The 283,648-nt window shown below is 41.7% G+C and overlaps 1 protein-coding gene across 1 annotated transcript; it reads right to left on the bottom strand.

The window, feature by feature from the left end:
* Positions 1 to 72,533: 72,533 nt before the first annotated feature.
* On the bottom strand, positions 72,534 to 179,909 carry ATP10A (ATPase phospholipid transporting 10A (putative)). The gene is made up of 21 exons (XM_072349264.1): positions 179,236 to 179,909; positions 138,316 to 138,520; positions 117,614 to 117,699; positions 112,315 to 112,421; positions 112,077 to 112,208; positions 109,817 to 109,950; positions 109,128 to 109,380; positions 99,791 to 100,008; positions 98,851 to 99,045; positions 97,021 to 97,582; positions 91,960 to 92,063; positions 91,636 to 91,762; positions 89,386 to 89,570; positions 87,713 to 88,034; positions 86,051 to 86,127; positions 81,880 to 82,005; positions 77,383 to 77,583; positions 75,316 to 75,396; positions 75,129 to 75,233; positions 74,616 to 74,803; positions 72,534 to 73,824 (listed from the first exon to the last, which is right to left on the bottom strand). The coding sequence occupies exons 1-21, from the start codon at positions 179,676 to 179,678 to the stop codon at positions 73,119 to 73,121; spliced, it is 4,557 nt and encodes a 1,518-aa protein (XP_072205365.1). The 5' UTR covers positions 179,679 to 179,909; the 3' UTR covers positions 72,534 to 73,118.
* Positions 179,910 to 283,648: the final 103,739 nt, after the last annotated feature.

Here is a 283,648-nt window from a genome sequence, read left to right as displayed (position 1 = left end):
GAGATGCTGTGGTGCCCCATCCCTGGAATGACTTGACTTGCCATAGATTAACTATGACCATCGATGTCCCCAGGCCGCTTCTGTTCCGAAGGGGATAACTGTTCTTTAGTGTGTTCTTAGGTATTGCGGTATAGACACACTTTTGTACCTTGAGTGTTTTCAGCCAAAGTATATTAGGGAAGCTACTGGATATGCCCAGTTAAGTAAACTCTACATTTGGAGAAATGTGAGTGGAAATTTCAGAGGAGAAGCTGCTTCTTCGTGCCTCCTCGCTAATCCATGCTGCAGTATGCATTGCGAAGTGCTGCTGCTGAGGGAAATGAGTGGTTCCGTGGTGGCTTGCAGTGATTCCCTACACAGAATGGGCTGTGGTGAGGTGCTTCAATTACCTGATACAAGCAGTGCTGGATAAAAACGTGAAACCCAACGATTATAGCTAATAGGCTGATTGCTACCTAGAAGCCCTACAGAAAACCTCATCTCAGCATCCAGACATTTGTAAACAAGTGTCTTTTCTTCACGGCTGGAGGAGAGTATTGTGTGAAATAGGCAGTGATTTCCAGCACGAGGTAAAGGAAAAATTGTAATTAAGAATTGAATTCTGATTAACTATTCACGTGTAGTGCTGGAAGAGATACCATCGGGTCTGCTGCGTATTTAATTCCAGATGTCTCACTTCAGAGAAAATAATTTCCTTTGGAGATATCTTAGTGAGCAGATGAAGAACCCTGCATGTATGCCATCCTCACTTCATGTGGAAACTCCAATACAAAGAACCCAATAACACTCCTTTTTTATGTGTGTGGTGTGTTGATTTCAGAGAATTATCTGTGGGGAAAATGAGATCTTGAAGCCTTGTAAGTGTAGCCCCTTAGATGAGAGGCATCTTTTTGTGAACAGCCTACCTTAGTTAATCCTCTTTTGACAGAAAGAGTACACTGAAGTGTTACGAGCCTTTGGGAGCCGAGCCAAATGCTTCAGCCTGCTGATAGCTGGAGACTTTATGTCTCCCTTTGCAGTTAAAAGATAAGGGACAGGAAAAAAATAATCAGTAATATAATGAAATACTGAGTTAGAGCCCAGTTTTGGTAAGGGAGTGAAAAATCCCTGTGGTGACTGAGTGATTGTGATGGAAATAAGAGTTGTTACTGGGATAAGAAAGAGTGGTCTGTTACCCCAGCTGCTCCCTGTCTTTTTCCCTTGAGGAAATTTGGAGACTGGGATAATAGCACTCAGTTCCAATCTCTTCATTTGTGGTGCGGTCAGGGAGACTTAAGCTTTTAGGGCTATCTGTAGGGGAGTGTAAGTTGGTTGGATGGATGCAGCGTTACCTTTGCTGGAGGAGGAGAGGAAGCCCTGGCTGGTAAGCAATATGCTCTAGCCTTCCAGGGGGAAAAGAAGGCTGCTTCCAGAATGGACATTGTTCCTAATCTTTCCTTCTTGCCTTTGTGTATTAAGGTCAGGAGTTATCAGGCTTAGAGCAGTTAGTACTGTGCTACCCAAAATCTTAGAATCCATGCAGAATCTTGGCTGCTCCACCTTTCATTCATGTAGTAAACATGACCCTCCTTGTGCTGAGACCTGTGGTAAGGATTTAGGTAGAGTGGGCAACAAATGAATCGAGGGGAAATAAGGAAACAGGCGCTTCACTTTCCGGAGTCCTTTGGAGACCTGTTTTCACCACATCACACATATTTTTATGTAATATGTTTCATTGTCTGTGTTAATTTTTAATGTCTGAAACCAGTCTTAGATTTTATTATTGGCTTGTTACGTAGGAATAGCAAGGAGGATATTTAAACTCCACCAGGATACTTCTCTTTCCATTCATGAGACACAGAAACATTAGCCTGAAAAACCACGGGAGATAAATGCAAGCAATACAGAGAAAAGTTTGTTTGATTCCTCGCCAACACTCCCTTTTGTCAGGTGTGCTTCCAGTTACCCTGAATTCCCATTGGAGGCTGAGTAGGTGGTTAATGCTTGGTGAACAAAATAGCAAGCGTGGCTTTTAGTGCTTCGTTCTAGGATGTGAGCTGCTGACCTCTGCTTCTTCATTTCAACCTGAAGGAGGTTTGCCTTTCAGAAATGTGGGCATTTTTGAAAGGCAGTGCATGCTTCTGAGTCCTGAAACATCTACTTGTTCTGCCTCTTCCTCACACAGACAGGTCTCTGGGTTAAGCTGTGGTGTGGAAGTTCCTGCTACCTTGACCTCTGTTCCACCTCTAGCTCTAAGGCTGCTTTCAGCTGCTGCTGATGGTGTGTTGGTTCCTCTGTGAGCTGAGGGAGGTTTCCTCTGCATTTCACTGCTTTCCTCAGCACAGCGGTCCTTGGAAGGAATTGAGTGGAAGGAAAAGCAGCACATGCTCACCTCTTTGTCCTTGAGTCTTTGAGTTGGCTGTCTTTCTGCTAGCCTTGGGTACACCTTGCTCATTTTCCTTACAGGGAGAGATTATGGATGCAGCTCTTCTTCTCATGAGGTGCAGAGCTTGAACTTCACTGCAGGTCTCCAAAATATTCTCTTCGGTCACCTCTGCAGATGAGCTTGAAATGCTCCTTTGTGCCATTCTACCTTCTTTCTTTTCCTTTTCTTTTTGTTCCCTGTGCTGTGAAGATGACAGCACCGCAGGTATTCCCGACCCATTTTTTCCTGCCTTTTTGCTCACTGCTGCGCTCACACGCTTCTCTACATCCACAGCCCAGCCTTGGTTCCTGAGAGGGTGGATGGTTTCAGGAAGAAGTCGTAAGTCATTGCTGTAGTTGTGAAAGATGCTCAGATGCAATACTTCTGTATTTACTCAGAGATTTCATGGGAACATCTTGGTGTTTCCTGCAGCACGCAGATGAAACTGTCTTACATCACACAGCTATGCAGGTTTGGGTTAACTCTTGTTTCAGTTGTAAGCGAGAAGCCTGATTGACACAGCTGTTTTCCTGACCACATGCCTACATTATTTTTTCCTAGATATATATAGAAGCCTCACATGCTGAGCGGAGCAAAATGACTTTGTGCAATTAATGTGACACGCTTAATAATGCTTGGAAGGGTGCAGGCATCTGCCTTTATCCAACCTGTCACAGCTTAAAAAACAAAACAATTCTGCCAAGCACTCCCAGCACAAACACATGTTATTTCCTAAAACTGGAGCCCACGAGGTGCCCAGTAGGTAATATTGCTTTTGAGATGAGGCACTGTATTTTTCCAAGAGGAAACTTATGTCACACCAACGACTCTCTTTACCCTTGGGTTATACTACTGGGTGACAAATTACATTTATGATCTTTTTTTCCTTTGGCATTTTAATGTCATAATTACTTTCCTATTAAAGCATCTTGAACCTTGAATACAAAATATGGTTTGGTTAATAGCACTGCAGTGGCACTTAGGTGAAATCAAGTCCAACAAGCTATCCATATTTTTTTCTTTTCCAGTCAATAATAAATGATTTTTAAAAGGTCATTATGACATAATTGAAAAGTTGAAGACTTGGGTAATTAGCCTAGAGTATGCAGCTTTCCACACCTGGTGGTTTTGGTACAGCTGCATTAGTAATACTGTCGTCTGGGGAGGCTTTAATGTGGAAAGGAGTGTGTTCCCAAAAGGTGTCTGCTTGAAAACAAAACCTAGTTTAGCATGAGAAGAAGTATTGTCCATAGCTCCAGTTTGCCCTGTCTGGGGTGTCAGGAGACATGGATGTGAAGCCTGGCTCCCCACCTTTCCTTAGCAGCAATACATGTCTTAACTGCAGCTCTTCTTCAGCAGCTGCAGACAGTGAAAGCACAGAAGCAGGGGGGAGCAAGGAAGAAGGAGAGTTTAAGCAGCCTCTAGTACTTTGTTCTGCTGTGAATTGCCTGTTTATGCCATGAGGGGAAAATTTAATTCCTGTGTTTTGGATTTTGATCCCTGCATCACTTCCAGGCAGTGTCAGACACTGACTGCTTTCAGAACCTAGCTGGGGAGAAGAGGATAAAATGATCATTTTAAATGGGGATAAGTTGGCTTTTAAACCTGGAGGCCAAAAGAACTACAGCTATCATGTCTCAGACAACACCTATTCTAAGTACCAGTCTCACCATGGAAGTACAGAACTGGGGGATACTGGAGCATCAAGTGCTCGGTGTCCTGCTAGAGCATGTCCTGTGTCTGACCCACATGCTTGCATTGCTGCTTTGTGGAAGCTACAATATCATCCCCATCTCTGCCCCACATGATGCTGGCATGTGGCCATGCCACACCTCCTGACCCTGGGGTTGAAATGCACCCCAGTGTACACTGAGCACAAGAGATCATCCAGGCCACTGTGCACCCAGAAAATGCAGGTGTTTTGTCCACTGAAAGCACTGAACATCTAGTCCATACATTTCAATCCACTGCTGTCCTAACGTAGACTTAAGGCAAGGGGTCATTGCATTTGTAATTCTGCTTTCATAGTTTTGCTTACGTAATTTTACACTTGGTATTATGAGAAAGTAATACTTAATGTTTGACGTGCTGGAGGAATGCAGGTATTTTCACAAAGAAGTTAAAAATCCTTCATGCCAGAGGAAAATCCCGTTGAAATAGTTGGGAATTTAGCTCAAGTAAGTGCTGAAAGGCCTGGAAATATACTTTGGAATTGTCCCAACGTGCCTCAGTGTTCCTTGTTCCCATTGCTTTTCTCTTCCAGATGTGATGACTGGATGCAGAGCACATTTGAACTAAAAATAAGCGGATTTTAAAGCAAGGTGTTCATTTTCCTATGTCAGAAAGCCTGCTCACACACAAAACAGCATATTGCTTTTCATGCTGATTTTCTAGGCTGGTCTTTAATGTGTGTGAACTGTGAAGTCTTGATTTTACTTTACTTCTATGGAAAAGGCCAAAGCTGTGATCAAATGATTTGGTTTGCAAAGAGGGGATGAGCTTTGGTAAACTAGTTTCCTTACTAACCTGCAGCAATAATTTATTGCAGGTACTTAAAAAACAGCCACCGTACAGTTTAGAGACATTGAAGAAGAACTATCATGGTCGTCATGCATGTAAGAATCAGATTCAAACAACTGCAATCAACATTAATTGTGATTTCTCTTCAGTTTTTCCCTTCTAAGCCTCTAAGTTACCTGACAGCCTTGCAATTATGGAAAAAAGTGTTAAAAAAGAAAATAAAAATCACAGGGCATGCATGGTACTGTGCTGTAGGATTATTCAGTAGCCCTTCAGGGTTGCCGTGACATTGCTTTTGCTAAAGGAAGCAGCACGTAAGAGCTCTTTGACCAGTAACATCTGATTTGAGAAGTAACTGGTTTCCTCACCATTCTGAGGAGAATACTGAAAATAAATGCCATGGTATGCTTCCAAATTAATCAAAGTTGATGCAAGTACAGATACAAAGGCATTGTAAATCTGGATGAATGCTCACAAGGTGTATCTTCTTCGTGTATGACTTCTGTATGATGCAGATTCTGTAGCAGTGGCCATCACTGCATAACCTGCTGCTTTTCAGTCTCTTGTTCTTGCTGTATGAGCCAGACTTGACGCTTGTTTGTTATTATAGAATGGCTTAGCTTGGAAGCAACCTTAAAGATCATCTAGTTCCAACCTCCCTGCCCTAGCCAGGGTTGCTGACCACTAGATCTGGCTGTCCAGGGCCCCATCCAGCCTGGCTTTCAGGGATGGGGCATCCACAACATCTCTGGGCAACCTGTTCCAGTGCTTTGCCACCCTCTGAGTAAATAATTTCTTCCTCATATCTAACCCATATATCCTCTCCTCTACTTATAATGCCATTCTCTTTTGTCCTGTCACTATCTGCCTGTGTGGAAACTCAGTATCCCTCCTGTTTATAAGTTCCCTTCAAGTATCAGAAGACTGCAGTGAAATCTCCCCAGAGCCTTCTGTTCTCTTGCTTCTAAACGTAGCAAGTAGTGCCTCTGTTTGTTTATTTCTTCTCCATCAAAACACTCCTATTGGGCCTGAAAGCAAGATTTGCACAAGAAAATCTTTGTCTTGGTAGTGAATGCCATGGCTTGGTTTCTCTGCCAGGACTCTAGGCTCCTCAGTTATAAGCATGTGGGATCCTCAGCTAAGACTTGTGTAACATGGTAAGTACTTGTGATCATTTTTAAACTGAAATCAAAGCTGTAGCCTAACTTCTAACACTGTAATGCTTGTAATGCTGGAAATACGACCTTTATGCAGAGTATCAGAAGTGCACCATACACTTAATTAATTAATTAAGACATAACTATTTGAAACACTATATATTGGGCCTAGAAAGTAATCACTCTAGTAATGCCAAATCTGTAAAATCATGAACTGAATGCAGTTGAGATCCAAATTGATCTGAACACTCAGGGCTGAATATGATCTCCGGAGATTAATGCCTTGGTTCTTTTGTACCGTATGCAAATATTTGGGTAAGGAGTAATTAGGGAATAATGGCACTGTCTTTCATATTGAACTTTCCTCAGCAAAAGAAATGCTGTGCTAGTACAGGTGCAGTAGGCATACAGTGTTTGCATGCTACATGAGTTTATGGGGAGGTAGTATGGAGGAGGCCAACTCACACTGCGACACCTCCCAACCATTCCTTTGTGTTTGCATCTTTGTTTCTACTCTCTCAAGAGTAAAAAGCCAGCATCTGAAGAGGTTGTTTTGGGGTCAAACCTACCTGTACTGGGTTACGATACAGCTATGAAAAAGGCAATTGTTATTATCCTGATGAGGAACTGGTAATAAAACAACAGTGGCTTAATTTGAATTGCACAAGAAAAAATGTTGGGGTTGATATTACTCCACTCACTGTCAACATCATCATTTCTATAGAGGCACTGTAAAATGGAATGGGTATTCATAAGGAATCGCTTTCTGATGAGACCCTTATGTGATACAGACTCTACTTTAGTGAGCATCACTGTGTGGTGTGCTGCTTTTTTATATTTCTTTGTAATTTTGTTTTGTTCTTTACCATCTGAGGAAGACTCGATGCTTGGAAAGGTGTGTGATATTGTTAGCTTTGTGGCCATGAAAACATTTTCAGCCAAAGCAGAACAGATAAAAGAGAAAGCATCAGGAAGGAACATCTTTACTCCACAGGTGTTGGCAGAAGTTGATTATTGAAATAGAGTTTCTCCCTGGAAATCTGTGGCAGGTTTTGATAGCTGGAAAGAGTGATGATTAATGTAGGATTGTCTGTGGAAAAAATACATTTTATCCGTAACTAAAGCAATTGTAAATGAAGCGTACGCATTGCCATGCAGTTCTAATTTCTACCCACTTGAGTAAGTAATCTGAGAGACTTTGAACCTCCTGTTGCTCACTGAGAAGGTCACTGGGAAGCTTTTGCAGACGCAGACCTTTGTACAGTTCTTTGCAAGGACTGTAATGTGAGGAATCCCTACTGTAGACCTAAACTCTCTTTCTGCTTCCTTGCGACTTGAGTTCTGATATCTGATTTTTCATATGTGAATTCAAGAATGCAGTAAAAGAGATCTGATAACTTCAATAGAGTTTCCTTACAGTCGTCTTCTTGTAATGTTGTGTTTTGTACCCGCTCAATATGGAAGATGTCAAGCGCAGTCAGAATTTCAGTTTCCATTTATATTGCCAGAATGTGGTTAAAATGAATGTGCTGATTAGTTTTATTACGTTATTTATTGCACCTAAATACCATCTCTGTATACATTTACATTTAGCAGTTACAAACTGAACAACAAAGTTAACTAGCACAGTGCAGCCACATTAAGCCCTTGACTCTCTGAGAGCTAGGTTAAGCACATGGTAACCACACTTGGGGAGCTGTAGCAAAGCTCTCAGTTCAAGATGCTTCTAACTCAGCCAAATGGACAGGCAGGAGCATCCCCGGCTGCTGCTGCTAGCCATTAGATCCTGAAACAATGTGGGATTCAAGCAGGAGAGATGATGTTTCAGGGGAAAATTCTTCAGGGAATGTAAACCAGCCCCTCCTGCTTTCTGAACTGTGGATGGCTGGGTCATCCTTGCTGCAGAGCTGTACATGCAGCAGAGACTGCTACTTTGGGGCATTCAGCTTTGACCTGGTACATCTCCTGTTGGTGTCAAGCAGAACAGAAGTGAATCTGAGCTAACCCCTTATGACAGCTGCTTAATGATGCAAGTAGCATCTCATATGTGAGTCTTGCAGGACACTGGGGCCATCGGGGTTGATGTGTGAGCCATGGTGAAGGGATTGCAAGCAAGGAGATGCTTTCTCAGCTCCCCTGGTTTCTGTTCTCGAAGGTTTAAAATAAGTTTTGACTGAATAAAGCAAGTGGCTTTCCTCAGCTCCACCATTTAAGTCTGCAGGGCCCAAATTGAATGGCCTTTAATGTTAATCTTTAAATCTTTCAATGTAGTGATTAAACATGACAGGGATTATGCCTCTGCCCAATGGCTGCTCACCTAGGTGTGCTGCTGGTAAGATAGGAAGCACAAAGCTAAATGCTCTTAAGCATTCAAGCACGCTGCTATTTCAAATTATAACGAGCCTTGTCATGTCCTCTGTTGATGGGGCATTTCATTTTTGCTGGAGGTAGAGTGAAACAAACAGCTGTTCAAATGAACATCTTCCAAAGCAAGCAAGCAAGAAAGAAAGAAAGAAAGAAAGAAAAAAGATGGTGGACAAAGGCTAGAACAGAAATTTAAGGTTTTCATCCTACGTATTTTTTAAATAAGAAAAAAAAGTGTTGTGTTTTAGTAGTGTTTAGTGTTGTGTTCATGTATTTATGAGGTGTAATTCTAATGGAAAAAGAAGTCTTACAAAGGGATGATTTCCTCAGGTATCCAGGCGAGAGACTAAATTACGCATACAGAGCACATCAAATTGAGTTTGACACAAAAGCCTTTAACTAATAAATACCTTCCCCTGCTTGCCAAGTTGCATAAAAAACTTCCAGGAGATATAGAAAAGAAGGTGTGTATGTGAGCTGAGGAGTCTACTTTTATCAGCAGCCAGCATTTGAATTCATGCAGGATTTCTGCCTCAGTGCACTGTCTGGGACAGAGAGGGCCCGTGTATGGCTTTTTCTTTTCAGTGTTTTGTGCAGGTCTTAAGGCTAACATATAATTTTTGCAGGATTTAAACCCTTCTCTGAAGTCAGCATCTTTGTTTCGTCCTAGAGCTTTTCCTGTGAAACTAATTACTATGGCAACTGAGTGCTTCACGTTGTCTTTTCATAACATCTCAAAGATAGGAATGAGTAGCATCACTGTGTTTCAGAGTTTAACAACAGAAGGTTTCAGGTAAAAAACGAAGTAATTTTACTCATGCTTTGAGGGGAAATCCAACTTCAACAATATTGGATTGTCCATTGATGAGTCTGAGAATTCTGACTGTGTCAGAAGTGGGATTTTTATTTTTCCTCTGGGAAAATCAAATGATGTTTCCCTTTCACCTGTTGATGTTCCCATCCAGCTGTGTTAAGGAGAATGCATTAATTTGTTTTTTGTTTGTTTGTTTGTTTGTTTTTCCTACTGGCTCCAAATGTTTGATTTGAAATCTTTTCTCTTAGAAAGAAGTAAATAGTGTGTACCTGTGGTACACTGTAGTGAGAGTGAGATTTTCTAGCCTTCACCTCTACCAATGGAACAGAAGTCTTGGGGGGTTGCATCTCATAACACGTATTATCTGAATAAGAGCTGTATGGTGCTATGTGTGTTGGCAAATGGCACCCAGATTGAGAATTTCTCAACAGCAGGAAAATGCTTGGAATAACCACTCTGCCCGCACTGTTCTTCTGCTGCCATGCTGCGTACCTGTTCCTGCTTTGCTCTTTTATACTCTCACTACTTAGCCGGTCCCAATTTTCCCTTTTTGCTCTCCCTCCTCTCTTCTTCTTGTGGTCTCTTCAGCCTCCACACCTTTACATCCTCCATCCTCCATTTTGTTCCTACTAATCATAGAATCACACCCAACGTTTGAGTTGGAAGGGACCTCACAGCTGACTCAACCCCTCCAGGGATGGAGCACCACAGCTTGTCTGGGCATCTGTGTCAGCGCTTCACTACCCTTTGAGTAAAGAATTTCCTTCTGATATCTAATCTATATCTTCCCTCTTTTAGTTTGGAACAGTTCTTTCTTGACCTATCACTTTCGGACCGTGTAAAAAGTCAGTTTCCTTCTTGAATATAAGCTCCTTTTAAGAACTGGAAGGCCACTATGAGATCTCCCTGGAGTTTTCTCCACACTGAACAAGTGCAGCTGCCTCAGTTTTTCTTCACAGGAGGGATGCTCCAGCCTTGTGGCTACTTCTGGACCCCTCAGAGAGACCAACATGCACCTGCTGGCCTCCACCAGGCAAAGCAGCATCAACAGAATTATTTGAAGCAGTGTGTGTGAGCAGAGGTGGTCACAGCAGGTGGTTTTGAGGTTGCCCAGGGAGGCCTGAAGAAATGGCGAACTGGTGCAGAATCTGAATGCAGTGCACCAAGCCATAAAGGGTGTGATGTGAAGAGGAAAGGCACCATTTATATGGCAAGGAAACCCACCAGAAAGGGAATGTAAGCCTCCGTACACTCAGTTTCCTAGGCAAAGTCATCAGGAATAGGGGTATCTGTGTGGTCTTTTGGTTCAGGGTTTCTTTTTCAGAGCTGAATTCTTTATTGTCATAGTGTGTACATAACACTGTGATATCAAAAACCTGGTTTAGGATAGGATCTGTGAACTAGCTGTGCAAAGCTCCTTTACACAATACTACTTTAAAGCACTTCTTTTTCTTCCCCTGGTTTTAATGCGTCTTAACGAGAGGTGAACTAATTTGTTTGTGCGTGATTTACCAATATTCTGCTTTTTAAAAAAAATATTATTATTATTATTATTTGAGAAGAAGAAAGTCCTTATGAAGAATATATAAGGACATATATCTGTGGGCACGTGTGCAAATTCTAATTCAGAAGTGGAAGTGATGGTCGCTAACAATGTCAAAATACAAACTTATTTTTCACTCCTGTCAGGCTTTTTCTTGAGCCTAAAATGCTGTCACAGAATCTGTTGGTTGTTGACTTTCAGACATGCAGTGAAGTTACGGTCTTATGGAAATTGCTGTGAATTTTAATGGATATGAGTTACAAAGGCAGCAAATAGAATGGAGAAGATTTAGCTTTTCTGTTGCCTATTTGAAATATGGTATTTTATTATTATTCTCGTCATTGTTGCTGCTGGTCTAAAATGCTGAATTTCAATGTTTTTGAAGATTATCCTGGAAAAAAGAATTCTGCATTTGCATGGAGAACTCACACTCTGCTCTAATTGATACAATTTTCCCTCGCATATTTTCCTGCTGGTTATCAAAAGTACTTTTTAGTTTATCTAAATCACAGGCGTGCATCATAGGTCACCTGATCTGCTTTTCTGTTTCAAAAAAGAAAGCAATTAGGCTTGGTGAAACAAATTCCCTTTCTTCAGATAAGAGTGTTGCACTGAAGTCTTAGTCCTGAAGTTACACTGTTCCCTCATTAGAAAGTGGCATTTATTTACACATTTGCAGCACAGGCCATGTGAGGAGAGGCTGAAGGAGCTGGGAATGTTCAGCCTAGAGAAGAGGAGGCTCAGGGGAGACCTCATCACTCTCTACCACGTGGTGAGGTTGGGGTCAGCCTCTTCTCCCAGGTAACAGCAATAGGGCTAGAAAAAATGGCCTCAAGTTGTGCCAGGTGAGATTCAAGTTGGATATTCAGAAAAAGATTATTCTCACACAGAGTGGTGCTGCAGTGGCACAGGCTGCCCAGGGAGGTGGTGCAGTCACTGTCTCTGGAGGTGCTCAGGAATTCAGTGGATGTGGCACTGAGGGACGTGGCCAGTTGCCATGGTGGTAATGGGCTGATGGCTGGACTGGATGATCTGAGTGGTCTTTTCCAGTCTTAATAACTCTATGATTCTAAGATTTTATCTTGTTAAGGGGAGTGAGGATGCAGAGCTAAGTGATGTGCAGGCTCTTGTGCCATTCCAGCCTATGCCACTGCAGGGGCCATAGATATTGGACTCATTTTTATCATGAATCCCACCAGAATCAGCAGAGGCTGGAGCTACAAGTGATTACATAGACGAGCTTCTCCTCTCTCTTCCCATGACTTTTATCTTCCATTCAAGAGGTTGCATAAGCTGTAAGCTGCACGGAGACTTTTGAAGTTACAGCTTCTTTCTCTCAAATCTCTGTTCCTGTCTCTGATCAGTTTGAGAAGTTGCAAGTGTGCTCAGAACTGGAGTGAGTGATCTGTGTGGGAGTGTTTCAGTTGGTTAACACTTCTTGTGTGGTGCAGAAATCCATACCTATCTGTACCTTGTGCTTGGCTGTTTTCACCTGCTGGTCTACTCTGGTCCCTGTTTTCCCTGGCAGAGGGACATCTTTTATGCAGAAATGGTTTCCCATTTTCCACCTTGGAGAGAGCATGTAGCACTTAAAGCAGTGGCCTGTCCTTTATAGAAGAAAGACTGAAAGAGCTTGTATCAGATAATGAGTTACAGGTCAATAAGGGTAAGGAAAACTGCTTGCAAATGTACATCTCATATACAGCGTAATTCCAAGTTACCAAGCAAAAAGAGACACAAAGCACATAGGTAGAAAGATCAAGTTAATCTCTTCACCTGGAGCTATGGAAAGCAGTACTGTAAAGAAATGAGTTGTACAAAAGCTTGTTTTATGCTTAGCTTTTCATGCTGGGTGACCATGTGATGAACTGTGCTTGCTGGAGGTGATGCTGCATGAAGGATGGAGTGTGAGAAGCAAAGTTAAAACAGCACAAAAATAAGAACTGGAGGTCAGAACTGACCCTGGGAAGGGAAAAACGACTGGAAAGGAACTGTCATTCTTGAACATAAAGAAGTATCGGTTCTTTAAATTCAAGTCATAGCAGAACTGGAAAGAGAAAGAGTTTCTCTAAAAGATACTGAAATGTGGAAGAAGATGGAACATTTCTGAAAAACTGAAAACTTGCGTATGATTAATACAGTCTCTTTTAGGCCACAGACCTTTGTTCCTAAGTTAGACATTTGTCCCACCTTGAATCCCTAAGCAACTGGCAGATAGAGGGGGATTCCTGTTTGGCGTCATTCCTTATATCTCAAAGGGTAGCAAGGCATCCCTTCGAGATGCTTGTTCATGCAATCCCCAAGAATAAGACTAAGCCTGAAAATTTTAACGCAGAGATTGATGAAAGAAATTGAATTTGTAGCGTCTGCTGGAACTGATCATATTTTCCCATTTCATATCTTAAACAAACAACAAAAAACTAAAACAAGCAAACAGAAGAACAACAACCAGAAAAGATTCAACTTTAATTAATCCAATCAGAAAAGAAGACTACATCTTTTCTTCTAATGTGTTTCAATTACAGCAGACAACACTGGGAAACCATGAGTGAAAGCAGTGAAATGGGTGTGGATTACAGGTGTGAAGGGTGAGGGTGGCTGGGGAAGCATGGAGCTCACTTTCTTTGGTGCCATTTGTTATATTGAACACTGTTATCTGTGCTCTTCTCTGAACTGAGCAGGTCCAGTTTTATTATTCATCCAGAAGCTTTTCATGCCCCTAATTATTTTCAGTGACATTTCTGAACTCATTTCATGTGTGTTACCCTTTTCAGGGTGCCCATAACTGTATCCAATGCACTAAGCTGGTATAATAGAAAGTATTTTGAGTATCATTACTCCGTTCCATTCTTCATTCCTTACTGTTCCTGTTTTTATCACTGCAAGACATCTTCACCAAGATGCCTACAGTGACACCCCGGTGTTTTTGGACTCTTCACAGTTATGTTTAGAAGCCAGGAGATGTAATTCATGTTCTTCCTCTCAGAATGCACATTTTGGGTTTAAACATGCCTCTGGCAGCATCTTGTTTTGTTAGTATCTTATCCGAGCTCCCCTCCTAGTTTACCCAAACGTTTTGCCTTCTGCCATTTCTGCTTCCCTATTTCTTCATTTGTTTCCAAACTTTCTCAGCCAAAATCTTTTGTCACTTGACTCTTTGTATTTGCTTTTGTTATTCCAGCTCTGGGAGTGGAAAGGAATAAACCGAACTTTTAACATTACTGTTCTCCATCTTTTAAATACTTTAAATCCAGGTCAGATCAAGGCATTACTGTATCTGAAAATCCATGGCTTGACTAGTCTGTACTTACGGCATACATACTTCATCAACTAGGATCGTCACGGTTCACTTAGAAGTAGACAGCAATCAGCTCATCATACAGGCTTCAGAAGGCTACAGTGCAGCAAGTACTATATATATATAAATATAATATATATATATATTATATGATGATTTTTTTAAAACATTTGAAAAACAAAAACAGAAAGCCCAGTTTCTTCTCTATAAGCTTCCAGTTTCTGACTTCAGGACTCTGTTTCCAGGGCAACAGTCGATAGCACAACAAACGCTGAAGAACGTACATGAGAGAATTCCCTGTTCTATTTTAGGTGAGAGCTATGTCCCTCGGTTATTGCTAAGGATATAAGGAGTGTTTTGTGCTGCGGTGTATTTATAGCACACGAACTTCGAGCCTCGCAGCCTGTTCGTTACCTCGCGTTTGCCAAGAGATGGAGCTGTAGAGTCAGACACCTACAGAGCCTGACCGCGGTAAATCAGGGGCGATGTAACACCACCCGTTGCTGCAAGAGCCTGCAGCCTCTTCACTGATGCATGCTACTCCTCCCCCAGTGATCTGGGCACCTCGCCAACTCTTTCCAATTCATTCCAATTTCTTTCATTAAGCTATGGTCCAGAAAAGCCGAGGAACCAGTTATATTCATCTTGGTGGATCCTGACCTCTAGTCAGATCATGCTGTAGAAAATGCTCGGCAGCCCCGCAGCTGAGCAGTGACAGGATTAAAACAGCTGTCCTCTGGCACTTCCATGGCATAGTCCATCCCTGCACGCAGCCCTGTCAAAATGCCAGCTGTGCTGCACAGCTCTTGCTCAACAGACAATACTCAGGGCCCACCTTCACAGGTCAGCCAATGCTCAGACCTCTTATCAGCTACTCTGTGTCCCCCTGGACAGTTTCAACACCTCCCCAGTGACAGGCAGAGAGCACAGCAAAGAGATTCTCTAGCTCCTGCAGTCTTGAGTTTGTCAACCCATGGAGTGTTCTGCCCTGTATGTGTTTATAGACTTAGCTCTAGAAGCCAGAAACCTGCATCAGTACGGAGGAAAGCCAAGTATTTTTGGAGCAGACCCAGGTGAATGCAGTGGTCCATACAGCTACAACCAAGCTCACATCCACATCAGCTCCATCCTCCCCACCTCAGTATCGCAGTAGGTGGAAGGAGTCCACATTTTCCTTCACCTGCCCCTAACAACCCTGTGTTGCTGGGAGCTGCTTGGGGGGTTACACAGAGGCGAAAGCACCTGCACAATGAACCTAAACCGTTTTCCACTCATCCCCAAGGAATTTTCAGAATGGACGTATCTGCAAAACAATGAACCTCTGGGTCTTCCCATAGTAGGTCTAACACATGAGTTCTCAAGCAAAAAAAGAGCCAGGAAAGGGCACAAACACCCAAATACCCTCTCGTGCCTGTAAGCTGGGCATTTTTCTGATGTACATATATTAAAATCCATGTTCTGCTTCATTTGTTTCACTAAAAATCCTATTGATTATTAATATTATTATTTTATTGCAGAACAGAATGTACTTCAGACCCATTCCTAGGTGAGGGAGGGAGAGAGGGAGAGGAGTAAATGGAGGTGACTCTGGCCATGCCTTTGGCTTGCAGTGCTAACCTATGGTCCATGAAAAACAGTTCTCAGCCTTTTTTCCACCACAGATTTCACTCTTTCTGTTAGGTGGTGTATCAGTAAAAGAGAGACTCAAAACTGAATAGTTTGGAAGAAATGTCACTTGTCTGTTCTCTAAACAGGAATGAGAAATTCCTTTTTTTCTCCTCATCTTCTTTTCATGGGAAAGAGCTGATCTGGATTATATGCCTAATTCTTGCAGAAATATCTTGGCTGGGAATACTGGCCAGAGTCAAGATTTCAAATACTTTTGGGGATAAGGATCAGGAAATGTGTCTTGAGTTGGTATTTCCTTTTGGATGTCCAAGGCAACTCATTGCCTCCTAATTTCTGAAATTCCCATTCTTCTTCCAAACCTTGGGCTGTGGCTGGCCCTGGCTGATGGATAGCCTGAAAATTTGGCATGGCAAACCAAAGCTCTCTTTGGACTTTTAGACTTCACAGATTGACAAAATATTTTTAATATGACTTCCCAATAAGAAGCAATCGTGGTACCTGTTTGTCCATCAGTCTGACATTTGGTGATTGGATAGAAAAGGAAAGCCCTTTAGACTTCAAAGCCTTCTGACATGTAGACCGGCAGGTCCTTACGCTCCAACAGAGAAGTGACTCAGTTTTCACAGCCACGTCCCTGAGACCACTGAGTCACTGTGGAGCCTCCACTCTGCTGGATTTGCCAGATGGGTCACCAGGCTGTTTCTGTTAAAATATGTGTGTTCCTCAACTCTGAAGCCCACATCACTGGTTAGGAACTCTTGCTCTAGGTAAGCCCTTGTAACTCACTGAACTTCATGTCAGCCTCTCTACTCTGGTAAATGAAAAACTTCAGTAACATAATGACATGTTCTGTAATAGCTTAAAGATATTTGTTCTGCTTTATACAGTTAGGCACTGAATTATTAATATCCCTGCTGTAGTAATGTGGTTATTGATAGAATTGTGTCAATGACTGACTGTGGAGCTCACTGGATTCAGAAAAAAGCTCCTAGAGATTTCATTAAGCACTGGAGGGATGCTACTGCACTTATGTTCATATATTTCAGCTGACGAACATACAGGTTGGATGGTATTTTTGCTTCGTGAAATACTTGGGAAAGTCTGGTTCTATCTTCTGTGCTTATTTGTTGGAATTTACAGGAAGTGTGTCCATGCACTGGAAAGTAGGCAAACCACATACATATGAGCTGAGTTGTATTTTAATTAAGCAGTTGGGAGCAATATTTTTGTACTGCACACGTAGCTCATATTCCAAATGATGTAATTACACACACATACTTTGTTTATTAAAGATAAATTGGCCAAAGTGCTGTGGTATAATTAAGTAACCGCTTCTTGTTGGAGGAGCTCTATTTTCTTCACTGTAAAAACATTTCCCTTGAGTAAAAAATTTATCTCAGAGTTCAGTTGACCCCTGAGGCAGTGGTAGTAATTGGAAATGCTTGGCTCTCTCTTAACCATGAGCTAGACGATGGAAACTTGACTGCCTTTAACAGGTAGCTTTGGTGTTATTTCTGGAGTTAATTCTTGATACCAGACAAAACCTTCAAGCACTATTTATATAACAGCTTTTCTCACTAACTGCCTGAAGTGCTACGTTAAAGTAATATTAAGTACTTAAAAAGTATGTCAGGTAAAGCAGACGTCCCATGCACATTCTAGTTTTGCTCTTCTGTTAAGTCATGGGGTAGCATGACTCAATGAATTTAAAGTCATCGGATGCTGGGAATATTTAAACTCCTCTCCTTCCTATACCTACCCATTTGTGGGCCAGTGATTCATTGTTAATTATAACAGGATTATAATGGGAGGAGTAAATGCTGCATTACTTGAAAAATAATTTCTATTGCTGGCTGATGTCATACATGAGATAGAATCATAGAATCACTCAAGTTGGAAAATACCTTAACATCATTGAGTTCAACCATGACCTAACCATACTACCCTACAGGAAAACATCTCTAAGACGTTAGAAAGTCCCTCTAACTGAATGATAAAAAGACCAAGATCTCTGTGGACATGGAGACTAGTTCCTACCCCAGCTTTTCAGGGATTTCTTTAGGACAACATGAGGAACAGTGTTTTGCCTTCTGAGAAGCTTGGGATGAATATAATAGCTCCTGGAAAATGCTGTTTTGGCTGTTTTATTCCCATGTATTGGGTTGGACAGCATGAAAGAATGGCAGCGACCACCTTCCTCTCAGATTTTTACTCTGTTGTTTGTTTTAAGATTCATCACACTATGTGGGCTACAGTTTGGGTGAGTTTTGGTGTACTGCTGTGGGCTGGGTTGGGTTACACGGGTCCAACTGTCTGTAATAGTGGCTAATGGGAAAGAAAGACACAGCCTCTGGACTTGTCATTCATGATGCTTCTTGCAAGCAGTACATTCACTTGAAACAAATAATTAAAAAAAAAAATTGCCAGTGCCTTTTTTCTGTGCTTATGGCTCAAGCTGTTCCCTCCAAGTCTCCTGCTCTGTGTTGATATGGCAACAGCCTGCCAGACTTTACATCAAGAGCAACACTGCAGCACTTCATTCTGGCAATTTATGATCGTTGTTTTAAGATATCTAAAGAACTTTCTTCACTGCTTCCCTTACCTCTCTGGACCTTTGAGGTCAATCTGTTTTTTCACTGATTAAACTACCAGGTTACTCCAATTCCTACTTCATTCCACTCTGGAGTGCTGCCTTCAATGCAGTATGCACCTATGGGGAGCTATACAGGCAGTAGCTGGCTGTCTGAAGTGGTTCACTCTAGAGAAGACTGAGGGCAGTTGCAATGGAGAATGACAGTTTGGTTGCTCATTGGGAAGTATCCAGGCAGTGAACAAGGCCACAGCAAGGAGGTGTTTTAAGCTTCCTTCCCAGGACTAATGGACATGGAGTATTTAAGTGTTGCTTCACAGGATGTCCAAAGTGGCATGGCTGAACTCCTAATTTCCAGCTGCAGACACTGACAGAATTTATGAAAGCTCACAGTGGGTCCTTCCTGCTTGAATGAAAAAAATTTTTAATTCCAATTTCCTTAATTGAAGGTGCGAAAAATATGTGAAAACCTTTTTTTTTTTTTTTTTTTTTTCCTAAAAAGACACATTTTCTTCACATTTTAAATTTAAATTAAAAAAAAAACAAAACACTACTATGTAATCTTTTTATTATTATTATTATTTTGAGTGCTGAGAAAACAAAGTTTGGGAATGCAACAGAGCCATCTTTATTCAATGAACCAAAGTTTCAGAGGAACAATTTTTTTTTTAAGGATGAATGGTTTTATAGTCCTGGTGGAATTTTCTCATTTTAATTAAAAACAAACAATTTGCAGAACATGTTGCATGCCACCACTTGAGTATAAACTATTCTAGGAGCTTGCAAAATAAATCAGAAATGGTTATCTTTAGACTTAGCTAGGTTATTCACTGCTACAAATAGGCAAGAGAAGGAGTAAGCCTTTCTACAACAGTTTTCTGAGTCTTCAGTGCAATATCCTTGTTCATCTTCTCTTAACTGATGGCAAAGGCAGTTCTCATTTCATACATACTGGCACTGTCCAGTTGGTGCCACAATGAATGACTAGATTTGAAAGTGGAAAAGGGAATTCAGGCTTAAAAAGGCTACACTGACTCCTGAGATGTTCTTGTCACTATGATATAATTACTGTTTAAAAGAACAAAACATTGGTAGAACAGTTGCTGTTTCCTCGCTGTTGTGATCCCACTCATATTCTCTCTTCTATACCTGGTATAAGACATCATCCTAGCACAGAAGGGGATAGCAATTTGTACATTTATTAGTCATGCTCCTCGGCCACCCTTAATGGAGCTAAACCCATGAACTATTTCATGGTTCAATTCATTCAGCATTTGAAGAAGGGGAGCTCAAAAAACATGGCTCCAGAATCAATTACAAGTGATAACATCACTGAATTTTCTAGTAGTTTATTCTTTTCAGGATTGTCTAAATAAGGATAAAAATATATCTTAAAAAAATATGTTGAATACATTAGTTAAGAAGTTTGATTATTTAGACCACGTGGAGGGAACCGAACCTTCTGTCATTAGTTTCTTGACACAGTTTTATGTTAAAAAGGAAAGATGAAGCTCACTTAACTACTAGTAACAGACAGGCTCTTTCCACATGTGTTCCTAGATATGGTTAGTTTATGTTTTGTTACTTTGTGTAAAGGTCTAATTTGAATTACACTTGACACGTCTTTCTCATTCTTGTATCACAGAATCACAGAATCACAGAATGACCCGGGTTGGAAGGGACCTCAAGGATCATGTAGTTCCAACCCCCCTGCCTAGCAGGGCCACCAAACATACGCCTTTACTAGATCAGGTTGCCCAGAGCCCCGTCCAACCTGGTCTTGAACACCTCCAAGGACGGGGCATCCACAACCTCCCTGGGCAGCCTGTTCCAGGACCTAACCACTCTCCTAGTAAAGAACTTCCCCCTAACATCCAACCTACATCTTCCCTCTTTTAACTTAAAACCATTTCCCCTAGTCCTGCTATTATCAGCCCTTTCGAAGAGTTTGCTCCCCTCCTGGGAGTAAGTTCCCTTCAGGTATTGAAAGGCTGCAATGAGGTCACCCCTCAACCTTCTCTTCTCCAGGCTGAACAAACCCAACTCCCTCAGCCTGTCCTCATAGGGGAGGTGCTCCAGCCCCCTGATCATCTTCGTGGCCCTCCTCTGGACCCTTTCCAAAATCTCCGTATCTTTTTTGTACTGAGGGCTCCACACCTGGACACAGTACTCCAGATGGGGCCTCACAAGAGCAGAGTAGAGAGGGACAATCACCTCCCTATCCCTGCTGACCACCCCTCTCCTGATGGAGCCCAGGATCCCATTTGCCTTCCGGGCTGCCAGAGCGCACTGCTGTGTTAAAGATAAGTGTTAATCATAGGTGGATATAATTCACCAGAATAGGAGATATCTGCAGCATTTGAGAGCCATGAGACCCCACCCACACATTATAAATGACTGTGCTTGGACACCTGAGTGGCAGTGGAGGAAGAGAGGATTGTTTCATTATGTATGGATAGCCACGACTCACACTTATACATATGCTTTTGCCTTTAGCTTGGGAGTCTTTTTGCCACGTAGTTCCGTGTCACTCTGCATCACAGATATGAAAGCTGCTGAAAAGCATATAGGCTGTTGCAACAGGAGCGTTTCCCCACCTATGAGCCATCTGCTCATTAGCACTGAAGATTTTTCCACCAGTTGAATTGCTTGGAGGCAGCAGAGACACGATGCAGAAACATGATGCTTATGCTTTTTTGTTGAAACCATTCAATCCTTGTGGTTTGCAACCCTTCCCTTCCCTTCCCTTCCCTTCCCTTCCCTTCCCTTCCCTTCCCTTCCCTTCCCTTCCCTTCCCTTCCCTTCCCTTCCCTTCCCTTCCCTTCCCTTCCCTTCCCTTCCCTTCCCTTCCCTTCCCTTCCCTTCCCTTCCCTTCCCTTCCCTTCCCTTCCCTTCCCTTCCCTTCCCTTCCCTTCCCTTCCCTTCCCTTCCCCACTGTAAAAAGGGTGTCACACCTGAGATGCTGATACAAATACAGCTCCTGTGTCTCCTATTTCTTCTGAAATTAGGTCAAAAAGAAAATAGAAATCCTTGCCACTCCTTTAGTACCTTCTGTGCACACTGGTCCCACAGTTAAGGAAGCAAAGAGAAGCTTAGATGTCAATAACAGAGGAACTTGTTCTTGAGCAGCCAGTTCACTATGAGGAAGAGTAGAAAGCCCACCTAGCCAGACTTCCCTTCATGAAAGGAGGCTACAGAACAGAGGAGAGGAAGAAAATGAACTGGTTAGTACAAGGGCTGTGCTTGACTGTCTATGTTGCCATTACCTACCTTATTTCCCCTTACCCAGACTGTTCAGACAGGGTTAACACAGTTGATAACAGTCGTTGCAGTGGGAGTAGGTCGCTGTGAGCCTCATTAGCTAGACTGTCTAACCTCACCTTGTGAGAACAATGAAATTCTTGCATTTTAGAAAGCAGTGCTGCTCAGAGCAGCACACAGAGGCAGAGCTGAGATGCTTAGGAATGCAAAGGCTGTCTGCTATGACAGAGGAGTGAAGAAATGTTTGCTCCCTATTGCATGCCATGTTTCAAATGTGCAGCATTTTACCCTTCTGTTTCAGGTTCCTCCAAGTGTTGCTTTGGGTTTTCTTCTTGTCCGGGATCAGGCAAGGCTGTTTATTGTTTTACTGAAGAAATTACGTCACTGGCCACCTACAACAAGGAGTGAAGCCTGCCATTTCTCACTCGCAATCATCCGCTTGCAGTGTTCAGTATTCACAAAGCTGCTAAAATCAAAGGAATGCCAGAACATCTCCGATTTCATCATAAGAAACAGAATCTATCTGAGAAAAGCCCAAAAACATGAGGAAGGTGAACACGACAATGGTATGAAAAACAAAAAGCACGCCCTGGGTGTTTTTTGAACCTCGTTTTTCTGGTGTTAACTTTGAGTTTGGCAGTAGTGCAATTGCCAGTACGGTACATTGGAATGCACACCCAAACAAAATATAATATGCTTACAACCTGACCTCTGTTTCAGCACACCTTTCTTCCACAGGCTCTCCCTTCCTGTGTCCCCCGTGGCAACAGAATATAACAGAATACTGGTGGGAAGGTTCAGTTTCTACTGTCATATCAACAGCAACTACGTGTGATGTAATAAAATAGGAAGCATTACTTTTGGAGCAGCTCTCATACATGTCCCTCCCTTGGCAAAGCCCAAGTGTGCTGGGTAAGGCTGTGCTCCCCTGGGGCTGGTCCTATGCTGGGGATGCTGGGGAGCATCTGTCCTCCTACTCAGCTCCCAGGCTGTGCAGGCACCATTTCCAGCTATGGCATTGGGAGTGTTGTGGGAGCTCTGGTGACTGCAGATGTGGCACAGGTTGCTTCCTCTTCTGCTCTCACGATTTACAACACAGCGAGCAGCTTCAGCTTCACACTCCAGGTTTTGCAAGGCATTCTTACATTTTGCAGAGAGTATATACATTACTTGCTGAGCTCTGCACTTGTTAAGGCCTGCTCTTTCAGCACCGCGTTTATTTTGGATGGCATTTGCTGGGGAAGCAGGAGCAGGCCCTTACAGGGACAAAAACGTGAATCCTGGTGTGGCTGCACCTCAAGTGCTGTGTTCAGCTTTAGGCCCCTCACTATAAGACATGGAGTCCCTGGAGTGTGTCCAAAGAAGAACAAAGAAGTTGTTATGTGTCTGGAACACAAGTCTTATGAAGAGCGGCTGAGGGAACTGGGATTGTTCAGTCTGGAGAAGAGGAGGCTCAGGGGAGACCTCATCACTCTCTACAGTGACCTGAAAGGAGGCTGTGGTGAGGTGGAGATCAGCCTCTTCTCCCAGGTCCCAAGACATGAATTCTTTTAAAAAACATAAAAACCAGCATGAGCCAATACTCTTAAATTACAATGGCCTTTGTGTTAACACTAATATGGGAAAGCTGGCTCAGAAGGGTTAAATGATATATACAGGGCAATGGTATGTACGGGGATGCTGAGCACCCCAAGCACTCAGCCCTGGTTCTAGGGATGTACCCAGTAGATGTCACTGTTCTCCCACTGAACAAACGCTCCCAGGCAGGAAAGGGCCTTTCGAAAAAGACACCGCAGGCAGGCACTTAAAATGAAATAACGCTGCCTCAGAAAGAACATTTGCACTTTTAGAATTAGGAGTAAAACCTGTTTATTTTCATAAGGGTGGCAGGGGATGTCAGTTTGCTGTAAGGCTGGGGCAGCCCTTCGGCCCCCTGCCCTGGTGTGTATTGTGGGGCTGGGGACAGACCATGGGTAGAGGTGAGCTTTATCTGGCCCCACAGTCATTACTGCACCGCAGCATGTAGCACGATTTAACTATGGCTAATAATTCAATGATTTAATCATGGCGTCATTTTGTAGGATTAAATCACAGCTAGCCATGCCCACATTTTTTTTCATTCGGTATATAGGTTTTATATGATGCTTATATACACACAAAATTCATGTTAAGTACTGGAAAACTTGAACATTTTCCCCCCTCTGTACAGAAATTAGCTGTGAGCTACTTGAGACATACACATTTCTGTCAGAAACAAGCTGCATTCCTATTCTCTTTCAGTGCTGTCCTGCGATGCTCTTCAGCCCGAAGGAAGGCTATGGGAGGGCTTTATTTTCCATGCAGTATGGCAGGCAGAGCTGCGCCTGGCACACAGCTGAAGCACCACTGCAGAGCGACGCAGGCACCACAATAAAGAATACAGGCATCAAGTGGTGGAGCCGGATTGCTGCACTGCACACAGGCAGTGGCTGCAGTGGAGGAGCTCAAAGGACAGTGATGTGAATGGGGCGTGCTTGGAGATGGCCACAGCTGTATAGAATCAGATTTCAGTCTTGGTAAAAAAACTTGCTTGCTGTTATTCTAGACATATCAGCTGCCTCTACTGAAAAAACACTGCCTTGTCCTAGCCTTGCTCATCTGCTCACCCCACAGACATACTCAATGCTTTCACAACAGTCTGGGCTCTAGCTGAGAAGCGGCTCAGATTGTCTGCCCCCCTCTCACAGTGTTTCCCGACTGCATTATTCACAGACGTTTGTCCAGGTGCCAGCATTGTCTTTGGGATGAGGAGCTCCTCTGCCTCCCAGCAAGCATTTCTAGGAATGCTCCTGGGGGACTGACAAACCAAGCTCTGGCCCTTTGGTTGCCCATCCCTGCACTGTGTCTGTGTGTGTTTTCAAATTCCCTTGGGCAACCAGGAGTGGGGGTGATGTGCCTGATGTGGTCTTTCTGTTACATTAATTTTACCGAGCATTTTTTACTCTTCTAAGGAGTTCCTGATGGGAAAGTCTGAGCCATCACTTATGTCCAAAAACAAGTGTGCGTGTTCAGACTGCAGACAGATGACATTCTTGCCAGAATGGTCCAAACCTGAGTTCTTTGAGGACCTTCACCAGTGCTATCCTTTTAGCCTGAGCTCACCTTCCTGAGCTATTTCACATTTCTCAGCTCAGTTGAGAACCATTATAAATTGCCCCTCATCAAATACAGAACATTGTTCCTTGGATGTGAGTGTGACTAAAATACACTGTGGTGAATAGATCAGCCCCCGGAGAGATGGCTGCTTGTTAGAGGCATTTATCAGTGTTGGGGGTGTGAATTACACCCAGTGCAGACCTGCAGTAAGAGGAGAAGGAGCTCAAAAACTGCACATCCCACAGATGTTCTGAGTGATCCTTCAGCAGCACTGGCAAAAGTGGAACTGTACCATGATTTCCTAGCAGCTTGTGCAGCCAAGTGTCATCCGAAATACAACAGCACAAATTCAATCATTAGCAATGTCAGTGGCAATCAGTGTCATCAGACTCGAGGCATAGTATGGGTTTCAGTTCTGAAGGTTATCTATCTATAGTTAGGTGTGTCCATGTGTCCAGATGTCCAAACAGTGTCCAGTCCCCCTTCCACTCAGTGGAAATCAAGGGCTGCATTCAGGCCCTAGCATAGAAATCTGAGATATATTCACTGCCATATATGACACTGAACTAGTGGGACACCCATGTCCTTCTGGTGTGGCAGCTGAAAGCACCTCAAGTGGCACTAGGTGGTGATGGTACTAACTCCACCCCTAACACATATAGGCTTCTTCACCTGGGGCACTGCCTTGGCTTGTGAGACAGATCATCTCAGCCAGAGCTCACGCTGCAGCAGGAGCAGAGGGAAGAGGTAACTGGATCAGCCCTCTTGTGAAACATATTGGTACTCACAGACAAGCTTTCAGGGAAAATCTCAGCTTTTGTCTGAAAGTCGAACATTTCCATGGAAATGCCCATAAAAGCTTTTCATTTCTTTACATCTAGGTGCCTTTGAGCACAACTGAAAAGAACTAGTGAGGGGAGAAGCAGCCTTTGAGTGACTTGGGATAGTGAATGACGGGGTTAGCAAAGCAGTGATCTGTGAGAACATGCATAGTGTTTCTGGAAACGTGTAGGCGTGAAGGAGAGTGAGAAGATAAAGGCAAAACTACCAAGTAAAACTAAAAATGGCCAAACTCTTATTTTCTGTTCCTCTATGTCATCATTATTAGGATTTCTCTTCTTCACCACCAGTCCTGATGAAATATCTATGAAATACAGCTGAAAAATCTACTGCCTTTGACCAGTGGAAACTGCCTTATGCGTTCAGATGTTATTAACAAAAGATGAACATACATGCAAATAGTGTGATGGTGTTATGTAGGGGAAGATGTAACTGGGAGCCAGTCACCAAAGAGCTTAGTAGACTCTTTGGTAGACCTTATCACTATGAAACCCTGGAAGACCAGGGTGTGAGACAAAGAGCAAGTGGTGTCTATTTGTATCTGAGGGTATACAGGAGTTTCTTTTGATATGCATTGTTAATCCTGTTATTTTTAAGAAACCTTTCTTCCTTTATCACTGTTGTTTGGGAGAAGCTGGAGCCAATTAACTGATCAGAAGAACTGTTAGGAGGACAGGGTTTTCCTGTTTGAAGTGAATGGTATATAAAGATGTATGTTGAACACAATAAAGAGAACTATTCTGATGATACAAGAAACTAAGAGAGCTCTCTAACTTGACTGAGCGCTGACAGTGTTGGGCTTATTTTGTTCAGAACAGAGGCTCACAGCAAGAATATAACTTTCACATTAATAGATGGCCCTCATTGAGCCTTCCACTGGAGTATGCTCTGCTCTGTGGATACTGAGAAGTCAAACCAGGTCACAGTCTTCTGAGTTTAGAAGCCTGTCTTATAAATGGAGTAGAGAGGCAGAGAAAGGTCATGCACTGTCCACACACTGTGAATTGATATCCCTTTCTACCCTGCTGTGACCACTGCAACAGGTTATAAGAAGTATTTTAGTTGTAGGATTCTCGGTTTTACAATTGTGAACACGTAAGTAGACCAAAGCTGTCAGAAACTGAAGCTTTCTTGAAATACTAGAAGTGTCGCTACTTAATATTTGCTTTTTAAAATTAGCATAGCAGCGACATAAAAATCTTGCTCAGCGTTTGGCACCTGCAGATAGTAACAGCTGCATGATCTCAGTATCACAGTAATTATGCAAACAACATCCTAATGAAGAAAAACTCAATTCAACTTTCCTCCATCCTTACCCCCAGCTGAAGTCTTGATGCTAGTAAAATAGTTTCTCTGTGTTTATTTTAAGAAGGAGAAATGTTTGCAACACCGTTTAAACCAAATGAAGAAAACAGAACTGTAGATACAGCTCTGCTAACTTCATGGTCTTCTGTTTCTTTCTTGGAGCTATTAGAAAGCTCTTCGGTAAAAGTCTGGACTGACTTACTAGAAATGTGGGATTTATTAGTTTTGTCACCCAGGGAAATCCATACTCACACACTTCTTCATCTTTTCATTTGAAGAATTTGATCTCAAACCACAAAAGCTCATTAAATCAAAGTCTGCCAGTAGAAAAGGTGAGAATTTGACCCTTCCAAACCTACAATAATATGAAATTTGCTTGGAAGACAAACTTTACTTTTCACTGATGGCACTGTAGAATAATACCGATAGGAATCACAGAATCACAAAATCACCAAGGTTGGAAAAGACCTAAAAGATCATCCAGTCCAACCATCCACCCATCACCAATAGTTCTCACTAAACCATGTCCCTCAGTACAATGTCCAAACGTTCCTTGAACACATCCAGGGTGGGTGACTCCACCACCTCCCTGGGCAGCCCATTCCACTGCCTGAACACTCTTTCAGAGAAGCAGTATTTCCTGAACCTCCCCTGGCGCTTCAAGATGGTCGTGTTCAGGCAACTTTGGACTGTGCTCTTACACCCCAGCTTGCAACAGGTGTACCATGCATTGTATGTGCTGTATTGATAGGAAGGGAAATTCTATGTTAGATGAGTCTCACTTTGAACATCCAGAAATAATATGGGCACTACTCACAAGCAGTAGCAAATTGCAGCTTTTTCCATGCTGAGGTTGGTTCTTGCCAGCCGACACATCCCCAGCTTGTTTCTGTATGCTTGGTTTTCTTCTTTTCTCATAACTACGATTACTCCTTTGTGTAAGATTTCTGCTTTGCTTAGGACAAACTCTAAGCTCTCTGAGTGGGTCTGTCTGCTCCCATCCCTTCAGTTCTCTTCGTTCTTTGTCCTCCAGCTTCTTCCACAGCTGAGCTGAGTGGATACATACAACGGGACGCGTTATGTAATTCTTCTCAGCTGGAGGTGTTCATAATTCAAGTTTTTGTGACAGGGTGTTGCCTTGGAAATGCGGAGTTGTAACATAGACTTTCTGTGTTTGTTGTTCTCCATTTAGAAAACTAACCATTAAAAAAGTCACTTGTAGGTCCTTGTTGTCAAACACCCTCTAAATCCGTGTGATGATATTTTCATTTACTTTTTATTTACTAGCTAAAAGAAGTGCCACCTTCTGTAATTCATGCCTTGCAGTGTTCACCAGCAGTGGTTAAAAATATCACAAGGAAGATTTATCAGCACTTTCATCAATTTCCTATTGGAAGCAAGGACTTTTTTGAGAAACATTGGGAATTGCAGTAAAATCTGTCACACCAGGCAACAGCCCCGCACTAATAAATTCTGTACCCAGGCATATTTACCACTTCTTTAGTTTATAACTAATTATCATTCTTGTTAATGGGGCAGTGCTTATAATAATAAAAAAATTATTAATAATAAAAAATAGGCATAAGTGGCTTTTCGGAATATGACTAAATGGGACTGAATGCTTCCATGTATCAGTATCCAGAACTTTGTCAGCTACTCCCAGGCAGTGAACGAACATTTATTCAGCTTGGAGAGGGCCACAAAAGATAAATAATTAAGAAGACTTTTAGTGATTAGCTTCCAGTGCATGTTGTCTAGCAATATAGTATGCCTTCAGTGCAGTGCCTTCAGTTTGAGTCGCTATTGTTTCCAGTCCATCCACGTGTAATTTCTTTGCTGGTTGCAGAACTCATTATTAGCTAAGTGCAAAGGCAAGTAGCTAGATTTGAGATTCTCATGCTTTCACTTGCTAGTCAAGATGAAATTAAAGACATGAAAAAGAATGGTTAGAGGACTGGCTCTGACTTGACACACCTTGAAATTAGGTACCTGAGTGAAAAAACACTCCATAGGCACCAGTGCTGCTCTGCTAGGCTGTTTGTGTTGTGAATGGAGAGCAACAGGCAAACCCAAGAGGGATTCAGCTAACATAAAGTCTAAATGGCTTTCAGTATTTCCTTTCTAGGGGGTACAGTGGGATGTGGATATGCTGTGCTTTACTCATGACTGTGCTAAGTGAAGTGAAATCAAGAATTGCTATCTGTGGTTTCCTCTTCAACCTTTTTTTGTTCAGTTCCTGGTACTCCACCTGGCCTCAGGTATTTAGAAAACAGCTCCAATCTTTCCTGAGTTTATACCAAGACCAAAGTCTTCAGCACTTACTGCATCAGAGAAGGATATTTTATCCCCTTACTAGGGAAAGGTGCTGGATTTTTCTCTCATCTGAAGCTTCTCAGTGCAAAATTTCATCTGAGCACACAGAGGAAGCAGCACTCCTGAGGTCTGGCAAGCTGGCTGCAGACAAAGCACAGCCCCTGCTGGCCTTTGTGGCTCATCCAACTCTGCATGTATTCATAATTCCAGAGCACCAACATGAATTGGTGATGACCTCTAGAGTTCAAGCTTTTTACTATTGTTTCTTCAATTGGACACCTCTTCCAAACAGAAAGTATGATCAGGTTGTAATTTTTGCTGCATGAAAAAATGACAAGCCAAACAATCTGCCTGTATTATGAGTGTACTGTGTGAGCCAAGATGAACCGTCATCTTGCACACTATCAAAAGATCTTTTTTGATTTCCATGTGTCCATGACAGAACATGTGTATACCTCAGATACAGAGCTTGCTCTTCTTTATTGCTTAAATTGAAAAAGAATTAATTGGTCGTGGAAGAGTAGCCATCTATGAAGTTGGATTTATTGTAGGAATATGGTTGTCTACAATAGGCTCATTTTTATAGAGGCAGAAGTGGTTTTTCCTCCTCTCCCTTTCCCTTCCCTCCCCTCCCTCCCATCCCCTCCCCTCCTCTCCCTTTCCCTCCCATCCCCTCTCCTCCCTCCCTCCTTTTCTCCCCTCCTCCCTTCCTCCCTCTCTCCCTTCCATTCTTTTTTCCTTTCTTTCTCTTTCTTTCTATTTCTTTATTTCTTTCACTTTTTCTCTCTTTCACTCTTTCTCTCTTTCTTTCTCTCTTTCACTATCTCTTTCTTTCTTTATTCTTTCCATACAGCCAATTAGATTCTTCCCACTGTTACATACTGGGTCTATCTGGGAAGAAGTTAACTATTTTCATAGCTGCCTGTATGGTTCTGGACTTTAAATTTGTGTCTAAAACAGTTTTGGTAATGCACTGGTGTTTGGGCTCGTGATCAGCAATGCTTGCACAGCATCCAAGTTTTCTCACCAACCAAACATTTCTAGGGCCAGTAGCTTGGATTATGGGTGAGAGACTGGGAGGGGACTCAGCCAGGACAGCTGGCCTAAGCTGATCAAAAGGGTATCCCGTATCATAGGACATCCTATTTCCTATTTAATAATAAAAGCTGAGAGGAAGAGGGATAATGGAAGGACATTGTGGATTTGTCTTCCCAAGCAACTGGTACACATAGAAATAACATACTAAGTTCCTGCTCCTTAGGGAGTGGCTGGACATCTCCATGCCGATGGCAGGTAGTGAATAAATTCCTCCTTTTGTTTGCTTCCAGGCACAGCTTTTGCTTTTCCCATTAATCTTTCTTTACCTCAGCCCAGGAGCTTTTCTATCCTATTTTCTCTCCATGTCCTGTTGAAGAGGGGAGTTAAGAGAGAGGTTGGGTGGGTGCCAGGCAGCCAGCCTAGCTCAGCCACCACATATTATCTGCCAACATCTTCCAAAAAGAACAGGTTTTGTGTGACTTTATGATTCCAGATTTTAACTACTGTGTTGCCAGTGATGAAATGAAAGATTAAGTCTTACTGTAAACCATGCTGGGCCTCAGCAGGCGCAGTGATGGCAGTGAGAGTAGGACAGACCTTAGAAGAGTAGGGAAGAGAAAGCAAAAATAAAGGCAAATGCTGCTTATGATTAAAAACAACAGGGAATCAATTCAGAGGAACATTTTCTCCTTTAAGCTGATGTTAGTCACTCTCTATCTCCAACTGTGCCAGAACCCCATGATGAAGCTGCACAGCTTGAGGGCTGTTGGCATGCCTAGCTGCCCATGCCAACATCTTGCCAGCTGGTAGGTGTCACTGCATCATCACTGTCCTCATACCAGGATATACGATTGGAACTAGAGAGCAGAGGAGAGCCTTGGTGTGGCAGAGGTCTGGAGGAACAGAGTCTCCAGCAAGGAGTTTTAATGACATGGTCCATGAACAGCCTGCGAATCATAGAATCATAGAATCACAAGGTTGGAAAGAACCTACAAGATCAAGGTTTTAAACTTGTTCAATCTACTCTCATAGGTATTTGCTGTTTGATTTCTTCCTTTCCTGGTTGTCAGAGAACTTCAGTGACACAACTGAAGATTTCTCTGTCAGTTTTCATGTTCAGCATCAGAAAGTTGCTTCTTCCCTTGTCACTCTCCAAGACAAGGCCAGAGGTAGGTAGAGTTGGCTGGAGGAGCTAGGGGTGAGTCTTTGTCCATCAGACTGTCCTGTTGGGCATTTCAGATGTTAGGAAAAGGAGCACTCAGTGTTACTCCCAGGGGGGATTAGGAGGCGAGGGGGAGGGGGAAAGGAGGGGGATGCTCTTTCAAAGGAAGGAAACAAACATGTAAATCTATCCTTCCTTGGACTTCTACTGCAACTGCCATAAGTGAACAGTGCTTGTATACCTTTTAGATTTAGCTAAGTTTGACTTGCATTCTGCCCAATTACGAAAGCTGTTTCAAGTATAAAAAGTATCTTGACATAAAAAGGGGAAGGGAAACCAGAACAAGCTTTAGGACTTACGAAGCTAAAGTACAATTTTAATTTTAGCATAATTCACTCAGGAAGAAAAATTTGTATAAAATTATAAAGCTATAGGTCTGATTGGCTACTCCCATGCTCTCACCTTCATTAACTTGACCTCAGATAGTTCATTCTGGCTGCAGTTTCAGAAATACTGCCCTTAGGGGAGTATTATTTTCTTCATGAAAGTATCAGTTTTCAGTGAGTTTTATACATCTCTTCTGCCATACTACTGGTAGGGATTCGCATGGTCAGCGCTTTCTTTCATCTCCTATTGTGTGTGTTTTCTTCCTCGTTATATGATGAATATCTGTGCTTTTTAACTTCTTACAATTGTACGTAATTATATCACCCTGGTCAGTGCTTCTGTACTTCAACGCTTCATTACTTTAACAAGATTCTGTGTTTTCTTTGATTTCAAGGATTCAACCCATTTCAAGTCACAAGGTTCTTTGATTTCTGGGCTTTGAAAATGAGTGAAAATAAATACGTCAGTCCTGTGATTTCTACAGAATGTTTCCTGCATGTCAGATGATACATGAAGTTATCATGTATGTATCAACTGTAATTTACATTAACACAGTATAGTCATAATGGCGCACTGTCAGACTTACTTACTGGTACATATGGCTTCTACGTCCTTGAAAGACTGAATGAAGCTCAGGTGTGCATTTAGTTATCTAATATAATGAAAAAGAACTCCTACATTAACTCTAATTTCTTATTTTGACTGAGAATTCCATAATTTCCTTTCTTGGTATCTGATAAATCTGACTGCTGAGCTGCAGAGGTTATAATCCCGTAATACTGTATGGACTCAGCAAAAGCTCAGTAGAAATGGCTGGGAGAACTGGATGTTACTGAAACAAAATGGAATTTTACTGTGTCTGTTAAAAATAAAGTAAGTGCATTGCCTGGTACAAGGACTCCTGGATAAGCTGAAGCAGCAAAGCAGACATCTTCATTTGGTCGTCGGAGATGTGGAAGTGTTTGCAGGGGAAGTTCTGGCAAGAGCAGATGCTGGTCACACATTAATGGCCATTGAGCTCCACAGTGCTTTTCCGGTTTCACAGTCCTTCACTGAGCTCCCCACAGGCAGAGAATCTCTACAAGTGGCCTTAAACCTTCACGTGTCACCCTATCTCTCACCCTATGTTTACCTACAGTGTTTCTCAGCACCCTGCTCTCTTCATACACGACTTCTATGTGGCTTTCATTCCTTCTCCTCAGACTTCTCTGGTTTCAGCTCCAAGACCTCCACCAGCTCAGTGTTGGTCCTCTTGGGTAGAGTAAGCTGCAGCTGGTTACATTATACTACATACTGCTTGGCACTGGATCGTCCTTAGGCCACACAGGTTATTCCTGTGGCTGTGCTTGCGTGTGGTTTTTATTTTATTTTATTTTTAATTTAAATTTAAATTTTTATTTATTTTTATTTTTTCCATGTAAAGTGCCTGGGGAAGCAGAGGGTTGTGCTGCAGCCTCACAGAGTGAAGGTTTTCCTACACTCACACAGGAGTGGTGCTGCAGGCTCTGAGGAGCGGAGCGAGAGCCCGAGGACACAGGCACAACGAGAAGGCCGCAGGGAGCCAAACCTGGCTCTACCTCCTCCTTTCTGCCTCTGTTCAGCAATCTCTGGGGTGCTGTATGACAGACATAGGGCATGTACTTGGTATTGCCTTGTACACTTTCCCAACTTCGCTCTGTCCGAGGTTGAGGACTGTTTCTCAGCAAGTAGTTGCAGACAGACCATCATGTTTAATAGCCTTTGGTGGAGTTTCGAGAAATGATCTAATCCCCTTTTGAAATCATTGCTTTCTCTGCACTGCACATTTCCCAACGTCAAGCAGTTCTGCGACACAATTATGTACGGCGTGAAGAAGTTTTTCCTATCCTTTGTTTTCAGCCTGCTGCCAGATCATTTCACTGCTCCCAGATAAATAAGGAGCAGTGAGCAGACTTTCTCCCTTCACTTTTGCTGCAGTGCTGCTGATTGTGGAGCCCTGTGTTATGTCATACCTTTACCAAAGTCAGCTCCTGCTCTGCGTAGTCATTTCCTCATGCGGAATTCATAGCATGCTGTTGTCCCTCAGTGCTGTTTTCAATTGCATTATAGTCCTTCTGAGATGGCATAGCCAGAATGGTTTTCAATATTCAATGAATATATGCTCCAGGGATTTATGCAATGGCATAATGGTATTATTTTTTTTCTCTATTCTTTTGCTTGTTATTCCCCCAATGCATTTTTAACCATTGTTGAGTACTGAGTTATTTCCAGATAATTACCCACACGGTTTCAAGTTTTGTTTCCTTTACTGGCTGTACATTCTTTAGATATAGTTTGAGGTTATGCTTTTTCCCACGTCCATCACTTTGCACTTAGTGACACTGAAACTTGCCTGCCATTATCTCCACAGCTGTCTCAACCATCACTGGATGCAGCCAAGGTAGAACAAATGGTTGCATGGGGTTGCATATGCAATGTCTTGTCACATATTGCAACAGATGGGGCTTGGCCATGCCTCTGCCACAGCTATTGCCTTCTCATTGCTGCAGGTGGGGAGAGTGGAGTATGATGAACTCTTTTCCTTCACCAGTGCTGTAGTAGTGGTGTTGTGCACTGCAAGAGAAAGGGAAGTTACAGTCACTCACTGCCCCAGGGGGTGCTGAAGCTCTGCTGGCCCTGCAGCTGAGCCATCTCCTGTTCCCCTCCAGCACAGGGACAAGATTCCTGCAGCCACTGTGGGGATATGTTCCTTCATCACTCAGTTCCCCTGCTGCAGGCATGTTCCTCTAGTCCCCTACTGCCTGCACTGGGCAGGGCCAGGCAAACACAGACAGTGATGTGGGAATGGGCACTGAGAGCTGCTGCAAGCAGCCACAGGCCGTGCCAAAGAGCTGAAGCTTTCTTTACCCTCCAAACCTCACAGAAACATTCAGTAGGATCCAGGCTTATGCGAGACTGAGATGGGCTCTGCTGGCACCCCAGTATAAGCAGTGAGGGCCATGCAGTCACAGTCCATCACCTGATAATGTAAAAATCTGTTGTTCAGTGACATCTGCCATCATTTGAGTTGAAAAAGACCTCTAAGGTCATCAAGTCCAACCATTAACCTAGCACTGCCAGCTCTACCATTAAACATGTCCAACCCACGGCCCACAGGCTGTGTGCAACCCTAGATGTTTAACATGAGGTGATTTTTAGCAATATTTTTCATGAGTCGATTGCGTGTAACTCAAGCAGATTGCACATGAGACAATGGAACACTGCACGGGGGAGGGCATGCTGCAGAGATAACTCTGCCTCTCATGCCCACAGGACACACAGTTGGATCGAAACCTGTGTCCTTTGCATTGCACCTTCTCAATCGTTACTAATCCAGAAGAGTGTCTGCCCACAGGTATCGTGGCAATTTAGACTCAGCCTTCAGTGAAGACCTTGTTCAAAGCCTTTTGAAAATGCAACACACCCTGTTGCTTGCTCTCATACTAAGGTCTCATTTCTTTGAACTGGGTATCTCGACTTACTTGCATTCTAGAAGAATTCCTTATACCTACGTAGGGTTTGAGAGATGTTCATATATAAGTGGTTGTTTTGTGGTTGTTTTTTTAAGAGATAGGCTACTGGTTAGGCTGCGGTTGGACTTGATGATCTTCAAGGTCTTTTCCAACCTGAGTAATTCTATGATTCTATGATTCTATGATTCTAAGTGCCAGAGAAGATAATTTGCAAAGGGCAACTACAGGTATATGTTTATTTACTAAACCAGTTTAAATGAACCCAAATGAATCAGTTTGGCCTTGAATTTAGCAAATTACTTCAACACAGCTTATTTGACCAAAAGGAGAATATTCCCCTTCTCTACCACTGTTTGATAGTGTGTGCTTTTACCAGAATTAGCTTCTTGGTACGAGGGAAAGGATATTTCCAAGCCCTCCCATGTCATACCACTGAACCATTCAGTTAATGACAAAGGCTGCACACACATTTGAACCCGAAACTCAACTTCTTTCTGTCAACAGGGAGAAATAAGCACATCCAGTCTCACCTCATAGAAGGACAGGCTGCAAGCTTTGCCAAAACTTGTAATAAAAGGCAGTTATATGAAGATTTCAGTTTCATCTTTGTCATGCATGCACAAAGTACTTCAGAGCCCAAGTTAGACACTGTGTTTTCATGTTTGTGTGTCAGAATGATGTTTACTTCAGAAATACCACACCTCCAAATGCCCTTTAGTCTGCCAAGAACCAGACAGAGAGGCAACAGAAGATGGTTGTTACTATGAAGACTTCTCATTTATTCATTGTTCCAGCAGTTTTCCCGTTATATAAAAGCAACATTCACTAAGAAGGAAATTCTACAGTACATAAATACATAAGTATCTACAGATACAGAAATACTGGGTGGATGTGCATTGAAGTAAAGCATAAATCAAAACATCAGGATGTGCTCTCATGTGAAGCAGCAGAGTTCATCCATTTTTAATAACTGGAGCCCCGACTTCATGTGAAATGTGGACACTGAGGATTGGGCTGATTTTCAGTCATACCTACAGTTTTGTCTTTTATTCATTTCTTACTGAACTGAGTTATTGGGAAAACCTTTAGCTAGATGACTGTTCTGCTCAGCTATAAGGGCAGCCTCCTTCCTGGACGTGTCTAATGGCCACAGATGGGCAGTGGGATCTGAGCTGTCATGGGTCAGAACTGAGTGAGCTTTGAGCACCCTAACTGGGGAGAATGGTCTGAGTGCTTCTGAGGGAGGGGTGGATAGGAGGCCTGAGGAAAGGCTGCAAGAGGAGGCAGAAGAAGTGTCAGAAAAAGAACTTGGTTATCTGGGAGATGCTACTGTTCAACCTAGGACAAATAAAGGTAGAATCTGTCTGGTGCGGAGGATCTTGATGGTTAGATACGCCCTTGTTAACGCAATTTTTTTTTTCTTTCTTATCACTGTTCTTTTTCTTATCACTGCATATCAACACTTTAAAGTAAGCATGATTTTGTTCTTAAATCTTGGCTAGTATTGAACCTGACTCCGAGTGACAAGGCAGGCTGCGGGATATGCCTCCACAGGTCTGGCATGGGTCAACACAGGGACTGGGAACCCTGGCTACATGTACAGTCCCTGTGGTATTGCTGCAAGAGGAGGGTAATCCCATTGAGTAACATGGCTCAGGCTTGAAATTTGGAATCACACCGGTCAGGAAAAGAAGAAATGTTTTTAACAAAGGAAAATCAGAAAGCTCTTTGCTGAGGAGGAAGATGCTTGAGACCAGAGGGTCTGCAGGGTGTCAGCGATGTTCTGGCAGACCTCTGTGGACTTGAAGAAGTGTCTTATGACTGTTATCTGTCCAAAAGCCCTTTGGAAGGGCTTTTGCTGCTGCTTGTTCTCCAGAATATTTAGAAACACAATCACCTGTGTCAGACCGCAGAGGCTTCATGAACCAGAGAATGAAGCCTTCCTCGTGTGCAGTAGGCATATCAGAAATAGCAGTAGCTATCAGCAGAGCCTCTCACTCTCCCAGCAATTTGAGAAAAGATGACATGGAGAAACCTGCCCTTTGTGTTAATCCATTATTACGCATCTTCTGGGCAATAAGGATTGCCTCTATGAAGCCATCAACTGCCAGTTGAGTCCTGTAAATATTAGTCTGAGGTATATTCAGCTCCTTTTGGGGTTTTGATTATGGGATTTTTGATCTTACTGTCAGCAGTAAAAGGCAGTGCTCCTGCTGATACAGTCAACCTCCACCTGTAATTCCTCCAACAGTCCTTACTGCTCTTTGCTTTTAGGGATGACGTGTCTCACTGGGATATGTTTGTTTCCGAGCATTTGAAGAGATTGGTTTCATGTAGATTAGCATTATTATTAGAACGGTTCTTATTTTACTAATCTCTATTATGCAACTGTTCATTCTTGATTATTAATAATCATTTCCTTTTGATAGAAACAGTTCCACAGCAACCAATTATAGTGCTTTGTGCAAACACAGGATTATGAATTCCAGTGGGGAATAAACAACAAGAGCAGTGGAATTTAAAAAACAAAGGGCTTGTTTTCATGTAAATGCCTCAGTGCTAAAAACTGGGGAAAATTATATGCTGGAGAAGCAGAAGTTGCTTCCAATTAGACTGTTTTTCAACAGTTACCATAAAGTGCCTAAATTAAGGACTTAGCACTTGCTAGAATAGTACATTTTGTCTGGTATTCTCCCTCCTGCAGCAGCCAATGTCTGAAACATGTAATCACAACTCCTAACCAGATCTCATTCCCTGAGAAAGACTCGCTGGAAGTGAGGTTTGGTCCAGTATGCCTAATTAGGCAGCATGTCACTAATTTCAATAGAGAGTTTCTACTGAGCAGATATAACTGAAAGAGCACACCCTGACTTTGCAATTTGTTTTTTTGCCTATCTTCAGCAACACGGTGGGATCAAGTGGTGGTTCCATTCTGTAAATGCTTACACTTATGATTAATGCCATATACCTTACTGGGGTTTTTGTGTCTAACTGAAGCAAAGGACAAGGAATTTGTATCTATTACTCCAACATCTTCTTCTTCCTGAAAAGATACAGCCTTGTAAACTACAACGATTGGTTCCAATGAGATTGACTTTCTGTCTGTGAAAACAGCTCCAATGAGAAAGAACAACCTCACCAGTGGACGCTTTCAACAAGCTTAATTCTGTTGATGTCGTATGATTATTTGGTAAAGACCTTTTACACCCTCAGAAATGCTTGATGCTCTGAGGGATTCTGATCATCTGAGAAAAGCAGACATGGGGTCACCTCATGGTAGAAGTGCGAGAGTATAACCCGTATGCCTGCTTGAAAGGCATAGACAGTGAAATCATAGAATCATAGAATTGTGAAGGTTGGAAAATACCTCTAAGATCAAGTCCAACCGCCAACCCACTCATTATAGCGAGGGTCAGCTGTGCTCAAGACAGCAAGATGCTTCTCTCCTCTCCCCACTTAAAAAAAAAATAGAAAGAATAAAACAATTTAGGGAGTCCAGGTAAAATGGGGATGCCACAGAGCATCACAGAATCACAGGTTGAAAGGGACTTTTGGAGGCCATTTGCCCCAAGCCCAGATCAAATTGAGACATCCAGAGTGGGGTGCCCAGATTATATAAACACTCTGTTCCTTGGTCTGCATCCTGATACTGAAAGCACAGGTGTTGGACAAAAAGTAGCAGTGCAGTGACAGGGCTGTGACACCGTGAACTTCTAAAAATCAAGCTGTTGTCCAGTCGTAATTGAAGCAAAAATCTCATGGGTCCCATTTATCTCAAGTGCAGCATGACTGAGGTCAGCATGCTTGACCTTATATTTTGATGCTCTGCAAGCAGCAGTGTTACAGGTGCCTCTTAGATGTCTGCCTTTTATTAGCCTTGTCAACTTTGCTCAGCTGTCCAAAGAGATTCAAGGAGCTTAAAAAAAGGAACAACCACTGTGATTAAAAGGCCTTAACCTGCCAGCCTGGTTCCTTCTGGTGCAGCCTTGAAGTTTCACAGCCAGCACTGTCTCATCAAAGGACCCCAGCACAGCAATAATGCAAACACTTGGGAGCTTCTACTCCAAAATCTCCCCAAAGCATTCCTTCACAAGTACCATATATTATTCTATTTCGTAGATTGATTTTCTCTGCTAGGATGGCTCTCCAGGAGAGGAATCCCACTCTAGCTGAATTCAAGGGCAAGTTTGGCACTTGTTGCAAAGGGGCTGATATAGAATCATAGAATGGCTTAGGTTGGAAGGGACCTTGAAGATCATCCAGCTCCAACCCTTTGCATGGGCAGAGCTGCCCCCACCAGCTCAGGCTGCCCAGGGCCCCATCCAACCTGGCCTTGAGCACCTCCAGGGATGGGGCATCTCCTGGAGATACAGACTCACAGAGGATGGTTTGGGGACGTGGTGGTTTGGCAGGGCTTGCCTTGGGTAATGCGGTACTTTCACCTCAGGGGAGTCATTTTAGTGATGTCAGTGGTCCCTTCCATTTCTTCTTGAGCAGCTGTGTCAGTGAGATCAAGTTTTTGTTGATCTGGGCCTCTTGGGGGAGAAAATGCTGATTTAGGAGCAGGGCTGGTCCCCAGGTGCAGATGCTCTAGTGTGATTTGCAAGCCCAGCACACATTTGCAGATTGTGCCACAGCAGTATGGCAGAATTATAAAGCCAAGGTTATTATTATTGTTTTAAGTTGATTTGGATTCCTTCAGTAAAAGATGCGCTGTGACTGTCTGCGGTGTCTGAGCTGGCTGGTGTTTGCTTTCCACCTCTGTTGTTCAGGGGCCCTAGCAGTCCCATGTCAGGCTCTCCATGAAACTCTTACTTTTTCTCAAAGCAGATGTGGAAATTAGTTTTTCCTATATTCATTTGAACACTCCCCAACTGCCCTAAAGCTCTGCTGCCTCCTGCTATTTTCAGAAGTGTCTGGCAGCTCGGTTGCGCTGATGGCTTGAAGAGTGTGCTCAAAGGGCTAAAAATCTCTGTGTTTTCTTCTTCACACAATGCTCTTGTGAGAGAAAGGGAATACTGTATGTGCCAGGCATGAATTACGCTCTCAGGAAAACTGTAAGTGCAGGGGAAGAGGATTCTGTTCATACAGTTTGCCCATCCCGTGTTCACTATATGGTCTAGTGGACACTGTTGTCTAGTGATGAGTAAATTAGTCACTGCCAGCCATAATCACACTAAATCTGTGTCTGTACTCAAGGGTATGGAGGAATCTTCTGTTTAAAAAAGGAAAGGGATGTTATCATGTGTTACTTTGATTTGGGGATTTTTGTGCTCCAGAGTACAGTTAACTGCAGCCTTCGGTGTCTTTGAATGGAGCGGCCTCGCTGCATTTCTGTTGCTTTCTTATGAACTTCCTTGACAGGTCAAAGTCATCTCCTTCAATGAAGTAGTCACGGTTTTGGCAGCTTTTGGTCTGTAATGAATCAATTTTTTTAAAAGAAAAAAAAAAAGGTGAAAAAACTGATACGCTATTTAGAGGGTTTGTTAGTTCGAAACCTTTCTGTAACATCGTGGAACAGGCTGCAAACAGATACCCCTACACGTATCTTCCCTGTGCCTGCTATTATGAAAGAAGTGAGCCCTTAGGAATGTCCCTTCCTTTACCACTCAGTGGTGCCACAAGGCTGCATGTGCCAGCTGTGCCTTCACTGCAGTCCAGGAAGGGAGCTGTGAGAGGCTTAGGCTTTCATGCTGGAAGAAATGATGTCTGTGTGCCAGCCTCCCATCTAGTAATGTAATTGTGCCTGCAAAGTTAATGGGAAAAGGGAGCGATTTGTTTCAAGTTGCTAAGAACAATGGCAGGATAAAAACTGTGGCAAAACTCGAGAAGGACACAAAAATTGGTACTCATGATTCAGAAACTCCGGATGCTGAGGATTCCAGCCCTTCATTACCATCAACTTTTCTCCAGCTTCTCCTCCAGGGAGACTTATGTGGCCAAATGCCTCCCCTGCGCCTTCTTCAAGGCACAGTCCTCCTGAGCTGGGAGACCTCCTTACCAACGTTTTGGAGATGTAATGTAATGAAAACACACGTTCTGCTTCCCTCTCCTCTGGTTTTCCTGGGGTGTACTTGCTTCAGAGACAGGCAAGGGAGGATACCTCAGGCTGCTGTCCCAGGGCCACCTCTCCTTTCTCAGAAATGACACATACCACAGCTACAGGGAAAAGTGTCATCATCTTTTGTGCGACTTCTCTCCTTCTCACAGCCCCTGCCTGCTGCAGAGAGAAATTCCCTCGGCTGCTTTGTAGACTGTGCTATATATAGCCCAAATGCTTATTGCCTGTGTCTATAAGGAAACCTATTGTGTAGCGAAAATGAACAGTGGAACACAATTAATCCTGGAGCCCCAGTCCCCTCACAAAAAAAAAAAAATCAATAAAGAGTTTTCCTTGCTTTGCTTTGAGGCAAGGAAGGAGAGTGTTCATTACAATCCTCTTCCCTGAAGCAGAAACGCTCCTCCTTTGCACCTAGCAAAGAAAACACAGCGCTTTGCACCTGCCTGATGCAGTTGCTATGGCACTGAACATGGCACTCAGATGGGCACAGTGAGGCTCCAGTGGTACAGGCCAAGCACACGCTGCCTCTGCTGGGGCTGCTGGCTGCCCTAGGTCTTCTCCTTGACACTTCCCCATCCAAAAGATGGGCAATTGAATGTTTCCAGTGATTCTGGCATTAAATTGGATTGAGTAGGTGGTTCTAACTGGGCAGCAGGTTATGCACGGGCTGCTTGCCCCTCTGGGAAAGTGGGTTGGAGGAAGCCCAGAGGCTGTGAGATGCTGAGAGGCTCCCACCAGCCCAGCCTGCCACAATGCCCCAAGCTGCCACGGGGCTGCAGCAACCTGTTCTCAGTCAGTCAGGCCCAGGGGCTGTGGTCAGCCAGCTGTAGACTTTTTAAAGGGCTTTCTGTCATTCTGAATTCCTTTGCTGGTGCCAGAATCTTCCTGAGGCCTATCTGTAGGTGGTCTAAAGCCACCCTGAAGTGCCAGTGGGCCTATGGGAGGAATTTCAGTTGTGCAAACTGCTGTTCCTGTTAAAAGTTAATATCACGTGGCATGAAACCACCAAATCTCAGAGAAATGCTGTTGTTGAGACATTTCCTTAGGAATAGCTGACCATCTGAAATTAAATACAAGCAAGCTCTGAAGCAGCACGCTGCAGTATTCAGTCTCCAGGACCCCTAAGACTAGATGATGGAAAATGCTTTCTCCTTTAAACTCCTCTCCCCTGACTCTGATAGCCTCTAATTCTCAGGATCAGTCAAGATCCTGGCTTCCAGAGGGGCTGTGGTGAGACTGGCATTTGTGAACCCAGACAGGCACTACTGATCCCCCGACAGCATTATGGACAGTAGGTGGGAACAGGCAGCTGTTATTTGTTGCCAATGCAGGCTGAAAGGGGCAGGCAGGCCATCACTATATGTGCAAGTGCACTGAAAGAGGGCTGAGGATTTTTTAAAAGCATTTGCCCTCCTGCCCCCTGATATAAGTATGGTTTGCACTTCACCTTCCATCCATACACTGCTTTCCCTTCAAAATGAACATATTGTACTTTGCAGAGGCGGACAGTTTGCTGAATTTCATTTTGCTCCTTCAATCTGCTTAATGAATAACAATGAGTTTGAAGGTTTCACTGGATTCCAGCACTGAGCTGAAATCTGTGTTAACAAGTTTTCACACCACGGTTGTTTATGTCCTGCCTGGATCACCTGCCTCTTGTCTGTCCTTGCATGGCTCACTTCCACACCAACAAATTAAACTCACCCCTCCTTTTTTTTCTCCTAAAAAGCAGGAGCAAACCATTCAAAGATATTCTTCAAAGAGACTTATAATGCCAAAAGTTATTGCGTGGACAGATTTCACTCTTCTGGTAGTTGTTATGACTCATTTCTGAATTGGATAATTGCTGTATGGTGGCGAATTCATCACTTCAAAACAAAAAGAGATGTGGGTGTGTTTGTGTGCAGGGCATTAATGTGTATCACCCATTAGAAAGAGTATATCTTCAGCCTACTAATAACTTCAAATCTTATCCAGATTTCAGTGGAGACCCTCTGTTCTATGAGGGGTTAGTAGTACTTAAAACTCAGTCAGATGTCAATGGTCTTTTCAGGCATTGCCACCATCCACCTTGGGAAGCTGAACCCTGTTAGAATTGGCCATGTAGGATGAATGTGCATTGCAAGATGCATGAGTGTAGTGAAGGCACAGTATTTGCAGTGGAAAAGCCCACACTCCAGCAACACCGATTGTTATCTCTAGGCTGAATCTTCACTGAATACATAGCAGCAGTTCAGAGTAGCTCACTTCTAGGAGTCCTCTTCAACCTAAATTTCGCAACTAATTCATCCTTTTCCTTGGGAATTTTCCCCAGTTAGTTTCCATCTTTCCTGAAACGCAGTGTCTGTAATCAGACATCCAACTACAGCTGAGCTTTGAACAAAAGTTGTTTTGGCTGCTTCATATGTCTCAGTATTGTCTTCACATCACAGTTCTGCATCCCATTCAGCTTACAATGGGTGCATCATAACCAGTGTATCCTTTCCTGCAAAACTCTTATCAAGTTTTCCTACTCTCAATAGTTCCCTAGTTGATTATTTTTATATACTTGAACTAACTTGCATTTATTTCACTGAGTTTTATGCTTTTTCCCCCCCTTTTTTCTTTTTCCTAGCTTACATCTCCTGTGTGTTGAGATCATTTTGAATTCTGTCCCTGTCTTTTGATGTACTTTCACATCAAAGTCCTCACAAAGCTTGGTATTTACAGATTAAATAACCAGGAGGTTATTAAACACTTCCTGATCTCTCTCTTTGTTGCACCTACTACTTACAAGGGTCATGTTCTGAACCAAGACAGCCAACACACTTGGGACATACATTCCTCATCTCTTGTTGAGCTGCTACCTTTCTTCAGAGAGCCACAATGACAGACTCTTCATGCTGTGTCTTCGCTATCTTGTGTCCCGTGGCTTATTATGCGATTGTCTTCCCTAAGTTTATAATTTACCTTCACTGAAGAACACCTGCACAGTCACTTCATGTTAATTGGCGTGGGGCTCATGGCCAGAGCGACTGCCCATGCTAGGTATTTTCCCTGCTATTTGATGCTTGTAAGTATACCCCTGCTCTCCCTGTTCAGAGGATTCAGAACTGAGTAAATAGCCCCTAACACTGTAAAACACATTTGTTAACTGCGCAGAATTTGCTCCACATCAACAGCACTCTCTGGGCGCACAGCTCTGAAGATAAGTTCTTTTGCCATTATCGTATGTCAAGTCTACCACAAGCCAGACCCACAAATGTCATCAGTCTGTTAGTCTGGGGGTGGGTTGAAGATTACATGATTTTTCTCCTAGTTGCAAGAGATGTGAGAAATATTTCTTTATGAGGCACTCTTAGGCTTTTAGTCACCTCTCTCTGCTGGCTTTAACTCTTGCCATGTGAATAGCTGGACAAAAAGAGGTAAGAAGTCCTGAGAGCAGACTTGGCACCTTCACTTTGCCAGGACCTGAAGGTTGAGCTGCCTCTGCACAAAGCAGATTTGTACGCTTTGAAGAATACAAATAAATCTGCCATAGATTTGCACTGTGCCACTGAGTACAGACAGCTTTCTGTTCATACAGTCAACCTTCTGTCAGATATGGTGATGGGTCAGGAGTAGCAGTGTGCCCACAGGATGATCCCACTACCCCTGAGCTGAATCTTTCCATGCTGGTTAGGGATTTATGCTCCAAGCACCCAGTGTCAAGAAACTTCTTAGATGTTGTACCCTATGTAAGTTCATGAAGGTACCTTTGCACAGGTGCAGCACAAAAATGAGTAGGTGCTGCTGGACATGGGATAGGCTGTTGGTGAGGACAGTATGGCTACTACTGTTCATTCCTGCAGTTTCTCCATAAAGCAGTTAAGCTACTTGTGGCTGAGGCAAAGCCAGCCATACAAATAATGTTTTGTAACTAAACAATTAAATTAAGTTTAAAATATTGTTTACAATCCTTTGGGCCCACTGGCGGGGTCCTTATTCTCTTGTTATTTCTTCCCTCTTCCTGAGCTGGCCTGGAGAAAAAGCTAGGGAGGCAGTTCTTCCCAACACACCCTATCTGCAGAGGTCTGAGAGGGCAACTCACATCATAGAAGATCCTGGTGTAGATCAGAGCCAGCTTTTGCTCTGTACTGATGGACCTACTGATTGCTCCCATGTCCTGTTTTTCCTCTGATCCTCTGCCAGCCTGTAGTGCTTCCAGCTATGGTCCACCAAGCTTATTCCACTACAGAATAACAATTGGATCATTCTTGTTCTCATAGACTGTATTGTACTATTAGAAATAGGCCAATTTTCAAATATCTATGCAATAGAAAGACATATAACTCCTACTTGTGCATTAGCTCAATTCACCAGTTTGTATATCCAAGTACAAACCTCGATGTTCAAGTACTAGGCCTCACAAAGCCTTTATGTGAAAACTGTGAAACATAAACCTACATGACTAATGTCAGGTGCACTTTTTACTTGGAAATAACATGTTTTCTTTCAGACAGAAGAGCCCTTTGATAGGGTAGATTTAAGATTCATTGCTTAAAAGAGACGATGATACAGACAAGTATGAATTCTGCTCTTTGTGTCTGAGCTAGTTGCATGACTCTCAGCATAAAGCTGTCAGAGAATCTCTGCATTACTGGACTGGTGTGTACCTGAGTCCATAACTGTACCCTTACTGAGAACTTTTTTGATGGAAATTCAGCTCATCTAACGAACTTATAATTGTAGGTGTCTGCATCTGAATTAATCACTCTGGGCACCCTTTATAATCAATGGAGCGAAATAGGCAATTTTAGGCTGTGACTCATCTGACATATCTTAGACATCTACTTAAGGATGAAGTGAATCATGCTTTGGAGCTGTTTTTTTTTTTTTTTTTTTTTTTTCCTTCTTCTATATAATTTTTTTCCTCTCAAGGCAGTGAGGAATATTAAATAGGGCCGAGAGAGCTACAATGTAAGCATCTGTGTTTGGACAGGTCAATCTTATACTTTCCTTCTACACTGGAGGTCCTTCTCCTTTTGCCCTAGAATACACACGGAGCATAACAGCTCCCCTCAGCCTCTAAATCTTATCCTTTGCTTCAGGTCTTTCATACCCTTAATTTGCAGTCTTGTCAGTGCTTTGCTGTGACTTACAACATATTCATTGGTGAAGGTCTTTAAGAGTGATCCTACAGCATTCTCTTCCTACATCTACACCTTGTGACTGTCTGCAACCTGCCAGAAACTCCTGTCTCTGCCTAGGACTGTCTTCTATCCCTGATTTGCTTCTGCCTCCATGTTTTCATGCTATTCAGTTGACAGCTAGTCAGGTGGCAGCTGGGCACACTCCTAAGCTGAGTAGGAAGAGTAGAGCACACTGTAGTTTCAGGAACAGAAGCCATGGTTCAAAAGTGCATTCTGAGTGAGACCTATCCCAAATGAGCCCTGATTCTGCAGGAGGAGGAGCAGTCTGGTGGAGAGTTCATTTACTGACATATACATGACTGCATAAGAAGGATCTGCATCTGCCATTATTGTTGCCAGCACAGGCTGAGAATCCCATTTTCTTGAACCTTCTTGGAATGCCAGGTATATTGGTAATGTTGATACATAGATACAGTACTGCCATAGTACCATTGCCAAATTCCCCAGGCTTGCATCATTCAGCCAGTGACCAGAAGTTCAGTGGGTTCCAGTTAGCAGTAATCACTGATTATTGCATTTGATAGTGTTGGAGTTGTAGCTGCCTGGCACAAGGTGGTGATACAGATCCATAGGAGTTTGTTTCCTCCTGCAGAAGTTCTAGAACCAGACTATGACCTCATCCCACTGTGTGAATGTGCTTACTTCTAAAGAGTTGCTTTGCAGGTGGAGTAAAAAGGCAATCACAGCATCTACCATGCTGTGCAAATGCATGGTACCCTCTACTCTTGGAGATCCTCTGAAGATTCCTGTGGGTCCTAAGTGTTTCTTTCCCCATGAGGGCTTCAGCTGCTATGAGATACCTAATCAAGCAGTGCAGAGCTGTTGAGAAAGGCAACAATTTCCAACTTTCAGAGCTGCAGAGAGCAGAAGGCAGTATCCATTGCTTCTGTGCCAACTGCTGTGCAGAGAGATCATCCATCATGCTTAGAGATGCTCTGCATTTATACTCACTTTGAAGGGGTGCCTGTGATAGCTCCCCAAGCTGCACACTGGTACCACACACTGGGAAGTGGAAAGGTCTGGCCTGAGCCATAAATTGACTTGGTCTGGATGGAGAAGGGATGATCACACAGGCTGAGCCAGAGAGAAGCTGTGCTATCAGACACCCTCATTTGCCAAAATGGAAACAAATTACAAGACGCAGGAAAGCATGAGGTGGGATGTCCATTGCGGGAGGTGTATGAGGGACATAGAGTCACAATGTTCATTAACCTGAATGTGACTTTTCATTTTGATATCTCACAGGAGCTGACAGCCTTTTCTAATCCCCCAATCACTTCACATATTTCTTAGTGCTTGTTTTGTATTTTAAAAAGAGATGGAAGTAGCTACGGTGTCAAACACTCCTGGAGAAAAGGGAAGAATAAAAGCATGGGGACAGATTGCAGCCTATTGCTAGCTTCAGAAGGAACAGCAGTTCTATCACTGAAAAGGAATCTGTAGTGCAGTATTAAAAGATAAATTTCTTTGAGAAGGAAATTACTTTAAGGGGGATGAATACTCTATTGCATATGTGAGGTTGGTGTTCATCCAGGAGAAGAAAAAAAAGGACCTTTTATAAGGTCAGAAGAAACATTTTCAGCATTAGAAAATGTTGCCCATTTACATTCCACTGTTTTCTCTTATTTTAAATATTTTCTAGCGCAGAAAATGGTTTCGGGCTAAGAGAAATCATTCACTAGAATTGCTTTTCTCTTTGGTTTGCTCACTATGTATCAGCAAAAGTGCAGTTCTGCTCTCTGCTAAATCTGAGCTGTATTTAACTACTAAAACAGCCCAGCTGAAACAGTCAGTCTTTGTGGAGAAGAGAGAACTCTGTGAGGATACGGCAGATTCGTGAGCTCAGTCCTGTAAGATGCTTAGCAGTCTGGTGCTGATCCAGCATAGCCCCTAGTCTGAAAACTGTGGACCTATCTGTGGGCTCCAGGTATTGAAAGACACAGGCCTAAATGAGAAAGTGAAATGGCCTGACTATGGCTTGTGGGAATGACAGTAGTTTATAAAATGCTAAGACAGCTGGTGAGGTTGAAAAGTGTCCTCAAGAGGTACCCAATTTATGGGCAGTTGGTGCATGAGCCAGACAGTTTTTTATATGGATAATGACTGGTAAGGTAGCTCTATTCCAACCAGCTGGTATCCTGTTCTTCATCTTTAGATAGAGGATGGAAGCAATTAAAGTTAATCCTACTATATATGCTACATGGAAGATTTGGGAGCCAACAAGATTGCCTGGTACTTGCTGTAAATTCTCACCCCCCCCTTTTTTCTTTTCCTGAGGAGAGTCAGGATATTCCTTATCTCTCTTTAAGCATTAACACCCCGAAGGTTTCATAATCTGGCAGATTCTGGAATTTTTCTTTCTGACTTCAGTGTATTAGACATTATGTCTTGATTTCTCTGCCAGATTTGAAAATGACAACAACAGCAACGATAATTGAAATTCAATAGTTTACTCCTTCAGGGATGTTTCTCACTGTATTTTCCTGGAACTTTAAAAATCACTGTTTTTAAATGGAATTAATTCCTATCTGAGTGAAACCAGAATGAAATGCACAAAGAATTATAGAACTTCCCCCATACACACAGGATTCCATGTGAGTTTTTCTGTCAATTAAATTGGTCACTGATATAAGGTAAGGTACTGTTGAATTCATATTGCTTGTGAGCATAAAAAAAAATGATGATTTTGCATCACACCTTCATGGGCAGAAAACATATTGTCCAAGACTGGTTAACCCTGGATGCTTTGGAAGGAGGACTAGGATACGTGGAACACTTCACCTCATCTACAGCCACTCACAGTTGAGGGACTTTTCACAGGGATCCTTCCTTTCCTGGATCCTCTGCCACCAAGCCCTCTACAGAGAACTACCCCGAGGATGGAAATCCTCAGAGGACCTAATGTTAGAATTTCTGCGTGGACTTTTTTATTTAATTTGTCTTCAAAAGGCTGTGCTCTTTCCAAAATGAAAGTCAGAAGTCATTGCCTTCAGTGGGTCAAACAGACCCACATATCCTCATTTCTGTGGGGTGGGCATGCGGGACAAAATTGGACAGGGTTAAATCTGGGTTTTGTTTCTTGCTACACATCTGTCAGCCAGTGAGTCACAGGCCGCTCAAAGCCAAGGAGCTGTGGTGGCTGGAGCTGCTTTTGGGATCCCCTTTTCCCACGCTTGGGATCAACCAAAGCCACCAATGGTTGTCTCAAGCGCTCACAGAGGACTCCCGCACCCTTCCCACTGGGAATCAGGTGATGGCTGCTGGCCAACCCTGTGCACGGGGCCACATGCACAGGAGGGCACGCTGGCTGCCAAGTTGTTTTCATCCTGAAATGACTGTCAGGCTCTTTAAGCAATGGCAGGGTCCACTCAGAAATATCCCACAAGCTGCTGGATGCCAGCTGGACCGCTGTGAGCAGAGCTTATATTGCCCCCATGAGTACACATAAAAAAGAAAAGAGGCCATCCTTCCTTCTGTGGAAAACAGAAGAACGATAATTCTCTTGTTTCCTAATAAGGAGATTTTAGAGCAAGTTTGAGTTTAGCCAATTTTTGTCGCACATTGCAATTTAATTGTTTTCTTCTCTTAATTAAGTTCATCTGACAGGATTTAGCCAGAGAACTGTATCTAAAAGCTTCTTTTTTTGCTGACTGTAAACACTTGTTTCTGAGAACATTTGTCCCTATTATTTTTTCCCCCACTCTGTTTGGAATTGCTGATGAGGGCTGTCGCAGGTTCAGGACAGGACTTTTGGTTCATTTAAGGAAGGCTTTGAAACATATAACCGGCAAAGTTTAAGTTTGGATAAGGGTATTAGAACTTCCCGCAATCAGTCCTCGTCCCTGTCTCCCCCCAGAAGACACTGAAACACAGCAACAAGACCAGAGGTGGATAAAAATGTGCTGAGCTTCAGAATAGCTACCTTAGTGAACCTGAACCCAAATTCCATAAGCTGAGATGATTTATCGTTTTGCAGCAGAATCATCCAAGACTTGGCTTTGTGTGGTTGCAAGGGAAAATTCCACAGCTTTGACACGTCCCTGATTTTGTTGTGCTTACACAGTTAATTTTTAAAAGGCAAAACAGATGCTACTGTGAGAAAATCTACGTGAAGAGATTAAAGGAAGAGTATGGCTGCTGACTGAACCAGAAGAAAAGGGACAGTATATGCAAACGATTTTTTGGACATCCTATTAGCTAAAGTATGTAACAGCTGACATTGCTTTCCTTGTAAGAGATACAGAAATAATAATATCTTACAGCAGTAAATCTTTCTTTTCTTTCTTTCTTTATTTTTTCAGTACAGTTTTGAGGAACCATTTCAGTCACGTTATTTTCAAGGTTTTGCTCTTTCTTAGATTTTGGAAAAGAGTCTCCTCTCCTTTTTTTTCTGAAACACAAATCCGTGGGTTTCCAAACGTCATGTAATGTTTCAGTATCTACGGCTATGAGTTACAACACCTGCGCTTCTGCCCTTGTATTTTAGTATTTGTATTGATCACCTTTCCTTTCCCTGGGCCGTGAAGAATTGCCTTCACCTGCCTCGCTTCAGCAGAACAGTTGTCATTATTTGCAAAAAGTCTGTATCTTTCTTTTGTTTATCTCTACAAATTATACACAGAGGAAGCCCAACAGAATGGACAACAACACACTTGTTACAATGCAGTTTTCTCGTGTCTGTGTCCAGCAAGAGCAGCCTAATTCTGCAATGCCAGGGCCAAATTTCCATTAAACGCTTCCAATAAATTCACGAATGGTTCCAGGCAAGCAGGGTAGCATAAAGATCTCTAATTCTGAACATCTGGGAGACAACTCCCAGCAATCGTAAATAAATCACAGGAAAAAGTTCAATCTCTCACTGTGGTCAGATCTTAAAACACCTCACTGTGGTTCTGTAGCCCTCTGAGGTTCACTTTGTCCTGTACAGTATGAAGAAGCTGCACAGCCTGGAGTGTATCTTCCAGCCACGCTGTGCTGGAGGAATCTCTTTGCATCCCTGAAGACCTGTGTAGCCCTATAAACCCCATAGGAATTGTAGACAGAATGACTATCTGAGTATTTGTACAGTGCTTGATGAAATGAATGGTTCTCTTTGATCTTGAAAGTAGTAGACAAGAGGGTTGGGAGGGAACGAAGAGAAGTTGTTGCCAGGAGGTGATGGCTGAGGAGGAGATCAATTCCCATCTAAATGGTCCCAGCTCACCCGTATAAAATGAAACTGATTTTTTCATGGGTACGTAAATTGCTCAGCAAGCAAGCAGCCTCTTAGTGATAAAAGGCCGAGTGCAATCCTGCAGTAAGCAGCCAAGTTGGCAGCAGGAAAAAAAAAAGAAGAAAAAAGGAGACGTTTCCATTTACAGGAAAAGGATTTCCTCCATAAGAATAAAAAGATGCAGAAAACAACTCTGTCCTTGTACCTTAAACAACCACAGTCCCAGTAAGTCTCCAAACAGAACTCTGGAAAATGTAAAAAGCAAGTGTCAGTCATGCTCTCCTAAGGAGATTATAACTGATCTTCTATGTAAGGAGAAACTGATTCTGTCTCATCTCAGTCAGAGTGTGTTACAACATTTGCCATTTTTCTAGTCTTCAGTGAGCAGAATAATAGTTTGCTTTTTGCTTCACCTTGGAGCAAAACACTGCAACCTAGAATTATTGCCGCCAAACAGATGGGGATATTTCTCATGAAGATGAAAAAGCGAAGGCCTAACAAATGAAAAACATTTGGAAGGAGAAGGTTAAAGCAGGATCTGCTACACTGTTTGGCACTGCTATTTTTGCAGTGTGTATAGTTTTATGAACTCTTCACTTTTTGTGTTTCAAATACTGCAAAGCCTCTGAAGGAAAGTGTGGTTGTTGTTCATTGTTCATCACAGAACATCTGCCTGACGTGGGCACAGTCAGGTCAGAAACTGGAAGAATTGTTTTGTGTGAGTGCAGTTGTTTGTTTGTTTCTAGAGTGGAAGAAGATTCTATTCCCTCACAGAGTTCCTATTCAGCTGAAGATTTTCTTTCAAAATGAATGTATGGACAGCGTTGGCCCTTGAGACTAAATATGAATAATTGGTGAACCAGCAGAGAGTGTATCATAAAGTTACCAGCCTGTAAAGCTGATTATCCCAAAAGAAATTTATAGATTTTAAATCCAGAAAGGACACTGTGAATGTGTGATATGACCTCTTGTGTAACACAATCCATAGATTTTCACTCAGCAGTTCTCACAAAGCCCACATTAACTAAACCCAAGATTGTTGGACTCACTTCAACGACTCAAGACTTGAAGATGTACCCTCTATTGTTTTCCCAGTGCCTGAGCACTTCTGCCATCACATTCAAGCTATTCTCACCAATGATCACTTCGCACCCACAAACACTCTATCTCGATCCTGCAAGCTAACCGGGATGAGCCTTTTCATGCGTCACGATGAGCTGTATTTTACAGAACTTGAATCATTCCTGTAGTCGTGGGTGTTTTTCATCTCCTACCATTTATTTATTTGTTTATGTGTTTATTTATTTTATGCTTATCTGGTGTATCAGCATCTTTTTTTTTGCTTCCAGAGAAAGTATTCTTTTCTCTTCTGGTTCAAGATGTCGTGTGAGCACTTTGTGGAAACCAGCAGAAACTCTGGGCAGCCTAGAGCTTTTCCTTCAGCATGCAATCAGGAGACTTTCCTTTAGTGTCCGATCCAAGAGGCATTCTTCACATTGTTGGCTTAGCTCTTCTCTTCTCACTTCCTATATCTCCTTGCAAGCCTTTGAAACTAGCTGTTGGTATGCGAGGAAATGACAGCCTCTGTTTTTGAATCAGTCACTGGCAGGATGAATATTCTGCATTGTCTCTAGGTGTACTTCATCCTTCTGAAGGGACAGGCTTCCTCCAGCTTTTCTTTTTAGATGTTGGTGATACATTTTTCTTCTTTGACTGTACGTATCATCTTATACAGTTAATAAGTGACAGCGAAATGTCATTTAACTGCACAGCAGCTTACAGAATGTCATGTTTTTAGACTAGATTGTCATATTTTTATTGAGGATGAGCAGGCTATTGCTCTGCTAGAAATCTCGGTGATTTCATTTGGACTCCCTGTGAAGTGGCCCCACTGACAGCTCAGCCTCCTCCTTGCTCCTTCTAAGGCAGCCATTGGCATGAATGGGGACCCTTCGGTCTCGAGCGTCTCAGCCCTGGTGAAACAGCAGTGTCACCAAAGCTAGCAGGATGAAGTTTGAGTTTTTGTTGGAATGTTAGGCAGGCCATTGTTTCACATTTCCTACTTGGCTTCCTTTTAAAAACGCATTTGATCTAACTCCATTGCTGGTAGTCCATAAATAAAGCAATTCCTAGGGGCATGAATGCTGTTCAGACAAAATAATACCAATATTTGTCTGCTTTCCCTCCCTGGGATCCAGCAGCTTTGCCAGGTCATTTTTCCTCGAAGAGGAAATAACCCATTTCTGGAATTCAGATTTTCCTGACTTCTTGGAAACAGGGAGTATCAAGTGTTCGGAGTAATGTTCCCCTTTGAAGCTTTCTTAAAATAGCCTTTTAAATATCTGCCACTTTTGAAAGGTTTAAGTTTCCTGGGGGTGTAATTCTGCTGACATTGATGGCATCTGCCAGCAGAAGCTCTGCTTCTGCAGCTTCTTCTGTGAGCTGCATTGCTCTTTGCTTGATAAGAGAAGCTCATGAAGTGGGTCCAAACCCGATCATGAGTGTCTTCTGTTACGCTTTTCTCAGGCAGTGCCCGGCATTTAGGCAAGTCTGATGCTGATCTGACAGGGGCTGAACCACTGCAATTACCAAAGTCATCGCTCACACAGCAGAGAGAGGGCAGTGCTCACAAGCATTCAATAAGGGCAAAGACAAGTATGTGGTCATTTACCTGTGCAGCCAGTTCTCCCAGGAAAACAACTATAAATCAGGAAGAAAGTCTCTCTCACGTTTCCAGGAGAGAGGTAAAAAGCTCATAATTCTTATGGAACAAATCACATGCAAGTGAGTCATTCATAATTGCTTTATAAAAATAGTGAATAAACGCTGTCTTATTCTGTACTTGATTAAGCACGTGTATAGCTTTAGTCAAGAGAACCTGTCTTGTGAGCATAAAGTTGCAGGAATAAGGCTTAGCGAGAGAACACCTTGTAGAAAACATAAATCCCAGAGCCAAAAATGTCTCTGGGAGATGCAGCTCTCTTTTAAAGCACATCTGCTGCAGAAAGATTTGCTTCTGAGTAGAGGAGAGCTTGTGCTGGTGATTTCCATCTATCTTTGTGAAAATAAAACTGGTTCCCAAGTAAGGACGGTAAAGTCAGGAATTTCACTTATCGAAAACTGAGATTTCTCATGCAATTATGCAATTTTTATCTACCTGGGTACTGGATGTGAAAGATATATCATTTCTACCTTCTCTTTGAGTAGTTTGAATTTTGCTCATAAAACAGTCTTCTCCCCTTGAAGGTATCAGTTAAACTCTGAATATGAAATAGAACTGAGCCAAACATTTGGATGCAACACACTAGAAGTGTAAAACTCATTCCATGACAAAGTTTCACAGTCTCCTTTTTTTAAGGTAAATACTAACAGTTTGCTTCCAGTGCAGTTAACTATCTCTAAAGCCAAATTCAATTCAAAGAACCATTTTCTTTTTCACACGTACATATGAAAGTCTACATAAATGTGTGATTTTGGACTGAAAGATATTTTCTTTGGTGAGTATTGCCTGAAAGCTCTGTGCAGTGTTCAGTCCTCCCACCTACGGCTCTCTTCACTGGTAGGTGAGCAAATTCAGTGGCTCCTCTGATCTGTATTTCAAGAGCCTGCATGGGAAAGAAAGAATAAGAAAGAACTTGCAAAGCAAGGGGTGTCAGTGTGGAGGGTTAATGAGATAATCAGCACAGTTTTGATGGAGTCTGTCTCTCAGCCCTGCACTGGAAATGCCATATCTTATCCACTTGTCTGGTTCCCCTTATAGGTCCCCTATGTGGAGAGGTCTGCCTGATGCAGTTATGAATCCCAGCCCCGTGGGCTTTTTAGTCCTTCCTGACCCAATAGGCCTGTCGGGACTCAGAACTGAACATGAAAAACTATGTGCAACATGCAGGTGTCTCTGCAATAGTGGCAGCTTCCCTTATTGGTGATAGGTATGTCATCAAGGCAGTCCAGAGACTGTCCATTGCACTCTGAAAGAGATGTCTACATGGCTAAAGATATATATATGCATACATACACTGTATTGGCTCTTTGCACCTATATGAAAACACCTACATTTAAGTGAGTTATATACTGGCTGTGGTGGTGCTGGTAGAGAGGCAGGTTGTTTCCATTATTTGCTTGCTCCCGGCCCAGGGATGCTGGGGCTGTCCTCTCACACCAAACCTGGTGTGTCTCTGTGTCTCCCCATAGAAAGAAAGCATTCAAGAGGTACATTGGGCTACCTCACTAACTATGGGGGATATCCAAATGAGAGAACTTCCTGGGCCAGACTGGGTAAACCAAAGCAGTTTTACAGGTTGCGTAAGGCCATTTAGAACCATGACATCTGTATCAGGCAGAAATGCAAGTTACATGCTATCAGCAGTGTTAGAGAGTGGCTTTACTGGTTTTCTGTGCAATCCTCTGCCGCTAGTGTGAGCTATGCTTTGTTTTAATAAAGCACAGGTAATCCCTCTGTACTCAGAGTCTTGAAGGAAACCTTGGTTCAGGCAGCTCTCCTTGGGGTGCCTTGTTTTTTGGAAATAGTTTGAAGAGCATTTGCTACAAAGGAAATTTATGTACGTGGTGGTCATTTGAAGGGCACCAATTGTTCTCCCTGGAGACACTGCATCAGACTCAATAGGATGGCACCTTTCTTCCAGTTTTTTTCTGCTAACAGGATCAAGCTGGGATCTAGGCCTCCTGATGCTGGGCACTGTGGCAGCTTTGATGAATGTTCTTGTCACCTTCTGCATTGATCCTTTCAGTTCTTTTCATGTCCTTCTCTTGCATGGCCTACTTCAGGAGATGGCTGCTCAGCAAGAATGTTGCTGTCTCTTTCACATGAGCAACTTAACGTATCCAGGCATGGACTGCTCAATAGAGTGAATACATTTTGTTCCAGATTTGCAGCAGGATGGATTTGTGTGTATCATCTCTTCACCACTTGCTTTGTCCCAGAGCTCAGCTGGCCTGTTTTACCAGGATGCCAGATATCCACCCTGCATGACTATTAGATGGTTTGTACACCATGGTTGTCACAGGTGGCTGGTGTTCTTGGAGAGAACATGCAACTTAGAGGATTTATCACAACAGTGCTGAAGGATGAAGAGGAGGTGAATTACCACATGTCCACTCCATCCAGCACTTAAAGTTTTTAAGGTCTAACTCTGTCTGTGGTTAGCATGCAGGTTTTTCTAAAAGAAAAATGCAGCCATCAGTTATCATCTGATGGGAAATAAGGAGACATGTTTGCGTGTTGTTAAACGTCTCTCTAGTAAATGTCCCAGCAGCAACTCCTAACTCTGTTTGTTGCCATAGGAAGAACATGAATGTGGAGGGGCAGCTATCAGTCCCAGGCCAAACACAGTCAGATCCAGTGCTGCACTATTCTGCCCATGTATGGGAAGAACATTTCCATGCATGACCTCTGTCCCTCCTGGGACCTGTGGCACAGGCTGGTGGCAGGAGTTTGCCAGCCCAGAGCTCCTCTGAACATACACTACTGGTGCATAATAAATGTGTCACAAGATTATCCCAAACTGTACTGGGTAATGAATTTAGGTACATTAAGAGAACAAACCTGCCTGCCAATGGCAGGTACAGCATGTGCATGCATTGCATACCTGCGAGTTTTACTAGAATACTCACATATAAAATTGTCTTCCTTGTTGATTTAGGAACAACAACAACAAAAAAACCAAACAAATAGAAAGAAGTGCTCACAGTAGTTCAAACATACCAACTTGATTACAAATGCATCATAGTTTTAGTGTAAAATAGAGGTACAATATTTCACCACTGGATGGCAGAATCTTCCTCTGGTTTAGCAATATAATAACAGAACTGTTTGCTAGAATTAAAGCAAAACTGAAACTGTCATAATCAGTCTAGCGTCTGATCGAAGTGGAAGGATCTACTGGAAATGCATTTGCAGAGAAATAAAAAATATATTGTATTTTTTTAGGAACTCTTTTCTGACTATGACCTCTGAGCTTTTAATATCTGTCTTGAACACATGAATTATAGGGCCTTTGTTTTTCTCCAGATTTGTCAGTGTCCCCCTCATTTGCCTGCTCTGTCGATGTGATACTCATGCCTACACGGAGTATTTTTTCTCTCGAATCTCATTTTGTGTCACAATTAAATGTTTGAACTGCAGAAATCACGATGCAGTTGGGAAAGATGCTGTAGTTGGCAGTACTGTAATCTCTTGAAAACGCAAACAAAATACCACCTATTGATACGAAAGCTCAAGTAAAGTCGTGCTTGGACCAGAAATGACAATATTTCTGTTAAGAAGATGTGGTGTTTTGAAACAGTTGTTGGAACTTTTCCGAGGTTACTTTTAACTAGAAAAGACTAATTCAGATTTGACATTTCTCCTTTTGTATGTGCTATATTCTGAGCAAAAGGAGAAGAAAGAAAATGAGCTAAGCCTTCATCTTTATCAAGAAGGAAGACAAATTTTGCTCTTAACCTTAACAGGTTTGATACTAGTTTCTATCAAGCAGAGACTATTAGCTTCTATTAGGGAAGACTGTTAATTGCTTCTAACTATTGTTAAGAAGCCCAAACCCTGTTTATTTTCTGAGACCTGCTTCTCTGGGTTGCATAAAGTTTTCACAAAGTTTTGAGTAGAATTATAAATGAAACAAATCTCCTAATGCTTGGCAGTCATCATTGTGAATATTCAAAAGAAAAACTTCCTCCAAATGATTGGCTTTTATATAGGAAACAAGAAGTTTACAGATAGAACATAAAGGACAAAGACTATGGTAGGACATAAGAAGTTGTTTCAGTGCATGAAACATCCATTTACGTATTTGACTTTTGCAGCATACTGCAGCAACAAGTTCAAATGCTTCACAATAGACTTTGTAAAGAGTATGCTTTTAGAAGTCCCTATTAATTTTATTGTTCCCCTCTCTTTTCAGGTCATTTCTGAATAGCCTAAGCTACACCTATTTATTAAAGTTGTTTTAGCTTGAAAGAGCCAAGATAGCATTTACACTGATAAGAACTGAAATATGCTTTGAATGTCAACAACAACCATACAGACTGTAGCAGAAGAAGTGAAAGCAAACAGGGCAGTAAAAGTGAAAAAGAAACCCACCAACAAAACCGACAAATAACATGCAGATATTTTCAGAGGCCTGGGGAAAGGGCACAGAATCATAGAATCTTAGAATGGTTTGGGTTGGAAGGGATCTTTAAGATCATCTAGTTCCAACTCTAGACATCTCCCACTAGACCAGGTAGTTCAAAGCCCCATACAGTCTGTCCTTGAATGCCTCCAGGGAGTGGACATCCACAACCTCTCTGGGCAACCTGTTCCAGTGTCTCACCACACTCACAGTAAAAAATTTCTTCTTAATATTTATCTTCTCCTATATTGTCAGGCATTGTGCTGGACTATGTTTCCAACAAGCAAAAGCAGCTCATATGGGCAAACTCTAGCAAGGATTGGGAACTACCCGCTCCCTCTGCTCTGACAAATACTACCTAGGTCAAGATTATGCTCACTTCAACTTCCTTTTAAACAGTTGTAGAGAGCAACTGGGCCTCCTTTCCTGAACAATCCCAGTTCCCTCAGATGTTCCTCATAAGACTCGTGTCCCAGAACTTTCACAGCTTCACTGCCCTTCCTCTGTATACTGCCCATCAAGGTGTGCCAGAGGGTGAGTGGATTTGAGAAAATCTGGACTATAATTAAACAGGAATTTGCAGTAAGCGGACCTCTCACAGGGAGCTGAGGGGCAGCGCTGAGCTCTGCTCTGTGTGACAGTGACAGGTCCTGAGGGAACGGCCCTGGATTTTGGGTGGTGCCATGGGTAGGGGTTGGACTCAGTGATCCTTGTGAAGTCTTGTCCAACTCAGGATGCTCTAACAGGGGCTCAGTGCTCCCTCTAACAAAATGTGAGGCTTTGAGTGCTACTTTTGGAGGGCTGTTCTATTGCTGGGACCACACAGCCCCAGCACTTTGAGGATTTGCTTTGGAAGCAGCCAGTAAGCTAATTTGGCGTGCCAAAGCTAATGCTGTGGAATCCTTGGGAATATCAGCATTTCAAAGTACTGTCACAAATGTCAGCAACTTCAGGGATGGAATGAGTTACAGCAAACTTACGGCTTAACCTGTCATGAAGAGTAGTTGCTGAAAAATTAGTAATCCTGCCTGTGTTTTGCAGTGTTTGTCTTTGTTTGGCCTTGATATAAAGCTGAGGTCACACTGAGAACTCACTGCTGAGTGTTTAACAGGAAAAATCGTGTACAGCCTTGTGCCTATAAAATAATCCTTAGCTTTTGCTTGTTCTTTGAACATTCATTTATTTCCTTTATTTGTTGTCTTTCCTTCTGCAAGGTTATCCCTGCTATATTAGTGTCTCCGTGACATGTTGCTGTCTTTCAGCGTTAGTGTCATGGATAAGGAGCTTTATCTCTCTGCGTCTCTATCTTTGTCTGTAAACACATTTAACCACAGAAGAACAGACAAAAAGACTTTGGTCCTTTCATTGTTTGTGTCACCCAATCCATTAATGACAAGCTAATTGAAAAAAAATTCACATAAGGCCTAACCCTGCTCTGTAGAGGGTCGGGATCATGCAATATTTTCCTTAACCAAGATTTTGAGCACTAATTCCTGTCCTCTGGCAAAAGGACTCGTAGGACTTGTGGCAAGAGATTCACACTTCATGTCTCTGATATGGAGGAAGAGTCCCAGTGCTCTTCTCCAGTTGCAGAAGATGAACATCTCTACTGTTCATAAAATATTGGGTACATGTGGATAATCCGTCTGCTGATAGAGTCCATCTGTTTACTACACTATTTGGAACTGCCACAGTCTGCCTAAATGGTGTATATTGGAGAATAAATGTCACCTACCAAGAGGCCCCTGCCCAGGGGAAAATTTCATTCAACAGCTCAAGTCCTTTCTGTAGGCCTAAGCTGTACTTTAGTCCTTGCACACAGATACAAACCATCATCCCAGGATACAATTCTATCTGCTTTGCAAAGGTAGAAGTCTGCTTCTGCTTTATAAAGTGGGGTATGATTTGCAGAGGAATTTGGGATGGAAAGTGCTACCTTTGTGACTCAATTTCTTGTGTGGAATGCAAAGTAGAATAGAGATTATATAGACGCAGCAGGCAATCAATGGGCATATGCTTGGAGGTGTTGCCCAGGCAGACAGGATGTAGCAAACACATTTGGTGATAAATCTCTGGTCTTCACCTCATTGCTCTGTGCATATGAAAAGGTGCTAGGGGGGAATGCAGCCACCTGTGGGGAAAGATGGCTGGATGCTTCTGCCAGAGGGTTTGTGGTGTAGAGATCTTTCAACAGCTTCTTGATTCCTCCTCATCTTCTCTCTGTGTTTCTGGGACTCCTCACAGGACCCAGCAGCAAAGCAACCAGGTAGCTGCAATGATGAACGCTCAGAAACTGAGGCTCTGGCATCATGTTTACCACCAGCATGAGGTCTGCTGGTGGGATTTGTCCAGAATAAATGAGATTTCGGTATGCGTATAAGAACTGAAGCGGGTTTGTGCTAATAGGAGCACCTATAGTTCTTTTGGAAGAAAATTACAGGAAGGTCCCTGCAAATCCAGCTTTTTATTTTTTTTTCATAAGAAAATAGAAAAGCTTCATGGTGTGGAAATGAAACTCCCCAAGATTCCCCAGAAACAGAGACTCATATTCCTCCAGAGCTTCTTATTCCCTTGATGGTCTTTGTAGGGTAATGAAGTGATCTGTGGAGGACACCTTCAGCTATTTGTCTTCCTGGGACAGAGTGGTAATGCAGAGAATTAAGGCTCCCAGAAGACAATGGCCATTCCCATGGCCTCAATACATTTCATTTCTGTAAGTGGAGAAAGGCTCCAAAAGAATTATTCATCCTCCCCCCTGTCCCTCAGAAATTTCTCCATTGCTGCTCTGTAAATTAAATCTTGCAAGGTTCTTTCTCCTGAACAGGCTCTTAGGGCAAGTGCAAAACTCATTAAATGAAAACAAATGTTCAAGTTTGATCTGTTATTTCTCTCCCCAGTTGCTCTCTTAAGGAAAGAAATAATCATAAAACTGAAACAGAAAAAGGTAGGAGTGTCCTGTTTTGCTAAATAAGGAGGAAAGCTGAAGTGAACCCAGGTGCAAGTGGTGAGACTTGGCTGAGAAGAGAGAAGCAGTCTTGAAAGCAGGTGCTGGGATGCTGAGCCCCAGGGACAGCTGGTGGGGAGGACGTGTAGGCATTGCCTAGAAAAAGTTCAGATGGCGGCTTGAATAGCAAAAAATGCAGGTGATGCCAAACAGAGGTACTGCAAAGAGTTTTGCAAATACAATGCTGCTCAACAAAATGCAGTGGGAAACAAAGCTTCCTAAAAAACTTGAGGGAGGCTTTACCAGCATCTATGGGTGCCTGAAACAGCACTGCTTCTGTTTGCTAGGAACACCAGCACCCACGTGGCAGCCATTCTCTGCCCTCGTCTGAACTGACGTCTTCATAACTCTGTCAGTGAATTGAATTCGCTGTAGTTCAGAGTAATCAGTCTCTCTTGGGAAGTTACCATTTGACTTTCGCACTTGCCCTTACTAAGCAATGCCATAAATCTTTGAATTGTCTGGCTGCCTCTAATCTGGCTGCAAGTCTGTTGCATGCTTGGTGGCTGGAGTGGAGGAGGAGTGAGAAAAGCATTGCTGTGATGTGCTGAAGTCATTCAGAGTGCTAAAAAGAAAAAGGGTGGGTTTTGTTCATCTTCCTAATTAAATGAGTTCAGTTCACATCGTTAAAATCTGTGCCATCATGCTGCAGAGCTGGGAAGGAATGCCTGTTTTCTTAAATGTATGCTGATTGGGAAAGTGAAAATATATGTCTTGTTGACTCATAGAATCATTTGAGTTGGAAGGGACCTTTGAAGGTCATCTGGTTCAAATCCCCTGCAATGAACAGGGACGTCTACAGCTACATCATATTACTCAGAGCCCTGTCCAGCCTGAAAGTGTATCTTGAAATGACTGAAGCTGTGTTGGTTTATCACACCACGTCAAGCGACTGGGACCTTCACTTTGCTCTGAATCTGTTCAGAGAAATGAGAATGGTAGTTGTGCGAAGCAATGCATGAAAAAATAATAGAGGGGGTTGTACTCAATATCTGTGAGACCATCAGTCACATCCATCAGCAATCATATCTATTAACATGATTATTATTGGTAACGCACCCTTCTGTTCTGAGCTTCCTTAATTTGAGCATTCATAGCAATCAGGTACCCGCTGAAAGGCTTCCGATTTTTATTTTTCCTGAATATTATTAGACAAAAGGATCAGAAATCTTTGAAAAACGCCTTCCTCCGGGAGATTAATTCTGGCATCCTTTAACATTTTTTAGATTTATTTTGTACTCTGTGAATGTCTGCAACGAGAGCAGAAATAGGAGAAAAACATGTCCTTGAGCGCTTATTCAGTGCTCAAACTCAGCTGCAGCACCAGATTTGAATGAGACAGCAAAGTAGGACAATAACCTTTTACTCCTGAATGCTCTTGAGGTCAAAAGGGAGAAAACACACCATTCAGCTACAGAGATTTCCAGTTTCTGAGGCAATCATTTATTTTTGCTGTTATCAGCTACTCGTACTACTGTACGTTATAAAAAATGACTCTCCCACCCTTCAGTATCCTTGTATTGTGCTTGTTTCTGCAGTTCTGCAAGGAACTTAGGGAACAACCAGAGGAAGCTTGATACTAAGCTTCCGAGAATATTATACAGAGCCTACGTGTGTGAGTGTGCGTGTTTGTGAAAGAATATATATAGATATATTTCTCTGGAGGCTATACAGTCAGGCACCCCTGAATACATTTATATGTGTCTTAAGTAGAAGAGTGTGCCATTACACAAAAGGAAACCTTGTGCTTATGCAGATAGACATACATTATACAAATAATTTTGGCTCCACACACTCAAAAATGGAAATCAACTTGTATAAAAGAGACAAAAGGGCAGCATTTAATCCTGGATCTGGATGTATATCAATTATGAAGGACTCTGCTTCACCCATGCAATTCATGGCCCTTACCTGAGGCATTTGTACACGGACTCAAGCCTTGGGTAACACAGGGGGAGTCTGCCATGGTTTGTCTCTTCTGCCATACACGTCTGCTTTCTGGCTACCTGCACAAAAAATGCACAAGAATTTTCTGCAGCAGTGCAGTGGGTCATCCTGGAGCTGGGCCCACCAGCTTGTTCTTGACTTGTAGTATAGCGAATAAACACCACTCCCTGCTTGTAAGGCCAGGCCAAAGAGATGACATTCCCCTGAGGAAACTCTGTCAGCCCTTCTTCATCTCTGCTATATTCTCATGATAAGGTTGAGTGCATTACACACCAATAACCCATGCTGGTACTTTGGAAGTCTATGTGAGAGCCAGCCAGCGGGGTTGGCACACTGGTACATATGGATGGACAACCAAGTCTGCTGACAGCAGCCGTGTCGTCCGCAGCAGCATCAGCAGAGTGTCATATCTTGGTGGTGAATGCAACAAAACAGGACAATGTGGCAGCTGTATCACAGCTACACTTGCTGCTGACTCAGAAAAAACAAGCATTACTGACTCACTTTTCCCCAGCCTGTCTCAGGTGTGTGATGCACATGTGCTCAGATGCTTTGGGGACAGGAATGCTCATGTGGGCAGCTCCCAGGTGCATCCAATTTGCTTGTAGCTGTTGGATTTCATTTTATTAACATTTCAAATGAGGGGAAAAAATGTAGAAGGGTTTTGAATCTTTCTAAAATACTGAGTGAGTGTCTGAAGCTTAACAGTGCAAAAAGCTTCTGAATTGCTTGCATGAACAGGATAGGTAGCAGAAGAAATTCCTGTTATAAATGAGAGCTTTCTTCTGCTTATTGCCGGAGGCAATCAGCTCTCCTGCTTTGCGGGACTTGTAACCTCAAAGCCCCAGAGCATCTCTTAGTCACCTTTTTCTCCCTGCAAGATCTTGTTGCTGAAAGCCAGCATCTCGATTTTTACCTTCCTCCTGCAGAAGCTGCAGAAGCCCTGTGGTTTCACCCTGCAGCCCCCACACATCTCTGGGCTCAGCCCCTTCCTTCCCCTCCTTTCATGCATGTGTTGCTCCTGTTTTGCCAGCTCCATCTGACAAAGAGGGGCTGTAACAATGATGCTCCATGCCGAGTTAAATGTTGCTAATGTTTTTAAGTGATTGCCATAGTACAAAATGCCTCCTGGGTGAAAACGCAGTAGTTAAATGTGGAAAATGTGGGTCTATCCACACAATCAAAATGCAATTTAAAGGAGCCCGTCTCCAGAAGGGCTTCAGTTGGGCAAACAAAATGCATACTTGTGTTATCGAAATGCACCTAGATCAATATGGCTCTTTGAAACCACGCGGACATCACGGCTGCGGGAGGTGAGCTGTAATGACAATTGCTCTGTTGGAGATTCCATATGGGGCTTTGTGTGCTCCCAGAGGAAAATGATGGTGCAGCATGGAAATCAGCACCTCTGCATCTGCTGAGTGGGGAAATGCTGTGCAGAGCCATTCGTTTGAATTTTAGTGGAAAGAATGTCTCTAAAAGCTTACGCTCTCTGTGGTATTATGAAACATACACCTTGGAACACATGCTATATCATTTGCTCTCATGCTTGTGTAATGCAAAAGGGACAAAAAATAGGAGGGAAGGCAACACAGAGATTTTTTCATAGAATCATAGAATGGCCTGGGTTGAAAAGGACCACAATGATCATGTAGTTTCAAGCCCCCTGCTATGTGTAGGGTCACCAACCACCAGACCAGGCTGCCCAGAGCCACATCCAGCCTGGCCTTGAATGCCTCCAGGGATGGGGCATCCACAACCTCTTTGGGCAACCTGTTCCAGTGCGTCACCACCCTCTGTGTGAAAAACTTCCTCCTAATCTCTAACCTAAACCTGCCCTGTCTCAGTTTAGACAGTTCTCTCTTTGGCTTTCTGAGCCCAGTGGACGTGGCACGGCCAGGTGTCACAGGTGGCAAAGGAGGAGGCCCTTGGGGTGAGCAGGAAGGGGATGTGGAGTGAGGAGCTGATCTCTGCCTGGTTTGGAAAACATCTTCAGACAGAGATGAATTAAATGAGAACATGCACAGTGTAGGTAGGGCAAGTGTTGCACAATGCTGTGTCAGGACAGCACTGTCCAGCAGGCAGGACAGACAGACGCTGCTCCTGTACTGTGCTCTTGCAGCATCCCTCAGCATCCTGCCTCTGGCACTGCATGGGCTGCAATGCATCAACCAGCAAAAAAGAAAGAAATTAAGAAAAAAGGAAAAAAGGAAAAAGTACTATTTCCCTCAGATTTCCCTGACTGCATGACGTAGCTACGATCGAAATAACCAAGGCTGGGTTTCCAGGGTTTCCTGTACACGCAGGAGCTAATTAAAGGATTTTTCTTGGCACAAAGGATCCTCCTTCAGCTGTGGCTGGAGGAAATAGGGCAAACCCAGGCACTGGGAGCTGCATCAGCCATAGGTCAGCAGCAACAAACAATGACAAGCTGCTAAGTCCCCTTCCAGACATGCCACTGCAATGCACTCAGCATCAAGAGGCACTGGCTTCTGACCTGCTGTGGGGCATCCAAATAGGGTTGAGAGGCTGCGTGGTGCCCATCAGGGTAGTGGCAAGAGCCCATGTTTTGTGATATATTTCCCCTGAGATGCAGAATGCTGCCCAGGGGTGGGCATTTCCCTCCTCAAGGCTCACGGCTGCAGCTTCTGCTCTGACAAAATGAAACAAAAATGAAAGGAAAAAAGGAAGTGAGCAACTAAGCTTAATAGCAAGATTGAGAGTCGGCTGTGTTGCGGTCATGGATTCTTGCTCTACATCCCATGTGCGTTATGGCTGCTAACTCAAGAAATACCTCTACTAGAAAACAACAAAGTGTGCAGAAATCGGGGAGCGCCTTCCTAAATCAATACAGCTGACAGAAAGCGAGTTATTTGAGCAAGAACATACTTGATTTTGCCTTAATTTCCTGTTTGATATGTTTTGAGAAAACAAACACTTTAAAAACTTGGTGATCTTCTGCTGAGAATGTGAATAACTAACAAGGCAGCCGGCTCGTTAGTTCTCTCCAATTCCCCCACGCTGCAGCTGTGTCTGTGGGTGAGCTGTGGAGCAGCAGCCAGGCAGAGGCATGCAGAGTTAAAACGCAGTGAGGGGCTTCATTGCACCAGGGCAGTGAAGGGACACAAGGAGGGGCTTTTGAGCTTCAAGCTGCCAACCAAAAAAAGAAATACCTGCACTGTGGCCACTTGCATTTCTCCTTTTAATTTTCCTGCTCCTAATGAACTAGGAACAACAGTGAATGCAAATTGCTTCTCTCTCCAGATATTGCCTCTCCTAAATTGCCTTTAAGAAGCATTCGAGAGCCTATTACTTAAACCTGAAGGTATCTGCATGCTTCCTTCCTTTCTTGAAAAACTAGAGTGTTCTCCTCCAGCCCCCGGTGCTGGGGACAGCAAGTTCTGGTGGTGCACCTGCATCTCCAGGTGCTTACAGCCTCACGGGGACTCATGTCCCAGAGCTTGTCCTTGTCCACTGCACTCTTGCTTGCAAAAAGGTGATACTGTGGGCTTTGTTATAGAATGGCCCTCTGGGAAACAGCATTGTACCATTGTTAGACTCGGAAGGGACTGTTAAAGGTCACATAGTTCAACTCCCCTGCGGTGAACAGGGACACCTACAACTAGCTAGATCAGGTGCTCAGAGCCCTGTCCAGCCTGACCTTGGGTGTCTCCAAGGACAGGGCATTCACCACCTCTCTGGATGACCTGTGCCAGTGCCTCACCACCCTTATTATAAAAAACTAATTATATCCAATCTAAATCTCCCCTCTTTCAATTTGAAGCCGTTTTCCCTTGCTCTGCTGTAGGGTATGTCCCCTTTCTTTCTTTCTGACTCTCTTTCGATACTGAAAGGCCACTCTCAGGTCCCTCCAGAACCTTCTCTTCTCCAGGCTGAACAGCCCCATCTCTCTCAGCCTGTCCTCATAGGGGAAAGGGGTTAACCCTGGACACATCATGTAGTATGATGCTGTGCAAGTCCTACGCAGACAAGTGAGGCTGGAAGATGAAGCTCTCTGCTGCTTGGTTCATCCAAAGTTTGCATGCATCACCAGTACATAATGATATAAGTGAATTAGTTCACTTCTAAGCCTCAACATTCAGTGCAAATCTAAGACGAACTACAAATATAATTGTGTTTGCAGAATGTCAGGGCTGGTACAGACTGCAAACACCCAGCCCACTCAGCATAACGTTGTTTTGTGCAGTACAGCAGTACACGCAGCTGGCTGAAAGGCTTTGTCAGAAATCTGGGCTGTAAGTAAATATAACTGTTGCAGATGTGCAGCTTTAGAAGATTCGTTTTTCACTTGAAGTCAAACCTTCATATTTTCCTCAGTGATTTGATGAAAGGAAGTGCTGTGCGTTTTCAGGCTTGTACGGTGAAATGCCGAACATCCCCATTTTCTCTCTCCAGTTTCTGACTTTGCAGGTAAGGGCTGGGATGAGAGCAGCCTCAGCTGCTGCTGAATCTCCTCCAGTGCGCAGCTGTGAGGAGTGTGGATGAAGCATCCACCAACACACTGTTTAGGATTGGTTGAGAGGTCTCTCCACTGCCTCCCTTGGCAAAAGGCTCCAAAAGGGACATGGTTTTCTCTTGTTTCTAGTCACAGAATCACTGATCTCCAAATGGCTGACTTTGGCACATAAAATGGCCTGTGAATTAGCAGGAGCCCGTAAAACCCACTGCTTTTGGAAAATGAGTTGAGCAACCACAAGCGGAGTTAAGCACTTGGTAGCTTATGTTTGCCTTGCGCCAGCTTTTCACTGATGCTTTTTCCAGTCTCTCCCAGTTCACTTAGGAACTATTTCTGAGCCTGTCCCATACGCATCACAGTAACATCAGGATGACCAAGCTGAGTGCTGATGTTCCCCTCATTGTTCTGTCTGCTTTGGGGCTGCTGAATCCATCCATAATTCTCCTTACTGCTGCGTTACATCTGCACAATCCCATCTCTAGAGGCTTCTGCAGTGCTTTTGGCACACACCTCAGAGCTTGGTCTGTTGTTGTGGCATGGGTGTCCTGAGCTTCCACATGCCTTCAGTTACAGAGGTACGTCTGAGTTTACTGTGAGAGTGAACAGTGCCTGAGGCACTGAGTGGCTTGGATCAAGAACTCAAACATGTGAGGTTATCCCTATTTCTAGTTCAGGTTTTGATATAAGTGTTGGGATTAGGTCAGGAATTGCAACTGCCAGATGATTCAACATGGTACAGTTCTGATGTAGTTTATTTTAAACTTAACGTATCTGCACCACTGCAGCTGGTATTAGTGCAAAGCCTTTTCATGCAGCACCTTTAGTAGATAAAGCCCCACAAATCCCCCATATCTGCTGTGTGTGGATCGGGTGATCGGCCAGCAACACTTGGGCTGTGAAAGCCTGGGGTGGAGCCCAGTGTGAGCGTGACACCGGGATTAGGGGTATGGCCACAGCCATATCCAAATGGATGAATCACGAAGAAGTTAGTTCCCGTAAATAAGAGCAAGGAATACGGAACATTGCAACACTTCATTCATAGCTCTGTTCTTATGGGTCATTAATTTCAGCCTGGACTTCTTCATCAAGCAAAGGCTGGCAGATGTAGCACTGCACTTGCAGGGCTCAGTGTGATCATTATTTGATGCCGTGCTGCTCACGGACTGGAAATGGGTATTTTAAGGGCCTCGTGGAACCGTGCATAAAAACAGTGGAAGCCTTTGAGAGCATCTGCCTCAGGAGTTTCAAGTTTTCTTTTGTAAGACATGACCACGGCTCAACTGCGCCAACAGGACGAACTCGAGAAGTTTATTTGCACTTGATTAAAATCAATGTACACAGCTTCCAGAAGCTATTGGTGTTTGCTTAGCTAAAGCGTTTCAAATATTAATAGCAGCTCCAAGTTGTTGACAAGCCCTAAAGCCCAGTAATGTGCTTTGATGTGTTTGTCTTCTGGCAGCTGAAGAGAGAACTCGATCTGAAAGGAGAAGAACGAGTTCGCTTAATGTTTTCTTTCCAAACGTGAAATCTCTGTGTTCTATTTTTTTTTTCCCCCTTTTAATTTTTTATCCTCCTCCCCATGGCTGAAATTCCATTTCTATTATTTCAGAGTTTATCTCCCCAAAGAAAACGCAGATCTCTTACTGACTTTGTACCAACCGAGTGCTGTGCCCCCGCGGATCTCGCTGTGTATTTCTGGCACGCGGAAGCCCTGATGTTACGAATCTCCCTGTCTGAGCTCACTGCGCCATTGAGGTCAGCGGGATTATTTGGTTTATTTAAGATTAAACTCAGAGATGTTTGCACCATCGTTGCCGTAACAAGATTTTTTTGTTTTATCCTTTAGCACAAAGCTTTTACACTTGATGCATTTCAAAACATGCCCCTAATATATCTTCTAAGTATGGGATTTTCTTGCAACAGAGCGCAGTACTTATTGAGGTCTGACTCCCAGCTGGGGTAAATCAGATCGCAGAAACCAAAAGCTGCAGTGGCGGACCTTGATCTACAGGGAATGATGAGCTTCCCTGCAGACATGACACAGGTATGCCATACACACACTCAGGGCAGCAACACAACCACGTGGCACTGCATGAGCACCTCTCAGCTTCAGAGCAACACTTTCAGGGGAGGCTCAGGGTGGACATTAGGAACAATTTCTCCTCACACAGAGCAGTGCTGCAGTGGCACAGGCTGCCCAGGGAGGTGGTGCAGTCACCGTCCCTGGAGGTGTTGAAGAGCCGTGTGGATGTGGCACTGAGGGACGTGGGCAGTGGGCAGGGTGGGGGTGGACTGCTGGTTGGACTGGGTGATCTCAGAGGTCTTTTCCAACCTTAATGCTTCTATCTGTCACAAGGCAATGCTAGCAAAGAATTACATTCCTTTCTATGAGAGTATCTTCCAATAGGGTGCCCAGTTTGCTGCCTGCACCAGGCCATGATGTGGAGGTAAATCAATACAGTGATTTGTACCTGCCTGCTCTGTCCTGCAATTTGCTGTCTGTAAGGCTTGCCTCAGGTTCACAAGGTACTGCCATGTTTGGGCCAGGAACAGTCCTCAAAATACTGCTGAAACTTCCAACTGGCTGAGGGTGGCTGCAGAGAGCATGGCCTGCTCAAATAATAACCCCAATGCTCAGCCTCCATCCCTGTCACCTGCAAGCTGTGCTGGATCATGCTCTGTTTTATTTAGCCTGTAAGCTCCACAAGGCAGAGTGACAGACACACTTGTGACACACACGGCACTCTGAGCCCAGGATGGGTTCCAGGATGGCTACCAACCTGGCAGCCCACACCCTGCTGTTCTGTGAGGCCCCATTTTACAGGCAAGGGAACGTTTCTAACCAGATGGCAAAACTGACGTATTTATTTCCCCTCTGGCATTAAAAGATAATGCAGCTCCATGTAGGTGAATAATTTAGAATGGCAATTGCTGCACAGTGCTGTGTTAAATACCACTAACTAACCTTGCAAAACACTACCTGCACTGTCATCCCAGCAGATGGACTACCAAGATGCAGAAGGCTGGCAGAGCAAGCAGAGGTGTCTGCATGGGGAATCCTCTCACCCAGCTGAGGGAGTGCAAAAGGTTTCCCCACCTGGGCTGAGCTGTGCTGTTCCCCTTCCTAGATGACAAAGATAAAGAAGAGCTTTGAGCTCCCTGCCCTGCTGGAGGGGCATGGAGCAGCAAGCTCGTATGCTGGCACCACAGTGCCTATGCCTGCCCACCTTTACTGAGCTCACAGCCAGAACTTATTCTGGGTCAGCCACCTGCTTATAGCTCTTCACAGAAGGCACTGCCAACCCTGTGAGTCCCTCAGCATCTATCTGCTCTATCCCTAATTAATTCTAATTCCAAAAGGTAGTTTAGCTACATGTTGACGTGTCACATTTGATCAGGGTAACATGTTTACAGGCTGATAGCTCTTAGATTGCTTTTGTGTCTTCCTTTCAAGAGGCACTTCCCACTCTCTTGTTATCAGTCCTGTCTTTGGGGAAGAGGCCACTCACTGTGTAAGTCTTAAAAGATCCCAAGCAGATTACAACATGACACATGATAGACACTGTGACTTAACTGGCTGAGTAGCTCCTGTGGGACCTGGAACTGTTCTGCCAAGAAACACAACATGAAGGGAACAAGCTCTGACCTGGAACAACCGATGGTAAACAAGGCAAAGACAGCCTGAAAACCTGTGCTGAAGGAAGCGCGGCAGGGAGCTTATACATGAACGTGTGACAGGGTATGAGACAGCTCAGCAGCCCAGCAAGGCTAAATGTTCTGGGGTCCAATGGGTCGGCACAGTGCAGCCACATGCCAATACACCAACAGTGCTTCTGACACGTGAAATCTGCTCAGGCACAACCTCAAAAGCAGTGCAGCTCCCTACTTTTGATACTGGAGCTATCTGTCTTAGACAAAGCTCAAGCACCTTGCCATGTCTGATCACCAAGGGCTTGACTGAACCTGGCTGGACCAACAGCAAAGATGTGATCAAAACCTTCCTCCCAGGCTGCCTGTTAGCAAGCAGGATTGACTCCTGCAGCCAAAGCAGCCCCTCTGGTGCAGGGCCCCAACAAGCTCTGTGGCAGGCACCACCTCTTTGCCACCCAATAGTTCCAAATGCAAATGGAACTACCAGAAGTTGAACAGCCAGATACAAGGTCACAACCAGCCAAATGCCAGGTACTGCAAGTGAGGGGCTGAGTTAGTATTAAACGCCAGACTGAGATGTCAGTTTACAATATGGATGGTCATTTATTTATTGTTTTATCATGACACATAAAAATGCTATGGCTGCAATATCAAAATATGGTGTCACTTATAAAATACCAGTATTATTAATGCGGTGGTAAGATACTGTTAACATTTACAGAGACGTGTGTTGTAATTCCACAGTCTTGCCAAACGTTTTGCTCCTACGACAAAACCCTGCGGCAAGCAGACAACGGATAGGATGCAGGGTCCTATCTGTTATCATGGTTTTGCATCTTTGATTACTGAATGGTCTATAATGGTATCAATGATTGGTGCTGGATCTCATCCTTTTGGATATATCAGACAGGTCCTTTGCTTTTACAGTATGTGTCAGAATAAAAGAGAAGCATCTGAAAAATAAAGAGACGGCATTTCCTTACAAAATGAGATGAAAAAATAAAAAAAACATATAAATGGAACATTCAAGTGTTTCTCTTTATACTTAAAGCTCTTATTTCAATATACTGTATTTAAAACATTCTTAAATAATCACTCTGTACCTTTGATTTTCTGTTTCTTTTTTTCTTTTTCTTTTTTTTTTTTGGAAACAAATAGAGCAATCTCACTATAAATGTGTGCAAATAGAAAATATATAAATATACTTGAGGCCCACGTCATAAAAAGGTGGACTCGGAATTGTCACTTTTCCAATGGTCAGCTGGGGTCCCTTTCGTTTTGTCCTGCAAGTTATTTGAGCTCTGTTCTTTTAAGTCTTTGAAGTCCTCCTGCAAGGAAGAGCCAAGCACACACATACCGTCTTGTGTTTCATTTTGTAAACTACTTGATGACACCTGAAAAACAGTACCAAAGCGACTGAACAGTGGAGTTGATGTGATCCACTTCAACAAACTGAAGTCTGTTTGGTCGACTGCCGAGCTCCATGGGAAAGTTGCTCCCATGGGAGACAACTCCATCTCTGAAGAGCTGTGAGTAACTTCATGAAACCCCACTGACTTTTCCTGGCTATGCGCTGATGAGGGGAGACTGCTTTCCTCATAAAATAGAGCACGCTGGGGAGAGGCAGACACAATCCGATCTGTTGCACGTTCTGCCTTTGTGCGCTCTTGGAAGAGTGACTCATCTGTTGGAGATGTTGGCAAAGGCGTGTTTTGGTTGTAAGGCTTAAAACTGTCACTGGCATTTGAGACAAGGTTTGGCGAGAAGCTGTTTGCAAAAGATTGTTTCTGATGTATTGGTCCTTTTTTGACATTCAACTTGGTCAGAAGCTGGGTGCGAATCTCTGGAGACAGTTTACTCAACTGGCGTCCAAGCTGAAGCTGCGTTGGGAATAGAGTTCCCTGAAGGGTTCTGTACAGAAATCTGCAAGAAGAGAACGTGCATATGAAAGGAACTGAAAGAGAGGGGGTACTCAAGTTATTTTCATGAGAATATACAAAAAAATGTAAAACACAGGAAAATAAGAGATTTATGTGCCCTTCTTACGTTTGACACAAGAGAGATTACTAGTGAAAAGTTCTGACTGCTGTGTTAATGTGTGGATTAAGAACAAGCGGTGTAATAAAAATGTGTTTTTAGCCAGTGATCTACTTTGTGATGGCATATGGTCTTTTATCTTTCCTGGTGTGGACTCAAAGGCCAAGGGTAGATCAGTTGGTAGAAAAGGCTTCTTACATCCATAAGCAGGCAAGTAAGTCCACAACATGGGTGCAGTCTGGTCTAGTACCAGATCTGGAGGTTGGTGGCCCTGCCTATAGCAGGGGGTTGGAGCTTGATGATCCTTGGGGTCCTTTCCAACCTCAACCATTCTATGACATACTATCAGAATTTTGGTATTGTGCATGAGGACAGGTTAAATCTGGAAGCATCGTGAAAAACCTCACAGGATAGAAAACCTCTGCATGGCCAGGAGCTTCAATCTACATCAGTCTACAGGAGCCTACTGTTTACAGTTATTCCCTTCCTGTGGTGCAGAGGCAGGAGCTGCCATCTCTTACTGTGGTCAGGAGCACAGAAAAGGTTCAACAACCTGACTTGATATCATAACCCATTAAAAAATGTTGTCATGGCTGATAAGACAAAGAGAGGATGTACTTCTTGCCCTCGTAATCGTATGCATGAAGTGCTTTCACATATGAGAAAAGATACAATACCTGGGCAACAATGCAGCTACTGGCGATATAATGCAAGTGAAGTAAAACATCGGGTCTCCCATCAGTCTTTCCATAGTCCAGTAGGGATTGGAAGGAGGATGGCATACCGGACAGGAAGCATTGTATACCAGAGCCACAAAGAAAAATAAAAGGATACTGAAGATGCAAGATGACCAATGGAGGAAAGTCTAGAACAACAAAAGAAACAACAAAAGAGCAATGATTCTTTCCTTTGTGAGAAAATGATTCTGAGTGAACTGTTGTTAATTTCTGAAGCCAAATACATGGACAGCAAGGAATGTAGAGCCTTGCATTTTCAGAGATTTGTATTAGATACAAAGCACTACAATGCTGTGCACAAGTCACAGTTCAAAACCTTTTTCACGTTTGCTTAAAACACCTGATAAAAACAGAATGTGCTGAGTGAGCAAAATGAACATCCTGTGTTTTTGTAAAATTACACTAGGGGAGAAATGCCAGTGACCATTTCTGTAGAGACTGTGGGTACCTTACCCAAGTTTTGGTTTCAATAGCTAAATGTAGTATGATGGTGAAAAGCGCTGTTGTGGTGATGGGAGTTCCCCAGGAGAAAATATCCACCTCCGAATCGTAATAAGTCTGTAAAGAAGGAGACAGAATTTAGCCCAAGCTGTTACCAGTTCTTGTCAAAATGCCTAAATGTCTTAAACCAAACACTTACAAAATAAGGGATGAAGAAGCAAACGAGGCTTTGATACATAGCATCAATCATGTTCATCCAAAACATGTGTGGTTGATATTCCTGTGGAACAAAGAAGAAAAGAAGGAAATCAGAAATGCTATTTGCTGGGCTAGGTATTATTGGGTGAACATTCCAATGGACCCTTTGGCTTGTGCCACTGTCTCCAACACTCTGGTGATCAGTGAGGTACCACTGGGGATGAATTATGAAGTCTATCTGCAAGTCACTCCATTCTAGGAGGAGAATCTTCTCCTTCATTTTTGTTCGCTACCAGAGGGCGTAATCTGAATCTGACACTTCCAGTACACACTCAGACCAGCAGACATTTACGAAGGTGCCCAAATTTATGCACTGCAGTTACACCAGTTATTTCAGGAGGTCTATGAGGTGAAGGCATGTGAATAAATGGGTTTTAAATCGTGTGCAGCATGTGCACCCAAACATGGAATATATATTTGCAAGAGAGAAAAAGGAAAATGCACAGATGCATTGTCACAACAATGACCTTCAATGAAAATTCATGTAGGAATGTATGCTGTGTTACAAAAACACATGTGAAACATATATATATGTATAATTTATCCGTGTATGGATACAACATTGCTTGCTAAAAACAATATTTAATCTACCATTTTGAGTGCAGTGGTATGAATGATCATAAATAAGACTGAGGTATTAGGAAAAATAAATTTATAAATGGAAAAATATGTATTTATTTATTTGAGGATGCAAACTCTGTCTCTAGTCACCAGGCTCATCTCGGATCTTCCTCCCTTGGAAGAATATCACAACAGTCTAAAAGTAAAAACTGAAAGATGCTTAGAAAGAATGATGGTGTCCTTCTGCCCACTGTAGTAACATGTGAAAAAGGCCTGGAATAGGTTGCTCAGGGCAACTGTAGAATTTCCATTCTTGGAAATACTCAAAATTGGACTAGATAAAGCTCTGAGCAACCTCACATAGCACTGAAGCTAGGCTAGTGTGGAGCAGGGGGCTGGACATGATGATTTCCAGTGATCTTCTTTACTAGGAGAGCGGTGAGGTCCTGGAACAGGCTGTGGATGCCCCATCCCTGGAGGTGCTCAAGGCCAGGTTGGATGGGGCCCTGGGCAACCTGATCTAGTAAACGTGGAAATCTGGTGGCCCTGCCAGGCAGGGGGGTTGGAGCTTCATGATCCTTGAGGTCCCTTCCAACCCGGGTCATTCTGTGATTCTGTGATCTTTCCAACATCAACTATTTGAAAATTCCATGGGAGGTACCATGAAGCTGAAGGCAGGCAGACACAACTACCCAACAAGCTTATGCTGTGATTCAATTTCAATTACATGTAAAAAAATGGAAACAGGTGCTGGGTGATAAAGTGAATAGAGAGGCGAAATGGTCACTGCTTCCCTCAGAGAGCAGCATCTGTACTTTTAAGAAAGGCTTTTTCCTTGAAAGCAACCACTGGATGTGGATAGTTTTGCCAAGCAGAAAGATTTTCCCACACTGTAGCTGTAATTGTTGGAAATGGGTTGGTTTCAATCTCTCCTGCAATTCCTACTGTCTTCTTTGTGCAATTTAAGTAGACAGGGACAAGGTGCTTTCAAGAAAGCCTTCTGAATCTGTTGTCTGCTGATGATGATTTCCCTCAGAGATCAACCTCTGTGCTTACTCCTAAAGCCATCCTTGTCTTTTGTCTGCCCCTAAACAGCTGTGGCTCGAATTTGTGACTAAGTATGCTGAGCTACTACACAAGATTTACTCCAGCAGCTATTTGTGAGTCCAGATCATGAGGGAGATGTTCAGCTCAGGCTGTTTTGAAGTGCCCATCTTCCCATCTGATATGTATTTCAAAACATAGCTGGTCTTCTTTGTTGTTAATGTTTTAGATCTACTTTAGACATCTAGATATTTTGACTCAGATGAGCATTAGCAAGCAACAGTAACAATGACTTTCCAGTTCTTTTTATTAGTCATGTGCCTGCTGGGAGCCAGGTTGCTTTCCAGTTGAAATTAAAGTCATCTAGGAAAAAAAAATAATTACAAAAAGCAGAAGCATTTACCTCCATATTCTGTCCGCTTTTATAAAGCTGAGGTACAGACAGCAACACTTCAGCTGGCACATCCTTATCCAGCACACCAGTAATCAGTTGTGGAAGAGAGGAGAAAAGCAAATTAAAGAAGATGAGATACCACTGGTCAACCATCGATGAGCCAGAGAACCCACAGTAGAACTGGTACCAGAAAAGAAGGGCCACAAACATCTGAAAGAGAACCAGCAACACTGTAAATATGAGAGGAGAGACAGCATCATCATCCCATTCTGAAATCATTCTCTTTCCAATTCTGCAAGTACCTACCCTTTTACCCTAAACATGTGAGTTTCCTAGTGAAACCTAGACCTGAACTCACTGTTCCTCATGCCCGTGACACTAAACTAAGCTGCAGTTTGACAAATCTGGAAGTCTTCGTGCTGCTGGACCCTCAGCTCTTATAAGTCCGGGCTGGCTTCACACAAAATTAACTTTCAGTTCAAGTGAAATTCTGAAATGCAATTTAGTTAACCATAAAAAGCTCTCCCAACTGCAGCTGACCTCCAGGTATTTGAGTACTGATCCCACAGCACCTACTTTGCTGTCATAAGAATAAGCATTTCCATAGTAACACCTTCTTCTGGTTTAGAAGGCTCAGTTAGCCTTCAAAGGGTAAATGCAGAGACTTCCAGAAGCAAGACAGATAAAACAAAAAGGGTCTAACAAAGTGGTTTTAACTGTTCTGATCTTTGTGCTTTGAAATTCAGCAAATGAGCAGCACGGTGAAGACTCCTCTGTCTTCCTTACTCTTCGTTTGAAAGAAGAAGCTGATTACATAGACACCAATGGGACTGTTCTTTCAGTTTGGTTCTACCTACTTCTACAATCTCTGCAACATGAAAAATCCTAAGCATTTTAGGGCTCAGGAGAGGTGCTGATCTCACTTGCAAGGGGAGGTTTGAAGTCTAGAAACAGGGAAGGAAATAAATTCCAAGGCTTGGTCCTCCTAAAATTCCAATTTTAATTACTCTTTGTAAAGTGATTAACACTACAGAGAAGGCAACCTTGGCAACTGTTCCTCAGGGGTTCTCCTCATTTTAACCATGAAGGATGGAAATGACATGACCTCTCCCTTCATTTCCTCTTTATATTTTTTTCCCCAAACTTTCAATTAGCTGGAGTACGTTGGCCCTTCTTCATCTTCAGGTAGTTAGAGGGAAATTATTTATTCTATCTGAAATTCAAATGTGGAAGAAAAATAGCCACAGTTTGCTTAGGCACTGAAAACCACTGTAAGGAGATTAATATGTACGTCTTGCAGAGGGAAACTGACACAAAACAGGAGGCTAAATCCTGCTATACATATAGATGTGTATACAGAGAGATACAGTATGTACAGTATGTGTATACAGAGATACAGTATGTACATGTTCAGGCAATATGTGCATACTACACTGTAGTAGTTTGTATATCAATAACAACACGTCTCACAGTCTGTGAGCCCATGCCATAAACAAATCTTTATAAAGTTAAGCAGCAGTATATTCTTAAGGATCACCCCTAGAAGTGCTTCATATATTTCAGGAAAAATGCCCTCCTTTGCCTAAAACAGAACTGGGTTAACAGAGGTTGTGATCAGCTGGATGGAACATGGCAATTTCATTCATAACTGAACAGACTTTGAAATTTATTTCTTTTCCACATCCAAAAGACAACGAAACTTCCTGAGTCTTTTCACAAAATGGAACTGCAATAAGTACATGGATTTACAGACTTTTCTCTTACTCGCTTGAAATGAACATAATCCAGCTCATCCTGCACCTAAGAAATTTTCCTCTCCAGAGCCTTGCTAAAATGAACCCATCCTGGAAACAGGTTGGCTTCAACAAAAATGGGGAGTCTGATGAAGATACACTCAGATGAGAGTTTTCATACCACCTCCAGTACAGATCTCAGCAGTGCTGTTAGAGAAAGCTGTACAAATAAGTGGCACTTCAGTAACCAGTGAATTCATTTCTCCCCCCTCAAATTTTATTTCAGATTCAACAACTGTTTGATTTAAAACACAGCATTTCCTCATCTGTGTACATTACCTGCCTGAAAAACAGTCAAAACAAATTAAATTTAATGAGTTTTTGATGTAAAAATCGAGCTAGATTTTCGATGAGAAAGGTTTCTTTCTTTATTTCTTTTCTTCCCACATGAGTCTCTTAGGAATTTGGACCCAAGTGGAAGACCTCAGTGAATACAGTGCATATCAAAAAGTGTCTGATGCTCTCTAGTAGAGGTAAAGCATTAAGGAGAGCAAGCAGTGCATGCTTGCGCAGTAGAAGTTTGTTTATATAGAGTCCCTTTGTATCATGCTTGGTTATTTCCAGTCATGCTATGTTTTATTTTATATTTTATTTGTATTTTTATTCTCTCTTCCAAGCCAAACATATTTTTGGATAAGTCATCTGAGTTTCCAAATGGCTTTTGCAGCAACTTGGAATTTAAACTTTGAGTTAGGTTCTACGGGAAGATGGAAAGTTTCACAATACACGCAAATGGGAAAAATAACACTTGAGTGAGTAGAAACCTTGCAGAACATTTGCAGTGTAGATATCTTGCTCTCCACTGAGAATCATCCAGAATTTTCTCCTAGCAGAAAGATCAGGTGCTCCTATCTTTCATTTTTGAATAATCTTCCCTTAAGGGCAGGCACAGTGTCAGTCATATTCATGTCTGTACACTGGATATCCCACTACAGTTTAGAGACAGCAGAAACAAGAATTGCTCAGAAAACTCTGATGGCTGCCAAGGCAGAGCCAACACAAAGGGATATTCTTCAGTTATATGTTAACCCTGAGGCAGCGGCTTTTGAAAATGTCTTACTAAAAATGGCATAAGAAATAATACTTGTAATAGCGGGGAGATGTACTAAAGGAAAATGGAAGATTTTACAAGGGCTGAACAAAAATGTAGATACATAAACAACATCTCTGGCTGCTGATTGCTGGAATGTCTTACATGTATTACTTCTTTTTTTTTTTATTATTTTTTAAATTTTTCTAATTTTAATATGAGTTTGCTCTCAAATACACTTCCTGGAAGTGGGAGGTTTGATGCTGTCAAGAAAAGGGTATCTTGGAAACGTTCAGCACTGGGGCTGGCGTACAGATGTTCAGCATCATTCAGGATCAAGCTGTAGTACTCACACTTTAGAAAACCAGCACATATGTCACTGTTGTGTTTCAACAGGTGGATCTCCACTGACTGCAACGTGATTTAAACCCACTTGCTATTCCAGGCTCAGGCAGCAATTCAGACTTTCCAAGCCCCTTCTGGGTTTTTGTTTTTTTTTTGCATGTAGTTTCTGACCAGACCACAGGCAGCATTTTATCATGCTCATGTTGTTAGCACAAAGCTGGTTTATTAATGCTTCAGTTCTCCTATATATTCCAAGACTATTTAAAATTTTGAGCATACAATGGTCTTTTCCTGAGAAGATAACTATCTTCAGCTTGAGATCAGACAGAGATTATCCAGACCAAGAGGAATTTACATAAAAACTTACCACTGATTGAAAAATTGAGACTGGATGGAATTTGGAAAGCAGCTTTTACGAAACAGAGAGCTGCACTTCTTCTTAGTAACATTTGGATAGTGAGGTCGAAATCCATTCTCCCACTCACAGTTCACACATTATCCTCTGGAATAAGCAGAGGTCTGAGAGCTCTGGCTCTCTTCTTTTTCCCACTTCTTCATATCCCTGGCTCCCAGGGTGATTTGTAGGTGTTGAAAGTGAGGAGATCTATGTGCCAGTCAACCACTCCCACACAGCTGATGGAATTCTTGCTTGTCTTGTTAGGCAGTTTTCAATCAGTCACCTCTGTACTCCAAGATCAATGCAAAGGCGCAAAGGCACTTTGTTAGAGCCAGGTAGTCGAGCTGCTATGGCTCAGTGCCCAGGACTGGACTAACTCTTGTTTCATACACCAGGGAGGAAACACAGACCCTTAGTTTGTTCTTCACCATGGTGTGCTTCCTTTTTAATGAATTCTTTCAGTTAGCTGGGAATAAGACAGATCAATGAAAAATCTTCCAGATCTTGGCATCTGAGACACACGGAGGTCTTGAATTATCCCAAGTCACCAGGGAAATTGTACAATGATTCATAAGCAATTACAAGATGGAGTCAGGAAGAGACAACACACCCAACTGCTACTTCGGACCAATGCTGGATGACCTTGGCATTAAAGACTCCCGTGTCTAGCCAGCTAAATTCTGTGAAACTGCTCTATAAATGAAACTTTTCTTAAGTAGTGCTTGTTATTTCTGTTACCTAATTTGCACATTCAGCAGCACACTGTAGCTGTTATGGAGAGAGTCCTGTATTTTTGCAAATGGCAGCCAGCTGTCTTTCAACTCTGCAAGTTTTTTTGCAGCTTATTTATAAGCTGTTTGAAGGCTGACCTAATGCTCACTTAGCACAGAATAAACCCTGGAAACATATGTTACTACAAAGCTGCCAAGTTAAACACTTACTGCATTTTTGTAGAAGAAATACAGCACCATGTTGGCAAGTCGGGAATAACACCAGTGACCATGAACAAGCAAGAGCTTCTCCAAATGGCGGAACCTTGGGATTGCAAAGTCGCTTGCCATCACCGCCTGTAATGAGAGTAAAGTTGAAAACATTATTGTAAGGTGTCACTTTCAACCCCAACAGTGAATCTAGTCATCTTCTCAACTTATAAAGTCACTGGAAGTTGTAGTGATGAGGAATCAAACTCAGTATAGTGCACGGGAAATGCAGCCTTGGAATTCACGTCAGAAAACCCAGTGGCTTTGCAGAACATGTTAAAAGACCTGGCCCTTGCCCAGTGGAGATGATGGTCTACACTCCAGGTTGTGGCAAGGAGATGGAAAGCAAGAGGTGGGAGAATGGCTGGCAAGTAGTTCCATGAGCCTGAGGGCTCAGGGTAAGACATGTGTGAGCATCTTGGTGGCTGTATTGTCTTTCTGCAAAACCAAAGGGTTACTTGCAGGGCAAAATGAACTGCCAGTGAATGAAACAGAAAAGCACAATCAAGAGCTTGCATCACGCCTACTGGACTTTAAAAGACAAAACAATAAAAAGACTGGTTTCAAAGAACATTTGCAATCCTGGCTTATAAAGTTTACTCAGCAGCCCTGAGACATCCGTATTTTGAGGAATTTTTTAAATTGTGTGCTAAAACTATGAATAATCACGTTAGATGAGACTCCCCTGGGGTTGTGCAGACTGCCAAATCAAATTGACAACATGAGTCAAGTGGATGCACTTTCTCTCTACTTCTGAATGACTAAAATTCAAGGCACTGTGCATCCAGATGACACCGTCCTATAAGTGATGGTTATCACAGACAATTCATGATCTTCCATATCCTGGGATCACATTAAAGTTTAATGTAATACTACCTTACATTTCATGTTATTTTTAATCCTGATATCAGCTATCTTTTCAAAGTTCAGCAAAAGCATGAGGAAAGGTGAAAATATCCATCGGACAAAGTCTTCCCCATACTCTGTAGGGTATTTTGGCCATGTTTTCAAATGAGACATCTTTCCTTTTAATTTTTCCCTCTTTCTTTTCTTGGTAAACTATCAGAAGGAATCATTTTCCCCAAATAAGTGTGCTTTCAGAAGCTATTCAAATAAACTCTGAAACAGTATGGAATGCAATGTAATTTAAGCCACAGATTTATATAAGCACTGGGACATTTTTTAAACGCTGACCCATCCACCCTGGCATTTCTCAGGTACTGACATACAGTTGTCACACCCTCACTGCACACATCAGACTGGTTTGTCCTGCAGATATGTCGCTTTTCATGATTTGAGAACACAGCTGTGCCACATCTGCTTCCCTATCCTTTGCCCAATCTCAGCCTGCCCCTGTATTCAAGCAAAATGGTTAGCTTCTTTGCAGCTATGTTTCTAGGATATTACTTCACAAAACACTGTGAGAAATGCTTTATTTTTTTGAATTCCATTCTGATTAGAATGAGGAACATGGGAAGACAGTGTTATCCAATTGCATCTGCATGTTTATTTCACTTCAAAATATAGTCCCGATTTTCACTTTTTAAGTTTTTCTTCCATCTTTTTCGAAGGAAAAAATGATTCATGCTCCACACACTTCCATAGAATTTGGAAAGGAATCAGAGTGTACTGCTGTTTCAGACATCCAAATCCTCCGAGCCTTTTGAGTATCTGCATGCACAAGATTCTGACAGCTGTTTATAGTAAAAAGGCCTGCATGGTTCTTTGGACCTTGGCGCAAAGGAAGGGACCTACTAATATTTTCCGCTCTACTGACCTTTCATTTAGAACAACACAGTTTAATGGGTTAATGAGCAAATAACTTTCAGACTTAAATACATCACACACATGCACAAAAAAAGAGAAACGGGGGCATTTGAGGACTTCTTATTGTCAGTGCTCAGCTGAAAGTAGCATGATGGCGAGAGTTTAAACATGCACGCTACGTTTGTCTGCATTAGGAAAAAAATGGATCTGAATTAATACAAAGATTCTAAGAGATGATAAGCTGATAAGACTCAAAGAGACTGGGCAAACCATTTTTGAATTGGTGGGCTTGGAGGAAACTCCACATTCTCCTATGGGTTTCCTGGACTGCCTGCCAAGTGATGGTGCAAAAGCTATGCATAGCTCTTGGGGCTTTGTTATGTAGCAGTGAATATACTTGGTATTAGCTTAGTTCAAGGCTTCCTTTTCTCTTGCCCTCTCCATCCACCACAGTCAGATTCAGACCACACAGAATCACAGAATCACAGAATCACCCGAGTTGGAAGGGACCTCAAGGATCCCAAAGCTCCAACCCCCCTGCCTGGCAGGGTCACCAAACTTCCACATTTACTAGATCAGGTTGACCAGGACCCTACCCAACCTGGCCTTGAACACCTCCAGGGATGGGGCATCCACGGCCTCCCTGGGCAGCCTGTTCCAGGACCTCACCACTCTCCAGTAAAGAACTTTCCCCTAACATCCAACCTAAATCTTCCCTCTTTCAACTTAAAACCATTTCCCCTTGTCCTACTATTATCGGTCCTTTCAAAGAGTTTACTCCCCTCCTAGATATAGGTTCCCTTCAGGTACTGAAAGGCTGCAATGAGGTCACCCCACGGCCTTCTTTTCTCCAGGCTGAACAAGCCCAGCTCCCTCAGCCTGTCTTCATAGGGGAGATGCTCCAGACCCCTGATCATCTTTCATGGCCCTCCATGGGACCCTTTTGAAGCACCTACAGCTAAGATGCCATATGCGCAATAAGTATCAGAATATTTTTGTGGTAGCTTCTTCCAGTCTAAGTTACAGCTGCTGCCAACTCTGGAGAAGCATTTTTTAAGAAATTTGAAGCCTGGAATCTTTCTCTTTGAATAGCACTGATGGACATCACTTGCACTGGAGATGACTTTGACTAAACTTCATGGATGACTAAAACAAGAAGAAAATAAGAGCTCTACTACGTCAGGCTGAAGTCCATCATATTCCCTGGTATTCAGCCTTTAACAATGGCCAAGAGACAATGCCTTTGGAAGAGTGTATGAACAGGAGAAACATCTGACTTTTCTCTAGACTACTGTCCTAGCTTCTAGAGAGTTTTTATGCCAGAAAACACACAACTTCGCCATCTAAGTTCAAAGCTCAGTTACATTTTTATTTCTTAAGTTTGTGTTTTTAACCCTGTTAAATTATAGTACTCATGAAATCCTTCTTTGCTCCACCGTGGGGCACAGAACCTGCTGGTAACTAAGTTAAGGAGTAGGTTTATCTGCTCAGGCCCTCAGGATGAAAACAATTCCCACCCTGCCTGAAGAGCTCTTAGGTTGCGGAAATGAGGTATCTTTCTCATTCTGTGTGCCTTACTGCCATTTCTAGTACAAACATAGCAAGTGAGCTACATTAACATTAGAAGTCAGAGGCAATAGATAATACAGTAGGTAAATAAACTTCCTCTCTTTTGGGTGTGGGAGAAGTGCCTCTTATACAGTAGCAAATGCAGTAATAACAGGCTGAACACACCCAAAAGACTGCAAGGCAAGTACCTCTACTGTCCCGTTCCCCGTGGCAGGAAATGGGGAAAAAAAACCCCAACATTTGGTGCTGTAGGGAGCAGTGATTCTGCAAAGGGCCGCAATTTTCTATTTCTTCACTGATCTGCTGTCTGGACAAGGCTAAGTAAAAAGATGTGTGAGCATACTGGCTAAAAGATACCACTACACTATGCAAACAAACTGCTTCAGCTGGATGGAACTGTGCAGCTATTCCACAGGGCGAGTATAACCAAGCAGTGCAAGAGACCATCACAGCAGAATAAGGTGACTCTTATTTCATGTCTAACTAATACATTGCTGATCTTTATTTCCTCCTTGAAACCAATATTTATTAAATGATTTCTTAAAATACATTGCTTTGAGGGATCTGATAAGTTGAACTTTCTGAGAAGTGAACGTGTAAGCTCAGCACAGATCTAAGAACAAATACAAGCTCAAACTGAAGTTGAAAGCATCCCTATGAAGCACAACTGGCACTCAGCACAACTTGTAGCTTCTTTATTTGTGCTGGCTATCCAAAGGCAGCTTTGTCAAGCTAGCATATAGGAAGTGCCTATTTCACTCTTTGTACATGCTTTTCAGTGAATGAGCAACATTACCTGCATGCCTTCTTGACCGGAGATCCCCACGCCAACATCTGCAACTTGGATCATACTGACATCATTAGCACCATCACCTGAAGATGAGAAGATACAGTTTTGTTTCTCACAAGAAGACCAGGAAACAGCAAAGCAAATGAAAACTAGTTATTGCTATGTGTTGGCTGAGTATAGGAAAGGAGATGTGGGATTAAAAAAAAAAGCCAGCTTTGGAACCTAAGGTTCAAAGCTTGGCAAAGCTGCTGAGACATTCTTTTCAGTAAAACCTAAACTATCAGCCCTAAACTGAACAAATATGAAAATGCTCCAAGAATGAGCTTCTTAGAGCTCTTGCTTCCTTGTAACTGCCTGTCTGCAGTAGGGTATGATTAAGAATGAAACATGCAGTGAAGACGCCCATCTAGCAAAAAAAATAACAATACTAAAAAGTGGATGAATTCTTGACATGGGTTGCCTAGTCTGACATCACTAATATAGCACCGCAGGCAGATTTATCTGCATGGGTTACAGAATCACCATCTCTTGCCCTTTTTCTAATCATCACACCACAAGATGACAGAAGTGATGCCTCTGTTTCTATTCAAACTCAGCTCAGCTCACGCTGGTTAAAAGGGAAGATGGAACAACTCATTTTTTAAACCAGAGCAAGAGCTTGAATTCAACACACAGGCTCAAGTTGCTTAGAAAGACTGAAAACACAAGCTACTCATTCTTCACTATTGTTTTTAATATTTCTGGATAATTCAAGTTAACCTGTTAGGTATTTTTGACACATATGGAAATGACAATGCCCATGGTCAGTCAAAGACATAAAATAAGCATGAGAAAGGACTACATGTGTTAAAAGTAAGGGCATGGGGACTCCACAGCACACATTTGGTGCTGTGGATGTCACAGGTGTCTGGCAGTTATGTACTTTGGATTTCTCACAGGTAGGCTTAGCCCACTTGTTTATGTGATGATTAACTAAGATAGGTGGATGAAATATAAGGTGTTTTGTGATTACATATGTTACAATTGTATCTTCTAGTGCAACCTGAGCCTAAACTTGAGATAGGGAAAGAAAAGCTGGTTGATTTTTCTTACGTAAAAATCATGAAAATGGGAAAGAAGCTGCCAGATTTAAACTAGGATGCATGACAGAATCTGCCCTTTGCCAATGGAACAATTGGCCGCGAAGTAGTGTAACAACTGGCACGATGCCAGTCATAAATTCATTCCCTATATAGATGGCCAATTCATGCCCTATGCTGTACTGCTTACTTGTGATGAAAAATGCAGACCCTTGAGCTTAATCATGGCTAAGTGAAACAACAACGAGCATGCTTTTGTTCTGTGTAATACACTTGATTGCAAAATGGTGCTCTGCACAATATCAGCTAACTCAATTCTTCACAGCAGTGTTTGGACATGCCAAAACCTCAAAGCGTACTGAACGATCACCAGCAGCTAACTTCTGTAGGATGAAATCCTAGATGCTATTCCAAGAGTTCTGTACTAGTTTTGAATAAATTAAAGTTGTGTTGAAGTTGTTTGAAATCTTTTCAGACACATCTAGAAGGTATGTGAATTGTATGGCAGCTGGAAGGATTCCACTACAAGTCAAAAAGCCAAGATTCTCGGTGAGTATCAAAGTGGGCTAGTTTAAAATGAGATATTTACCTATTGCCAAGGTCATTGCTTTGAGTTTGTCTCTGACTAGTTTCACTACCATGCTCTTTTGGAGTGGAGTAGAGCGGCAACACAGAACTGAACGGCACCGCTTGGCTAGTGCAAGAAATTTATCTTCTAATGTAGGTTCCAAGGCATAAGCTAGAGTCCTTCCATCAATCACCAGGCCCAAGCTGGAAAGCACAGGGGAAGAGGGTGGATAGAGAGGGGTGAACCCAACAGTCATGTTTCCAGTAGCTTCGTCTATTGTGTTGCTTGAAAATTTAGACTCTAGGCATTGCAGACACTGCTCCAGCAAGACAGCACATGTCTCCTGAAAAAAATTCAAAATAAATACGTTTGAGAGAAAAGAACATGTATTCAAAAATGTGTATGAATTTCTCTGTATATTTAGGCATAACGAATATGGAGAATGTGTTATATTTGATGCACCATAGAAGTTTTAATTTCTAATATTCTCTATTCACTCTAAACACTTCTTTTTTTTTTGTGGAAGACATGACAACAGTGAAGACATGAAAGACTTAAAATCTAATTCCTCTTTAACATGCAGTATTGTATACTAAACTAATTTCTTTTAGCTCCTTCTCAGAATAACAGTGTTAGAGAATGATATAATGATCAGTATCAGTACCAAGTTAAGCATGGTGATCAGCACCATGTATACGCCTACAACACTTATCAAGTAGTTATGCACTATTAAAGGGCAATTACAGGTTATTGAAGCTGAATTCCCTGTCCTAGGCATACTCAACTAAAAGACGTTACTGAGGATACATGAACTGTTAAAATGAAATGCTATTGCTTGTACAGCAAAGAATGACAAAAACCAAAAGATCACTGAAAGGCAGTTTACCAGTTCAGTTGATACACTCAAGGAGGGAAAATGCTGTTATCTTTTCTTCCTTTTCAAAAAGAACTGGAGCTGGATGCTGCTGACCTACCTCTCCTCTTCTGATCTGAAGTCCAATTTTATCACCTCAATAAAGGACTACAGCACTACCGGTCTGGTTCCTTGCATGTTAAACCATATCAGTAAACACTCTGTGACTGCTTGCGACAAGTTGAGCACAGGAAAGATCAGCAATTCAGAAGAATTAGAAAAGGTCTGTTAGGAAGCAAGTCATTATTGTAGATGTGGTTTTCTGGCTTTTGAATGCTAGCACTGAAATTTAAGTATTGCTTCTATTTCCAGAGAAAAAGCCATCTGAGAAAACATGAATGAGTTATCTAGATACTACATTTCAGTGTTAAGCACGCATTTTCAATTCAATTGTTTTCTTCCTAAGCAAACGTTCAATAACAGGTTGCTTTAGTGCCAATGTGCAAAATGAGGGATGTTTTCAGAAAGCATACCAAAGGCAGGCATTTATGTTGTTATGGCATGTCGGTGGATCCCAACACACACAGTTAAATGTCTTCAGTAAGTTTATGAAACACGACATTACAACTCAGAAATATAATTCACTGAAAAGTATTCAAAGATTTGTCCTACCTGAAAATTGCGGTTGAAGCAGGAAAAGGAAAAAAAAAAAAAAAAAAAAAAAAAAGAAAAAGAAAAGAGGGAAAGGAAAAAGAAGCCATCAAACTCTTAATTGTACAACTTGAAAACAAAGTAAAGCCACTTCAAAAGTAGACTTCAATATAGTATTGGATCTGCTTACTGGTGATTCAGCATTCAAAGTGATGATTTCCTCATCGTGATCTAGTAGCTTGCAGGCATATGCAATATTAACAGCAGTTTCTTGCTTGTCTCCAGTAAGAACCCAAATCTGCAACCCAGCTTTGCGCAAGCTTGCAATGGTTTCTGGAACACCTTCCTGTAAACGGTCTTCAATACCAGTGGCACCTAAGCACATGGAAAAAGTAAATTATTCCACATTCAATAAACACTTAGGGTTCACTTCAAACTGTAAGCTTGGATTTTTCCAAAAATTACATCTGCTTTCACAGGGGAACAGCTAAATGAAACTAACAATGTGTACAATATTCAGGCACCTTTTTGGAGGTATCTAGAGAAAGGAGTAGAAAACAGCTAGCGTAAACACCTGCATCAACAGTCAGCAACAAATCCAGAGTTCCAAACTTCAAAAGCAACCCGATGCCTCTCTCAGTGGTTCACAAACCTGATGTACCTTTCCTTATTGTTTCACTGTTCTGTATCTTCACCCTTTCTTCTGAATGTTGCCAGATAAGATATTATTGATTTAGCTCTAAAGAGTCTTGACTACCTTTTCTCAACTGGAAGAGGATTGGTCATTACAGATTTCTCCCTTTCAGAGGGGAATGACAGAAGAACTGCAGTTTGGTAACCACACATTAGGCTTTGGACACGAACTACTTACTGTCTTGTGGCAGCCCTTTGCTCTTATAGACAGACACTGGTTGCCTGATGAGATTTAGTAGAGAATAAATCATAAATCTATAATCCATAATGTAGAAGGAAAATGAGGCTTTTTCATACCCCCAGTGAATCTCCCTACTTGTTTATAACAAACTGAGTATTTTTACTATGCTTTCACAAATCGATAGGGGACAAGATTTTCAGACAGTAGTAAAAGCAGATCAGGACCATGTTTAGTGCCACCACTGAGTTTTAGAGAGGCTTCAGTGTGAGGACGTGTAAGCCCTGACAACCCAAAGATAACAAATACATAAATTACCTGAAGCAACAGGAAAAGCAAAGCAAACTTCTGCCATCTCTTTATTGCCACTATAATAATATAGCCATAGAAGCCCAACTGCAGACTGAGCACTAGTTGTAGGTGAAGTGCAATGTCATGAAAACTTCTGAATTATAAAGGCTTTTATAATTCAAATAGTGCACAAAGGAAAAGATAATTCCTTTTCCAGATTCACTTTTTTGGTTTTTTAATTCCTAGAACCTAACAACTCACTTATTTATCGTACAATTCAATTTCCCTTTTTGTTTTTCAGAGTGCAGCCAGAGCCAACAGGGACAACCATGGTGGGATCTTCCTGATTAATGTGGTCAGGATCAGTCACCTCAAGCTCCCCTTTAAGTCAGAGGAGAAAAACAGCCACTTTGAAGGCATGATTCATCTAATCCTAAAGGAGATATCTCAGACAAATCAAATGAGCTGCACTTTCTGTATTTTTCTCTCTCCACTGGTTATATAAGAAGCCTTAGAGATCTACAGTAGACACAACAGAAGTTGGGTGAGGTGGATCTCATCTCCCAGAGACAGGCAAGTTGGCAAACAGTGAAGGCTGTTACCTCCATCACTGCAATGGCTGTCCCAGTTCCCCTGCCAGGGAAAGAAGTTGGATGCTTGGAGTAATAGTGGATACATATGTATTTTAGAAGCACAAGTGCTTTCAACTAAGCAGAAAAACAGCACGACTTTGCCCTTGGAATATATTTTACATACACTGATTTTAACTACATCATTATTAAGTACTGCAGTCCCCTTCCACAGTGCACATAGGCTCTAGGTGTTGAACCTGACATATACGGGTTGATACCTCTCACAAAAGCAGTTTATGAGCTCTGCTTTATGAGCAACTCTGGTACCCCTGGAATTGTGGAACTCCCTGGCATAGTAAAGAGGCTCCAAGCTACTGAAATTCTGTAGCTAGAGTTGGCCAAGTCCTTTTCCTACTTAGAGCAGCAATTCTCATTTATGACATTGTGTCAGAAGCATCTCTTGTTTTACGCCAGCCATTTCATTAATGATAAAATGATTGCAGGAGCAAGGATAAAAAGGGTATGCCCACGGTGTTAATTATAATCCCACTGCTTTGTGGTGCCACACATGACAATTATGACAAAGTCCAAAAGAAGCTAATTTCTGTACTGTCAGAAAACATTTAAAGAAAAGAATGGATTTCATAGCCAAGCCTTCAGAATTTTCAGCACTTTTTAATTTTATGCCCAGCTCTCATTTCATTACCTAGCAGATGCAAATTCTTCTCTATCTGCAGTGCTGACTGAAACAAAAGTTCTTCACGATTCTCAATAGAAGATTCTGCTTCCAGATGACTTTTTAACCAACAAGCATACTCCTCTTTGCTCAGAACCTATTCAAGAAAGCATGTGAGGGCACAGTCAAAGTGATGCAGAGGCATTCATACTTTATTGAATAAAGTGAAAAAAACCAACCCAACCAAAAAAAAACAACCAAACAAACAAATCAAGAACAGTAAGTTAAGAAAGTCTTCAGTTATCTTTGCCAAGACTCTTCTTAAAAGAAAATTAAGAGCTTGCACTGACTTACTCGTTTTGCAATACACAGGGTTCGCAGCCCATCTACAGCATACAGATTAAGGTAATTCTGGGTTTTGGTTTGGATTTTCTTTTGATGCTTGCCCCGAGGGTCACCTAGATATCAATAAAACAAGAAATTAGCTCCTGAAAAATAAAAGCAGCTGAACAGCCTCAGAAAAGAAAAATGCGTCTGTAGTACTTACATACCATCACTTTAAAACTGATACTATTAAAGAGCTGTTGATATCTCCTGGGAAACTTTCAAGTAAAACATTCCATTTAGGGAAAAAAAAAAAACCCTATCTCGGAATTCCATCTTTTCTTTCTTCCCTCTTCAAATGTCATCCCGAATGCATGTTAGACAGACCTTCTTTTTTTTTTTTTTACTCAAATATTTGTTTGGCCTGAAGGCTTTGAGAAATCACGATAATCTTAACAACAAACAATAATGTCAGAAAGGGAAGTACGATTAAATAGTCTATTGGCAAATCCTTCTGTACATCTCATCATGTGCAGAAAAACTACGCTTAGTTTTTCTCATGGGTTAAAATCTCAGGACAACCAGAAACAGTGCTCTGTTTTTTATATCTAAGTGTATGAAGGCACTACTGTTACTACTGCACAGACACTACTTTGTGGCCTGAGTGGCAACAAGTTCTGGATGTGACTCTGATTCACTCAGAACACATTTACGCTTACGCAAACCTCACAATTAGCTTCTACCTTGAATGCACAACTTCCACTTGGTTTACTCTTCCCTTAAACCAGGCATGTCCAACTTCTGGCCCAGCACAGGGCCTGCGCCCTGCCCTGCGCCATCATGGTGGTGGCTCTGCCCTGTAGAGAGGCCAAGGGCATGAATCCATTGCTCAGCAACAACCAAGCTGCCTGTCTGTGTGCATTTAGGCAGTGAAGTGCTGACTCAAGTGATGGCACATAATTCTACGCATTTTGATACACAGGCTAAACACAGTGCTCTAAGAATACACGTAAGAAGTACATACACAGCTGTGCCTTCTGTTTTGATAAAGGTTTCAAGATTGCAAAAAAAAAAACAAACCCAACCTCCAAAAAACAAACAAATCGCCAATTCATGTTTTTGACACCATTTTTGGTTGATATGAATACATGATCTGTGAATTTTCAAATGGAATGCATAAAGTTGCAATCAGATATTCAACTCAAAAGTCTGATTGTGTCTCTTTACCAGACTAATCCCTCTCTTACCAGAGAGAAATATCCCTCAATTCACAATCACACCTTATTCACATCATCGCTTTTTGGCAGTATGCACATTTATGAACAATTATCAAGGGCAGAGTACAGGAGGAGTAAAATTTCATCAGAAATCTCTGATCATACACCTTGAGACCTCATTACAAGCTGCAGCCACTGCCACCCAACCAGCCTGATTAGTCACAAGGTCACATTATCACAGAATCACAGAATGGCTTGGGTTGGAAGGGATCTCAAGGATCATGAAGCTCCAACCCCCCTGCCACAGGCAGGGCTGCCTACCTCCACATTTAATACTACACCAGGATGCCCAGGGTCCCATCCAACTTGGCCCTGAACACCTCCAGTGATGGAGCATCCACAGCCTCTCTGGCCAACCTGTGCCAGCACCTCACCACTCTCATAGTAAAGAACTTCCCTCTGACTCCATATCCAACTAGACTTGTAGTTTTATTCCTCCATTTTAAAATTGTTTTAAGAAAAACATTAAAAACCGGAATGTTTTCTTACTCATATATTAATGATATTGTATATTTTATGAGGGCTGATGCAGAGGTAGTGTCTCCTATTTTATTATATTGGCTTATTTTATGTTGTTGGCCCACGACACGAGAGGTGGATGTTGGTGGTATGGCAGTAGAGGTTGAACCTTTCTGCCAACAACCCATTACATGTTGTTGCTGTGCAACAGATGGCAGCAGAAGGGCGGTCTGATAGGATAGTGTCTAACACGGAAGTGTGGATAAAGCAAAGGTGTGTCAACAAATTCCTCCATGTGGAAAGAACGGCACCCACTGACATTCATCAACACTTACTGAATGTTTATGGAGACCAAGCAGTGGATGTGAGCACAATGAGACATTGGTGGAGTGTGTCAGCAGTGGTGACAGTGACAGTGGGTCAGCTCCTCTGGTGCATGTCTTTATGAGCACAGAATGCATGCTCTTGTTCATTGCCAGTGAAATTTCCAGGCAACTAATTGTTGATGACTGTGTTAAAAACTAATGATCTGTAGAAAAGAACTTGTCCTGTCAAACAGTGTTATTATGCTCTTTGTATCAGTTGTAGTTTCCAGGAAAATAAACAGGAGGCATTACATTTGGAGCAACCTTTGCGTATGCATCTCAAAACAACTCCTACTCACTCAATGCAACCAAGGCAAGTCAGCAAGTCAACAAATTGGACATCCACACCTTAAAATCATGTGTAAGAACTTAGAATTGAGATGAGATTCCACTCCTCTTTCTTTAGCTGGAATTGTCTCAGTGTACTCAATTTTGTGATTTAGAAAAGATGAATGAATATGAAACTAACACATTTTGTTCCATGTCATTACCTGAGATGAGGTCTTCAAAAGTTAAAAACACACAATATCTGTATACTTTTTAACATCTAGGGTCAAAACTGACTGTCATGGTAGCAAATGACATTTCTATCGCTTTAAGGTTCAGTGGCATTAACCACTTCATATATGTCAGAATACTGCAGGCACTAATACAATGATCATAATGCCAAACACTTATACCACCTTCAATGAGCAATGACAGTAATTCCCTACAAGTAGAAATGTGCACACTGGTTTCCATGTGAATTTTCACTTCTAGTACAAAGAACTGCATCTCCTTCCTCTTCCAGCACACCAAAGAGAGCTAAAACTCCCTCTGGCTCTCCATATCCCTTATCAGTCTCAGCCAGAGATTCACTTTGAGATCAAAAGTTAAAAGAGAGGAAGGACTCTCTTGCAAACAAAATCCATGCTTAGCAGCATGACCACATGCACTGTGGAAGAGAAAGCCAGAAAATAAGTCTTCTAAAGAAGAATGATAGAGAGCTAGTGGCGTTTTGCTTGCTTCATTTCCTTCCATAATCACCAGCTGTAGAAAGCCAGCTCAGTCATTGTTTTCTCGGTGACTTATGTTCACAGTTCCTGTGCGAGCTAGTTATTGACTCAAACAGTAACTTTCTTGTTTATGAACACAGTGACTGCTGAGATAAAGTAAAAACAATACACCCTTGGGAATCATTTCAAGGCTTTTGAAAATATCTGGGTGCTGTCAGAAAACGTCAGTTTTCAGAGTCTAGATATACAGGCAGAAGGAATAGAGGGAATTCAGAAACTTTCAAGTTTTGAAGCTCACGATGTTTTCTGTTTGTTTGTTTGTTTGCTTTAAATATAACTGAAGCTACAACGTAGTAGTTTTGCATCTATTTTTGGGTTTTTCATTGTGGCACTTTTAAAAGACTTTTCCGCATAGTGATACAGAATCTTTCTGTTTCATAGGACCCAGTCCTGCATGGAGACTACGGGCACAGCATTGCCTTGGTCTTGCAGTCTGAGAACACAAGCATCACAAAGCCTCAAAACATACACTTGACTCGTGTGCAATTTACCTGTCCTTGAGGCACTAAGACTCATAAATATAATATATATATATATAATATATATATACATAACTTTCACAGTATAAACCCTTGGGAAATCCCTCTATGTGGAGAATACCACCCTATGAGGTGACAAGGAGGCAGCTCCCTCAGGAAATGACAACACAGCACCTTCTGTGGTGTTGCTGTTGGTTGGATCTACCCAAGTAGGTCCTAGACCCACCTGAAATTCACCCCTGAATTCCCCCATTCATTGTACTTTTATTTCACGGTTGTGACATAATATTTGTATGTTACTACTAATTCTGAATACTCCAAATTCCCTAGTACTCTGGAAGGAAACAATTTTCCAGACATTCTCAGTACCGTCTTTGATATCAGATCTTAACCAGAAAATTATTTATGAATACTTTGTTGTTAGTTGAGGACAAGTCGTTCCTAATTTTTTGGCTCTGCTTTGATTTATGCCACTACAAACTTAAGACCAATGCCAACATTTTTCTGTATTTCATTAAACTAAAACTGCACAGTATAAGCCTTTCACAATTGTTTACTCCTGCTAATGTCAGAGTAACCGCACAGTCAATGAACTAGTGACACACACAGGAAGCACCTCCAGCACTTTCGGGTTCTGTCCATTCATACTGGGGTAACCCTTAAACACTTAATTAAATTCAGTGTTGAACGTACAGTAAATTAGATTCAAACTGACTCATGCAAACCGACGCTCCCATGTTTACACTAACTCCTGAAAGCTTACAGGGATCTTCTTGAATCCAACTCATAATTAGCAGCAATTAATGTTCTTCCTGATTCATGAGATACCTGGGTGCTGCAGACTCTAGGGAAGCAGTCCATGATCACAGCTGTTCCCTAACACAACTTAAGACTTCTCATCTGAATGGATTCTTTCCTTATTTTGCTACTACCTTTCTGTTCCAGTGGCTAATTGATTTACACTGCCCTTTAGCACCACAGTCAAATGCAACATAAACGTGCTGATATTTGCAAATACGTTACTACAAAAGGAAGTAAAGTTGAAGTAATAGGTGAAACAGATAAAGGAGCTGGAGTAGGAACTGCTTGAGTTTCATATAAAGTACTGAAATAGCTATGCACTGCTGGGCATGTTCTCCTCAAGAAATGTAAATTCTGTTGGGAGAGTCTCAGGAAATACCTTCAAAATAAAGTTTGTTAGTAAAAGTTCCTGTACCGAAATTGATGTAATTAATTCTTGTAAGGCAAAGAACCAGTCATTAGTTACAGAAAATTTGCTATAATTACAAAGTACAATAAAAGAAGTGAGATGGCTTCCTTTCTACTATCTCATGTACTCACAACAAAAGCAGGCAGGACTGCTTGCTAGGAAAGGCAGCAAGACACGATCTTTCAGCAATTAAGCAGTACCGCCTCCCCATGCCCCCACTCTTACAAAGCTAAGTAAGTGGTGTACCTGAAGAACAAGGCAGAAGGAGATCCATAATAACTGAATCTGCTCCTTTAGTGTAAACATTTATTTCATCCGTGAGAGGATGTCTGACCACTACTGACATCCTCTTCCTGATGGAATCAAAGCCCAATGTATGTAATACTTCAAAGTTTAATGTTCCCAGGTGAGGTAGCTCCACTGATACCTGGTCAGACAGCCTTCCAACCAGAGAACAGTTATATGCCCTTGCTGCATAGACGAGAGCAGCTTCGTCTGGACTCTCTGCTTCATAACGGAGTTCTCCTTCCTCAGGCCCGCTCCCTACAGCCATCCTGCCTTGCTGGGAGCTGTAGCCATTGTTATTCATCTGTGCAGAGTATGCCAGCTTCTCTTCCAGTTTTAATAAAGTGCTCTCAGTAGATGTCGATGAAAGGATACTTAAACCAAATCTATGCATTGACTTGTTTGTAGCTAGGCTGGATGAACTACTACTGTTAGATCCAGAGGTCAAGCGGCTTGGAGTGAGTCTTCTGATGAAGTCTTCTATGGTTTTTACAGGAGATTTCAGTTCAAAACGGTCTCTGACCTTGAGAAGAGTGAAACAAGACAATGAACTAAACAAAACCTGAAGGAAAGCTGTATAAGAATTTAGACACTGAATTTAGACATTCAGCCTAAGTAGCTCTATCTTAAGAAGAGAATTTCTTTGAGAGCAAAAAGTAATGGCACTTGCAATTTGAGAAGGGAAAGTAAATGGAATTAACAACAAAAAACAAACAAACAAACAAAAACACAAAAAAACGCCAACAAAGCCTAGAACTTCAGAATTTCTGCATGAAAGTATGTATGCTCGTATTAACAGCGTTTTTACTTCTTTCACCTTTTCAGATATGCCTAATGGATAGATTATTGATGTTGGACCATCACCACAGCACATTCTGAAAGGCTGTTGCCAGTAGGAGACATTGGCATTAGTGCATATTCAGTGAAGGTAGTAGAGAAACATGTTAATGCAAGAGTTTTGTACTGAGAAGTGAGATACCAGAAAAGTTTTTTAGAATAGGCCAGCATCAATGATGCTTTCAACAGCAACACGCCGATATAAATTACTTCCACTGTCTTCTCTTTTGGATTCAGTTTGCTTCAGTTTTATCATTTATCTCAGCTTATTTAGAATGTGTTTTTGCAGACTATTTCACTTTTTATTCCTACTTGGAAAAGAAACAAATCTCAGAATTTTCTCCAGAATGGAAATTCAATCTGTAGTCTAACTATAATTCTGTGTTCTACTACAGTTTTGTCTTGGGGTTCTATTGCTGAAGTTCTCATTCATTTAGTTTGGGTTGATTTAAGCAGTAATAATCATTATTTCTCACAATGAGCTTGACACATCTTTTACACGATGTGAAAAACATCAGACCCTATTCTTACTTTAATTCACATTTACAAAATATACACACAGCTTACACTGTTTTTGATAAATCTTGCATATTACAAATTAGTTTCCACATAGACTTGCATACTTACATACATACTTACATGCAGATGTATGTACACACACACATATATACACATTTATTAATTAAGTTATGTGACAGGAACTCGGGAGATTTTCAGGAGTATCTTAAAATTGCAGACAAAATTATGTCTTACCCTGAAGGTAAATGACATGTTCCATTTAACTAATGCTTGTCTGAAACTGTTCCTTCACAATGCAGTTCTAAGAGTTGTCTCACATTTAGTTTCCAGTCATTTCTCACTAGAACAGGCAATTTTCAGTTCTCCATCTTATGAGATAAATTAGTATCAATTCAAACAAGCCTTAAACTCTATTTTGCTGTTCCTTTAACCTACCTTCTGTCGGGGCTGATTTGGAGCAGTAACCACAACAGTATTACAGATAGTCAAAGCAATGAAGAAGTCAAAAATATCACACAGTTCTGGACTCAGATGGGATAATGGCTGTTCGTGGCCCCTCATGATCTCCAGATGCTTTGCACATTCATTCACCTTTTCTAACAAGCTAGGATCTGGTGTGATGTCCTTCTCCTAACAATAAAAAGCAGAAACTAATATCAGTGATTCTGCAAATTTCCAAAGCAGCATCAAGCAATCAAAGTGCCCAAAGCAATGTCAACACCAAGAGTTTTACAAAGGCCTCATACCACAGAGCTGACATAGAGAGGACTGTAACTCATGCATCATAGAAAATATACACTTACCAATGAGGCTACTAATAGAAATGGAAATGTGAGTTTCCATTGAACTGTGCTGTCAGCTTTTCCACTATTGTTATACTAGTAACGTTCATCTACTTTGGGAGCAGTGGATAGGGGAAGAGTTACATTCCTCCCAGCCCCCAGTCCAGTGAAAACATTCTGCATGGTTTGTTAGAGAACAACTATCTGAGAGCAATTCACTTGTCTTTTATGCTAAAGAAGAGCACTCTCAACTCTATTTCATCAGCACCTTCTACTTATTTGATCTATTTCTTGTCAGAGCAAATTCTGGTATTCCTTAAGACAAGACTTGGTTTCTCTGCTCTCTTAATACCACTTAGCTCACCTAAAACTTCCAGCAATACCATAAAATAAATGAATCAAAGCAAAGTTGTAAGGGCATTTTAAAATGTAAAGTTTTCTCCTTTTTCCAAAACACGTGTGCAGAAGAAAAAAATGCCAAGATGAAATCTGAGTGGTATGCTATGTAGAACAGATTTCTTTATCTCTTCCTTCTCAGGCTATCACTCTGTTAAAAGATATAGGACAGCGTGCACTTCATTCTCATGACTTACCATTGGGCTACTGAATGCAGTATGCTTCGACAGTATGCTTGCTCTTTTTGCTTCAGCTCTGCTTCCTGTGCGGCGGTGGGTTTTGGTGCTCTGGCTTCTGTGAATTACTTTGATGCTTTGATGGCTGCAGATACTGTCACGCTGGGATAAAGTTCCTACTTTTGGAGCTGCTTCCTCTTCCTCAGAATCGGGTTCTTGGTACATCGCTAAGCGTTTGGCTATCAATAAAAATATAAAGGGAGAAAGGTTGCATGTGTTAAATGTTGTTGAGAGAGAGGGAAAAGGGATGTGCTGACTTCACTGAAGTGTTCTGGTTTTACTTTTATACCTTCAGAGCAAGACTGAACGATTCCATTATCAGGGAATAACATAAGACATCTACTCTTAACTACATGGTATCTTCTAATGGAGGGTGCAGACAACATAATTAGGAATATAATGTATGCATTGCCTCCCTCATAATGAGACTGAGGCAGCTAGACTCTGTGGTAGCACACTGCACTCCTGAAGGCTATTCCATAGCTCAGCTTAATGAAATCAACCAAACACCAGCCTGGGGTCTGTCTACTCTCCTGGGACCAGTATGATACAGAGAACAATGTTGCCTGTGATAAAATGCTTATTGTGCTTTTAGCTGCTGCAGTGCACCACTCCTCATTTACATGGAATCAGAGAATGGCTTAGGTTGGAGAGAACCTCAAAGAGAACACAGTTCCAGCGACCCTGCTGCAGTCAAAGTTGCCAGCCCCTAAGACAGGAACTAGATCAGGCTGCCCAAGGCCACATCCACGTTGTCCTTGAGCACCTCCAAGGATGGGGCATCCATAGCTTCTCTGTGCAACCTGTGTCAGTGCTTCATCACTTAGCTCTTGTATCCAATACAAATCTCCCCTCTTTAGTTTAAAACCATTTTCTTTTGTCCTATCACCATCAGACTGCTTGAACAGAATGAACCTCTTTTTTCAGTTCATATATTACAATGGAGAACTTGTCAAATAAAGACTCCAAGTACAACAATTAAAGTTAGAAACCAATCTGGGCAGTTTGATATATAGAAGTTTATAGAATTTAACAGAAGGAAAAGGTGCAGAAACAGACCCGAATCCAGCCCACCTAACAACAGATTCCATTCAGTTCTAACTGACACATAATGTATTTTTCTATTCCTAAAGATCATTGGCACTTAATAGCCTGTGTCATTCATTAAACAGGCACACGTCACTTTAACAGGTATCTATTTATCCTTCATTAGGTATTCATGAAAAAGCTTTTCCTTATATTCTCAAAATAATCCGCACTGTGCAGATGTAAAATGCAAGTCACGTGCTTTTGGTTCTGCTCTCTTTCAGTTTCATGTTATAACAAATTAGATCTTCCTAATGTCAAATGATAAATCATTAGCATGTAAGTCAACTATTCAGGCATTCTGCAGGAAAAACTGCCCATGAAGATTTTTCTTTCAAAACATATTCCCAAGAAAAATCTTGTATCACACACAGTGAGTTTAGCACATGATTGTTTTAATGGGGCTTGCTTTATGATCAAAGAAAAAACCATCCTCGCCATCTGCTGTAACTTTAAAACATGTTTTAACTGTCAGAAAGCAGCAGGAGAAGCTGAAATCAGACTGCACACACTTTATGGTGATAGGTCTACCTGAACAGAATTGTATACTGGAAGCTTTTCCACATCTATTTGGAACATCTACTTTGTCTGAAATCCTGGAGCTGGAAGAGGTTCCCAGCAAACTACACAGTTGTTTAGACAGCCATACAGCTGCAAAGAGAAGAGCACAGCAACACTGGCTTCTCCTTTCAGTGCCTCCTGCGTACTGTGATGCAGATAACAGAATCTATAAGATAAATAGCTCAAAAAATTAGGGTGGTAGCTGATCTCCTTGGCCTTCCTGTTGCATGGTAATAGACTGCAACCTGCAAGTCCTAGGTTCAAAAAGCACTGCTCAAGATGACATACCAGCGTGGTCTTTTGCAATTAGCAATACCTGCGATTTAAATCAATCATAAATAGATTTCAGTGCCTTCTCAGCAAACCCAGTCTCAAGGAGAGCTGGTGTTGTGTGGCTACACAGCTCTTCTCAGGGAAAGCACAGTTAAAGCTTGGATTTGCCACAGGGATAACCATCCTCACTCCAGTTGTGGGCATTTGAATGGCAGACAGACATTCCCTCCTTGCCAAAAGAGGGAATACTCCTTGGCAGGGAAAGAAGTCGATACAATTATTCTTTCCATCTTTGCAAACAGTGGTACCCAGTTGGTCAAATTCTTTTCCAAACAGAGTTGTTAGAAAAAAGGCCACACATTTTCTTTAATAATTATATCTAATTTAAGCTTCTGCTCCAGAAACTTGTGTTGAAATACATGACTCTGAAGACTCTGAACCAACTATGGCTGCATTTTACAAACAAAATCAATAGGGTTAAGCAGAGAATGCATTTCATGCATAATATACACTTCTGTTTGCATATCGTATCTCTGTATTCTTTACTGCTCTTACATTACATCTAAAAATATTTTGTTTAGTCAACACAGCAGAAAAACTGGTTGCTAGTGAAGTGTGTGCCTTTTTTATTAGCATTATACCAGTAGTGAATTGGTACACACTCTAATCTGCCTGTATCTTTAAGCTATGTTTTGCTCTCTATGCAGATTTTCATTGTAGCGCATTCATTTAACTGTTGCTGCAGTGAGAAAAAAAGAGAAAAAGAGAAAGAAGATACAAGACCAGAATCTCATTTAAACAAGTCAAACGTAGCTCGCTTGATATAAAGGGTATTATTTCCATTTTATACCAAGGTAAGCTCGTGTAAAAAAAGGTCACAGCACCTTTCAACGTTTTCTCAAGTGCAGTCTTAACATAATATGTAACAAAAACTAAAAAGTTTGAAGAAATAATGAAACACAGTGTGATTGTTATGTTATGGCTAAGGTTCATAACGCTTTAACTGTGCAAAGCGTGCTTCTTTGGGAACATTCTGTTCTCTCCACCCACTCAGCCCTCTCAAATTCAGAACCTTTTCCTATGAACATTATAACCTGAAAGACGTTGTTGTGAGATACTTTTCAGCTTCAGCACTGAAAATTCATGGCCTTGATCTTTTGTCTGATAGAGAGTATTTTTATTAAAGGCAGAGACACAAACACTTTGCAGAACACAACAGTGAAATGCATGGAAGTCTAATTTAACTGTCCTCTAGCTCACTTGATATTTACAGAATAAAGAAGGAGAATTAATACTTATTCCATGGACTCTTCCATCTTTCAGAAGATAGCAGTAAAACTCTTATAACTTCTGGTAAGTATTTTAAGATACTCTTTTATTATTTTTTTTCTTCTGTTTTAGAAACTCTTTTATTTCTTTTTAAAATTATTTTATTTATTATCTTCTTGAGTTGTCTCATAAGTTATCTTATATGCTATGTTCTTCTATGAGGCATCCATCTTAGAGGGCCGCGTACACAGATGTTTAACTGTGTAGAGAAGTGTGATCAGGAAACTATAAAATAATTTGTTCTGGGCAGAATAAAACTGCAGCCCCCTTAAACCAGACAAATTCAGCTGTCAGTGTGTGGGTCCTGATTTTCCTACAGAATAGCACCCTGTTTCCCCAATCATTTGGATAAGAATGTTAGTCAGTTATCAAGAAGTAAGACTAGATGTCTTCACAGTATGTTATTTCCTAATGATGTTATGAGCGCAGGCTTATTTCACTTTGAAGTTCTCGCTAGTGTCTAAAAAAACCCTCAGTCAATAAGCTAGCATGCAAATAATTTGTATGACTGTGCTAACATAACTTACTTTGCAGAAGCTTCCTCATAAAAACAAGTCCTGAGACTAGAAAACATGAAGATTTTCCATCCTTGGCAGCCGCGTGGGTATGAAAATGATCATTTGAAGTCTTTCATCACAGACTCCTTACTCCACTTAGAAATGGAGATTCTTTCTATCCATCTAGAGATTTTCCAGAGCAATTTTGAGTGCAGGCATACCTATACTCAGGCATACACGCTCAGAGGAAATTATTACCTGTCTCTAATCCCTCCGTCATTAATTATTCTTTAGGAGTTCAAAATACAACGCTCCCACTGTATCCAGTCCCACATCTTCTGCTTCTATCCACATTCTTCAATAACTTTTTTTTTTTCTTTTTTTTTTTTTTCAGAAAGCAACAACAAATGTAAAGAGAAACTGCAAACAAGCTATACAGAGTGCCTGTTCTGTTGATTGCTTCCATCTTTCTGGAGAAGACCTAAAAGGACCCTCCTGATTTCTGAAGGCTGTCAGATGGAAAAGAAGGGTAGATGAGCTGTCCCTCTCTGGAAGAACCAGCCACAATTATTAGGGAAAAGGTTTCACCCAGTTATATGCTTTTATTTATTTATTTTAATAGTAGATTCAATTTCCTGATCTGGCTATGTCTTCTGGCTATGTACAAAATGAAAAACAAAGTTTCACCATGATGAAGTCCCTCACACTAAGAATAAGATCTTTCCACATAATGCACTTTCCAGTGAAAAGTAGTTGCTAGCCAATCTTTAGCACGAATAAATGGAGTGTAGAAGTATTTCTCAAATTCACTGAGTAAGAAATTTGGCTAGCTGAGGAAAAATCACTGGGGTTTTCACCATTTGCCTTCACTCCCATAAAATTATCCCTTTATTCTGTTCTCTAGATTTTTATTTTTTTTTCAGCCATTGGAAGGAAAGACTGTAAAGAATGAAAATATTTAGTTGTTTTATATTTGTGTGGTTGCATTCATGGAGGTTCAACTTGTGTGCTGTCAAAAGTTCCATACAATGGGTGGCTAAAACTAGAAAAACAGAGATCGCACCCCATACACAACAGGCAATTCATTTAGCATTTGGAAAATATCTAGGACGAATGTCAGGCCAAGAGCATCTGGTTGTAGCTAAATCATATAATGACTTTCACAAGCACAGTCAGCTTTTGGGCACCTACTCTCTCTGGAATCAACAGACAGACTTGGGGCATGTCCAATTTCTAGAATTGTTAGAAGCTGACTACTTGCCCGAAAGGAAAAGCTGTGGTATGGCAACGTAGTTTCACATATAGGACAGTAAGTCCTTGTTTTTTTGTGCCTATGCTCTTTTGGGCTATGAGGAAGTATTGATTAGGAGAAGTTTTTGTTGTTGTTGTTGTGTGATGTGGCACTCCTTTGCAGCATCATCAACTGTGAAAGCAACACACAGTAAGGTGTTGTCTTTAATATAGATATAACTCTATCAATTTCTGGGATTTAACCAGAGCATAATGCCAATGGGTATTCTATAAATGCTGAGGACAATTAAGAATGAGTGTCTCATTCATTCACTTGGAATAATCCATAATATATCCTGCTCTGAATTAACTCACTCTAATTCAAGAAGAATCACTGAAAGAACTAAATTGATTTAAGGGAATATGTAATCTAGACATGTGATGGGAATTCTCTTCATCTGCATTTGGAATTCTAAACCACAGAGAAACAGCCATATAACAGACAATAAATGTACGTGTCTAAAACAAACCTGATGAACTATTAACTGTGAAGTTACTTGGTATTTTCCACATAAATATCTCAAACAGGTAACAAAAACCCCACCTCTGTCAACACTGTCTCCACAAGGCCCACTGATCAGTTTAATCCTGATCTTTGTATAATCTATACCAGACTACTACAGGTGCACTCAACAGTGATGAATATTTGATAGAGCTTGCATCATGGAACAGTTGCTAAGCACATTCACACCTTCCCTCACAGCTTTCACAACTGGTTTTGGATCCTCTTTGGTGCTAAGCTCTCACATAGAAGTACCCATGAGTAATAGTTTGTACTACCTCCAGTTGGCCAGAAGATTCTGTCCCATGCTGATGGAATTTATTGCTCTCTATTATTCATATTTTTGTCACCTCTTGTCTAGACTAAAACAATGCAATATTCCTAGGCATAGTGCCACTAGCCCTGTAAGAAACTTAGAGCCAATACAGAATTCTGCAGGAAAGTGTCTTCTCCAGCAAATTACAAAACTGTTGCTTGCTCCCTGCACTGTCTAGAAAATGTATTGTCTTTTTCAGGATTTTGTCTTTTTCTTTTAGAAACATTTAATTATTTCAGCCCTGCGTGAGGTCCACATAAGTTTCCGTGATGAAAACCGTAGTTAATAAGCACGTTTTGTTACAAAACAGAACACTTTTCCATAATCATCAAGCTCACCTTTTACATGGTAAATTAATATGATACTGTGGAAAAAAATGCGAGAGAGAATAAGAACACTGCCACCATTCAAAGGAAGAAAAAAAGGCATGCCTCCCCAAATGTCAGTTTTAGCGCAGCATGGTGTACAACTTTTAAGGAGCCCCCACACCCACACAAATTGCACACTGTGCATATAGGAGAGGAAAGAAGGGGAATGAAGAAGCTACACATCATGAGTGCCACGTGTCGCTTGAGATATTAGAAGCAAGAACTCCGATATGATGATGACAATTGCGGGATAACGATGCCTGCGGGACAGAAAAAAATGGTGTAACTGTTCATAACTGAACACATTTTAGGGAGAAAAGCTTACAGTGCAGCATGCATAAAATTTGTGAAGGCTATGCACAATCTGCTGATTGAGTAATTAACAGATATACAGCAGTCCTGGATTACGCAGAAAAAAAAAAATACTTCAGCAGAAAATTAAAGTTCTGAAGTGTGGAAATTTCAGACCTCAGTTTGCCACTGTAGGTATGAGTTTCCCTCTTACTGTGTATGCACAGCTGAACTTCAGAATATAGGGACTCTAAGTGATTTTAGAGTAAAATTTGCCAGAACTTCTTAGCATGGGAAAAAATGCATTGCATCTTAGCTTTGTTCTTGGATATGGCTGAACGGAACTGTTCTGACTGAAATTACTCCCCCCGACTTCATGCCTGAGGCAGACATCTGGCATGGGAAACTTTAACCAAATAGTTAAAAGGTTTGTAAAACTATCCGTAGCTGAAAAAAGGATCTTATCATGGGAAGGGTCAAGCAACTGTAATAACAGGCACTGCTACCCAGCCACAGCAAAATAACAAACTTAAGCCAAAGAGCTCAGAAAAAGTGTATTTCCATAATCTCTTTTATAGTAGAAAATGACTTGTTATCTTCAGCTTTTGTACTCTGACCTATGTAGGAAAATTTTAAATTCAATCCTTCATCTGAAAGACTACAGGGTTTGATTCCAGGTAACAAATCACTATGCCTGAATAACATTCAGATAAGCAATGAAAGATCCAGATTATCACTGAAGTGGATGAGAAAAGGTAGATGCATTTTATTAGGCTTTCTTGCATATATGGCAGTCCCATATCACCCGCCAAATCAAAGTGTTTAGAATTTCCTAACTCATGAAGTCTTCAGTGAAGTCTCAGGAGGGAAGCTGGAAGACATCCAGCAGTTATACGACCAAAAACCTCAGGGGGGAATTCAGATACTCAAGTATAAACACTGAAAAGCAGCTGACAAATAATTTGCAATTAAGCACAGAGCAATTAAATGTTATTGATGCATCTCACTGAGCTGTGATAAGCATCTTACTTTGTCTAAACAAAAAAGATATAAAAAACAGAGAAGTTCAGATGCAGTTAGAAAATCAGACTGGCAAAAAACTTAAATGAAGCTTGAATGAAGAATAATTTTTGTTTCCTGATTATAGCGAACAAAAGCAGTAAAAATGATCACTATTTATGCAAAAAAATGACGGAGAAAAGTTCTATTTTCTGTAGAGCAGAAGAAATAAAGTTTAAAATACCTTGTACAAATAAAATATAATTTAAAAAATACCTTTATGCCTCTCATTTTATACCAACTGAATTTAGAAGTAGCCTAAACACAGAAGTAAGTGAAATGAATGACAGAAAAAAACAAACAAACAATCAGTTTAGTTTATTTAGGTGCTTAATCTATACTTTTGTTTGTAGTGAGCTGCTTTTGTTAACACTTCTACTGTAACTTCAAATAATAAAATGAAAGCAAACATAAAATTTGATTTCTGTTAAATGCATTACATTTGAGGGAAACAAGATCTGAAAGTTGAGTCTCAAATTGAGCCTTGATCTCAGCCTCCACTGATGCTACTCAACCCATAAAAATACACTATCAGCACTGTTTTAGTTGGCAGTACCATCATCATTCCTACACTCTGAAATTAGTACAAACAAGCAAACAATCAATGGCAAAGGATAAAAAGACTGAATATGGAGTACTGAGAGTAGGAGTCCAGACACATACTCCTAATACTAACTCTCCTTTCTTTCTTACCTACCATACAGAGGCAGGAAGTCTCTGTTTTAATTCTTATTTCTGTAACACTGGGATAATAAGGCTACCCAAACACTTTGATTGAAGAAGAGGGCATGATGTGAGTACTACTTACTTTAAACTAAGAGAAAAAAAAGAACAATTGCCACATAATCCAAAGCTTCAAAATGTTATTTATCATCTGGAAACCTTACAAACTTTTTAGATTTTTCCAGTCTATTTTAATTATTTCTCTTATTCCAGATCTGATAGATGGAATATTTGATCTGTTACGTAAAAAACAATAACAATAAAACATTAGAGAAAAAAAAGCTTGACACTAACTCCAACCAACTCAAAAAGCAGGAAATCACTTCATTATTTTGATAGGGTGATGAGATGACACAGAGATGACAATCCCCATTTTCCCTTGTAACCAAAAATGAGTTTTCAGTGTATCGAAATGTTGACACTTGGGCACAGTCTGTCAACTGCAATGGAGACACCTTAATGCAGACACCTGTCATACACACAGGAACACTGGAAAGAATCTGATAAAAGTAACATAAAATATGCCAGTAGATCAGATTATGTTTCTTGCGAATCTGAAAGCAGTACATTTGTTTATGTTCTGTTCTCAGCACAGAAAGACAATCTTATTCCAGCTATTCAATCTGAGACTGATCTGGCTGTATGCTTAAAGCTGGTACTTCACATTTAAACACACAATCAGTTGTATATTGGTGATACTATCCAATGTGCCTAAGTTAGCCACGTGCTGAAGTGCTTTACTAGACCAGAAGTTAAAGCTTGAAGCCCTATCTGTCTTGACAACATACTGTTGATGTTAGAGAACACTTTGAAAAGGCTGTCTTTCCTAGCTAAACAAAGTCATTAAATCATAGCATGAAAACAGCTAATATGGACTCTACTGAATGGATACACGCAATTTCTTTTGTTTTTCTTTCTGCTTTAAGATTATAGCAACTTTTTAATCTACTTCAGATTTCACCAAAATACAACAGTTAGACATAAAACAAGATCATGAGCTCACCATTATCATCGTGGGAATACTCTATTCCAGAAACTGTGCACCTTCGGAAAACCATCTTATTTTCAGTAAGCGTCCCAGTCTTGTCTGAAAAGATAAACTGCACCTGACCTAAATCTTCTGTGATATTTAAAGCTCGGCACTGCAGCTGAGAGTCTGTTTCTTCATCATATAAATCTTTATCTTGATGAATAAAGTACACTTGGCAGATTTTAACTATTTCAATGGAAACATACAAAGAAATTGGAATCATAACCTAGAACACACAAAAATAAAATGAATTAGGAGAAAACAGACTCAATTAGTAGAATCTAATTAATTTGGCAGTAGTCTAGAGTGCAAAATGGCTATGTACTTTAAATGTCTACTGCTAAGCTACCAGCACATTTGAAAATAGCCTATTTGCTGTGTCAGATGAGGAAAACGTCATGAATTGCAGAGCTGAAATCTATTATTATGTCTGGAAGAGTGATTATCAAAACTTGGACAGAAGTTGAACTTTTCTGACTAATAAGGTGTGCTTGAAACTAGCCAGGAAAACATAACAAAGCAAACAAAAAGACAGTGCAGTCAGAATCCTGTAAATGCATTTTGCACTTGAATAAGATGAATTTATTCTGCATAAATAATATGTGGCTTACATATTCCCTTATCAGCAACAATATGGGTGGCATTATATACAACTTGGATACCTGAAAAACTATGATTGCTGTCAGAAATAAGTACACTGAAGCTAGAACAGGAGACAAGTATTTGCCATCAGGTCCTGGAACATCAAAAACTGGTTTCTTCTTCTCACCGTATTGCCATACCCATAGGCCATGACCTGCAAAAGAGTTGAAAGAGAGAAAAGTCTACAGTAACTCCAAGAGATAATGGTATATAATATAAACTTGCCCTCAGAGAAGAGTTACATAGGAGATTGATACTTGCTTTCAACTATTCAGTATGACTTGAAAGTGATTCACGAAACTTACTTTTTTTTTTTCCGACTAGGATTTCGGGCTTAGGAAAGGTATTTATCTGGTCTTAAAGGACAGCATCTACAAGTCCCTTTTTGGATAAAGTTTATCCAAATAAAGCAATCTAGCTAGTGTAAATCAGTAGTTCTGGCTAAGAGTAGCAACAGAGCCAACAGCAGGGAAGCTGAGGAACTGAGAAAGAAAAAAAATCAAGCATTGCTGAAAACCTTTTGTTATTGACCATGCTAATAGTTAAGTAAATATAAGGATATTATTATTTTGGGAAAAACACATTCTTGTTAAAAACAGAAGGTTGCCTTTTTAAGAAGAGTGCTAGGATTTGCAGCCAGTTTCTTCTGAAAGATGGAGAAGAGAGCTAAAACAGTTTGTCTGATGTTTTTAAGGTTAAAATCAAACATGAATTCCACCACCATAAGAAGTATTCATATTATTTTAACCATGTGTCAGAAAACAAAAGAAGAGAACAAAAGCCTACATTGAAAGTAATCTTTTGAAAGCCGCTATCTGTCTAGATTTTAAACTTGCCTTTATATTTTGATACAGTAAAACAGTGTTGAACTTTTGAAAAATAAAAACAGTACTTAAGTAAGCAAATTATTTTGTCCCCCATACTACCAATATTCTCCTACTGATGCCTGTACTTCTATTCTTGACTGTAACTCCCAAACCTAGAATGACCTACACCATGACTTGTTTTATAAATATCTTCACTCAGATTTCCTCCACTTATACCGTCTTCATAGAAGATATAAGATTGACTTGACTCTTAGAGAACATAGTTTTGCATGTGTGCAGCACCAGTCACCTCTGGTTTTGAATTGCTCCACCAAATTTCCTTCTATCTGTGCATAGTGGTTATCACTTCCTGTCCTTTGCTTTGGCCCTCTGCTGGTGCTTTCTGTTCTTGGAGCAGAAGTGAGAGCAGACATCAGATGTGTCACCTACTGTGTGCCACCTATTCCTATTTACACTCCCACAGCCCAGTGGAGTAATGAAGCCACACAGTCTGCTGCCACTGATTGGGGCATCACCTGTCCTGTGGTGGTGGATGGGACACCTGCAGACAGGGACTCCCTGCAATTAAGCTCCAACTAAGGTACCGCAGCACTTCAACAGTGCCTCGAGGACAGGGCTCCCCCACACTGAGATGCTACACCAAAGTGTCATGAACTCAGTGGAAACAAATACGAGGACTGATTCACAGCTGGAAAAACTCATCTATTTGACAATACCTGGAAAAAGGCACGCTGAGATTTATTAAAATGGCACAAGACTGTTATTAAACTACACTGTGGTTGTTAGGAAACATTCTAATGTTTCCGATGCATGACTCACACACAAACACAAGAGAACACACAAGCGTTAGGGATATGGAATTCATATGCAATACATTAACAATCATTTTGGATGCCAGATAATAAGAAATTCAATTCTTTCTCACAAACAAAGAGGAAAAAAGCCTGAAGAATATTAAGCTCAGTATTTCCTTAAATACTCCAGGAAGTCCAAAGGATCTTCTAATTGGATTTATGAAGATTTAGACATTTGCGTATTTCTTCAAATTCAAAGCTGCAGCCTTGAGTTAATAAATAGTACCGGGGAACAGCACAGTGCTAATTATGTTTACTCTCTGGTCATAAATTAATCTGTTGATTGACTAAGGCATGTTATACTCTACCACCTGTAATTTTGAGGTCACTGCCATTAAAGTGGCTTCTTTTGGACTTGTCATTTTTGGAAGTGATAGAATCTATGAATCTGGATCTCTGGTTTTAATGGCTTATACTTGATTGAAACTAAGAACCCATTTAGAGAATCCTGTGTCTTAAAACATCATCATTTCAAGGAAGAAAACATAATAAAAAAGCAGCTATATGGATTTTACGTTTCAGCAGATACATATGTTTTTGCTGAAGCTGAACACAGGAATCTCAAGAGAGTATAGTTTCTATTTTTAAAGAGCACTTACCAATGGCAGAAAACAGACACATGATGAGAAGTATGAGGATACACCAAAGGACATCAGCATTCATCTGTCTTTCAAGCTTACTGCGTTTGTAACGAGGTCCATTATTATTTAACAAAGCTTTGGTCTCATGCCCTGCAAAAGCAATTGCATCGAATGATGTAATAGGGATTACTGCCTGTATTTTAAGGAAACTATAAAAAGACAAGTGTGCTTAGTCAGATAGAAAAGCAACTTTTACCTGCATAGATTACAATTCCTACAACCTCTTCTGTATTTCTAATAGTACATCCACGTAACAAAAGATTTTCTTTGAACAGTCCATCCTTTTTTCCACTTTTATGTACACTGCAGAAAATTTAAAAGCAGAACAAAGCACAGCATGTCAAAACATTTAGCTTGTTAAATCATACTCTGTAATACAACAAGCCAAGGAAACATCTTCAAATTTTAAGAAGTTTTCTCAACCTGACAGTGAAATATTCCCTCAGATCTTTCTTCCTCCTGGGACAATCCTCTGGCAGACTTTGAAAACTGAGAATCCCCACCCAGGAATCCCAGACATGCAGCAGTGCAGCTGGAGCACTACCAATTGCTCTGGCTAGGCTGTGGGATATGCAAATGTACTGGACAAACGTTCACTAGAGATACAAGGGCCAAATCTACAGCAAGTATACAGCCAGTCCTATGCTTTGAAAATGCATTAACTTTTCATGCATGTCCAAATTCTGCATGTGCAATGACATTAAATCCAATCCATCTACAGAGCAGCTGTGTAGTGCATTACGCTTACACAGCATTTGTTCATTTTTATCAAAGAAATATGGGGAAACTGGGAAAGGGCAGTGCTTCAGACACAGTGACACTAAGAAAGATATACCAGAGATAGTGTATATCAGCCAGTTTAGTGAAGAAGAAAGGAAAAAAATTTCTGTGAGTTCATCAATAAGGGAGATTGCTTTCAGAAGTGTCTCGCTGTGTAAGAAAGAAGAAATGGCATGCACTCTGATGACTGCATGCACCAAAGCGCATGAGAAAAATGGAACAATGCTACATTTTCACTACTCCTTCTTACTGTCCGCTCTGTACGGACTGACTCAAATTTCAATTGATTGAGAACTGCAGAAAACAGCCCTATGTGAATTAACTGCCACAAGGAAAATGCTGAACAATAATAACAACCACTAAAGCATACGGTTAGAATGTTTTATTAGGTAAGAAAGACAAACCTAACAACCATTTTAGACCCTTTCTGCATGAGTAAAATGTAATTAAACAGTAGCATACTAATGCCTCAGAGCAGATGAAAGCAATCTGAAATGTGCTCTGCCATCGCAGAGCATCCAAAACATCACACTTCCAAATTCTAAAAAATCTAACAATGATGGGAAACCAATAAAAGCTCAGAGTTTAAGAGAAATCATGGAAAACACCGGTATGTTATGCATAAATTAACAGTGCTGCTGTAATGCCAAACTTTATGGCTACCTGGATTTGAACATTTAAAATAGCACCCCCTGTAATCTGCAAACTAGCTTAAAACAGTGACTTTTACAAAGAAGTGGATTTCATAAGGAGAGAACGTCTTCTGCTTAGCCCAACCTCCCCACGGGCTTCATGTATGAGAAGAGGTTTTGTTCAGCAAATATCTGTACCTTACTGTTTCACCTTCTGCCAGCAGAGCTTTAAAAATTGGGGGTTGTTGTATGTCAGTAGGTATACATACTGATTACCAGCTAGAGAACTACCCACATTTTGCTGGACTTACACTGTGGGGAATAATGCTGTAATGAATTCATAGTGCACATATTACACTGTTACTGGGATTCTGCCACTTGCTCTTCAAGATGGAGCCGTGCTTTAGCCTTCCTTCCTCATAAATGGATGTTAGTTTGAGTTCCCAATTCAGTTTCCAAACCATACTTACGAATTCTTTTAATAAATGGACTCGTTAAAGACAAATCTACTTAGGAAGTAATGGCTTTGGCTTATGATTTTATAGCCTTCATCAGCTCTTTACACTTCTTGACTGTAACAGTGGACTGCAATAGGCATATTGTAGACAACATGATTACTCTTGTGCTTGTTCTATACGATTAAATAGCTCTTGCTGAGATTGTACCACATCTGATCCTGCACCATAGCAATGATGTTAGCACCTGAAGTTAGCCCTGAGGTGCCAAGACCTGTCAACCACCTTCACTCACTGAACCTTCTCATCACAGCCCATCCTCACATGCCCCTTACACTGCTTTTTGCTTTTTCATATCCAAAGTTGACCAAATCACCTGTTCCTCACCAAATCTTTAAGAAACACGGATGAAATCAATGTGCTGTTGCAGAAACAACTCTCCTGGCTTAACATGGGAACTCAAATACAATCTGAGGACAGCTCATGCCAACCTTATGTTACTTTTCCCCTTGGTACTCAGCCAGAACTAAATAGCAAGATGACCTATCAATCCTGTATTCAAAAGGCAGTATCTTCTTTCCTTCCCTGGTGTCTCAGATTTCTTACAAAGCAAATGGTGGAGCTGTCACTGCTTCCCAGCACTTGGGAATCCCAAAGAAAACACTCTGCAGTCTTCAAGGTGGCCTCAGTGTCATCATTGAAAAGAACCTTCCTGACTCTCAGTGCTGACTGAAATGTATTCTTGTGGACTTTGTACCACTAGAGCTTGTCAGAGAGACACTGACATGTAAGTTCATGTATTTTTTTTTTTTCCTTAAAAACGCTGTATAGTGATTTCAAATTATTTTGGCTTTGCAAATTCAGGCCAAGCTTTGAAACAGAAATGCAGCATGCATTCCTATTATTGCTATTACTTTTCCTTCCCACATTCACTTTGGAATTTTCCAAACGAATCTTTTGATAGCGAATGGTTAGATATCGATTTCTGTACTTTTCTTACAAAAAAAAGCCTTTTACCTTTCAGAGAAAAGCTGAGAAGCTGGAATGCAAACTATGACTTCCCCTTTTCCCTTGCACACATGCACATAAGAAAGGTAGGAACAAGATTTTAAGGCCAATTTTGTTATTTTTGGAAGCCGGTACAGAATTTTGGAATGTTTGCCGTGCATACTGTACATACTCTGGCTAGACCCAAGCAGGCAGAGGGCATGTTAGGTTTTACTCTTTTTTTTTTACCCAGAAGATTTCTTACAGAGTAAATATGCTTGGGATACACAAGGGTGCAGGAACAGCAGAACAGTACTGGAGCAAGTACTTAAGGACAGGCAGCCTCCCTGTCCATCTGCGTATCCAGAGTGCTTTCAGTGCAGATCGTGTCAATGTAACTAAAGCAGTTATACATAGTAATGTGTATGATACTATTTTGCAGACACAGCATAGGACCAGGCCTGTCCCTGAATTCTGCAGTATTTTTGTTGGTATTATCGTATCTTTTCTTACTATGAGCTGCCTGTGCTACACTGCTTATCTATAGTGATCACAGTTCAGAACTTTTACAATATGCACACATAAATATTTCTATTCCCCTAAAAAATTGTTAACATGGACATTAGAACTATATTTTATATTTAAAACAGGAAAATATAGACCTCTTTAAAAATAGACATGTACTGTGTTTATGACATCACTATTTAAATAGCACAATAGCATTTCTTTTCAGTTGAGACACTTTCAACTAGGAGCTATCCAAATCTGTCTTCCAAGCAGTCACCACTGGTAAGATTTTGAGTTAAGATCTCATTTTAACATGGCAATTACACGCTTCAATTTAGATGTGCTAATTACTATTCATCTTGCTAGCATGAAATATAGCCATGATCTCATGATACTAATGAAGAAAATCAAGAGCAGAAGGGAAAAAACAAAACAAACCCTATCTCCATTGACAAACTTGGAGACTGAGAGTTTATTTGCTGACAGTTGGTCTCTCTTCCCTTCAAATGTCCCATGGTCCTTTAGTAGTACATGTTTTGGAGCATAGTTGATGAGACCTGGAAATCATCTGATGCTTTCTGTCAGATTCACAAGTGATGTCTTGACTTTTTGCTGTGCATTTGTTTAACAGCATTCCAGAATATTTTGTAGTGTTACTTGCTACATGACTTGGCTCTGTAACTTACACAATACTGAACTTTTTCACATAGAGTACATAAATAAATACATAATTGAAGACAAATTTATGTGCACTTTCAGAAGCGCTTAACCTCTGTTCAGACCTAGTGAAAGATATCTCAGTCCACGGACTAGATGATCTTTAAAGGTGTCTTTCAACCCCAACCATTCTATGATCCTGTGCTGAATATTTGGGAACACATGAAGTGTGCAAGAAAAGCTGCCAAATTTTCCATTTCCATATCTGGAAATGTCATTTTTGTACTACAGCAGGCTCTCTATTAATGCAGACAGTTCCACACCCTCACACAGTAACGTCTAATACTGAACATTTATCTATACATGAACTGTAGGGCTTTGTGCTGCTAAATAAAGGAACACATTTTCCCACACTACAATCTGATGCAGTTTTGAAAAAGCTAGCCCGATTCACACCAGTTGACAGTACATCCTACACAATCTGTGACATCTGAGAGTAGCAACCAAGCTGGTAAATAGCATCATTACAATAAACTCCCTAAGCCCCAGCAATTTCCAATCCTTACACCATTTATGCAATTCAATACTGCTCATCACTCCTAATCCATACAGATGATAAATTACAGTATTCTAAAGAAGAATTGGTGCTTGTTTAGCTCTGTTAATTAAAATTTAGACAAAAAAAAAAAAAAACAACCACCCAAAAGAACAACAACAAAAAAAACACCAAACATTCCCAGGATCTCAAGTTGCATGAAGTTAAAGACTCTAGAAAAACACAAGAGTACATCTCTTAATTCACCACTAGTGCTGGCATGCCCACACACTACAGGCCTGGCTACATTACAAGCAAAGCACTGTGTACATACTAAAACATTTCTCATTTGTTTCTATGTAGAACAAATTGGTCAAGGATGAGCACCCAGATAATGCAGCTCTGTTTGTTTAGAATTAAGTTAAGTGTTTGTACATGACTCTGCATGGTAATATACAAGCATGCCCATTGTATGAGCCAATTGTTTTATCTGGCCTGAATGAGAAAAGAAATATTGCCGTAGCTGGAGAAATATCAGTTTCATGTTCTGATTTTCCTCAATGACACTTATATTAAAAGAAACATCAAACGGACACATCTTCATAAAAAGAGAGTAAAACAGATTGTGCTTGTTTGCTGGCACTCCTGGACTGCTTTTCTATTTCCTACAACTTCGAAACTGACTTTTTTTGATCCATGGAAGGAGGGGAAGGGAGAATAGTGTCTGCATCTACACTGCTTCATACACTCATTCTGGAGTGTAAACTGATTCTGGAGTGTAACCTGATCCCAGATAACAACTACATCTCCCTCGGAAGAGAAGTTATTCAGCAGTGACAATGACACAGCTTATATAACACAGACCAAACCAAAACAGCATGTATTTTGTACTGTATCAGAGGAAGGGAATGTATACCAAAGGATATTACATGAAATACTCACATGGAACCTCGAAACCTACTTAAGTCGTTGTTAGGATTCTCACATTCAATGACGCTGGTGAACTTCAAGGGGTCAAATTCTGAGTCCTGAAATAACAGAAGTATTAATTACTTATTGCAAAGACTAGCAAATTATATCCAGAATCACTTTCTTAAATAGCTTCCTCATTATCTGTAAGTCCATTTTTTTTTTTTCCCAAAGGCAGTCAGATTAATGATACTGACCATTGGCACTGAAAATAAAAGAGAACTGAGGGACACCAAACTTCTGCAGGTGCTTTGCAAAGCCTCTCTTACTTTTTTTCATGAAAGAGTATGAGCTTCTAAAGGCTCATACTCAGATAAAAGAATCCAAAACCACAAGTTAAATGAATTTTGCATGGAGTGGAAAAACAAAATTTCTCTGGGAAGGCTCAAAATACTCAAAAGAATCACTATATACCGCGTACAGTGAAGTCACTGCATAACTCAATGCATTGTCAACTATGAAATCAGCTCTTGAAATATTACCTGGAATTCTTCATTGCTTTACGGCAAATAATAAATAAATTAATCTAGCACAGTAAATTAGACACATATAGCAAAATAACTGTTTCCTGATTAACACTTATAACCTTGGCTCTCTAGCTCAGTCTGAAGCTGGCATTCTTGTTGACTGCAGATTTATTTACCTGTAGGCAACACCTTGTTGTACTGGAGTTAAAACATCCTATCACAGAATAATCATTTGATTTAATAAAAATCAAGACTCTTTCTTCTTTGACAGATTAAATAAACCACGCAATTAAATGAGAGATGCCTGGTTCTGCTGCTGGGACATCTGCCTTCAGAAATGCAGACTACCATTAGGAAACTGCTTTATCCACTCTCTGAATGAAATAATCAATTATGAATAATCATTTTATTCAACTTTCAACAGTGATAACACTGCAAATATTATGTTTTACAATGGTTTTGCTGAGCAGCTGTAGACTCCAACCACTACCTTTTAGACTATTTCTCAGGCTTCCTGAGAAATAGCAAACAGAAGACATAAGTTTCAGCTGTCTTTTCAGTTTCTCTGAAAAGCACAGGTGTCTCAAATATGTTTTTGGGGGTTTTTTGTTTGTTTGTTTTTTTAATATTGGTTTAATTTATTAAAATGAACTACTTTTTAAGTAAGAAATAAGAGACCAGAGGATATGCTACGATCACAATCAGTGGTCCTCCTTAAAGGGAGGTGAAGAATTTCATCAAATACCCTTGGAAGAAAGACCAATTTACAGTACATAGGAGACAATTCAGACGACCCAAATCCGACACTGTTGGAAACACTTACTGTAATTTTAAGATGTTAAGCAAACTGGAAAGCTGGGCTGTCACTCTGAGATAGTTACAGCACTCAAGAGTGAAGAGTCTCTTTTACTTGCAAGACTGAACTTGTAAACAAGGGGAAAAAAGCAATAAAAACAGAGGCCAGCTTTGAGTAAAGAATAAAACTGCCATGCTGAGAATCAGACTTCCTAAATGATATCATAAATGATATCAAAGTTGGCAGTCTGGTATCTGAGACTTAGGAAGAAATCCAGATGATCTCCACACCAACTACTGTTGGTATTTAAGTACAATGGATATTTCTCCTTGTCAGCCTTAAACTTCTCTAGGTGACTGAATTCGTTTCTGGAAATGTTCAGTAGTATCTAGACTTACAGAGGCACCTAAGTTTTGGTTAGGCTTTACAACAGAGCAGAACCTGTAAAGCTGCATGTTCATCCCCTTTGAGCCTCAGGTAATCCCTGCAGACAGGTAAGGTTAGTAGTAGTGCCAAGGAAAGGACTGCTGGCTGGAACAACAGATATTGTGAAGCTTCCGGGTCTCAGCATCTCAGATCTGTTACCACATCTTTTAACCTGTGCACTACTTCCCCTTGTGTTTTCCACACCACCACCAAAGTACAGGAAAAATAATCTACAAACACTGCTCCAAGTCTTTCAGTAATTGTAATCTAAGTATTGTGGAGAAGGAGACCTATCATGGTAAACTGCATTTGCAAATTGGAGGGGAAGAATAGACTGGAAAGGGAAGCATTACTGCCTTTTTGTTAAAACACACTCATTAATAGAAGCGTTTGCTCATTTAGCACAGATTTTCATTCAGCAGTCCTAAAACAAGAAAAGGAAGAAATTATAGATCCTCTGATGAATGTCACTGGGAGAATCCTGAAGACACTTTGTAACAAAGATCAGTGTAACTAAATGCAAGCTCTCTCTGGCTGCTAAACTCATCACAGAGATTGCATACCTTTCTGTGCCATACAGATGTATTAACGTTCACTTTTACAGCTGAACTTCCGTTCTGCTATGAATTCATGTCAGCAAAGCCAACACCTTAACAAATAAGAAAAAAAATCTGCTTAAAAACTAGAGATAAGGGCTTCACAAATTAAAAAAAGAAAAAAAAAAAAAAAAAAAAAAAAAAGAAATGAAAAAAAAAGGAAGAAAAAAAAAAGAAGGAAGGATCTTGAAAATCTCTTTCAAGATTACAGAGGACTAAACCTACCCGACCTCTACACCACTACGATGCAACAACACGCTCTTTCTCCTGTTTGTTGAGTTCTTTGTTTTTATGACTCAGTTTTGGAACAAAAAGTCCCAAATTGTTAAATCTATCCGTCTGTGTACTTCTGTTCTGTTATAATTAACTTGAAATACATGATTATAATCTTTAACCAGATAATATCTGGGAGGGGAGAAAATCCAATTAGAATAGTAGTTTACGTAAGGGAACAAAGCTGCGAAATTCTGGTTTATTGCAAAGGCTCCTTGGCTTATTAATAAATCAAATAGCTGCAACTCTTCCCTGTGAAATGGAAGTGTAGATTTACACTGTATGTTATAGCCAACAGCAGTGTTCTGATGTGAAAATGCTTTTGGAAAATGAAAGAACAAATACGTTACACTGCCTGTGTGTGATCGTTTTCAGTGGTTATAAAAAAGCACAAAGCTAACATAAGATTTCACAGTGATAAAAGTTCTTTTTTTTTATATGCCAATATCCACACTTCAGTAACAAACAAAACATAAACTGTGATAATAATCTACTATATTAAAGCTATGGGAAGCTGCAGCTAGAAGGAAGTAAAAAAAAAACAATGCTTTTCTATTGCATGAATCATGATTTCTGTTGTTTTCTAGGTAAAAGGACATGAAAACAAAAAGAAACTCTCCACCAGTACCTTTAATTTTTCTCTCGTGGTGCATTACTGTTAGGACACAGCTTACATGATCAAAATGTGGTCTAAAATAGCACTACCTGAAACCTTTGTGCAGTGGTTTTCTCCTGTGCTAGATTTTCAAGAAGTGTTATACTTCCCATGTACAGAACTGGTAGGTATTAAACCTGACATAGCCTGAAGAGAATGCAAAGTTCCATGATTAGCCAGATAGGTATCTGAACTGAGGCTTTCCAACACCCAGTTTCCCTAAAAACTTGATTTATTTGTCTCCAAGTAGACATAACAACATCAGGCCGCTCACAAAAAGCAGCCGGAGGTGATTTTTTTCTTTCTTAGCATACATATTATACAATACGCACACCCATGATACAGTACCTTTGCATGTCTTCCAGGCCTGTGCCTTGTGGGCCGTTGATCTAAACAACTGACTTTCTGGTTGAAATAAATCTGAGAGATTTGCTGACTGCACATAACTTTGAGAGTATCACACAAAACTATTAAATAGCAAAGGCTAGGCCTGAATTATCATAGAATCTTTAAGGTTGGAAAAGACCGATAGGAGCACCTAGTCCAACCATCAGCCCACCCCCACCATGTCCACTGCCCACATCCCTCAGTGCCACATCCACATGGTTCTTGAACACCTCCAGAGATGGTGACTGCACCACCTCCCTGGGCAGCCCATGCCACTGCGGCACTGTACTTTCTGAGAAGAAATTTTTCCTAATATCCAACCTGAACCTTCCCTAGCAAACCTTAAGGCCATTATGTTCATGTCAGTAAAAGTTTTCTCTTAAGCAACTTGTACTCCTTCATATTCTTGCATTCTGCTAGAATATAAATTTAAATTAATATCATTATTTCTATGGGTAAGTCCCTGTAAACCGCAAGGCAAAATATCTTGCTTATACTTTAAGCAGGTACCTACCCTACAGGTAGGGCTTAATGCAGGGCACAAACTGATGGTTGTTAGGACATTACAGAAAAGTATGCTTAAAAGGATACATGAAGATCATTAGGAAAACAAAAAGTCTGAAAGTAGGACTAGAAATGTTTATACTAATTTATGTGAGTGTCAACTGAGAAAAGAAGACAGCATGAGCACCACATATATCAAAGTCTAAGTAAAGCCAAACACATTAAATTACTCTAAAGGAAAAAAAGAAACAGCAACCAGTACTCAACATTTTTTACACCTGCATTAATGCTCAAAGGTTGCATGCAATCATATTCCCTCCAGTCCAATCAACTTCAGATTCTCTTTGAAACTGTGAAAGATCTTCAGTATGAGAGACAGATGACAATTAGGAGCCAAGAAATGCAGATTTGTCTTGCATGAAGCCAAAAAGCGAGCTGAATCCTTGTTTCCTTTCCATTTGAGGAAATAGGACCAGTGTAAACTTCTCTGCCCATGCTATCCATGCTATCTCAGCACTTGCAGATTCATGAAAAACAAAAAGGTTATTTCATTCTTTTCTAAATGTTAGATATTACTTCTGCTTTTTTGACACAACATGCACCATTCCAAGTATCATTCACCTGGGCTCCAGTTTTGTTCTCTGTTGTCTTCCAGGCTGATACCGTTCCTTACGTTGGGTTCTAATTTCGCATTGCCATCACTGCCTGACAGCAATATCACTCTGCAACAGGGGTCCAAGATGTACCAGCTGCACACTGACAGGAGTATGCATGTTTTTTGAAACACTAACACAAGAAATGTGTTTGCTTGCCTTTGCTCCAGAGAATGTAAGGAATAGCTAGATGGCTGGTAAATACTGTCTGAAAAACTGGATGATCATAGGCCTGTGCATGGGGGATTACGAGATGAAACTGGTGGCAGGCCTCGTACAATAATGTGTGGAACCCAGGAAACTGTTACTGTGACTGTCCTGGTACAACACAATTCTGTTCATACAGGTAAATCATAATTAGGTTGTGAAAGATGTGAAACAGGTTTCAGTCATTTCTTCCCATATAGTTTGAAGGCTCCAGAAATACAGAAATAAAGAAGAGCATTATTTTGTCAGTCACAGATGCATAAAACTGTCACACATATCCCCACAGCAAGGCTGTTTATATCCTGTATTCCAAAGCTTTCAGTGACTACAGATTATCCACTTCACCCAACCAATAAGAATTCTTTCTCAGCAATTTCATTTTGCAAATGGGAGAACAAAGTGATGGAGAAGACACTTGAGAAGAACAAAGACTTCTTCTTCTTGCTTAATTCTTCTGCCATATCATGGCATACCAAAATGAGAAAAAAAAATAAAAAAATAGAAAAAAATAGAAGAGATTTAACTCAATTAAGAAACTGGTTTTCATCCAATGCTTGACTTCACTTGCCGAAGTAGCCTCAGTTCACTGCCTTTCTTTCAAAAAGTGCTGATACTTTAGTAACTTGTAAGCATTTCTGAAAGGTTGAAAGTTGTCAAAAGGACACACTATTATATTTATATTAGGTACTCAGGGATATATTTATGTACTTGGGGATTCCACATAATGTACTTAATTTCTTCAGGAATCTTCTTGCTAGGTAAACACCAAGTACCCATAAATTTTACTCGTTCAGATTTCTTAAAACTTAGGAAAATTCATTCCTACTCTAAATTCAGTAATGGAAAAGCTTGTGTTCTTTATGTAAGTAGACTTAGTCAGATTGCAAAAATCTGTTAAATACTGATTCCCTAAGCTGAATTTCAAATTAAACTTCATTTAAACTGCAGATGTAAAGGGTTTTGTGACTAGGCTTTAACAATGCTCTACTGAAACCCATTAAGCCTGATAAGGAGTTCCATTTAAAACAATAAGGTAGGTCTGCAATAATTGAGATGTGTCTCTGGGGGAAGCACAAAGGAGAGGAAAACATATGGGAAAGCTAAAGGAAAGGTGTTTTTGTGTTTTTTTTTTTTAGTTTTCCTTAAAACAAACCACCGTCCCTTATCTCTCTGGTGACTGTTGAAATACCACCCCGTGAAAAGCTTATATCCTCACAAGGCAAAATGTTGAGGGGAAGAAAATGTTGCAATGCCTATTTTACAGAGTGAGAAACCAATAGGTAGACTGATCCAGTAATTACAGGCATCTGTCTCAGAAAAAGGCAATGGAATTTAGCTCTCTCCATCATGACTTTGGAGCTGTGAGATCATTCTGAATCTGTGCGCTGAAATGCCAGCCTTTCCAGCACTGCTGGCAACCTCGCAAAACTGTCAGAGCTCAAGAAGCAAAACATGCAGCTCTGCCAAATGAGTTAGTTCGACAATTATGGTGTTGAAACAACATATTCCCCTTCGTTAAATGTGCGCTGTACGGGAGATTTAATGGCCTGTTAGTGATAGTAATAATGCATAGTTATTAAAAGGCTTTCCTTTATTCATCTGCCCTACTTTACTGCTGCAAAAACCAGTTTGATGTTCGGTCCTTCCTTCCACTAGGACAGCATGTGCACACCAGGATGCCCTTGGATGACAGTGACAGCTACTTTATTATTATTATTACTATCATATTCTGTTTATTTGCTATGGTATGGAACTTATCCAGACTTCTCCCCGCAGTACAATTGCTGGATAAGGGCTCTGGGGTATATTATGTCTGGAGGAAACAAGAAGGGAGAAATGGAGTGATGGACAACTCAGAGGAAATATTTAACATACATTAACCTGTCACAGTCAAAAGAAAACAGGTTTCCAGTTTAAAAGCTTTTAAGTGCAATAACAACACATCTCCCCAGTGGACATCAGTCCATCCTATCACTACTTTATTTAGCAGAACCTTGCATTTTCAATACAAAACGAATCTGACCTTTTATTAATATGGAATCAGAATTACATACTGATTTTAGATACCCAAATCATGCAGACTGTTTATATATTAGAATACTGGAATGTTTTATGTCGAAACTGCACTAGTCAGTGGCAGAATTTATCTGTGTCACTAATTCACAAGAAAAGGAAGAAGTAGTTTGATTGAGAAGTAGTTTCCTATTTAGGAACTAAACAGATCCAGCTGTACATCAGAATTTAATAGCTCTGTTTTCTACACTGACAACTACTACTATAACTTTTTTTTTTCAGCACTATTTGGAACAGAGGTGTTCAGCATGTAAAAACACTGGAACAGGTGAGCAAGGCAAATCTATGTTAGGGGGCTGATCTTCCTCTTGCTGATTTAATTGTCTTCCCCTTTGTAGAAAATAGTATATGGGAAAATCACAATAGTCAGTCTACAGTCAAAGAAATGTGCTATTACTATGGTATTGGAAGACCTATCTTTGCCTATGACAGGCTGCAGAAGATACTGCTTTTAGATAGTCACAGGAGAACATCATTCAAACAAGTATAACAATGCTGAACATACAGACATGCAAATTCTGATGCCCTTCAAGGTGATGGCAAGCCTTAGCTGTGCACTGAAAATTACAGGGATGTGAAGGAATCAGTTTACTGAACACAGCAGTTCTGGGGAGCAGTAGGGAGACCACTTCTATACACATGCAGCCCAGAAGGCCAACTGTATCCTGGGCTACATCAGAAGAGGGGTAGCCACCAGGGAGACAAGGTGACTGTTCCCCTCTACATTGCCCTCATGAGGCCTCATCTGGAGTACTGCATTCAATTCCGGGGCCCTGAAAATAAGAAGGATGTGTAACTGTTGGACTGTCTCCAGAGAAGAACTATGAGGACGATCAAAGGGCAGGAGCACCTCTCCTATGGAAGCAGACAGAGCCTGCAGAAAAGAAGGTTTTGGAGAGACTTCATTATGGCCTTTCAGTACTTGAAGGGAGCTAATAAGGACGTGGGAAATCAACTTTCTGCAGTAGACGGGAACAGGACAAGGGGAAATGGTTTTAAACTAAAAGAGTGGGAACAGATTAGATGTTAGGAAGAAATTCTTTAAGTGGGTGGTGAGGCACTGGAACAGGTTACCCAGAGAACCTGTGGATGACCCATCCCTGGAGGCATTCAAAGCCAGGGAAAAAAGCAGTCCTAATGAAAACAGACCTTTCATCTTGAATATTACAGGACAACATTCAAATTGGTGCTGTTACAGTCAGCCTTTCCACGAGCATGCAGTTATATACCCAAGAAACACATCTCCAAGATGGTTTCTGGAATGTTGTCTGCACTTTGAATTTTGTCTTTCATCCCTTGCCTTCATGCTCTCTCTGGATGCAAACAGTACTGAGAATGCATCTTCTCCACTTCACCCTGGCAGTTTTACTATGTCCCCAACGGCCCTGCTGAGGGGCTGGATGGGACAATGGGACGATTAACAGCCTCTCCAGGAGCAGCAAGGCTGTGGCCAGCATGTATATGCATGATGGAAGCTGGGAGAACTGCAGAGCACTTCAGGCAAAAGCTTTGCTTTCCGCTCTGTGCTCATCTATTATCCATTCTACTGGTCAAATTCCTTTTCGATCAACACGTTCAAGACTGCAGAACGAAGGGGAAATCCACAAGTGCACCTCTTCATAAACTCAAGGAATTCAACGGGTGATTTATTTAGATGCTGACTGATTGTACAGTTCTTATGAAAAGAAATTAACAATGGCCTTGGCAGCTGCAAAATGGGACAGCAGAGCTGGGAAATGGTCTGAGAGGGATGAACATGAACCACACGGGTAAAGATTAAGGTTCAGTTTCCTATTCAGGGCTCCAGCCAGTCTCACGCTTCAGCACACACAGTGGTTAGGAAGTTCCTGCTGGTCTTCTCTTCACTGACTCCATATGTGTCATTAAGTAAGCATGGCGTTAAAGTGAAAATGAATATAAGCTGCTGGATAAGAGTACAACAGAACAGCAGAGCCCTCACTCTCATACAGACATATTACACTGTCTGTCTTCACTCGTTCCCTATGGAAATACTCGTGATTATAAACATTCAATAAAGATGTGGAAGTGCAACCAGTGAGAAAAAATGTCAGAAGTAAGACCAACAGGGAGAAAGAACATCAATGAATGCATGATTTTTTGCGTAATTCTTCTTCCATGACATACAATCATAGAATTGTCTGAGTTTGAAGAGACCCTTAAAGGCTACTTAGTCCAACCCCCCTGCAATGAAATGGGATACCTACAACTACATTATGTTGCTCAGAGCCCTATCCAGCCTTCCTGTTATGCTGCAGCAGCCTCTAAGTTGGATCCCTGTGACCGTGGCCATACAGGCCATGCTGCTACACAGGTGTACAAGCATACTTAGCCATCTGGGACGTGGTTTTGAATCTGCTATTTAATCAAACCAGGCCAAAAATAAGAAGCAATGAAGCTTGGAAAAGTTAACTGGGGGCTGGCAAATGTTCATGACAACTTATATGGGCTTTCTAACCACATCGCATGTGAAACATAAATTCCTTTTAGAAGGTAAAAGAATAACTTTTCTCTTATTTGATATAGAACAATCTATTACTATGTCAATAAGAAAGCTGACTTAACAGCTTAGCGCTGCTGTCTATTGGTCCACATGCACTACTGATGCTTTTCAGTCAAAAACAAATGGAAGTTCAAGCACTATAACTTTGTGTGGAGAACAGACTCAAGTCACACTTTGACTCAAGTCATGTACCTACAAAACAATCATACACATATACTAAGTGTCTGACCATCACAGAGTCATAACAGAGCTTGAAAGTATGAACTTGAGTACAATGAATGAATTGAAATGCTTGTGAATTTCTTGAAATAACAGTTTAGAGACATATGGCCAGCCACTTCCCATGTAAATAATATTTTATGCAAATGTCTACAGCTCTGTGTGGCCTTATCAGTACTGAAACGTGTATAAGACTTGGATGGTAACAGGTGGAGAAAAGAGAAGTGGAATTGAGGTTCACATCCTAGATGTTGAGATAAATACAAGAGTTCCTCATTATGTTCCTCTGCCTTTTCTGGTAGAAAAGGAGACCCTTTCTTTACTTTGGTGCTAACAAAGGAAACTGAGACCATACAGTCACTTCTGTAGCTATATACCCCATACCTCTACACCATGAACCCTCCTGTTCTGTAAAATAAAGCCCTACTGTCTTTTCCTACTCACTGATACTGCCAACTGGGATTGTGCTTTCAGAGACAAATGTCATATGATGTGCTTCCAGTTCAAAGCTCCTGACCCTAAAATCAAGAGTTCTCAGCACTACATTGTAAAATCTAATTTCTGAGAACAGGTATTCCAGATATTTCCCATGCTCAACTGAGATGCCAATGTATGGCAAAGGAATAAACAGTTCCCAAAATAAACTTGTTTATTAAAACTGGACTAGGCTAGGAGATCAGAAAAGTCATGAGAAAGCAATAAAAATAAAGATGAGTTTAATGGGAAAACCTCTTCTTAAATTGCTTTAAGTGCAAATGTTTACTTCTCTCTAGTAGGAAACAGTACAGCATTTAATTTTCTCTGTATACCTGAAACGTTCTACTGATTTCTAACACTTTTTTGTTCAGAGAAACAGCACAATGGAGAGATGCTGGAATATCTATATGGAGAATGAAATCTTCCACCTCTTTTAGAGGTCAGCTGCAGCACAAGCACTGGCATAACATGTTTCCTTACATGGTTTTACCACTGTTCCACCAGTGCTGGATTGATTGCCCAAGGAATGGGAGAACCCTTGCAGCCATTCAAACTTAGTTTAATCACTTTAGCCCCTTTCACTCATATTTAAACACATAACCAGTCAACATCAACAGTAAAAGTCAAATACCCAGCACCATTCAGACCTCTTTACCCAACTCAGCCCCCAGTGATAAGATTAAGGGATCAACAATTTGGTCTTATTCAAATTCTTTGTCCCTTTAGTTAATCTCTCTTGACAGTCAAACCTGTGGCCTAGACACCTGCACAGTGGAAACCAGAAAAAGACAGTGACCTTGCTTGAAACTGGCTGAGCAGGAAGTAAGCCACCACTCTTCAGTTTCTTTTCATTTGCATCCTTCCCCTCACCTCTCAGCCTGAGACTCTCTTGCCATGGTCAAGTAAGTAACCAAGTGAAAAAAATGGTTCTCTTAAGTCCCCGAGGATTCTTAGTGTGCACAAAGGTTTGTCAAAGCACAGGCTCAGATCCTGCCCAGCAATGACATTCTGCATGCAGCTGCTCTCCATGTGTTTTTTTTCTTAGAGAGAAGGTAGTTGCTTCCTCTTCAACTAGAGATATCTCCTGTTTCCACAAAAGTCATCTCTGAATGTAGTGCTACCCAAAAAAAAGATATAACAGTAGTGATGTAGAGTTTCTCATTGCAATTCAACCTTCATCAAAGTAATTTACTAAACATCCTGGGTGTAACGTTCAACAAGGGTCTTCAAGGGTTTTGACATAGAATTGACTCATAGAATCATAGAATCACTCAGGTTGAAAAAGACCTTAAAGATCATCAAGTCCAACCACAACCTAACCATACTACCCTTACTAACAACCCTCTGCTAAATCATGTCCCTGAGCACCATATCCAAATGGTTTTTAAACACATCCAGGGATGGTGACTCAACCACCTCCCTGGGGAGCCTATTCCAGTGCCTAACAACCCTTTCTGTAAAGAAGTTTTTCCTGATATCCAACTTAAACTTAAACTGGCGCAACTTGAGGCCATTTCCCCTCGTCCTGTCACCTGTCACCCGTGAGAAGTGATCAACCCCACTCTCGCTGTAAGCGCCTTTCAGGTACTGGAAGAGACCCATAAGGTCTCCCCACAGCCTCCTTTTCCTCCAACTCAACAGTCCCAGTTCCCTCAGCATCTCTTCATAGGGCATATTCTCCAAGCCCTTCACAAGCCTTGCTGCCCTTCTTTGGACCTGCTCCACCACCTCAATGTCCTTTCTGTACTGAGGTGCCCAAAACTGAACACAGTACTTGAGGCAAGGCCTCACCATTGCCCAGTACAGGGGCAGGATTACTTCCTTAGTCCTGCCCACCACACCATTCCTAATACAAGCCGGAATGCCATTGGCCTTCTTGGCCACCTGGACACACTGTGTCATATTCAGACAACTGTCATCAGCACACCAAGGTCCCTTTCCATCAGGCAGCTTTCCAGCCACTCTTCCCCAAGCCTGTAGGGTTGCCTGGAGTTGTTGTGACCAAAACACAGGACCAGACAGTTGAACCTATTGAAACTCATACAGTTTGCCTTGGCCCATCAATCCAGCCTATCCATGTCCCTCTGTAGTGCCCTTCTCCCCTCAGGCACATCAACACTCCCTCCCAACTTGATGTCGATGACATGAAAGTGTTTTGCACTACACAGAAGACTCATTTCACTAAAATCTTCAGCTAAAATGGAAAAAAAGAAAAGCTCATAATTTGACATACTCATAGTGCATAGGGAAAAATGTTATTTTCTTTTACTTGTTTAGTTATTTTTTTTAAACTCTTTTTTCCCTAAAGGAGATCTAATTTTGTCAGTGTGTGAGGGATGGAGCACTAATTTGCTGTTTTAACATGTGCATATCAGGAATTTTTAAGTCATTTTTCCTAGCCTTGAAAACCTTTCCAAAATAATGGGAAAAAATAAAAATAAAAAAGCTATACACAGCATAATCCCCTAAAAATGTCATAAATACATTCATTGTTCCTGTAGCCTTATTCTACCCTATAAAAGCACTTACAGTCTAAATAAGACTGAGTATGCTGATTAGTTGACAGCTGTTTGATTACAAGAGTACTACTTCCACTTATTTAAGTGGCACCACCCAGTGAATAAGGAATTGGCTGGATGGTCGTATTCAAAGAGCTGTGGTCAGTGTCTCCATATGCAGGTGAAGACTAGTGACACATGGCGTCCCTCAAGGGCCTGTATTGGGACCAGTCCTATTTAATATCCTTGTTAGCGACTTACATTGGAATTGAGTGCACCCTCAGTAAGTAAACAAATGACACAAAGCTGTGTGGCACCGTCAACATGTCAAAGGGAAGGAATGCCATCCAGCAGGACTTAAGACAGGTTCAAGAGGTGGGCATGTGTGAACTTCATGAAGTTCAAAAAGGTCAAGGGCAAGAATCCCACATCTGAACCAGGATGATCCCAAGTACAAATACAGGCTGGGGGGAATGGATTGATAGAAAGTCCTGAGGAGAAGGACTCGGGCTGTTGGTTGACATAAGTTCAGTTTCTCAACACTCAGTGTGTGCCTGCAACCCAGAAAGCCATTCATGTTTTGGGCTGTGTCAAAAGGAGTGCAACTAGCAGGCCAAGAGAGGGTTCTCAGCTGAGGGGGATTCTAGCCCTCTAATCTATTCTCATGAGACCTCACCTGCAGTACTATGTACAAGTCTGGGGCCCTCAGCACAAGGACAGGGAACTGTTGGAGAGGGTCCATAGGAAGCCACAAAGATGATCAGAGGGTTGAAGCACCTCTCCTCTGAAAGCTGAAGGAGTTGCTTCCATTTGGAGAAGAGAAGACTCTGGAGAAACCTCATTGTGGCCTGTCAGTATCAAAGGGAGCCTACAAGAAAAATGGCAGGGCCTCTTATCAGAGAGCATAGTGATAGGAGAAGCCATTATGGTTTTAAACTAAAAGAGTAGTTTGAGATTAGATGTTAAGAATAAATTCTTCACTACAAGTGGTGAGGCTGCCCAGAGAAGCTATGGATGCTCCATGCCTGGAAGTGTTCAAGTGGAAGGTGTCCCTGCTCATGGCAGGGGGGTTGGAACTGGATGATCTTTAAAATCCCCTCCAACCCAAACCATGCTGAGATTCCATGATGACAGCATGAGCTTATTAGTGGGCTAAGTAGTGACAAGGGAATTTTTTGAGATAATGAGCTCATATCAGTAAGTCCAATGTAAGTCTGCCTGGGAATTGTGCTGATTTTACTTCAGCTGTTCTTGGGCTGGCTTAATCAACACATTTGGGTACAAAAGAAACCTTATCTCTGTTTAGGCTAAATTAAAATTTGAAAACTCTCTTCTCTTCTCTTCTCTTCTCTTCTCTTCTCTTCTCTTCTCTTCTCTCCTCTTCTCTCCTCTCCTCTCCTCTCCTCTCCTCTCCTCTCCTCTCCTCTCCTCTCCTCTCCTCTCCTCTCCTCTCCTCTCCTCTCCTCTCCTCTCCTCTCCTCTCCTCTCCTCTCCTCTCCTCTCCTCTCCTCTCCTCTCCTCTCCTCTCCTCTCCTCTCCTCTCCTCTCCTCTCCTCTCCTCTCCTCTCCTCTCCTCTCCTCTCCTCTCCTCTCCTCTCCTCTCCTCTCCTCTCCTCTCCTTTTTATGGTAAAAAAGCTGAAAGAAAGGGAATTGAATGCTAAAAGAATGTCCACATTGAGACACTGAGCTGCCCTGGGAGCTGTTAAACATGAGTTGCTCTTCTTAAAGTACCTCACAAATAGCGTAGCCTACAGTTGTCAACACAGCCAGGCTTAGAGTGCAGCCCTTCTAAAAAGCAGTCTTACCTTTTCTTCTGGAATAGTTTCTGTTCAGGGCTCACAGGGAAAGAAAGAGAAATATGAATGTCCTAATGCTTGGAAAAGGGAAACATGGGACTGCTTTTCTAAGCAGTATCCAAGATGCTTCCAAAGTTATGCAACAACATGTGGGGCTGGATGAAAGTTAAAGCTGTCAATTCAGCCTAACTTCCAGGCTGGGATGAAAGAGCAAATGTGCTTGCAGTAAGCGCAGGCTCTGAGTTTATACATATTCCAGAAGGGTTCACATACTGTCTTGTAAGGAAATCAGTCTGATGAGTTATTTTGGTGCTAGTCTGCATGCAAATGAATCCTCCAAACAGGCAGACCATATTCAAATCTGCTTTTTAGACAAAATAAATAAGCAGCCACAAAGTCATTTGCAAGGCTTATCTAAATCTGTTAAATCATGCTAGTACAAGTTTGTTTTGAATAAAGGTTTAGTCTTATGAGAGAAAGAGAGAAAATAAATCCATCATCTCTCCCCACCAGCTCTCAGGGGGATACACGCACCTTCTCAAAGGGGATGGCAGCTGCTAGACTTAGCCTAGTTTTCAGCTGAACTGAAGCTCTCTACAGAAACATCTAGGACATGGCCAGTGGTTAATAAACCATAAGCAATGCCACTCACTCTACAGTGAGTCTTTGTGGACTTTGTTGAAAGGCATACTGAGTGAAAACAGTGGAGTATCTTGTTTGTTTCATACTGCAAGGCAGCAAGAAAATGTAAATGTTTTTCATGAGTCCAGATTCATACTATCAAAATATCCTAAATCAAGTTTATGAGACCTGAAAGGGAGTTTTGAGCTTTTGCAGTCAAAGCTGTATCTGCTTATCCACTTTGTGAAGAGCGGCTGACAAAACGTTTCACATGCATGTAAAACATTCCATGCGCAATTAGGCAGGGTGTGGTGGCAAAGCAACCCAGAAAGTCATACAGAAAACATTGATTCTTCTTTTATAATGCGTCTCCTATTAGATCCAGCACAACAGAAATTGTTGCTGTGACTAGACAGCAGCGAGAACTGGATGGAAACTAGAAGGAAACTGTAATACCAAGAAACACTCTTTTTTTTTTTTTCTTTTTCAACCTGCTTACCGTGCAGTTTCTTTATTTGCAAGACTGACTGTCTTGAGAGTCCAAGAACAAGGTACACATTCTAACTAGAATCATCAGGCATACAAGTCACCAAGGAGGAATATATTGATGACTTTTCACAGCTTGCCTGTCAATAGGACATAGAATTGTGTATGGAATGCAGCCTCTTGTTAGACAGATCCCATTTGTCAATGAACACACAAAGCTAGCAAACAGTAGGTTCTTGGTGTACTAAAAATTATTCAGATGCATCAATGCAGCACTAAAATAAGCAATGTTTCTGGTCATTTGCACTGTAAAGGAGAACAGTTTCTTGGAATTTAGAAGCGGAGAGGTCTAATCCCAGCCCACAAATGCTGATTTTGGATCTTCTGAGCATGTGTTTAGAGCATAAGAATGTCTGCAAAACACTGGAGGCACAGATGAGAACTGCTTCTATAACTGCTTATTGCCACTTCTAGCATCAGGCCAAAAAAGGGTCAGAACAGTACTTTTCTTCCAAAGAAAGGTTTGGAAGAGGGAACCTGTAAGACCTGTTACATCCTCTGCAACTATGCAGTTAATCCTGAAATGAGACACAAAACAAGACTTCAGACCATGCTGGCAGAATAGAGACTGTCTGAAGGGACAGTTCTGCCCAACATAACAGCTCTGGGCTTGCTGTCCTCTCGAAAGGGCTTTTGAGAGCATGCTGTGGCTGCAGGAGCAGTGCCCAGAACATGCCATGCTTAGCAATTTCAAATTGATAGTGAAGATCTTGACTATAAATTGCACGAATGGGTGTAGGGCAGGGACAGAAGTAGGAAAGCATTAAAGTGGCTTAAAACAACTGTTCCACCTCTGCCCCTGCTCCTTTCCCATGCCCAGTAGGGCAGCGGGTATAGAAATAGCTATCCTTCGTTGACCTACTTCCCTGGCATATCCTCAGAAATAATTCATATAGGAAACACAGAAATGCCAAGCTTTGTAACACAACTTATTTTAAATGTTTGAGACACTGCTACAGAGACATTATTCAAAGACTTCTGATATTTTAAGAAGAAGCTTCCAGAGCATCTTTATTTCTTGTCCCATGATAAACCACATGACCAGGCACAATCATTCTGTAAAGAGGACAAGGGATGAGTTTAGCAGTGTGGGAAAGAGGCTCAGGACTACATAATCTATTTGTTTGTTTTCCTGCTTGAACAACAAGGCTGTAGAATGAGACGGAACCAAACAATTATGAACATAGCTGAAAGTTATTCCGCTGAGTAAAACGATAATATAAAAACACAGAAGCACTCTTGTCCGACACACGAGTAGCTCGAGTTGTAGGTTCTATAAAAGATTTGTGAACAGACGCTGCTGAGGTTTGATGAAAAGATGGTCAGCATTTGATGCAAGAGAATGTTGACCTTCCAAATTATTTTATGAGATATAACAGTAAACTCCCTCCAGTTGTGGTGAGTTGGATATATTCAGATAGGAAATTAATTTCACTTACAAATATAAGCATCACCCTGGTATTCCATGCTACACGGCTGTTTGCCTCCTTTCCAATGACCATTTCCCAAGCAGCTCCTTCCCTCCATCCTACTGAGTGTCTCTCAGCAGGGCAACACCTTCAAGAGCCAATTAAGAGCCTAACTAGCATGAGCGGAGGAAGCTAATGCTGCTGCATGAATTAACAGTGTGCTCAGACGGGTTTTAGCCATGACTTTTATGAGGATGGTAAGCATTCTGCTGGATGATTCATGTGACACTGTTACAGTGAAGCTCTGTGATGCTGCAGCCACTGAGGACTTGGAACTTGCAGGTGTGCACTTTGCCTACAACTTAGCTGACACACTACCAGGGTTTGGATATTTCCTGCTTTCTCAGCTATTTTAGGAGAGGGGTGTTAGTCACGTGTGGTTTTCTCACAAGCTCTCTTTCAGTACTTGACTTCTTGGGGCCCAGGACTGCTTTCATTGAAATGAATAAGCTTTCTGTCACTGACGCCAGTTTAACCCCTCACAAATTATTATGGACCCCACTGCTACCATATCTAGACATCTAGTGATCTAAAAATTATTTCAAGAAATTATTTACCCACACATCTGGTAACACAGTTCTGGGATGGAAAAGTCCCATAATCACACTACAGGGAACTAAGATACTGAAGAAGAATAGGACAGAAATGTAAAGAATGCCAAGTGTTTACAAAGCTGACTGTAAGTAACTACACAATAACTGATTTCTTCAAAATGCCTGCTCCGATGCTGTTTAGTTGAGCAGGGTAAGCTGCCACAAATACTGTGACTGAGCTGCTTGGCTCATAACCTAGCTGTGACTGGTAGGCATTCTTTCCTCAGCTTTCTTCCCCAGTGTGGTCCAATTCAGTCTCAGATACATTTTAGACTGAGGAGAAAATGACACAGCCATTCACTTATAAACAAACCTTTAGAAGGTTACAGGTCTTGTAAAACTGTATAGAATCCAGAGTAAAAGTCTTCAGCTGCCCAGTTTGGAGATCAGCAACTTAAACTGCAGTGAGTGTGAAAAACATGACATTGCTGGGATAGTCTTTCCCAGTTTTCTTGCTAAAGCTATATTACCGAATCAGAAAATCACAGGATGGCTAAGGTGAAAAGAGACCTCTGGAGGCCACATAGTTTAACCTCTGCTCACGCAGGCCACATCCAGGTAGCTTTTGAAGATCTCACCCCACAGCTTCTGGGCAGTCACACAACACAGGAGTGCTGCCTCGTGTTCAGAGTGAACTGTGTGCCAGTTTTTGCCATTTGTGTCTTGTTCTGGCACTGGTCACCACTAAAAGCAGCCTGTCTCTGTCTTCTATGTACCTTCCCTTTAGGTATTTAGACATTGATGAGATCCCCCCTGAGCATCCTCTTCTCTGGGATGAACAGTCACAGTGCTCTAAGCTTTCCCTTGTATGAGAGATGCTCCATTCCCTTCATCACCTGTACTAGGTTCAGTAAGTCCATGTCTGTTGCACAGAGCCCAGAGCTGTCCCACTCCCCCAGCCTGCTGCTGCTGCCTCTTCCTCATGCAGCCCAGGAAGCTGTGGACCACTTCTGCTGTGAAAGAGCCCTACTGGCTCATGTCTAGCTTGAGCACTGGGTCCCCCTGGGCCTTCTTTGCATAGCTGCTTTCCAGCTGGGCAGCCCCCAGCACAGACTGGTGCATGGGGTTGTTCCTTCCTAGGTTATAGATTTTGCCCTTCTCACTGTTGGATTTCATAAGGTTCCTGTCAGCCCGCTCCTCCAGCCCTTCCAGGTTCCTGTGGATGGCAGCACAACCTTCCAGTGAACCAGCCACCTCTAGTTTTGTGTTACTTGTAAATTTACTGAGAGTGCATTCAACATCATTGTTCAAATCATTAATGAAGACGGATTAATGCATGTATTTGTTTGATGGGTAGTGACAGAAGGGTGACTCCGTAGCCAAAGGCTCAGGCAGATGTTTAGGAGGTCACTACTCCCAGAATTAGGGGAGTCTGTAAAGTTGAAAAGTACCCTCAGGTATCACAGTCCTAGTGGCAAGCGATGGCCATTGCCAGGGAAGATGCAGATCCTAGTGCAGCAAAAGGGATTCCTCTGGACAGCAGGCTGGTGACTCACTGTACTTGGATACATCAATTCTTTTCACCGTGCTTAGCGGCACCTCCTGCCGTGTGTCAGGTCTTGAATCACGAAAATTCAACCATCTGCTGTGAAGGAATGGGGCAGCTGGTACCATCATTGGTTTTCCTTTGTGAGAGAGCTGAGACATGTTGTTCACTTCTAGCTGTACCGAATAATATGAAAGCATCCCTGTATGCAATCTATAGTTTTAGTCCTACGTAATTTGCCTGAGGTCATATTGGATGTCTGCTGGCAGAGAACTGGGACATATAATCAAAGTTCTTCCCTGGGGCTCTACCCACTGGGAGAAATTTCCTCTCAGTGGGAACAGGATAAGACTTTTGAGAAGCTATTTAATTAGCCTCTTTGGAACAATCAGAATTTTTGAGACGTTTGGCCTGTAGCTGATTAAGCTTCTTGTCATGGTGGTAGCTCACATGGGACATCTATGTTCTACATGGAATTCACTTAATATTAAACAAATGTTTATCTCCCTTTTTTACAAGCTATTCACAGAAGGCCTCTATCTAAAACAACTATTTGGAAGGCATATGGATATTTATCCTATTGGTTGGATTTCTTTAACACAGATACAGGTTTCTGTAGTTATCTTTGATGACTGGTAATGGCAGAAGCTGTCACAGTTTGCATTCTTCGACTGAGAACAACTATTAGGAAAAATAGGTAGCTGAATTCTGTAGAATAAGTAGTTGTTGTTGTGTTGGATTTTTTTTTTTCCACACCCAAAATACAGGAAATTAAGGTTAACTGTCAGGAGAGGAGGGCACACAAATAAATATGATTTCAGTAAGATTGTTAAGTAAAACTTCAGGCAATTTCCTCTCATTCTGCTGATAGTAACTGATCTCCTGGATTTTGTTTTGCTTTAAAACAATGCTGCTGGGGAGTGATAAGTACAGTGAGAGAGCAGTAAAACAGATTTTCAGCACACAAACCTCTAGAATGCATGCGTTCTGCCCCTTTAAATTTTTCAAGCTTTAATGCTCCAACTGCTGGAGGAATATTCTGCAACACAGAGTTTTAGGCAAAATTCCTATTTGAATTCCTGACTGCAGGCAGGAAAAGTAGCTGTTTATATTTAAGTATCTTCTCACTGGGCAGTTAAAATATGTTTTCAAAAAGCAAGCTACAATAAAAGCAGCAAATCCCCTCAACATTTTCCAACCGCACACAATTGCCCCAAATAATTCCTATTCAAATTCAAGGAAAAACTTATACTATTATGAAGTCAACTGTTGGCACATTCTGGTGTTTTAATGACAACCATAACACTAACTCATTAGCACTACTACAACAAGCAGATTTAGTTTTTGTGGACTGGTGAACAGTTCCCTTATTTGAAGCAAACTTAAATGAAAGTTAAGAAGGATGACTTACCAGCTCTAAAAACCTCCTCACCACCTGCCTTTGTTTTAAGTTAGTTTCACCATCCAGGTTAGCAGTTTCTATATGGCACAACCCATCAGGATCACTTGAAGAGAGCAGCAAGATGTCAGCAGGTATGATTTCATTACACCGAAGCTGAACAAAGTCTCCAATTTTCACTTCTTTCCAGTATCTGCTTATATATTTCTTCTCATTCCTGGGGAAAATAAAAATAAATAAATAAATAAATAAATAAATAAATAAATTTGCAGAACATACATAAAATAGATGTAGACTGGAGGACCTCAGAAATGAACCAATTTCATTTGTAACAGGAATTAAGTGACTTTGGAAGGTCCACAGCTATGCTCAAGTTATGCTAGGATAGTGTCATGCAGGCTGCAGGAGGCAACTTCTCACCAATTCAGCCCCAGGTCAGTTTTCTCACATCCTTTAAGAAAACCAGTTGTTTTTTAAGGCCCAGACAAAAGAGACGCAAATCTGTTACTGACAGAAACTTCCAATATTTGTCAGTAAACCTAGAATTCCAAGCACGTGTAATGTGCAAAAAAACAGAGTCTCAACTGCTCTATAGGAAAGGATGCTGTTATTCCAAAAGGACACATCTTTTTAAATAGTTGTAAAGCATCCCCGCAATAGCCATAGTGCCATTTGCTACACAGCCCATTTCTGTTTAGTTTCCATGCAACTTATTTTTGGAGTGCAATTTCTTTGTCACTTACCCACCTTAAATACTGTGCAGATCTTGTTCATTTACAAACACCCAAAAAGCCTGTCTGGTTTCATAGGTCATGCTAATTAACAACTTTTTCATTTTTAAGCTTTTTCTTAAGAGCAAGAGGAAAGGCACAGGTGATTGCTTAATTAATTCCAGTTAAAATTCAGGGTTTTAGATGCCTTGTATCCCCTTGGCATTTGGGTAAATAGTTTTCTTCTGCTGAGCTATTGAAAGAAAATCAGTTCACAACAGCCACAATATTAGCTGGATAAAATAGGTCCTGAAAATAGGAAGCTGTTATGCTGGCACTTTCCCAAGCCATCACTCACTGCATACACACAGACACTACTGTCAGCACTGGACCCCTTTCACTGACACTGGAGCCAGGTTTCTTTGACAGCACTTTAACAGGCAGAAGAATAGGATTCAGATAGCAGGACTGCTGTTTTATATTCTTTTAAGTACATTATTTAGAAATACATTACTTTCAGTAGTAACATGAATAGACCTGTAACTAAGAACAAGCGTGGAAGTCCTGCTAAAGTTGTTACTCGGGAGCTACGGATAATGACGCCATGCCTAATTATCACAGAATCACAGAATTGTAGGGGTTGGAAGGGACCTCCAGAGATCATCGAGTCCAAGCCCCCTGCCAAAGTAGGTTCCCTACACCAGGTAGGCGTCCAGGTGTGTCTTGAATATCTCCAGAGAAGGAGACTCCACAACCCCCCTGGGCAGCCTGTTCCAGTGCTCCGTCACCCTCACCGTAAAGAAATTCTTGTGCACATTTGTGCGGAACTTCCTATGCTCCAGCTTCTGGCCGTTTCCCCTTGTTCTGTCTCCACACACTGCTGAAAAGATTCTGGCCTTGATCAGGTCCCCTCTCAGTCTTCTCAAGGTTAAACAAACTCAGTTCACTTAGCCTTTCTTCATAGGGGAGATGCTTCAGGCCCTTCACCATCTTTGTGGCCCTCCGCTGGACCTCTTTCCAAGAGATCCCTGTCTTTTTGTGCCGAGGAGCCCAGAACTGGACATGGTACTCCAGACAAGGCCTAACCAGGGCAGAGTAGAGGAGGATCACCTCCCTCAACCTTCTGGCCACGCTCTTTTTAATGCACCCCAGTATGCCATTGGCGTTTTTGGTCACGAGGGCACACTGCTGGCTCATGGCCAACCTGTCGTCCACCAGAACACCCAGGTCCCTCTCCGCAGAGCTGCTCTACAGCAAGTCATCCCCCAACCTGTACATGCAATTATTCCTCCCTAGGTACAGGACTCTACACTTGTTTTTGTTAAACCTCATCTGGTTTCTTACTGCCCAGTTCTCCAGTCTGTCCAGGTCTCGCTGAATGGCAGCACAGTCTTCAGGTGTGTCAGCCAATCCTCCCAACTTTGTATCATCAGCAAACTTGCTGAGGGTAACTCATCTTCATCATGCCTTCACTGGTCTTACTGGAATTAGAAACTTTGTTTGCTTTTATTCATCTGTTTGCCCAGAATGATAGTATGTCAGGTAGAGCAGCAAGGATGAGTCAGTTCAGGTTTTTATCTCCCAGAACTTCCTCAGTGCCCTTTCCTAACATCCAGTTTATAAAAAGAGGAACAAAAATGAAGGCTGTGCTTTCTATTTCAATAAAGTCTGTAAAGCAGTAAGATGAGTTAAGTGTAAAACATGAGAATCTAACGAGGGCAGGTAATCTCTGTACTAGCTGGAGATATTACCATTCTCTCTACACTCAGGCTGAAACTAACCTTTTATTTTTCCTCTTAAGGAGTAGGAGCTGCTCTGAAACCCAGAGTGTCATAAGGCGGTTTAATTCACTATACAGTGGATCTGAAGTGTTCACTGGCTGTGTACCCTCTAACTCCAAATCACTACACATGTGGTCGTTGATCCTTGATTATTTTTACACACAGAGTGATGTTCAGATGCATCTAGAGAGTAGCAGTGCAGACATCTGATTTGGCTGCAATGCTATAAGGACAACTTGTATTTGACTTAACTTGCTTGAAAAGCATGTCTGTTTCAGCATTTCCTCATCTCTCACATGCTTGGAAACTGCAACATTTCCATACTCTGTGGTAGGACGCAGAAGCGTGGTTCCAGTAGGATAAATGAATGTGAGACCTCCTGCCTGGACAGGCACAGGAATCGTGTTGCCTCCAGTACCACAGTTGATGCAGCTCTGCTAACAAGGGCCAGCAGTGGATGAACCACCTGCGTGCAAGGAAAATGACTCCTTAATCCTCCTCAGACAGTTCTGCTCTTACCCAGTTCTTAGTCATAATTGTCTCATTGCAGAATGTGAACTGTAACTACAAATATTCTCTACAAAGTACACCACAATACTGTCTTCAGAGATGGAAGTTTAGATAGAAGGGGTCCTTTCTGTGACTCTAATAATTCATCTTGCATCAGCCCGCAGTGACTGAAAACCTGAATTAAACACACTCTCCATGAATAGACATATGTGCATTGTTACATCCTTAGTGTTTCCTTTGAGTGGCTTATTACACTCCTCAAATTCAGAGCAAATGACATTTAAGCAGGTGCTTCAGCAGAGCTCTTCATGGTTGTGGTCAGGCTTGGAAGAAGTCAGCAGTTTACAATGCAAGGCTGAAAAGGAATATCAGATCATGAAGACCCATTCCTGCACCTGAAGGCATTTATGTAATGGTGACCAAGTCCAAAAGAGAGACAAGAACAAGTACTCTATGCACTAGAACAGAAAAGCATCAGCAAAATGCAGTAATATGGATATTTGTTACTTATACAGCAGCCAGCACAACTTTTCCTGGCAAGGTCCTGTCTATCCATCTATCTGTTACTTCTGAAAGGCCTATCTGTCTCTCTAGTCTTTAATAACCTATATCCGGAATTTTTGCTGTCTTTCCTGTTATGGTTGCCCAGCTGTTAAGTCTACGTTTCAAACACAGATGTCTGAATCTACTAATCTGGGATCCTGCCACTTCTGACTTGGTCCTGATTTTGTGGCTACTGTATAGTCAGCACCAGTCCTCCACAGCTCTACTGCAGGGTTCCATGCTGCTCACACAGAACACCTTGACAAAAGCTTTTGGCAAGTGTAAATAGACATCATCCAATCTCCTAGAATATGCTGTGAAAGTGCTCAGGAAACTCTGGCAGATCACAGGACTAGAAGGCAGTCCTAGGCTGGATGTGTAGGCCAGAAACTAGCAGCAAACTGCTCTAGTTCTATCTGCCCTCATGTATAACAAGCCAGAAGATATATTTTAGTATATATAACAAACCCAGGAGTGATGCAGCAAGAAACCAAAGCGGCAAGCCATGGTGAAAGACAGGAAGAGTTCAGAAATACTAACTCTTGTCTTTCAAGCCAGGAGAGAAATTTTACCACAACAATACATTGTCACGAACTATTGCCATTCTGCAAAAGATACTGCTTTTACTCTCTAGTTAAATCACCGTGATGAACTATCAATTTCAGACAGCTCAGCCCAATTCCACATAGGTAGGTAAGATGTTACCTGGGGCTCACATAGAAATGTCTAGCTTCCTGACCCCAGCCTAATCTTTAGCAACACATTCGCATACAAAGAAGGATCAACTGTACAGCTGCGGTTGTAAACCTATAGTCATGTGAACCCCCCTTATCCTCTCTTGTCAGTGTTTTCACTTTTCTGAGCACGTCTTTACCGGTAGACTTTGACTGAAAGCTAGAGATGGATGGCTAACAAGTCAGCTGGCTCAGCTGTGCAGACATCAATACTTTTAGTCAGCAGCAAACCTAGTCCTGGCAGCAGTCAAACTCCTTTGGAGGCTTATGCTCTTTTGCAGCAACCAAGGGCAAATATTCCAGCATAGCCTCTTTCAAACATGAAGCGGAAAATTTACAACTTCAATGGTGTGAACATAGAGAAAATGATTATAACTGCTATTTAAAAATTTGCATTAGTCTGCTTACTGCATATATTTGGCCAACATTCTGCTTTGAAGCAGAACTGCCTGCAGGTTTGGGCCAAATTTGAAAGTGGTTTGGTTAACAGCAAAACAAAACAGACAAAAAAGCAACAAAATATTACTTCAATTTCAAATTTATAGACAAAAAAATTAATCTTTAAGATCCAACAACTCAAACAATACTTCTTGTTTTCCTGTAAACCATACTGTTCCCTCTTCTGTTTTTTTACCACGTGCTGATAAAGATCATGCCAGTAATTTTACTCTTCTGGGCATATACACATTAATTTATGTCAACAAAAAGCTAACGATCGTAAAATATCCCTGGCTGAATATTCCAAACTGATTGTTTCCCTTTTTTGAATAGGTTTTAACTGTTGTAGTGCGGCAACGCCACACTTAAAGGGAGACAACCAAACTCCACACACACAAAATTATCAGGAATCTTACCTGTTCTTCTTCTCTCTTTTCTTTTAAAAAAAGGCTGGTGAAGCTATCACAAGCAAGTCTTGTCATGAAATGTTTAGATCATGCAGTTGTAATCTGTTATTCTGGTGCAAGGCCTATATACTAGAAATTTTATACCTTAAATTGACAATAAGGAACTACAAGGGAATCTCTTCTTGCTTCCTATATTTCTCCAGTGACAAAAATTACAGTTAGTGAGTGTGAATTGCTGATGCAAATTTGCTTTAAGTGAATGATTAGGGAACTTGTAACACTGGTCTTTAATCCCAACCTAGGCTCCTCTATTAATTTCAGCAAGGCTTGTCAAAGACAAGCAAAAGGCAGGGGATGTCTTCTTGTTTTGCTTGGGGTGCCATGCTCCATCTGGCTTACCCAACATACTATTCCCCACTCAGGGTGAGACTGCAGCCTAGAATCTTCTAAAACTCTGAATGCATCCAAATGAAATGTTTCCCAGTCCAAGCCCATCCGCTAACATGCTTTTCAAGTAACTATTGTCCCTACTTCAAAAGAAATCAGCCTCCTTTGCCTCCCTGCCAGCTAAGGTTGACCATTGAGCCAGAAGGCTTTAAAAGAAACATAGCAATAAATCTATTCAGTAGAAGAGGAAAAGCCCTCCACAAGAGACAGGTCAAAGTGTACAAGGCATTCTTCAGAGCTGTTGATGTTACCCAAGCCCTCCCCTTCCATCTCTGGAGGCTGAAAGACAGAGGGAATGAAATAAAGAAAGCATCACGTACATCTCTGACCCCAGTGAGTTAAAACATGTTCAAGTCAGTTGGCTACAATGCCAGGACAAGGCTTCTGGTTAGGAACAAGCTAATTAAAAAACTTGAGGAGAACTGGCAGGACCCAAGCACAGCAGCAATTCCAGTATTAAAATCCAAGCTAGGAAACCTCATACTGTAATGCAAGCACAGTAGTTCTAGAGCAGGCAAAACTGTCTTTAGGGAGACTCTAGTATTCAGCTATTTGTAAACAGTTCTTCCACGAGCTCACAGAATTTTCCCCCGTTCCTTGTGCTGGATCCCTGATTTTCAACCCTGTACCCCTCTGCCTGATTCTACTGTAGATGTGGAGAGTCCATAGTACTCCATTAACACTACAGTGGTAAACTGAGATTTTGTATAATTCTGCAAAGGTTACAGAAGCAGAATTGGTGGACAACACTAAAACGCATTTAAGAAAACTGTTGCTATAACCAAAGACCAAAGTATATATTAAACAAGGCCTGAACATGCTAAATGCCTATGGAAACATGTTGAGAATCATTTGAGTACAATTACAATGTTGTGACAGAATGAAGGAAAAACATGTAATGTAAGTTAATGCTAAGGCAGGTTACATAATGCCCAGAGTATGTCTTCATTCCACCACAAACGATAACATCTGTTTCTCTGAAAATAAATCATGAAGAGGCTCCAAATCTGATATTAATCAGACAAAACAGATTAACAGAGTGTTCTAGAGAAACACTGAGAAGAACAAAATCTCTCCATGACTGATGTTACAAAATAGATCTCTTAATATTCACATCACCTGAAGAGCACTGAGAAGTTTTCCTGTTTTCACGGAGTTCAAATATCTTTTTTTTGCATAATCAAGCTGCTTGAAGCACATGTACATGTATAGCAATGTAATGAGGCACGAAGATGCCTTTAAATAAATTCACACTTTCTGAAAACTGCTAAGTTTTCTGTTATAAGTCAAATTATGGAAACCTCAGTGTTTCAGGTTTAGAATGTGGAAGTAATCACTGAACTGCTCTTGGCAGACTTATCTCCATTATACCTCATGTTGAAAGAAACCCCACTATTGTTAACTATAACGAAACATTTGCTGCCCGGAAAAAATGATTTTTCAGCCAAGAACCTTGTTGTTGCGATAACAACACAAAGTATAAAGGCAGACAATGTAATGAAACTTCACACAAACTGAAGAAATAAGAAAATGCCTTCCAGAATTGATCTGAAAAATCTTAGGGCTGTTTTGGAGAAATATCTAGTACTTTTTTTCCCCCCAAAGTGGCATGATTTCCAACACTTCAGTGTTTCCTGCCAAAATGCTAGTAACTTAGTGTCATTCATCCAATTAGCAGTCTTCTCTGGGAGAGAAGACCATCAACTTCTCATACTTAGCAGGATGGGTAGGCAGTGGTTAATACAGAGACTTTCTACGCTGATATCCTATAAGGAGGTGGAAGAAATGGCAGGACAGCCTAGACATGATACACATTAACACACATGAGCCAGTACCCTCTGTACCAAAGCCATAAAACTTTGGATAGTTTGGTACACAAGTACTTCTTCTTGGAGCAAAGCAGCACAACAAGTGCTGGTCTGTTTTTTTCTTAGGATGACTTCTTCCTGGCTACTACTAAACACGACCATTGCACTTGTCAGCATCACTTACTGGTATCTATAGCAAAATAAATGGTGCAAAAGGCACTGCCACCTCAGCAGTGGACCCATAGCCAGGTAAGGTTCTCATCTTGAATTTTAGGACCATCACAGATGTTAAGATTGAATACTTACATTACAGCTCCAAGTAACTGTGAAAAGATTCAACATAGCCTGTTGCTGTGCAAACATGGAAAGAGAAACAATACTTTGCCCAAGGGGGAGCCATTCAAATTACAGCTACCTCAGGATGCCCACTTCTGTCTGCATCTGCTTCCGAAACAATTAAAGCAGAAGCCCTTCCCAAGGAGATCTTAGGCTCTGAGTTTATACAATTCTGTCCTCTTAACTGATAGGTAATAGCATAGAGATGCTTAAGAAAACTAGCTGAGCACCTAAAATTCACGAGCAAGCTAGGTGCATAAATTTCGTGGACTAAAACCTTCATCTTGGTCTTTTCCCAGTGTTATCAGTTTGCAATTCTGCGTGAGAGCTTGATATACTGGCTTAACAACGTATCTTCAAAGGTAAATACAGTAAATACAATATGGCTCTGCAGGTGATGAGGGAAATCCAGTTCTTAAACAGACTCAGAAACTTCCATGGAATTTTTGTCCTTCCCACTCCTCTAGTTCCATACACCTGTCTGACCTGATCTCAAGACTACATGACGCAACTCACAGAAATGCATTCATATGCTCACTGCATACATGCACAAAGTCATTAGTTGAGAACTCATCAAGAAACGTGCTTCCTAAATGCAACAGTTTTAGCTAAACTGTTCGTGTAAAGTATTTTAAATCAGGAAAGGCACTTCCTGCTAATTACATACACAGACCTGATAGAGCTGTTGACTGACACTCAGTTATGGAGACTAATTTTCTCCTCATAACTGTGCCATACAAACACATCTCCTTTAAAGCTCACATTAACTAATCACCGCACAAAAGTGCACTCTAGAAGTCAACAGAGTTCAACTACTGTTTTAAGTTAACAAAAAAAAATTGTTAAAAATAATATTCATAATTTGCCACATTTATATTTAACAAGAAGAATCAACATCTCAAACTGAAATATGAGTCTTTGACCTTCATCTTCTGTTCCCCCTAAAAATTATTCAGTTTTACTTTTTCCTCCCATTTCTGTTCTGGGTAACATCTGTCCATGGCATTCATCTGGATGTTCTCACCTGTTCTCATTTAGGCAATCAACTTTTCAGGTTGAGGACAGGAAACATTTATCTATCTGAATACCATTTGAGATCTCAGCACATCCCAGGGTGTTTCTTCATCTGCAATTCTATAAATTAGATTTAGTCCATACATAAGACGTTGTTACTTGCAGTGTCACATACAAGTTAAATCTGTAAAGAACTGGTGATAATTACATGTAGAAAAAAAAAACATTGTCTGGTATATTACTAGAAGAACCTTACAGAAGAAAATAAAGTTGGATGCTGTATTTTTGCAGGATGTCTTAACATTTCTTTCTGCTCTGAAATTGAGATGTGAAACTATATAACATTTGGGTTTGCAAGGATATTTGAACCATGTTTCACTGTACTCATTTCTAAGTTCGTAAGAACTTTCTTTAACTCTAGAGTTACCGAAGAATTACCTTCCTCTCTGTCAGAGATGCATTCAAGGGAGTTTGCAGAAACCTTGAAACCTTTAGCTCTGGCATAGCTCTGTTTACCTAGACTGGGACAAAGGAGAGTTAAAGTGCTTTTCTAGATAAAGCCATGGTCCAGCTCCATGTCTAATAAGTCAGACGCCTAAACTGTCCCAGATGTGTACACCAAAAGTGGACAGTTTTACCTTGCAGTCATGGCTGCTTACTGGATAGCAAGCAAAGCAAACTGGACATATCTCCGTGCTTCTGTGATAGAGATGAAAGAAAGGTATAGCAGTGCAGATATTGACTTTATCTTAAACATCTAGTTGTGAATAAAAGAGGTCCAAAAATACTCAAATATTTGCCAAAACGTGTAGCATTGTAGCATCCTGTAAACTCTTCTTGATGAGTGCCACATTCCACTTTTAGAGGCCTGTCACTGGTATGACAGTTGCCTGCCCCATGGCTATAATGCATATTTCCAGTGGGGTGAGATAACATTTCACTTTCGAGCCACTGCTCACGCCCCATCACACTGTGTCCTCCTAGTCAGCTACTGCACAGCAGAAAGGAGATGAGTAATTCTAAAATAAATGTGTTCTCAGCAGTTTCTTCCTGATCTGGAGAAGGAAAAGGGTCAGCTAAGGCCCTGAAATATGAACATAAAGATCTTTTTATTCAAAGCCCTTTTTAGTACTTACTATTATTAACTCTTCTTTGTTGATATTTCTCCATGCAGTTTCTTAAACATGAGAGCAATGAGACTTCCCAGAAGAGATGTCACTATTCCAGTAACTATGCCAGATGCTGAAGAGCTGGAGGTTGCTGCCTTGCTCACACTAGTACTTATATTGGTAGCCAAAGTGAAAGAACTGTCTGACATTTTTAACTTACACCTACAACGTTGCTGTGTCATAAGCAATAGCAGTGTACATTCCTGGGGAGCCTCTGCTTTGAAGCATAAACATCTATTTCAAGCTCTACCATGTCCTCAAGAGTGAAAGAGCATTAAAAGGCATAACAAATCAGAAGAATGCTTATTCTTTCATGTAGCTGGCAGCAGAACAGGCCTTCACTAGTCCTTCAGGCTGATCTGAAAAGCACAGCTGAAGTTTTAAACTTAGTGTCTAATCCTACATTACAGTTCGTCTATACTGAACTGCTCTCACAGGTTACCTGGTTTACTACCCAACTGAATTACCACCAGCCCCAATAACACAAGAATACAAACACAAGGAAAAGCTAACAGCCTCAAGCTATATACCTCAGGTGTTTGTATTACAACATTGTTGTCCTAACGAAGTAGAAGTATGAAAATCTCCGAAATTCTTGTCTAAAACAGCCAGAAGGTGTTTCCCAAGAATGCTTTCTAAATGAAGATTAGTATCATCTAATAGCTACATCTGAACTGTGACCTGAGGGGACTTCTCAGAGTTCACAACTGAGTAAATACCCTGAGTTGAATCCTGCATCAAGTTGAAACCAGGGAGTGCATAAGACTCTATTTGTGGTGCTCTAAGTCTTGATGCAATTTGAATTCAGACATGTCAGTCCTCTTACAAGGTTGTTTTACTGCTACAGAAATTCACAGAAGATAAAAGCGTTCCTCACTCCTATCAGAGAAGAACTAGAAGACGCAAGTCATATGTAGCGATGTGAATCTTTGAAGGTTTGAGTCAAAACAAGTCTGTCTATGGATGCAAATTTTATATTCAAAACTCTTGGTGAAAATAAGCAATAGAGATCCATACTGAAGAAGTGAGAACCACAAAATGCAAAATTATACTGACAGAGGAAATGTAAGATGCTCTTAGTAACATTTGAATAGTTCACATGAAACTTGATTGCTGTTGGGACTTACACATAAAGCATTCATGATGAAAATTCATTCAGTGTTTTCAGTGTCAACCTGACTACTCTTGAGAGCCCGTGTTTTTGCACAACCTGCTGCTTCCCTGTAGTAAGGAAGTCAAGCCACCATCTCATTAATATTCCAAGCTTACTGGTGCCAGTCACTGAATCCACTTGAAGTTCTAAGCTAGAATAATACACTTGCCCAGAGATAAGAGCATTCTCTTTCTGTCCCACTGACTTACAATCAAAATGACTATGAATTACAGTCAGTACAATGGAATTCTGAGGAACAGTTAGCTAATGCATCTCAACCTGTTAGCACAGATATTCAAAGGCCCTCTAATGACAGAGCTCTGCAGGAAAGCAAGTCATCTTTGCCATTTATTTATAACTACTGAACTGTCTTCAGTACAAAGAGCAATTTATAAATAATGACACTCCATCAATAAAGATTTTGATAGCTTGGTTTCATTAGTTTACTAGACATCACGTTTACACAACAAAGTATGTCTTTCCATAATCATTATCCGCAGTTTTAAGAAATCACTGAAGCAGTTATAGACCAACTACTGTCAAGAGCATGTTGGTTGCCAAGTTTGCATATATTTGCACATATTTTAACAAATATGCGGACATAAAAATATAAACTTTCCTTCACTATAGCACTATTATAAAGAAATAGGGTCATTCAAGAACACTTGTTCACAGAAATTCCTTTTTAATTCATTCCAAAGGCTTGTGTTTTGCTTCTTTAAAACATAAGCAGGCCAACTAGTAGGAATAAATAGTGTGCTTTGGTTCTTCTCACTTGAAAGAGGTATCTCTTCAAGTACAATCTTCTTTGGTAATTACTAACAATCTGTTCGCAAATATTATTCTTATATGATTTCCATTTACCACTCACTCATAAACGTATGAATGGGAAAAATATTATTGGGGAAAACTTTCACTAATTTTGTGAGAGAGATAATTTTTGGATAAACTCAGTCAGCAGTTTGAAAATGGGGAAAACAAAGGCTGGCTGGTAATAAAAGGCTGTTGTCTCCATGACTATACCTTTGCTGGACTCCTAAGTGTTACTGCTATGGCTGCAGAACATCAGTGCTGAACAGCTCTGCGTCCTGGCTTTGCCATACTAGTTTTGAGATCCCACCAGTTTGCAGGCCACAACAGGGTTGGAAATGTAGGCTGGGAAATAAATTCAAGTGTTTAATATACAATGAAGGCTAGATTATCATTTCACATGCACAGAGGTACCAAATGATATTAAGATGCAGGAGCTCAGTATTTATTTTTTGACTCAGGGTAGCTCTTCTGGATAGAAGGGCTCAATTACTGAAAGATTGGAAGATGACAACTCCTTGTCCTGAACATTTACAGTTTCTCTGTTTTTCTTTCAAATGCCCTAGAAGACCATCTGTCACACTGGAGAAATTAATTGAAAGTCCAAGGCTGTCAACAAACACAACAAAATACAGAGGGATAAAATGCTCAGCTAGTTGTCCTCAGCACAAGTGATACATGTACCTGTGACGACAGAGAAAAATAGGCCTCAAAACTGGAAAGCTGACTTAAGAATAGAACCCCAGTTTCCCCTTGACTAAACATACCTATAAAGAAGTAACTACAGTTGGAGAGATGCTTCTGATTGGTTTAAGGCTCCATCTTTTTGTGAGCTCTGTGAAGCTGATGGATGCCCAGCTGCTTCAGAAAGCGCCTTTGCAAATCCTAGCAATAATATAACTGCATTATACGAAGACATTTTTCAGTATTTCATAAGACCTGAATCTCAGTATTAATTCAAGTGGCTTTATGGCAATATATCTAGTAGAAATGGCAATATATGAGGTGAGTTTAGAGTCATATCAGAGAAAGTACTGTTGGATCTTATCTTTACCTATCTTTGCAGTAAGCTGAATCTATGGAAGCAGCTGAGGGGCAATGCATGAAGTCGATTCCATACTGACTGATATAAATATCAGCAGTAATCACATATATCCTCCCACAAATAACCACAAAAGTCAGAAACTTGAAAGAAGCAGGAATAAACTTTCATACGGCAAAGTGCAATGCTTTTCTTTTAAAAAACATCTACTTAGGGATGCTCTCCTCAAAACTAAGGTGGTACTTACTAACAGGTTTTTAGAAAATCGAATAAATTAAGTATGAAGGTAAACTGACATATGAGGGAAATGAAGCAGCTGGGAAGTACATCACGTTTTAAGGAAAACAAAGTGGCTATTTCAATTAAATTTGCTAACTCCTGACAGCCAAACACATCAGTGAACAAGAGTAATATATCTAAGTGAAATAAACTTTATTGGAATTCAGTTATCAAATGGAAAGATGTGTCCTGCTCTCAGAACAAAATATTTCCCACCATTTTGTGTGTGCACTTGCAGCCCAGAAGGCCAACTGTGGTCTGGGTTGCATTAAAAAAGGGGTGGCCAGCAGGGAGAGGGAGAGGGATTGTCCCTGTCTACTCAGCTCTTGTGAGACCCCATCTGCAGTACTGCATCCAGGCCTGGGGCTTCCATTACAGGAAGGACATGGAGCTCTTGCAGTAGGTCCAGAGGAGGGCCACTAAGATGATCAGGGGGCTGGAGCACCTCTGCTGTGAGGAAAGGTTGACAGAACTGGGCTTGTTTAGCTTGGAGAAGAGAAGGCTCTGGAGAGACCTCATTGTGACCTCCCAGCACTTGAAGGAAGCATAAAAACAGGAGGGGGAATGGCTGTTTACAAGGGGGGATAATTATAGAACAAGGGGGAATAGTTTTAAACTGAGACAGAGGAGGTTTAGGTTAGATATTAGGAGGAAGTTTTTCACACAGAGGGTGTTGACACACTAGAACAGGTTGCCCAAGGAGGCCATGGATGCCCCATCCCTGGAGGCATTCAAGGCCAGGCTGGATGTGGCTCTGGGCAGCCTGGTCTGGTGGTTGGTGACCCTGCACATAGCAGGGAGGTTGAAACTGGATGATCCTTATGGCTCTTTTCAACCCAGGCCATTCTATCATTCTATGATTTCACTTCTCAGTAAAATACCTAAATATTACATTTGAAACACATTGCATGTGTTCTTGAAGGACAACCCTACTTTACTTGGCACAGCATTAAGGGAGGATTAGCTGTTGATTTCTGCACCTTTAATGACGTATAAAACAAAAGAAAACAATTATATTTTTGCAGGTATTATATATTCTATTATACCTTCCTATCAATCACACTTTGCTTCCACAGCAGCTCGTTTGGGAAACATTACATTTGTGTTTCTGCACAGAAACTGTATATCTGTATTTTTCTTGCACTGGTTTAGAATTAACTTTAATTTCTTAAAACTTATAATAAATCACTAATGATGAGACTGAGGGAAAAGATAGGATGATTCCTGCCAAAAAGGTTTAACACCCATATGCTGGGATTTTCTTATTAGCAGAGTTTATCAACAGGCTCTTCTTAGTACTTAGAAGAGTGGATTTTATCTAACCAGTTCACCCAGACCCTGTAGTCATTTTGTCTCCTTCAACCCTTAGGTGAAACATGGCAGAGGATGGGCAGGAAGGAATCCAGCATGCCCTCAACTATTTCAGTGGAAGTACTTTTTATTTGAACATGTATATACTGATAGGTGCCTTTGAATGAGAAATTTCAAAGATTTATAGCTAGTATGAAATAAAACTTGTTTTTTTTCCCCTTAAAACTTGCCATGAACTGATTATTCTGCACTCTAACAATTTTCAACACTGAGCTAAGTGGAGCTCTTTGCTACCAGCTCCTGCTGAAGCTCTCCAGTATCAAGCTGGACTCAGATGCTGGCTTTGTAATTTCCCCAGCAAAACACTGCATGATATTTCAAACCACGGAACACTAGATCAGACTTCAGTCCCATCAAATAAGATGAGTTTTATTTATTTGAGCTAGCACACACAGCACAGCTTCAGAATGAAATGTGGGTTTTAGTATGGGTGTGGTAACCAGGCAGTCCCAGACACTGACAGTTCCAGAGGCTTAGCCAAATTCCATCAGTTCACCAGCTACAACTCATACAGAAGCTAAGTGTGAAGGTCATGAAAAGCTGCTGGTTCGAATCAGCCAGTCAGCCAAAGCCAAGGCAAGTTGGGTTTGGCACAGGGTCAGTGGCACCATCCTTTGAAATCCAGAGAAAACAAATGGGGGACAAGTATGAAGCATTAAGAGAACAATCAAAATTTCCAGACTATAAGGCAATGAAATGAAGTCTTTTAAAATGACATAATCTCACTTTTAAGAAACATGCAGAAATTGCTGGTTGGTTTTCATATTCTCCCCAAGTCTCCCTATCTCAAGATAATTGGGAAATTTTAATAATGTTGCCAACATCTTGCTTTCAAACAGGAACTCATCTTGAGGGCTCAGGATGGGCAGGATGTCAGTATTTCACCAGAAGACAGAGTATCATCTATTAAGTACCACTAATAATTCTAGGTCTAAATGTGGGAGGCGTAATGTAGATCAGGAATTAGAGGAAGGTGTTTCCTTGACACTAATGGCCTTGAGCAAACCTAAGAGATCAGTCAAATCTGCAGTCCAGTCATAATGCCTAATGCTTTTATACTTCTCTAAAATAGCTTGGTGGAAAAATGAGAAAAGACATAGCTCTCTGGGGACTACTGCTATTTTAACTGTCTATGTGCCTTATTCAACTCCACGCCCAAAGTAAATCACTTCTTAACATCACTGTGTATGTCTTTGCATGGAGGAGTAACTGTGAATAAAACTACTGATCTTACCATGTTATTATTGAATAGTATTTAGCTAAATTCAAATTAAAAAATATTCGGTTGTGGTTTATGAGAAACTCTGGAGTTTATAAAAAGATGTGGACTCTTATGGTGGTTTCTTAACTGAAACAACAAAATGACAAAGAGTGAGCCTGGATTTTGCTCCCAAGTGTAACAGGGCACTATATGGTTATAACTCAGAACTCTCAACTTGTTTTCTTCTACAAGTTTAAAGAAGAATTGGATAATATTGGTATCAAAAGTTGCATTTGTATTTTTAGGGTGAGGGATATCTTAAGTACCAGAACGAATAACAACTGCAAAGAATCATATGCCTCAATGAGTTATGTGTCAAAATTCCCTCTGATCACAACTGCAGATTTTTTGGCTGGCCCGACAATAAACAGTTACAGAAAAACACCTGCAAGGATGTAATTCTACATGCGCTTACCTTTCCAAAATCTCATAGGCATGAGGAAAAGACAGTATGACTGTAAGTACAGTCATCAATACAGTACTTCATGAAAGCTCTCTGGAAAAGTTACTTGCAGTGGTATCAGGTACAAAAAGCAGTGTTATATGGCTTATAAATTACTTGAAGGGCTGTTGACATGGGTTAATAATAAAATGACAGGATAAGGAGTACAGAGAGGTAGTCACAGAGGAGCGCTTGATTAACTCCAGTTTCAGCCACCATCACAGTTGTGCAGCTGGACGCACCATGACAAAACAGACATGCCAAACACCTACAGAACAGTACTACTGAGGTAAGTTATTTCCTCTTTGCTTTATCACACAGGCATAGTTATGTTAAATAAAACGGATGGCTTTACTAGCAGTAGCCTATATTCAGAGAGCTATTTATACAGCTCCTTATTTCAGGGAAAAATTCCAGCTTTGGTGCTTGTGGGAAAGATATGAGATACTCAAGTTAAGTGTAAGCAGCACTGAGGAAACCTGAAAACCCACTGGAAATTACATGTAGCAAAAAGAAATGAAGAGAGATACTAAATACAACACGTGGGTTTGTAGAGTACGGGTGGTAGAAGGTTGAGATATCCTCTGGTCAATTCCTAGGTCTAGATGACATAGAGATTAGGACCTGCAAACACACTGAAGCACATGCCTTGCTCAGGCTAGTAGGGTCTGGATAACAATACTTTCACAAAATGCAACAATTGAAGGTCAGCACAACTTGTAGCTAAACACAGATGATCCCATCATCTAGTAGGAACATCTACTCCTCTTAACCACTCTGCACTTTGAATTATTGCCAGGGACCTCAGCAGGAGAATGAAAGGGGTGAGAATTTGGGCAGAGTTCAGAGAACAGAACAAAAAAAAAAAGGGGGCTTTATGAGGAAATAAAAATAACTAGGTTGCACAGTGCATTTTGTAAGAGATGTGATAAATTTACCAATACTGTGAGCTGCTATATGAAAGAAGGGAAGAATATTTAGTACAGAACAAAGAGACATGGGCAGAAATAGCAGAATAGCCTATCAAGTGTTTTTCACACCTGCACAGCAACTACACAAGCACAAGACCATGGGACTACTGGAAATTCAAGCAGCAGAACATCCATTCATGCTAAGAGAAACTTGCACTTGCAATTTATTCACACTCAAGGAAGGGAATGGCTTGAGAACCTGGTGGTTCATCCCAAACAGTAGCCCAGCAGAGGCTTTACTTCATGATTTTCCTTGATATTGGCAGCAACTTCCCCTTTTCTGAGCACTGCTGGGCCAAAGGCAATGGTTACCATCTCTAACTCACCACAGACCGCACACCAATGCTTTCCTGTAATAGGTGACTGATTGCTGGCACAATGGCTGGTGGGGTAGGTCAGGTCAGTTAAAACCAAAAGTAATCAAAAAACCCCAGATCTCACTCTTAGAAGTGCTGAAGCTTATCTGTACCACTTTGACTGAACTGAGCTAAGAAGTGAGCTAGCAGTTACACTGAGCAGTTGAGGGGGTTGAAGATGGTCTTGGAGGTACCCACATCTGCAGTGCTCGGCTGCAGTGAGAACAGGATGTGTAACCACATTGCGTGCTGTCCCCTGCTCTATCTCAGAGAGGATGCTTGTACAGGAGTGAAGTAGCTCTTTCCCCAAACCTCTTCAAGTCCTTTCAGCTAAGTAAGCATCACAGTTGACAATAACTGTGGTGGTCTGTCCACTGCACACTAAGTTAGGGCCATGAACTATCAGACATTTGAAATGCTATCAGCTAATACAAAATGTTCCTTACTGTTACTACTCTGGACAGGATCCAATGGAAAAAAAGTTATCCTCAAATAAGATAAAATAAGACAAAATAAGAAACTCTAGGTACTCTAGACAAGAAACTAGACTAGACTAGACTACAGAAACTCTATGTTTCTAATCTCCTGCTTCATCCAGTGTCTTATTTAAATCAGGGATGAAATGGGGAAAACAGAAGCAACCTCTGACCCCTCCACTTTCCAAGACTTGTTCTTCTGGGAGCGTACTTGGCAAGCAGTCTTAAAACAAGGTGCTGCATTGAACTGCTGAGTGAAGATCTCTGTTATCCTGTGAAACTGCTGGTACAAACCCAAACCTGACAGGGGTGCTGTCTCTGAGAGCTCTGACCTTTCAGTGATCCAGTGTTGTCCCTAATGTGCTGCAATACCTTCACAATGACTTGTTAGGAGGAAAAATGAGTTTAATGAATAGTTCCATTTTGGGAGACTGCCCCTGCCAGTATATTCTGGGTTATGTGGTTCATTTCTTAAACTATAATATTCCTGAGGAAAAAGAAGGACAATTCTTGGCTGCAGGGTGGATACAGAAAGGTGGTTTTCCTAAATAATAAATTAGGTCAGTCTTTAAATAAGTCATCTCCATCTCCCTGGATAAATATTTACTCTTTGCAAACTAATATTAGGTTTATATGTCTCCCATAAGGAATTCTGGACTTAGCTGTGAAAGAAATCTGCTAGATAGCTTCAAGGGATAAGAAAAAATAGAAAGACTGAAAGAACAGGAAAAAAGAAAACAACAACCCTCAGGCTTCCAAATTTCAGTAGAACCACCTATCGTTAACAGCCAGGTACAGCACATATTTATTCAAAGATATTTCCCCAACAAAAACAACCACTGGAACAAACTATAAACAAGGACAATTATATACTAATGGAACTTATCACTGGAAACAAGGACTTTGCATTTTCAAAAACAACTGTTAATTTACAAGAAATGTATTGGGAACTTAGAGAGGATCTCCCCTTAAACAGCCAATCTCTGAACAAGGCAGTCAAAGTCAAGGGCAGTGAGAGCATTTTGATGTTTCTCTCTTTTAAAATAATTCTTGTCTCAAACTGTTACTTCCTGATGAAGTTTTGCTTTACAAATGATCTCAAGGTAAATTAAAGAAAAATTAATTTCCTTCTACTTCTGCTTGGTTTTCTTGGCCTCTGACAAAGCCCAGAGAACGGCTCAGTTACATCCTTGGGAGGAAACATAAGGGGAAAGAATGGCAATTTAACCACGAGTGAAGACCCTTGTCAAGAGCAAGCAGGTATTAAACTGGCCATGAAAAACTAAGGCTAGAAAGAATGCGGTGTCTAAGGATGTAAGAAAGCTAAACTAGAGGCATCCTTCTCATAGCAACAGACTAGACCAATAATGTAGGTATTTTTGGGCAGGGTCAGATGTTCTCAGGAATGAGGCTATTGGGCAGGCAGTAGGGACAGGGCACTAGAAGTCAGCTTCATGTCAGCCATGAAATAATATAAATAGTTGTTGAACATGAGGACTCTGACACTGTTAAACTTTGTATGGCCCTGTGCTTCATCAGGCAGGCAAGTTGCCATCCCCAGTGAGTTCAGCAAGGAACTGACACCTTAGTCATTTGGGTGCCCAAGCACATGTCCTCATTTTGAGTATGCAAAGTACTGGCAATCTGAAAGCATGGTCATGTGGTCAGTTAAGTGTGGACATAGGAGCTCATGAGCATTGCTATAATTCCCAGCTCCTCCATCTAACAAAGAAAAGTTAACAACCTGAAGAATGGGAAGCTGTTATTTCACCTCTTAGTTTCAGGGCAAACAAGAATATCCTAACCTCCATGTATTTCCTACTGTTGGCAGATGGAAGAGCACATCGACTTAGTATCCATAAGCCTTACATGAAGCAAAAAACAAAAGCAGCAGAAACGTTAAGTCAGATTAAGTTTTAAGCAGAGTTTATGACAAGAATTTTGAATGCAGTCCCTTAGTCTGGACCAAGTACAAAGCTACACTTGTTTATCCTTTCTGCTATAAAGTGCATGTTTAGCTGAAGCAGAACAATCAGCTTGAGGAAATATTCCTAAAAAATAATAATAAATAAATCTCTTTTTCTTATTATTCAAGAAAGGAGAAAAATAAACATGAAATTTCAAGGTATGCCAGAGAGGTTTTTTTTCAAGAACAGCTATATTTGTTATTAAATCAGTAAGTATGCTTTGCTGGCTACATCAAAGGTCTTTAATTTATCTGTGATCAATCCAGTGTACGCTTGTAAGAAAACACCGATTTCTGTTTTTTTCTTCTCACCAGTTAAAAAGAGTAGGCAGGAAAAAACACCCTAGACATCAAACTAATCAAATTACACGTTTTTAGTCTCTAGAAGCTCCTTAAAGGTGATTTTATTTTTAAGAACAAAGCGGTCTGTTTTAAAAAATTGCCATTTTTTCCTTTCAGGAAAGTCCCCGTGCTTTATCCCACATCACTGAAGCCACTGAACTTTTTTGCAGTTACTTCCGTGTGCTGCAGAACAGATCTCTGATATGATCAGATTTCTGCCAAGCAAAAGGCTTTGAAATAACCCCTAAGCTCCTCTGCTAGAATGCCGGGGAATGGGTTTGATTCTCATAATGTGCTTAATGTCTCACACAGTGTTTGACACCACTGATCTCTGCTTGTATCAACAGCTGATTTCCAGGAAAATTAAAGGCGAAATATACTCCTTATTGACTACTGAAAAAAACAGAATACTGTGTTAAAGCAATAAAGGAATACGTATTGTAGGATTTAAAAATATACAAGAAATGATTAATTTCACTTTCTCTAACAGCCCACATTACTTCTGATTCTTCCACTCATACCACACAAATAGAGGGAACTGATTTTGCATCCATGTAAGGGAACTAGTGCTATCAATTTGAAGTGGGAGAAAACTCTTTTGATCCTTCTGAAGTTCTTCATAATTTGGCTTGTCAAGAGTGGACTGACATCTTTATAAAGGTCTTTGCTTGGTAAGCTAAATACATAATGTAAAACTATGTAGGAGAAAATCCTAACAGCTCTTAAGCTTGTGGTATACCCCAGAGAACAAGGATAATAGTGGGTTTCTCTACCAGGTGTCAATTCAATTAATTAAGAAAGAGAATTTTGGGAAGTGACTTGATTCAAATTTGCTAACAGCTTCTCAAAGCGAGTTTTTATGGAAGGCATGATGAGATGAGGAAAGAACAAAATCTGCTGCCTGAGAACTCAATCTAAACATAGTTCAAATGGGAAATTATGTGCAAATTCTCCATTGTAGCAGCAAGATGATGTCAAATAGTTATTTTCCACTAACTGTGATCTACTTTCCATGCTACAATACCTTTACATTTTTCAGTCTTTGATCAAACCACGTTTTTGTACCTAGAGCACCTATCAATGTAAGTAGCACCATGCCTAGGCACAGATGTCCTGAAATTGCCTGCGAATGTCCTTCCTGTTTCTGGTGACAGAACAGAAAGAGTAGGCTGCTAATTTGCACAAAAATCTCTTAAAATTCATCTCCCTTGCATCTTTATTTGCCTTCTTAATTAAGAACACAGAAGTGAAATTCGGCATTTGTAGACTGCGATTCTTAGAATTACTGGGATGCCTCTGTAATCTGAAAGGTTAGAGCAGTTTTCTTTCAAAACACCTGCCATGTTGTAACTGAAAATAGTGTTTCTCTATAGCAACTCACACCCTAAGCACTTTCCATCTGAGGAATGTCTGACTATCACTGTTATTCCTCAAAAGCTATAACGAGGTTGAAGCAAAGTGTGAAAACAAAACTTTTACAGAGAGCTGGAACACTTCCATTTTCTATTTGTTATTTGGTGCCCTTTTTTTCCACAAGGGAAAGAAATTTAGCACTCTTTGGAGGAAATAAGCTTTCTGTTCTATTTGGAAGAAATGAGTAAGAATCCCTCTATGTGAGGCATTACTTATCTGCTGTACAGCCCTTCTTTAAGGATACGTGAAACTCAGCCTTTCCTACAAGTCTGCTCAGGTTGTATTTATAGAATAAACTAACAGCTTCTCTCCCTGAAAAAAAACACCAAAAAATGTCTTGTTCATCATCACGTGTCCAGGCAATAAACAAAGGGTCGCGAGGAGAAAGTGTGATAGCAGGATGATTGAGCACATCTTCCAAGCAGAGGGCACTAAGTTAGATTTTGTCCACTTCATACATTTGTAACCTTCCAAAACTGCACAAAAAGGTGTTGAGGCAACAGCTCAGCTGAGATGGCTCAGAAGAGCTCAACTGAATACATTCAAATAAGCAGAAGTCTCAAAGACCTTGCATTGTGAAGCAGACTTCAGCCTCAAACATGAGACATCACAAAATTTACCATCTCACCTTGCCAAGCTGACAGTAGAGATTTTTGAGATGTGTCTTAATTTTTATATGCAAGTATTTTCTTGTGAGGTACAGATCCAGCATTTTTAAACCCACTAACAATAAGCTTGTTTTTACCTTTCACAGAACCTACTGGTACGCCTTCCCGCATTTCTTAGAATTGGTAGATGCAGGTGGAAAACTACCAGTGGGTGCATATAAGGAGAAAATGTCTAAGAGCTCGCTGGCAAACTGTCAGTCAGGGAAGGCAACACTCCAGCACTGCTATGTCCTAGCTTTCACGTCCATACCTCAACAGCAGTAGCCCTCTATTTCCTCCCCCACAGCTCTTGTGAAGAACATCTTTTGTTCCTCGAAGGAAAAAACTGAAAGCTTGGATGGAGACAAGATGTGTCACTACCACCAAAAGAATCTAGAGGAAACTCACACTAAATGTAAAACTTCAGTTCCTGTATTTCTTCACAAAGCAACATATTTCCACTAACCCTACTTCTAAGCAGTCTCTCTCAGTATACATGGGAAAAGCAAAATATTTGCACTGCTCACAATGACAGTATTTACAAGATGACTGCTGAACTAACAGAAGACAGCATGGACAAGGGGAAGACATTCAAAAACATGTAAAATTTTCAGATATTCACCCATTTCATGGAGGTTTTCATTTTACAGAGATCTCAATGTGATTGAAAATGGAAATGCACTTAAAATGCCACTGGGTCTCATAGGATAATGCTCCCTGTGGTGTCATCAATGCTTTACCCAGCAAGATGTCTGCACTGTTTATAACTTTCAATTATTTAATTACAGTTGCCCTTACATAACACTTTGGTATCCCACCTCATATAAGAACACTTGAGTGTAATTCATAAAACATGCAAGATGGTTTCCCAAGTCCTTTTCTCTGGCAGCGGATCTGAGTGAACTCCATATGCACCAGGCCCCATGTCATGCCAGCTATAGCAATGACAGGCATGAGCAGGCAGGAGGGCTCCATGAGCCAGGAGTTCTGTGGTAATGAAGAGGGCTCCCTTGGCCTGGAGCTCACATGGGCTGGGACAGCCTAATTCCGAGTTTCTGGCTTGCTGCAAAGTGTCCTGACTTCAGTCACCCTTGACAAAAAGAGCAAAATCCCTCTGATGAGAAACAAATCATGACAATTTTTAGAAAAACTGCAGATGCACAGACAAAACTTGGGGAATTTTGACAAAATAGGTCCCATAACAACAGAACATGGGATTTGGTGTTGACAAGAAGCTTAGTGATGCTCTCAGCATGTTACACGCACCTCCCTGGCTTGTGTAAAACAACAGAAAAGCCATAATTATGCTCAACAGCTCCAGTGCCTTCTAAAACTATGTAACATTGAAGCTAAAAGTTGTAACCAAGCTTGCCTTTACGCACATCCATAAGCACTCTCAAGGTGAGACAGTATTTTAATCTCAGCTCTCATCTGTTGCCCAATAGTGAGGGCTCTCATCTGCTTCTTGCATTCTTGCAAGGATTTCTGGCGTGCAACTCTTCCCAGCAGAAGATGGATGGGACAGACAGCCTGCTGGTGATAGAACTGCAGGCCCGACATCAAACAGCTCAAGTGAAGCAAAACAAACCTCATGCTGCTGTAGATGGTTTCAGAGAAAACCAAGCAAATCCAGCAGCTTAAATGTCTAATGTACACTAGGAGTAATTGCTGCTTTGTCCTCCTCCTTCAGGGGACCCCAGTTTACCTTCTGATCAGATGTTCAAGTTGAAATCCTTTACACTGCTGTGCGGTTTAGTCCTATGGAAGGTCAATGAACACAGAACTAGGCCTAATATTTCCCTCACTCATCAGCACTTCCTCCAAGCAAGTCTTCCAAAAACACACACCTCTGTTTTATTATGATAACATAAGAGATCCTAACACCTATAATGTTTGCAGAGCTCATTACCTACAGTAAAAGCCTGTGTGATTGTTGCCTGAGCAAGGTTTCTCATATTCTGAAATATTTTGAGAATAAAACTGAGACAGTTTCATTTTTAACCTTTTTTTTGTTTGTTTGTTTGTTTTGCTTTGAAGCCTTTTCTAATTTGACCTTTGGAACAAATATTTCATAGGATTATTTGTTGCTAAGGAACACAATGGAGAAATTGGAATATTCTGTCTTTCTACCTGTGATTTGCTATACCACATACACTTTTGTTCGGCACTGTTCCTTTCTTTCCCAATCTTTCCACCTCCACCAGCTGGCAATGTTTATTGTGCAGCAGCGTTTATTCAGTAAAGAAACATCTCCAAGTATTTTGCTCTGTGTTTTTAGATGCCCATCTCTTCTGAAGGCACTTGACAATGCCCACTTAAGATATCTTTTTAATCTCAAAGTTTCCCTGAGGAATCAGGGGACAAGACAAATAATTCTAATCCACTTGCCACAGCAGCACTGCAACTGATCAGGTCCTTACAGATGGTAGGTATAGATTTCTTTGACACTGGGAGTGCAGTTTTTTAATAACCTGTTTTTGACTTCATCTCAATTGACTATGAAATCAGAACTAATCAACCAAAGCTACAATGAAAAAAAAAAAAAAAAACCAAAAAAAAAAACCAAAGCTTTTGCACATAAATTACCTCCTTTGGAAATCTCTGGTGTAAGAAAAACAAGACACTGAACTCCAATTTAGTTTTAGGGGGAACTGAATCATAGCATCATAGAATCACAGAATATCCTGAGTTGGAAGGGACACACAGAGCAGAGCTCAGCGCTGCCCCTCCGCTCCCTGTGAGGAGCTGCAGCCACCATCAGGACTCCCCTCACCGTCTTCTTCTCTGGGCTGAACAAACCAATAGGTATCAGCTGTTCCTCACACATCTTGTCCTCTGGATCCTAGCCCATCTCTGTAGCCCTCCTTTGGATGTTTTCTAACAATTTTATGTTCTTCATATATTGTAGTACCTCAACCTGTACCCAGTGCTGCAGATGAGGCTGCACAGGGCAGAGCAGAGGTGGACAACCCTTCCCCTTGCCTGGTGGCAGTGCTGGGTCTGATGCACCCCAGGGCACAGTTGGCCCTTTTGGCTGCCAGGGCAGACTGATGGCTCACATTCAACTTGTCAGCCAGAACTTCCAGATTCCTTCCTGAGGAGCTACTTTCCAACCTCTTGTGCCCCAGTTAGTACATGTATCCATAGCTGCCCCATTCCAGGTGCATAATCTGGCACTTTTCTTATTAAACATCATGCATTTGATGATTGCCCAGCCCTCTAATTTGACAAACTCTCTCTGTAAGGCCTCTGTATTCCCTAGGGAGTCAACAGCTCCTCCAAGTTTAGCCTTGTCTGCAAAGTTATACTAAATAACTCCAAGTAATTGATGAAAACACTGAAAAGGACTGGCTGTAAAATGAAGCCTTGTGAAACCCTCACAGGACTAGTCATCAGTTTGATGTAACCCCATTTACAATAACCCTTTGAGCCTGAACCATCTGCCAGTTGTTCACCCATTGCATTATGTTTTTGTCTAGCAGCATGCTGAACACTTTTTCCAGAAGGGTACTGTGAGAAACAGTATTGAAAGCTTTGCTGGAATTCTAAAAGATTACATCAACTGTCTTCCCTTGGTCAACCACGTGAGTAAACTCGTCACAAAGAAGGGAGATTAAGTTCATTAAACAGGACTTTCTCTTTGTGAACCTGTGTTGGCTGTGACCAATGATTGCGTTGTCTTTCAGGTGTTTTCAGTAACTCCCAGAATAATCTCCTCCATAATTCTGCCAGGCACTGAAGTGAGACTGACATAACAAAGGCCTCTTTTAAAAGACTTAAACACCAAAACCCCTGTGAAATAAATCATACTGCTCACACTTTGTAGACTGCAACTCTGTAGCACAGAAGGATCATGTAACTTACTCAAGATCCTGTGAAAGGCCCAAGTGAAGATCCTAGGGCTCCTTGTAATTCGATTTAGAACTGAATGCCAACCTATTCCCCAAAATGCCTGAAGGCCTTTCAGTAACTCAAAAACACAATAGACTAAATGGGGAACAAAAAATGAGGGGGGAGACAATAGGGGAGGAAACTCAGCCCAAACATAGATGGGATATTTAGCAGTGTTTGGATGAACACAATGGATTCTGTCAATTCATCTTCAGTTCCTGATGCCCTTAGAGCTCCACTTGTAAGAATACAACTCGCCTTGGGACTACTGTCTTTCCCTCACAGGTGATGTTCCCATTTTGCTGCAGGGAGAGATCAGGCGTTTGGGGAACAAAATTACAATCTGTCATAACATAAAAAACATTGCAAAAAGAAATAAAGGGCTAGATGAAAATCAAAACCATCACAGAGCCCCAGTCTCCTCCTGGGGATAATTTCAAGGCCCAGGCTCTAAGCACTAACAGTTCATTCTTCTGAGATCAGAAACAAATTTGCCTTCTGTCTTACTTTTTAATTTATCTTAACATTGGTCTTATCAGAGAAGTCCTTCAAATAATCAAGTTTTGCCCATTTCTTACTAACTGCCTTTCCCATAACTGAGTACTACCGACTAAAAAGCCCTCAGTCTGTAAGTCTTGCAGAAACAATGTTTTTTTTTCCACTGCCACTCTTTTCAGACGACATGTGAGCAGGAAAAAAAAAAAAAAAGCCTCAAGAATGCTGATGCAAAAAATAACTTGTTTTGGCAAGTTCACGTATTTTATGTGCGTATATCTGCAAGGTGTTGGTAGCAAAACTAAGTTCTACTTCAACATAAGCACTGTAGAAAAAGAACCAAAACAAAATACAAAACCCCCAAACACCAGTACATGCCAAGTGGGAAAAAAACCACAACATTGCTAGAACAAAAATATTTACTTCCTAGCATCTAAAACTATTATGGACAATAGAGAACATTTAGGAAAACGCCTTTTAAAAAAACCACTGAAGGATTATTTTAATATCTTTAAGTAGAAGGAGACAAAGCCAGTGCTGCTGATCCATGAAGTCTGGCTCTGTTCTTACCCCCTTAGAAGGCTGTGAACAGAACTGCCTGTACCATCCTTGCAGTCTGATCACTTTGTCAACCATCAGCCATCCCTGCCAGCAGAATATACAGCTCAAATAAAGAAGTAAAGCATGTTTCTTGAAAACGTAAAAAGCAGGATCTATAGCTGGAGCTGGCAAAAGCATAATCCCAGGTCATGGAGAAAACCATGACTTCTCAGCTATTGTTTTGTTGCCTGATTTAAGTATCACACAAATACTGTGATTAGTTTGGTCAACACTTTCTGGACTCTTCAGAGACCTGTGAAAAAATACTTGCTTTTGTAATAGCTCTCTATTAAGTGGCTGTTCACTGTGCAGTTTTTGAAGGTTTCTTGATAGTTACGGACAGTCACGAAGGATAGACAATTGTCTCAGTATACAAACTGCTAACTTAGTAAGTATGAAATCACATCTTCTCTTGACAAGCAAAACTGTCACCTTGGCTCTGAGAAAGGAAAATAATTACGTTTGGATTATTTCCTTGTATTTTCTAGCAGTTTCCTGAGAGACCTTAGACAGATGCCTTAATCCTTTTCTGTGTGAATTTTCTCCTTGCACCTATACCCCATAATAAAACAAACCAATTGATGGTTACAAAATGCCCTCCGCTTCCTTACAGACAAACAGTGAAGAGTCCACTCATATATGTTTTAAAACCTATTAAACTCCCAAACACCTTTTTAATACTTTCCCAGTCTGAAAAAAAAAAAAAAAGATCAAATATTTTTTGGAGCTACTCAGAGCTGTAGATGTTTTAAAATCACTGCTTCTTCTTGATTAGAAATTGCATATAAGTGAGGTTCACAGAGACTGCTGAAATGCACAATAATCCTAAAACTAAAAGTGATATCTGAACTGAGTCACAGACTCATAGCATCACAGAATGACAGAGGTTTGAAAGTGATGTTAAAGATCACCTAGTTTCAAACCCCTACCATGGGCAGGGCTGCCCCCACAAGCTCAGGCTGCCCAGGGCCTCATCCAACCTGGCCTTGTCTCAAGGGATGGGGCACCCACAACTCTAACCTAAATTTCCCCTCTTTTAATTTAAAGCCCCTATGTCTTTTTACATGGTATGACAGTGATAAGACAGTCTCCTTCCTATTCATAAGTTCCCTTGAAGTACTGGGAGGCCTCAATGATTTCTCTCTCACTGGAGCCTTCTCTTCTCCAAGCCAGACTAGCCCAACTCCTCAGCCTATTTTCATAGGAGAGGCACTCCAGCCCTCTGACCATCTTTGTGGCCCACCCTCTGTAAAATCCTGTACAGCCAACTTTTACCTCACAGCACTGTGCACTAATGAAGCATTATTTGCTTCACACAGACAAGTGAGCCTTGCTGAGCAGCTCTGAGACATCTGAAAAATGTTACACACTGCCCATGGACACACACCGGCCTGTTTCAAGTGCCAACATAAACCTCCTCGATGGGCGGTAAAAATGTCCTTTTGCATTCTTTACTCAAATTGCCCTGGATAAAGCTTACTACAGGGACACACATCAAGTACAAAAGTCAGAGAAGCTGTGCAGTACATAGCATAATGGACATCATATCGAGCCAGGAAAGTCTCCAGCCAGCTGAATTTCTGAGGCCGAGAGTGTTTTGTCCAGATATAAGCATGCCTCTTCACTCTGAGAAGATGTGCCACATTAGCTAGCAGAGCCTTTTTGGAAGTGTTTTCATTTTCACCTCTCAGTCTTCTATCACAGTCACATTGCCTGCCTCTTTACTACTTACGTTCACTGACTTTTCTTCCCGTTCTGCTAGCAGATCCTTCCCAGTCCTACTGTTGGAAGGTTTTAATCTAAGTCTTTTTAGGAACATTAAAAACTATTTTAAAACGATTAAGTATTATGAATAATAATAGAATTCTATGATTCTAAGAATAGAATTCTATGATTCTATGATTATTAAGTATTTATATTATTATACTGTATTACTCTAGGAAAATTATTTTTAATGACTATTTTAAAATTATGTTAATAGCACTTACAGTCATTAGCAGTTTTTATTTACCCTTGGTTTCTATTACCACTTAGCATTCTTAGTAAAATAAGCATTCAAAGAAGCTTTTCCAGTTCATTTAAGTTTTCAGTAGAAGTGGATTCAGATGGCAGAAATGGCGTAAAAAGGTAATAACGTGCAGTTGCAATCGTTACATCTGCTTCACCTGAATCCCTTAAACCTGTTCCAGCAGCCTTTCCACACTGTGTATGAGTGTGGTGGAAACAAGCTTCTCAGCATCAAGCTGGAATCTATGAGTTAAAAAGAACAGATTCGAAAAGAGCGAGGTATATATAGGAGATGCCTCCAAGAAGTTCTGGACATCTGGATGTATATTCAGTAACTGGAAAAATAAGAATACTGCTCTCAAGTGAACAGCAATGGAGTCCGTGTTCAGTATGAATACTGCTCAGCTACCTGGGGCAATGCACCACCATCCTCAGCCCCTTCTGTTGACATGGCTGTAGTACTAAACTGTCTTCTGTTGGTGAAGAGTAAGCAACACAGACCTCATTTTATCTTACAGCTTCTTGGTAGGATGCAGCACCACCATCACAGACATTCCTTCTGTAAATGTAGATAATGGTTAAAAAAGCCCAGAGAATTAAAAGAACAAAAATATTTCCCAGAAGTTGCTAGATAGGACAGCTTACAGAAATGTTATAAGGAATAAAAGGGTGGATAAGATTGCACAGAATAGCCACTGCCAGCGATAAAGCATGAAGGTTGAACAACTGGGGGCATGATTGCCAAATGTAAAATGGAAAGTTTCCAACTTAGGAACAGCAGAGGAAGAACATGGATTAATGCGCCAAGACCAAATAAGCATCATAAAAATTCTCCAAGCCAAACCAACTGCCACTGTAAATAACCTCAGAAACTCTCCTGCATCTCTTCTGCTTCCTGCATTCCAAGGAGAATTGAATTTCAAATAACCATGGGGACTTTTAGAGAAATCTTACACTAAAATGTTGAACTCAGGCTTTAAAAGGTAGAGACACTGTATGTACTCAAGAAACACCATTTCTGCCTTTATTGTGATAAATCCTTCTTCAGTACTTATGTCTGGAAGAGAAATAAATGTTTTGGTCTTAAGTTTTCTTACCAGTTTTATTTTCAGTGAGGCTAGCTATAATCAAACTGATTCTTAGCCAGTTTTGAAAGTGGACTAATAACTGACAGTTTCTACTTGGTGTATTAACTCAAGAAAAACAGAAACAATTAACTATATATATATGTATATATATACTACTGAACACTTGACAAATAGACAAAATTGACTGGTTGTTAACTTTTCATTCTGACTACACTTCAGCGCTAGTTTTGTTATCTCCGTGTATATTGATCTCTTGTCAGGCTGGAGATCATCCACTGCAACAGTCTTTGGCAGATGGTCTTACAGGTATACACACGTTTTCCTGGCAGCTATTTCTAACACAAAGTTTATTATGTAGTGTGATAGACTTCAAAAACTGAGTCCACAGTGGCATTCCTAAAATTGAAAGGGTATCACAAACTGTTCAATCTATGACATTACAGCAAGGGTTGTAATGGAATTTAAGTGGACTCCTGGAAAAATGGACACAGCAGGTTAGACAGCAGCACCAGCAAACTGATAGTTAGCTCAACCTTGGTACAGATTTTCTGATTAACTTGCATTTTGAAAACTCTCACAGGATCTGACAGAAATAGGAACTCTCACATGCAACCCTGAAAGTGTCACAAAAGCATACTGAGAATGAATGAGAGACACACATAAGCAAAACTTGATAGCAGATGATAGTACACAGGCACTCAAGAAGAGACAATGTCAAAATACTGCATTCAAAGGAACTGAACTTAGGACTTTCAACATAGCAAAGAGTGGAATGACTCCTTATGGTGCTACATCTCTTACATAACTACACAGTGTGTTGGTATGTGCCTTTGCTCTCATATGGATAGACACTGCTATTCCAACACAGAAATTGGCAATCAAAGGTAATACTCAGAACTGGAAGAATAATTTCACCATTGATCTTTCCGATTCAATTCCTGATCATCCAGTATCACCCCTTGCAGGTTTAAACATCTGATCCTACAAGACATCAAACTTAGACTCATAACTATATGTGATATCTGCTAGATATTTGATAGTGATACCTCTTTTAACAAACACATATCCTCTGCATTTTTAAGGGACACAGCTTGCAAAGACAGTTTATTGACTTAGTACCTAGGAACATCCAAACAAACAGAAGACAGCAGAATTAGGAACCTCCTACTTTCTGTTTCAGCACTCCTCCTCAAGAGCTGCAGCTGAGGTTAAAGAGCAAATAACATCCCAAAATACCAAGATCCTTCACTTTACATGGGCTGCCTGAAAAATTCCACCGAAATGCAAATGTCAACAGTTATTCAAATAGGAAAATTATTTATTGACTGCAACTCATCTCTTACACTGCTTCTCAGCACCGAGATAAACTACATAAACGCAATTCACAAGTATGAACAACACATTAATGGCTAATGCTGAAGGCAAAATGTGTCAGGAAATGAAAGAATGCATGAGTTATTCCTTTCACCTGACAGGTGAACATACTTGCATCTATAATTCTCAATGCATAAATCTTGAATTAATGAATGTAACCATCAGGACAGGCTACTCTGTCCAAAAATCTTCTAAAGTCCAAAAATCAAACAAAACACTGATAGGAATTAAAATCTATCCCTTCTCAGTTTTCTAATGGGATTCACATTACCCAAATGTAGCAAGCCACCTAGACAGGCTTCATCTGTGTCATCACTGGGGAGAGGCATGGATCTCCTGATTCAAACTCTCCTAAGGTAAGTGTCTCATAAAGTGGAAGCACCTCCCTGCTCTGCCTCAAAGTGCTTAATGCTCTCCTCTAATTGTGGCAGAGGCTTAGATGACTTGGTCAGACTGGACGCATCCCTTTCAGATAGAAGTGACGTAAAATAAACTTTACCTTATGTCCTAGCAAGACAAACTGCTTCAGGAAATACTCCTGTCAGGTCAGAGAGAGCCTAATTAGCAAATGAGAGGATTTCCTGCCAGCTAGAATCAGTGGCTCACTGTTGTTTACAGAGAAGCCAATTATTGGCACAGGTAGTAGTGTTGAGACAGGAATCAACCTGTCTGTTAGGGGAACGGGGATATCAAACCCTTTGATAAAATATGAACATGAGAGTGAAAAAGAGAAGATCAAAACACTTTCGAGTGTGCGTATAAGAATAATATATGCATTTATCCCAGTAAGCTGTGTAAAATCAAGACTCTGCTTAACTCTTTGCAGGTGTACAACAAAGGGGGAAGTACAGCAAGGGGAAGCTGACAACAGGAACACAGGAATTTGAAAAGGGAAGAAAAATAAAATACAGGAAGCATCTGAACCCCCAAATATAAGTGTGGGCCCCTAGAAAACAATGTACCACAATTGCAAGATCAGACATAGGCAGATTAGATATAATTTACTTTTGCACCAAATAGGTATCTCTTTCTAATGCACTTACTGAATCTCCCGTGTTTTAAGGGCATGGCATCACCTCCAAAACACCTTACTCAGTGTCTGCATTTTGAGAGATCCTGAGCACGCTCACTGTTGCATTTAGATGACTAACATTCAGTACGTTGCATGTTGGTCCCAGCATCTGGGGGGACTTCACAACTTGTCCAACAGTGTGTTTGTGAACAAATAAAATCAGCTAACGCAGCCAAGGCAGGCATGTTCAGGTCGTTAGTCAAGGGAACTGGCCAAGGAGAGGCAGAAAAGTGAACCGTCAGAGGACGAGCACATAAGTGTATGGATGGACAACCCAGGAGATACCTAGCAAGAGCAAGACAGCATATAAAGACAAAGAATTCTGGGTACAAATGCTGTCCCTTTGTAATGCACTTTCTCTCCAAAAGGGCACAACTGAAGCCACCCTCAAAACTACAGAGATACCAAATATACTCATTAGCATTCATACTCTCAGTGTTAATGTAATAGCAGCAAAGACAAATCAAAACTGGAGCGCAGCTGTTGACAGTCAAACGTTTAAACTCTTCCCTGAAGTAGGTCAGTACATCCAGACAACCAGAACACAAAAACAAAGCAAGTGACCTCCATGCCTACTGAAACAAATCTTCACCAGAGCCTGGGTTTATGAAATGACTGGGTATGATGCAAATGTTTGCTGCTGCACTGGGCAAACTGGCCTCCTTGCCACACCACTCCAGAGGAACTGTGGTCAAAACTGAATAAAACTGTAATAAAATAGCAGAGGAGATGGCAGATGTTTTCCACACCTAAAATACAAGGCTTGCCTGTCAAGACTCTCCTGTGACCACAGCATTAAGGATGAAGGATGACCACAGCAGTGATTTTTACCTGCAATACTCAAAACAGAATTGCTCCTGTTTGAGCAAAGAGCTAGATAGCACTGTGCCAGCTCATCAGGGTTACACAGTCTTCACTGACCACAGCACAGAACACACCATTAGTTGGGTAGCTAACAGTTTTCTGCTGTGTAGCTGTATCCTAGAAACAGCAAAAGAGAGCAAGTTGCTCCTCTCTGCTGACATCCTGTATGCACTGAAAACTTAGTTTGAAACTCTCTCATTGCCACTTCCTGGATGTTGCCACAAAGATTAAACCAATTCATTCAGAAATGTGGAGGTCATCTTCCTCAAACTCAATCTGAGGCCTCCTTTATCAAATCATTCAGCATTAAAGACTCATTTTGTGTATATACATTTCCTAAGCAGAGCTCAGTATTAAGCCTACTTGAGATCCTGGTAAAGGATGATACTTTCGCACTCTCTCCACCTCCTCTCTCCTACACAACACCACAAATGCTACTCAGGAAAAGCTACAAACCATCTCTCACAGCTTTTGAGTTGCGGCTGCCTTTTGGGTGTGGATCATCTATGCTTGACATGCATCAGAGGAAGCTACAGCTTGGATCTACACATAGGACAGTAAGAAGTCAGCGTCCTGTCCCTTAGCATCTGTGTAATTACAGCACTCACTGAAATGCACTCTCTCTTGCCAAACATCCTTCCCCTCCCTGGTGAGACAGGATCAGCAGCAGGGCTGACATCTTGTTACTGCTGCAGATTTCTTCTGGGTACAGACAGGATCAGCCACGAGCATAGTTGCATCAGTGCCAGCTCCCAAGTAAAATTACTAAGGCTGCCTGGTTCACCTCTGTATCTATGTGAAGTGAAACAAAGTGTTCTGCTTTTCACGTACTTAATTGCTCTCAAAACATGTGGTTGCTAAAATCATGCCTGCTCAGTATAAAGCCTGAAAATTGGGCACAACCCTGAAGCCATGTGTTCAGCTGGCCAGCTGTGCTGCCCTTGCTGTGTAAATAACACAGAAGTTCCATCTACCCAAAAGGCCCCGTGTTACAGGGAGAGAGCACCTCACAGACAGCTCTCAGGCAAGAAAGCACTGGGTTATGTAGCATGGGGAGACCTGCACTCAGACTTCTGAGGCAGCGTCAAGGCAGGCAGTCTGCCCATCCACCTGCAAGGGTTGTGCAAGCCTGGATGAAGCACTCCAGTAAATTCTGCCCAGTGGCAAGGAGCCTTGTCCTTTCTCTGTTTTCATCTTCTTTATCAGCCAGCATTAGTCAGACAGTGCTCCTCATGCCCTGGAAACCTCTAACTCTTTCACAGTAAAACTGGAGCCTCCCAGGCAGAGCTGCTCCCACAGTACTTCTGGGCTTCTGGAGGGGCAGCCTGCAGCAGAAAGAAGGCTTTGGCTAAATTACGAGCAGTCTAACAAAACATCGATCTATAGCATAGCTGTCAGGTACTAACAAACATCCTCAGTTCTACTGACTAGGTAACATAGGGAAGGTGGGATCTGGAATCACAGTTTCAAGTGGAGCTGAGCAACACATGCATTTGGAAATGTTACACTTCAACAGAGAACGCAAATCTGTTAATCTCCTTTCAGCCACCTCTAGCAGTAAGCATGATATAAGAACAAGTTGATCCTGCACATAATACAATTCCACCATACTTCTGGGCGGCAGCCTACTTAACACAAGCTATTAAGTCTACAGAGCGCAGCACATCCCTGCAAAAATTCACATGGTGGTATCATAGAATGGCTTGAGTTGGAAGGGACCTTAAAAATCAAATCTGCCCTATGCTGAAGCACAAATAAAAGGCATACATACAGCTGAATGGAACAGGGGCTTTCCTGCACATTACAGCAGGCTGCATCTCAGAAAACTAGCACAGGCTTCCTCTGCCAAAATAATAAACTCCTCTGCAGAATGAAAATACTCCATTACTCTAAGAGAAGACACTCTATTACATGTCTCTGAGAATATACTCACTGCTAGTTTGCTTTGAGCTGAAGCAAAGGATAGTCACGTAAATCGAGCAGCATCTCTCTAAAACTGGAGAAAGGAACACTGATGTCTCTGACACAAATTCAGAACACAACGTTCAGCTTTCAGCTTTCTGTGCGCCACACTCGCTCACAGAGGAAACTGAGTAATCCCAGGTAGTTTCCTTCTGAATCAGGTCTAGTGACATTTTCTTTCTGGAAGCGATGAGACAAGTTTATTTCTTCTGGTTATGAATGTCACCAGAAGAAACGCCTGCAGTTCTTCAGACAAGAAGCTACTATGTTTGGGTGTATTTGGTTAGTGTAGGAGACAGTCACAACCAACGTCCTGGAGGCTGGTGTCAGCAGTAAAATATGGAGATGAAGTGAAGTGGTTGCACAGAGTCATCCTGTGGCTACTTCAGAAGCCACGAGTGGCATATGCTGCACTCCTGTGAGGATTCGGTAACGTTCCTTGTCCTTTTTCTCACAGGATGGAATAGCTTTCACCAGCAGACTGACAGAAGGAAAGAAGACTCATTGAACATCTTCCACACCTCAGGAAAACAAGTACCAGCTCACACGTTCCAATTTTACACATATTTTCTAGGTCACACATTGACCAAAGAAGCAGTTAACCATTCTTATCAGCATGTAGAGACCATTACGGTCTTTAGCAATACTCCTCAAGGGACACAGTAAGAGTTACAGTAAACCTAAAAAATAAAGCCCTTTGGTTTTGAACATAAGGCTTCTAGAAAAATATTAGAAAAGAGAATTTCACCAACACGGCACTTAGACAGTAACAAAATGTATTCCTTCCTGGATGAGCGCCATTATTTGTTGTGACTGCAGTTATCACTATTCATCTCCTATTTACATACCAAGCAAATACATACCATACTTTGTGACAGCACATTGAAAACAAAACCCGTGCTTAGAAGAGTCTTAACACTTCTTCTCCAATGACAAATTTAGTTCTATCAAATATTTAAGAGCAGAAGCAATGTGTGCATTCTGGAATTGTTTGGAACAAATATTCACATGGAACTGCACCCTTCAAGTCCAACATCATAACCCAGAAAAGTAACTAATCAAACAAGATTTCACTACAATGTTAAAAATTTGTGATCTCCAGACATCAACCTCCACCCCTGGAAATAACAAAAGGAAGCAAAGAGATGTAACTAAGGTGATTGCCAAGTTGCAGAAGTTATGTGTATGCAACAGCTTTCTGAAGGCTAGGTTCTAATGCCTAAACCAGCTAAGCAAGAGATGATGTGATTTTTTGGGATCCAGTCTTCCCAACTTAAATCTAAATTTTAGGTGACCTGTAAGGGTCCTATGACAGTAAGTGCCTGGTTTTCTCTGTAGTCTCAAGCAGGGAACGAGCCTAAAGACCTCCAGAGAGAGGCTTCATAGACTCCTCTCAGCCAAGAAACCTTCCCCCTATCAAGACCAGCATGCTCTTACAGGAGGACCTGCAAATTATACCACACAGCAACACAATTATTCAGTTATTCACAATTATCATTTCTCAACACACCCTGCTAATTCAAACTCAACAGCTTATTTCAATTTCTTCAAAGAATTAGGTCTTTTAACTGCCTACCAGCTGACTCCAGAAAACCAGAGCTTTTGAGGGACTCCTGAAACACTGGGAATTTCTACATGAAAGCCGTCTCCTCCTTCTGAGAGAACAAGCTGCATCTCCAGCTTATTACTTGAGGTTTCATCATCCTTTGCCGTTCTGTCGTCTGATAAGTTTTGCCAACTATGAGCCACTGAGTCATTGATTCAGCAGCAGTTGTATGCGAATGGGTCATCTGAGTCCATGGAGGGGGGACAGCGGAGGAAGGAGGGCTCGCCTGCACACCAGCTGTTAAGCAGTCAGCACAGCAGAAGAACGGCATTTTTTCTCATGTTCAAATTACTGACACCATCGGTTTGTGTAGGCTGATGCAGGGAACCTCACTATGGACACTGCCCTTGTGTTGCTGGAGCCTCTTTCTGATGAGCTGGCACGCAGGACACAAGGCACAACATACAGGATCTGACCTGAATCTTTACTCAATCACTAAAGATTACCTAAGATGTAAAGACAGTGGGCTTTTCTCTGCTACAGTGAAGCAATGGTCTCTGTTTCAAGCTGCTGACTGCAGCTTTCCACTTGCTTTCGTCTGTATCTGAGCGTCAATGTTTGAAGTGGTTCTTTCATGTGTACGGGAGTGCAACTGTAAAGGGGACCACAGCAGTATGGAGGTCCACTATAGCACGCAGACACATCCCACCTCACTCAACTATGGCCAGCAAGGGAAGAGTTGCTGCTCTCCAGCAGCTCTAGGGCAACACAGGGCTGCAGCTGTGTTCATCAACCTGCCCTACATGTGTAACAAACACAGTATCTGCAGCAGAGTCTGTCCCACTGATACCACAAGGAAGTGGAAGGCAGAGACATTCATTACTTGGTCAAAAGGTAGCAGAACTGATAAAGCAATCAGCACAAAACGGATGCGGTTAGAGAAGATGTCACTTATTACTTCCTTATGATGTCAATACTTGAGCATTTTTCCAGAAACAGAGACTGAGGAAACAAAACTTCATCCAACTCCTGAAGCAGAACTCCAGCAGGACACTTTGTGGAGAAAAATAGCTTTTTGATCTCACTCCCAGCAACTTTTATGATCTTTACACACACTGATCAATCTTGGTTCCCTGCTGCCAAGATTCAGTGCTAGAAGTCATGAACATTAGTAAGAATCTTTATTTTCATCTGTGAAAACCTGAAGTTTCTTGTCCCATCTCACCCACTGAGGCTAGAAGATGCTTAAAAATATTTTAGTGAAGTTGAAATAATGGCTAAAAAAGAAGAAAAAGTAGGCAGCTATGCCATACGAGCAATTCATTTTAGCTACCTGTTTTGTTTTCTTCTTTTAATTGCAGGAGAGGGGCACTTCCTAAGGACTGCTCATTTCTGTAATGGGTACTTCAGGGCAGAGAACAGTTTGAGAGCCCTGAGGAAATGGATTTGGGGGCATCTGCTCATGAGAAACTCAACATGAGCCAGCAATGTGCGCTTACAGCCCAGAAGACCAACCGGATCCTAGGCTGCATCAAGAGAAATGTGACCAGCAGGTTGAGGGAGGTGATTCTGCCTCTTAACTCTGCTTTACCTGGAGTACTGTGTCCAGTTCTGGGGCTCCTGACATAACAAAGATGTTGCGCTGTTGGAGCAGGTTCAGAGGAGGGCCATGAAGATGATCAGAGGGCTGGAGCACCTATTCTATAAGGTCAGGCTGAGAGAGTTGAGGCTCTCCAGCTGGAAATAGAGAAGTCTCCAGTGGAACTTTACAGCAACCCATCAGTACCTGAAGGGGGCCCACAGAAAAGCTGGGGAGGGACATATTGTAAGAGCATGTCGTGATAGAATGAGGGGTAAGGGCTATAAAATGGAAGAGGGTAGATTTAGACTTGATATAAGGAACAAATTCTTTACTGTGATAGTGGTGACACACTGGAACAGATTGCTAAGAGAAGCTGGGCATGCTCACTCCCTTGAGGTGTTCAAGCCCAGTTTGGATGGGGCTCTGAGCAGCCTGGTCAAGTGGGAGTTGTCTTTGCCCATGGCAGGGGAATTGGAACAAGAAAATCTCTAAGGTCCCTTCCAACCCAAACTATTCTATTATTCTTCTTGTTTTTCAACCCAGAAAACATGACAGCTTATTTATGAACTGGTTTTATTTGGTAGGGACTGGATCAACCATCCACATTAGTCCCATTTTATTTCTGGGCAAGAATAGTCCCTTACTAGCCTTCCTGCTGTCCGTCTTCCTCAACACCAGAAGCATTCACAGAGTCGAGAACAGCTACAGGCAAGCAAAGCACTAGGCAGAGCCTTGGGCTAGCCCTGCCAATAAATGCTTTATGGCTGGGTTATACTCAATTTAGTTTACAGAAATGAGGCTGTTTTACTTGTGTTCCCATGCACGCGTACCTAGTGGCAGTGGAATACACCAGGCTGAAATTTCTTCTGTGATAAGAGTTTAAAAAGCAACAAAATGCCAGATGTTAAAAATGTAGACTATTCTGGATTCTTTTTAGCATTTTCTTTCTTTTCACATGCCTCTCCCAGAATAGGAGAGTTGCTCTCTGCCTCTGCACTTACATCAGCGCAGAGTATCCCTCCCAGACAGCCTGTGGAATCATATTATCAGCTTCTTGGCACGTGTTCTTTTTCCGTTTGATCTACACATCAGAATGAAAAATGAAACCTGCATTCTTGGAAACTATGTTCTTCTCTCAATTCCCCCACATTTTACTCTGAGCTACTACCAAATGACTAGCGGGCACAGTGTGGAAGATAAAACAACAGTTTTCTAAAGGCTGGATTCTTACACATAAGTGCTAATGCAGAAGATGTTTCAGGCTGATTTATGGATACAAAGATTGTGGTCTAAACCCATAGCCTGGATCATTCAAAAAAAAAACCAACGAATACAAATGAAGGAGATAAATGATCTAGAGCTCCATCCACAAGCTATGGCAGAGAGCAAAGCCACAAGGAATGATGACACTTGAGAAGATAAAGCATTCACTTGGAAGTACATGCTCAGTGAAAGGACTGTCTCACATTCTCTAGAAGTGCAAACATGGTTCGGGCTCACTAATTCATGAAACCTCACACTCTTAAGCCAAATGCAGAAGCCTGTGGCCTCCAGCCTTTGCTCAGCAAAGATTTATTAGCAAATCACTTGAGAGACGTCTTGTATTACTGAAGTCAAATTAATGCCTGAAACGACACAGCGGTGTGGCTGGCTACTCGTACCAGGAAAGATGTGCATAAAGCCTTCTGAGTCAAGCCATGCCTGCCACACTTGCTGTCACTCTGTGATGCACTGTCCCCAATATAAAATATAAAACATCACAAAGCCCAGCGCATATACACAGACTTATGCTTAATTGCTGCTTACTCATAAGTCTACGTGCTGTGGAAGTTCCAGTGGTCGGGGTGAGTTGGCTTCCACCTGAAGGCGCTGAGATTTAGCAACACCTGCAGCTCCAAGTCACGAAACAAAGAAGCCCAAGACAACTCCAAGGATAAAAATGGGTTTCTCCATGCTAAGCCTGAAAGCCCTTTGGAAAACCCCGTGCCCCCACGTTCCGTGACCCAAATCCCACCACGGCCCCACCTGCAGTACACCAGGCACTCCATGTGGTTGATCTCCTGGTCCGAGCGGTAGCGGCTGTAGTCTTCCCACAGGTCCTTGATGGCCGTGACCGCCAGGATGAAGAGCACGGGGGCCAGGGCCAGCTCGGGCTGGAAGGCATTGACGGCCGGCACGAAGTTAAGGAGAGCGATGAAGACGAAGTAGACATTGGCCAGGCGGTGGAACTGCTCAAAGAGGTTCTTGGGCAGGAAGGAGAGGGCCGTGTACTTGGTGGTCTTGAGGCGGTTGCTGGCTAGGACGGGCCGCTTGGATTTCTCCGCCTCGGCCTCAGGTGGCAGGAGGCTGGAGCGCACCAGCCGGGTCTTGCTCTCCTTCTTTTTCCTCCTCCTCCTCTTCCTCTGCCTCTCCTTTCCCTCGGGCCGCACCTGGGGCTCTCCCTCGCCCCCCGCCGCGCCCCGGGACATCTCTGCCTCCCTCGGAGCCGTTCTCTCCCGGGACGGGGCAGCGCGGGCAGCTCCCACCCGAGGCACGGCCGCCCGCCCTCCCGCCCTAAGTTATCATCCTCGGCCGCTCGCCACGGCTCTCGCTTTCCTCTTCCCCTCCGGGGGGAGGGAGGAGGGCTCTTTCAAACCCTCTCCTAACCGCTCGGCTTGGCCCCCGCTCGCTTTCTCCTCCTCCTCCTCCTCCTCGGCCGGGGAGGGGACGTGGGCAGGCGGCGAGCCGAGCCCTCCTCCCGCGGGCCTCGCCCCGTCCCGTTAGCGGCACGCCGTGGAGCCGGCCCAGGGCGCGGGGGGGACGCGGCGGCCGCCGGCCCGTACAGCATGGCGCGGCCGCCGCCACGCGCTTCCGTCCGCCCGTTGGCGGGATGGGGACGGGGAGCGGCACCGGGAGAGAGCCGCGGGGTTGGGGGGAGGACCGGGGTAGCCCCGGCACCGGGGAACTTGGAGCGAGAGCGGCCTCCCGCCTGCACGTTTCGCCGTTGCCGTCGTTTGCCCGGGAAGGCGGCTCGCCCGCGGCCACCCGTGAATGCGAGGTGGCGGGTGTCACGTTCTCTGCCGCCTCTGACTTTCCATTACACGTACAGAGGTGGCGGAGGAGGAGGACGTTTGGGTTCTGTAGGAGAAAACAAAACTACCGCTGAAGCGCTCGCAGGGCTGTGCCAGCATTTATCGCAGTCCTGATCCGCTCCCCGCATCTGCTCGCAGCGCCGCCCCGAGCCCGGCCCCCGGCCTGGCGGCCGCAACAGCACCTCCGAGCACCGCGGGCCCTCGGCCCTGGGGGTGTCGTTCTTTTACCCTCTGATTCGCAGTATGCTTGTAGTTTACTTTGAGATGTGTGTAGATATGAACTCCTTCTAGGCCTCGAGGCACTTGGTGGGTGCTAATTCAGCACGCATTAGTTTTGAATGAACCCGCTAAAGCAGAGTAATTAGCCAACGCTGCTGCTGAAATGGGATGAGGACCCAGAAATCAAGCTTCACTCACATGAGGGCTTCTTGCAGACATCTGGGCCAGTATCCCTAACAGCTCTGCTTCACCCCTGGGTCACCACAGGAGCTCAAGTGCAGGGTGAAGCTGTGGCTACATCATTTCCCTCTGTGTTCCTCAGCCAGGCTATTCACAGCATGCCTGAGGAGCGGGATGCTGCAGGCACTGATGCTGATGGGTGGCACACATTTGTGGTGTGAGAAGCTGTGGGGCTTTATTTGAGTAGGCATGGGCCCTTTTTCTTCCACAAATAAAGAAACAACAGGAGAGAAACTTAGAGCTAAGATGCTAATCTGATGCTGAATGTTCTTATGTAATCCTCAGCTCACATAACTGAATTTCACTACTTGACGCAGCAGCAGAAAGATAACAAGCAGCTTGGTGGGAGCCTCTGAAGACTTCTGTGTTTGTTTGCTGAAGCCTTAATTTCAGAATGGCTTAAAGCCATTTTATTTGAGCACGCCAGAGTCAAGGGTCGCCCTTGAAAAGCTTCACCATAGAAATAAATAAATGAATAAATGAAAATATGCAATACCTCACTGTTCAAGAGCTGAAAAGCTCTTGTTCTCATTGTCTTTCTTTGATGCTAGCAAAATGCTTTGTTGTTAACACGAGCAAACTGAAATACCACCAGGCGGACAGCATTTTTTTTCACTGACTACAACAGCCTTTCTGTCACATGAGGAATCCAAAGTCCTGCAAATTAATCTGTGATTAATAAAAACAAAAGAGTTAACCATCTTTAAACACCTATGAAATCCAATGTCTGCCAGACTTTGCTAGCCAAGGCGTTGCCAGTATAGGCGTAGCCAAGAATTCAGCCACTCCTTTCACTTTCTAAGTAAAACACTGGTCTTAAGGTTCAAGAAGGCATAAGATGATCTTTAGAGATCCTTTCCAAACCCATTATTCTGTGATATTGTGAAGTGTTTGTATCTGAGCTCGTATCTGAACTCTCTCTGTCCACATAGTCCAAATATGTGAGGCTACAAATATGAGGCAGGCTGCGGATTCAGCCTTCAACCTGTGCAACACGTATGTGTACAAGTCTGACCCTAACTTTTCAGTTGCAGAAGGTCAAGTTGTTAGTTAGGACACATCTGCATCTCCTTTTGAGGTTGACTAAATCAGTCCAGATGACTCTCAGTCTGTAAACAGTATTGCCTTCTAGGAACATTAATATGACTGGGAAAGCCCGAGGAGCCAAATGCTGAGATTTACTGGATAACCCAAACTAAAATATGTACCCTTTGCTACTTTTGGGGTTTATTGAATTCCGGCACTAAATATGGGAAAGGTCTGGGGATTTCTCTGTGCTTTGATTCAGCCATCCCTGCCATGCATCAGTGTCTCCTTTCCGTGCTGATCTCTTTCTTCACTGTGACATGGACAGTTCTGGCCATCCTCCATCTCACCAGCCAAACCTTGTTTCATTTAGCCACAGTTCTGCGCCCAGAGCCCAGTATCTTTGAATTTTGAGCTCTATCCAAACCATTACAATTGCTGTTTCTCTTCTTGAAGCATACACATTTGGTTTATTTTGTTGTTGTTGTTTTTGTTGGTTGCTTTCTTGCATCAAGGACTATAGCTGAAAAAGAGGGAGGTTATAAGCATCAATTATGCTGGTAATACGCCTAATGAGCTCATCTTTGATAGCCTAGGCCATTAAGAGCTTAATCTTTGGGTGTGGCACTGCTTTTAAGGCTAAAAGGAACTTTTCCAGCCAAAGATACTGTATTAACTTAGTCTTTTAGATGTCACACACCCTCCAGCTTAAAATCATCCCTGAGTTCTTGTTATGTGAGTAGGCTGGTTGCTTAGAAGTGGAATATCCATTTTTCTCATCTACTCAGAGTCATCAACTTTGATTATATTTGAAGTATTTTGTATGGTTCAGGAGTTATGTAGGTACGTGAAAGTCATTGACCAAGAATGCCTTTGGCCTGATGATTGCACTGAACAGTCTGAAAATGGCATCCACCTGAACTCTGAAGATGAATACCCTATAGGCACAGAAAAAGGATCCCATCTTTATTACTGATGTAAAAGCTTGTGATTTGACTTGCCGTGATTTTTGAATGCTTGGAGTTATCATCATTCTATTTTAAAAATTAATTTTTTTTCCCCATTGTCAGGAGGTGAAGCAAATCCAATTTTAACACAATTTCTAATTTACGAGGCCACTTTTATAATATTCCTATAATCCTAAAATAAAGATTTCTTACGTTGAATATTGCCAGAGACATCTATCAGATTACTCCCGATTCTCATAAAGAATCACCTTTGTTCCAAAGGACTTATTTTAATATTAATATGCTTAGTATTATGGAAGCACCCAGAGGCCTCAGTTGGAATCTAGGACTTGGAGAGCTATAAAAATAGCTGTAAAGACATGGTACCACACATCAGACAAAATCTGTTCTGCCCTTTGCAGATGAGACATATCCCATCTGGCTCTCCATAAAGGGGACAAGCGTACATGTTTCAAACTAAAAGAAGAAGGGCAAGAGGCTTCTAGTGTGAAAGAAAAGCCTGTTAAAAATGCCAGGATCAAATGGGGAGAGGCAACAGCCAAAATTGCATTTTTTTCCTCATTTCCCAGCATTCTGCAGGAGATACATAAATACATACAGTGTAGGTGTGCATGCGTACGCAAAGGCATAGGTAACTGTCACAGAATCATAGAACCATTAAAGCTGGAAAAGACCTCTGAGATCACCCAGTCCAACCAGCAGGTCATCCCCACCATGCCCACTGCCCATGTGCCCACAGTGCCACATCCACACAGCTCTTGAACACCTCCAGGGACGGTGACTGCACCACCTCCCTGGGCAGCCAGTGTCAGGGCCTGATCATTCTTTCTGAGGAGAAATGTTTCCTAATATCCAACCTGAATTATGGACTGCGGGCAGTCTTCAAATCCCATTCCTTACTTTTGCATTCCCAGAGAGGGAAGATTTGGGTTGCTAAAAGTGTGCAAGCTCTATGTGTGAAATAACAAGAGAGATGTTTAGTGTTGCAGCACAGGTCCTCATGCCGTGCTGCAACTTGTCAGCATAATGGTATGATACAGCAGCGAGAGAAATGCTATGTGGACTTATCGCGCCTCTCACCTTTTGCATGTGTGTTTTTCCCACCTACTGCTCCCTGAGGGCACCTGCATCCCACATCCTGCACACTGGGTGTTGCAGACTCTCCTGCTCCACCACACCACCTGCCTGACCAGCTGTTCAGCCTGATCTGTGACTCCTGACATTTGCAAGCTGGTTGGATCTGGCATCGGAGTGCTGGGTGGAAGGAGGCTGTAGCACCCTGTGTTGTTTTACTTTTTATTCGTGCCTCAGAGAGTGCTACAGCCTTTCTTCCACCACCGAGACTGCCACATTTGCTCTATGACCCTGACTGCATGTATGTCACTGGCAAATGAGCCCCATGGGTTTCTATCTGCTATCTGCTACTGTATGACAAACTAGAGAATAAATGAGTCAAAGTGTAGCATAGGCTGCAAAGTACAGAAATAGCACATTTTGGTAAATGCAATTAGTTTATGTATTTTTGTGGAAAATATGCTTTGCTGATACTTGACAACAGGGTTATATTTGTGTTATTGGGACTAACCATAGAGAGCTGTTGATCATCACTTATCTTAGTTCGTATCTGGAACTTTCTGATGATAATCTCAAATAACTGAAAAGTACCAATCCTATTCCATTGAGCTCAGTAAAGTGTGGTCTTTCCTGGAATACAAGCTTATGAGGTGAGGTCTCATCCTGATTAGTGGAGAGAGGCTAAGACTTTTAGGGCAAGTGGGTGTATGGGAGATTGGTAATCACAGCCTGAACCTCTGATTAATCAGCTGAGGCAAGTATGGGGTCAGCTGTGGGAGCACAGGTGAGAGTGATGTAGCTGTGCTCCCGGAAGGGGTGGAGCTTGACTCCATCCCCTCTGAGACCTCATTTAAGGGCTGACTCCCACTGGAGCAGTATCTCTTGGAGATCGCTCACCAGGGAGGACTGCCTCAGCTGCTTCAGTCAAGGCACCACCGTTGGTGAGTTTTCCCTTTACTCATTCACTTATATACCTTCTGTACATTTTGTTTCCATCTGTACATTTAAAACCAATACATTTGGCGAGCCAGGCAGGAGCCTGCAAATATCGGAAAAAAAAAAAATGTCTTTCCTGTGGAATGTGTTTAGCTGGTTCAAGGGGGAGAAGATCACCCCCTTAGGGAAAATCCTCCCTGGACAAATACCAGGGTTTGAGGCGTCCCCATATTTTCAATTAGCGACGATTATCGAACAATGGGGGCCCTTACGGGTAACGGGCAATATGTCCCCTTACCATCTAACTGAATACTTTCAGGGGTTGCAAAAAGATATTTTGACAACCAAAGAAAGGCAAATGGCTGCATCCATGGCTGCTTGGCCTTTATTGAATGCTTTAAATCAGGCAGAGGTTAAATCAGATAAGATTGAACATGAAAATCAATTATTAAAAGCCCGCATTGAAAAATTGGAGGGCGAAATTAATCTATTAACGGGGAAAAATTCATCATTTTTTTCAAACACCCCCCAAATTAGATATATTACAATGGATGATAGTAAGGATCCTGAAACATCGGATCAAACTAAGGTCACTAAATCTGACCTAGAAGAGCCACTTAAGACGGACTTATTAGAAGTCCGTCCTATGGTAACCCAAAAAACAAAAAAAGTCCAGGAGCGACCAGCAGGGGTGCCTCCTGATCAATGGACCCCTGCTGACTCCTATTTACACGTAACAGCACGTCCATATACACCCACTGAACTTATGGATCTAGTACAGCGCTTCAGGCAAAGACCAAGGGAAAGTGTCCCAGCCTGGCTGTTACGATTATGGGACTCGGGAGCAGAAAGTGTAATAGTTAGCGGCTCCGAGGTATCTAAACTAGCAACTATAACAGTCCATCCTGCCCTGAGGCAGAGATTGTACTCAGGGTCCCAGTTCCCTGAAGAGAATCATTCGATCGTAGATTGGATAATGGCTGCCTGCCGTATGGTATGGTCAAATAAAACAGACATGCCAATACATACAGGAATGTGGTCTTCTATGGAAGACCTACAAAATTATATCCGGGAACTAGGCATGCGAGAGGCTGTCTATGAAGATGTATCTGTTAGTCCGGACATGGTGAAGTTTTCCGCGGGAATGAGGGACCTAATCTTACAACAGGCTCCCTCACATATGTATGGAACATTGGTTTCTATATTGAATCCTCTAGTGGCCGCAGAGGCAGCAGTCCAGCATGCTGCCCAATTGGTAGCGGACCTGGGGGAAACGGAGCGCCTAAGAACCAAGCGCAATATTAGAGTAATTGAAGATCCTGAAGTTTTTCCAATAGCCCGAGCCAGGAGATCGGCTCCACGAACCCCTCGGGCGGGACCCATTAGGGTGTCCCGAAAACAAATGTTTAATGATCTACTCCGAGCAGGTGTTCAATTTGCCAAAATTGATGGGCAGCCCAATCACGTTCTGCTTCAGTTGTGGAAACAGCTGAAGGATGAACAAAAATTTCAAAACCGCCCCAAAAGACCGGGGATAAGGCTTATAGAACGACGACCAACAACAGTTTGGAATCTAGAAGACTTTATCGTGCCAAATAGGAAAAAGAGGCCACCTCAGGTGCCTCGGGTCACAGTACCAGAGGCATCAGAGGTAAAAGACTTGAATCTGGCCCAGTTTATGGCGTGATGAGGGACGTCAGTCACCCTAGGGCCTCTAGACGGGACCGGAGGCCCTATGTGGAATTGACAATATATTGGTCCCGAGAAAATGTGCAGAAGGTTATGGCCCTCGTTGATACGGGGGCGGAAACATCTATAATTTATGGAGACCCAACAAAATTCAGAGGGAACAAAGTAATGATTGGAGGCTTTGGGGGACAGACCGTTCCAGTCACCCAAACTTGGGTAAAATTGGGGGTCGGGCGCCTCCCACCACGGGAGTACAAGGTATCTATTGCTCCAATTCCGGAGTACATATTGGGAATTGATATCTTGTGGGGTCTGGCTCTCCACACAACAGTGGGAGAGTTCCGGTTGCGGCAGAGATGCATTAGTATCCGGGCAATTCAGACAATATTGAGAGGCCATGCAAAACATGAGCCTATTTGTCTGCCCAAGCCACGTCGGATTACTAATGTAAAACAGTACAGACTCCCCGGTGGGCAGGATGAAATAACAAAAACAGTGCAGGAATTAGAAAGAGTGGGTATTATAAGGCCTGCACATAGCCCGTACAACTCCCCAATATGGCCAGTGCGAAAATCGGATGGAACATGGAGGATGACAGTGGATTACAGGGAATTAAACAAGGTCACGCCGCCCGTTCATGCAGCCGTACCCAATATTGCCTCCCTAATGGACACACTAAGTAGAGAAATTAAAACGTATCACTGTGTCCTAGACTTAGCGAATGCATTCTTCAGTATTCCGATTAGTGAAGAATCACAAGACCAGTTTGCATTCACATGGGAAGGCAGGCAGTGGACTTTTCAGGTTCTGCCGCAAGGGTACGTGCATTCACCTACTTTTTGTCATAATTTGGTGGCGCGTGATCTGGCTAAGTGGCAGAAGCCACATAATGTAAATTTATATCATTATATTGATGACCTCCTGTTAACGTCCGATTCATTAGAGGCGGTGAGACAAGCAGCAGATTTATTGATAGCTTATCTGCAAAAGAGAGGGTGGGCTATAAACCCACAGAAGGTGCAAGGTCCGGGGCTATCTGTAAAATTCCTGGGAGTAATTTGGTCCGGAAAAACCAAAGTACTACCCAGTGCAGTAGTGGATAAAGTCCAGGCGTTCCCAGTCCCTACAACATCAAAACAGCTACAAGAGTTCTTAGGTATATTAGGGTATTGGCGCTCCTTTATACCTCACTTAGCTCAGTTGTTGAGGCCATTGTATAAGCTTACCAAGAAGGGTCAATCGTGGAACTGGGGGAAGGTAGAACAAGATGCTTTCCAACAGGCAAAGCTGGCAGTTAAACAAGCCCAGGCATTGGGTATATTTGATCCGACCCTCCCAGCTGAACTAGACGTTCATGTTACCCAGGATGGTTTTGGCTGGGGCCTGTGGCAACGCCAGAGTTCTGTTCGAACCCCCATTGGATTCTGGTCTCAGGTTTGGCACGGAGCAGAAGAAAGATACAGCATGATTGAAAAACAGTTATTGGCTGCCTATTCAGCGTTACAAGCGGTAGAGCCAATAACGCAAACAGCAGAGGTTATAGTTAAAACTACATTACCGATCCAGGGGTGGGTAAGAGATCTAACTCACCTTCCTAAGACAGGGGTGGCCCAAGCACAGACGGTAGCACGATGGGTCGCCTATCTAAGTCAAAGAAGCAGCTTGTCTTCGTCTCCACTCAAGGAGGAATTACAGAAGATCTTAGGCCCAGTGACATATCGCAGTGATACGCCGAAAGAACCAATGGTCGCTCCACCAGAGAAGAGCCCTGTTCAGGAAGGAAGATATCCTATTCCTGAAGATGCCTGGTATACGGATGGGTCCAGCAGAGGCAACCCGAGCAAGTGGCGAGCTATAGCATACCATCCCTCTACTGAGACAATCTGGTTTGATGAGGGGGATGGTCAGAGCAGCCAATGGGCAGAATTACGAGCCGTGTGGATGGTTATAACTAAAGAACCTGGTGATGGCATCCTGAACATCTGTACGGATAGCTGGGCCGTGTACCGGGGGCTTACTCTGTGGATTACGCAGTGGGCTACCCAGGAATGGACTATCCACGCCCGACCGATCTGGGGGAAAGACATGTGGGTAGACATTTGGAATACAGTCAAACACAGGACGGTATGTGTCTACCATGTCTCTGGTCATCAACCCCTGCAGTCACCAGGAAACGATGAAGCGGACACACTGGCCCGAGTTCGATGGATTGGGAATTCACAATCCGAAAATATTGCCCGATGGTTACATCAGAAGCTACGGCATGCTGGACAAAAGATAATGTGGGCAGCTGCTAAAGCATGGGGGCTGCCTGTACAGTTATCTGATATCGTCCAAGCATGTCAGGACTGTGACGCTTGCTCGAAGATGAGACCAAGACCGTTGCTTGAAACAACATCCCACATTGCTAGAGGATATAGTCCTCTTCAGAGATGGCAGGTTGATTACATTGGGCCCCTCCCTCGGTCTGAGGGGGCGAGATATGCCCTGACCTGCGTTGATACTGTAAGTGGACTGCTGCAAGCCTATCCCGTACCAAAGGCAAATCAAGCATATACAATTAAGGCACTCACTAAACTGATGTCTGCATATGGGACACCTCAAGTCATCGAGAGCGACCAAGGGACTCACTTTACTGGAGCGATGATACAGCGCTGGGCAGAAGAGAACAACATTGAATGGCGATTCCATCTGCCATATAATCCAACAGGGGCAGGCCTTATTGAACGCTACAATGGTATTCTTAAGGCTGCCCTGAAGACAGACTCCCAGTCCCTGCAGGGGTGGACAAAAAGATTATACGAAACCCTGCGGGACTTGAACGAAAGACCTCGGGATGGCAGACCCAGTGCTCTGAAAATGTTACACACTATATGGGCCTCCCCTCTTAGGATTCAAATTACAGGTGCTGATAATGAGGTAAAACCGCAGGTTGGTAATGACAATAATCTTCTGCTCCCTGCCCCTGAGAATCTAAAACCAGGAATCCATAAGATAAATTGGCCCTGGAAGGTGCAAGTAGGACCCAAGTGGTGTGGCCTACTTGCACCTTGGGGGAGACTATTGGAGATGGGAGGTTCAGTTACCCCCTCGGTGATAGGTACATGGCCTACTGACATCGTGGTCAATACTCCGGTCTTTATTGCTAAAGGGACACCCATCATGTCCCTATGGCAGATCAGGACTCCTCCTCTGGTGCCAGATATAGTTATACAGCCACAGATATCTGGCCAGAGGGTATGGTATCGGAGGCCGGGACATAATCCGGTGCGAGCAGAAGTATTGACCCAAGACAAGAATACGGCCTGTATCTTGCCCTGGAGGGCAGACCTTCCTCTCCTGGTACCCTTGAAACATCTGTATTACTCTCCCTAAGATTCTAAGCCTCTAGGACCATCAGAGAACAATTTGTGTGGACTGATGAAACGCAAATGGACCTGCACCTCGAGATGGCTTGTCTCCAGTAACATCTATCAAGCACTGGCCCACGGAAGATCGTGAATACCCATCCAATCATCATTTGAATAACATCAGCATTCGGTGCGACGGGAAATTGTATCAGCGTCGCGTTGGGTCTCTGTGATAAGGGAAAACTCACCTAATCATTGGTTCACGCTGTGAAGGGGTGGAGTGTATGGGAGATTGGTAATCACAGCCTGAACCTCTGATTAATCAGCTGAGGCAAGTATGGGGTCAGCTGTGGGAGCACAGGTGAGAGTGATGTAGCTGTGCTCCCGGAAGGGGTGGAGCTTGACTCCATCCCCTCTGAGACCTCATTTAAGGGCTGACTCCCACTGGAGCAGTATCTCTTGGAGATCGCTCACCAGGGAGGACTGCCTCAGCTGCTTCAGTCAAGGCACCACCGTTGGTGAGTTTTCCCTTTACTCATTCACTTATATACCTTCTGTACATTTTGTTTCCATCTGTACATTTAAAACCAATACAGTGGGTCAGTGGGTAAGCAGGTCAGGTGAAGCCCATGCTAAAAAGCACTCATCATTTTCCACTAACTGCAGGAGTCATTAAGAGTAAGGAGTCACCCTGCTGGGTATCCAAAGCTCAAGGTGAATCTCCCTCTTAATGTCCTGCTCAAGCAAGTCCAGAGCACAGAACAGCCACTAATCTACTGTGGAGGACAAGACTGAACCAGATGAGGCACACACAGCAGGAGATAGATGGCCATGTGATGACCTCATGGCCACTTGTGCCCTAGCACACCTGTCAACAAAATGAAATTCCCAGTGTTGCTGTACTGGTGACACAGGATGTCCCCTTCCACAGCAGGAAAGCATAAGCAATACCATACCCCTTTAACTTCTCCTCTTAAGTGTTTTCTTTTCCTTTTTTCCTTATAACAGCTATGTGTCTTACAGAAATGCCTTTTTTTTTCTTTATTTTCTCTTTATTTTTTCTTTTTCTTTTCTTTTTTTTTTCTTTTTTTTCCCCCCTTATAACTGCTTTGTGTCAAAGGTTTCCGTATCCATTGCTTCGGTCCATCAGCTATTGTACCACTGAGTCACAGGGTCACAGAAGAAACGGAAATGCAGGAAAATCTATGTAATTTACCGCAGAAAGAGTAAAGGCGCACTTGCTATTTATAGAAAGTGCAGTTTGGAAGGAAACAAAAGTTAATATCCTGACAACGGCACTGCCAACTCTTGCTGTTTTATGACAGGTCTCAGTATTTGTTGCTGTTCTTAAAACTACGTAACCTAGTAGAATGAGGTCTTACAGGAAACTTAGCTCAGTAAGGCAAGAAACTAGGCTAGAAAAATCCTGAAGGTATGAAACCCCAAAGCAGAAAATAAATAGGAGAATGTAAAAAGACATAAATTAAGCTTATGGTTTTGAAAAAAATAGCTCTGATTTTCAGAGCAGTTCTGTGAAGTTTTTAGTCTCTGGTATTTCTTAACACTGAGGGCTTGGCAATGATTCTGCTCGTTACAGAAGCTGCCATAGGATTTCCTGTGCACATGTAGTCAAAACCTCACTTTCACATCTCTTTAAAAAGATAATACAGGATATTGCTCCTGAATACTAAATCGAGTGTCATTTCAAATTAAGAGATATTTAATTACCCACTGCAGTTCCTTTTGGCTGTGTCTAGGTTTCTCAAAAGCCTTCTCCCCAAAAGTCCAATCAAAGCTCCTTGAATGAGTTTTTGGAGGCAGTTTGTCTGTGGGAAGGGACACCTTCCCTGGAGAAGTGAAGGGGAAGCTGGGGGCTCTTCTGCTTTGTGCTCATTACTCAGGAGTGCCGGAGAGAAAGTTGTGCAAACCATTGCTTTCTGACTAGTCACTGTCGTTAGATTCCCCCCTGGATTTTGTAATGCTGCAGGGTGAAAACAAGGCTCCTATTGAGACCAGCCATGCTGGGCACACAGGGAGGAGAGGTGTCTGCAGGCTCCTTTTCCTCCTGGGAAAGCAGTTTTCAGCCTGCTTCAGGTCCAGGCCGGCTATGATTTATTGTCTTCTGCCCTAGTGCTGACTCAGAAAGGGCAGACTTAGTACAAAGTGGTGCAAATGGGCTGTAAAAAACAAGATTTGAATAGAAAAGGAAGGAAAACAAAAAGCCCTAAATAGCAGGAGATCTAAAGGGTGACTTTCCTGCCTTTGGGGAATTCATCTGTAAGTAGAACTGATCAGAAAAAAAAATTCTGGTTCATTGAGCCTGACTACTGTGTCTGAAACTGAACAATCTGAAGGACTTCTGCTGCAAGGAAGCACTCCGCGTGGGGTGCGCTGGGGTTGCGGTGCTGTATATGGGGAGGTTTCACCTTATTCTCTTCTTCCACTCTTCCTTGGAGGCAGGGGTATCTGCAGGTCCCTGTCCCCAGCTCAAAAGTACTCCTGCCCCATATCTGAGGCCCTTCCAGCTATTCTGTCAGATCCTTAGGCTTTAGTGTCTGCTCCTATTAGCTGGGAAACAGTCACATTCAGGATTTTGTTAACATGCATCCTGCAAAATACTCCCAAGAAAAGAAATGGTTTGGGACCAATTTGGACTATCTACAAAACATTAAACAACAAAGTAGAATCTTCTTGTGATATTTTCAACTTGAGCTCCTGACTAGTTCTCCTCTTGATACCTGTGCCCAAATTCAGTGCTGCATGCTAAGGTCCATCCATACCAAAAGGCCATGTGCTAAAAGGCCACATACCTTAAAAACACCACGCTGTGGTGGTATATGTTAAATTTATTGTCTGTGATTTTATTAGGTGCAAGTGACCATAAGAAATAAATCTTCATGAACTTCAGCAGAGTCCTGCTTTTAATAGCAGGTTCTAACCAAGTGTTTCTGCAATGCTAAGTAGAACAGAGATGGCCTCTGCTGAAGTTAAAGAGTTCTCATGGATTCTCTAGAATTTCCCAGTGATTTAAAAGCCTGTGAGGACCTGGGGACACTCATTATTTTTTCCTAGTGCAGTAGTGAAATTGGTGTTATCTATATACAGTGATTCATCTTACTGTGCTTTCTAATTCAGCATTCACTAATGCAATAAATAAAAGCTTGCACACCAGTGAGTATATTAAAATGGGAGGGGAGGCTTTTTCTAATCGAACAGCTTTTGCTGGGTTTAAAAAACTTAAATGATGTCATCCTTCTGATGTGGAAGTAACTCTCAGTGGTAGAAAAGCTGCTTGCCTCCTTTCCCTCTGTTGTCCAGAAGACAAAATTTCCAGCCAACATATGTTCTATCTCTGCATAGTATATAGAGATGTAGAGATATAGAGATATGATACAGTGTATAGTAATGTTCTTGTAATCACTGAGGGATTTCAGTTGATAGTTGTTTGCCTTAATTCAATCAATCATATACATTAAACCAAAGCAGTGTTTTCACACCGCAACTCCAGTTCCTGTATGCCTTGCAAGAAAAGCACTGGACCTGAGATAACCAATGTTTTAAATAAGTAATACATGGGAAACCAGAAGGAATGCCAGTGAAAGCATGGTGTATTAACAGCAGATGGAAGAAATGTGAGGAACAGCCAGCGTAATAAATTTAAAGGGTGGAGGAGAACTACAGTGGCAACACAATGCTCAGATCAAAATAAAGCAAATTTTACATATAGTGAAGCACCAGCTGATGATTATTGAAGACTCACTTTCTGCCTGGGTACAATATGAAACTAGTCCTATCCTGCTCTCTGCCCCTCCTTACCTGGATCTCTTACTCTCTTAGTGCACAGACCTTGGCCAGATCAGCATGACAAACTGTTGCAAGGTATGTACATCAATCAGGAAGGTGATGAAGTGTGATCTGCAACCAGCATAGCTGTGCCAGCAGAATCCCCTAGTATAGATTAAGAGGTATCAGCAAAAGTGCTCTTTTAGCAGGATGACTTTTTGTTTGTTTCTTGCGAGGGCTGCAACAAGCTATATCAGCAGAAGCAGAGTTTTCCCGGAGTATGAACACTTAGCCAGAGCACAGCCTATCAATACCAAGCTACCCCATGCAGCACTCCTAGCATAAATTTATTGTTCTCCACTCTGGAGTCCAGTGCAAGTATCTCCTAAAACCATGCCACGGCCTTGGATCTCTTTCTGCCTCCTTTGCTCATCGTCCTGCTTTGCCCTGTATCATTCTGACTCTGTATTTCCCCTTAACACCATTTGTTCTGTGTAGTCCAATCTCTACCATAACATTCTTCACATACTTCCTACTACTTCATGCCTGCCCTCAGAGAATTATCTCCCTATTACCTAGATATGAGCGTTTTTGTATCAGCCTGCTAATGCAGGGCATATAAAAATAATACTTTTTTTTTTGTTCCCTAAGCTCCTCTAATGTGCAGAAGAAAAATAGTGCATTTGAGTCTTTTATTTGCCATCTGGTATATGAAATGTTGGAACTCACATTTTCAGGCAATCAGGACTAAATTCCTTCTTTAGTTTTCATATTAAAGCGGAGATTCTCAAATAATAACACAATCTGAGTACCTTGGGGTTTAAGGATAATTATTTTTTATCGCCTGCTTTTTGCTGAACAAACTAGTTCAGGTCCTCCTGTGTTTCTTTGTTCTCTGACAGAAACTCTGGAAAGCAGCCTGCACCATCAAGGGGAGAGGATGCCGAAAGGAAGGGCCTGTACCTGAGCTGCAATTCCACGGTGGTTGGCTGCTCATGTGGAAGCAATCAGCAAATCTGACAATGCCATTGAAGCTGGATAAGCACCCTTCAGCTTCAGCGCTAAAGGGTCCAGTAACCACAAGGGAGCTGATTTTAGAAGATGTTGCACCCTATCAAGGGAGTGAGGGGACTTCTGGTTCTGCTGTGCATGAAGAATGACCTTTGGCAGATGACACTTCAAAGAATCACAGAACCACAGGGATGACTGAGGCTGGCAGGGCCCTCTGAGTGCAGCTGGTCCAACTTCTCTCTGGCAGGGCTACCTAGAGCAGGGTACCCAGGGCCACGTCCAGATGGCTGCTGGAGATCTCTGAGCCGACTCCACAACATCTTTAGGCACAGAAATGATTCCTGATGTTCAGAGGGAACCCCTAGTGTTCTAGTTTGTAACCATTGCCTCTTGGCACGGGACAAGTGCCTCTTGTCCTAGCACTTGTGCTGATATACTGAGGAATTAGCTTTACCTTAGGGTGAATAACTAGAAATCCAGATGCTTCATGAAAGAAATCCATCTGTTGCCATGATGCAGGGGTCATTGACTTCAAGGGGCTGAGATGACTCAAGGGGCTGGGAGAAAGAAAACTTAGGAAATCCTGTCTGATGTTCTGTCATACAAACCAATTCTTGAATCACTTTGCAGATGGGATGTTCTTTGCAGTTCATTGACCATCATATGAAAAAGGCACTGCTATACTTGCTTCTTACGTCATTGACAAGCTGATGGCACAGCTGGGAACTCTCATAATCTACTTTCCCTGTATGTTTCTCTGTACTTTCTATCCACTCTATAAAATTGTATTTTTCTCCCCTAGTGGTGGTTTTAATCACGTTATCTAAAATATTGGGAGGGATTTGTTAATTGCCCCACAAATTAAAGAGTCCAAAAGACCCCGGGGGGAAGGTGAAAGCAATGCTTTGAGTTGGTACCCAATTAGCATTTATCAACAAACAGATTTAAAAGCTAATATTAGTACAAGCTTACTAATAAAAGGAAGTATTTGTGTAGTTTCACGCCCACTCGTTTTCACCTTGAAATGTTTTAGGAGATGATGACCTGGAAAAGTGAGCAAATGGTGAGTACTTCACAGACTGTGGGCAGTAGGAGAAATTGTTTGTCTAAATTCAGTGTTGTGACAACTTGGTGACAGAGACATCAGGCCCTGGCGTCCCTGGAGTGTAGGTGGGTGGGTGAGTCACTTACTGCTGTCCTTACGTGCCGTAAGTAGGTGGTAATACTCAGTTGTCAGAGTACGGCCCTTCCATTTTTATTCAGTGAGAGACACCACTATTTAAAAATGGATTTATTTTGGCTAGTACTAGAATATCCAGTGTCATTTATTATTACTATTTTTTTTCATTCTGAGCAGTGAGCAGCTTAAAAATAATACATTTAAACCTGTCCACAGCATTTACCAGGCCCATAGACTCAAACCAATTTGTCTTCTTCAACACAGTGTGAAATGTCTGAATGAAGGAGGTATGGCATAAAATAAGAGGTGCAAAACTGTAGCCAAATTGTTCTGTGGATGTTTCTCATCTCTGGTCATGCTACCCATGACAGAAGCCATACATAGAAAAAGGTGTAGGAAAAATGAGCAGTTTGACAGTTAAAAGGGCCTGTGGTCAAGGTGAAAGATACTTGTTCAAAACTGTCATTCATTTTTCCAAGAGACCTCCCTCTTCATTCTTCTATGGTCTTAGGAAACTGGGCTAAGACCCCCAGAGCACCACCAATTCTGTAGTTCCAGCAAGTTTCAGGTTTAGAAACTGGTTAGGTTATCTGGGTTCAGGTTGATTTTTCTCCTCTTGGAGAAGGAAAAGATTGTACTAAATTTCCTTTTTCCTCCCTATTGTTTTCTGTAGAGAATTTTCCTTGGATATGCCAAGGCATGGACCCATTTTTGTATTTCACCCAACACAATCCTATTGGCCTTTATTCAAAAAGGAAGGGCCTTTCCTTACTGCTTAGACATCCAGCTCCACTGTGTTGGTATCCTGATCCCCAACAGCTGCAGGCATGGCTTCTAGTTCTAAATGCCTTCAGGCTTCTCCAAAGTGTCTTTTTGTTTTCCTATTTATTTCATTTCTTCCTGACAGCTGTCTTGTTTGGCCTTCTACCACATTCACTTTACGTATCCTTGTCAGTTCAACTCAACCTATGATTTGTTTGATCCTTTCTGAAGGAACAGGTTGCCCAGAGATGCGGTGGATGTTTCATCCTTGGAGACATCCCAGGTCAGACAGGCCAGGTCTCCAAACAACCCAATCTAGCTAAAGGTATCCTTGTTCATTGTGGGGGAATTGGACAAGATGGCCTTTAAGGGTTAATGATTCTATGATATGAATCTCCTTCTCTCTCGTGGTCATTGTTTTTCTTGAACTCAACAAGCTCAGTTGGTTTTCCCTGTCCTGATGAAAACATTCTCAACAGTTTGCATCTATAAACATCTTCCTAACACAGCTATTTCAGATAAGAGTCTTAAAAGCCACAGAACAAATGGTTCTGTCCTTAAAAGGTATGGGCAAATTTGAGTTTGGAACAAGTAATCACAACACTACTAATGCTAACTGATTTATACCAGTGACAAAATTAGTCTGTTTCCTACTTCAAATAACTATGCAGAATAAAAGATGCATATTCAGAGCAGCTGTACAGTTCATTAATCCTCATTGGCTGTGTTTGTTGTGGCAGAGTGGCCAACTTTATTTTCTCTTTTAAGATTTTAGCAATAAAAATATTTCAATTTCTACTAATATGCCTTTTTTTTAAAGATTGGACAATTCAGCACACTTTTTATAGGTTTTGGAGGATTAGTTCTTGTATACAACATACTTATTTTAGAACAAGAAAGACTGGTCATGCATACTTGTAAAGTTACAGTTAAATTTATTGCTTGAAATAGATGCCTACAAATGCACGTTATTTTGAAAACTAGTAACATAGAGAAGAATAATTTACAGTGAATATTTAAAGTTTCACTCTACTTTTCTGTCAAAGGATAAGAGTGAACATGAACAGTTTGGAATGGAGTTAGCAAATTAGTTTGGACTAAGAAATGAATGTGCAGGTTCCTCATCTTTCTAGCAACCAGTTTGGCAGATGTCATAATAAAAATGCATCATTTTCTGAAGTTTCCTTTTCCAGCATATCCTTCAGCTGAAAAACGCAGATGGTTTTTCAAAGTTCATTTAGTGACCAGAGGTGAACTATAGTCACATAATTAAAACAATTAAATCCATGCTTAATGTCAAGGAAAATTTTTTTAAGCTGCATGATTGCAAAGACAGGGGGATATAGCCTGTCTCTGGCCAAGAAATTGAGTCATTTGAGTCATGGTTGAACACCCATAGTCTGGAAAGTTTCATGTAAGTCTGCTGTTAAGCTGTGCCCACTCTGTAGGTCAGATCTACCACAGTGGATGGATGAGAATTTGTTGAACGGTTTACTAGAATGTTGTCTTTGCTTTCTCTGTGGGTAAATCCAAGGATGTATTTCTTTACTCTGTCTCTAGCGACAAGGTCTAGCACAAGGCTGGATTGCCACCCACTTGTCCACTTTGGCAGGTTTCCTAATTAGCTCTTTAGGGATTGCCTGACATGGGAACCATCTCTCTCTATGGGTCAGCATAATGGTATTTTCTGGAAAGAGCCCTTAATTTTCCTTGATCCTGCTGCAACAGTCAACACTTTCTAGCGCACTTTCTATGGGGTAAAAATGCAGTGAGTGCAGAACCCTGCTGAATACCCAGCAGAAGTCCACGGAGATTTGTAACTTACACTGTGCTCCAGAGAAACAACTATAAATACTTTGGACAAAAAAGTTCTGTGTTCCCTCCCCCCCCTCTTTTTGCATCTCCTGCATGCCAGTGGAGCACTGGTTTCAAAGTGGTATTGGTAATAATGTAGTGGATGTGGCAGTCTAGCAAACAACAGTAAGAAAAAGGAAAGGTGCAGCTGTGGAGGTCCAAGCAGAACCAGAGAGAAAGACATTCAGTAAGCTCTTTTTGTAGAGGAATACCACCAGTGGACATAAATATGAATCTAATACACACACTGATGTGTGTGTACCCACAGAGCAAACAATTGCTCTGATGCATTGCCCACAATTTGCTTTGGTAATAGAGGAATGTAGCAGGTTTTGTGCAGGATGTTGGCTGCAGCATAGAGGTGTGCAAAAGACAATGAAGCATTTAAAATTCAACACTGTCTATGCAAGAGGCAATGAAGCAGAAATAGCCTCATTTGGAGCAGATTCCCTTTACAAGGTATGGGAGGACAAGCTGTCAGGCAGCTAATAACTACTTATAACCTTGCATTGACTTGAATTCGTTTAGATTGGTATAAACAGCAGAATATTGACCATGCTGCTATAAAAATAGGTCAGATGGGACATTATTAGAATATCCCCTTCCTCCTGGCGTTTTATACCTGCACCTGAAAAACTAAAGGGAAAAAAATGCAATTCTGCTGAAATGACGTGCTGCAACTAAAAAGCCCTCGAGTCCTCATACTCTCACAGGGTGAGAGTAAGTGTAAATAAATCAGCATTTGCTTTTGTTTCTATAATTCCATCCTTCCCTATGTACAGAAGCTATGGAGAAGTACACCTTTGTTTCTGTCCAACACCTCTTCCAAAGTCAGTGAGTGCTGACACAGGCTATTCTGTTATCACTAAAGTCCACACAGCCTTGCCAGCTTGGCAATAATCTGTGATTCAGAATGATAAGTTGGCCGAAGTGCCTTGATATCTCCAGCCTCAGCATAGTACCTATTTCCCTTTAATTACAAAATCGCTATAGCTACATTAAATCCCAGCTGTTTCTTGCTGTGTTCCAGTTCTAGTTCACTGCAGTGGACACTTTGGCTAGGATGTTTTGATTGAAGCACTTTTTTCATTCTAGCCTTTCTTTTCCAGCTCAGTACTTACTTGCAGCAGTCACACCTTTGTTATCTCTTATCGTGGTGGCTGTGATCTGCTGTGGGACTGGCACTTGCTTCTCTCCATTCACAGCCTTATCAAAAAGGGCACATCTGTGTGGACTTGTGAGGAGCGTGGTCAGTGAACACGACATCCATGTGCAGTCATAGGAAGCTCAAGGGAAGACCAGCTGCTGTGTCCTTGCCCTTCTGCATGCCTTGGCTGGTTGATACTTACTGTTGTAAGGACAGATTACATGGATATTTTCTGCCAAAATACACAACCAAACAGCATGTTCTCCAACTCAGTGCTAGCTAATGATAGCAACTTTATGCCAGAAGTGTTGTAGTCCCTACAGGGAGCAGACAGGGCTTCAGAGAGCAAGGACCCGTGATGAGCATTTCCATCTCGCAGCTATTTCAGTTGCCCACAGTCCATAACTGTATTCTGAAGCCAGGAAAAATCTCTATCCTGTCTGTTTTTTACATTATGTGAATCTCAGTGGCAACCCAGAACTATCTTGATGGGTCCCTGGGGAGGTCAGGCTGACGAGGTCAGGATATGATGAGCACTCGTGTTTGTTGTAACTGTGATTTATTTCCTGTGCAAAATTCACTTATCTCCATAAAGATGTGCAGACTGTTGTGCAGTCTACATAGACTGTTTCACATTCATCACTCAGATGTTTTTTTGGGGGCATGCTGGGGCTGTCGGTTCACTGGAACTAGTTCCATATTTAATTCCTGCTAATGTACACTACGAGATTGTGTCTAATTCAATTTGTAAAAACATAAAGTGCTGTTTAAGGGGAACTCTTATGTGGTTATATGAATTTGTAACTCAGATGCCTCTGTAATTCCTTTCGATGTCATTAATTTGATTTGCTGAATTACTATTTACAGGCTCTAGTTCCATCTACAGCAGAATAAACCTCAGAGATGGAACCACAGTAAGTACTTTTTGGAGTTTGCTGCTGTTTTGTGCAGTAACACTGGAGAATACAGATGACTTTTCATATTTTGTCTTCAGTCCTGTAAATTCATTAATATCATTACATAGAAACATCAAACATCCCAGCACTGGCAAATGAAAGATGAAACAACAAGAAGAATACTTGAAGAGAAGAGAAGAGAAGAGAAGAGAAGAGAAGAGAAGAGAAGAGAAGAGAAGAGAAGAGAAGAGAAGAGAAGAGAAGAGAAGAGAAGAGAAGAGAAGAGAAGAGAAGAGAAGAGGAAAGAAAAGAAAAGGAAAGAAAAGGAAAGAAAAGGAAAGAAAAGAAAAGAAAAGAAAAGAAAAGAAAAGAAAAGAAAAGAAAAGAAAAGAAAAGAAAAGAAAAGAAAAGAAAAGAAAAGAAGAAAAGAAAAGAAAAGAAAAGAAAAGAAAAGAAAAGAAAAGAAAAGAAAAGAAAAGAAAAGAAAAGAAAAGAAAAGAAAAGAAAAGAAAGGAAAAGAAAGGAAAAGAAAAGAAAGGAAAAGAAAAGAAAAGATGGTGCTGTTTTGTAAAAATCCTGCAGGAAGAAATTAAAAGGGAAAGGCTCCACCTAACTTTTATAAAGATATAACATTCTTTCTTCTTTTCTCCTTCCCTCTCCCTCCCCCCCCCCCCCCCCCCCCCCATTGGATTGCTGAGTGCAGAATTCATAAACATAGATTGCTTTTTATTATTATTATTTTTTTTTTTTTTTCCTTGTTTGCCCCTCATTAAGCTGTAAGTGCTGGGAAAAGAAATGAGCCTTATCTAGTTTCTGGTTTGCTACCTGCCTAACCATTATCAGCTGGCATCAGGTAAAGAAATGAGCCTGAAAGAGTGAGGGACAGGTGCAGATGCTGGAAGCCAGAGAGGTCAAAAGAGTCACACTGATGAAAGAAATGTGAATTTTTGTTAATGCTGTTAACATTAAATAAATAAATGAGCTGTTCCATCAGCGGGACAAGTGGGACTCCTGCTTCATCTGTGGATTTGCATCGTGTTGTTGGATTTTCAGGTGTCTAATAAATGAGAAGTGGTAATCAGAGGTGTACTGTGTTCAGTTTTGGGTCCCTCGCCACAAGAAAGTCATTGAGGCCCTGGAGTCTGTCCAGAGAAGGGCAATAGAGCTATGAGGGATCTGGAGCACAAGTCTTATGGGGAGCGGCTGAGGGAACTGAGATTGTTCAGTATGGAGAAGAGGAGGCTCGGGGGAGACCTCATCATTCTCTACTCTGAACTGAAAGGAGGTTGTGGTGAGGTGGGGATTGGATTCTTCTCTCATGTAAAGATGATAGAATGACAGGAAATGGCCTTAAGTTGCCCCAGGGGAGGTTCAGGTTGGATATTAGGAAACATTTCTTAGGAAGAGAAGTGCTGCAGTGGCACAGACTGCCCAGAGAGGTGGTGCAGTCACCGTCCTCGGAGGTGTTCAAGAACCATATGGATGTGGCACTGAGGGACGTGAGCAGTGGGCAGGGTGGGGGTGGGCTGGTGGCTGGACTAGATGATCTGAGAGGTCTTTTTCAACCTTAATGATTCTATGCCAGTGACTCTATCATGTGCAATTCTGTTGATTGAAGACATGAGGAAATGCTAGTGGCCTTCCCTCAGTGGGTGTATTTTTAATGATCTCTCTCAGTACTTGGTAACCTATCCTCATAAAGCTGCTTAGGTCTTAGCATTACAATGGTTTTCATCTTCAAGTCAAATTTGATTTATAAATTAAATAAATGACGCAAGAAATAGCGAGCTGGGGGTAGGGAAGAAGATGAGGACGTGCAAGACTGTAGAAGTCTTGCATTCTGTTTGGAAAAACAAAATAGTGAAAAGAACGAGCTCTCACAGAACATTATTTCTACATTCCTGGCTTTTTTATTATTATTATTTTTTTTTTATTTATTTAAGAGGTTGAATGAGGAATTAGGAGTACAGCCTAAAAGAAGTGCAGCTGCTGCGCGTCATCAGATTTGAGTGTTTTGCATTGAGCTGTTTATCCTGGAGTTTGATAAAGCAGCAGAGTGTAAGTGCCTCCTCCTTAGAGTCCCCATAGAAATCTAAAGATACATCTTGTAAGGGTGTGTCTTAAACAAAAGGAAACAGAGGCGGCCACCGTGGTGCTCAGAACCAAGGATGAAAATAACTCGCTGGAGTGAGCTACCCTTTTCCTCCGAGCAGGGTGAGACCAGTGCATTGAATCAAGCCCAGGCTCCAGATGCCATGTGCAGTTGGAGATGGCTTCCTGCCAGTGAGTTTCCACAGCAAACAAGAAAAGACAAACTTGTGGCGTATGATGTGCAGCTACACAGCGAGGCAGTGAACAGGGTGGTGCTTTCTAGTGTGGAGGAATTCTAAGGGCTGTAGTGCAATACCATTTTAGCCTGAAAGAAAGGAGGAAGTTTTCAACTCTGATCTTAATTTTTGTGAGCTTAACCAAGTCAGTAGTTCAGTAACGTTTTGTCTGTTCGAAATAATATCATGATCATGCTTTCCTGTGAGCCACGTTTCCATCACTTAGGGCGGTTTCCAGTACTGCTAATCCAACACTGCAGTAGATCAGAAGCAATATCAATGAGGGCTGTTCTGAAAGTAGCACCTCCTATTTTTATCATGTTGGCCCATGACATCAGAGACAGATGTCGATGGGATGGCAACAGAGGTTGGACCTTCCCACCAGTATTCCATTACATTTTGTTGTAATGCGACAGATAGCAGCAGAGGGGCAGTCTGACAGAATGGCATCTGATATGAAACTGTGTATGAAAGCAAAGGTGTTGAATTCCTCCATGCAGAAAAAATGGCCTCCACTGACATTCATGAATACTTGCTGAGTATTTATTGAGATCAAACACAGTATGTGAGCACAGTGAGGTAGTGTGTTTCAGTAGTGGCAATAGTGATGTGAAAGATAAGCCACATTCCAGACAGCCACGCAAATGTTTACGAGCACAGCATTCAGGCTTTTGTTCGTTGCCGGCAAAAATGCATAGCTAATGGTGGTTGCTATATTGCAAAATAGTATTTCATAGCTGAGAATAGTGTTAGTGTGCTTTTTTGTATCTATTGTGTTTTCCATGAAAATAGATAACAGAGATTACCTTTGGAGCAACCAACACGGATCAGACTTCAGTTGAGCCACGTGGAGCTAATTGCATTTGGCAATACATCACTGAATGTCCTTATCTGGCAATAACATCTATTCTTATCACTTTCAGGAGCCTTTTAGAAACCCCGACAGTTATTCCAGGTTTGCTGCTTTCATTGATAAGAGAAGAGCTGAATGCTCTTGTTCTGTTCTGGTTCCCACAGAAGCACCTGGCCCCGAGTCCTTGGTTGGGAAACTGCAGCCCTTGTTCATGGATGCACTGCTGGGGTTATCAGGAAAACCAAAGGAATGCCTACAACCCTACAGCAAACCGTCTGGGAAATTTTTACATGGGACTGCATCTTCATAGGTATACTGTGGAGGATCACAGACTGAAAACTATGACTTCAGCTGGCTACAACAGCAGCCTGAGTAGCAGGAAACTTAGTCAGGGATAACAGTTTGGATTTTGCGTGTCATTCAATCAGTAACCATAGGTGACTTCTGTACCCTTGCTAACAGTTGAGATAAAGAAATAAAAGAAAACACAGAAACATAATGAGAAACAGATGCTACTGCTGAGTTGGTCTGCAGTGGGAACTCAAATTATATAGAAAGTACTTCCATGCTATTTCAGACACATTTTCTAGACAATAAGTAATTATTATTTCTCTGCTAGTCCAGAAGTTCAGGAACATAATCACAGGCCCGAATGGTGCCCACGGTGCAGATGTGAGTGACAAAGCATGCAATTAAAGCAATACCATGCTGCATGTTTGACCTGTTACTGATGGTGAAAGGCTCTGTGTTCCTTACTGCATATAGGAGCACTGCTCTTGCATATTGGGTACATATGGCTTTCCAGAGATTGTTCACTTTGACTGCACGGGAGAAGGGGGAACCCAGAGAGGTGCCACAAGAAACATGGTCTGTTTCCCTGAGATAGGACCGAGATGAGCAAGCTGAGTTACACCTTACACCTTACAGAGGTGTGTGGGGTGAGTCGTGGGGATCAGAACGCTACCACATAGCTCTTCTTAGAGCCCTCCAGCAAAGGGAACCAAGAAGCACAGCTCTGCAGAATGGGATTGGGGCATTTTGCATTCTGCTGAGCCCCAACTTCCAGTTTGTGATTTTATCCTTCCCTTAAATGGTGCCCAAAGAGCACTCCAAGTTAATGGCTTTTGGTTTGGATGCTTGGTTTGTTTTTGCTAGATCAGATGTGTAGATTGCCATCATGCACATGATGAAAACACTGCCCAGTGTTTATTCATTCTTCCCACTAATTCTTCCCAGTGCATGTACCTGGATACACATATGTTACCAGCACATATAGAGGCATAGCTACGCTTTCAGCACTGTTTGAGAAACAATTATTTCTGAAACCAAAAGTTGACACATCAATTTGCCTCCAAATTGCACACTTCACCTGCAAGGCCACTGTTTCTTCACTTCGTTAAAATCAAAGAACAACACACAGTTATCTTTAACTACAGATGTTCCCACTCTTCTCCTAATACCACACTGTACATAAAGTCTGAATTTGTGCATATTGTTGTCACATGATCTCTGTATGGCTCATTTCTATATCTCTGTCTGCTTAGAGATTGCTTTTTTATGGTGCAGCACTTTAGAATGAGTTCTGTTACAATTCAAGATGAACTCATTTTAGACAGGGTACGTATATATATAGGGAGCGTGTGTGTATTTGAAACAGTGCTGTCACTTTCCAGGAGTGGAAATATAGCCTGAGTGCTGCAACTGTGGGTTCGGTGTATTTCTTCCAGCACAATTATCTGAAGATGCAGCGACCCGTTCTAGTCAAAAAGCAGCCACATAACATTTTAGGAGCCTAGTAGATTAAAGTATATTTCTGATTCATTTGTCACTTAAACAGCCCTGACTGCTCAGTGTGAACTGGGGATTTAACAGTGGCTCCCAGCTGAAATGAATGGTGTTTGCTTGGCTGAACATCTTATTCAGCTTTGAAAATTTTAAACATGGATCCCCAGTGGCCTTTGGGGATCTCCAAGGAATAAACACAAATGTTCTCTCAAGACGTTCCTGCTTGGGGGAAAGCAGACAGGTGATGGCACCTGGTGATCAAAGATGCTAATGTCACCAGGGAGCTCTATGGATACCACTTTGGTAGCTGATTCACAGACACAGCCAGGAGCAGATTGCAAGTCAGTGCCATCTGTGTAGTCTCAGAGATGTAAGCAGAGATGAAGCCAACTAGATGAGAACATCTAGCTTTTATAATACATCACAGCCTTAACCACAATATGGAAGTTTGTGCAAGTCTGTCCTTGCCAGATTGTCAACCTCAAGTGACAGCTGTCCACGCAAAGGTTTGCAGCACTGACTGACGTTCTGCAAAGAATCCCATACTTTGCTATCGACTTACGTCAGCCAACAAAGTGGGAGGAGTCCAAACCCCAAATTTCTCTCTCTCAAAAAAAATTCCTAGCACATTGAGAACCTCAGTACTTAGGCAAAGATTATTGGCAGAATGGAGGAAAAGGAGGGAAAAAAAAGGTCATTTCCCCTACTCCTAAGTCCATCTCCTACAGAAAGCAGTCCCCTCTTAGCTATCGATGGTCCTTCAGCATCAGCTGGCTGACCTGCAATTAAGTTGATCCTGTTCAGCACTACCCAGGCACATTCCCCTTGGAGAATGTGGTCACAGGTGAACTATCTCCAATGCAGCACAGTAGCCCTTGCTCTTCTTCTAATAGCAGATTGCCTCAGATAGGATACGGAATCATAGAATCACAGAATGGCTTGAGTTGGATGTGAGCTCAAAGCCCAGCCAGCCCCAACTCCCTGTGTAGGCAGGGCTGCCTCCAACAGCTCAGGCTGCCCAGGGCCCCATCCAGTCTGACCTTGAGCACTTCCAGGGATGGGGCACCACAGCTTCTCTGGGCTGCTATGCCAGTGCCTCACTGCCCTCTGAGTGAAGAATTTTCTCTTAGTGTTCAACCTAAATTTCCCATTTACCTTCAAAGCTTAAACTGAGCAGAACTGAGCAGTCTTCCCCTAAACCAGTAACACTTTCTAGTGGGAGCATCAGAACAGTGTCTCCCCCAGAACAGAGCTGGCACAATAACATCTTGGCACAAGTAGATCTGAAAGAGTTTTGCTAAAAACAATGATCATACGTATTTTGCTGACAGAAGAACTGAATCAGAGACACGCTATGACTTGGCCAGCATCATGCAAGCTGATAAAGCCAAGCAGAGCACCCAGATCCTTTTCTTGAATCTTTGGTCCACTCTAAGAACTGAAGAATTGGTTATATTGGAAAACATCTGCATTTTTAAAATATTTCTAAGTTCTACTCACAAAAGAAGAAAAAAAAAAGAAAAACAAAAACCACCAAAAAAATGAAGAGTAGCACATGGTCTCTACAGTGGCCTCTTGTAACAGCTCTGCAAGGTGAGTATAGCTGATACTATATGCATTTTGACTCCATGACCCATAGTCTTTGTTCAGCTTCTTTGGATTCTGGGTGGTGAAGGAGCTGAGAGAAGGAACTTTATGCAGCACAGAACTGTGTACGAATATCTGTTCTAGCCTGTAGTGACAGCATCTGGGCTAGGCAGAAATGTGAGGGCATGCCTTCCAGCAAGTGTACACTGTATAGTACCACAAGGAAAAGAGCAGTCCAAGTTTACCTCAGGTGATGTCACTCTGACACAACACAGGGCCACACAAAAATTTTACTCTGTTCATGCTGGCTGTGTTGTTCCTAAGGATCTCTGTTTTGGACCGCACTGTGCAACAAAAGTGTACGCAGAGCTACTAGCTGCCCCACATACGTCTGTGGTGCCCATCTGCTCACACATTCTCACCTGCAGCTGAGTCTCATAATTCATCATAGCCAAATTGTATGACTTGCTCTGGGGTGAGGAGAAAGGCAGCCCTTGAAGTACATCTAGTCTGCCTCAGGAGGAGAGAAATTTCACTGGGCAATTCACTAGTAAGAATTATCTTACAGTGCTGGGAAGTAGGATGCAACTCCTTAAATCTTAACAAGTCCATGGGCAAAGGAAGCATCAGGTTGTTCTCTGAGAAAACTTGATGCTGAGAATCTCAGACCAAATTTCTTCTTTGTTTTCAGAGTGTCACTGTTTTCTCACGAAGGGACAGAGCATTGATTTGAAGAGAACTTTGCTTTTATGGCACAGTAGGTCAGGATGTCACACAGCACTCTTCCTCTGCAGCCCAATGATGACAGCTGAGGAAGAGGAGATAGCTCTGCCTGTCGGCTCTCCAGCCCCCAAACAGCGAGTTGTGATTCCTTTTCAGCCTTTGAGTGGTTTGGAAGAGAAATTCCAACCTTTTCATTCTGTCCATACTGGATGTGAAGGATTACAAAACAGGCAGTGTTCTCCTGGGGAGTAGTTAAGGCAGCAAACAGGAAAAGCTATTGGAGAACTTTCAGGGACTGGGATCACACCACAGCTAAAGATGACCCGGGAAAGCTTTAAATGTCCTACACCCCTGGACATGTTTTCTGTGCACATTGTTTGCTCTTAGTGTTATAATGAAACAGAGTTTTCCTGCTTCATTGAGGAACATATGTTGCTGGGCATGTGCATCTATCTGTATGGTGCTGCTGGGGTTGTCGACACTTTTGGTGTGGTCAGAGTGCTTTACCCTGCATTAAAATGCTTCTCAGCAGCCCCACTTCCCCTGACAGGAGCTTGGCCCAGTCCGTGTGTATGAGTATAATGTAGATGGTGGTGGAGCCCTCATTTGACCTAGACTTTGGGTCCCTGTTGGGCTGTTAGCATTTCTGAAGACACAAGGTTCCATTCTGAGGTCACACCTCAGGCTCTTGGGTATCCATGGTTGAATTTGGTAGGGGTGGATTTGGCCAGAGAATTTTAACTTGTTGCCCAGCAGATAGAGGAAGCTTATTCCTCTTTTAGTGAATGCTCTGAACCTGAGCTATGGATGCACAGTCCTCCAACACATAGCCAGAACATGTAAAGTTGGCAGATTCCTTGGGATGAAGCCCAGTGTGGGGCTTGTGCTCTGCTAAATGAGAAGGAGATGGACACCTCTGACTGGAAGATGACTCCTGTCTGTTTCATAAGGGTCTTGCAAACCTCACCATGATAAACATAGTCAGTAAATGGAAGTCCCTATAACACAAGAGAGATGATAAACTTCTCTGGCAGCCTGGGGAAGGAGCAGGTAACACATTGCAGGAAAAAAAGCAAGAATTTCTCTTTGGGTGACTGCTTTGTTTCCTTTTCATCAGTTATAGGAACTCCATTTTGAACAAAGGAAATGCAAACTGGCAACGAAACAAAGGGCATTTTGCATTGCTCTTTGGCCTTTATGGTAGCAGCTGTAAGATAATCCATGTCCTTTGCTGAACCTGTGTGTATGAGAAAACCACAGCGGCTCCCATGCCATTGGCTTACTTATATCCTGAAGGAGGTTACTGGCCAAGTGACAGTTGTGATCTTTACGTGTACCAAGTGCAGTGCTGCTGCATACTGTTGTAACATCCGTCTTTCCTTCTTCTCCCTTTCTTTCACTGCCCTCCAACATCATGCATCCATCAGTCTCCTGAAAGGAACTTCAGCCAAAAGGTCAAGAGTGATGTGCCCAGCTCCATGTCCACACTCAGACCCTAAGAAATCTAGAGCAAGTCAAACTGTCTGTGAGGAGTGACAAATGCCATTGGGAGTGTAGAGTATTCCCACCAGTCTGAGACATCTGTCATAGAGGCATCCTTCTCCAGTAGTGCCTTGTCTCTCCCTGCTGGCTACAAAAGGGATGTCTGGTTTAGAGAAGTCAGTAACTTTCAGAAGGATAGATTCAAATGGGACCAATCTGCTCCTGAAGATACATGCTTGCATAGCTGTTGGCTGGCCTTTCTGTTTTAATCACTTCCCTCTCCCTTCTCTGGTTGAAGAGCACGTGGCTCTCCCACTCCTCAGTGGTTGCTCAGAGACTTTCCTTACACTGTGGCTGACTGGGAAGTCATCAGCTGCCAGATGAGCAAGGAGGGAAGGCGACAGCTTCCTGAGGGAAGGAGCTGGCACATCAAGCACAGCAAGGAAGTACAAGAGTCTTTCTTGAATGTTTATTTGTCTGAAGTCAGTGTACAAGCACAAGGCATAGCCATTGCCTTTAATTACAGACTGTAATTAGGTAGTAATCTCTGTAATCTCTGAATGGAGTATTTTACGACCTTTTACTGTGGAATATTCTTGTTAAGGATCTTTGAACTTTATTCTTGGGGAAGCTGCTCAAAAAGCAGGTAGCTTAATCACAAACAACATCTTTATTTTAAACAAAACAATATCAGCGCAAATATCCTACCAAGACAATTTTAAAGAGTCCCCAGAGTATTAATATACAAGTGCAAATGAAACCAGTAATCAGTACCAGGCAGACTTCATCTGGGTCTAGAGACTTTATTTGCAGTAAGCAACAGCTTGGGTAAAATCATCTACAGTTCAAAGAACACTTTCAGTAGAAACCAAACAAAACCCCAATAAAATAATGAGACCATACAGTGAGGAAGTATGAACTGCTTAATTGTCAAGTGTTTTAGTTAGGATATCAGGGAGGTGAACTGTTATGATAATCGGGTCCATTAGAGCTGCTGCTTTTAATATCCTTTTTTTTTTTTTAAAAAGTAATGAAGGAGTTGCTCTGCTCTATCAGACACCTGACATGAATTGCTTAAGCAGAGCTGTGAATGCTTTGTTTAAAAAGCACCTCCTTGCATTCAAATAAAAGTTGTATGGGAAATAAAAGGTGCTGCATGAAGGAGGACTCAGCTGAGCAGGGGCCGTGTTTCTGGAGAGAGGCCTTGCACCAGGATCTCAGCTGCTCTCAAGAAGCATTACAACAGCTTCCTACAAGGCTGGAGTGACAGTGCTGTTCAGTAGTGCCATCCTCCATCTTCCCCTCATTACAGCTGCACCTTGGTGCTGGTGAAGAACTGCCCTGCCTTCCCTACCCCATTGTGCCTCCATGCATTGCCTTGCTCAAAGGGCAGTGCTGCTGTTGAGGTCTCCTTATGAAACCTCCCTGACAAAAGTAAGGACAGTGCGGCATGAAAGAGGCAGGCAAAAAGGAATCTTAAAGAGGAACTTAAAGAGGAACTGCAGAGTACAGAAGACAGGAGCAAATCTGTTGCCAAATGTTTCTTGGTAGTGGCCAAGTTCTTTCAAACCTTGGCAAAATAAGCATATGCCATCCCACTTATAGTTTGGTTTGTAAAAAGGTCTCTGATTCCACACATACTCATGTATCTGAGAAACTTCATGCCTCTGTGAAGTTCGTGAAACCACCTACCAACACAAGACACCTTTATTGCCTTTAATGTTTATAGATTGGACCTTTTTATATTGCCAGGTTGCTGTTGTTATCTACTGGGAAATCTTCATGTCTTAGTTGGAGAAACTCAATCTCGCTTGCTCAATCAAGGCTTGATAGCAGCTGAAGCAATCTGCTGACTTCACTCCAGCTCTTCTGTGCTGTTCTGTGTGCTAATGTGCTACAGAGGATTGTGATAGGGCCATAACTCACAATGTAAAGTGTCCACTGCCTCTAAATTGACCCAGTGGTGACCAGGCAGAGGGGCACTGCTCAGACCCTGCTTCCAGCCCTGATGATGAAATGGCTCCCACCTCACCATAAACATCCACCAAAATGATTGTGCCTGACCAATCTGGTGGTCTCCTATGGTCAAGTGACAACATTGGTGGACAAAGGAAGGACAACTGATGCCATCTACCTGGACTTGTGCAAGACCTTTGACATGGTCCCATGACCATAGAGAGATATGTATTTGAAGGCTGGACTATTAGGTGGATAAGGAATTGGTTGGATAATCATAGCCAGAGGGCTATTGTCAATGGCTCTATGTCCAAATGCAGGCTGGTGATGAGTGGTGTCTCCCAGGGGTCCATCTTGGGACTGGTGCTCTTCAGCATCTTCATCAATGACATAGGTAGTATGTACCCTCAGCAAGTTTGCTGATGACACTAAGCTGAGTGGAGCAGTTGATACAACAGAAGGGAGGGACACCATCTGGAGGGACCTGGACATGCTCTAAGAGTTGGCCCAAGTGAATTTAATGAGATTTAACAAGACCGAGTGCAAGGTGTTGCAGTTGGGTTGAGGCACTACATGTACAGACTGGAAGAAGAACTCACTGAGAAAAGCCCTGCAGAGAAGGACTTGGGAAAAGCTGTATACGAGTCAGCAGTGTGCTCTTGCAGCCCAGAAGGAAATGGTATCCTGGGTTGCATTAGAAAAGGGTGACCAGCAGGCAGAGGGAGGTGATTGTCCCACTGTGCTCTGCCCTTGTGAGTCCCCATCTAGAGTACTGCATTCAGGTCTGGGGCCCCCAGTACAAGAAGGATGTGGAGCTGTTGGAGTGGGTCCAGTGGAGGACCACAAAGGTGATCAGAGGGCTGGAGAATCTCTGCTATCAAGAAAGGTTGAATGAGCTGGGCTTGTTCAGTCTAGAGGTGAGAAGGCTCTGGAGAGACCTCATTTCATCCTTCTAGTACTCGAAGAGAGCTAATAAGTAGGAGGAGGACCAACATTTTCCATGGTCTGATAGTGACAGGAAAAGAAGAATGGCTTTAAACTAAAGCAAGATAGATTTAGGTTAGATGTTAGGAAATTTTTTTTCACTCAGAAGTTGGTGAGGTACTGGCACATCTGCCAAGAGAAGCTGTGATGCCCCATCCCTGAAGGCATTCACTGCCAGGTTGGATGGGGCTCTGGGCAGCCTGAGCTGGTGGGGGGCAGTCCTGCCCATGGCAGGGGTTGGGCTGGGTTGGATTTGAGGTCCCTTCCAGCCCAAACCATTCCATGATTTTGTGATTCTAGGCACTTCTGTGATACTAACCTGAGACATCCAAGTCCTGCTGCATGTCAAGTCATACACATGCCCCAGGTGTTAAGATTGAGCCCTAGAATTTACTTTAGGTGGTTGGATTAAATGAGTGGATAATTTCAGTGGAGCTACTAAAAGCAGTTATGTAATTTCTGTCTCCTGTGGTTTTTACGAGGAAGAATACTCAGGTTTTCTTCCAGGTTGATCTCTAGGCTTGTGTATTTCAGCATGTTATTATAAGAGGAACATTTACCAAGAAAGCTGTTGTCTGAATGATAGTGTGACCTGGGGTCCTTAGGTGAACAGGCCTGGGACTAGGAGAAATACTGCATCCTATGTGTAGCAAGGAATAAAGCATCTGAGCAAATGGATTAAGGAAAAAAAGCCTACTTTGAAACACCACTCCATTATAAGAATGACAGAGGGGGTTTCTGATGCAGCATCCACCAGTTGCTTCATGTAGGTGGTTGTCCCTGTGATTGCTGTCTGTTCTAATGATCAGGCACTTACGGGCTAAGTGGTACAAATTTTATAATTTCATACTTGTAATGCCTCCAAAAAGGTGTTAGCAAAATGGTATAATGCCATTTTTTGAGGTAGAAATGTAGAAAACCTGAAACTAATTCTTAAACTATATATTTCTGGCTTAGTATAACTTAGATGAAACATTCACCTCTTACCATATTATGTAAAAGGCTTAGGCATCCCATAACAACTGAAATCCCCGGGCCCTGTCAATTCTTACATGGTTAAGAAATACATTAAAAGGAGTGTTTCAGTCATGTTTGTGGCAGATGTACTTCTATACATGGAACTCCAGGTGTATAAGGGGTTGGGTGCCACACTTTGGTGTGGCTGTTACCCCTAGCGAAGTTCAGTTGCTCTTCTCTTGTTAGGTAGAAGGAAGATCATTTGTTTTTCCATATATTCTTTTCATGGCTGCAACTTTGGAAACTTATTTTTAGAAGAGTTGATTTACTACAGCCAGATATGTGCACAGTGAGACCGTGTGAGATAACTACACATTTGCTTGTTCAGAAACCTTAGTTCAGTGAAAACCGTGGACTCCTACATACTGACCTTTGCACTAAGTTGCATCATAACACTGAACTCAAGCAATGTCACTAAACAGAAAATGCCCTCAAGGTGGGGATAAAGGTGACTTAGTCTATCTGATCTACAGATGAAAGGCATTTTGTTCAGGGAGATGTTCAGAGTCCTTTTTGTTTTTTGTCTGTTGTTTGAAAACATGATCTGTATTATCTCATTCTCAATACATTAACAGTGCATTCAGAACTGAAACAATTCTTAAAAAATGCAGAGGAGTCATTAAGAGTGATGAGGGTGTTTTAAATTGCTCTCCTATTTATTTCCAGCATGAGGCACAAACCCTGAACCCTGCTCAGAAATCTGCACATCTTTGTGCCCTATTACAACACAGTGCATAAGCATCAGCGTTTCTAGAAACATAAGAGAATGGCTGCTTCTTAGGGAGACTCTTCCTTCATGTGTGCTCCCCAAGCATAGAGAATCAGGCAGGTTATTCCCCTCCTTCATTGAGGGCCAGGTTTTCCCTCTGAGCTGTCTGCTTCAGCGGGAGCATTGCCTGCGGATGGGCTTTGGAGTTTTTCTGGTCAGAGGGAAGTTACTCCTTATATCAGATAAGAAAAGCATGCAGTTATGCATGCAGTAATTAAATATCCCTCTCACTGTGCAAGAGACAAACCATCACTTTAGATCAGTTCCCTGTTAGATATTTTTCCACTTGCCGTTAAAGTAATTTAACCTTATCCGTGCCTTAGAATTCTGATGTGCTCTATGCCAAGGGAGCAGTTATGTGTGTGCTAACCGAATATGTGTCATATACCATCCTGCCACAGAGCATTAGGTGAGCTATGCTTTTATAGAGACTCAGGCCCTGTTTTGCTATTAAAAGGCAAAATGTGTGTACATAGGAGGAGGCAAAAAGATATCCAAATTATGAAAATTCCATATTTATGAAATATGGTTTTACAGCTGTCAGAATGCATGTAATGTTTGCAGTCTATTATTTCCATATACAAAATGCTTCCATAGCCTAAGGAAGAGCAGACTTAACCTGCAGAAGAACCCACATTAGTATTCATGTCCTTTCTACATCAGTGCTGCACTTTAGAAAGCAGAGAGATTTCAGAGCATGTCTGTAAGAGGATGAACACAGCTTCACAGAAAGTTGTGGAGTCCAGGTGTGTGGTGCCAGTCAAAGTAACCAAGCTCAAACCAATTTACACTTAAGAAAAATGCCCAGATATATCAGTTTTTTGAAGGCCCTCTAAAGGAGACCAAGTTCTGGTCCACTGGTGTTGTGGTGCATCCTGACAATAAGAAAGTTTGGTTTTTGCTTGTAGTTAGAAGGTGAGACTGGAAAGAGGAGAAGGTATCAGTTTCAAAATAAGGCTTTTTTTTGTCCAGCAGCTCTCCTGATTAAATAACATTGTCATTGCCAAATGTCTTGATAGCTGCAATTCCTTCTTCTCAAGCACACAGGGGGAGAAAAAAATGAGAGAGAAAAAAAAAGGAAGAAAGCATACAGTGAGGTGGCCTCAGCAGTCAGGAATTACATTAACTTGGAAGTGATCTTAAAAAAGCAGTAACTGACTCCTGAGAACGTACAGCAGTCAGTGAATGTAAGCCACAAAGATAATTAATTCTGATATGAAATACTCCTTAACTGGAGTTAATTACACGCTATTTCTCAGGCATCTTTCCTCTTCGTACCTAATACAATCCTACGGTCAGTCCTACAATCATTCAAACTCTAATGTGAGTTAAAGCTCACCCCTAATAAAACATTTCTATTTAGAATATTCTCATTAGCTGTTCACCTGCTGACACTCTTACATGTAAGATTGTAGTGAATTCATGTTTCAGTAGAATAAAATTACTTTCTATTTTAAGTTATGATACACAAATCTCATTTTTCAGCTTTTATGCTTCCAGTTGTGTCGATTTGTTACAAACTAGAGGTGGTCTCATCATTACTTTATGCTTGGAAATCTTTCTGTTTTGAGTACACTTCTGGCAGAATGCTCTTGTTTCAGATGAAGCCAATGGTAAGCCTTAGGATGTCTCTCTCAAACCAGTAGATGCTTTCTGCACAGGAGAAAGAAGAAACCCTCTACAGGTTCAGCTACTGTAATTTACTAAGTGCTAACCTCACACTGCACATGTTGACAGTCCCTGACCACTTGAGGGTCAAGGTATCAATTGCTACAGAAAATTGTTGACAATTTAAGCTAATGAATAGGTTTCAGGTCATGATCTTCTTAACTGCACTACTTGGAAAAGAAATTTTCCTGAATACATAATTTTCTCGGCTTTACCGGAGAAGTAACGTAGAAACCATCCATCCATCACCAGAAGAGAAACACAGGCTACTTAAAACCCCAGTCACTGAGGTCAGAGACCCAGAAAAGTTTCACCCCAGCCTCTAGCTAGATTTAGGATGAAAGATGTGAAACAGAAACTTCAACACAAGAGACAATATCTGAACATAGGGAAATACCTCTTTAGTATAATAGGGTGTGGACAATTGAGCACTGGTACAGGTTGCCCAGAGAGGCTGTGGAATCTCCTTTCTTGGAGATCTCAAAAAGCTCCCTGGACTTGGAAATGAGCAACCTACTCTGGGCAGTTCTGCTTGAACAAGGTTTGTATCAGATGTTTCCAGCCTCAATCATTCTGTGATTCAGTAATGTCAATATCACCCTTAAGAAAACCATTCTTGCCGAGCGCCTCTATAGATTTCAATTTACTAATGAATCTAACCCAAACTCTAACCTACGCACACACAAATGATTCTCCATTGGGTCAAATTATTCTTAAACCTATGTAGCATACAAGCCTGTCAGGGAGAGCCAGTGATATTCATCTTTCAGTCCTGCAGCTAACCTATATGTCTTGCAGCTGAGCACTATAGTAATTTGAACTGGATCAAGTAATGTGCATGGGCCCATCTGTCCTAGGTTATTCCGAACACCAACCCTATCCCACTTGTAATGAATCTATACTGTAAAGCAGTTTTCTGACTGTTAACCAATTTATTTGCCTCAAAATGGCAAACACATCAGTGATGATAGTCTGACCAGAAAAAGCCTGTGTTGAAGTGAAACTAGCCTGGGTCTGTATTTACTACTTCCTGATCCTCACCAGTCATTCATTCAACCTTAATTTGTGTATTGTAGCTCACGTGCTTTAGTGTTGCTTAACAGATTGCTGTATTGCTCCCTGTAGTGGTCCTGAGGTAGATGTGCTTTTTGGTGATGGAAGGTTTCATCTGGAGTCCAGTTCTGTCCATGCTGGGATCCAAACCACCCTTAAGCATCCAGAGGTAGTTGTGTCACCCTTGTATGGCTGTAACACATGCTTAGGCAGTGAATCAGAGGTGTGCTGCACTGTTGTGGAGCCTTTGCAGAAAAACTGTTGCCCACAGAACTAGCCAAGGAAGCAGAGAGATGCTGATGGCCAATTGTCCTGATGTAGCCCAGGAAAGGAACACATCTGGGGAGACATAGGTGGCTTTTTTCATTCTCTTGCCTGAGGAGAACAGAAATCTGTGGTTGAAACCAGAGAGCAAAGGCCAGACGAGGTGTGCACCTTGTGCTGATGTCTGGATACTCTGTGGTAGGCTGACAGAAGGAACACACTGGAGGAAGCAGGGCTGCCTGGTCAACCATGGAGAACACAGATGCAGTTAACACCCTGCAGCCACGTACATTTTCTAGACCAAACTAGTACTGCAGAACCCAGTCTACCAAAGACCAAATCTTGAACTAATAGATATGAGATGATGTAAGAAGCACTGTGCATTCTACTTCTATTTGCTAAATTATCTCTCTTCCTTCTGTCCCACAGCTGTGTTCCTCATGTTTTCCAGATATAAAATCCTTCCTTTTCCCTTTTGTTTGAACTTTCTTTTCATTAATATCTCATAATCTCTGCTTGCATTTGAACACTGCTAAGGTTATTTCTGAGAGTGGTATATCAAGGACTGCAGAAAGCCCAGGACAGAAGAAGCTGCACCTGAATATAACAAGAAGCTCAGGATATGCAATCAGACTGTTGTTGTTTGCTTTTCATTTCTGCACAGTTCAGAGTTATATCCATCAGCCACAATGAATGTCCAATAAAGCAGATAGCCAGGGCTTTCTGAAACCTCAGCGGCACATGCTGGTACAGAGACAACTGGTCCCACTTGTTAGAATCCCACCTGCTGTTGTGGTTTAACACCAGTAGGTAGCCAAGCACCACCCAGCCGCAATCTCACTCCCCCTCATCAGCACAAGATAGGAAATACTGTGAAAAAAGCTCACAGGTTGTGATAAGGAAAAACAGATCACTCACCAGTTACTGTCACAGGCAAAGCAGACTCAGCATAGGGAAGATTAATGTAATTTACTGTTCATTGCCAGCAGACCAGAGCAGTAAAAACTGAAAGCAAACTAAAATCACCTTCCCCCATACACTCCCTTCTGCCTTGTTTTGGTTGTGCTGCTGCTGTATGAGTGCAACCAGGAGAGATTCAAAGCTTCTGTTGCTATCCAGATGGAGGTTTTAATCTCACATTTTTTTTCACTCTGCAGAAGTACGGGTAGTTCGTGAGCCTTGCCACTATTCAGCGATGCTGTCTCTCAGGAAGTGGCTGACTCCTTAGGAAAGTTTTCTTCCCAATTATAGCCCTTCCCATTCCACTCTCTGGTGTCAAACGGGTTTCTTATTAATTATTGAATGTAACACTGATGCTGTAATTTATCACTAATCCACATGAGTTTTCTGTAGTGGAGTCACAACTTTCCTACGTAGCTGACAGCACACAGAACTGAAAATAATGGTTTTTGGCACAGTCCACCTGTTTCCTCAGCTTCTAGAGGATTCATTATCACCACTGTGTCTCCTCTGATTGTGAGTTTCAACTTCCAGCCAAGTTCAAGGAAAACATAATGCAAAATTATGCATCTACTCACCACTGTCTACAACATGTCCTGCTCCAAAAATACCTGTTGCTTCTCTGTTTCTCTGGAGATGCATCACGTCCTAGACAGACTTGTCAGCTAAAGGGGTGGTGGAACCCTGTCTTACAGGCATGGAAACCCCCTGTAGACATTACCGCCCTGCAGAAAAGGTGGGCAATCAGTTTCTTACCATTCGTCTCCATATTCTCTTCTTATGCTCTTTTCCAGCTAATTTCTCTTCTTTCTTTGACGCTGTTACGTAAATTTAAAGTAAATTCATCTTTTTTTCTCTGCCAGGTGTAGATTAGGTATCATTTACAGAAGATATCTTTGGAGTTATATCAGTGATCTATCATTCGTTCCACACCATTCGACATCCTATTGACCACAGCGTAAGAGTTCATCTTTCCTGTAGTGAAGTTACAAATATTGGAATGAATAGATAATGGAACTTCTGGGATATTTTATAGCGTCCTGTTCTTTCTGCATTAATGTTCTTCTTCATCTTCCTCTGGTTTCAAATAAATGCCTATTTCTGCAGCTGTCGGAGCAGAAGATCCACTTTTTCTACTCAAAGTGTGATGAGGAGGAGACTTAGTGGAAGCCATTTTTACTTAATCATGTCTGTATCATTAAAATATGCAGATGAACTGCAGCTTTTCTTTCCATTGCTCGTCTTCCCTTTTTTTCTTTTTCTGGATGATAACGTTAAGGTTTTGAGGTCTGCTTGCCCTCTATAGCAGTTATTCATTCAGATGGGATTGCAGTAGTAAACAGATGGTTGGGGTAAAGGCTTACAGCTAATTGTAAAACAAGGGTATTTGATGGGTCACACTAGTATCTGAGGTAGAAAACCCAAATAAAAGTAAGATGGTCATCACTGACATACCCAATGTGGGTGAGAGGTGTTAGGGGAACAGAGCCAGAGAGGGACCAGGTGGTGAGGGTGGGGATTAATAGGTACATCAGCAGCATTCCTGCCACAGCATTGCATTTTATAAAAACAAACAAACAAAAATCCTAATGACCCTCTCCCATGTCTAGCGATAAACTAGAGAACATGGAAGATATTCTGGTAATGTTCCTTTCCTCCTTCCATCTATGATCCAAAACCATAACTAACTACTTCTAAGTATGGAATTCAGATTTCAGATAGTATGCAAAAATAGTGCAAATAGAAAGGCAGAAGAAAGATAGCTGGAAAAATGTTCAGGTTATACAGTAGGATGATCTAAGTTACCAAGAAATGATGGAGATGTTTATTGGCATTCTATCTCTAACGACTTCTACTCTTTCTTGTTTTGGCTACGCCTAGTTGTTATCTGTGTGGAAATCTCTTCTTGGGATATAGTTACATCATTACTCTTCTGCAAAAATACTCATATGATATGGGATGGGTATTCAAGAACTGTTTAGGTTATGGGAAAGTTTCTTCCAGCTGTTTGGAAATGGAGGAACGTACTATATAACCATAGATACAAAGGACTTTTAACTGTGGTAACGAGGTTTTAATTGCCCATGCAAAAATTCAGTGGACATAAGGAATCTTATAGCAGTACAAGGGGTTTACATCAATCATGTCGCTTTCTGAAGTTCTCTCTGTCACTCATTACAGTGGCAGTCCAGAGACTGTTTCCATGTTGGTGCCTAAAATTAGTTGGGCTAGGCTCCCTTTGGATACTATCTGGATGATGCAATGCTGGATCAGTTTTTCTGATTATTTTTGTTTTTCTCCTCCAGACCAATCTCATTGCTACTTCTCTTGCCCTTTTTTTCCCTCTCTGTACCCTGCATGCAGGTAGATGTGTGTGTTTTATTCACATACTGGTGCTGCCCTTCTTCTGGAACCATTCTTCCCTTTTGTTTTTTTTTATTCCTGCCCTCAAGTCAGTGTGCAATACAAGTGTGTCTGCTGTTTATTGATTTATGCGATGCTCAGAGCCTTCTCAACAGAAGCTTTTTCCGTGCAGGGAGCACTTCATTTATAACTAAAATACTGGGACCTCTTGTCTGGAACACAGCAGCCGTATAATAGCACCAGTAACCCAACTGAATGGCTTTCAGAGAGCAACTGAAGAATATCACATCTAATTGAAGCAACAAGGGATTTTTAACTACTGTGGGGAGGATGTAATTGCTTGTGCTGGAAGCCGGCCAGGATACCAGGGTTAACATTTCTTCTCTTGCAAAACACATGCCGGAAACTTTAAAGGAGTGCCACTAATTATAATTATCCCAAATAACATCGCTTAAAACACCTTTTACTATCACATAACACCGTCAACTTTATTATTATTAATGCATCCTTCAGACGACTCTTTTTGCAGTCGGCTACACAACAAAGTGATTCACAGAATGCTAATCAAGCTATACCCAAATTGCTTTAAATCAGGCAGGAGAATGTCCAAAATGAAGACAACTTTCTGATTCAGGTAATTTTTATTTGTAATCAAGTATAAAACCATGAAAGATTATAACTTGAAAAGAAAAATACACCTAGTGGGTAAGTGCATTTGGCTTGTGAATTCAGCTCTGCAGTGCTGATTCTGTAAAGGAAGGAAGCAGAGATAAATCTCTCCCTTAATTTGTTGTACATGGGCTGAAAAGATTCTTGTATGCCTCGGGGATGAGGCAGTGAAACATCTGTCCACCTGAGCTTTATCCATCAGTTCCCCAGGCTTTCCCACTGAAGCATCCATGCTCTTCCTGGGAATGCAGATAACAAAAGAAGACTTTGCTCCTTAGCTTTCTGAGCCTCACAGATGTACTTAAACTTACATGGCCAACATGGCTGCAGTTTCATTAACCACCAGTCAGGTTCAATTGGGGAAAATTTGACTCACTACATGTAAATTTGAAATGTAATTGCTAATGGCACACAGCAGATGCTTTTAAGTGCATTTTTTTTTTTTTCCTATTTCTCCATTAAGCATCGTTTAATGGTATATTGCATAACTTTAGATTAAATTAAAAAAAAAAAAATACAGCTCTGGAGGTCTAAAATCTCTGTCAGTTATTTTGAATAACAGCCTGTGTGGGGAATAACTGCCCAGAAGCACAATCAATGCAGACAGATGTGTCCAAGCGCATAACATCACTGCATTCAGCTCCACAACGTCCACAGCTTTCTCCTAAAGCTTCAGTGGTAGGTACATTTGGCTGTAGGCTCCAGGGAAGATGTGGCTCCATCAGACCTGGGGAGGGATGGTCAGTCACGGATGCTGGGGAGCCTTTGATGCCTGCTCAACATGAAGCATGCCAGCGTGCCATGTGGGCTTCAGTGGTGCTGCTGACACACCTGAATTTCATGTTTCTGTAACCTGCTGAGGGGAAGGAAGCCTTAAGGGTTTTTTGTTGTTGTTGTTTGTTTGTTTTGGCAAGAATATCAGTGAAGGCTTCTGCTAAACCATGGGGCTGAAAGCCAGGTGTTGGCAGTTCCCGTGCTGAAGTCACAGCAACACCTTTCTTACAAGTTGCTTTCCCCAGCTCAGTCTGTATCCATAAGAGGAGTGTAGTAATGGCTCACATTCCTTCACATGCTTGGAAAGCTACACCCAGTGGTTGATTTCCTGTTGAGTCTGTGGTATCAAATCAGATAGTCTACAAGCAAGAGCTCTAACAAGTTATATTCTCTCTTCATAGAATAGGATCATAGACTCATTGAATCAAGTTGGAAGGGACCCTTAAAGGCCATGTGGTTCAACTTCCTTGCAGTGAACAGAGACATACACAGCTCAGTCAGGTTGTTCAGAGCCCCATCCAGCCTGATCTTGAATGTTTCCAGGGATGGAATATCTATCACCTCTCTGAGCAACCTGTGCCACTATTATTGTTAAAAACTTCTTCCTTATGACCTATATAAATCTCCCTTTTTTTAGCCTCAAACCATTTCCCCTTGTCCTGCCATAACAAAACCTGCTAAAGAGTGTCTCCTTCCTTCTTTCTTTCTGGCCCCCATTAGATTCTGAAAGGCCACTCTCAGGTCTCCCTGGAGCGTTCTCTTCTCCAGGCTGAACCTTCTCTCAGCCTGTCCTTGTAGGGAAGGTGTTCCATCCCTTGAATCATTTTTGTGGCCCTCCTCTGGACGCATTTCAATAGGTCCACATCTCTCCTGTACTGAAGACTTCACATCTTGACACAGTGCTCCAGGTGAGGCCTCAGTTCAGAATAGAAGGGCAGGATCACCACTTTCCACCCACTGGCCGCACTTGTTTTGATGCAGCACAGGTTAACTTTATGAGCTGCGAGAGCACACTGCTGGTTCATGTCCAGTTTGCTGCCCACCAGTAGTCCCAAGTCCTTTTCAGTAGGGTCAGTCCTTTCTCTCTACACACCTTGTCTCTCGTGTCTTTAACTGGACATGACTACAACAATACTGGAAATGCATCTCAAAAGTCATTTATACTTAGACTAGGGGAAGTAAAACCCTTCTCCTAGACTCATTACCAAGGTGCTAGCCAGAAGCATCAATATGGGCAATTTGCATCTTTCCTTGCAGGGCTCAGCCCAAGATACTGCCTCATATACTCACGGACTTACTAAGATGTGGGCTTGCTTTCATGTGTGTATTTTTGTGAATGATTTCCTTCATTTCTCCAGAGCCAAAGGAGCTCTATGGTGAATGATTGCACTGTATTTGCAGAATTTATATTACCAGCATTTAGATCTGGGGTTCAGATGTTCCGTTCTACTGAAGATTTTGAAATCTGATTTTCTTCTGAAGAGGAATGAACTTGAATGTTTTAAAGCTTCACAAAGTCTTTGTGAAAGAAAAACTTATGAATAAATGTTTTAGATAAGTAGAGGGAATTCAACAGAGTGCAATATCTTATGTCAGTGGTTACTTGTTTTTCTGTACTAATATATATAAATATATATATAAATGGTAGACATAATTGGAGAGGAAATACATTTATGCATTTAATGAGGCATTTTTATTAATGAATGCAATAAACATGAATAAAATATAACATTGCCTATTCCGTGAATGTGTGGCCCCATCAGAGTTTCTTTATCCAAGTCTCTTAAGAAAGATATTTAAGCCAATAAGTAACTCAGCCTCAAACACACCGATATCCACCAGCCTGCCTCAGCTTGTGGAGTTGGGAGGCTGCTCAAAGCATGGCCTTCTGGCTATTGAGTTCAGCCTGACTTGGAATTGCCTGAAAGCCCACAAATGTGGTGTCTGAGGGACATGGTGCCAAATGTGGCAGTTCTATCTTTTCAGACTGTGTTTCATATAATGAAGTGGTGGCTCTCCCCAAGCTGGCAAAGCAACAGGTAACTCCTTACTGTATGGTATAGATTTTATTTTACCTGAATATTTATCTAGAAAATATCAGAAATAATTTACACTGTAATGAAACCTTAGAAGGCATCAAGCAATCGGTAGACACTAATGCAACAAGAAAGAGGAAGAAAAAACATTGAAACTACCTATGCACTGTAAGTCACGCAGTGCAAAGTGTGTGATGTCTCCGTGTATTAACTAGGACATTTAATTACAGACTGAGTAGGTTACACTCAACTACAAAAGTCATCAATACTTGTGCAGATAAATCCTGGCTTAGTTCTGTGCAATAACAGCTGTAGGAAAAAAAAGGAGATGAAACCCACCTGCATTATTAGATCTTTAAAAATTTTTCATCAGAGGTGGCGGTTTGTTATTCTAAATGAATCATTAACCTGACGTCTTCACCAAATACAAAATGTAAATGTGCAGAAGAACCTCATTTTTAAAAGCTATTTACAGCCTTAATTTCCTTTCAATTTCCAGGGGCTTTTGTCATCATTACAAAGTGCCGGACAGAGCGTGCATGCTCAAGAAGTGTGCAGAGCCAGGAGGCAGTGCTGCAGGCACCGCTCTCCCTGGGGGATGTTTCTTTGAGCTGAGGAATCCCGGTAACCAGATTAATATAATCCAGCCATTCAGAAACCACAGGCTTTACTAGATTTTCCTCCCTTCCCCACCCCATTTTTATATTTGAAGTTTTGCAGACAGGATATTTACTTTTCCAGCTGATTCCTGGTGTGGAGGTAATTTGGGCAGTGGGATAAATGATTACTTTGTCTGAAGTAATGTGTACCTTAGAATGAGCCCACTATCTTCCCAGCAAAACCTTACACAAAGGCAATTTCTTCACTGTGAGGAAAAGCACATTTTGACCGGACAGCTGTCTTGCTGTAAAACAGGAAGGGAACACGTTGCTGTGGGTCTGCGTGATACGTGTAGTAGAAATCAGCCCGGCAAGTGAGGGCTGACTTTTTCTGACTGCACCTGGGCAGCTTGTCCCTGTGCCTCAGCATCACGATCTTCACATAATGGAAGAGACCCAACTTTGGCTACCCCTCTCTGTATATGCTGTCATTTTTTCCACTGGCCATGGTGTCGCACTCTAAATCTCTCATCCATAGCTTGTTTGTAGGCTTTCTTCTCTCACTTCTCCCCCACGGAAGAGTGATCTCCTCGCTTTGCTGATGCCTCCTGCACTCCTTAACCGGGCTAAGATTTTAAGGGCTTTTTTTGGATATGAACTGTATTTCTTCCAGGCTTTCACCTGGAAGTCACCCAGCAAAGTTCTTATCGCCAACCTATATTCAGTTGTTATTCATTCACCTTTTCATTTTGCTGTTCCAAATAACACCGATGGTCAATACATATTTTGTAACATTGCCTCAGTGTCTGCTGTTAGGGAATCAACAGAGCCTACAGACCACTTTAAAACAAATATGTCCAGGAAACATTCTGCCAAAGGCACAGCAAGGGAAAATCCCCTGCAAAATTCTTTTGCTTACAACCCCACTGCCTACAGACTGTGCCAGTGCTTGGGGTTGTGCAACAGCCCAGTGTTCCAGGAGAGCCCAGAGGTCTCCTTGGGTGCTGTGTGGGGATTTAGCAAGGATGAGTACTCTTTGCAAGGAGCCTGGATGGCACCCTGCAGCAACTCTGACAGATGTATGGCTTTGGTGGTGTTCCTGAAGGGAAGCAGAAGTTATTGGGGCTGTGCAGAATTATACCCACATGTTGCTGCTGACTTGAGACATACATAGAAGAGGTGTGGGGTCTTCCCTTTGCCATCATCACAGGGTGTCTCATCGCCATAGATAGGAGCTTGGAAAAGGACAACAAAGAGTGCTTGCAGCTTTATTCCCACAACTATTTGAGAAAATGGGAAATGGTCATTGGGAACAAAAAGACTCCCCAGTTGTCTCACTTTGCATTAGAGGAAAAAAACAACCACTAACAGAACAAGGCTGGTAAGGAGCTCCGTTCCTCCAGTGAATTCCCCTCGGTACCTTTGCTTCATGAATAAATTGATGTTGTAATGAAACCCATCTGTCTGTGTCACTGGTCTCTTATCCAAGCAGAAAACATATCACAAAGATCCAAATTCAGCTATTGTGTTTATACAACAATAATGTGGCTGTATTTTTATATCTGAGGTTAGGCAGCGTGTGCCAATTATCTCATGCTACATTTGGGTTGGACTGGGATACGCAAACATCTCTTGGGCCAAATTCCTGCAGAATTCCTTGGCAAGGATACTCCAGTGCTCTTAGTGAAAGGTGGGTGGCAGGCAACATGAATCTTGGTTTCTTCAGACAGCTAGAAAGGGCTGAGCTAACATACTGGTATCCATAAGACTAGGTAGTTTTAGCACAGCTATGTCAAAAATGACTTTATCTTTTCACAGTAGTTTTACTCCAGCTGGTGGCTGGAGTGAAAGGAAGAGCTATAAGGAACTGTAATTTCTGTCTAAATTGATCCTGTTTAGTTACCTAGCTTGGATTACTAGTACACAAGCTTCCATACTACTCTTTCCTTCTCCTTCCTTCCTTCCTTTGTTCCTTCTTTCATCCTTTCTTTCAAGACCTATTAGGAAATCTACCCATTAAGAAGTGTTGACAATATTTTTTTCCATCAGATCATAGATTCAGGATCTGAAAGTACCAGCACTATTATCTAGCCTGGCTTTTAGTTATAGTACAAGTCAAAGTCAGATGCTTTTTCCTTATGAGACTCCAAACATCTGTTGTATCCATGAGATGTTTTTTAGAAACAAATTAAAGATCACACATGATGAAGATTCCATTACAGGACTTGTTAATTTATTCTATAGTTATTTTCCCTAATGCTTGATAATGTGCCTTGTTTACAGCTTATCTAGCTCCCATTTAAAGAGTTAGGCATCAGCATCTTCTTTCCTCCTGCAGTATAGAGTAGTTGTCTACAGGAAATCTTGTAGATCATGAACAACATCTTTCCGGTTTCTTAAATAAACTTAATGAATAGATCTCTTTGAACATCTCACTAAGCTTTATAGACAACACATTACTTCTGTGGCCATCATCTAAGCCTTTTCCCATTTTTCATCATTATCCCCCCAACATATATCTTGAGTCCCAACGTGTCAGTTACAATTGTAGTAGTAAATTAAGTAGAAAATGTTTCTGGGCACTTGAACTTGGTTGCCCTGCTGTCAAATTGTCACTGCAGGCCCTGGTGTGTTTTTTTTGGCTTGGGCCACACATCTGAGTGTGGTTTAGGGCTAGAACAAGCTAGCAGCCATTTCCAACAGGCAGCTTGTTGCAGCCACTACAGTTTAGAAATTAAGATAGATTACAAGTTTGTATGTGGATCTCTTTGTTGTAGTCATCTTTGGTGGTATTAGAGAGATACCACCAGATATCAGATATCAAAGAGACACAGCCAGTCAGCCCTCTGTGTGACTGCTATGCTGTATTTTGAGAGGCGAGTACCACTTTGCTATTCTCCTTTGTTCATGCCTTCACATTTATACTTCTTGCTATCCAATCACCCTTGAAGAATGTGGTGATTTTGTTATCTACCACAGTCCCCAAATGATTTCACTGCCTAGAGATCCCAGGATATTGGATCTTACCACAGTAGGCAGCGGGGATACATTTTGTATTTCTGAAGACATTGTTGTGGATTTGAATATGTACAATATTTATGTGAACACGCTTTATGTGTGTTTAAGTTTTCCTACACAAGACATTCAGCTCTCATCATAATATATCACTTCACATTTTTAATGGGAAATTATTTTATAACTCCTTCCAGAAAGCAGCACTAATAAAAAAATAATGAGAAACATTACACCAAGAAATGATTGTTCTGGTAACTCTTAGGAATCCTAAATTCCTAAAGGGAATGGTTGCCCTTTGCAGTTTATGTTTGAGATGTACCAGATACCCTACTGTTAACCCATTAATTTGGATGCACCAATGTCATATAACCTCTCAGTTTTAGATCCAAATATTCTCTTCTGTCACTACAATGTCCTTGTCAAATTCTGTTTGGTCAGTCAAAATAGCAATGCCTATACTAGATGTGTCTACAAATTAATAGAATCATAAAATATTCTGAGTTAGAAGGAACCCACAAGGATCACTGAGTCTGATTTGATCATTGGGAGAAAGCTTTTAGAGAAAGACTATCTCTGTCTTGGGAAGGTCATCTCACTGTCATGCATATCTAGTCTGAAGCAGAAGTATTTTTTTAGTAGTTTCAAGATCCAAGCTACATTTTTATCATTCATCATCATCTGGAAAGTGCTTGTGTAGCAGCTTCGCACTATCCTGTAACTGGTTCACTCAATGTATGCTTCACATAATCTCCTGAGAGTTTTCAAGCTGGGAGATAGGATCTTTTGAGGTTCTTAATGTCTGTAAGATTTGTTCACCTCAGCAGTGAATTAGCTCAGCAGTAGGTTATTACATCTCTGTTAATGTTGGACCATAAAATGATCTGTGGGATCAAGATCAAGGTGGGTATATCTAAGGACAAAGCTGGTGGCTTAAATTAACCTATTTTTACTTCAAAACTGTATTGCAGTAAGATTATGCAATTGACCAGGTGACAGGTAGAAACTTTTAAAAATGTTAATCAACCGCTGGTTTCACTGCTTACAAACGTATCATTGTACGAAAAAGTATCTTTGTGCCATGTCTTAATATATATTTAATCTGAATTGGTGTTGACTTCAGAGGGTAAACATGCCTTAGTAAAGACTGCAGTGAAATTTCAATATAAAATATTTCTAGAATGGCATTGACACTATTGTTTTTCATATGTTGGGTCATGACCAACTGGGGGGCTTTTGGAGAGGGAAGTGTTCAAAAAGCAAGGTTGCAAATTGTAAAGAAGGGAATGATGTAGATTGGACATCAGGGGAAGTTCTTCACCAAGAGAGTGGTGAGGTGCTGGCACAGACTGCCCAGAGAGGCTGTGGATGCCCTATCCCTGGAGGTCCTCAGGACCAGTTTGGATGTTACCCTGGACAGCCTGGTCTAGTATTAGATATGGAGGTTGGTGGCTGGTGGGCTGGGGCTTGGTGGTTCTTGAGGTCCCTTCCAACCCAAGCCATTTTGTGATTTCCCATTCTGAAGAGTGGTGCAGCATCTAAGGTGCACGAGATCAGAGATCCTTACCTTACTCTTACTGAGGGCAGAAGTCTTGTTCTTGCAGAATTGGGGGGGGGGGGGGGGTTACACTGTTGATCAGAGAGGATAGTCTGGATGGTGTGCCCTTAGAAGAGCTGAGCAGGTTGCAGGAAATGTCAAGATCTTCAATGTGAGGAAACCCTAAACTCATTAGGGGTTCAGAAGCCATGTCATAGATGTATTTCTGCTTAGTAAATTATTTCTTCCACATATCCACCAAAAAGAAAGAATGAAACCATGTATGTTTATAAGTTTACAGATACTAGAAAGCGCCTGAAATCTTAGTACTTCACCAGAGCTCACCTGAAGGTTTTCTTCCTTCAGCCTAAAGGACTTTTCTATCCTCTCCCTTTCCTTCTGCTTCTTTCCTCCCCCCTCCCCCCCCCACCCCTTTGCAGGAAGGAAAAACACAGCAGTAGATATGTGCCTTAGAGGAATGGGGCTCTGTGGAAAGAAACTCAGTGCTCTGACACTTGCAGGGACACATGGAGTTCTGCTTTTCATGACAGTAGTAGCTGAGAGTTGTGCCATGCAACCACCCAGACTGGCAGCATCCCAAGTGCAAAATGAGGAGACCAGTGAGTCCTCAGGACATCATTTTTGGGTTGATAGATCCCACGGAAGGAACTGAAATAGATAAGATTTTCAGACTACTTTTGGGGCATTAAGGTTTCAGGCAGACTCTAGGAGAACTGCAGAAGGAATTGAAATTGCCGGGTATATTTTCAGATCTGGAAGACCTATCTGAACTAGTCTCTTTTCTTGCTGACCTGCAACGCCTGATGGTGGCATACGAACAATTAAATAGCACCATCTGCAGGCCCTGCATGCCCCATAGCCCACCCAGCTGCAACCAGGTTCAGTGTCCTTCAGTTATGTGGACTCTGCAGGCCTGCAGAGAGGTTTGGGCAGCAGATAGGTGACAGGGAGCTGGAATGAGTCAGAGGTGGCTTGCGCCTTCTGTTGAGTGAGGGACAGCAATATCATCCTCAGCACTGCAGAGCAGTCCTGGAATCAGAAAATGGCCATTGGGGGTGGGTGGATAAGATGATGGATTGCTCATGTCCATGTGGGTACATTAACCCATTCTGTTAATGTCAAATTCTGTTGCCCATTTTTTACTCATTGCTTGAGGGAAGGTCAGTTCTCTTGGTTTAAATCCCGGAGGCTTGCTCTGCTCTTCACACTGCTGTGCTGCTTGAGCTTCCCCTTCCCAGAACAATGCAGCACAGGGGAGGAGGTGAGATTCATCTCCTGGCTGGAAACCCGCTCTCTCTCTCAGACTCATTTTTCCATTAAGAGAGAAAAAAATGAAAGGAAAAAGGAAAAAAAATATATATATCCTTCTTCAGTTTGCAGGTGAGGGTGAGCAAGAAAGAGAGAAAGCAAGTGAGTGACAAACTGATGTTATAACGTTGATAACTTTCCCTTTAAATCACAAACTTCTTTTCTTTTTAAGCCTTCTGCTGCTGGCACATTAAAATGTCTGCTATATCCCTGACTGCTCTTAAATCATCTGCACTACGTTGTGAACATTTTTCTGCTGATACTTTCCTTTTACTAATCTCTGCTGTCTTACAGGAATCCTGCTAAAAGAACCATGACTGTTTCCACCCCCTATTTTTTAATGCTGAAGGTCTACCCCTCTATTCTCCAAAGAGCATTTTTCCTGAAATTCACTGCTGGAATTTTGACTGCTGCCCAGCTGCATCATTCTGACAAACAGGCAGAATGAAGGTGAGTTTAATGTGTCCTCCAAGGATAACGCTGATACTTACCTACCAAAAAATAAGAAATACAAATCCCACATCCAACAAACACAAACACTTTAACAAAAAGTTGAGTGCCTTAGAAAAAACCTCTTCGCGGAAGAAGAGAAACTCCTATGGCTGAAGGTTAAAGACACCGTGCTGCACCCTTGTCCTCTACCCTCTGTGGGAATGTGGGTTCTTGGTGGAAGTAATATGTCTGAGTGCAGTGGGGCGGCTCCAGCTGAGCCATCCAGATTCCACATTGCCTCAATGGCAGCACCTAGTGACCAAAGTCAAAACAGCCTGCGTCTTTGCTAAAAGGGCAGCGATAGTACCCGATTCAAGGGATGCATAGGTGGCATGGAGAACATTGGGCAACTTGCTGCCATCTGAGTCTTGGCTGCTGTCTGGGCACTGCCCTGTGCCTCAGGACCTCTTGGGATTTCTCTCTTCTGTTATGCACAATTGCAGCCCTCCAGTTCACATCAATACCTAAGCCACAGTTATCCTTCTCTTGTACCCTAAGAGTTGTATGCTCCAAGGATGTATTACAATTCGAGCCCTCAACCTTGTACAGTCAGGAAAATCATAATTATCATGGAGTCATAGAATCGTAGAATGGTTAGGGTTGGAAGGGACCTTTAAGATCACTTAATTTCAACCCCCCCTGCTATAGCCAGGGACATCTCCCATTGGAGCAGGTTGATCAAAGCCCCATCCAGCCTAGGAGAGGGCATCCAAACCTCACTGAGAAACCTGCTCCAGTGTCTCTCCACACTCACAGAAAATATTTTCTTCCTAATATCTAGTCTAAATCTACCCTCTTCTAGTTTGAAATCATTTCCTGTTGTCCTGCCACTACCTGCCATTCTGCCTTCCCAACCTTCTTTTAGGCCCCCTTCAGGTACTGGAAGGCTGCTATTAGGTCCCCTGGAGCCTTCTCTTCTTTAGACTGAAAAGCTCCAACTCTCTCAGCCTGTCCTCACAGAGGAGGTTCTCCAGCCCTCTAGTCATCTTGTGGCCCTCCTCTGGACCCACTCCAACAGCTTCATGTCCTTCTTGTGACGGGGACTACAGAACTGCACTTGGTATTCCAGGTGGGGGTCTCATGAGAGCAGAGTAGAGAGGCAGAATCACCTCCCTTGACCTGCTGGTCATGCTTTTCATGCATGCCTATGAGTGTATATAATAAAAATATCTTAGAGAGAAAGCTCTGTCTCTAATGATCTTCTTGCATGAAATATCTTGTAGCAAAAGCTAAAAAATAAGTTGCACACAATACTGGTATTCCAGTTTGGCTGGAGAGCAGAGGAAGTATTAATTCTATTGCAGAGGACTCTGATATGACCATCTGTGGGACATAGGATGCAATCATGGACATCACAGCTCAAGTAAGGGAACTCTAGAAGAAATGAAGAGCCATACAGGGTCTGGAAGTGTTGCTGTGCTTGTGGGGAGGCAGCATTACCAGAGGAACCCAGTATCTGTGCCTTTCACCATACAAAAAGGAAGAGAGAGGATAGGCTTGAAGACCAGAAATAAATCAAGGAAGGTGAAAAGTTAAAACTAAAGAACAGTGTCTCATACAAACTAACACAATTACATTGGTCTTTAATATGATTGTCTCTGGAAATAATTAATCAGTATATTTCATCACAGGAGCGGTGGGATCCTTCTTGCCAGCAACCCCAAATTCTAATTATTCCTAAGGTAGTCCTAGGCAGCTGAGGTAGTAGCACAGAGGCTTTATACATGGTCTTTTCCAGCCCTGAGTTCAGCCAACTCATGGAATCATTAAGGCTGGAAAAGACCTCTCAGATCACCTAGTCCAACCATCAAACCATCCCCACCATGCCCACTAACCATGTTCCTCAGTGCCATATCCACACGGTTCTTGAACACCTCCAGGGATGGCGTTTCCACTACATCATCATCCAGGGGTGGACAATAGCTTGACTGCCAAACTCAGTGCTGACTCTGAGAGCCCTGTGGGGCTGAAGAAAATCCCCCTCAGTCACCTGTGATTTCTGGCCATTAATGTGACAACAGCTGCAGGTCAATGTGCTGTGCACAATCGTGTGGTAATATTCCTTCCACAAGTTTTTTGTAACCTAAATACACAAAATAAGAGGGAGTAAGTTCGATTTTACTCTGTCGAATACAATGAAATTACACAGGGGATTCCAGTGCTCCTTAGTGACTCTTCTGCAGCTTCTGCAGGACTGCAGCACTCCCCTGGTGGCTGTCTGCCTCTGCTGACAGGAGGGGATTCCTCCAGCTTCGGGATTCCCCACCATGCTGAGCTCTGTGCCTCTGGTGTTTGGAGCCTGGGCGGATTTCATTAGGGAAGTCCTATTGGGACCAGCACTGGCTCTGGGGAGCAGCAAGCACAGCGCAGGCAAGGCTGTTTCCCTGGGAAACTGCTGTTGCCTTCAGCCCTTTTTTCTGGATGCTGGCTTAGGCACAGACTGTGCAGATCGCACAAAGACAGCCTCAGCCTGCCTGCATCCATCCGTGCCTGTATCTAGCAGACTCTCACTCGTGTCACCCCTCTCCCCATAATGAATATGAGTTGCAGAAAGGACTCAAGCTGGAAATTAGTCTCACTAGTGAAGTTAACCGACACTGTTAATGCAAGTAAGCTGAGCATGTTTTGTTCTTCAAAAATTTGCACTAAACTTTGTTTGATTTCCAGTCAGGATCCTTCCCAACCTGCACTAAACAGCTGAAGAGGAAAAGATTCACTCTTCAGAAAGGAGTATTTTGTTGCTTGCAGCAACATTAAATGATGCTGGAAAAGATTGTCATCCATTTGGAGGTAAAAAATATCACGACCAGAATAGGATAGAAATGGAAATAGAAAGGTTGCAGGAGAGTTAAACCAAGATGAGGATTTTGCAGTGTGCTATTGCGGAAAACCAACAAACTTTGCTTTTAGTTTCAGCACCCAAAATGATTAGGAGTGAAACAGAGCAGATATTTTTCTAAAATGGACTGCAGTTTGTGCTGAATATTTAGAAGGCAAAGCTGTGAAATTCAAGCACTTCCAAAGCATAAGATTGGGTTCTGCCTCCAGAAATGCCTAATGGTGAATTCTTTTTCTTTTGCAGTTTGTGGACTGTGATGGCGTTTTAGACATTGCCAAATCTAATGTTGCAAGAGTGCAGAATTACATGTTCTATGACTTGAAAGACTGAGAAGTCTGAAAGCATTAACATTCATTTCCTGTTGCACCTGAAGAAATACAGGCCTCTGTATTCATGGGGATGGAACGGGAACAGGAAGGGACTCAAACCCCTGAACCCAACATGAGTTTTGGAAAAATAAATACGAGGAGGCACTATTTCCGTCCTTGATTGTTTCTGTTCTGCTCTTCAGAATTTCTCATTAGCTATGAATTAGATGGAAAAGAGAAGGGTGAGATACCTCTAAAAGGGTCAGTTTGCTGTAGGGTCAGCCTCCATGCCCTCAGCAGCTGTTTAGCCAAGGAGAAGTCTAAAGGTGATTACAGCTTTGGGTCTGCTCATGCAGATATGGTGCAGTCTGGGGCCTTTCACATGCCCCCTAACCTCCTGAAGAACAGTCCCAGGGAGGGAATGGAAAGAGCTGTGGATTGCAGCTTCAGCTACTGTATTTCCATTTCACATAAAATGAAGGGAAAATAGCACGGGAACATGGACCAATCCCAAGGTCTCTTCTTCCCACAGATGTGCTCTAGCCAACAGAGAGACTGATTGGTAGAGGCTGAAGGAGAGTCATGAGCCTGATTGCTCCTTCTTGGAGTGCTGCACCAGCCTCATTCTCCTCCCTCCTGGGCAATTCTAAGGAGAACATGGTGAGCATGGTTTTGTATCTTGATTTTAAAGAAAATATGCCTGTGCCTGCCCCAAGGCCTTGTTAAGTCCAAATCTTTCAGCAGTCTTCCTTCAGAAGCTTAAGTCCCATAGAGAAGATGGCTTTTCAGATGCCGTCATCTATTTGCTATCTGAGCACATAGGATTTTGTCTTGCTGGTTTCAGGTGCCTGCCAGCTTTATTTAGTGGTGCGTTTCAGCTTTGGTGACGGTAACAGTGGGTCACCTCCACTGGTATGGATTATTACAAGTGTGGCACACAGGCCTCTTGTTCATTGCTGGTGAGAATGCATAGCTAATGGTGGTAACTGAATCGAAAAGGAAGGTTTTGTACCTGAGAATTTGTTCTATCAAATACAGTTATCATTCTCTTTGTATCTGTTGTAGTTTCTATAGAAATACATAGGAGGCATTACTTGCAGAGCAACCTACATAGTAAGGTTACAAAAGGTGATGCTGATAAATCCATTGTGGTAATATGCATATGTACTGGAGAAGGGAAGACAGTGTTGCTTTCCTGTTATCTCTGCCTCAAAAAGGAGCTCAGTAGGTAAGGTATCTCTCAATGAACCAATGTATCTCAATTCTTAACTATTTGGGTAATGTCGATTTTAACAGATGTAGAGCACTTTGTAGAAAGATGAAACTGATGTATTTCTAAGGACATAGCCACAATCAGGATAAATAATACACAAGCATGAATGAAGATTGTATGTCACATGTAAGAGTGAAGAAAAATGTGATGCTTCACTAATGCAACACATGAGTCTGAAGCCCCACTGAATGCATGCAGTTTTAAGCACACTTTGAGAGAGATGAAATTCATTTGAAGAAATGAAGAAGTGACAGAGGTACCAGTTCCCTTTTGACAGCTTTGCTTATGTGGGTGTACAGGGTCCTCTTTGCTTGCAGAACAAAGCCAGAAATCTGAAGGGGAGATTTGTTGTGGTTTTGTCAGTCCATTAATAAGGGCACAACATTGACTCTGGAGTGATTACGCACAGTTTCTTCTGGCCTGCAAAGACTCTAGCACAAAAGTTCATGTTTTCATTAGAAGTGCAAAATGCAACGATTGCAATAGAAAGACTCCGGCATGAAGTGCCATGAAATATATGAGTGTGGTCTGTGCGGAGAGAAGCAGCATTTTGGAGAAAGAAGGTAAAACTAATGTATGCAGATGCTGCCCTGTGCTTCTAGCTATTCCCTGAAGAAGCACTGGCAGTGAGGGTGAAGGACCACGACCAAGGTAAGGATACCAGAATCTGAGAGACGCCATCTGGAAGCTGGCAAAACAGCAGCCGCTTCTGAAAGGAGACTGTTAGGCAATATCAACTGCCTATACTACAAAACACAAACAGACAAAAAGTACCTTCCTCCCTCTCCATTAAAAACAAACAAACAAACAAACAAAAAAAAAACCATTCAAACAACAACAAAAACCAACAACAGAAACCCAAAACAACAACAACAAAAAAGACTCCAAACATACCTATTGGTCAGGACAGTTCAACTCCCACATAAGAAAGGCTGCTTTTCATTAGTTGCTACTGGTGACACGAAGAGCAGCCTCTCTGGGAGAACAAGACAGGGGAGAGGGCTGCAGCTGGCTTCCTTATGAATCCTGTTAATACCGATTGCAAGGAAGGAACAAAAAGGATTCTGAAAAGAAACTTTTGGTGCAAGAAATGTCTCCTGAAAAGGCCTGAGGGGATGCAGAGAATTCAGGAAAGCAGGTGCCTGCACAAAGCCTGGTCTTTCTGGACCAAGTTTATTTGTCAGATACCTCCCGGACTGTTACTTTTTCATCAAGTTTAGAAGTCATTCCTGTAAGTGTCTTCTAACCTAATAAAACAGGTTGCTTGCTCTTTTCAGCAAAGAATTCATGGACTGGGAGTTATGGATGCACATTTTACGCCAAGAATAAGACACTCCACAGTCAGACCTCTAGCACGCTGTTCAGTTCATACTTGGCCTGGACGGTTCTTTATCCTGGATTTTTTGTTTTGTTTTGTTTTGTTTTCAGAAGATTTGGTGAAAATCTTCATTTCATAAATACAACACTCTCTTCCACCATTTCTTAAGGTGCTGATGTCTTCCTTGCACACGGGAAACTGCAAAATGCCACATAGAAGGGCTGAGTCATAGAAATTCAAAACAGACCAAAATAAATCCTGTCTCTGTCTCCAAATCTCTTTAGTTCTTCAGAGAGGGTTCCTTCTGCTTTTCTAAATCATGTGGATGGGCCATGGAAGACCAGCTCTTGCCGACAGGGCATTTCCCAGTCTGCTTTCCAAGCGAGGAGCCAATTCTGACACCATCCAAAACTTCAGGTATGACTGGGATATTTAAAGCACAAATTTTCCCTGTCAGATGAAGTGTATTTAATCAGCACAGGGTCTTTCATCTTAGCTATGTTTCATAATGAGACAGCGGTACGGCATAGCAGATTCTGGGGCACGTACATCAAACTAAGCTTGTTCTAGCTATGCTGTTGATATTGGCAAGCAGGGGAGGAACCATTAAAATATTTGGGTGGTGCAGACATGCTGCTTTGAAGCTGTTTCTGTAGCATTCGTGGTACATTTAGTACAATTTGGGAAGCAGTGCGCTAAAGGAATGTGAAACAAAATTCTGTGCACAGCTAAGTCATGAATAGTTAATGCAGCTGGATGTAGAATGGCAATTCTGTCTCACAGAGGAGTTTGATATTTGTTTTTATTCACATTTGGAATCAAAGCGAAACACCCTGCAATTTTCCACACAGTGTTAGAAGGAGGTTCTGGCTGGGCTGCACAACAAGCTGTTTGGGAAACAGTGATCCTGATGGTCCTGCTGCCAGGAGGTGCAAGATTTCCTATTTCGAGGACTGGCAAGTTTCTTTTTGCCTGACTGAAGTTCCAAGGCCTAGAAAAGGATGCCTTGTCCAAATAGCACCCAAGAGAGCCTCCACTTCTCTCTGGCATATCAGATCTTAAGATAGGCATAGAATGTTATCCTGTTCATGATAAAGTTGATTTTCACCTCCACTGCATGCTCTGTGTGTTCAGAAGAAGCAGATATGCATTTCCCTGGACCAGGAGTGTTCACTGAGCCCTACAAACCCTGTTGGCTTCCTACATGGTCCTGTGCTGATGGGCAGCAAGAGTCCGTGCAGGGCTGTGCCCAGCTGCCATGATACGGCCAGGACACTGCTGACCCCTAGGCTGTGTGAGAGGGAGGCTCATGAAGGTCAGACACATGGGCATGCAGAAGCTGGCTTTTGGGCAGAGGGTGTGCATGACTCCACAACAACGATACTTAAACAGCTGATCTCCAAAAACGAGATGCTGAATCTATTTCTAATCCCCACTGTGTGCTCTTTGGAGAAATACGATGGAGCAATTTTAACCACATGGACAACGAGCCAGCAAAGTCCCATTATGACTCAGAAATCTACATCAGAAGCAGCATGGATGTGCCAAAATCTTTACTGAGAATACAAAGAGAAAATGAGAAGTGATGCTCTATGGCTTTTTATCTTACCTCTTCACAACTGGTCCATTTTCCTACAATGGCTGGGTATACAAAAATAAAATTTGATTGTAGGAACAATCTGGTTGAAAGGAAAGAGGGGTTATTGAACTGCTTGTTAGTGGTTTTCTTCTTTTTGCCTGAACTGGATGTAAAAGTTAATCTGCAGCAAAAGGTCTCACAGCAGGAACACGTTTATGAAAATCACTTGTACCAATTAATTACTGAAATTCTTGTTGCAGAATAATTTTTTCTGCACTGAATGAAAGAAGAGAAAGTGTTCCTACATCCACCACAAACTCATATATATTTGGAAATGTGCTGGATTTTGCTGTTGTTTTTAAGTAAAACTATAACTAGCTCACGGCTATGAAATAAAGCAAATGCTATAAAAAAAAAGACAGCAATATAGGAAAGAGTATTCTGAACAATGAAATGGTGTGCTTGCTAACAACTGTAAGGATCTATGACTAGGAAAAGCGTGTCAATAAAACAGTTCATTACTTTACCTCTGAGTTGACAGGAAAATCTTGATTAAATAACAATTCCTCATTTGAGCGAGCAAAAGAATGAATCAATACCATTGACAAAAAATACCCTTTCTTTATCAGGAAGGAAAAAATGTGTCAGATGTTATCTCTAAGTACACTGCACAGTGCCCATATAGCTGAAACAATAACCACAGCTGTAAAAGGAGACACATCTCTTTGGAGATGAGTTATTTTCCCGGGTGCCGACTGTTGTCTTTTTGAAGAGGCTAGATGGTTGCACACTGATTTAGGAGAGTTCATTAATGCACTGCCCTCATTCTTTTTCTTGTCAGCTTCCCCGCCACCATTGTTCTCTTTAAATTGAATGAGACTGCAATGAATGTACCCTCTATGTGCAGTAGTATGCAACTGTACTTTACGTACACAGCCAGGGGCAATATTTTGATGGGCTAAAAGCCCTGCTGTATTTGCCTTTTGATGAATGTTTCAGTAGTGTTGGCTTAGGACATATACATGAAAGCATAATTCATTATTACTTGTAAAGCTGGGGAAAGAGATAGTTTCAGAAGCCCAAAGTGTGGGGGTTTCCTTTTGCTCTCTGTTGTTTTTCTGGGCATGGAAACGAATGGTGATACTTTTCTTGTTTGAAACTGAATTTTTAGAAAAGATGGCTTAGCTACAATGAGTCTGGGAAGGGAAACTGGAAACTGGGGAGGGCCTGCTGGAAAATACCTGGGCAGGCAACCCAACTGGGTGCGATCTCCAGTGCCTTGTCTTAACCAGGAAGGCTGGAGATGATAGACAAGCAAAAATCCTGACAGGACTCAGCACTAAGCTGGAAGGAAATGTCCCAGTGGAGTCTTTTCTGGGCACCCAGTATTCAACCATCTCCCCACCTTCTTTGAAATGCTTTTGTATTTAGGATACTCAGCTATTTCCTACACACAGAAGGAGTTAGATTTCATACAGCTAAGTGAGATCAGCCCCCAGTGGCTCTTGAGACAGAAAAGGAATGATGCAGCTGAGGAGGAATATATTAGAGACACATCAATGACATCATATACAATAAATCAGTGATGGAAAAAAAATGGTTTGCTGTATGTATTAGAAAAATTATAGAGACTGCATCTGAGATTTCAAGATAAAGTAATCTGAAAAGAAATCAATCTATATGTGATTTAATGGTGGACTCTCACCTATAAAACTATAAATAGAAATATTAAAAAGGGAATGACAACAGAAGCCAGTGGAGCTTGCAGAAACTCAAGGATGAGCAGTGTTGTGGAAGGGCGAAAACCCCTCAGTAATACCTCTGGGCACCATGGAAGACAATAGGATTTAGAAAATGTCAATGAGATTAAAAGAAAATGCTCAGCCACTTTCCTAGAGAAGAAGGCTCTCAAGGTTAAGCATATACCTGCAAGGTTTTGTTCATCTAAGGCTTTAAATCTCCTCCATCATGTGCTTCTCTCTCCAGAGACTATAAACATTACAGATTGAGTGAGTTTTCACCATTTCCTTTACGTGGTTTAACTCAGGCTAAACTTCAAGGCTGATCCTTCATGATGACACAGGGTCCTCTAGGGACCCTTGATTGCTTACACTGCAGCAAACCAGCAATGAGTACATGATTTTTTTTTTATTTTGTCATTTCCTTTAAATTGATTACAACAAAGCTCTTCCTCTTCTTCCCATCTCTTCCCTACTAGAATGATCCTCAAAGCCCTGGCCTTTTAAAAGGGAGACAGTTAACTAACAATGGTCGCTCACCCTCTCACTGAGTCTACATCTTAAGCCCTTGTGTCTGTATTTTGTCTAAAACTCAGTATTTCATTGAAATAATAAAAATAATCATTAATAATACCAGCAATAATAATAAATAATAATAATAAAAAAACACAGCAGTACAATCATCATCAGTGCTGTTTCTCAGAGCAGGACAGCAATGATCCTGCTTCCATGGAAATTGATGGCATGCCCACAGCCTGTTGCTAGTCTAGTCTATGGAAACAAGGTCTTCATTCAGGAGAAAGGGGAGCACTGCTACTGGGAAACCTCTGCCAGCAGGAAAGGTTGTTTTACAGCACATATTATGTGGCAAATATTAACCAAGAAAGTGGGTAAATCTCCATTTTAATTAATTATCTATTTTCTTAAATGTTTGTTGACAGAAGTAGTGATTGGGGAGAATACTTATCATAGTATCATAGTATCATAGTATCATAGTATCATAGTATCATAGTATCATAGTATCATAGTATCATAGTATCGTGCGATTTGGAAGGGACCCCAGAGATCATTGAGTCCAACTCCCGGGATCCGAGCCCTCCAGTGCAGCAGAGCGGCAGTTCTACCCCCTGCACCACAAGGGGGATTTGAACCCGGGCCCTCTGGTGTTGCAAGCGGCAGTTCTAACACCGCACATGGGTGGTGTGGATTGTTGTAGGAGCCCACAATTCATATCTTATTTGTAGTCACTTGTGGAGCTGATTATCACACTGAAGTCTGTATCATATTGATATCAAACATAAAATACCTTCATAAAATACTTGTCCCATCTCTTTTTGTTAAGTGTCCTCAGAGGTTCTCAGCTCTTACAACAGATTAGCTGCTATGTGGATGAGACCAGACTGCTGTTTTTTACCCATTTCTTGAGATGAGGCTACAGATGTTCTCATTTCAATAGCAGAAACCATCTAAAGTGGAAACGAGACTGAGGGATTCTTACAGAGTGGCAGTACTGAAAAGCACCAGTTCCAAGACAGACCCCTGGGGGACACTACTCATCACTGGCCTCCACTTGGACATAATGCCATTCACCACAACCCTCTGTCTGTGGCCTTCCAACCAATTCCTTATCCTCCAAATAGTTTACCCCTCAAATCCATATCTCTCCAATTTTGAGATAAGGATGTGGTTGAGGGCCATGTCAAAGGCCTTGCACAACTCCACGTAGATGACATCAGTCACCTTCCATTTGTCTACTGATATCATCATTCCATCAGAGAAGGCCACCAGATTGGTCAAGCCATGCTGGCTGTCTCAGATCACCTGCTTATCTGTCATGTGCCGTGATCTTCCCAGGCACAGAGGTGAGGCTCATCAGCCTGTAGCTCCCCAGGCCCTCCTTCCTGCCTTTCTTGTAAATGGCAGTGACATTTCCTTTTCTCCAGTACCCAGGGACTTCACCTGACAGCCACAGCTTTTCGAATATGATGGAGAGCAGCTCAGCAACCACATCAGCCAGCTCCCTTAGGACCCTGAGATCTATGTTATACAGCTCTAGAGACTTGTACACATTGTCTCATGAGGCAGCCTTGGACTTACTCTAACCTTACAGTGTGTGGGGGATTTACTCCTCCATTTCTCACCTAGAAGCCCAGGGACGTGAGCTCCAGGGATGTGAGAAATACAAGAATCCTGACTGCCAGTATACACCATATTCTTCAGAAAAGTGGATTACAAAACTGCTTATTCTCTTGCTTCTCCTTAATTGTGATTGATATTTGTTATTCCTTGCTAGTACATATGTAGTATATACCTATAATGAACTTAGTAATTACATACTTGCACAAGAATATGTCAGCATTTATAGGAAAATCAATGTCTGTTGCTGAAGAAAGAAAAAAAACACAGCAATTTTCTCCAATTTTCTAATAATATTGAGAAAAGAAACAACTCTGAAAGCAGCACACTGTGTCAACTTCCAAGTTTTCTTGAAGACTTATTTTTGTTTTAAAAGCAAACAAATTGTAAAGTAACTGACAGAACCTCTTCTTCAAAATCTTATTTTTCCAGAGGAGCTGATCAACTCCTTCATCTCTATAAACAAAATGAGGCCTCTCAGAACCTTTTTTAGGCTTTTGCAATTCATTAGACACAGTTGCTTAACAGTACTGAAAAGCTACAAACCAGTGCTAAAGCAGATAACTTGAAAAGACATGAAAGGAGCAAAATAAAAGCAAGGGTAAAATAAATTAGAAATTAAAGACCGAAACTCTAGAGAGGAACCTGTAGCAGCACAGCCCTTGGAAGTTTTACTTGGTGAGGGGACTTCAGGCCACAGGAAAGGGAAGTTGTGATGGATCACGTAACTTCACTCTGGCAGGGCTTTGCTAGTACCCAACTGCAATTGCACTGCCTGTGGGCTGGTTTGTTTACCTTGGCCTGACTGTGGACGTGATGTCCACCATCTGGAGAGCCCTTGGAGTGCCATGGTAATGGAGGGCTGCAGGCAGAGGGCATGTCCACATGCACTGTGCCTCACACAACGTGTTTAGGTCCAGAGACATAGTGGCAAGGAGACTGTAGTTTATGGTTCCCAGAGGCAGAAACCATAAACATATCATGAGATGAGCATTCAGTTCAAGCTAATTCCTGTGCTTGGCCTCCTCTAAAATTGAAGAAAAGAAGCAAGCACCTTTGGAAGTATTCACACACCCTAGGAGAGGTGCCTAGCATAGGCCCAAGGGATCACTCTAAAAATGCCCACTCTTCTGTGGCAAGATAAGATTTAGACTAGTGTGTAGGCATCAAAGAGCCTTGTAGTCTGCCAGTGCTATTAAGTGAAAGAAAGATATGATCTAGATAAGCCATCATGCAGCGATGGCAAAGCTGGCCTGAAAACAGAAGTCTCAGTATAGAGAATGCTGGCTTCTTGCCACTTCCAGCACAAATATCAGGTACCCCATCTGGGATCTGGTCTGGAACTGATTTCAATTACTATTTCCCATAATGCTTTAAAAGATGTGAGAAAAAGAAAGCAAGCTGGCAGACAACACCATATCAGGAGCTGTAGGGAGTAGGGAAGTGGGAATAGCAAACACGCCGGAGGTTTGAATCACACATCAGAGTGTTCTTGACAAACTGAACAATTGAACAAATTGGTCTGAAATAAATGAGATGCTACTCAATAAGGAAAGGTGAAAAGTTCTGCACTTCAATAGGAATAATCAACTAACTGCCAAAATAGAAGACAAAGCACGACTGGCTACAGAAAAGGAAATGAGATTTCAATGAACTGCTACCTGGGCGTGATTCTTACCAGAATTATACTGCTGTGAAAAATGCAGACGTTCTTCTGGCTATATAAGCAGACAATGTTATATGTAAAATAAGAGATGTGATTTTCCTTTGCTCCAGTCTTCCAGCTCTCTCAGAAAGCAGATTCTGCTCAGCTTTTGGATTGCTCTTCAAGAAATCTATGGGTAAAAAATTAAAAGAATTTGGAGGGAAATGAGGGATTAGGTTAAACAAGATATATATATATATGATGTTTGAAGAAGAATGAAGGAATCTGAGTGTTTTTCACTCTGACTGACTGGACATGTCAAAACTGCCTCTACCCATGTGGATATAGCTGCAGAAAATGAAAGACATAGCTGTGGACTGCACAAAAAACAATCGGAGCTAAACGTCAAGAAGGGACATTGACTTTAAAAATAACACATATTCTAGTAATCATGGTGAAAAGTATGCTTTTTAGGGAGATATAGATTGCCTGCCAAAGGGTATCTTAAAAAAATAAATTAGATTAAGAACAGTCGGAAAAGATGCAGACAGCTCCAAATGTTAGTTAAGACATCTAATTGGAGCCTAGTAATCCTCTACAAACTGTATAACAAACTGAGGGGAGACTTGGCTACTGTCCCAGGCACCTATGTTATGCTTAAACTTAGGCACCAGAGTACTCTCAACAGCAGTAAAAGCCTAAAAACCAGGAGAATTATGCAGGTCAATGTTACATACTCAGTTCTCTGCATTCCGACCAGAATGATTGCATCAGGAATATCTGCAGCATTAGCTTTCTTCATTAATCTGATGTAACAAGAGACAAACAAACAAACATCATAGAAGAGTGATGTACTGGAAAGGGAGTGCAAGCCTGAATCGACCAGCTGGAAAGCACTCTGGGTCTGTGAAGCAAGTTGCATGTGAAAGCAGGCCTCTTCCCCAAGAGAGTCCAAGACTATCCCAGGGAATCTGATAGAAAGATCATATTAAGAGGAACCATATATGAAATAGTTCCATCACAATTTGTTTGCAGCCTTAAGTCATCTGATTCTATGATGATTTGCTTCTAGGCAAGCCTTTTGTTGCTATTTAGTCACTAATGTTTTTCTGCCTGGAGGGTACCTTTCAACTCCAGTAGCTTGACCACCTCACCGCTGCATCAGCACATTCTATGGAGGATGATCAACCAGCAGTTTACATTAATGGAGCTCCTATCTCCTTGCTTGGATGAAAGAAATTGTAGCAGCACAAATCAGACTTTCCAAGCATATTCCCTGATAAAATTTTTCGTTCAAAGGATGTATTTGCTTTCATGGATTTGTGTCATGGCCAAGTCATTAGACAAAGTAGGAAATGGTGGGAATGCATCTTAAGTGCACTGCAGCGTGGACTGAGGGCTAAGCATCAGCTTTGCTCAGCCCAGCTCACCAGTGTGCATGTCTGCCTCTTGTATGCTTCAGCAGCTTTTCTGCATTATGTGCAGTGTGGTGAGCTTTAGCCAAATGATTCTCATCACAGCATTATTAGCACTCATAAAAAAAATAGTCTTGTGATACATGTTTCCTCCCTGGATAGTCTTTCTTCAGGTGCTTTTGCTATTGATCCGGTCAAACACAGAGGAGCTCAAAAAAGGAAAAGACATCTATTACTTCTGTTTTTAGGAAACTTTCAGGGTATGTTTGGCACGTTCAAAATGAATTTTATGAATCATCTATGGAGTTTGGGTGTGAAAGCATGTTCTCTCTCTTCTCTGTGGCCTACAATTGCCTGAAAACTCTTGCCATAAAATGAGAAAAGATGGAAAAATATACTTATTTATCTCTGGGCATTTCATAAAATCCTTTCAAAAAAAAGTGCCTGCTGCATGCATCCAGCTCTGATGGATCAGGGTGGTGCCCCCAGGCACCAGCTACAGGAGCCACCATGATTTCTGCTGGTGAGTGCAGCGATCTGATACTGCATTAGTGTTTCATGATGATCCTGAGGTGTCACCTGGCCCCTCAGGCCAGTGCAGTGAGATTAGTGGTGTTCATGGTATTGGGCATTGTCACATGCTACGATTTGGTGCCTGTAGGATGGCCACTGTCTGTCCTCAGCTCTGCTTCAAGGTAGAAGTATTTCATAGCTCCCAGTTTGGCCAGAAGGGCATGGGATTTCACTCATTTCCTGGAGCCAATCCTCCTGATAGAACATTATTACGTTGAAAAATAACCTCTAACAGATTTTTACAGTCAGGATCATTCACTCTTGAAGAGGCTTTGATTTGAACAATGTTTCCTTACAAACCTGGTACGACATTACCGGGAAGTAGTCAGAGGACTACCACCCAAGGAAGGCTGGACCATCAAGGTGGTTTCTAGCCTAAGAAGTGCTACACATTTTGTCAGCATTGACATTCACCACAGTATATTTACTGCTTACAGGGCTGCAAAGCCAAGGGAAGAATACAAATATGAAAATTTAAAGATATGATGGGGCGTATTTTTAGGATTGTCTGGAAAAACATCGATCTTTTCCCAGTGAATGTCTGCTGGGGATACCTGCTAGCCTGGTGCTGCAGCTGGGGACCGCTAGACCATGTGCTGCTCCATCCCTGGGCCATTCCAGCTCTCCTTTGTACTACATTTGCATTTCTAAGAAGTGAACAGTTTGAACAGGGGCTGTTTTCAGTTTTCAGCAGCATGCCAGACCAGTGGAGACTCAAGCCTGTTCTGCATGCCACCTGGGTAGAAACATTTATGGCTGTTATCCTGGGATATGAAGATTTGTTGGTGATAGCCTATAAGTGCTTGCAGAAAAATGGCAATTTTCTTTCCCACCTACAGAAAATATTTTAAAGTTATTTTACACAAACGATGCTAATTTGTTTATAAACGCACACTCTCTTTTATTTACAAAATGGGCATCAGTTCCTTCAGAAGAGGTCTTCAAGTGTGGGCTGCTCCTGCTGTTTATTGTTTCTGAAGGATGGGAAAATGCGCAGAAATCTTACTCTTGCTTTTAAGAACTTCCATTCCTTTTCCATTTTAATTTTCTATTATTTTCTGCTATTTAATTCTGCTCCTGCTACTCAGAGCTGTCTAACAATGTGTAATGCAACAGTAGCTCACTAATATGCAGTAATGTTTAGAAAGTCTTTTGAAAATAATTAAATTTGCAAATTAACAAGTAGATAAACAAAAGGAAATGTGTAATCAGTCAAAAGGTGTGAGCAGCTCATTTATGCTGTCATCCATGATTTGCTATTTATGACAATGCTATGCATTCTAGCTGCTGTACTAAGGCAATTCTTCATGGTATACTCGCTAGCCCATGCGCTGTAGCTGGAAGAAATGATGCTATTAATAGAAGACTGCAGTACCTTCCATTAAATCTTAGCTGAGAGGTGGGGAGAGGCTGCCAACTTTTGTTGCAGATTATAAAGTGTGCAGTCTAGCAAGTGCATATTAGCTAGATGCAAGTTCAAATATATTCCTAGCTACGCTGAGCCCATTAAAATGTACAGACATTTAGTTTTTTGGGTTTTTCTTTTTTTTTTTTTTTTTTTTTTTTTTTTTTTTTCTGCTTCTACTGCCATAACAGAGAAATAAACATGAGTCATTTGGTGAAGCCATAGCAATGGTTAAGACTTCAATCTGCGCTGTCAACGTGATCTGCAGTAATAATTGTCACTAAACATACCCAGCTGAAGACTGCTGTCTTTGAGCAGTGGTAGCGTTTTAAATATGCTTCAGCTGATGTTATAAATGTAGGCAGAGCATGACCAAATGGACTCCTTTACAGAGCTAACTTTCATGCGGGGACGGGCAGCACTGCTGAGTCCCTGCACAGTAGTGTTCAGGCCTGCCTGACACAGGTATCCTGGAGGTCACAGTGTGGTGCTGTAGGGCCAACCACCTGCCACCTCTCTGCCACTGGCTGGATGCTACTGCTTACAGGTGCCCTTGGTCACACTTAGGGTTCTGCCATCAGGCTGGTCTTGTTTATCACCACTGTTCACAGTCTCAGTCATGCCCTGGCAACTCACCTTGCAATCACCTCAAGAAGGTCTGAGCAAGATACAAAGGCAGTTAAATGACTGCAGAACAGCCTATCTCGGCTCTCTTCTACCAAAACACAAAGACAAGAGAAAACCTTGGACAAACTACCTGCAAATCCACAGATTTTATTAATGTATGCCTTTTGTTTTGCCATAAAATCTAATAGAAGACAAACAGCCTATTTTGCAAACAGCTTCTGTTTTCATGCATAAAAGTTGATTCAAGTAATCTGTAAAATACAGGTACACATATATTTTTTTCCTGACTAAAATGCTGGATTTATTACTCGCTATTGTTTTATGGGTTAATCCATTACCAGCATTGAAATGATTTGTTGTTTTAAATCCATCCTCTAGCAACTACTGTCACTTTGTTTTTACATGGGATATTCGACTTTTTCTGAAATAATGAAGCTGACAACTGTCATCCTCTGTAGGTCTCAGCATTCAGGTCACTACTCTACTATACCCTCTTCCTCCTCCCCGTGCACCACTACCAGCCAGGCAACGATATCACAGATGCACCAGTCATTGGCAATTCTGAAGCAAGGCAACACTGAAGTTGGCCCTGCTTTGAGCAGGGGTTGGATCAGATGGCCTCCAGAAGCCCCTTGACTTAGATTGTTCTATAAACTTGTGATCAATGGACTCCTCTTTCCCTGAAAACAGTAAGCCTGTAATCATGGGCAAAGACCTCTAAGCTCTCACATTCACTACAGAGTTGACTTTTGCAGCTGTGCCTGTTTACTGCACTTATTTTTGATTGAGATCGGACAGTCAGAAGGCTCACAACACTACTACTATGCAAAACCCATCCATCAGAGGTATCAACACCAACAAAGACAGGATTCTAGGAAACTTCCAGATGGTATTTAAACATGCAAAACAGCTCTACCCTTAGGACCAGCAAGGGGAGGACCTGGCTATCACCTACACACACCCACACTAAGAGCATTAAGAGTTTCAGTGACTGACTGTGGCAAGGATCCCACTGAAACTCATAGAATCATCACAGAATCACCAAGGTTAGAGAAGACCTAAAAGATCATCCAGTTCAACCGTTCACCTATTACCAATAGTTCCCACTAAACCATGTCCCTCAACACAACATCCAGTCTTTCCTTGAACACCCCCGGGGTCGGTGACTCCACCACCTCCCTGGGTAGTCCATAACTCCTGGTGGAGGAGTGTGCTGGAAAGCCCATTCAGAAGAATCTCCAAACGTGTCTGCACTTCGTAATCAGGAGATATGCAAATACAAGTCAACAGATACAAAAAAAGTCTTTTTATTTTATTTATTTTTCTTTTCAGAACTGCTGATTTCAGCACTGTTTTAATACATGAACAAAACCTGTAAGGCTTTGGGCTTGATCACTTTGTAAAGCCTTTGAACCTCTGCCTCTGTGTGTAAGAATAAGAAAGTTGTTGAGTACTCACAGCTCTGCAGTGTTAAATAAGGTTCGTATTTTGCTAACTGCTTATTCCTAATCTTTGCATTTCAGAAAGGGTAATGGGATCATTGCAAGATCAAATGTTTATATGACTGTGGATTAACCTTTAGTACTAACTCAGTTCCTTGCAAATATAAACTGTTCAGTATGGATACCTGCTAACCACACCATAGCGGTAGAGACAACAGTTCAAGCTTTCATTAACTGAGTGCTCAATTATAGTGATAATCATGTACTTTTCAATCATTTCAATCCCTCCTTATTGCTCATTACAACACAAGCATAAATGACACATTCAAACTTCAAAAAACTTGAGTGAGAAATAAGAATTATCATTTAAACCCGCTCTGTGAACTTGACCATGATATAATTTTATTCTGCTTTGTGCTGAGAGCATTACAACTATCTGTGAAGGCAAAGATTTTCAGCTTAAAAATATTATTTAGGTATGCCATCTTCATTTTTTATCTAGACTGGTCTTTTTCTTTAGATTGTCTTCTAAATATAAGCCTCAGGGCCAATGATTGCTGGGAGAATTTCCTACCTTTTTCCTGTTTCTTCCTGAATCGCAAGCATACTATGAGAGCTTTATGTTCTCTCACTGCTGAAGTATATTTCCATAGAGGGATCGGCAACCAAGATGTGTGTCATCCTATAGCTGAGGAGTACTCAACATGGCGGGGAAGCCCTTGTCAGGGCCACACCAGCAGAGGACTCAAATGTACTCAACTCCCCTCTCTATTTCACTGAACTCCAATAGCAGCACTTCTACAGTCATGGGGAACAAAGAAGCCTGTATGTGTTGATCTGGGCTTGAGGCTGCTCTTAGTTTTGTCAGGTCTATGAGATTACAATCTTTTGATTCTTCCTGTTTGTAATGCCTGGTTATGGATCGTTCTTTTAGACAGTTATTTTGGAAGAACAGCCCACTACTTTTCCCCATATTTTTGTTAAGATGTATACCTGGTTCAAAATTGAGGAGGAGAATAATAGGATTTAGAGAATAATCTACACAATCCTTTTCCTATTCCAGAAAGGAAGTATTTATTTCATTTCCTTCCTTTACATAAATAACACGAAGGAGAAAAAAAGGTCTGTAGTTTTGTTTCCTTCTGAAAAAATGACCTGAGAAAGAAGATAGTAGGGTAACATCAGTTGAAAAATGATGCTCACCACCATAAGAAATGACATGTGGATTACCTCTTTGGCTAGAGCCTAGACACAGAAAAGTATGTGCAACACATGAAATTTTAAAACTGTTGTGCAACTTCAGTCAAGTACTATATTCTACAACTTCCAGTGTTATTCAAGAAGCCTTATTTCAGCTACATTTGTTCATTGCCAAGTGTTAAGACATATTTTTAGCAGATGAAAACTGTCACTGCATGAAGCACCTAGGGAACATGCCCAGGAGGATAAAGGGAAGAACCTGCATGCGTATTTAAGTAGTTCATCATTCTCAGCTCTGCATCTGATGTCAGGGCAAATATTTAGCTGTGGGATGTAGTAACTGACAATACTGGGTTTTCTCCAAAGGAAAGGTATTTCTTAGTGAAGATGCTAGAAACAGTTCATGAGTGAGCCTAGAGAAAACCTTGTCCTTGTATCTCCTTAACATGCTTACAAGGCTGCATTTGCAAGAGACGTAGGGCTTAGGATCTTGTTTGGCTGTTGCAACACTGAATAGGTTAAGTATCCATTGCGGAAGGCTGACTGAGAACTTTCCCATACTTTCCAAGGATAACATATGGCCTCATTATCCCATAATAACCCAAGAAAATTTGAAGACACTCCAGAAAATATATTTTCAAAGAAATCTTTCATGAAGAAGCTGGTAAGAATGACCATGTTCCTTTGCTTCCCAGATTCTTTGTTTCCACTGTTTTGATCCCCGCAAAAGTATTGTCTTTTGAGAGAATCCAGTCCATATTATTATTATGGTTGCTTTTAAGACTTAAGAATGATCACAGATAACTCATTAGCCTGTAAGTTTGGCTCTTCTCTGCCATCTACTGAGACAGGTTTATAACCCATCATTTAATATCAAATCTGTACTGGGAAGGCTACAAAGAAAAGTTTCTTGAATGCTCTCCAAAGGATAGTCATGGGTACTTAAGCACAGAACAAAGACTTTATCAGCAGATATTTCCTCACCTTAAAAAACATACTTCAAATGTTACTTTGGATTTCATCAACTTCTGTAGAAATTTCATTACTCTCTATACAAGGACATTGGCAGTGGGAAAAGTAATCTATTCTAGATAAATTTCTGATTTTGGAGCTTTTGATCCTAGAGCTTCTTCCTTTCTAACATGACCAAAAGAGAAAGGTGGAAAACACCAAAAGTACCAATACAGTAAGGAGTCATAGTCTTAGCATATCTCTCTTCTTCTATCTATCATCTCCTTACTTACCAGTCTCTCTCTTGCTCCTGATGGCATCCAGAGCAGAGACACACTGGACTTCCCTATCTGTCCCACATGGATAAAATCTGTTTAAAGCTGTTCTCTTTCATAATTCTTTTCATTCTCCTGATTTGGAAGAAGCAGTTTGTTTCATCTTGCAAGAGAAATATGAGAATTTTCAAATATTAAGATACCAGCCAAAAAGTCCTTCAGCTTCCTGCTCCTTTAATTTTCTGATTCTTTCACTTGGCCTTTTCTAGAGAAACAGCTGAATAAGTTCTTTCTTTAGTATCTCTTTTTGAGTGCTGCCTTTTAAAGTTCATTTTTTCATTATTTTTCTTTTTTCTTTTATTTTTGCAAAAATATTTCCTAATTGCTTTCCCCTAAAGACCTGCTTCAAACATTTTAATGGGCTTAGGTCAAGATATAAAAGTATGATTTTTCAAAAGAGGCTAGAAACCTCCAGAGTCTTCATAATTATGAATGGCTTGCTTCATAGCCCAGAGCTGCTGAAATGTGCTGGACATCTCTCTCTTTGACTTGAAAACAAAGTGCCTTACTTGGAGCACTTTGGGTTTGATTACGCTCTCCTAGCCAGAGTGCACATATGCATCCCTTCTGCTTACCCCCTAATGGGGAACCAGGCACCTGGCAGGGTGCAAGTTCCCTGTGTAGGCTGGCATTGTACTGCACATCATGCACAGAATCTGGCCCTCCAAACAAAGCCCCCATGGCTACTCAGCTTTTAGAGTGTGGGCAGAGGAAGCAGAGTCATTTCTTACTTTTCATATAAGATACGAATATATGAAGATACTTCGTGTTATAGGAGTAAATCCCAGATGCTGTGCCCCAGCAACACTGACTGTAAGATTTCCTAATCACTGCAATTCCTTGTTTCTAGCTAGACTCATAGACTCATAGACTGCTCATGCCTTGAGACAGTTCTGATTCCTAGGAGACACAAAAAGTAGAATTTTCTTAGAATTCTAATGGAAACCAGTGTTTAGCCCACAGGAATGAGATGCTGGTACATAAATTCTATAAGTAAAGGAAAACAGCCTGTGTTTGAGTTGCTTATAGAAGTGAGACCCATACAAAATGGATTCCTGACAGATAAGTACTTATATCATTCACTCTCTGCAAATGCAGTGGTGCACTTTCTTGACAAATTAGTCATCGATACAAAACTGTTTTATTAGAGGTCACACACTTGCAGATCTTCTCATGCTGCTTTGTATAATCCTTTTATCATAGTGTATTACTGGAAAAATTAAAAAAAAATAAAAAGTGCAATGGCTGATGAAGTAAGCTTAATTGGCTCTGTGAAAGATCTGCTGATTAAGTTCGTGTTGTTTTGCAGTTGACATGATTTGCCAGGATAGCAGCATTCTTGATTTTAATAGAAGAAACAGTAACTAATGGAAAGTGTTTAATATTATGGACGTTTCATGCTGCATGACAGTCAGTAGGTTTGGAGTATCTCATTATGAGAATAAAACATAAGAATTTAATAGGAAGAAGTGCGTTATTTGTTCACTAGAGATGGCCACAGAGAAGGACCGAGGAAATTCAGCATTAACATGATTTACGTGATAGTCAGTAATTCCTGGGATTGTAGAGTCATGTTGAAAATAACCTAGGGGAAGTCATCTGTTCCAGCCTCCTGCTCAAAGCAGAGTAAGCTGTGGGATCATACCAGACTGCTTAGGGATTTGCCCAGCTGGGTCTTGAAAACCTCCAGGGAAGCAGGCTGCACAGCCTTTCTGAACAGCCTGTCCCATTGCCTGATTAGCCTCATGAGAGAAAAGTTTTCCCTCATATCTGAAACTCCACAGTTTCACTCCTGCATATCTGTATCTTGTTGTCTTTCCCTGCACCCCTGTGAGGAGACTGGTTCCACATTCTCAGTGATCCCTCACAGTCTCTATGGGAACTGTTAGTTGCACCTGAAGCCATCTCATCTTCAGGCTGACCCAGCCCAACATCCCTAGCCTCTCAGTATCCCCTCGTGAGCCCAGTGCCCAATTGCTCTGGGGGTCCTCCAGGAGCTCCCTTCAGTTTGTCATGTCTTTCTTGCATTGCAGTGCCCCAAATGGATACAGTATCTAACACCTGATGGTTGCCATAGAGAGAGTGAGAGTACTTTTCCTCCATCTAAGGATTATGCCCTTGTTCCTACACTCAGGAACTGATGGCTGATTTTACTGCCATGGCAGATCATAGGATCATATTCACCTTGCTGCCCCCCACCACTCCAGAGCCTTTTCTGCAGAGCTGCTCCTCAGGCCCTCCATCTGCTTGAGAGACATAGCCTAGATACCTACCTTACATTAGACCCCTACTTTGCAGATGCTGATCTTCCCCATTGACTCGGATGGAACAGAAACTGTCATCCTAAGATGCGCTCCTCATAAAGGTTAATTTAGTACCCTTGACTTCACTGGGATGACTCATGAGTCACGAGTTACTCATGTGCATAAATGTTTTCAAGATCACGCCTGAAGCATGTACCTGGGTTTGGAAGACTTTTGATTGACAAATTTATTCTGTTCTCTTTCCCTTAAATATTCATTTGTTAACTTAAAAATCTACTTACTCATACATTACTCATTAAAATATGAATAAAGTTAGTTATAAAAGGTCTAACCTAAAAAAAAACCTACCCTCTTTTTTCTCAATTCCTTTGCAAGCTCTCAGGAAGAGTGTTATTCCCATTATGTTTAAGGGATGCTAATGATTAACAAGGTTCGTTATTAGTGGTGTGTGCTGATATTTTAGAACTTTGAAGATGAAAAATCTTGGCTTTTCATCAAGATGATTAAACTTATCTCTGTCCACTTAAAAATCCTTTACAAAAGATCATTTATTAGTAATAAGGAATTAAGCAGCCTGGAAAAGATGCAAGGACATCTTAATTTTTGTTACTTAACACAGCAAAGTGTGAATTCTCAGATTTCTATTTTTCACCTTGTTATTTTCTTATTCTTGAATTTCTATCAAGGTCTCTCTATAATTCACTTCAGCTTGGAGCTAATTCACCTCATTTTTTTTGCAACTTCACAAGTGCATCCTCCCCCTAAGCAGAGCAAAAGCTTAATATACTGGATCATCTTTGTGTGAACCTTTCAGAGGTTGATGATTTCTTGATTTATTGAAGCAAAATTTGCTGACAGGGAATGATCTCAGCTTTGAGGTAAATTTACCCAGTCTATCTTTTCCAAAAGCAAAGAAAAAATGATGGGACGTTGCTTTTCTTTCCCTATTTTTTTTTCCTCCAGATACTTACCCTTGACTGGGGATATATTTTACCTTTTAGAATGAAATGTAATTATAGGATGAGCTTCATTCTTGCTTGATTTTTTCCTTCCTTTTCTCTCCTCTTTCTCAGAGTTGAACTGAAAATGAGAAGATGCGGGAAATAAAGGAACTGGTACTGAATCCTTGAGCATGAAAACATGTCCAGTGGTAACTCATCAGAGAAGTTAGCCAGAAGTAGACAGTCTGCAGACACTGGGCATTCTCCTCTCCTCTCCTCTCCTCTCCTCTCCTCTCCTCTCCTCTCCTCTCCTCTCCTCTCCTCTCCTCTCCTCTCCTCTCCTCTCCTCTCCTCTCCTCTCCTCTCCTCTCCTCTCCTCTCCTCTCCTCTCCTCTCCTCTCCTCTCCTCTCCTCTCCTCTCCTCTCCTCTCCTCTCCTCTCCTCTCCTCTCCTCTCCTCTCCTCTCCTCTCCTCTCCTCTCCTCTCCTCTCCTCTCCTCTCCTCTCCTCTCCTCTCCTCATTTGTGCTGTGCCTGTTTCTTAGCCATGCACTGAACCAGTATCAGAGTTAGAATGGATCATTATTAAAAAAAAGAATGGAAAGAAATTGCAGTTTCTATGTGTTTTACAGAAGAGGTACAGAAGATGGTTTCTATGATTGCATGGCAATTAAATAGTTGTATCTTACCCACCATTATCCAGTGAGAGATAATGAATAATCCACATTATAATTAAAATATAAATCTTTAGGACTTTTTTTATAGGCAGCATGAAGAGCAATGCTAAGAATGGTAGTGACAGAACCATGAAATCTATTTGCTTAGCTGGCTCTATAAACACTTGCCTGTCAGCAACGCTTCCACAGCGAGAACATACATCACTAGCTGTGATGTCCTACATGGGGTAGGTACAGTATAGTTCACTAGCGCACCTAGATGTAAGGCATCTGAGGTTTCTGTACATGGCAAAAATCAATTATTGGCCTTCTCAGCCCTCTTCTGGGGAGGAGGGTGTGAGCAGGGAAGTTTGCATGTGAGTCTGATACAGAGATACCTCACTGCACTTCATGTTTCTGCTCCATCTGTGTCTGGGCTGAAGATTTGTGAAAGGTATCTTCCTCTGCTCCTTTCTTAGCATTGCTTAGCATTCCCTTTTATCCACAGATATTTGGTTTTTTGGATCAGTCCCACTCCAACTACCTTGAGCTATCTACCTATAAAACTGAGGTTCCCACATTCTCTGTGGTGCCGTGAAAAGTAAAATCTGTATGGATTTTCACATGGGTTTTTCTGCTGTTTGAGGGCTTTTTGCTGGAATGAAAAACGCAGTCATTAAAATTTCATGATGCACTTCCAAGAAAAAAAATGTTCTCTGTTTAGTAAAATAATTAAAAGCCTGCATGGTCCCTGCAGTAACTGGCTATGGAGGGATGAATGGGAGTGCAGTAGAGGAAATGTGCTTGCTTTAATCAGCATTATATCAACAGAGTGGGATCCGTGCAGGAGAACTGCTAGAAATCTATCATTTGATAGAGCTGCACCATTTCCAGACCCTCAGGGAAAGCTCAGTACTACTTTGCATTCCAGACACACTGTGATTGGGTCAGACCAGAGTAAGTCTAAACCATATCCCTCCCCAGGGTTCTTATATCATTCTAAATAAATAAAAACTTCCTACAACACCGTATAATACATCAGAACCTTCCCCACCTCCCCTTCCTTCAGCCTTCAAGGTATTTCTGTAACCCACTATGCTATTTTAAGCTCCTGTATCGGTGGCAATTGCTTGATTTGGCACTGAACCTTGGTGACACATGCAGCATTTCGGCAGCAATGCTGTAGAAAAGAAGCACATGCAGCTCCAGCACTCTATTCTTCTGCACAGAGAGAAGGAGCTATTTTTAGAACCTTTAGCCATACTTCCCCTCTAGCTCTCTCTCTGCTCCTTTGAATGCAAACAGGTTATGAGATTGTATGCGGTGGGAACAAAAATAATACTGTCGGCCTTGAGAAGACTCATGGTAGCAACAGGTGATGCTATGAACGGCAACTCAGAAGTGCCAAAAGGTGCACAGAAATGGAGGAAGGCTGTCACCATCTTGATCCAAAGCTCCCATGGGATTCTGGACATAGGGCTGAGCCTATCTAGCTTTTGCTTTGGCACACTGCAGTGTTCAGCTGCCTGCTAGCTTTGCCTATTGCTGTGTTCTAACTAATGACAGACAACATGTTCCAGATCTTGTGTATCAAACTCTGCAATTACTCACCACATAAGCTGCTTCCCAACAAGAGCTGATTCCAAATGTCTCACGGGTGCTCTGTGAAGGTCTACAGCACAACGAATTTCTCACAGAAATCGTGGTGCAACTTTAAAACATGGATGTGGGGAAGGGAAACATAGAAGAAGCCAAAGTCCCAGCTCTGCCCTGCTAGAAAAATAATCACTCCAGAAAGCTGATCTGAGTTTCTGTAAGAGGTGTTGCTTAACTTTCAGAAAATCTATGCCTTCTTTGTGCAGGATGGAAAATATTCTGCTCTTTCTGTAAGCATGCCCAGCCTGCCTGCAAATAGGACATGAACCTGCAAAGATTTTTGCTTCTGATCCAGTAATTGCTTTTAAGCAATCTAGTGCTTAAATTATAGTTCAACATAAAAGCACTCCTATTAAAGTACATGTCCACATTAAGTAAAACTATTGCTTAAGCAAAGCAGTGCTCAACATTCCTAATGCTACAGGCTTGGGACAGAGGGGCTGGAAAGCTGTGCACTGGAAAAGGATCTGGAAGTGTTGGTGGATGCTTGGCTAAACATAAGGCAGCAGCGTGCCCAGGTGGTGAAGAAGGCCCCTATGTCCTGCCAGCAGGAGCAGGGAAGTGATTGTCCCTCTGTACTCAGTTCTGGTAAGGCCACACCACAAGTACTGTGTTCAGTTTTGGGCCCCTCACTGGAAGAAAAACATCGAGGCCCTGGAACATGTCCAGAGAAGGGCAATGAAACTGTGAGGGATCTGGAGCACAGGTCTTATGAGGAGCAGCTGAGGGAACTGTTCAGCATGGAGAAGAGGAGGCTCAGGGGAGCCTTTATCATTCTCTACACTGAACTGAAAGGAGGTTGTGGTGAGGTGGGGGTCAGTCCCTTTTCCTAGGTAACTGAGATAAGACAAGAGGTGATGGCCTTAAGTTGCCCCAGAAGAGGTTCAGTTTGAATGATTAAAAAAAATTATTCTCAGAAGAACAGTGCTGCAGTGGCACAGGCTGCCCAGGGAGGTGGTGCAGTCACCATCCCTGGAGCTGTTCAAGAGCCTTGTGGATGTAGCACTGAGGGACGTGGGCATGGTGGGGATGGGCTGGTGGCTGGACTAGATGATCTGAGAGGTCCTTTCCAACCTTAATGATTCTATGATTCTATGGTCAGGGCTCAGACAGCTGATGATCTGGCTTCCAGGTGACAGGGTGGGAAAGGTTTTGGTATGTGTTTTTTTAGGTGGAGGCATCTTTCTAGTTATGATTCTGAGTGCATGCTCTCTTCTGCACTTTCCTCAGTGAACTTTGCAAGGTTTACCTTTCCTGAAGGAGTTTTTTTTCCCAGTCGTGTTCTCCTGCCACATCGTACCTTTTGTTTTGTTTTGGGCTTAGGAGCAAAAAGCACAGTAATTGAACTGCAGCAGACAGTGATGAAGATTTTAGGTCTGCTTCCCCTCTCTGTCACGGAGAACTCTACCTGATCAAGCTTCAGCAATCTCAGCATCCCACACAGGTGCCTGGGCCTGTGGGAAGCTAATCACATGCTGCTTTCCTGGCCCTCAGCAGGAGAGTGTAGGAAAGGATCATCTATTCCAGCCATCAGCAGATGCTATATGGACTGTACAGTCGCACCATTAGTGCTTAAAGAAAGCTGCAGAGACAGACTCCAGGAGGAGATTTTTCCTTACAAGTTCTATAGCAAAGTCTATAACTGCTGTGCGAATCTTGGTGTGCAGTGAACTGTTTGTCTGAAGGGAGAGGAAAATTTCCAGAAAATACGTTGGTATAGTATATGAGGCACTTATTTATTATTAGCTATTGGGAACTTTACATTAGACAGCTATTTTCCATGCTGCCCCTGGCTATGTTCCCACTGCTGGCAAGAGAAACAGCTATAACATAATGCCATCTCTCTTAGCGGTAGAGGAGAGTTAGTTGCTTGTATGCAGAGGAGAATTCAGCAGCTTCAGATGGAAAGTTCTTTATCCTTTCTTTTTCAAAAGTGCCACTTCTTCTAATGGCTTTGCTGTTCTTCAAGTAACTGGAGAAGTAAGGCTCCTTTCTAATCTCAAGAACACACTTTTTCAAAACTTAGTTCTTAAGCAGAAGCTTTATGAATTCACAGGAATAACCTATTCATACTAATGGTGTCATACGTGTGACCAAAAGTAACTGCATTTCTGTCTTCTCTGAGGCATCTCAAGATACGATGCCTGGTCAGAGGCAGGTGAGCAGCTAGAAAGATTACTGCATACACACTTCTAGAGAATTAATAAACATCTAGAGATTTGGTAAGTGTCAGATAATTTTTGGACATTCAAGCCAGTATCTTTCTTCACCCACTTGCTCTGATCAATTCCTTTTACCTGAGATCCCCACAGAGCTACAGAGCCCCTTCAACTACAGCAAATTCATAACATTTCTTCCTTCTGGACAAACTATTATTGCAAGCTGTCTGTTGAGGAAGTAAAAAAACACAAGTCTGTGGTTAAAAAGACCTCAAACATTTGCTGGAGTTATGCCTTTCTCTGAGCCATCCTATGTGTTTTGTGAGTTTATTGCGCTGCTTGATTCTCTTGACAGCCCTCTTGTATTCTTGTGGTGAGCACTCTGTTATGTAGATCAAAATACAGTATTCATAAATTACTCCTGAGTAACTCCAGTTCTGTATGTGTTTCTGCCTGATGCAGCCAAAAGCTCAAAGATATACTTGAGACAGTGTTCATGGCAGGAGCCTTGCTTATTATTCAGCCAACTTATGCTAGCCACGAGGTGTTATTTCAGTCAGTATTCCTAATCAGTGAGAAGTCTGAAATAAATTAACCAGTCTGAACTCATTAAAGACAGCAGTATCAGACTTAGTAATATTTATGAATTCTTAAGATCTTCTTCTTTCCTCCAGATTTAATATTTGCGGTTTGCAAGTACTCTCTGAAATTACATTTGGCACAAGTATTTGGTTTGCTTTTGCTGTGAAAACCATTATCTCATGCCACCAAAGGTAATTATGCAGGGGAGTAAGTTCCTTAATCACCATTTGTTATTTATTTTCCATTGTTCATCTTTATTTTTTTTAAGCAATGGGTAGAGTTAATACAGCATTTATATCATGTAGTGCCCATTTAAGCATGTGAGCAATGAATAAAGTGTGCAGAAACACCAGAAGCTGAACATTTTTACATAAATAATTTCATATTTATAGAAGTATTTGAATTGAATAGAAAAAATTAGCCTAATTTGCCAAGTTTTGTAAGTGCAATGTAAGGTTACGTCTTTCAGGAAAACTGTTGACAAAATTTCTTACTGCCTAAATTCTTTTTATCACTCTGGGACTTAAAATAGGTGTACATTTGAAGGGAACTGTGCTGGAAAGCAAATGGCTTCATGTTCTTTACAGAAAATACAAAAGACTCATGTAACACTTGTGTAAGATACATCACCTTTTAACTCTCCTGCCCAATCAGTATGACATATCACAAACTTTATCACTGAAGGGTTTTAGCTGCAAAACATTTGATAATTGCAAGTGGTTCCAAAGGAAAAAGTGCACAAAGACTGATAATTCTGTCTTGTTGTTGTGACCTTTCCTATTTGTCTTAATGGCTTATCAGAAACCAGTAAACATCCAGAGTGTCTTCAAAGCATGACTTGTGCTGAAATGTCTTCTTTTTGGATCAGATTGGTCAATTCATGGATTAAAAACAATATTTATTTTTCTCTCTTTCTATGTCCAGTTTGACCTCAGACTTTATCCAGTTGAAAACTTCAAATGAAGATCTTCGTATAAAAGTTTCAGTTTGGCTGAAACAGTAAAAAGTCCTTTGTTAGAAATGTTCTATTATCTTTATTAAAACAACTGTGTGAGGAATACAACATCCTATGGTTTGTAGGTGATAAAGACAAAATGTTTCAAAGATGAAAGTGAAAATTCAGAAGACTATGATTTTTCTTTCTGTAGCTTACTTAGAGACAGACAGTAATGGTATTTCTGATACAATACATTTCTTCACAAGAACAATTAAAGGAAGCTAAAAAAAACCTCTCCTTTGTCTTCATATTAGCCCTATATTCCTCTTCTTTCCATTCACTGTTTGTTTGTTGGACAAATGGAACCCTTTCTTTCCCCCCACCCCATCAAAAAAATCCCCCTACTTCAGAAATCCATGGAGTTTAATGCTTATGAGACAATTAGTCAGACGACCTGAAACTTTCAGAGTATAGAGGTATTTCCAGAGTATGTATAGTTTTACAAAAGTTTGCAAAAGCACTATGGAGAGGAATGAAAATTGTGCTTCATTTTCCTTTGGAACACAGATCACATGGAATGCTGTCATTTTTTAAAGACCTCCCCCCCCCAGAAAAAAAAGTAATTATGTGAAAGTAAAGTAAGTGTATTGTCAGAGTCAAACAGTTCACTGATCTGGACATTAAAGATATCTATGTGCACATAAACTTGACAACTGATCGGGGATATCACTGGCACACAACTCCCTGCATTTCAAGTACCATACAGCCATAGCCTTCTCTCACCTACTGAATTGGCATTATTACTTGAATACATCACTACCTCTCAAGTGAGAGAACATTACTGATGCACATCATTTCTGTCCTTCATTACTCATTCTGAACCTGGGTCACTGAGACAGGATGATTACAGTATATTATAGTTCTAGACTGACCTGTTGTGCCTGCTGTGGCTCTTATAAATTACTGGTCTAGATTTATGTTTTTATCTGGGTTTTTGTTTGCCTGTTTGTTTTTTGGAGGGGTGGGGGGGATGGGAAGGAAGTGGAGTGCGGAGGTGGCAAGATGATTCTGTTTCCAGCCTTTCTTTATTTCAGATGATTGGTTTTATCTAATTTTGTCATCATGGCAACTGTAGGTGATTACAGAGACATACTGTATCCAAAAGACCAAGAAAAAAAACAAAACCATGCTATTAAAAAAGAACCACTTTCCCTTTGATCAGCAACCCATAGAAACCTGCCTTCTTCTTTCAGACATTATAGCTCTTTTAATTAACTTACTACTGGCTTTGCTATTATACAGAGCTAAACCACTGCAAGAATGTTAAGGCGATAATAAACATCTCATTTAAATCCACTAAAGAGAGAAAGAAGTAATTTACAGCAAGACTCCTGTCCTTAGTTTACCCTTTTGAGTCAGACGTTTGAGAACATTTGGGAACTGACACAGTTTTCCTTAGGACAGAAAGGATTCCCCCCAGAGGACGCAGGCTTGCTTATTGAGATGAGAAATCTCTGTTCTTTGCTGCCTAAAACCTTCTGCCTATCTAAGGAGATGGGATCAGGAGTAGTTTGCAGGAGTTCGTGGCCTTTTTGTGTTCTTCTTTCAGTAAATTCCAATCCCAGTTTTAGAATTACAGCAACATTTTACTGTTGTGGATTAATTTCTCAGGTTTTTCATTATTTAAAACTGAACGCATCGATGACTTTTACTGTGCGGATTAAGAAACAAATAAAGAAAAACGTGATACTGATGAAAAAATAGTCTAATTACTCAAAGTTTAATGTTTACCTTCTGGAAAGGAAAAAAAAAAGAGGGTGGGGGTGGGAGGGGGAAGGCTGTTAAGAGAGAAGGCTTAGGAAAAAGCACTGGAAATAATCCAGAAATCTAGAAAGCCTCCTTGCCACAGAAAGGGAATTAATAAATTATTGTTTTTTGTTTTTTAAAGAGTAGTTTGAGTGATGACTGAAACCAGCTCAGTAAGTGCCTCTGCAAAGAAGCATTTATTAGTGTTGCAGAGACTTTTCATCCACCAAAACAATGGCAAAAAGTAGAAATTAGTGCAATTCTAAGTGAAAAGAAATGTGAATTTCTGTAGCAAAATAGAAGCAGAGGTGATAAAATCCAGTTTATATAATATCTGTAAAAAGAGAATGGATACGATTCTCAAAAGTACACTCTTTGTCAGATTTGGTAGCCACGATGCAGGCAAGTAGAGTGTTAGATGAGCCACGCACATTCTGACAATACCTCCCAACCACGGGGCTGTCACTCCAATTTTTCATCTCACATGCTAATATTTAAAATTAAACTGCACACTCAGACAGAGCTTAATTGTCAAACATGGCCTTCAAAGTGCAGTAGTTGATTTTTCTATTCATAACTTTATTCTGATTTTTCAATGGTATTTCTATACCTTGGCAGTCTAAAATATGTTCTATACTTAAACACGGGTTTGCAAGGGGGAAGTCCTACAGAATCACAGAGTCACAGAATTGTAGGGGTTGTAAGGAATCTCTGGTGATCATCATTGAGTCCAACCCCCTGATAAAGCAGGTTCCCTGCAGTAGGTTGCATAGGCTGCATGTACACTTGGCTGCTGGTGCATTCAGCAGAAACCCTCCCAACACTATCTGCCATTCATCTGAACCAAGGGCCATTGCGTATCACTTCAGCTGGCTAGCCTGGACCTAGGAGCTCAGAAACATCCTTAGATGCTCTAGTTAGGATGCAGTCATTGTGACTGGAGATCAGAATGTTGTTCTGCAAGTACTGAAGTGTACTTACACGGTGTCTACTATGTGGCAGAATTTGTTGACTGCTGTAAAAAGAGATGTTTTCCAGAGCATAGCAAAGATTCTTCTGGGGCTGATACTTCTAGATGGCTACAGAGACTACCCTTTGTGGAAGCAGAGTGAAGGATAAGAAGACAAGAACAAATGACACATTTGTTGTATAGCTCTTTGACAGCTTGATCATCTTCATGATTTTCTGTAAACCCTTCTCTTGATTATGAGTCATGCTAACCTGCTGGGGAAACAAGAGCAATCTTATGTGATTTGGGACTAGTCTCAGCTAACCAAAGCAGTTTCAATTTCAGATTGAATCAGTCCAGAGAGGTCTGAAAAGACTTGCAACAAGATGCACCGTGTAAATTCCAACAATCAGAAGTAATCGTGAGCTGTGTGTGGATATTCTTTGAAGAGGAAGAAGAGAAAATTAATCAAGTGCACTATTCATTGCAAAATTATTTTTTCACTCTAATCATGAAGTATTGTGTGGAGAGGAACTGTCTGCTTCTAAGCCTTTTGGTTCTTAATGCGAGTGGTTTTACAAGAACAAGGCAGGGTGTAGTTTTACCCTTAGCCCTCTGCTCCCATCCCAATAACCTAACTGTACATCCACTGTCTTTCCCAGTGCTATCTTTGTAGACTTTACTGATACTGGCCTGAAAGGGAATGCTGTACTAAGTGCCTTCAGCTCTTTCATTTCACCTGTGATAGCTTCTGACCACAAGCTTCTTGCTTAGTGAAGGATTGACTGGGCTAATCCAGAATCCATGGAGAGACAGATACTTGGTTTCCACTGTTAAATATTTGTAATTCCTTTATGCTGTTGTTTCAGAGAAAAGTGAAATTTGATGTTGATAGCGATAATGGGTTCTTGTCTGTTGAAGACTGTTGTTTTCCTGTTCAAAATTTAAAAGGAAGATTGTTGTTTTCAAAACATGATGAGGGTGTCCCATTATTTCACTCCAACACCTTCATTCCACTGAAACACTGATGAATATATTAAAACATTGACTCATAGTCCTTCTTGCTTTAATACATGAACTCACAAATCATAAGAGTTTAATGCACCAGAGAGTAAAGGAACATGATTAATGAAGTGTCTTTGTGTCTATAACCATTTACAATCATGAGAAAAGTTGGAAAGAAAAAAAAAAAATTTAGTCAGTTTGGTAACACAGTGGATGCCTATTGATGTCTCTTCTGGACTAATAAAACAGCTTCCAAATCGAAGTACCAACTGGTGAGTCCATTAGGCTGTCCTCCTCCTTTTCATTTGCCATAGAATCATAGAATGGCTCAGATTGGAAGGAGCCTCAAAGATCACCTAGCTCCAACGCTGCTGCCACATGCGGGGTTCCCAACCACTAAATCAGGCACTAGATCAGGTTGCCCAGGCCCTTATTTGGTCTGGCCTTGTGTCTCCCCATTCCACTCCAGGGATGGGGTAGCCACAACATCCCTGGGCAGCCTGCTCCAGTGCCTTACAACCATCTCAGTGAAAAAATTTCCCCTGACATCTAATCTATATCTCCCCTCTTTTCATTTAAAGCCATTTCCCTTTGTCCTACCCCTGTCTGCGCATGTAAAAAGTTGATTTCCCTCCTGTTTGTAAGCTTCCTTTAAGATCTGGAAAGACACAATGGGGTCTCCCTGGAGAATTTTCTTCTCCAGGCTAAACAGGCCCAACTCCCTCAGCCTGTCTTCATAGGAGAGGTGCTCCAGTCCTTTGATCATCCTCATGACCCTCCTCTGGATCCTTTCCAGCAGCTCTGCATTGTTCTTGTGCAGGGCACAAGACCTTCCCACACCTGAATGCAGTTCTAGATGCAGAGTAGTATCCCACAGAAAAAAGTTACAAAACCAAAAGTTTTAGCTGAGAAATTTGTTAGGAGAAAGTGGCACATGCTCTATTTCTTCGTAGGTAGCTTAATTTGTACTATACTCTAGCATGCTTCATTGACTTCAATCCAGTTCATACTCCACTGAGTATGAAATAAAACTAGAAGAAAATAGGCATTTACTCTCACCTTTTCTGTTCAGAGGCCATCAGGGTACCCTGAATATCTCTGAGGACCCAGTAGTGCATTAAAAGGCCATTCATCACAGGCATGAAATCACTGAAGACTTTATGCAGAACACTTCAGTACTATAGAGATTGTCTCTGCAGTATGTAGCTTTTTGCTCTTCTTGATTAAAGGGAACACTGGAAAAACTGACTGTTGATTTTATGTGAGGAAAACAAGAGCAGGAATGAGGAATATTAGGTTGCCTTTACTGCAACTGTTTGGTATTAGTGATCAGGATAAAGCTTGTGGATGCAAGGAGGCTGCCACGAGACATTTCCATGCAAAGAAAACCTCATTTCTACAGGAGGGAGCCTTGTATGCATAGATAGAGCGTTTCCATTTCTCTTTCTTGGTTGGTTTCAATATTTTGTTTGGCTTGGTTTTGTAGAATATTTCTTCTTCAGACACTCTGGCAAAACAAATTGCAGGAGTCACATCCGTGATGAGCTGCCAGCCACTCCCCAGCCTGAAACAACCTGGATTAGTCTCACTGAGGAGGAGAGGATTTCAGTGTTGGGATAGTTTTAGCATCTAGAGAGTAACAGAAATATCCACTGGCAGTTAACATAGAATAAAAACAGGAGAGGAAGAACAAGAGTCCTAACAAGGAACATGCATCCAACAACAAGGAATCCATTCCTCTCCTATGCACCTTGTTATTTAGAACTTCGCATCCAGCTTGCTCCTGGCAACTACAAAACACATAATAAAATTAATAACAGTTCATTGCCACCAGCTGCTCACAAGAAACAGATGCAATTGTGGATCCATTTAGTCAGCATTTCTTCCTGCCCAGTTATACCTCATCTTGAGCAGGAGATATTTGAATAATGAATCGTGTATTGGACTATGAAGTAGGACAGATATAAATCAAATTGTTCTCCTTAATTATTATGGTTCACTAAGCACGAGGTCTACAGTTAAGCACAGAAAAATTGTAGAAAAACATTCAGAGGAAAATTCAGCTTTAGCTTCATTCATCTGGAGGTATTTCCCCTCCATAGGATCCAGCTATGGGGTTGCATTTACAGGGTAGACAATCCACTGCCGTGCCATAAAATAACTCCATTGGTACTCCATCTTGGGGATGCTGCTGGAATACGTTCCTTTCCTAAATCTTTTGTCTTAACAGCAAGAAGATAACAGCACAACCAATCCTGTGACTTCTCTGTCAATGCTTCCCTATAGAAATTTTAATTTGAGCTATTGAGGATCCCCCTTTGCCTGAAATGTGATGTAACACTGGAATATTTACTCTGCAGAAGCATTTCCATGTTTCAGAGTTAAAATGTCATGCTTTTCTAACTCTCTTAAAACATGATTTACAATCACAATTATGATTCAGATTTTAATATGTTCCCTTTCCCAAAAAGCATATTGAGAAATGTAAATTATGTCTGAATGTTGGAGTGGGTGAACAAGAAATTTATCTGTTGGCCATTGACCTTCATATAAGGATAGTCAAAGCAGCTTAGTAGAGCAAGCTCTGGATAAACACCGAGTGACTTAAGAAATCATGTGTGATGCAATTGACAGAAAATTGATAGTTTATTCAAATAGAGAATTAAATCTTAAATAAAAACAAGTTGGAAGCATTCATAAATTAAAAGAAACCCATAAATCCCATAAGAGAAGGGAGAAACTGTTTTAGCCACTTTTTTTTTACTTCAAATTAGGTAGTCATGTAGTGTCTAGAGCGATGTCCGTAATATGCATCACAAAAATAAATAAATTATAAAATAAAAATGGATGATAATACTTTTAGACAGTCTTACTTAAAGAACCAGAGACTTGGAAAAAAACAGTCAGAGATGAACAAAGTCCAGGTAAAATATTATGGCAGTGAAGAAAAAAGAAACAGCAGGATAGGAGAGTTATAAGCACCAGTAGTAAAGGCTGCTTTCTGCAGATCTCCATCCTGTGGCCAGTCAAGGACATGCCTGAGAAGGTAGGAGGTTCTACAGGTTCATGATTCTTCCAGAAAGGAATCCCTTAAAGTTGAGTGCAAGGAAGGCCATCCTTGACCATGGTTCCTGATGTCATTCTCCTTATGAGGACCTCAGTGAATCCCAGATGATGACCTGCTTTTGAGTTTTTTTGATCAGATTTATTTGAAATTGACCAAAAGGTTTAGACAACATTCAGGAGGCAGGAGAAACAGGCACTCAGTCAGTGATCTAACATATCTAATTTCCTTGGGAGTGCATGCTAAGAATGAATGCCCTAAGGAAGAATTTTGTTAAAAAGCTTTTATTTTTAAATATGTACTCTGTGGTTCTTTGAACTTCTCCATCTTGGTTAAGTTTCAAAGGGGAAGGAGGAGCAAAATATTTCTCCTGTTCTCTGAAGTTTATTGAACTGAAAGGATTCAGACTACTGTATTCTGATGAAGGTGTTGAGCACTGCCACCTTTCATCACATTTCAATAACGAATTCCTGGGCATTAAAAGAGTACTTTTATGCAAAAAAAAAGGTAGGCACTAATTTATCCATTTTTATCATTTTTCTTCATCTTTTTTTTTTTTTTACATCCATTCTGGGTTCCTCAGGAAACAAAGATTATGCAGATGCGTCCATGCGTGTTTCCCTCATTGAAGAGAAAGATCCAGGTATCAAAAGTACTTAAAAGTTTCTCCAGTTCTTATAAAAAGCTATAGCCAAGAAAAACACTTTTTTTCCCCAAAATTTACTAACTCCTGCTTTTCAGTGGTTGGTAACTGCAGAAATTTCCGAGAATCTCAGTTTACTGGGCAGGAGGCATCCTACTCCACCTTGGAATAATGATTTAAGCAACTGGGAGAGGGTGATGTGGCAAGTCAGTGTTATATACTAGTCATGGCCAGATTTAGCATTAAGCTGGGCTGAGAGATAAAGCAACTTGTTTATTTGGAAACACAAATTTGTGACTATGGAATAATGTTGCAAGAAATACAGTGAAGTTACTAAATTTATGCTTAGCATTAATAACGTGCTGCACTGCTTCAACATTGCCACTGCTTTCTGGGTCAGCCCAAACCAGACTCTGTAACCTAGCCCAGGCTTGGCATGCCCTGAGGAGCGTCTGGACCTGGGTCCTGTCTGAATGTTCAGGCCACAGTACAATAGATGCTGCACCTAGGATGGATTCTGGACATGAGTACAGATGGGAGAGAAGTGGCTCGAGAGCAGCTCAGCAGGAAAGGACCTAGGGGTGCTGGTGACAACAGCTCAGCATGAGCCAGCAGCATGCTCTGGCAGCCAAGGGGCAAACTGTATTTTGGGATGCATTAAGCACAGCAACACCAGCTGGACAAAAGAGGAGATCTTCTCTCTGTATTTAATGTTGGCCTAACCTCACCTTGAATATAGTGAGCAGTTCTGTGCTCCACAAGGTAAAGACAATGTTAAGCCCCTTGAAAGCACCCAGAGGAGGGCACCAAAGCTGGTAACAGGGCTGAAAGCATTTGGAAACACTTTTGGTGGTCAAACACTGCAACAGGCTTCCCAGAGAAGTGGTTAATGGCCCATGCCCGTCTGTGTTCAAGGTCAATTGAGGACAGTGCCCTCAATAACATGGGCATAACATGCTTTGGGTAGCTCTGATGTGGTCTGGTGGACTTAGTGGTCTCCGAAGGTCCCTTCCAACTGAACTATTCAATTCTATGGGTTATTTGGATGGCACAGAATCTACCTAGATTTTATGCAATATTGTAACACAGTTTAACCATTTGAAGCTAAGTAGTTGTAGATTTTTAAAGGGCAAATACACAGCAAATGCACAGCTCTTCTGACTGATGAGAATACTTATGCACTTGTGGATTTGGAGAGATGCAGACCCTTGGGTGTCTACATAACAGTATGTCTACTTGAGCATTAATTCTGCTCCTTGCTGCAGTTTGAACAGAACAGTATGACAAGGCTGATTCTCAATTGGATTTAAATGTATTGTTCAGGCATAGTAGCTGATAATTTCCTCCAAAACTGTCTAGAGAGGTTTAAACTGTAAAGCCTTTGTAAATTGTAGAGGTTGCAAATTACAGTCTTATACAACCATATAAGTGATAACTGTAAGTGTAGCTCATTATTGAATTACTACAGGAAAACAAAATGAAACATCTGCAAAACAATGACCACAGAATATATTTGTGCAAAATAGGGCACTCTGGGTTTTCTGGGCCAGGGGTATGCTATGATGTTGACCATTAGCTGTTGACTCCTTTGGCTTATTACAAGAGCTCTCATATCATTGCTGGAATCCTGTGAAGGAGAAGATTTTAGGTATATGCACAAATAGGATATTAGAGTGTAATTCATTTAAACAGTCAATCAACTAACTGATAGCTGAGTGATTAAATATCTGAATTACAGAGAAACAGGTTTAGGTTAACTCCTGCTTTGCTAGCTGGTGTGCTCACTAGTTAGTGTAAGAGATGAATGTGACGTTATCAGAACAGCTGAGCGTATATTTATATCTCCTGGAGTGATCCGCTGAGGATATACAGGCATGTGGATGCCTGTGTATGTACCCCATGTACTCTTCATTTTCAAGTGGGTGTTGACATACTCTGCCCAGTCAAGCCATGAAAACCTTTGTTGTCCCTGGTCTTTCAAGTGTCTAAGAATTTGAGCAGATTTTTCATGAATGCCAGTTTTAAATGTTGAGGGCATTTTTGGTCTCTATTTTTGCCAAACTTTCACAGTTAAATCAAAAGTACAAGAACTTAAAGGTACAGAGTATGAATTCAAGCATTTCATTGAAATGAATGCAAGAGTGGGCTTGAATGAGTGAACCTTCATGAATATCCAGTAATAGGATTACAAGAAGAGTACAGTTAATTACTATCTGAATTAGCTATGCGAATGATGAATAAATATATCATTATAAATACCCACTGCCCAACATTAGTTTGGAGAATTGTTGCTGCATGATGAAATGTGGATCAAAATCCTTCTGCTTGCAGCAACATTGTGCATAGGTAGATGGGGACACAGAATACAGTCTTCTTTTCTATGGAGTGATGTCAAATCTATCATTAGGCTGATGGAAATGAAATTCTGGCAGACAGCTGGGCATCACCTGTGCTGCGCTGTGCTTTGAAAGGTGCAGCAGTAAATGGGTGCTTCCTCTTCACAGCACCTATACACAGCATGACACCTGTCCCAAACAGCTCTTAGGGCAGCACTGCAGAGCAGCTCAGCTGCTAGCAGGCAGGCAGAGCTGACAGACCCAAACAAGCAATTGTTTGCTAAAAATGACCAACTCCCTTTTGAAAGACATCAGCCAAATAAACTGCTGCTATGAAATGCACTGTACCCATGCTTAACACACACAGCACACTGCGGTGACTGTGTCAATTGGGGTTTCCAGCCCTGAGAACACAGGTGGGGTCTGGCAGTACAGCAGCCATGCAAATTTCATGAGTAGGCAAACAACAGACTTGTAGGCTTCACACAGACACTGCATGCTTCCACCTGAAAACAAAAGAGAGAAGTAGGAAATGCAGATTTAGCACTACAAAAAAGAAGGAGGTTTAGGGAAACTGGAAACCAGCACTGTCTAAGTGTTACCAAACAACAAAATCCTATCACATATCTTCTAGTGACATAATGAAGGTCATTATAGATAGTCTGCAAGGTGATCTTATGTGGTATATCCATCTGTACTGGGTTTAGTTGGCAAGGTTTTAAGAGCGTGGGGCTGCTGGGATGACCTCTGTGAGCAGAGCCCAGCAGCGCCCCATGTCAGAGCAGGGCTCTCCACAGCAGCAGATCTGTCTTTCTCCAGCTGATTTGTTTGTTGGTGATTGTGTGGCAGAATGATTTACTTAGCTAAACTCATCCAAAGATGAAACAGCCCTTGAGAGCTTGGTAAAAATGTAATTGTCTTCATATGTGCACTTGTAGCCCAAAAGGCCGACTGTGTTCTGGGCTGCAGTAAAAGAAGAGGTGGCCAGCAGGGAGAGGGAGGTGATTGTCCCTTTCTGCTCAGTTCTTGTGAAGCCCCATCTGCAGTACTGCATCCAGGCCTGGGGCTCCATTACAGGAAGGACATGGAGTTCTTGCAGAGGGTCCAGAGGAGGGCCACTAAAATGATCAGAGGGCTGGAGCAGCTCTCCTGTGAGGGAAGATTGAGGGAATTGGAATTGTTTAGCTTGGAGAAGAGCAGGCTCTGGGGAGACCTCACTGTGGCTTTCCAGCACTTGAAGGGAGCATATATAGACAGTGATAGGACAAGGAAGAATGGTTTTAAAATGAGACAGGGGAGATTTAGGTTAGATATTAGGAGGAATTTTTTCACACGGAGGGTGGTGATGCACTGGAACAGGTTGCCCAAGGAGGCTGTGGATGCCCCATTCCTGGAGGCATTCAAGGCCAGGCTGGATGTGGCTCTGGGCAGCCTGGTCTGGTGGCTGGCAACCCTGCACATAGCAGTGGGGTTGAAACTACATAATCATTGTGGTCCAGGCCATTCTATGATTCTGTGTTTTCCTTTGTTTACAGATGGTTGGTTAAACATGTGGGAACTGTATGTGGATATTTAAGAATTCATAATAAACTTCTTTACTTCTTTAAGTTCTTTACTATTTGAGTGGTGAGGTATTGGAACAGGCTGCCCACAGAGATTGTGGATGCCCAGTGCCTGGAGGTGTTCAAGGACAGGTTGGATGGGGCCCTGGGCAATGTAGTCTAGTAAATGGGGAGGTTGGTGGCCCTGCCTAGCAGGGGGGGCTGGAGATTCATGATCCTTGAGATCCCTTCCAACCCAGGCTGTTCTGTGATTCTGTGATTCTAAAAGGCTTCAGGTCACAAAAGAAAAGATAAAACTAGCCATTGCTAGGGCAGTGTTGTTCCCTTTCATTTGCAGCTGCTCAGAGGATAGAGGACTGAGTGGGCAGCTTGCTTAAGGCTAGACATTGGTGCTATTACTGGGAGTAGTAACAGAGACCTTAAGAATTCCTGTCAAGCACAGCCGCTTCCTAGAAAATCAGCAATACTGTACAATTGTCAGTTGCAAACATGGCAGAGTTTCTGCATAGGCAGCAGTAACATCCCTGGAGATGCCAATGAGAAAATAGATTTAGAGAAAAATAAACCCCTTTGATTTCGTATTCTTCATTTTTATAAGACAGAGTTTATTTGTTTTCTTTCTTTTCTTGTTTTGTGTTTTCTCTGGAGTACTTTCTTTTTCTTATTTTGTCTTTGCAACAGAACAGTTAGTTTTCAATAGTCTCCAGTATGTTTTCATCAATGGATGTTTTTACTCCCAATGACTGAAATGCATCCAGTAACAAACCCATCAATTATTCTTGTGCAGAACAAACTTCACAATACTGATCTCTCAGTGCATGAGTACTTATGATGAAATCCAAATACTGCATTTTATCATCACCATCGTCATTATTATTATCTATTCCCAATTACAGCTTGTGGAAGAATGTTGGAATCTGTAGACTCGTAACAATCCTGAGGAAACCAGTCCTCAGAGAAGTTTAGAAAGAAGACTGGTACGGCTCCTACAGGCTTTGTTCTTGCACCTAGATATAGTGAAAACACTGTAAAGGCTCAGCAGCTTTTAACTGCTTTCTGTCACTGTCTTTACTATTCTTGTCAGGGAAGTACTTTTAGCATCCTTCTTCTCCTGCAAGTTGTATGTATTTGCCAGCATTTTAGCTATGCAAGTCTTATTGGTACCTGTGAGAAGATAGCAATTTGAAGACTGATGCAAAAAGTACAGTTGTGAATGATGTTCATTCTTTCCATTAGGCTACTCTTATTTCTGTCAGTAAACATCAGCAGGGGCTTCTACCTGTGGCAATGCATTAAGATCTTCAGAAGAAAAAAAAACTGTTTTGCAAAACTGCAGGGCTGTCTAATGGAGAAACATAATGTCCCTTTGGCAGCCCCAGAGGGAACAGTGCTGTAGGTGGCACTGATGAGGACAGTGATGAACGCTGGGGAGTGGGGTGATGGTCTTCTTCCACCCTCCTCACATGGCAGCTGAACCCTGAGCGCATCTTGTGTTGAAGAGTTTCAGGGAATCGCTTAAAAAGGGCTGTGGGCAGAAAAAGCACCTGTAGAGGTCTCTCTTCACTTGGTCTGAGGAGATATATGTCTTGCCAAGAGAATGCTCTGCACTCTTTTTAAGCGAAGGAAAGCACAGAGATGAAGCTTTCGGAAATACCGTTGTACAGGTTTAGTTAGTTCATCCAGAACCTTTACCATTCAATTTCTTCTGCCATTTTTTGAAGTGATGAATTCAAAACATACAGTGCTAATTGTCAGGCAGACATCTAAACCCTGTAATAGCTAGATGCTCTAGCGGGAATTGACAGCTGGCACTTATGGAAAGTGTTACTTACTATGGCCTGAAATTGGGGGAATTATGTGACAAAATTAAATGCTTGCACGCTTCCAGGCAGCAACTCTTATTTTAGCGAGGAACAACAAACCACAATTCCTGCACAAAGATTTACTGCAGGTAAGTTTAATCAGGATTTATACTGACAAGATACCACTTCAAATTATGTCACCAGGTATACACGGAAACTCATTTGCCTTGGTGAATATCACAGCTTTCTTAATACAGCCAACAGCAGAATGCCTTACAGCAGCAGCATTTTTGCAAAGAAACACAAACATCCATCTTTTGCACTCTTCTCACAGATAGTCATTTAAAAACACTTCTTTGTATGATTAAACTTAATTAAGCATACCGGATTCACTTAGCAGAATTTTTCTTCCATCATCAAGATTTTGAAAGATTTTATTACCCTTATTCGTTATTTTTGATTGTTTCTTCTTTCTGCCTTTTTAGAGATTCTACCTGACAGAATCTGCTGCAGTGCTGTGCTCTGCTGAATAGCCAGCATATTTTGTTGGTACAAAGGCCTGTTGCTTATAAAGGGATTCCTGTGGGTGAACTCCACAGTAATTAAGCTGAGAAAGTGTAGGATTTCAGCATATATCAGTCTGGTTTGCTTTCCAAACTCTGGGTTAGCAAGGATTAGGTGCTGGCATGATGTTGTATGCATTCTCAAAATGTCTTTCCTGTGAAGGGAATGTACTATTTCAGTTTGTTAGGAGTTCTAGGAATAGTGGGACAACTGTTTTCTGTTTTGTGAACAACAGAACAATTCAATTAAAACAACAACAACAGCAACAACAAACAACAACAAACAAACCAAGAGGAAAAAGGCAGGCAAGCTGGTCTGGAGAGTTCCCATATATGAGCAACTGTTAAATTGCTTTCCAGTTTGTAATCTGAATAAATGATGACTGCAAACACTTTTGAATTACTTGCCAGATCACTGCCTGGGAAATGACTGGGGCAAGTATTCCTGAAACCATTCAGAGTAAATTATGGGTGAAAAAGTGAGACAACATATGCATGATTTAGAAACTGGCCAGTACTCAGCAGGCTGCAAACAATGCAAACTGTATCTGGAATTACTCTGGAGTGTTGTTTTTCCTGGAGCAAATCAAGTCAAAAAATAAGGTGACATGAAACAGCAATACAAAAAAAAAAAAAAAAAAAAAAAAAAGCTGCTGACTAAGCACCCTTGAGCCTTTAGACCAACAAATATAATTTTCCTTGTTAAAATAATTCACAGAATTACAGAAGTGTCAGGGTTGGAAGGAACCTCTGGAGACTGAGTCCAACTTACTGCTAAAGTAGGTTCTCTACAGTAGGTTGCACAGGAAAGTGTCCAGGCTGGTCCTGAATTTCATCTCCAAAGAAGGAGAGTCAACCTCTCTGGGCAGCCTCCTCCTGTGCTGTCACACTCACAGTAAAGAAGTTCTTCTTTGTATATGTGTGGAACTTTCTGTGTTCCGGTTTCTGCCTCTTGCCCTTCCTGCTGCATACCACCAAAAATAGTCTGACCCCATTGACTTGACTCACCAGTCACCAAGGGAAACCCAAAGCCAGGAGCCCACTCCAAAGAAGGCATTTCTTGGAATTTTGAAAGGCAGATTGGACTTCCAGTCTCATCTGGACATCCAGAGCCTGCACCCATGGGGCCAGCCTGGATCCTTTCTCTCCAAGGGGTCCCTAGCAACTCCCCTCCTTGAGAAGCCTCAGCTGTGTTGTGGTAAGCGTGCTATCCTGCTTGTTTCTCTGAACTGAGGTAAGAGGTGAAGACCGGCTTGTCACTTAGGACAGAGAATCCAATGAATTCAATCAGATCTATCAGAGCTGAGCTATGGAATGTCCCAGCAAACTAGGAATGGGGAATCCTCACCTGTTGCCTCTGAAGGACATCTTCAGCTGATAGCAAGCGTCTTCCAGTCATGAGCCTTGGTTTGTCCATCCCCAGCAGCTGCAAACCAACAGCATGACTTTAAATCACACAGGCTTCATCAGTGTTGGCCTCTGCTCAGAGCAGGAAGTATAGGTGTAGCCTTTTGAATCCTTTGTCACCCAATCCACAAACCTGGAAAATAAATAGGCTATTTTAATTCTTCTTGAAGTCCCAGTTTCCAGCCTAAATTCTCTCCTCCTTGTACATCTCTCTATTCAGTCGCTCACCTATCACACTTCTTTCTTCACCCAGAGATTCCGGGCTCATAGAAAGCAGTTTTTTTTTCTCCATTTGCCCAAGGCCTGCTTTACTATTCCTATTGTATGTGAACTGAGGAGAGAAACATTTCCTATTTGATTGCAGAAAATTGCATTCAGAGATAGAGAATCATTGCACATAACAAAGCACTGGTTAAGCCAATTAAAAGAGTCTAAATTAAAAGAAAGAAACAAACTGTTGTCAATATACCAATGTCAGTTCTCACCAGTGCTTTGAATTAACCTGCAATCAGGTTTTTCAGGCAGTTCAGTCCCATATCCATTGAAAAAAATGGCAAAACTCTCAAAGATACTGTGGGGAGCGAAATCCAATAAACAACCTGCAAGCTGCTAGTTCAATAAAAGTCATAGTAATAATGCAGATGTCCATATAAAGAAGTTCAACTGAAAATCACGTTGTGTTAAAAAGAGATAAATATAGAAGAAAAAATTCTGTTGTAGTTGAAAATTACTGAAGTCTTGGATTTCAGAGAAAGCAGGCCAGAAATCATTTGACATTGTAAAGTGTGGTGGACAAATTGTAATAGATATCTAGATGGTCTTGAAGGACAGGTCTATAAGAAGTTGCTTCACATTCTGTTGCACTGAATGTTACTGTCAGCAGGCAGTAGAGGATCAGCCACTCTGTGGCTTTGGGACTAAAAACCTCAGAGTAGCTTGCTCAGGTGGTGAACTGCCTTCATACTGTGTGCTCTTTGCTATGTCTTTCTGCTTTATTTGGAGACTTTTGTTTCATTTCTTATTTTTTTCCTCTGAGAGTACTTACAGTATAATAACATCTGCACTTGCTGTGCTTTTGGTCACTGATGCAGGTGTGAGTCCATTCCATGAATATCTGCCACTGGAACTAAAGTGCTTATTCTGAGAGGTTCTGTATTTCTTCTCTAGGAAGAAAGAAAAGGAGCAGACAGTTTCAGGTGAAAGTTTAAATGTTATGTGGTCTATGTTGCCCTTGCAGAAATGATTCCCTCTCTGCTGCCCAGTGGAATATTCAGGGAACTTTGGATGTTGGAACAGTTCACAGCGTGGAGCTCTATCAAGGAAGGGTCAGGTTGGGGGTGAGGGAAAGGGTCTGCACCAGAGGGCGGTGGGCATAGAACGGGCTAAGGGCTGCCCAGGGCAGTGGGCACAACCCCAAGTACTGGAGTTCAGAGAGCATTTAGACAATGCTTTCAGATACAGGGCTTGGATTTTGGGTGGTTCTGTGTGGAGCCAGGAGCTGGATTCAATGATCCTTGTGTGTTCCTGAAGATATTCTGTGACTCAGTCTCGTATTCAACATAGTATTAGCTAGTTTGTTTGTTTTTAGATGCATCTTTAAAATTCCTCTTTACAACGTTTTTTTTCCCTCTCCTTCAACATGCTCTCCGGCTTCTTTCTTCACAGGTGGTATTCTTATTGTCACTCTCAGAAGTGTCAACTGCAGCCTTTGTTTCTTCTGTGACTCACAAATACTCCACCAGCAGATGCTTCTGCAACAGTTACCTTGAATCATCACCTTTCCACTCACTGCCATTTACATTCACTCTTTGGGCAATCATTTTTGGCCTGCAAAAATTATCGAGCTGGCAGGAGCACTGTACTTGAAATAGGACTCTGTACCACCATGCAGGTGTAAAATGTCTAGAAGAGATTTTGTTGTCAGTGGGGCCTTACCCCCATGTTAATGCAAGCAGTGTATAATTAATTTGGAATTTTCCTAGACTATAAAAAAGCTGTGATGATCTTCTGGTTTATTATTATTATTATTAATATTCAATTTTGATTTACTGTGGAAAATGGTTCACCAATAACCCAGTACCTCTATCAACTTTGTTTATGTGTTTGGTTGTTTTCCTTTAACATTCATTCTCCAAAAGGAGGGTTCCCAGTCTGGGCTCACCTTTTCTGATGTTATCCATTTTCTCTCTTGTTTTCAAATACAGTGAATCTCAATGCACAGCCTCACAGAAGTTATTTTGCCATGAAACACAAGAGAATTATTTCATCTGCCATGAAGTGACTTGTGGACATCCTACGAGCCTTAAGAAATGCAGGCTGATGGAAAAAGGTTTGAACAGGGGCCATACATAAGTAATGGCAGGTAAGGAATAGATTAGTGCATCCAATAGATCAAATACACATATATTTTTCATTTATTAACAGTTTCTGAAGATACTGATTTGGATAAAAACAGTAAAAATCTGGTGCTGCACATTTTTTTTTTTTTTCCTTGCTTCCAATTAATACACGTATTATACAGCACAGTCCTGGTCAATCACTTGCAAATTGCTTGCAAATCAACCTGAGAAAATTGGAGAAACATTTGGAAGCCAGGGTGCTCACAGTTTGCCACAACGTTTGAAAGAGAAAACTACAAAACATCATGATCTCAAAGAAAATAAAATCAAGAATGCTTGTTTTTAATGTGTGTGTCAAAGTAGGGATTGGCCTCTTCTCCCAGGAAACTAGCATTAGAACTAAAGGGGATGGCCTCATGTTGTACCAGGGGAGGTGTAAGTTGGATATTAGGAAAAAAAATATTCTCTTAAAGAGTAGTTAGATGCTGGAACAGACTGCGATGGTAGGTGGATAGTTGGACTGAATGATGTTGGAGGTCTTTCCCAACCTTGGTGATTCTATGATTCTACGAGAAGCAGTGGGAGCAAAATGGTCACAGCTAATCAGTTGTATTTAATAAATACCTGTAGAATGGTAATGGGCTTCTATTGCTAGTAATGTTAATCTGGCCCAAACTTGGCTGATGCAGCATGTGTTGATATGGTTTCACTGCTCTTAATTCCTGAGCTTATAATAAACATATTGCAGTTATACCTAGCTGTGCTGTAATTATGCCCCCAAATGCACCATAAAGCTTTCTAATGATAAAGATAACGAGCTGAAATAGAGCGGCTGGAAATTGCAATGCATCTTTTGTTGAAAGTCTTTAAATGGAAGCTGAATAAAAAACTATCTGGAATGATGTAGTTACAGATGATCGTGCCCTTGGCTAGATAGACAAGGCAACTGACCTCCTGACGTCCTGACCAGATGCGTTTTTTTTTCTTTTTTTCCTTTATAATCTTAATTTTCATTGGGCAACAAACCTCATTTATTTATTTTTTCTGCTGCTGTTATGCTGTCTCAGTGCAGTGTTGATACATCAGTCTTCAGAGTCACGTCTGAGCACTAGTAATGCCTACTATTAGGTTTGCTTGCAAAATTCATTTCTAAAATGACATTATTCTGAGATTGCTCTGAATGTAGGAGGTCACCTCACTTCTTGCTGCTGGGTTTTGTAGATCTGTGGCTATACTTTGATCCAGAGAAAGCATTAAAATATGAAGAGCTATTGGAAAGGATTACAGCTCTGTATTCTTTGAATTTAATGGAGTAAATGTATTTCTACTGGATAGAACTTTGAACACTGGCTAGGTGAGCAAACTGCATGCAGAGGATCTCTTGCTGTTTAAATTCTGCATATCCCTCTCTCCAACATACCTGTAGCATTTGCCTCAGAGCTTCATCTGGATTTATATCAGAAATAGAGGCTTAAGATATCATTAGTGTATGAATCTAGCATATTTATCTTTACCAAGTTGTACAGTACTTCTTCAATTGGGTTTCTGCATGCTCTTGTATTTAACAAAAAAACTGTGTTTTTGCCTTGCAGTCTGGAGAATACTTTCAAAGAACAGTTCAGACTTAATAAATCCATGGGCTCTGCCTTTCCCGGGCTAAGCAATCTGTTTATAGACCTTTATCTGACAGTGAATTCCTGTAAAAGTGGCCAGCCTCAGATCATTGTGGGACAATGTCTTTGGAGCATCTTCCATACAGAGAGAAGGGGTCGTCTGCATGGAGTTCTGCCCTTGGCAGTCAGACACAGGAGCCTTTCTGTGCATTTCTTTTCCTGTGAAGGCATTCAGATAAACAAGTCTGAATTGATGCTTGATTTTATCTGCTTATTAGGCAAGGTATTTGTTAAACTATACACTTTAGATGTAGCCTTTGAATAGAGAAAATGTATTCCAGTCTCAGGCTTGCTCTTTCCTTGGGCATTTTAAATAACTGTTAATACACAAATTTAAAATTTAAGTTAATATGGTATTTAGGATGTAACACTCTTTTGTGGTTTAACCTGTCATTATGTCTGATTATTCCACTACATTGTGAGCTTACTCAAAGTAGAAGAGAAAAACATCTTGTCTTCCTGACAAGGCAAAGAAGAAGAATATGATTACATAAAGGAGAGAGTGGGTCCCATTCTGCTCTCTTGCACTGTATTTGCATCACTGCTATTCCAGGCATTTCAGCAAAGTTGCTCTGAATTTGCATCTGTGTCACTGAGGGCAGGATGTGGCCCACACTGTGTAAAGGCTGCATCCCGTTGTCATGGCAATGAAAGTTCTAAAAATTGTAGAAGAACAGAACACTGGGTTGTTGTGATAAATGATGCATTAAAAGCAACTGCTTTCTTAGAGCTTCTTACTTTTAATTGATGCCTTTTTGTGTGGAATCTATTTTTATTGATGCATGCAATTAGCTAAAATGCTGTGGTAGTGGCTTTAATGTTCCAGTGGCCAAATATAATGTGGGAGATGACCGGGTTAGATTTTATTGTAAGATGAGCGATTGGTTAGCTTTAACTCTTATGACAAACTTATGTTCTGTGCTTTCCTAGTGATTTCTGCAACAGCTGTCATGCAGCAGCGGGAATCAACCTAAAGCTAATGTTATCACAGTGACAAGAAGGAAACTACATTTCTGACATCTGAATAATTCTGTATGCTGAAGCAGGCTTACGGGGAAATGTTTCAGTGAACCCCATGCTTTTTTCTTTCCAAATTTTTGCAGGGAGGCTATAACTTGCACAGTGCTTTTTGATGATCTCTCTGGTCTGCACTGGGCTGAACTTTGTGGTCTATAAATCTAGCCCCACCAGCCCTCTGAGTTTACAAATCATTGGGTTGGCTGCGCTTGGTTAGCTCCATCAGCCCCTCCCTGACAAATGAGCCTGGCATCAGCCATGTCCTTGGAAGGAGAGACCTGACTCACTTCCTCTGGGAGAGTTATGGGTGGTGCTGATTAAGGAGTGAGCACAGAAAGGAAACACTGGGAAGCTAAAGGCAATAGCTAAAGAAAGGTGAATTCAAGTTTTAATGATGTATCACATCATGATGCATATAAAATGTGATGCATTCTTGTCCCAGTTTACAAGAACCTAATTTCATGTGTCTGCATATGGGTCTGCATGTGTCTAAGCTCCCAGCATAGACACTGCCGTGGGATCTCTTTATCTAAATGGGGCACCTATTGCCATTTGAGACATTCTGGGTTATCAAAGACATTTGGGATTTCAGGGAGGTCTGACCGCTTTTGAAGCAGTAGAAGCATAGCACTAAAATGGAGAGAAATCTCTTTCTGGTTGCTAATTAGTGTGCATCACTCATCTTTTGTATCTAGAATACTGCTTTAGTGATCATAAGCAAAAGATATGACGGCAATTTGGGTGCCCCAGTAACACCAGTCTCTAGATGAGTGGAAGTGGAAGGGAGATATGTAGTCACAGATCAGCTCTGTGCTTACTGACAGCTGGAGAAACAACTGTAGAATGTTGACAGGAATTTCTATTAAAAGCTTATATCACAGATATGTAAATACAGAAATTAATCAATAAACCAGATTTTTTTTCAGACGAAACCTCTGTCATGCCTTTGAGTACTGAAGATTAGAAAAGGGACACCAACATTCCTTGAGGTTGAGTGTTGTTTGGTGTTTGTGTCCTGCACTGAGTTTTATCAGCAAATTTCAGGATGCATTCACATCAGCAGGAAAACAATACTCACTGAAGTTAAAATTCAATAGGATTCTTGAGCACACAAATTGTTTTTTTAACTGGAATTTCTCCTGTGCTAAAGTTTAGGCACTTGCTAAACAACGGCTAGGTTCCTACAAACTGTAATTTGCAGCATAACCTATAATGTTGTTTTGCTGTTCAATTGTTTTGAGTACTTCATTCCCTGGAATTCACAGTAAAGATATTGCTGAGATAAAAGGGGTGTTAACTATAGCAGCTTTTTAGTGCATCTCAGATGCCAGCTGTCTTGGTGGAAGTTTCTCCTTGGAAGTCAGGGTCTGAACATCCCTCAATAGGCTGTTGTGTTTGTGGCCGCTCTCCAGGGGCTCAGAGATGGAGCAGCCACCCCATAAGTGCCCTCGTTGTCCTCCTGGAGTGAGTGCTGTGTTGGAGAGGAACGGCAGAAAGTGATGTGTCCCAGCTCCGTGCTCAATAGGACAGTGCTATTATGCTACCAGGGCAGATGGCTGGGAAAAACCACAGCAAGTCCAGTGTGAGTGAGTGGAATCAGCAGTGGAGAGCGGAGCGCTGCAATGAGGCTGCTAACAAATCCATCAGCCCCTTGGAGCTTAACTGTGTGATTTGCGCAGCTTTTCCCAGAGACAATGTGTGCATGCTCACATATTCAGCAAAATAACTCATGTCTTGGAAGGCAGCAAAATGAAAACTACACGGCAGTGAAAATAATAATGGCTGGGGGCTGCTGTAGGATTATTATTTTTAGCTCTTAAATAGTGACAGTACTTTCTATGCTGTATAGCGATGAAGGTAAAATGTAAGTCCTGCTCAGATTAAGTTGCTGGGAAGAAAATATATAAATCCACAGCTTTAATGAAAAGAAACAGCAGAAGTGGATGCAGTCAGAAAAGCACTTAAAGAGTCATTTTTATTTATTCAGGTCAAAATAGGATGTAGATTGCAGAAGGTGAATCTCATGGGAAAAAAGCACTGGCCTTTACTACACTAAAACTGCTTTCAAATTTGAAGAATAGGCAATGTCTGAGCTTATTTTTAACCCATGAAACTCCACAGCATACTAAAATTAAACAAAGCCCATAGAACACACATAAACTAAAGAAATGAACTTTTGTGTATTGCTTCTTGCTGCCCCCACACTAAGTTACACATATTCTGATAAGTGTGATATAGTGTGATATAGTGTCCTAATATCTTAATGAGAAGCAATTTAGCTTATGACCTCAGTTTACTAGCTAAGGTGCTGCAGCTTAAGAAAGGCAACAGAGGAAAATGAGCATGTCTGGACTTAGCTAAAACAGCATTTGGTGAGCCCCACGTCGGCAACAGTTGTGCTGAAGTTTTGTTTTTCAAGAATCTGTACTCTTAAGGCAACAAGGAATCCTACCAGTCTGGAGTGGTTAGAAAGATCATAATGTTCCCTTCTCCTCTGGCAGACAAACAGAGACGAGAGATGGACCTGGAGTGGAGAGTGGATTTCAGTGTTTCTTGTGTTTTCTGCGTAATGGAAGGTGCTGATCAGAGCAGCGGTGTGAAATACTACCTTTGGCACACAACACAAGCCTCCAAGCTGGTGAAGATCACTCTGCTGAGAGCACAGGGACAACTTCATTCATCAAATTGCATAGAAACGAACGAAGAGTGTATATTATTTGCTTTTATGTTTGCAGAGCTGTTAAAAATTCATGGCCCTGTTCTCCAGGAAATTCATCAGGCATGAATGAACTGAAAAGTGAGTTTTATGTTTCATATGTATATCTCGAGGAGAAGTGGGGAGTGGTTA

The sequence above is a fragment of the Excalfactoria chinensis genome, chromosome 1 (genome assembly GCF_039878825.1).
Source record: "Excalfactoria chinensis isolate bCotChi1 chromosome 1, bCotChi1.hap2, whole genome shotgun sequence".
NCBI lineage: Eukaryota > Metazoa > Chordata > Aves > Galliformes > Phasianidae > Excalfactoria > Excalfactoria chinensis.
This window is presented reverse-complemented; position numbering and strand designations above follow the sequence as displayed.

Excerpts from the sequence above, each read along its gene's own strand:
- ATP10A (XM_072349264.1), bottom strand. The coding sequence starts at position 179,678 with ATGTCCCGGGGCGCGGCGGGGGGCGAGGGAGAGCCCCAGGTGCGGCCC. Across the intron at positions 138,521-179,235 it reads GAGTGCCTGGTGTACTGCAG|GAATGAGAAGAAATATATAA; the intron begins GTGGGGCCGTGG and ends TATTTTCCCCAG. Across the intron at positions 89,571-91,635 it reads GAAGAATTTGCATCTGCTAG|GTGCCACTGGTATTGAAGAC; the intron begins GTAATGAAATGA and ends CCATGTGCTTAG.